Source organism: Elgaria multicarinata, chromosome 10 (genome assembly GCF_023053635.1).
Source record: "Elgaria multicarinata webbii isolate HBS135686 ecotype San Diego chromosome 10, rElgMul1.1.pri, whole genome shotgun sequence".
Classification (NCBI taxonomy): Eukaryota; Metazoa; Chordata; class Lepidosauria; order Squamata; family Anguidae; genus Elgaria; species Elgaria multicarinata.
Genome location: NC_086180.1, coordinates 64032211 through 64320568, shown reverse-complemented (window position 1 = coordinate 64320568; position 288358 = coordinate 64032211). Strand labels below are relative to the sequence as shown.

At 41.4% G+C, this 288358-nt stretch overlaps 2 protein-coding genes across 8 annotated transcripts; both read right to left on the bottom strand.

Moving 5' to 3' along the window:
- Nucleotides 1-6371: 6371 nt before the first annotated feature.
- PDLIM3 (PDZ and LIM domain 3) lies at nt 6372-41797 on the bottom strand. 3 transcript variants are annotated; one of them, XM_063135632.1, is made up of 8 exons: nt 41665-41796; nt 29479-29630; nt 27021-27105; nt 20081-20148; nt 14315-14578; nt 10605-10735; nt 8271-8382; nt 6372-7483 (listed from the first exon to the last, which is right to left on the bottom strand). In XM_063135632.1, exons 1-8 carry the CDS (start codon nt 41755-41757, stop codon nt 7294-7296), a joined length of 1095 nt encoding a protein of 364 aa, XP_062991702.1. In that variant the 5' UTR covers nt 41758-41796; the 3' UTR covers nt 6372-7293. The 3 variants fall into 3 exon arrangements, with proteins under 3 accessions (XP_062991702.1, XP_062991703.1, XP_062991704.1); XM_063135633.1 differs by lacking the exons at nt 14315-14578; nt 20081-20148 and adding an exon at nt 20832-21019 and having other exon boundaries at nt 41665-41797; XM_063135634.1 differs by lacking the exon at nt 14315-14578.
- A 12766-nt stretch (nt 41798-54563) lies between these two features.
- SORBS2 (sorbin and SH3 domain containing 2) lies at nt 54564-271336 on the bottom strand. Of its 5 annotated transcripts, XM_063135627.1 has the most exons (30): nt 271269-271336; nt 271087-271200; nt 236093-236230; nt 167473-167522; nt 162348-162440; nt 158840-158866; nt 155481-155605; nt 153835-154446; nt 142959-143447; nt 139612-139756; nt 135442-135617; nt 124529-124595; nt 121747-121791; nt 119018-119165; nt 118050-118164; nt 105536-105619; nt 102910-102966; nt 95528-95577; nt 93449-93636; nt 86017-86108; nt 82782-82828; nt 81529-81643; nt 81293-81421; nt 79695-79898; nt 74551-75330; nt 71412-71606; nt 69276-69383; nt 62857-62906; nt 59230-59336; nt 54564-56840 (listed from the first exon to the last, which is right to left on the bottom strand). In XM_063135627.1, the coding sequence occupies exons 4-30, from the start codon at nt 167480-167482 to the stop codon at nt 56779-56781; spliced, it is 4320 nt and encodes a 1439-aa protein (XP_062991697.1). In that variant the 5' UTR covers nt 167483-167522; nt 236093-236230; nt 271087-271200; nt 271269-271336; the 3' UTR covers nt 54564-56778. The 5 variants fall into 5 exon arrangements, with proteins under 5 accessions (XP_062991697.1, XP_062991701.1, XP_062991698.1 ...); XM_063135631.1 differs by lacking the exons at nt 69276-69383; nt 71412-71606; nt 74551-75330; nt 142959-143447; nt 153835-154446 and having other exon boundaries at nt 59230-59306; nt 86017-86105; nt 155481-155536; nt 271087-271319; XM_063135628.1 differs by lacking the exons at nt 69276-69383; nt 71412-71606; nt 74551-75330; nt 142959-143447; nt 153835-154446 and having other exon boundaries at nt 86017-86105; nt 271087-271318.
- Between the last annotated feature and the right edge of the window lie 17022 nt (nt 271337-288358).

The following is a 288358-nucleotide window of genomic DNA, read 5'->3' as shown; positions in this document are numbered from 1 at the left end:
GATAGCCTTCTCCTCCCGGAATTTATCCAACCCCCTTGATACTCTGAGGGATCATCCCCTCTATTTGGTAAAGCTACCCAATTTGGCTCAATTGATGTCTTTTGTAAACGTAGTACAGTATCTAAATTTCTCTCTATCTTTGTTAATATAATTTCTCTCTGATGCGTTGGCAAAAGAGGACTTGTGTGCTTTGCCTAGGATGGAAACAGGTAGTTTTTATATTTTAACAAATGGGGAAGCCCAACATTTCTCTCTTTTCTTCTCCCAGCAACTTAGGGGCAGCTTCAGGTCCAACCGCAAGTACCTGGAGCCTAAACTCAGACCCCTGCTTCCCCACTTCATATTGGGGGTCTGAACCTGCAGACACTGTGATGTCGCCATCAAGTTAGATTACCCTTCTCCCTTATTCCCCAGTCCCACCACACCTGCATTTTGTAACATCTTGCCAGATGAAAAGATCTAGAGATCTTGGAAGCTTGCACATTCTTTGTGATCTTTTGTTTGGCCTAGCAAAAGATTTAGAGCACAATCCTACGTATGTTTATTTATTTTTTAAAAAAGTAGTTGATTTGGTTTTTGCTCCAAGTTGTGAGATCAGTAATCTGAAAATGGTGTGTGTGTGTGTGTTCAAGTAACCCCATTGTCATGGTCAGACCATTTCCTGGTGAGATTTGAACTTATAGCATGACGTCCATCCTGCAGGGGTAGTGGACCTATTCGGATGATCCACCCCAGGAGACTGATGGAATCCAATGGATTTCTGAACACTCTAGGGGATTCGCCAGTGGAGAAAGATGGTGATCCAGCTGAAGCCCTAGCCTCACTGTGGAACAGAGCGATGCAGAGGACCATCGATTGCAGGTGAGTGCCTTCTTCAGCACAGTGAAGCCTGCTCTGCTTCTTGGTAAACTAAGGAGGCATGGTTAGTAAAACAAGCTGGATGTCGTCTAGAATGCAAATGGCTCAAGATTTGAAGAGAAAATGACCAAGCGCACTTTAGAGCATAGAACTGTGCCTATTGCATGGTGGTATGGGCATCTAAGAAGGCTTACTTTGCTAGCTCCATTGTGTCCTCAAGTAGCTGTCCAGTGGAATTCTTTCAGGTGATCCAGGGGCTGTTTAAATTCTCTCCAGCAAATGGGGCCCTGGTCTCCTTAAAAACCCACTGTGACCCTTTTGCATCACACTTTGAGGATAAAATCATTTGTCTCTGCAAGGAACTTGACACTTGTTAACAGAGTTCCAGCAGAGGTGCTTGACACCACCATCTGCGCAATTTTGTGGGATCAGTTTCAGTTGCTGCAAGTACCTTGTCCTTGATGTGGACAAGGTACTTGCAGCAATGCAACCGACCATATGCTCTCTAGATCCTTGCCTGTTGTGGCTAATAAAAGCTAGTCAAGGAGTATGACTGGGTGGGTCCAGGGTGTGGTGAATGCTTCTTTAGAGGAAGGGGTGCCTCCTGCTGTCCTTAAGGAGGCAGTAGTGTGACTACTCCTGAAGAAGCCCACTCTAGATGCATTGGTTTTAGATAACTACTACCCAGTTGCAAATACCCATTTCTTAGGAAAGGTACTAGAGAGAGTCATGGTACAACAACTGCAAGGACTCTTGGGATATTGATTATCTAGACCCATTCTAGTCTGGGTTTCAACCTGGTTAGGTTACTGAATCAACCTTGGTCACCTTGATGGATGATCTTTATCAAGAGAGGGACAGGGGGAGTGCAACCCTGCTAATTTTGCTCAATCTCATCAATTTTTGATACCATCAACCCTGATATCCTCCTTAATCGATTCTATGGGATGGGCATTGGAGGCACTGTGGTTCTGGTCCTAACTGTGGGAGTAATTTCAGAGAATAACATTGGTTGACCATTCCTAGGCCCCTTGGCAAGGGTACCATCTTATTCCCAATGAGGTTTGACATCTATATGAAGCCACTGGGAGTGGTCATTAGAGGATTTGGAGCCAAGTGTCAGCAATATGCTGACAACCCACAGCTCTATCTTGCTGTGATATCTGAATTATGTGAGGCTGTGCAAGTCCTGGAACAGTGCCTAAATGGGCTGGATGAGAGCCAATAAAATGAAACTTAATCCTAGCAAGGTGACGAGTATTTCCCAGGTCTGAGAGATAGACTCATTGCTTGTTCTGGATAGGGTTGCACTCTCTGGAATATCAGGTTTGTAGCTTGTAGGTACTCCTAGATCCATCACAGTTGTTGGAGGCCCAAGTAGTCACGCAGCTCGGAATGCCTTTTGCTGGCTTCGGCTGGTTCGCCAACTATGGCCTCTCCTGGACAGGGATAGCTTGGCCATAGCAGTACAGGCTCTAGTAATCTCAAGATTGGATTATTACTGTAATGTGATTTATGCAGCCCTTAAGGCTGCTCTGGAAGCTAGAGCTAGTGCAGAATGCAGCATCTCAGCTGTTATCGGGAACAGCCCCTTTTCAGCATGCAACTCCTTTGCTGAGGGAACTGCACTAGCTGTTATTGACTACCGGGCCAGGTTTAAGTTTTTGGTACTAGCATACAAAGCCCTAAACAGCTTGGGACCATGATAGAGTGCCTTCTCCCTTACTAATCTGCTTGGTCATTGAGGTCATCAGAGGGCATGCTCCTGGTGGTTCCACATAGACCTATGACCTAACTTGTCCACCAGGAGAGCTTCATTGTAGCGGCTCCCTGCCTATGGAACTCCCTACCCCTGGAGTACCCCAGGCAGGTGCTAATACTGTGTTGTTTTTGCATACTCCTCAAAACAGCTCTTTTCCAGGAAGCCTTCCTTGTCTGCCCAGACATGGTTTTTATTGATGCTGTTTTTGAAAAAGAAGAAGTTTAATAATGTGCTTCATTCTTTTTATCATTTTATCTCTTGTTCACCACCGCAGAATCCATTTAGATGTGGAGCTGTATGCAAATGTTACAAATAAATAAAATAAACTACAAGCATTACCCAGCCATGCTGGGAGTTGTAGAGCTTTTTCATGTCTAAATATGCATAGGATTGTGCACTAAATCCACTAATATGTATTTTGGAATAATGTTACTGGATTCTAATTAGCCTACTGGGGGTTTTCAGGTGGCTGATCTGGTTTTCCAGGTCAGAAGCTTTAAGAGGCAGGATCATTTTGTTGGGTCTTTTGCCTTTGCTTATCCTGGTCTTACCTGAGCCATTAGATTTGCTTTATCTATGCCTAGGCTCAGATAGCCCTGATAATATATGATGAACTTTGAACCTATATGGTTTCTAGTTACAGTTGGCAGCATCATTTAAGTCAAACAGACATAATGAGCCATTTTAAGTAATCCTTTTTCATTATATTTATAGTCTGCATTCTCTTCCGTATTTAATTGCTTGTTTCATGAAAGAAGCTACCTTTGCATGGATTTATCCTTTTGGGGGAGTGGTTGCCTTGTGCCCCTCTTAGCCAAAGGAAACCCAGACTGAGTCTTGGACAAAGAAATTCAAGTGCATTTTTTTTTCAAATCAAGGCAGCGATGCCATAGGGCAAAAGCGATGCCACACCAGGTCTGGCTTACCACATTTTGAAGTAACATACATTACCATCTAAAGACAAATGTTCCCACAAGACTATTAGGTCCAGAGTCTGAAATTACCTAACTGCACCACTGGTAGGATTTAAGCTGAGCCAAGGCACAGCCTTAGGACATCTGTACGAGACATTGTCTCTCTCCTGAACATATGAAATAATAAATGTAAGGGCTCCTTCGAGGATGTGCAAAGTACCTTTTCCTTGCCACTCCATAACTACAGCCAGTCCTCATTTCTCTGGGATTAGGGAGAAAGTAAAACTTCTGAGTAAGAAATACCTGTGTATTCTGGGTTGTTGCATGATTTTTTAAAAACACACACACAAACACCAAATCATTGGCTTTAATTATTTATGGAATTAGACAAGCCTAATTTTCTTTAGATTCTGGCCTTTTGTTGGGAAGATGTTGATATGTTACACAGAGGAAGTGGGTTATTTTTGGAATAACTAATTTGCAGAAAGATTCAGGTTTTCCCAATTTGCTGTTATGTGATTGCTCTTAGTAGAGTTTATAAATATATTGGTTATGCTTACTTCTATTTTAATATGCTAAAAGAAAGATTATCCAGTAGCAAATGATTGAAAGATGGTCAATGTATGTGCTGAGATTGGAAAAAGTTCTTACTGTTCAAGGAACATTATTTCTATGTTCTCTTAGGAGCAAGGCTCTCAAGCCACAAGAAATAAAAAGCCATGTTACTGATGTTCCTTTAGCCTCTCTAAATAGTTCTAGTGTTTATACAGACCATGGTTAGCAAAGCCTCCTTTACACCTGTTCGGTAACAGCTGAGAAGCCATTCAACCACTGGACTAAATCCAGCAATATTATACAACTGCAAATGTGCCACTGCTATATTTAACAATCTGTTCTTTGCTATAGTTTTGCTGATACCTTAATTTTGTTTGTTTGTTGGTCCCAGGGCTAGCCCAAGATATTTTGGAGGACACAGCTCTGTCTTCCAATGCTTTACTGCCACTCCCTGCCTCCCAGTATCTGGCTTACTTTGCCTAATTTTGCTGCCCAAGGTGAAGAACACTCCACATACAAAAACTGACCAGACTGGTAGTTGAATCTTACTGTTGCCCCATGTAGTAAAACACATTAAGCCACTGGTTTTAGTATTTTTTTATGGAATTAGTCAAGCCTAGTTTTCACCTGAGCACAGCAGGCTAGATTAGGAGGAGCAGGGTAGACCAAGAAGAACACATAGCTCTGTCCTCCAAGAGAGGCGAATGGCCAGGGGTGTGCTGCTGCTGCTGCCGCCGCCACTGCCTCCTCTGGACCACCCAACATCTGCTGCCTGAAGTGACTGCCTCAGTCTGCCTAATGGTAGGACCAACTCTGACATCCGTTTTCTATCTGTAAGTAGGAAAAGACAGATATGGCCCAAGACAATTTGGTGGTTGAGGCAGAAAATCCAATTGGTGCTCCCATAGTAGTAAGAATATAAACCAAATAATTGACAATATCCTGCCCTTTAACAGTATCCCAAAATTGGTGACCAAAGTGGGCTGCCTCATCTTGAAATGGTAGGACCAGTCCTGGGAAAGGAATTAGCAGCTGGGGCAACTGTACTTTTATTCTCTCCCCCCCCCCCCACATAGAGCAGAGGGGAGCTGATGATGCAGTTTGATATCAGCAGCTGGCTTCTGATTCTTTTCAGTCGATCTTCTATTTGTTGGCCAGTTGACATAGACAGCCAAGGTATCCTGGGGTAGTTTAGGCAGCTGTGAGGATTCTCTGTGGGAGTTCTGCCAAGCTGACAATGTAAAGTTTTGATTATCAGGAGAAACTGATACTTGTCCTTGTGAAGTAACTTGCCAGAGCTGATCTTTCATCCAACATCTACAACTAGCCTCAGTCTCTTTCTAATTTGAATGACTTCACATCAAGTGCCATTTTCTAGCACAAACCTCTGGCACACAACCTAAACATGGTTCACATGACTGCTACCCATGTGTCATGGTGTGTGTGTGTGTGTAAGTAACAATATGCAGCATGATCTCTGATGGCTTTATTCTCCAGCTCTTCCTCCCTCCCCCTTTCCCTGGAGAACTGGGTCTATTATATAAAGCTCCCAAGGCCTTTAGAGAAAATGTGAGGATTGCTGCTTTTCTTTCAAATATAATATAATCTGAGGGAGAGTGGAAAAAAGTAGTAAAAAGTCAAACTAATTTTGCTCTGTGCTGTAGTTAACTACTGTTAATTGGAGAATGTTGCCTCTGTACTCCTTTCCCTTTTTAAAAAAAGCCCAAGTCATAGTTCATCAAATATCTTATATTCCTGAATGTGTCTTTCCATTTTTTCCAGGATATGAATGAAATGTTGAACATTCAAGAAGAAAATGCTCTTGCAGAATGTATTTTGTTTTTAATAAAAGCTGTTTAATTGCATTTACACAGTGAATCTTTGTTGGTGTGCAACTCTTTCTACCTGCAAACCACTGTAAGCTGTGATCTGAAGAACTACTTTAGCATGTTCAAGGGCCTGCACGTGCTCTGGAAGAATTTTTTTTATAAACGTTCTATGAACAGCACCTGCCTCCACATTGTATTACAAGCAAAGACCTCAATCCAGCTTTAGTTGCAACGGCATCCAAAGATGTATCCAGCCAGTTCAACGGGGCCCGCCCAAAAGATTACCACAAAACAGATGCAAATATGGATTCAGACTCATACATATCTGTGCACATAAATCTTTCTCACTAGATCATGGTGAACTATTTGCCCTGAGGCATGGATGTCTGCTTTCCAAGAACAGCAGGTCCAAACCCCCAATCCCAGATGGAACTAATCACATGATTCTTTGGATCCTGGTATTTTCATAGATTTATTTGCTTAGGTCAGAGAGCATAATGGCAATGACAGTAGAGACAATGAACCTACAGCACTGAAATTGTGTATTTAAATTGGGAATAATTCTTCCCATCTCATAAGTAATATGTTAGCATATAATGTTGGGAGATGTGGAAAGTTAAATCCTATAATATGTGAGCATTACCCTAACCTGTTGGCTTACCTTTATTCTCTTCCTCTGGCTAGGAAACTAAAAGCTCTGCTGCAAGGTCCATCTCAGGTACCTAGCAGCTTTGCAAGCTGGAGGAGATGGCGATGGTGGTAGGAGCAAGTGAATAGGGAGGGGCAAACTCAAATATCAGAATTTGGGTGGTATCCAATGTTAATTGGCTTAAGTCCCATTCATTTCAATAGGCCTGCTCTAAGTAGGAGTAACAATGGATGCAACCCAAACATCAATAGAAAAATAGAACTCAAACAATGTTTACAGCACAGTGAGCTCTTTTTATATACTACATGTGCCTTCAGCCTAAAGGATTGCTTTCAGGGCTTTGGTGTTTAGAACATTTGTGGATTGAGTCCCTTTTCAGTAGGGTATTTGTGCAAATTCTGGACAAAAATATGGTTCTCTCACTGTAGGTAGATGTAACTAATCTATATACAAGTACTCAGCTATGACTTTATATAGTACAAGGTGTCATATTAACTTTGTACTCCATCAGAGTACGCCGGCAGTTGTGGCGATAATGCCTTGGGAAATTATTAGAACTATACCAATTTGTCTACTAGAAACATCATCCTTCTCCCAACTTCTCCATCCTGTTCCCCCTTCCCCCTTTTTAAAGAGTAATATGTTGGATTCAGGCAGTTAGTTGTATTGCTGCTGTAAGCTGATATCGTCTTATATGTGCATGCAGGTATTTGCGTCTCCAAACAGTTAAGCCTTGGGATAAACGGTGACAGCTTCATATCCCTCCGGGGGCCTCATGCGAGCCCGTGCATGGGTTTCGCAGTATAATTGCCCCTCCACAAAGAAGTAGCCTTTCTGCTTCAGGTTGAGGTTGCAGTCGGAACACACGAAACATTCGGGGTGCCTGTGCTTATCACGTGCCTTTACTACTGGGCCACTGTTTATCAAAGAGAACCAAGGGGGGGAGGGAGAATAAAATAAAACAACTTCAGTTCAATAAAGACATCATGAATACGATATAAGAACAAAGTTTAGAAAAATTACAATATGACTAGAGGCCTGCAGCCTAAGGTTTGTCTGGTTAATGCAAACCAATGTGTGAACGTCAGCCTTTCTTTCCTCTGCGGGTCCCTCAGCGTGATCCTATGCTCCATTACAGGCCTTCTGCATAGTGCAGGTCCTTTAGGCACTCTATACTAAGGTTGAATTTTAGTGAGCTTGTAAAATCAAGAAGCTTTGCCAACATTACTTTAGAGCAACACAGGAGATGCAGACGTTATTTATAGTGTTGCCCCAAGCTGTCAGCTTGTAACCTTTTAAAAGTATGTTCTGCTATGAAAATGAAACGAATGAATACAGATGGGTGATCTAAAATAGTAATTTGGAATGTGGGATTGTTTAATTTGTAAGTTATCTTTAACGTAAACTTAAAGACTTAGTGCTGGTGTTTGATTTTTTCCTTTCTTCATGCTCCCCCCCCGCCCCGCCCCGTCAAGTCTTTTAAATTGTAAGCCTACAGGCAGGGACTTACTTTCTTTCTTTTTACTGACTGCTTTCGGAGACTTTTTGGCTGAAGAGCAGGGTTAAAAAGCTTTCCATAATAAATACATTTTTGTTTAATATCGTGAAAAAGAACTCCCTCCAATTTTGCTCCCACTAGACTGGAGTGAACTCCTTCGAAGATTTATGCTATGAATCTATTATAAGTAAATACATTTTCTTACACAATTCCATTTCCACACTTGTCACACAAGGGCACCTTTGGCACACTTCCCCCAGGGGCAGCCGCTTTTGTTACTGGCGCTCTCACACTTCTTGTACCAGTGGGCCGCCCATCTGAAGAAGGAAAAAAAAAAGATGCTACTTCTGTTTACAGAACTGTACAGATTCTAGAACTACTTACACATTTCTCAAATTAAAGCTTTAGAATTAATTTATAAGCATTTGTTTGTGTCACCGTGTTAGCATTTCTTGGATATAATAGCCTTTCCCTTACTAATAACAGGTGAATGTTTTAGAGCCAAAGTTTGCATGCATAAAACTATATGCCATTTCTTTAGTATTTATTTATTAAGATACATTGCCATAGTATTCTGCTGTTTGGATGCAGATGATGATGATGATCAAGGCAGCATCACAAAATTTAAAACATATACATTAAAAACCTATAGAGATATACAAAAGTTAAAAGTATATTAAACATATTCCAATATTAAAACATTTAAACATTTAAAATGACAATTTTAAAAAGTCCTTGACACAGATGGAGGTCCAGTTCATTCACCAAAGGCCTGCCAGAACAGAAAAGTCTTCGCCTGCCTCCTAAAGCACATCAGGGAGGGAGCCAGTCTAGTTTCCCTGGGAAGAGAGTTCCAGAGTACTGGAGCAGCCACCGAGAAGACCCTCTCCCACGTTCCCACCAGGCGTGCCTGTGAAGTTGGTGGGACTGAGAGAAGGGCTTCCCCTGAAGATCTTAAAACATGGGCAGACTTCTAAGGGATCATACGATCTTTCAGATAACCTGGTCCCGAACCGTATAGGGCTTTATAGGTCATAACCAGCACTTTGTATTGCGCCCGGAAACAAACTGGAAGCCAGTGGAGTTGATTTAACAGGGGAGTTGTTTGCTCCCTGTAATGAGCCCTGGTCAACAATTTGTAATTTTTCCTCACAAGAATAAACGAGTTAGATCCAAATTTAGTCATACTTTGTGTAATCCACTGAAATCAATGGAACTTAAGTTAGTCATGACTAAGTGTTAATTTCAATGAGTCTACTCTATGTATAATTAAGGGTGTAATCCTATCGCCGTTCAGACAAAAAAATTCCTACAAGTCGCAGCATTCCCCAGCCAGTACAGCTAGCTGGAGAATGCTAGGAGTTGTAGGGCTTTTTATTTCTCTGTTGAAGCACGCATAGGACTGCTCCCTAAATTTCAATCTAACCCAATGTGTTTTAAACATTGGCACTCTCATCAAAATCAGTGGGTTTAAAATGTTTAAATCTGCTTATTTAGGACCTAAACAAACATACCACAAGAATACATGATTAGGATCTGCCATGGATTTCTCCCCCACCCATTTATGATCTTTTTTTCTTTTTTTAGCAGGGCATGTGGCTGCTCTGAAGATGAGGAAATGGTGCTGAGGGAGGGGATGGATATTTAAAACTTCCTTCCCCCACTGTTTCCCCATCTCAATCATGCCTCCTGTTGTTCTGGGGGAAGGGGTGGGGAGAGAAATATGAAGGTGAGGCTAAGAAACCTGTGCTATTTCCTCATGGAAATAGCACCTTTAGAGGAAGTGAATTTACTGAGAAAAAGGCAGAGTAGGAAAGGGTTCAAAAGCTTCCCTCGGTGACATTTTCTCATCTTTAAAGTAGCAAGATAAGGCTGTTAATTTGTACAAAAACAGCAGCAACAAAAGGGGGATCCTAATTACAGAACTTTCATCTAGCTTGCTCCTTAGTTTTAACTATTTAAATACGCTTGCAAAATGTTGGTGATTTCCTCACATCTTTTAAGGTTTTGTTTTTTTAAATAGGCTGAGTGTGGGTTGGGTAGAGTTGGTGAAGACCTGCGTTTGTTGCTCACTTTCCCCATCAAGCAACTGCAAACAAACCTCTGCTCTTCCCCCAGGTATTTAAAGCAGAGATCCCAGTTGTAATTCATCAGTTGCTATTTACTAGGTTATGTAGGTGCCATGTGCCTATTTAGGCCCAAACGTATTATTTATTAAGTCGCAATCATATGCATGTTTAGGGGCGGGGGGAAGAATTCCCACAACTCCCAACATTTCCCGGCCAGCCACGCTGGCTGGGGAATGCTGGGAGCGTAGAATTTTTTTTTGTCTAAGTATGTATAGGATTGCACTGTTATTTGATTTCTACCCTGTCTTTCTATCAAAAGTAAAAAAATGCCGCTCAGGGTGGCTAACAGTAATAAAACCAAGATTAAAAATAAACTTAATTAAAACAACCATAAAAACAAATAAATTAAAACCACAATTGAAAAAACACAACAGTCTAAGTGAAGACAGATATAAAAAACTAAAGCTAACCAGATTCATCAGAGACCATGTCCTGGAGTATCTTAAAGGAACCGGACTGACGTGGTTGACTAGGTCCTTGCTGGTCATCATGTAGAAGCCTATAAACATCAGACTGGGGCACTGCAGCTGGTACTGGGTCACTGCAAAATCAACGGATATTAAATAAAGACAGAAGGAGAATGCAGAATAGAAGGAGGAAACATTAGTATACCAGCCTATGAAATATACGTGATATTGAGTTACAAACTACTATACAGTATAGATTTTTCTCCCCAAAAAGCTACTTCTGTTATGCCCAGGGCTTTGGGTTTGCCCATTTCCCCCCTTCAAAGATCAGACATACCCAATACCAAATCATAAGCTTTTTAAAGAACTCTCTCCTTGATTTCAGAAGAAGTATGCTCCATACTGTTGTGGGAGGGGGCTGCTGTTTAAGAAGTCCGAATCTAATTTGACCAGGGAGAACTAACTCCATGATTCTTTGGATCCAAGCCACAGCCTGAATTCCTTTAAAATGTTTATCATACTTGCATTTTTTTTAAAAAAAATGAGAATAGTACTAGTGGATAATGTTAGAGGCAGAGCATGGTCTGCCAAGATTTATGGAGAACTAATCTAGAGCTCCGAGTGTGAAGTTCAGACGTTTGATTTCCTGAACTCACTTTCAGTGGGGAGTCGAATAACCTCTCTCTCTTATAGTATGTCCTGTGCTACTGATTAGACTCTATACTGCATAGTATACAGCATTGAACTTGGGAAGCTATTATTCAGACAAGCCCAAATGTTACAGGTTGTTCCTTTACGCAAAATATATTTACCCCGTCTCTCTTTCTACAGCTTTTGCTCAAAGCAGCTAACAAAACATTTTTAAAAAAAACAAGTCCTTGTTTTAAAAAATAACCTATAACACATCCATAAAATTAGCAATCCAGAAGTAGCAGCAGAAGATCATAACATTTAACTGAAGAGAAAATAAAGTGGTCCAACTGGCACCTAGCCATGCAATCTTACATATGTCTACTCAGAAGTATCGCCCTCTGAGTCCAGTGGGACATACTCCTGGATAAATGGGCATGGGATGATACAAGTGCCAAGCAAACACATCAGGGGAGGGTATTCTACAGATAGGGCACTGACACAGAGAAGTCCTTGTCCCCAACTTCTGAGGGTGAGAGCACCCAGAGTAATGCATCTCAAAATATAAGGCACAAACAATAAAAACAGGTTTTATACCCAATCCTATTCATGTTTACTCAGATGAAAGTCCCACTGTGTTCAGTGGGGCTTATTCCCAGGTAAGTGCACATAGGATTGTAGCCTAAAACATGTTTTATCAATAAATGGAAATTTTAAAAGCTTTCTGTTGGTTGCAAGAGAAATCACAGCTAACCATTTTAGATTTAGGTCTTGATATGGAAAGCCATCATGAACACGATTGGAATTTCCCACAGGAGAGTGAAGGCTAGCATTAGATACTAGACACAAAATACTCCAGGGCAATAAGATAGGCATTTTCAAATTCATGTCTAGTGAAAATAAACCTCATCAACAGAGACATCTCAAAGCTCTTTTTACTGGAGTGGTTCCCAAAAGCATGTTTGCCACTACTTGTAATATGATAAATGTACTTTTAGCCCAGGATTCCAAAATGGGTAAAGTCAGTTCACTTACTAAACACCCCAGTGAATCACATCCAGACAATGAAGCAACTTTATCAACACACAAAGTTTTAAAAGTTTTAGAAACTATTAATTTGGCTATGTACTTCAGTGCAAATGATGTTGTTGCTTTGTTATTGGTTCAATCTAGTGAGGTTTTCAATATCCTGTCATTTTAAGGTGATTGCATTTAGGTTAAAAGAGTTTAGCCTTAAATATAACATTTCTAGACCTTTTACGAAGTGGTTAATGACAAATTAAAAATACAACTATAAAATAAATCAAATTAAAATAGCATAAAACCAATAATGTTAAACTAGATAGCTCCCTGATGCACGTAAGGAGAAAAACAATGACTGCCTCAAATTATTCTATGGCCCTTATAAGAAATGTTACCTGTTCTAAAATGTAACAGTACAATAATGGATATCCCTTGTTTCTGAACACAATTCCAGTAACAGACACTAGAGATTCAGCACCTCCTTTACTAACCATGTTTAAAATTTGGCAATTTCCTTTTGAAGCTTTACAACCTTCCAGAAAGAGAACAAAATTTTGCCAGCTGATCAATGCAAAGTCGAATCCTATGCATGTTTTCTCAAAAGCAAGTCTAACTGTATTCAGTGGACTTTACACTCAAGTAAGTGTGAATAGGATTGTAGCCTCAGACTGCAATCCTAAATGCACTTACTAGGGGAAAGTTTTTGAACATACTCAGACTTATTTCTTAGTAAAATGTATAGGACCGTATTACACAAATCTTTTGTTGGTTGATAGCCTTTTAAAAGTTTATACCAACTGTAAACTGGCTTTTGAACTGAATACCTCAACAGTATAGCCTAGAAATGGGCAATTACATTGATGCCCTGAAATGTATCAAGACTGTGTAAGCAGCTTTTAGTGATGAGAAGAAAAATGGAATATTCTCTAGGTAGTATATACCATAAGCATCCACATTTGTTTGCACAGAACAGACATGATTTGCTTCCAGTCAGAGCGCTGCTAGCACCACCAATCAAAAGACATTGTCTGGGTTCAGACATCATGATAACCAACAGTGGTTTAAATAGTCAATGGTTGGTTATTTAACCCACTGTTGGTTATTGTGTTGTGTGGAGGGATACTGTTAACCAACAGTTGGTTATTTGGCTGAAATAAACAACGCAAAAGGACCAACGCTGTGCAGAACACTAAGGCGGGAAGAAAGGGTAGGGGATGAGTGAGTCAACTCAGCATGAACAAATAGTCAACTCAATGCTGATCATAATCCACACCATGGTTGATTATTATCATGTTGTATGGGGAGTACCTCCTAGATAAACAACTGTCGAGTTGATTATTACCCCACCATTGACTACTGTGTTGTCTGAATGTAGCCCTTACGTAGCTGTTCTGCCTTTTCCTCCTTCATGGTTTTTTTTATAGAATGAAAAAAAGAAGTGGAAAACATAGGAGGGTTACAAGTTGAAAACAACTTTGTGAACCTTTGGTAAAATTCCATGAATTGGGCAGGTGACTGCATGACAAAAGTCTTCTCTGGAAGCACCCTTAGAACAAAGGAGATGTAAGCCTATGCGGCAGGGTCTTGCCATTTACTATTTTACTCTGTACAGCACCATGTACACTGATGGTGCTATATAAATAAATAATAATAATAATAATAAGGGTTGTTGGGCTTAGGGAACTCCAATGAGATATAAACGCTCTTACATTATCTGCTCTCTCATCTCCTGTTGTTTGGAAGCAGTGTACAAATTTGAAAGCTGATGAATATGAGCAGTTCAGATAAGATTAACAAGACAATCCCCAAGTTACAGTACATTTTGTCATCCTGTACTACATCTCCCATGAAACGTTATCACCAAGGCTGCAATCCATATCCCATTGAAAATCAACAACAAAATGGGCATTGGGTAAATTTTCACGTTGCACATTGACTTTAAAAATGGACATGAGTCAGTATATTTAAAAACTTAATGACTAATGAAGCAAATAACCGATCATGGCAGCATTATTCATGCATTAGGAAATTTGCTAAGCACGCATGGTGGCTCCAATTACCTTATTGGGGTTGCTTCCCCCAGTGCTGTAGAAACCTGCCCCTGCAGTGTTTCCATAATATTGTCATCTGAATACAACTGCATAGGTGTGTTAAACTGAGCATGTACAATCTTGACACCAGGAAGCTCCATTTCTAAGGGAATGTTGGGGGCCATCTTAGCTGCAGCTTTCAACTCAGTAGGACAGATAGTGCTAACAGTGCTAACTGAAGAGGGTGTGCTACGTCCACTGCCGCCGTCAATACCGGAAGGAGTACTGCATCCACTGTGCCAAAAACCGGTACACAAAAAATATGTGATGCGAACCAGAGAGAGATAATAAAAAGAAAATAAAAAGAGTAGGAGCAGAAGCATTCTCAAGAGCGATGAAAGAGACAAAATGAACCAAATGCAAGAAAAAGAGACCAAAATCAGATCTTGTAAAATTCTTCTTTTTGTTTTCTTTCTTGCTGTATATAATCTGCCATAAATTTAAAGAGGTGGCAACTAGCATGCCAAATTTTCCATGCCTTGTATTTCATCAAAATTTGATCCAGTCTCACACTACCCCTTTCAACACATAATTATGTTAAGGCATGACACAGGTTAATAATTCCTGATGTCAGCATCAGAAAAAATCATTTAGAAATTAAATCTATTTTGCCACATTTTAATAATTCTTAATAATACTGACATACTTTCACCCTAGATCATATATACCGTAGTCCCTAGGTATGTCTGTGATGCTTTCATAAAATTGCAGCAAGACCAGTATAATTTGTTCTCTAACAATGCACTGGAGTAATGATAACTAAGCCAGCATGCTAATACAGCAAGTCTAAAGATCAGGCTGCTAATTATTTAGACTTTGATGCCACAGAAATAGTTCCAACACATATTCTTGCATTTGTTTCAGATTGATGAAGGAGGCATGCTTTTGCCATTTTTAACTATAGCGTCTCCAATTTTCAATATTCAATGGTCCAAAACAAAAACTACATAAACTGGGAATGCAGTATTTACAGTTGATCCCATTTTTTTTTCTTGGCTGAGAATTGCTGTGTGGCACAATCTTATCACGATAGAAGAAGCTGTGTTTACAAACCAGATAGAAAGCCATTGGAAACCTACCATACTGAATGTTAGTGTGAAAAAAAAAATATTTTCAGTTTCATCAATTGTATTTCTCCCCCCTAATACTTAAAAGCAGGGAATGTTTAAATTAGATTGATTTATTATTCAGATTTATATACCACTTTCCACAGAGGTATCAAAGCAGCAAATAGACAATTTTAGATAATAATTTAGATCATTTACCTGATCTAAAATACCCTCTGCAGCTAGTAATAGCCATACACCTTTTATCAGCTTAGGCTGATATACCAGCTGCGCCCTTATCTGGACAGAGATAGCCTAGCTACAGTTATCCATGCTCTGATAACCTCTCGTTTGGATTACTGCAATGCGTTATACGTGGGGCTGCCTTTGAAAACGGTCCGGAAGCTTCAGCTGGTACAAAACAGGGCAGCCCGTTTACTAACAGGGACTGGTTGGCGAGATCACATCACGCCAGTCCTTTTACAACTTCATTGGCTGCCAGTCCAAGTCCGGGCCCGATTCAAAGTGCTGGTATTGACATTTAAAGCCCTAAACGGTTTGGGGCCAGGTTATTTGAAGGAACGCCTCCTCCCATATGTACCTACCCGGACCTTAAGATCATCTACAGGGGCCCTTCTCCGTGAGCCCCTGCCAAAGGAAGTGAGGCAGGTGGCTACTAGGAGGGCTTTCTCCGCTGTGGCACCCCGGTTGTGGAATGAGCTCCCCAGAGAGGTCCGCCTGGCGCCTACACTGTACTCCTTTCGTCGCCAGCTGAAGACCTTTTTATTCACTCAGTATTTTAACACTTAATTTTAACTTAAATTTAAATTATACTGTTTTAACTCTGTATTTTAACCTTATATCAATTTTGCTGCGTGGTTTTATCCTGGTTGTGCTTTTTATATTGTATTTTGTATTTGTATTTTTAACTTGTTGGTTGTTTTATGATGGTTTTAATTTTTGTGAACCGCCCAGAGAGCTTCGGCTATTGGGCGGTATAAAAATGTAATAAATAAATAAATAAATAAATAAATAAATAAATACAAGGGTGGTGGGGGAGAATACAGGTACAGCATCTCTACCTCTATTATTTATTACACTTATATACTGCTCCCATAGCCAGGGCTCTCTGGGCGGTTTACATAATTATCATCAAGAATTCTTGTGGTTAGGGAACCTCTATTTCCCTCCTGCTCAGCAAATGCTTCCGGTAGGATTTATTTAAATCAGGTAAGTGGCATAAAGGGAGAAGATTCAATATCCCATCCCCTAAGTGTTGCTGTTATAATAAAATTCAGAGCCACCAATGACTCTCGTTAAAGTTTAAAAAATGGCTGGGGGAGCCAGTCATCGATCTCTGGTGGTGGATGTGGTTAGGCCCTGATTTCCTCAATCAATCTTTTCCTTTCTAGGAGGAAGTCATCCAATGAAGGTGATGTAATTTGCTAAAATTCACTGTACATTGATGAGATTCTGTAAGAATCTTTGGGCAATACTCTAGTGCCTCTTATGCTAGAAGTTAGAAGAAAGGATGACCAAATGACAGGGTTTTTTTGGCCTAGTCAATGGAAAGAAAGTGTTCCCTAACCACAAGAATTCTTGATGATAATTATGTGGTATGTTCTGCTTCCTGAACATCTTAATTTATTTTACCTACTGGTGAGTTTAGAAAGGGAGTCTAAAAGTAGATCTGAATATTGCAGGGAGCAGTGACAGAGAATAGGTGCGGGATCAATGGGGAACTTGTACATTTCCCTGCAAGTTGAGATGGACATTATGTGCTCAGATCATACATTTCATAGTAGCGAAGATGTGAAAGTTCCTCTCTTGGATGTTAATCTGGAAATACAAGAGTGAATGCAAAATCCGCTTGCACGTCTTCTGTCACTGCTTACTTATAATGTGTGAAGCTGCTCTTAAGGCTGTGAGCTTATTTAGCAGAAAAGTAAATGCAATAGAAATAATCATTCTGAATTCTGAATTAATGCACTCTGGGTCTGGAGTGCAAATACTACAATGACTGTGCAATCCTCCTATGCATATTTACTCATAATACACATACCTCTATTCTTACTTCTGAATAACTAGGCATAGGTTTGTGCTGTCAGACTGCAATCCCATTCACATTTACTAGAGAGTAAGTTCACTGATTTCAATAGGGCTTATTCCCAGTCTCAGGTAAGTGTGTATAACTGCAGTCTTAGGTTGCAATTGTGGGCTCTCCCACACTAGAGGCATTCAATAGGCAGCTGCACAACCATCTGTCAGGTATGCTTTATGGTGGATTCCTTGAGCAGGGGGTTGGACTCGATGGCCTTATAGGCCCCTTCCAACTCTACTATTCTATGATTCTAAATCCACTTAAGCACCACTGAACTCAGTGGGGGTTACGTCTGAGTAGACATGCATAGGAGTAGACATCCAAAATTTGGTGAACACCAACAATCCCAGTTTTCAGGAATAGCTGAAATCAAATTTCTATCTCGCTGCTTTGGTGGGTGTTGACAAACACATATAGGTGATTGTCAGCATCTCCTGGTATATCTCAGTTTTCAGACTTTCTCAAAATTAATCTTGTTATTGTCACAATTCACAGGTGAATGTCAACATCCACTAAATTTTAGGTGACAAATATTACCGAAGCTTATTGACAGCTTTTTCTGCCTCATGGATCCTTTTTCAAAATTTCCTCATCAAGATGTAGACCCGTCTTCCCTCAACATTGTCATGTGGAATTTATGTAGGACCATGTTGTCATACAGTTTAAGAAAATCACATTCCTTACCATCAAAGGCAAGACAAAGAATTCCAGAAGAGCCTCACATGGCCCAAAGCAAGTATGCAGTTTGACAGTTGCCAGATCACTCAGCCAAATATCCATACAAGGGGACAGCCATGCAGCCACGTGCCGTTGCTCAGAAAGAAAATCTGGACCCATGTTCGGCAGCCATGAGCAAAACTTGCCAGTATGTTTGGTGTTAGCTCCAAAAGCTGAAGTACATTTTTTAAAAGCCATGCATAGATGCTGTTACAAGCAACAGGGCACTCTCCCACTAGTGCCACGGAGAGAGAGAGAGAGAGAGAGAGAGAGAGAGAGAGAGAGAGAGAGAGAGGGAGGGGACAGCAATTAGTGAATTATGTTAGACATCTACCATCAGATCTTGTCTTTCGTTAAACTCTAACATTTTACTCAGCATGGAATTGTTATTCTCAGCCCTTGTTCCTGAAATACTTAATTTGACCAAAAGAGAAAAAACCAAACAAGAGCATATGTGCTTGATTTGTTATACATTACATCATGAACTATCGCTTACTTTGGGGTTGTAAACATTGGTAACTTCTTCCTTAATTTTAGTCCTCAAATTACATCCTCCATAATCCTACAGTTTGCTAAGGAATCCATGGCCATCTGTAGTACCCTGGAAGGCCAGATCTGGCCCGCAAGCCTGAGGTCTGCACCCATGTTCTAGCCCATGAGACCTATGGAGCAACTGGACATTTGGGTCTTTCATTCTCCCTTCTAGCCTAACAGCCAAACATCATAGTATCCTTATAGAGACTATCCATGTGGTCTCATATCTGCTGCTGGCTCTGGGCCAGAACAGGCACCCGTGGCACAATACGTATGCACATTATTCTTTTTTTTTTTTTTTAATTACAGTCCTTTAAATGTGTAAACATTATGTTAGATTTCAATTTTCTCCTGGCATGGAATACACCAAGATATTGGCTGCATTCAGAAAACATGATAACCCACACTCAAGGGTTGAGCATGGGTTGGGTTTGGGTTGTTGCTGGAACATGGGTTCTAATGTTGTCTGAACCCAGCTGTGCTAACACACCATGGTTTGTTAACTACAAACAACCCACAGTTCACAACCCAACAATGTATTTGAAAACGCATTTGTTTTCAATAGCTTTTGGTATTTTAGCTTGATTTACTGTTCTTATTACTATGATTTTTCTCTTATTTCTGCTTTGAGACCCCCTTTCCTCCCTTCACGTGTTTTAATGTGATTTTAGATTGTAAGCCTCTAGGCAGGTTATCGCTGTTTTATTTGTATATTTTGTACAGCACCAAGTACATCGTTGGTGCTATATAAATAAATAATAATTTTATTTATTTATTTATTTAAGGATTTTTATGCCGCCATTCAGCCAAAAAAGGCTCTCATGGCGGCTTACAAAAGTATTTCTTGACAACAACAAATGATGGGTTCTCTTCATGGATTGTTCATGGTTAACAAACCATGATTTGTTAGCATGACTGGGTTCAGACAACACAATAAACCATGTTTCAACAACAACCCACAGTTCAATGACAACTCACATTCAACCCCTGAGTGTGGGTTATCATTTGTCTGAACCCAGCCATTATCCGATGCAAGATCTGTCGAATCTAACTGGATTTGGGGGATATTACTGCTTGGCAGATGGTTGTAACCTTGAGCAATATTTCCACTAAATATATTCCATTTCACTGTTATTCTCCATGATATAAGAATCAGAACCCACTTCTGTTTGGGAATGGCATTCTGATTTAAGGTTTATATATGCTTTGAAGCAAGCATTTTATTCATTAGAATGCTTTACAACTGAACATACTGACATAGCAATGTTACTGTTTTCAGTTGAATTGTGAGTAATCATTAAACACACCATGCATCCAGTTACAGATAGAATTTATAACCTGCTTGGGCCTGAGACTACGAAAGGTTTGGGCCGAATATTATGCTTGTGTTCAAAGTAGCCCATGTCCTGGAAAAAAAGGAAAGGGTTACAAAAAACAACATTCAGCAAGTCACCGTATATTTGTTTCCAGAGAAGATTAGTTAACACACGTGTAGCAAATTACTGGGCTGTAAGTCATATAGTAGTAGTATTAACATATCTGCTGTTATTGTGAGAAAGAGAGCAGTGGGCACAATCAAGCCAAAATCAAGCACTTTTAAGGCTACAGACCTAAGCCCTCATATTAGGGAGTAAGTCCAATTGAACATAGTGGGATTTACATTTGAGTAAAACATGCTTGGGGTCAGGTGGCACATCAGTATCTCCCAATGAAATTAATAGGACTTGCAACCTGATCCTGTCCATGTTTGCTCAGAAGTAAGACAAATTAATCCTAATGGGATTCACTCCTGTTTGCATGTGTGTATATGTGCACACGCATAGAATTATAGGCTTCAGTGCTTAGCTCTGGCTAGATTGTGCTCAATGTTAAGAAAAGGATTTTGTGTAGTCAACCTTCTAGAAGAAAATAACTATAATATTGTTTTTGCCTACATGAATATGCATTTTAAAGTAAACGATTTTGAGAGCATTTCTTAAATTTTGGACACGAGGGAAGGAAAGAAAAAACATCAAGAGCTGGACTCAAAGGCATGAAACCCGGTATACAGATGATGCCACAAAAGAGCTTCTCACAACACAGTACTTACTTTTCAGATGAGCTAGGAATTAGGCCCCGCAGCTGTCCATGAAGAGCATCATGTATATTGCCAGATGAATACAGCCCAATTGGAGAGTTATAGGTAGAACTCACTACCTGCCTTTTGTCATCAAGGTTTGCTGCCGCAACAAAAGGCTGGGCCCTTCTGTTGTGAGCTGTACCAATAGGCTTGAACTCCTGTGCATAATAGGCAGACAAAATACACAAAGCTACAATGCACATTGAAGCCAATAACAAGCAAAAACTGGAAACATTGCTAATTATTAATAAAACACATCTTGCTGCCGCAAATTGACAACAGAAGCTTTGATTTAGTAAACCGCTAAGCAAGCATCCTACGATTTGTCACTGAAAATTTCACCCGTTGAATGCAGCAGAAAGGAAGGCACAATTCTAGAAAGGACCATTGTGACGTTACAGAGGAGGCATGGCCAAAATCAACGGCCTCCACACCTCTTCCTCCTCTCTTTCCCAGTAACGCCTAGTAGACCAAAATAAGGAAAGAAATGTGGCAATTGCACTGAAAGTTCTGCTAGTGGCAGCCAATGAAGTGAAGCAGGATGGGGGCGTGGCAAAAATTTGAGTTTAATGATATCACGCCACACATTTGAATTACTACAGGTTATGTTGAGAAGGGGAAGAAGAGGTGTAGGGCTGCCATTGTCCCAGCAATGGCACATCCGCTATACAATCTGGTTTCAGTCTTTGTCTCAGGTTAAAGTAAGGTTGCAATCTAATGCATATTTACTTGGGAGTAGGTCGCATTTAAGTTTAATAGGATGTAATTCTGAATAAACAGTTTCAGGATTAAACTGGGAAAAAAATTATTTTTGAAATTAAAAAAAATTAACATCGCCATTGTAAATATGAATTGGTAGTTTTCCCATATCCATATTTATGCAGAAAAATATCAGAGCCATAAATTTGGTTGTCCCAAAGCATGATAGACATGGGTGTTTAGGATGCCTGCTAGATTAATTTTTAAAAGTAGCTTTCTAACGAAAATATCTCAACAATTCTAAACTGAATGAGATTTAGCATGTAAGGAACTCAGTGGTATTTTCCCGATAATGTAGTGTCATGTTCTAAAAAGAATGCAGTAAATTATAGTGCTCATTGAAGCCAAGGATAAAATTGCCACAGAAATTAGTCGCAAGAAGGACTGACACAAAAAGACCTATGATGCACCTTGATCTACAGCATTAAATGCAATCCTATACATGTCTATTCAGAAGCACATCCCACTGAATTTAACGTGACTTACTCCCACGTAAATGGATATAGGACTGCCGCCTTAATTAAGCTGCACTATTAACTTGCTTGAATTATTTGGATTGTTGGATTGCTTTAATAGACTAGTGCTTAAATTATGCAAGCATCTCATTTGTTAATTCCTCCACTTGTTTCAACATAGTTTGTTCTGTAATTTGTTCTGTAGATACAAGCAAGTACAGGAAAAGCATAAAATCCTACATTGGGCACATCATTCAGTATCCTGAAAATCAAAACTGTAATTGAACTTCTTTCTTTCTCTTTCCTCCCCAAGTCTTTATGGTTGAGAAAGTATACTTGAATAAAATCTCAAATGCCATACTGGAGTTGAGAAAGATTTCCCCAGCTTTTGGGGATGGGTCATTAATGCTCTGTATAACTTTCCAGCTCCTCCCATGACTGGTAAAAGCAGACATCTACGACATGGTAATTTTAATGCACACTTTATCACTTTGAACAATTTATGAGTATTCAGCTTTTCTTGTTACAGAATTTGGGATGCCTGCCTTTGTACGTTTTAAATTCTGTGTGTATATGGTTCACACTGCCATGACTACATTCTGGAAAATAGGGGGTTAATTTATAGCAGAGATAGGGAATCTGTAGTCCTCCAGATGTTGTTGGATTTTGACAGACATCAGCCCCAGACTGCAAAGCCAATGGTCTGTCCAACAACATCTGAGGACCAGAGAATCCCCACCTTTGATCTGCACTATATGGATTTGGGTTATTGTAAGAAAGTTGTTACCTAGTAACCAATTAATTCCTATTCCTAGCATGCTGTGTAGGCATTCAGGTAAAACCCTCTGGTACAGTTCTCCTAGGAACATTGTACTTCAGAATGCAAGTGGAAGGTTGCATATCTGAATGCTCCCTCAAATGAAAAGGTTGCTGCATGTGGAAAGCTAGTATGCCAAGAAGAAAGGATGGAATGAATCACAATCTTCTCTCTACGATGCAACCTATGAGGGCTTTACTACAGGTTCTCCCTGCCCTACCAATACACACGAATGTGAAGGCCAGCTCTTAGCAGAAGCATTTAGGACAATGCAGTCACATTGCATTTAGTTCAACTAAACTGTTTGGGAACTTGGCTTTCCATTATTAACCATCACCTGAATAATATTACCAAATAAGAATATTTGGACACAATAAGAATATTGTGTATTCATTAAAAGAATACACAAAGCTTTATATCAATGCAGTTGGGACTTGCTTCCAATGAAATGTGTTTGGGATCCAAAAGCTCATGTCAAAGAATGCAAGTTTATTCCATATAGATAAAAACCACTTTAAATGCAAATTAACTGTGGAAAAAATGTATCATCAACTAAATTTTAATTGGATTAACAGATGAATTCTGAGATAGTATTTGATGTAACAGAATCACAGTTATAAGGTCTTATTATAAAAATGCACCTGTGTTGCTGCAACACAAGTTTGACTTAATGTTTATTTCTTGGAATATCATGAAATGCACAAAATGTAAATGGCAAAGCAAATAGCAGCATATATAGTCCAGCTCTTGTGTTTGTTGTATGCAATAAAGCTCGGAAATATGGCTGATTTGGCTAACAATTCATTAAGAATCCAAGACCAATTTTAAATAGTAATCACAGCATATATTTTATGCAACTTGACATAACTGTTAGGGGCAAAATCACACTGATAGTTATATTTCCTCAATATGGTGAACATTCTTTGCATTTTATAAGCATTAGAACAGTCTTTTCAAACAACTCATCAGTAGGCCTATTTATAGGGAATCAAGATATTCTTTAAATGTTAAAATGTCTGCTTTGGAAAGAGATCTCAATGTAAAAAGAGCTTAAATTTTAAAAGGCAAATAGTCAGTATTATATTTCTGGTTTTGACATTTTGTTGATATATTATTTTATTATTTAGATTGCAAACAATGTACAGTTCAATAACATTCTCATTATGTAAAAGTTAGTTTTCCAAATATTATTAGCATTCAGATTCACTGTATGGTGCCCTAGTAGATAGGAATCGGCATTTACTCCAGATTAATTAACTTAGAATAACTACCACCTCCAAGTGCGTAATCACAATCATTCTCATTTAGTGTCACGCACTAACCGTAAACATGCATTGAAGGAGTGAGACAAATCCTTTAATTACTTTTTTTAGCCCTGTACAAAATCCAACTAAACAGATCTGTGCATGTAAGTGGACTTCCTTCCACCCATGTGTGAGTTGCTGGATTGGAAACTGTGCTGGCCGTAAGTCATACATCTGCGTGAGGATGCAGTCTATTTTCACACTACATTTTTGGAATGGAATGTGTATCCACTTGGCTCAGCAATACTACAAACGAGAAAGGTCTTGGAATTGTTGTAGATCGCAAGCTGAATATGAGCCAACAGTGTGATATGGCTGCAAGAAAGGCAAATGCTATTTTGGGCTGCATTAATAGAAGTATAGCTTCCAAATCACGTGAGGTACTGGTTCCTCTCTATTCGGCCCTGGTTAGGCCTCATCTAGAGTATTGTGTCCAGTTCTGGGCTCCACAATTCAGGAAGGATGCAGACAAGCTGGAGCGTGTTCAGGGGAGGGCAACCAGGATGATCAGGGGTCTAGAAACAAAGCCCTATGAAGAGAGACTGAAAGAACTGGGCATGTTTAGCCTGGAGAAGATAAGATTGAGGGGAGACATGATAGCAGTCTTCAAATACTTAAAAGGTTGTCACACAGAGGAGGGCCAGGATCTCTTCTCGATCCTCCCAGAGTGCAGGACACGGAATAACAGGCTCAAGTTAAAGGAAACCAGATTCCGGCTGGACATCAGGAAAAGCTTCCTGACTGTTAGAGCAGTGCGACGGTAGAATCAGTTACCTAGGGAGGTTGTGGGCTCTCCCACACTAGAGGCATTCAAGAGGCAGCTGGACAACCGTCAGGGATGCTTTAGGGCGGATTCCTGCATTGAGCAGGGGGTTGGACTAGATGCCCTTGTAGGCCCCTTCCAACTCTGCTATTCTATGATTCTATGATTCTACTTTAATTACACATTAACACCTTTGGGAGGTTGTTCAAGAGTCCCGCTGACTTTCAGGAAGAGCTTTCAAGGGGCACAGGAGCTGCAGTGCGAAGAGGTGGAGTTTGAGAATCTCTAGGAGGCCTATAAATGTCTTATATGTGGCTCTGGGATCTCACCCATAGAGTTCTGATTATCCAACTATTTTAGATAAGAGGCTTGGTTGACCTAGATGCTTAAAAAACCATGCCGGGAAAGGTTCCATTAATTTTGTTAGCATAAGTTATGCCATACCCTCTCGTAAAATTACAGATTAGAGGTTGGAGCCAGATCTTGTCATACTTAGAGTAGACCCATTAAAATCAATGGGATTTAAATGTCAATGGGTCTATTCTGATTAAATCTGGATCCAACCTGAGGTAATTTTAACGGTTAGGCACATGCCCGCTTAATTCTGAAGAAAATATAACCAGGAAAAACAGAGTGACTTGAAGTAGATGTAAATTTTAAAAAATAACAGGAAGAAGAAAAACATCAGCATATTTCAATCTGTAAAATAAAAAGTGTCAGATCAAAAACAGCATTCCCTATAACCAAAGTAATATACAAAAGCTTTTTTGGGGAAAAATAATTTATTTACAACTACATTATGCACAACCAATGTTCAACATTTCATTGTTAAGCAATAATGTTTGGTTGCATCCTTAATAAAATGTGCTGTCTTAGGCATTCTAATATTAATCCAGCATGAGGTACACTGCATCAAGCAGGAAAGGGCATTTCATAAGACGGGGGAGAGACACCTCAGGCCCAGGATCCAAATCTGGTCCTCCTGGGTTCCCAATCTGACCTCCCAATATGCATATGAAATAGGCACATGGGTCTCCCAGCCCAAATGTGCAACCCTATCCCTGACATACTCTCTATTAGAACTAAATTTAGAATCAAAGACTCTGGATCTAAAGAGAACTCAACTGCCCATATAATGCCCATTGAATAGGACCTCTGCCACATTTCCGATCTTTGTTGTTATTAGGGATAAGAGTTCTGCTCACTTAAAAAAAAAAAAAAAAAAAATCCGAATATATAGCGCTGCGTAAATTTTGATGATCTTTTAAGAGACAGGGGGCCTGCATGCATTCTACAGGATCAATTCCCTTCGCATCTTTCATCATGGTTAAGCATTCTATCAGTACCCAAAGTAACCATGGCTAATGCTATGTACTCTATGTTTCCTCTCAATCAGGATTTGAAATGGGAGCCTTTAAAAAAATCTTATTATGAGGGAAGCAGTTCAGTATTATTCATAATTAATGTTACTGCCAAATGTAAAAGCCAGTCATGCATAGGTGCCTCTGTCTGTGTCTCTGTGGTATTTGCATCAGAATGGTGAGGGGGAAATATGTCATTATCTGAAATCCACTCCCAAGTTCTTAAATGTTATTAAGAATGTTACATAACCAGTGTGACAATCACTTTGACCCTAAATAAACGTGACTGAGGGAACAGTAGAAGGTCTCTGCCAGACCAAGAAAGAAAAGTCTCCCACAGAATTTTGTGATTTAAAAACGACAACTGGATGAGTTGGTAAATTTGTTTGGATTAGGTGTGATGCCATAAGGTATCCTCATGGATGCATCTATCCAGGACTCACTAGGATCTTGTTTTCAGTATCAGGGTTCCGCTACGAAACATGTGAGGTATTGACAGAACTTAATGCATGAGGATCACATTCACAGTAGATGTAAAACTGGATCATTTCCAGTGGTCCTTAATCCAAAATATTTGGAGAATACAGCTTTGTGTTGTCACTGATATTTTATTTTTATGTTAAATTGGAGATTAGTAACAAATGTTGGTAAGTATCTAAGAAACATAATGGGATTGCTGCTGATTTAAAATGATTGCTACCTGTGGTTCAGCTTCCAAGTTTACTTTGAATGGATGTGGCCTGCCATCTTCTGATATTTGCGGAGACCACAATTTCGTTTCTGCCCTGTAAGTGGAGAATGCATACAGTTTATTATGCCAGCCTACAATCCAAAACATTTCCCTTCATTTTAACACAGCATGATTTTTTTTTAATATATTACAAATTTAGACCACAATCCTATACCCAATTATCTGTGAGTAAGTCTCATTGAGCTCACTGGGACTTAATTCAGAGTAGACATGAATAGGATCGTGCTATTAATTTGCATATTAAACCTTATATAAGGAGTGGGTAATACCAAATTAATTAATAAAATTCTACTGAAAAAATAATGGGGTGGGGTGGGGGGAATAGGCATCCTTCAGTTTCTCTCTAGTAGGGACACTGACTCAGGGCAAAAAACAAACAAACAGGAAGACTTGTGAAGGACATATATGGCAATAAAGGTGTTTTTAACAAAAGAGAGCATGGAAGGAAATATTGGCCTAGTTCACACATAACGACAACCCAGAGTATGTGTTAAGTATTGGTTATCATTTAATTATGGACTGTCGTTAAATCATGGGTTGTCATGTGCAAACTCTGCACTATGGTTTAAGTACCTAGAGTTCACAACCCAACAACGAACCATGGGTTGTTTGTGTTTAACAACCCATAGTTAAAACCATAGTGCATGGTTCACATGTAATGACAAACCACGATTCAATGACAACCCATACTCAACCCATATTCTGCATTGTGCAGAATAGAATAGTTCAAACAAGAAAGGGCAATGATCTGCATCTAGACAAAGATATGTTGATTCTATCATACATTAAAATTAAGAGGAAGGTAAACTGTTGATCTATTGGTTAATGGTTGAGAAGAGCTATGATGTATTACGAACTGAGATAGAATTTAGAATCGGTTAATACAAAACCAAATGTTGATTTGGCATCGCCTACAGGTTTTCATGGATGTTGGCATTTGAATCAGCGACCTTTGGGCTGGTGACCACTTTCCTTGTACTGCACCTCACACTCATTGAACACATGAACCCTTGCTGAATAGCTTGTGCTCTTATCCGTCTATTAACTTCAGCTTCCATGCTATCACTCTTCTCATTCTCTTCTTAGGAACCCTAATTCTAAACATTTCTGGTTCAATTTCCAGCCTATTTTCTTGAGCAGCAGGTTAATCAGTGTCCATTGGGTCTTGATTGGCAGACTTATGCTTTCTCCCTGCTGCTATCTTGTTTGTGTCTCCATGTCTGCCCCCCCTCCACCCTACTAGCATTTCTTGTCCTCACATCACCCACTGAGTAACTGTGAGGAAATGTTATCTAATCTGTTTTTATGCTTTTTATGGCTTTAAATTTTGTATATTGGTTTTAATGTTCAGTGTTTTAATCTTTGAAAACTGTTCAGAGAGCTTCAGCTGTGGGGCGATATATAAATGTAATAAATAACAACAACAACAGGACTGGTAGATAGCCTGATCCTGTCACCACTTCCTGCCCTTTCCTCAAGAATAAGCTATTATTCTGTTTTGAACATATAAAGCGCAGTATTGGGATTGTTCAGAAATAAGTAGATCAAGCTAGAGCGAAATGCTCCCTACCCCCATTCCCATGCACAGAAGTCCAACTGGGTTAGCAGTTTATTTATTTAGAATATTTATAAACCGCCTTTCCTTCAGCGAGCCCAAGGCAGTAGTTGGATTTTACACCAACACTGGCAAGAACATTCTCCACCACACCTTAGGGAGCTCAACGCAGACCATTCATGGCTCACATAGAGCTTGGTACTCCAGCACCTCACCACTGCTGCCTGCCCTCATAATACATCTGCCACCTGGGGAGATCACATAACTTTACCTAATGGTAGGGCTGGCCCTGTGGATAGATTTTAGCAATTTGGGAGACACTCTGACACCTGCTATGCTCTTTACCAATGATGTACTTGAAAGGACCACCAAACAGACCTATTGTATAGGCATAGATTATTCAAGGTAGTGTAGGTTAGGCTGCTTTACTAAAGTTCAAGTGGATCACTGGGTCTTTTTCTGTGGGATTCATGTGCATTTGGCATCTCTGTGAAACAGATGTCGCTTTTTGAAAAAGTAGTTCTAACATTTTTTCACATGTTACTTTCATATGGAAGTAATTTCCACAAGTAGCTTGGTGTGTTTTAAAAGCAGCTCAAGAAACTTCCCAAGATTGACTGCATCAGAAAAAACCGGCCTTAGAACGGGATTGCCAATCATAACACATTGCCACAGATCACACCATTATGCTGGATGTACTTTATGATGTGCATCTATCTCTAGGAAGCCAGGCCCTGATATCTTTTATCAGTTCTGTGGCTACTATATGCAAGCATTGAATAATTGCAAACTTTAAATTTATATGGAAAACACTGAAACTTATTGTACTCTAAAGATATTGTGAAATCATACCTTTCAATCTTCAGACAGAGCTGATGTGATGCGGCTTTAATTCTCTCCTGTGCATCATTGTGAGTCATGTTCTCTGTGCCATAGCCATCAATAGCTATAATGATGTCACCAGGACACAAATTGGCTTGTGAAGCTTTGCTTCCTGGTGTAATCTGAAAGCAATACAGAATGCTTCTTTTAATCTATTTGTTGTCCTGCTGTTTGCTGATGTGTCTAATTCCATTTAAGGATCTGTATTAGTAATGAATGCCTGTGCTCTGTTAACTAGCTCCTCTTACAAAACCAATGCAATGTTCAACCCATTGTGGGAAAGTATTTTCTAGTGATGTCAATAGATCTTCCACATATGTTATATCAACCTAGGAATTAAGGTACAAGCTACTACAAATCTCTTCACACATACATTCTGGCCACAACATTCAGAATTGTTTCCTGCTATCTTAAACCAACCCAGCCCAATTTAAAGTTGGATGTAACTCCTGAAAAACAGAGACAGATCTTGTCTGGTGCATGAAGGACTGATATTCTACTCAATGGAGGCAGCCAATCTGAATGCACAGAGTAATATGTATGAGGATAAGCAGTCTCCATTGAAGAGGAGGCCCTCATTGAACCATGGTTCACCCTGTGGGAAGGGTGTGGTTGCAGAGTGGAAACAGAGGGCTTTATCTTCCACGGCCCACAGCCACTGTTGATCTCCAGCATCTGGGAGATATCCCGGGCACTGAGGGAAAAAAGGTCTCACAGTTGCAAGAGGCTTCTAGTCACTGAAAAGCTTTAAGATCAATACCTTGTGAGACTCAGGATTTCTGGATCTCACAAGATGGGGAGGGGGGAGAGACTTTGGTGAGGCCTATATAAGACCTTGTCACATTTAGCTCAGCCTCAGCTGGCAAAGTAGACACCAGGGGCCAAGCAGATTTTGGGCAACTGCTGGAAATGGGAGCCCAAATCTAAGCAGAGACAAAGGACTTTACTATAGTAGATGGCTCAGAGTTGAGCTGACTGCACAACAAGCCAAAAGGGGTGGGCACAGCCAGACTAGCACCACAGGTAGAAATAAAGCCCTTATTGGGTCCTATCCAGCATGTTTCTTGATTTAATAATGCCTGTAAATTTGAATTACAAGTCGTGGCATAATTCAAGACTGGTGTCTACCTCTTCCTTGCCATTTGCTATGAGAAAGCCTGACTAAGCTAGGGAATACGATGTATACATCACAGGTCCCATGCCCCTAACAGACTGTTGGATCCAGGATATAATACAGAATTACATTATGTTGATTTTAGTGGGACTTATTTCAACATAATGTATGTAGGATTGTGGTGTAAATTGGCCTAAATTCAAGTTCTAGCTTTTACTATTTCTGAATCATATTGACAGGCAAGTAAGCATTTCTTTCTAAATCTTCTTTGTACTTGCTAATAGTTTAGCAGAATCCATTCCATATGGTACTCTTTTCTGTACCTTGCATTCCTGTGAATGGAAAACAAACAATCCTAGAGATCTCTGCAGAGAGATAAAAAGTGCTCAATTTTTCCCCGTGATCCTGCAAAAAGCCCATAGAAGCACTAGCCTAACACTGATGGGGTCAAAGGTATTTGTTCCTCATTTGTTCTCTTTATGCTTTGTGCTGGGTATTTGTGTACCATAATATGATTTACACTAAAATCCTAAATGCTTGCAGCAGCATAGTCACCTGCAGTGCTATCATAATGTCCAGTATACAGCTATGGTTAGTGAGCTTGTATGTTGGCAAAGACCTGCACAATGTAAACTCCTTTAATCCTGGAAGTAGCATATAGCCATCAAGATTAGTAGCCATTGATAGCCTCAACCTCCATGTTTGTCTAATCCCTTTTTAAAGCTGTTAAAGTTGGTAGCTATCACCACATCTCATGGTAGCGAATTCCATAGCTCCTTTTGTCTGACCTGAATTTCCCACCATTCAGCTTTATTAGATGACCCCAACTCCACGTGGTTTAAGAGAAAAACTCACTATCCGTTTTCTCCATACCATGCATCATTTTGCAAGCTTCAGTCATGTCCCTCTCACCCCTTACTTGCTTTCCCTCTCTAAAGCTGCAAGCATTGTAACCATTCCTTGGAGAGTTGCTCAAGACCTCTGATAATTTTGGTGCACTTTTCTGACTCTTTCCAACTCTGCAGAATGTTTTTTGAGGTGTGGCAACCAGAATCATATGCCTTATAAGTGTAGTTACATCATAGGTTTGTAGAAAGGCATTACGATATTGACCGTTTTATTTTCAATCCTTTCTTAATGATACCTACCATAGAATTTGTCCTTTTCTACAGCTGCTACTGTGGAAAAGGACTAACACTACCCATGGTTTATTTAGACCATGATTTGTTCTCCTACCCAGGGTTTATCCAGCAGATGAGTGACAAAACCAAGGCTAACTTTCTCAGTCCCTGGGTTGTTTGTTTCCCTTCTCCCTCACCTACTTCCTCCCTGTATCCCAATTACCTTTGCGGCACTGCAGTACTGGCATATAAAGAGGCTAGGTTTTTTGACTGCTCTTGCTTGCTGCCTCTGAGCCTGGCAAAACAACCCATGAACCCACAATTCTGTGTTTGCACATAATAACCCAAGGTTTAAACAACCCACAGTTCACAACCCAATGAAACATGGCTTCTCTTTGTGGGTTGTTCAGGGTTAACAACCCATAGTTAATCCATAGTTCCAGGTTCGCACATAATGGGCCTATTTAGAAGATACCTTAAACCCTGCTGGGTAAAGCTTTTGGTTAAGCAGCAGGGTTTAAGGTGTCTTGCGCAATGAGTTTTGCTAAACCCTGCTCACTCACTAATCACAGTCGGACCATCTGCAACAGGGTTAACTAACCACAGAGCCTAAAGTGTCATCTGAACAGGCCCAATGACAACCCATGATTCTACAAACTATGGTTAATTAAAATATGGCTTGTCAATACATGAGAACCAGATCCATAGCTTGACAGGGATCCACCACAACCACAAGATTTCTTGTCAGTCACCACTACCACCATCAGCATATATCAGAGGTTTGGTTTCTTTGTCCCAGTGTTCATCATTCAATGCTTATTTAACTGAATTGCAAATGGCATTTTAATGTCCATTCATCTAGTTTGAAGATATTCTTTTGAAGATCTTGGCAACGTCTTTGTTTTTACCACCTGAATAATTTGATGTCATCAGCAAACTCGGTCAACCCACTCCTAGTTCCAGATCATTAGTGAACAAGTTAAAAAGTATCAGTCCCAATACAGGGAAGGGCAGGAAGCACAAAAGTTTAAGGGGCCAGGCCCCCTTGTAATTTGAGCTCTGTAAATCCCCCAGTAACAGATCTTGGGTATCATAGCTGGCAAAGAGTTTTGGTGCTGCCCATAGGGACAGACAGCTGTCATCTATGTTACGTTGTATATGGCCTATTCTAATTGTGCATGTACTCTGCAGCAAGTGTTATGAAAGAGGCAATGGACTACTAGTTGATCTGCAATTGTAATAATAGATTTCCCAGTGTTTCAGAGAAATTACAAAATAGAGATTCAGAGGAACTGCTGATATGCTAAAAACTGAAAAGGTGGATTTCATAAAAAGTATTTATGAAAATAAGTTGTATCAGCTGCAATTATAGGGATGGATTCAGATTTAGGGCTGGGGCAACTGAACTGGCAGAAGCAGACTTCACTGCCCCCTTCTCCCCAAGGCAGCCCCTCCAGCCACCTCAAAGTGCTACACAGAGGGGTCAGGGGAACCTATTGAATGGGGTAGGCTGTGGGGCAGAGGCACCTTCTGTAAGCAGAGCCTGGTCCATAAAATGTGTCTCTATCTAATTTTCAGGGTTCCCCCTTTTCCCCAGACCACAGTCTACTCCACTGAGCAGAGTCCCCAACCCTCTATGTAGCATTTTCAGGAGGCTGGAGGATCTGCCATGGAGAGGAGAAGGCAGGGGAGTCCACTTCTGCCTGCCAAGTCGCACACACCTACATCTGGATCTGCCAGATGTTGAAGAACATTACCTTCTTCAATAACGTTTCAGATAGATTCTCAAGGCTGACCTTGCCTGTGAAAGATATCTGCGAAAAGCAATACTCACTCTGTGTTGCTGTAGCCCATTAATTCATACTGTGCAAAAATAAGGTGATGATATCCCACAGTCAGAAAACGTAATTTCATGACTCAGTGAGTCTTGCATGCTACGTCTCCAGCTGCTGACTGCTGTCATATTTAACAGCTCTAGTTCCTAATTTCTGTCTTCGGCACTCCTGAGCTTCAGTGTGAAGGGAATGCCAAGCTTCCTGGGTCACATAAAGCCATAGCAGCTCTGCTGTTCACTCCTTTCTCTTCTACTCAACTAACACCAGCCGTGCTGAACACTGAGTCCATCACAGGTAGAGATGCAAGAGAAATCCAAACTGGATTAAAATGAGTCTGGATTTCTGAAAATCCAGCCTGCAGTTTCTGTGTTGGATTATCATCTGTGAGTCAGGTGGATTCCACAGATTTATGCCTTTTTAATTATTAAGCTTTGTAAATTAATTTGTTGGGTGAAATGGAAGTTAGATGTTGTACGTTATACTATTCAGAAAACCTACGATAATGTATATGCCATTTTTGCTTTAAGTGATATGTAATTTGCATAAGATTGCACAAAAATTACATACTAGAGACAGCGGGGTTGTTGTTGTTTTACAGACTTTTCGGTTTCTGAAGCAAAAATAAATAAATCATCCCGTTGGTGAATGAACGATGGCATAAACAACTCCTTCTATTCCGTGTAATGCACGCAGGACATATTCAACAAAATCTGGACATCCCTAATCACAGGTTGGGTGACACAGAAAGATGTAACACCTCTCTGCCTCTGTACTGAGCCGCATGGTCTCCTGTCCTTGCCCCCTCTTCTTTATTTTGCCTGGAACATGAGTGGACAATTTGTGGCCCCTCCAGATGTTGCTGGACTCCAATTCCCATCACCCCTACCATTAGCTATGCTAGTTACGGCTGATTTGAGTTGCAGTAGAAGATCTGGAGTGCCTGGCCTAGAATGTTCTCAGTTCTGTGAAGGAAAAAGAAGGAATTGGTTGGGATAGTGTCCCTCTTCTGAAGATATGCTATGTACATGCCACAGCACTCACATTTACATATTATTTTAAAGCTGAGATGTAAGTAACTAGCAAATTCATCTTTTAATGGAAAAGAGGCATGATCCAACCTAAAGCACACAGCTAGACTCCTATTCATTTCAATGGGAGAAAATTTAAGGATGTGCTTAAGTTTCCCATTAAAATCAATGGATTTTAAAAGTGCTTAATTTGGACTGAATTGTACACAGGGTTTGTTCCTTCCACTACATAACAAGCACCATCCACAACCAGAGTAGACAAGGTCAGAAAACTGTACTGATCATTGGTAGGGTTGGATCCAGACATAGCCATACTGACAGTAGACCACTGAAATCAATAGGACAAGTTAGTCATGACTAATTTTGGTCTACTTTAAGCATGACTAAATCTGGATCCAACTAATAGATACGCATATAGCAGACTTTGCATATCATTTCATGAATATCACGGATGCACTGTAGCTCTTGGGTCTGGTATATTCTGCACTACTTTTGCTCAAAAATGTTTGTCATCAAATATGAAAACAGTCCTGTTTCATAATAATCAGGGCATCTCATAGGATGAAGTGGCTAAAAGAGCCCAATGCTTGTGTAAAGCCACAACAAGCCAATGTAGGGAGGGAGCCTCTGACTCTGACCAATGAATTGAGTAGCTGGAAAGATCACCAAAGGTGTTACTCAATTTCATCAAAGCAGCATTAGATGCCTGGAGTTTAGAAATAAATAAGGATGCCATTTTGCTTGCCTGCTAAATACATTCTTCATGCTGCTGTAGCAGAAGCAAACTCATAGGAGGTGCTGTTAGGCTTTATTTTACATACCTCCCATTTCCCCTCCCCCCACTCTCTTTTAGTATAAAATACAGCTACTTCACACTTTGGATTTTTAAGTATATGCTATGATTAAGCAGGTTGGGCTCAAAATCTTCTACTGCCTGTAGCAAAGGACAAGATACCACTCCCATTCCATGTATGGAAGCAAACTGTTGGAATTTTGTTTCAACACCAGTGAAGGCACAGCACCCTCCACCATAACCAAGCGTCAGTCTGATCCAGCAAGTCTCTTTTTACATTGCAGCCTTCTCCAACCTCATGCTCTCCAGATGTTTTGGATAACAACTCCCAGCATTCCTGACCACTGGCCATGCTGGCTGGGGCTCATGTGAATTGAACTCCAAAACATCTGGAGGGCACCAGGTTGGGGAAGAGCATTCCCCCCCCCAAATTGTGGACCTTGAGGCAGAATTGGGTCATGCTCCAACCTCATGTGGGAGGGAGAAAATAGAAGAAGGAGATGGGTAGGGGGAGGAAGGCAGACAGAGAAAGAACAGACACACACACAAAGGGAAGAAGGGATGCAGCTTTGCAAAGAAGTCCAGAGAAGGTGCAAGCTCAGAAATGTTTAGCTAGCCCAGGACAGCCTGCAAGTAGGAGCAGGGAGAGCATGAATGCCTGGTCTTGCTGCAGACAATCCAACAAGTAGTGACTAGCCAGCCTGATTGGAAGTAAATAGTTAAACATAAAAACCAGGGTCAGACAAGGCTGGAGAGCATCCTAAAAAACCCAATAATAAAAAAGAAAGTCTCAGGACGTTGAATATATATAGTTTTATTCCTTGAAGTATCTCAACACATCTGGCCCCGTACTATATATCTGAGCTTTCTTTAGGGGTTAAGATGACTGCAGAGATCTCTGAATATGTCTCCAAGATGTCGCAGAATTCATATTTTTTTCTAAAATCAAAAACTAAAATGTTGCAGGCTGTAGGTAAAGAGGTGTTCCAGCTCTGAAAAGGCAGATGTCTGCTCCTTTAAAGCATTCCCTGCTTGGCAATGTTTGTTTGTGAAATGTGACAATGTTTAATCTACCTGTCAATTATCCATTCTGTCAATCCTTCTTTCCACAGTGATTGTAATAATTACAAAAGGAATCTTTGGCTTTTTGCCTTGAAGCATCATCTCTTAACATGCTTTGATTGACCCATGATCTCCTTATCTTGTGTTAGCTCTGTTTATTTTAGTGGCCTTGTAGCATTGCAGTATGTTGAAAATTGTGCTGTGGTTCAGCCAGGTTCTATACTTAGCCTATCTGGATTATCTGCCCTGAGGTTTTACATTTACTTGAAACCTTCCAGAGGGTTGTATTACTGTGTTTGGTTTTGGGTAACTACAGATAGCATTTTGATATGACATCAGTTCTCTTGATAAGTAGCTGGAGGCCTGTTCCATAATGCCCTTGTGAAGGCCTTACCTGCCTGAAGAATGTTCTACACAGTGCCAGCTACAGTCTGTTGAAAGCTTTATGTTACTATCTGGGGCCGATCTACACCAAGCAGGATATAACATTTTTAAAATGTTATGAAAATGGTATATGTAATGTGTCCTGGGCCTGAACAGTTGTCATAACCCTTATAAACCGTTATAAGCAGTAGCGTAGATCCTGCCCAAGTTAATTTAAAAAGGGTTGTTCCTTAGTTTGAAAGTTATGCTTGAATTGCCATATTCAGGGTTAGAGGGGACTCTGGGCAAAATGTTCTCTTCAGTGAGTGAGTTCTGGTGGGCTTACCTGGTGATGATGGAAACGCTCTGAGCAGTGCTAGGGGGCTCAGTCTGCCCACTATTTTGATCTCCCACAATGTCCCAGAGCCAGGAGAATAGTGGGAAATAAAAAAAATGGCTAGACAATGGGTGGGCAACTCAGATGTCCCATCATTTACTTCAATGAAGGGCTCAACTCTGTGTGTACGCAGAACTGCACCCTCCATTGAAGTGAATAAGGAAGACCGATTGTTCAGAACCTCTGTGCATTCTTTGGGGTGTACAGCCTGAAATGAATGTATTTAAAAGTAGGGATGTGCTCCGCTTCTAATCGGACTGGCGAATTAGAAGCGGAGCGGGGGGCTTCGCCTGCCCTTAAGGTGGAGGCGAAGAGGATTGGGGGGCCGGCGGAGCGTGGCGAAGAGGATCAAGGTGAAGGCGGATCCTTCACCTTGATCCGGAGCTCCGCTGGAAAGGTAAGTGGGGTTTACCGGGCCCTGCTGCTGTCGCTGTGGCCCATGCGGCGACAGCGGAAGGGCCCAGTAACCCCCCCGCCCTCCTCTCCCTTACCTGCCTCCGTCCGTGGTCCGTCGGCGTCTTCAATTGAGCCCGCAAGCGGCCCAGACTTCCTGGTTGAACCGTGGGCTCAATTGAAGACGCCGACGGAACGCGGACAGAGGCAGGTAAGGCCCCCCCTCCCCCTTGGTCCCTTACCAGGCTCTGCCACCATCGCCGCACGGGCGGCGATGGTGGCAGGGCCCGGTAAACCTCCCGCCCTCCTCTCCCGGCCTTACCTGGTGCCACTCCCCTCCACTGCGGAGCTCCGATTCGGAGCCGGAGCTCCGCGGCGAAGAGGAGCGGAGTATGGGCAGCGCGGAGCGGAGCAGGCCGACCCGAAATTTTCGGATCGGCCTGCAGGGCGGAGCGGGGGGTCCGTGCACACCCCTATTTAAAAGCAAAAGCATTCTTAAAGCCATAAAATGAACTTTATCTCCTGAGGTTTTGCATACTGCTACTTTTAGAGTGGCAACGTGTCATATTTTACAGAGGAGAACGCTCTACTTGAAGGGCTGCCCAATCCATGTTTGGTTTAAAGATAAAGTACCCCAAGAAGGAAGAGTAGCAGGGCCCTTGATGTCACCCATCAACAGGTAACACCTGGACAGCAGATTAGAAAGACACCCAAAGGTCACTTGGTCAGACTCTTCCCCACTTTTGGTGGACAGAGTTCTGTTTTGATGATACCTTTCTTCTTTTTTGGAAATGCATAAATGGCCACCTTAGTTCTAGTTAGGTTCAAACCAACTAGCTTAAATTTTCTGAGTCTTGCAACACAATCCTATTCATGTCTACTCTGAAGCATGTCCCACTGAAATCAATGGAGCTTACTCCCAGGTAGATGTGCATTGGATTACAGCCTTAGCCACTTTAGGGCAATTGACCAATACAACTTGATCAGGATTGGGCCTGCATTTCTTGGAGAGCTATTATATATAAATGAGAATGAGAATCAGTGTGGTGTTACAGAAAACAGATGTTAACATCAAACAGATGTACCCAGTAAAACACAAGATATCCATCTTCACAATTGCCTTTTTATGTAAACATGTCTTCAATACAAACCACTGTAGGCCTTAGAACAGACAATTAATGAGTCTTGTCTTGCAGCTACCAACACTACTTGTCTTGCAGTGACTCAAATAACCAGACAATTTACTTTGCAGTAATTTGCTGTGAACACTGCTCCTCTGTAGTTAATATAACTTTAAACTTCACTGAGCGTATTGTAAACAAATGCAGACTAGAAGCCAGACTGTTACTAAAATACTTTTCCTGAGAGATAATGGAAAGTTTTTCCTCCTTGAAATTCCATAAAAGGCAATAGCAGTCAAAAACATCCGATATCTTCTATTGTTTTTAAACACAGTCATTGCTTTCTTTTTCACCACCAGTATTTCTATGTCAGATAGCATGCACGTGTTTCAGATGAGTTCAGATGTGTATTTTACAAAATTTAAAATTTTCAGACTGAACAGAGTTCCAGGGAAAGAAATTGCTGGAGTTTTTTTTTACTCCAGTTTTTGTCGTTTGTTTTTTTTTTAAAAAAATAAAGCCTAACAGGGCAATCTTGTGCAGGTTTCCTCAGAAGTAAATCCCATTATGTTCAATGGGGCTTATTCCCAACTAAGAGTGCTTATGGGATCGCATCCTTAATTTAATATGTGAGATCAAACACAAATTCTCTTTTGATATACTGCAAGTCTCCACAGTTGGCAATAATTTTTCAACGGTTTATTCTGAATCTGTTTGTGCAGTACTTTTAAAAACAATGAGTTTAAAAGGATAATTAATTCTAACTTGTATGGATTCCAGTTCTGCAAGGGAATATTAGTGCGGGGGGGGGGGGGGGCAGGTTCATAGTATCCCATGAAACTGAAATTGTAAGATACATGATATTGAAAGTAGACTTCATGGGAATGTTTACACTTGATTTTTTATCTCTAAAGAGCAGCATCAAGTCAATTAATCACTTTTTAAAGTTCTAGTGGGAGATCAGGAACTTTTTTTGATATATTTTTGTTAATTATTTCCAACATTTACAACCTACCTTTCAGCCCACAGAGGCCCTCACATTTGTGGCCAATATTAAAAACCTCTAAGTAGTAGGGAATGCTCACTTGAGGGAATGGTATTAAAGGCAAAACTGAAGTACTTTGGCCACATAATGAGAAGACAGGATACCCTGGAGAAGAGGCTGATGCTAGGGAAAGTGGAAGGCAAAAGGAAGAGGGGCCGATCAAGGGCAAGATGGATGGATGATATTCTGGAGGTGACAGACTTGACCTTGGGGGAGCTAGGGGTGGCGACAGCCGACAGAAAGCTCTGGCGTGGGCTGGTCCATGAAGTCACGAAGAGTCGGAAGCGACTGAACGAATAAACAACAAAGTAGGGAATAGTGATATACAGGTTTCCATCACTAAGGTTGCAATCCTATGCATACTTACCAGGCAGTATGTTCCATTGAACTCAATAGGAATTATTTCTGAGTAGAACTATATAGGATTGTTATGCAAGGCAGCAATCTTATAGCCACTTCAAAATTCAACACTACACTTAAGCTCCCATTGCTTCTCCACTTCAATTTCCCCCCTTCTGAAGTTAGCTGTAACTTAAGGGTTTTTCACTACAATAAGCATGCATCAGAAGCCCTACAGGAGGAAAAGTACCTTGGGATGGGTGAGAAAAGGCAGCTAAGAAAAGGGCCAAATGCTCTTTCCTCCCTAGCCCAATTTAGAGATTGCTCTAAATCTCCCTGCCATGTTGTGTGTGTGTGTGGGGGGGGAAGCACTGAGTATAAGGAACTCAACCTCTACCCCCCCTTTTTTTCTGGAAATACCTTTGAACAAAGAACATGCCAGGAACGATCAGGCTGTGACAGACCCCCCAAATCTGCATATGTTTGCACCTTCTAGGTGAGTCAGAATATGTTAACATGATATGCTAGCAATCACCTGTAGGCCGCATGACCAGGCCCTCCTAGGCTATTGACCGTTTAAATGTCTCTCCCTGGGCTCTGCTCAGCCCCCTTTGCCCCCACCCTACCCCAAGAAATACCTGTGTTTGTGAAATCTTGTGATTGGCAAAGAGTCAAAGGCAAAATTCTTCCACGCCCTGGAATCCCAGGTGGGATTAATTCTGCTTTGGTGAGTTACTCTTAGAATCCAGATTAGTGAGTGTAGCTAGTTTGAAGTTTCATTTTGTTTTTGCAGAAAACTGACGATTTCTCAACTTCTCTTTGCTTGGTTCTTTAATACATAGACAGAACCGGAAACTAAAGTTGACTTGATTGTCTTGCCTACACTGGAGTTGGTCATACTCATGTGCTAGACTGCTTGGCAAACACACTAACCTGATTTTTGAGAAGTTTAAAGGAGACTCTGAAACAGGAGTCAATTCTTCTTTATATAGGAAAGCCAAAAGCCTGGATCCCCAAGTACCTAGGTATGAGTTAATGTTACTTATATTATAATTCACGGGGGAAACCTCTTTTATATAACCTGCCCTACTTCGCAGGGTCTGAGGTATGGACACACTGGTTTGTCACAGTATGTAACATGAAGCTAGCCCCTTTAACAGCAATAACCACCACCCTACTTGCACGTTGCATCATATGGGGGACAACACTATCCACTGAAAAATCAGCCCCACTGAAGTCAATGGGTCTTAACTTCCCAGGTAAGCAGTTATCCAACTGCAGCCTTAATAACGACCCTCTCAAAAAAGTTAATACGGAGCAGTTCCAAGTCTGCACACTCTTCATAAACACATTTGCCAATGAAATGCTGACTGCACTGTACAAATAACCAATGTTCCTTAAAAACAAACAAACAAACAAACAAACAAACAGAAAGCTTGCAGTAAACGCAATCTAGCCACTGTTACCCCTGGCGTAATTAATATTTCCACAAGGGTGTCACTTTGGAAGAAAAGCACAAGAACTGAAATGGAAGGAAGGACATACCCTGGATATGATTAATGGCTGGTTAAAGTCTATCCCTCCTGCCAGCCTGAAGCCCCAAGGTGCAGGTCCCGGGAGAACAACGTTCTGTGGCATTTCGCCCCCAGCAGCTACTTTCTGGTGGTATCTGTAACTAGGCTTTTTCTCCCCTTCGCTCCGTGAGGGGCTTTGAAGCCAGGCTGAGCGGTTGGGAATTAAGGGCTCCTGTCCTGTCTGGGTCGGCTCAGCAGCGGCTTCCTGGACGGAGCAACAGCAGCAAAGGCTCCAGCGCGCCTAGGAAGCGGCTCCTTTCCTCCCTTCGGCTTTATCTCTGCTCCTGCCTGACGTCAACGGGCCCTGGTCCCCCTCCGCCCAGAGGGGAAGGACCAACTTTGGTCAACGAAAACCCGGGCGCGCTCTGTGGATTTCACGGCTCAACAAGCGGCTGTTTCCCGGGAGTCTCCCAAGCCGCGGTTCAGAGGCGCTTCGGGTTACAACTTCCTATTGCTCGCGTGAAGCACCCGGCCTCTTTTTCTGTGGGGATGATAGCATGCTCTGTCTTGACCATAGCCTTCCAGGGGTGTCGGACTGCAATTCCCATCATTTCTAGCCAAGCAAACGGTGGGAGTTTGGGGAAGGCTGCCATAGATCTCCTCTGATTAGGGCACTGAGTCGATTAGGGCGCAGTCCTATGCACGTTTAGACCTACAATTCCCAGCATTCCCCAGCCAGCGTCCTTAGGGTGCAAGAGTTCAATGTAGCTTAATTTTCGATCCGACATGCACAGGGATGGGCTGTTAAGTAGTCATCCGTTAAAAAAGAAAGGCTTATTCTCCCTCTCGGATCCTGCAGCCTCCGTTTCTTTGGCTCTTGAACTGTAGACAGGGCCATGTTTCTCTGGTACTTTGCAAAGCGCCGGGCGCGTTGGTGCCCTTCAAATAAATAGCCATAATGGGGCAAGATATTTATCTCGAATAAATAATTATTTTAATGAGGCCATTTGCAAAACAGTTGCTGGCCCTCCTCATTCCTTCAAACTAACATTTAAAATTGCTTAGCCCTCATAATTTCTTTAAATTAATATTTGAAATCATTATTAAAATGTTTATTCATTCATTTTAGTTATCTAAATATGTTTATTCTGCCATTTGGGCAACATGAAAGGTCAAATTTCATCCAATCTGCATTCCACCTGTCTTTCAAGGGATTCAGGGTGGCATACACGGGGTTATCCCATTTTATCACGACAGCAACCCTGTGAGGTAAATTAGACTGACAAAATGGGCCAAGGGCACCCAGCTGTAATCCTATTCTCATTTAACTGGGAATAAGACTCATTGAATTCAATGGGATTTACTTCTGACTAGATAGTGTGAGCTTCCTGGCTGAGGCCTCCCCATCCAAATTGTATGCTCTCCTCACACAAATTCTTAAATATGATTTTATATCATAAATTTTCCTTTTTCTTCTTCCATTCTTTAATGGGCGATGGAAATCTTGGCAGACATTGGTACCACAGAACAAAATTAAAAAGGGCATTGGGTGATAATTGGACCAACTACTGTTTAATGTGCTATGAAAAAGTATTTGCAAGGAAGCACTTAATGCAGATCAGTTACCCCTTTGGGGATTAACTAATTACAGCTCAGGAGGAGATGTAGGTTACTTTCTTTACTTGTAGACGGTGTCAGGTTCAGTCCCTGGAGTGTGGTACATGCACATGGAGTTAGTTTGGCTTGATCTGATAAAAGTCAGCTCCCCAGCATCCAGAGTTTGCTGTGCGCATCAGAATCTGTATGCCAGCCTTGTCTGACACCCTCTATATTTGTTGGACAGCAGCTCCCATCATGCCCCAGCCAGGATGGCCAGTGGAGGGTACAAGGTTGGGGAAGGCTGATGTATGGAGAAGAACCAGAGTTGGGAGCCTAGAGATGGTCCTGAGTAATAGGTGGAATTTATATTTTCAAAAATGTGGGATCAACCATTGTATGCTTGTTTTCTTATCTCAGCAGCCCCTGGGAGAGTCCTGGCTGCAACCTGAAACTACCTCAACACCTGGCACAGCCTAGGCATGATTAGTCTGGAGAAGAGAAGATTGAGGGGAGACATGATAGCACTCTTCAAATACTTGAAAGGTTGTCACACAGAGGAGGGCCAGGATCTCTTCTCGTTCCTCTTAGAGTGCAGGACACGGACTAATGGGCTCAAGTTGCAGGAAGCCAGATTCTGGCTGGACATTAGGAAAAACTTCCTGACTGTTAGAGCAGTACGGCAATGGAACCAATTGCCTAGGGAGGTCATGGGCATTCCCACACTAGAGGCATTCAAGAGGAAGCTGAACAGCCATCTGGCAGGGATGCTTTAAGGTGGATTCCTGTATTAAGCAGGGGGTTGGACTCGATGGCCTTTTAGGCCCCTTCCAACTCTACTATTCTATGATTCTAAGACCTTGCCTTTTGCAACTTTTATTTTCTTTTAATACCTCTGTATCACTGTGCTGTATTGACTAAATACCTTTAATTAAAATTTGCTCTTTTTAAGATATTAGTGAACGATTGTGTTAAAGCTAAAGTGTCTGGTGTTCAGGGCATGTAATATTCTTTCCATCACTGAATGCAAATGCCCAGGAAGCCACATGCAGGAGCAAAGTAAAACAATAACACTGTGATTCACATCAGAGCAGCTGAAGAAGACAAAACCAAAACATTTTGCTTTAATATTTCAGGTTTTCTGGGAAACAGAGTCATGTGGCCTGCCTCTTGGTCAGCATCTCTGTCTCTCTCAGGGGAACAAGAGAGGATCATTCATTCATTCATTCATTCATTCATTGCTTTTTCTCCTGCTCCTCAGCAAAAAGGTTCCCAGAGCTGCTTACGGGCAGCCTTACAACCTTTGAAAAATGACACATGAGGGGAAAGGGATGGGGAAGGAAGAAATAAGAATGTCTTTCACCAGGGCCCTGTGCCAACTTGGGGCCGTGAAGAGAGCTCCCCACAAGGAACAGAAAGAAGCAAAGGTTTGACAGGGTGTTTTCAGTCTCTGAGGGGTTTAGCTTAGCCCATAGCATGCCTCCCTCCCATCTGCCCCAGTAAGCAGGGGGGCAATCCCAGCCACTTAGCCTGGCCCCAAGGGCCCCTCTCTGGAGCTGGAGCTCAGGGGAACAGCATGGGTGGGGCTTTTGTTTCCTAGGGAGCATGGGCCTCTTGGAAGATCAAAGATCCCATCATCCCCAACCAATATGAGAACAATAGGGAATTGCAGTCCAACACATCCCCAAATGAAGGCAGCTGTTTTGGGGAATCACAATCCTGTGCTATGGGATGGTAAGCGACACACACACACACACACACACACACACACGTCCCTCCAAAGATGTTCCAGGAGGGTTATCAGCTAGCTTCAAATGTATTTATTTATTACATTTTTATACCACCCAATAGCTGAAGCTCTCTGGGCGGTTCACAAAAATTAAAACCATGAGGAACATAATAAAACAATCAACCATCTAAAAACCCAAATACAAAATACAATACGAAAAGCACCACCAGGATAAAACCACACAGCAGAAACTGATATAGGATTAAAATACAGAATTAAAACAGCAAAATTTAAATTTAAGTTAAATTAGGTGTTAAAATACTGAGAAAATAAAAAGGTCTTCAGCTGGCAATGAAAAGAATACAGTGTAGGCGCCAGGTGGACCTCTCTGGGGATCTCGTTCTACAGCCGGGGTGCCACAACAGAGAAAGCCCTCCTCCTAGTCTTACTTCCTTTGACAAGGGCTCACAGAGAAAGGCCCCTGTAGATGATCTTAATGTCCTGGCAGGTACATATGGGAGGAGGCATTCCTTCAAATAACCTGACCCCAAGCCGTTTAGGGCTTTGTATGTTAGTACCAGCACTTTGAATTGGGCCTGGACCTGGACTGGCAGCCAATGAAGTTGTAAAAGGACTGGCGTAATGTGATCTCGCCAGCCAGTCCCTGTTAGTAAACGGGCTGCCCTGTTTTGTACCAGCTGAAATTACCGGACCGTTTTCAAAGGTAGCCCCACGTATAATGCATTGCAGTAATCCAAACGAGAGGTTATCAGAGCATGGATAACTGCAACTAGGCTATCTCTGTCCAGATAAGGGCGCAGATGGTATATCAGCCTAAGCTGATAAAAGGTGCTCTTTGCCACTGAGTTCACCTGTGCCTCAAGTGACAGTTCTGGATCCAAGAGCACCCCCAAACTATGGACCCGATCCTTTAGGGAGAGTGCAACCCCGTGCAGGACAGATAAACCTCACCGGACAGATGAACCACCCGCTAACAGTACCTCCGTCTTGTCTGGATTGAGTCTCAGTTTGTTAGCCCTCATCTAGTCCATTACCGTGCCCAGGCACTGGTTCAGAACAGCCACTGCCTCACCTGGGTTTGATGAAAAGGAGAGGTAGAGCTGGGTATCATCTGCATATTGATGACACCTCAGTCCACATCTCCGAATAACCTCCCCCAGCGGTTTCATGTATATGTTAAACAGCATAGGAGATAAAATAGAGCCCTGTGGAACCCCATGGTGTAAGTTCCACAGCACAGAGCAATAATCCCCCAGCACCACCTTCTGGAATTGGCCATCCAAGTAGGCGCGGAACCACTGCAATGCAGTACCTCCAACTCCCAGCTCAGACAACCTATCCAGAAGGATACCATGGTCGATGATATCCAGGAGAACCAACAGGGTCGCACTCCCCCTGTCTCTCCCGACAAAGGTCATCCCACAGGGCGACCAAGGCAGTGTCCGTTCAAAGAGAAAAGCTGATGGGTCTGCGTGGAAAAGGAATACATAGAAAACCTCCAAACTTCCTAAAGTACCTTCTGATCTGTGCTGACCTTCTTCCCATGTTAGACCGATAATCTTACGATTGCTGACCTCACTTCCTACTTCTCCATTCTCTTAGCCTCTGATCAATGGTAATACAGGAACTCTTCCATTTTCACAGCTTCGATTGAACTTTAGTAGATTTATGGTGAAATCTGATGCATGTTTACACAGAAAAAAAGGTCTTCAACTCCTAGCAGCCCTCCAGCCAGTCATGCTGGCTAGAGCATGCTGGGAATATAGAATTTTTGTCTCTCTGTCTAAACATGCATAGGATTGCACCCTTAGACTTGAACGTGATCAGTTGGTCATGTTCAAGGCCTAATCTACCCCAAGCAGAATATTGCATTATGAAAGCGGTATATAAAAGGCAGGAGCCACACTACTGCTCTATAGTGGTATTGAAGTGCACTGACAACTGTTGGGGCCCATTGACACATACCATATACCAGTTTCACACCGCTATATCCTGCTTGGTGTGGCTCCTGCCTTTCATACTGCTTTCATAGTGCAATATCCTGCTTGGGGTAGGTTAGGCCCAAGTCTCAGTGAAGTTCTTTTTCACCTCTTTCATTTGAGAGATGGCTTAACACTTCAGCCATTGTTGCTATGGAAAGATTGGCCATGTTTATTGGCCCCTAATGTACGGCAGCAGCTGCAAGACAAATATGGTGGCACGGATGGGGTGCAAGCCAAAAGTTTGACAGCCACAGAATCTAGTTAGTCATACTGAAGCTTTTCAGTGAGTTGTCATTTGTAGCTTTACAGATTCCAATAAAAAAGGAGTATGTTTTCCCCAAACCCCATTTCTTGTTATATAGAGTTGTGAGGTTAGCCTGTATTACTAGATTCTCAGATTATATGTATCCGTTCTGCAGTTTTGCCTCCCCTCTTACTTGCCTTCTGTTGCCCCTTCTTTACCCGGGATGTCTTTCATGTGATTTACATGGATATTCATGCAAGTAGCATCCACGGGGCACAGAGAAGGAAGCTTAACATGTCCATTGAAAAGGCAAACTGTTGAGTAAATACAGGTACCTGCATGAGCTTGTTGCTTGAAACGACAAGCTGCCATGCCTGCTCACAAAAAAATAATATGACTTGATTGTTTGGTGTTGATTTAATGCTCAACTAAATGGCCAGAGTTTCATAAGATGAAATAGTGATGTTAATTAGGGTTGCCAGATAAAACTGTTTTATCAGGGGTGGACAACTTTTGGCCTTCCAGATGTTTTGGCTATAGCTCTCTTGGTCTCTCACCATTAGCTATGCTGTTGAGAGAGATGTAGGCCAAAATGTCTGGAGAGCTACAAGTTGCACACCCTTGGTAAGAGCAAATAGGGATTGGATCTTCATATAAACTACTTTGGAGAAGTACAAGATCTGAGAAATATGTTCAGTATTGCATATATTTCCACTTACTATTTTTAAAAAGTGGCAGGTAGGCAGAGCAAGACAAAAAAAAGCCTATCTTGCTTGAATTAAGTTTGCTTTTTTCTGCACACATAGTTAAGTCTTTAGTAGTGGCTGAGAAGTCTGTTGCGAAAGATCAGAAAAATGCAGGAAAATATGAAGTGGAATGCATGTGATGTTTGAACTTGTCTGTGATATTACATTTGTAAACACTTTAGGGGACAACCCAGCCAAACATAAGCATATTTCAATAGGAAAGATTTAAGCACTTGTTTAACCCTTCAGTTCAAATTAATGACATACATATAACAGCTTCATTTTGGGCTGGATTCTGCTCTTACATGTTAAATCCTCCAGGAATGCTGCAATTCCTGATTAGTTTCTGATCCTGCAGTTTCTAAGATGCACCTTGAATGACTGTATTAAAGATGGTTAGTCTAGATATATCCTCACCAGGGAACTAAACCTGTGTAGAGTACATTTGCCATAAGTTGCTAGGGTCAAATGTACAGTCATTGTTTGCCTTGTGAGCATTCGTTATGGAACATAAACACTTTCTGATAACCATTTGCAGAGGCCAAAATGAGTTCCACATACCTCAGTCTATATTACACTGAACAGCATTCTTTAAAAGTCAATTGTTTCTACTTATTTTTCATTAATAACCAGCTTTATAAATTACCTTCAGCTTTATAACTCTCTTCTGATTGCATAAGGCCTAGTTGAGGGATTTATATATCCCCTCTGCAGATTCTGCAGCAAGGAAATGATAATTCTGAAATCATTTTTTAAAAGTTGGCAACACCTTTCATTTCAGGAGGGGGAAGGAAGAGCATTTTCACATACGTGTGAAGAAGTGAGCTCAAATAACCCCTTCCATTAAAATTAACAGACGCTGCAATCCTAGGCATGTTTACTCAGAAGTAAGGTCTACTGTGTGGAATGAGGCTTACTCTCAGTTAAACGCATTTAGGATTATAGCCAGAAGCTGTTATGGAACCTTTTCCCCCAGGGCTGGCCCTACAGGTAGGCAAAGTGAAATAGCTGCTTCAGGGGGGCAGTTCCTGCAAGGCGGGGGAGGGAGCAACAGTGAAGTCTGACAGAACTATGGGGCTTATGCAGCCTGCCCTGCACCCCATAAGTTACCTTGCTGCCCTCAGGTGTGGTGGTGGACGCTGTCCCATTGCCAGTGTTGAAGTATCACTCAAGTCGAATGGTAGAGGGTCCCATGCTGGCTTGGCATGGTGGGAGTTGTAGTTGCAAACATCTGGAGGGCCCCAATTTGAGGAAGGCTGGCCTAGAAGTATTGAAGTTGTTTATTTGGTAAGGTAACAAATGTCTTGCCCTTTTTACTGGTCAGTAGGTTCCATTGATTTCTTACTTTCAAGTAAGCGCACTTAGGAAGCAAGCTTTAAAAGGAAACGTTGTAATGTGCACGAAGTCTCCTGAGTTCTTGGATAGATAGGTTCATTAATTATTTTGTGTGTGACCTTTAATAGAGGTGTGAGAAAGTGGAAAGAGGATAATGGTCACCTGTTCAAAAAGATCTCATACATACAAGTTAAAAAAATACAGATGAATCAGTGTTAATGTAAGTGTAGGGGGGAACGTTCAGTAAGTCTTATACCAGCTGGAGTTGTGAAGCATCTCGGGGCATTGCCTGTGTTCATCCCTGTTTCACATTACAGTCCCTCATGCTGGGACATAGCTCTTCCCTGGAAGGAAACTCGAGTCTGAATGACAGAAGGACTTGAGCGTCGCTCAGTGAGTCATATTTACTGAAAACGGGAAGGCATGTGCAGCAATATGGACAGCCAGCAAAACTCTTTCAGGTAATCAGGGCTGGGGGTTTAAAAGCAAATAAACTCTAGATACTACCAGGCACTATCTACAGGGGCACAGCAGATGTGAGCCCTGCCCCACCTTTTAAACACTATTCACAAAGCAGTGTTGATGATCACACAAGCATATTGGCACTGGTAAGTTACCTAAGAGTTCAGTCCTATGCATATTTAGACAGATAGAATTCATACAACTCCCAGTATTCTGGGAATTATAGGGCTCTTTTCTGTTTAAACATGCATAGAGTTCCCTTAGTGTGTTTGAACACACTGCTTTACATCTTTTCAAGACAGTCTGTACTATTATTCCCATGCTGAAGATGGGAGACAGAACAAGAGACAGAGACAGATGAGAGCCTTAGGCCTCTTAGTGATTTCATAGCGGACATTGGCTGGGTTCACACATAACGCTAAGCCATGGGGTGTTTGTGTGGATTAACCCATCATGGGTGGCCGAAATATCACGAACCCATCATGGGTTCCACCAGAAAATAAACCATCGTGGCTTAGTGTGTTGTGTGAACCCAGCTGCTATTTGATCTGCATGTCACTCTCTTAGCCACTACATTACAAAAGAAGAACTGTGCTGGATCAGACCAAGGGTCTGTCTAATCCTACATACCGCTCCCAGAGGCCAGCTAGTTGCTTATGGGAATTCCACAATCAGGTCATGAGCTCAATAGCACCCTCCTGCTTGTGTTCCCCAGCGCGGCGCCCTGCTATTGGAGGTAATCCATAGTCAGCATGACTAGTAGCCGTTGAAAGCTTTTTCCTTCATGCATTTGTCTAATCCCCTTTTTAAGTCATCCACACTGGTGGCCACCATACATTTTGTAGTAACAAATTCCGTTGTTGAACTATGTGTGAAAAGCTTCCCTTTATCTGTCCTGAATCTCCTACCCATCCGTTTCATAGGAGTTCTGTTAGTATGAAAAAAGGGGGAGAAATGTTTTCCTGACCATTTTCTCGACGCATAATTTTGTATACCTCTATCATGTTCCCACTTACTTGCCTTTTATCGAAGATAAAATGCCCCAAATGATGTCACCTATCCTCATAGGGGGGTTGCTCTAATCCTGCAATTGTTTGGTTGCCCTTTTCTTAGCCACAACATCCCAACAGCTCTCTTGTGGATGCTTATGTTCCAAAGAGAGGGTTTGCCATTTCTATGAATTCTTGAGTCCAAGAAAGGAACCATAGCACTGTCAGCCAGGTCACCGTGCAGCTCTCCCGGGACAAAATGTACTGCTAAGTGTGCAGGGTAAAAAGAAACTTAACACATTCCATGCCATCAGTCAACAACTGTTCTGCAGTGCCGTGTGGCGAGTGAATGCTATTTTGCTTCTGGGGAAACCTCTGTGTGTCAGAACCTAGATTAGACATGACATCACTCCACTGCGGATTATCACAGATGACATTCTCCGCATTCCACATTGTGTGCAAGATCCTGGAATCAGCACTTGCCACAGTGCTTGTGGGGAAGTGCAGAGTATACTTAGCCCTTACCATAGCTGTATACACTTTGGCACTGCAGTTTCATTCTCTCTGAATAGAAGTGTCTTGTTGGGTTCAACCACTGACTGACACATAGCACACATATGCATATAGACTGAGCAACTGGATATTTTTTTAAAAAAATAAAGCTTTTTTTTATGAACTTAGCCTGTTCCTCCCACCTCATTCATGATGTCTCAGAGTACCTGAAGGATCACTCTAATGTGAGTCTGCTCATGCCAAGAGATCATCAAGAGGATTACGCAGGTCCCAATTCAGGGTTCATGAGTTGAGAGTAGAGGGCTTATAAGGGAACCATGGAATAGAATGGGAGTAAAGCATTAGTTCACAAGCAGGCCCATCTTTTCTTGAAGGTAGAAAATTCTTGTTGTCTGGAGTCTATAGGGCTGTCTTTATGGTGCAGGGTTGGTGCCACTCCGCCACCAAACCCCGTGCTCTTGCTGGTGCGCGGCGGTGGCAACTTCTCCTAATGAGGGAAGGCAGTGTATGCTTTCCAGTGACCAATAAGCTCTCTGGCCCTGGCCCTCCCTCGCCCGTGGTTTCCAGAGAGCAATAAGAGGTCACCTTCCACATGGGAACACCCCCGGAGTGGCTACAAGCGAGGACAGACCAGCAGAAGAGCTGGAAATGTTGGCGTAAGTCCCTGACTTTCAGCTGCGTGTCATCACCTCTTTGCCCCAGGGTGGCTTTGAATCTGTGGCTGTGTCATCTAACCGATGCAGCTCAGATTCAGAGTCACTCCAGTGCAAAGATGTCAAGACAGCGCCTACAGTGCAGACAAACATGCTGACAAAGCTGCCATTAAGTTGTGGGACAATGGACCAGTGTGAGAAGAAGCTATAGTGTTTGTTATTCCTCACTGCTAGCAGCTCCAGGAGTCTGCAACATTCCCACATACCTGATAAGGCCTAGAGTAAAACAGCTGCCTAAAACTATTGAAAGACTTTTTGCAGGTTTCTGCCTACCCAATATGTCTTTCACCAATCCAGAACCAAACGTCCAGTTGGCAACTAGAAAGAAGGAAAAATGCCAATCGGAATGCAGGAAAGTTTAGGGGAGGCAGTGAATAAAAAAAGCAACTGAACCCAATAAGAGGGACTTAATTCACTTCTTTCTTTTCTTTTTTTGCATCGCTTCTGTTTTTGCTAACAGATTTTTGTTAGTTTTCCGCCTTTGGTACAGTAGTTTGCATGTTTGCCTTCTTTTTGAGAAAACAGGGAATTTCTTGCTTTGACCATGTCCCTTTTTCAGTTTTTAAGGCTGCAGCTAGCTATAGTTTCTAAATTAGCTTTTGGGGGCTATTTAAGGTGTCTAGCTCCTGGGTAGCTTGATTCAGATCCCCCATTTTATTTTATCTGGACTTTGCTGGGTCTTACACTTTGGACTCCTAGTGGGTCTTACTCCTTTGGACTCCTTACACTTTGGACTCCGGGAGAGGTCTCCTCCAATCTACACTTGGGTCCACAGGAGCCAGTTTTATTACACAAAATGTGAAGTTCTACCATGTTTACTTCTCACTGTTTTGCTCCGGCATGCTTCTAATGATGTTGGACTCACATAGGTTAATGATGGCCAGTGTACGTACTCTGTAGTTTTTTTCCAAAAGCTGTACCCTATTCAATATAATATTGCCAATGCAGTGGTGTACACCAGTTTTGACCAACATAGCATAGTACTAAATTTTCTGAATTTCTCAGAGCAGGACAGAGGTGCAGTCTAAAGTCAGGGTCAAGAAAACAGAATACAAGGCTGTACAAGCTGGTAAAGACATTGAGCTTCATCCGCGAGCGCCGACAAGCGGCTCTCATAGTTTCTTCTGTTGTTGCCGCAACATCTCTTCCTGAAAACAGAAAATAATTAGCACCATAGAGTCAGGTAGGGGAGAACGCTAACTGGACTTTTACCGGTTCTTTTTGCTGTCCATCTTTCACCAGAAGGGACGCAAGACGTGCGAGAGGCAGATGATGTCATGTAAGCATTTCGTGAGTGCCCAATAACGAGCGTGCATTAAAACGCTTGTCGGATGAAGCTAATTGTTTCCAGCACTTGCTCGGCAGACACTGAAAGCTTTTAACACCAAAGTCTATTGAGCCCCTCCCAGAGCTCAGCAGCAGTACATTAGAGCTCTCTGGTCAGAGCCCCACTCATGGGGAGTCACTTTCTCCTGAGGCACCCTTCTTTGGAAATGAGCTCTCTTTTTCATGGGAGCCATACTGGCCTGTCACTTGAGGCAATGGTGCTCCTGAGGGCCAGAAGGTTGTTCAGCCTCTGGCTCTTCAGCACAGTCTCCTTCTAACAAGGTTGGATCCATCTCTCCTGAGGATCCAAGGCTCTGGTGACAATGACTGCTCTGGGAAGCCCTCAGTTTCTGGGCACTCTAGCTCTTCCTCTGAGGAGGATTCCTCCAGTGGGGGAATGACAGAAGGTTACAAGATGAAGATACTGTCATTTGGACACACACCTCCCAATAAAATGCATGGGAAAGCAACCTTTGGAATGATAACCTATTTATTGTAGGAAAAAAACAAAAAACCCAACTGGCATGTGAGCATACTACAGATCTACACCATCTATAATCCCCTTTCCAACTGTGGCTGTGCTGAAAGATACTTACATATCCCACTAGCTTCAGAACAGGAGCTGGGACTTTGCTTTCTCCATGATACCTCTCTATTTGCAGGGTGATGAATCTTGCTGCTTAGTATTTTAATTCCAACCTATTAAATTTAAATGTGTGATGCTCTACTGCAGCCTTCCCCAATGTGGTACCCAACAGATGTTTTGGACTACAAGCTCCCATTAGCTCAAATCAACATGGACATTGATCATGGGTGATGGGAGTGAAAGTCCAAAATATCTGGTGGGTACCATGTTGCTCTACTGTAAGGATGATGATCAAAGAGACTCTACCACATACTCCAAGCAAATTTTATTAGAAGTCTATTCAAGGAAAAAACCACACAGAGACCCTTTGCATGTAAGAATTCAAAGTCAATTACCTGAAAGCCAGGTATGAAAAACTTGTTCTATTAAAATCAGATACAGAGTAGAAACAGTGCTTTTTAAAATATCACAGGCAACAGACATTTAAGTCTTCCATCATAAATGGCATCAAAGATGAGTATTGATTTCACAGCAAAGCTGCATGCACATCTAGTTTATAATGGAAAGCCTCCGAAATATAAAGCTTTTGCCATGAAACTTGCAGTAATAAAGGTATGCTGCACAATGATGTTTCTTTATCTGTCTTGTTGACATTTCTCCATAATAAAGACATATGTACATTTCCCCCCAAGATTTGGCTGGTAAAACCATATTATAATTCATAAAACGTTTGCATCAAATGCTATTTTACAGAATTGCACTATCCGAATGTGCTTAAACACTGGAGGGCAGGGGCACGTAAAGAAAGCGAGATGTTTTATTCGTAGAAGGGGGTAGGTTGAAGATCAAATAAACAACTTGATTTTTCTTCTTCTTCTTCTTCAAAAAATCAACAATAAAATGGCTCTGTACAAAAAAAAGCAAACATATGTACAAAATGCTACAAGACTACAAATTTGTGAGATCTGTCTTTTACCACAAGAGAAATGCAGTAAAAAGTTTATGGGCTGGGTTTGTTTGTTTTTTGCCTTGTATAAGGTGCGAGCAAAACCAAACCTGGACTGCTTTGCATAAAGCCATAGACATGGTAAGTCCCGTGTTTTCCATCATACACTATTTATGCTTACTTTTGCATACAGAAAACAAATAATTGTGTATTTCATACTATCCCAACCATGAAAATCCACCCACATGTACCAGTTTTCATGTTTGTGCCTTTTTTGTTTCTTTGTTTTAATACTATATTGCTAGAAAGAAAATGAAGTTCAGGGCTGTTAATTTATGTGGATACATATGTAGCAAAGTAATAGCATTAAGTGATACTGTGGATGACCCCTTCCCAACCCATGTGACTATGCTGCAATAAAACTGTGTACTAACATTGCTTTTTGTTGACAAAACGTCATATGATAAACGAATGTTGAAAACTGGACTTTCAGATGCTCTGTTGCACTCCCAGCGTATTTTTGAATATAGCAGAGAATTGTTTCCTTGTTGGCTTGCTTCATAAGTGCTCAGGATTTCCCAGTATTGTCGCTTTCTGCATTTCCTTAATGTTAAGCAACAAAACATGTTTTCCTTGGATAAGCTTCAGATATTAAAAATGTGTACAAATACAGGACATAGGCTTCCGGTAATTACCCACATCATTGATGTCGGGAGTGAGAACTTGCACATTTTCCCTGTAGAGAGAAACGTATGCTGTAATTGCATGGGGAGCACCCCCTTCCCCCTGCAGAGAGATGCACGGATCTCTCTCCACTTAGGACACCAATCTATGTGAAGAGAGGAAGTGGAACCTGCTCATGTTTCCTGCAGATGCACATATTATTCACATCTGATGAGGAGACTTGCACATTTTCCTTATGGAAAGACCTCACTGCTTGGGGAGCATCTACCTCTTCTCACAAAGCGATGCATGCCTCTCTACTTCAGACGTGAAGGGAAGAATCCTATTCATGTTTAGAAAGGAAAAAGGCTTACTGTTCCCAGCATTTCCTAGCCGGTGCCAGGGGAACGCTGGGAGTAGTAGGTCTTTTTTCTGTCGAAACAAGCATAGTATGCTCTAATATGTGCAGATACGGGAAGTGCAAATTGTGCTTCCTGTATTTGCAGGTATCATTCATGTGAGAAGCTGCCCTCGTTTGGGGAAAAAGGAGATTTAACCTATTTGTGACTCCCATTGACTCAAGTCGTATGAAATGTTTGATGTCCAACTGGAAATCATACCTTATCAAGTGTTCTTGTAATAACAATTCCCCTTTTGAATGATTTCTTCTAGAAATTGTTTACAACCACTCTCAATATGTTGCAACATACAAGGGAACTATATATTTTATTAATTATTTTATATTGCAAACGGGTAAAAACAGGCAAACCTGTGACATAGCAAAAGCAACGTATGCCGCTGAGCTTAAAAAGAACGTGAAAACTTAAAACAAACAGTTTTAAAAGTAGTAAACCACAACCTGCTCTATATATGATGTGAAAGCAGATAATAAACATTTTTTCCCTTAAGGACAGTACTGCAAATTCACCCAAATAATATTGGTAACTCCTCAAAATGACACGATGTACCTTCCATGAAGCTTTTTCTTATTTGCGTGTTTCAAATTGGAAGGAGCAGGGAAATATTTAATGCATGAAAAATATGTACTAAATGTTGGACTAATTCCTCTTGTTTCATAAAAGCTCAGTGTTCCCATCATAGCCATTACGATAATACTGCTGGCTGGCGGATGAAGATGGGAATGGTGAAGATGAACTAGATGACTTCTACCTGGAATTGCAAAGCAGGAAAACAGAAGGCTGGTGGAGCATGTTTTCTAGCAGCTTTATATGCAGATGTGTTGCAGAGATGCAGCATAAATAAGTAGGGGGGAAAAACCCAAACAAATAACATTTCACAGCTTCTTGACATAGTTTCCAGGGAAAGTACCAAAGAATTTTGTTCTTCTGGAGGTTCCTGAAAGTAGAAGTAATAAGTGAAACATGGCAGCAGGAGTAACATGTTACTTTCTAAGACAGCCTTTACATTTCATTTTAGGGCACTTCATTAGCACATTCAATGCTACATCATTTGGAAAACGGAACTTGGATTGCAAAAGGAATTCTATATGGGAGTAAACCAGTAAAGCCATAGGCATGAAATATGGAGAACAGTGTTCTAATCAAAGCTATCATAGAAGTTTTCACTGAAGCAGTTCATGCCGCTGAAGAGACAAGCCTCTTTACATAAAAGTAAAATGTAGCTTGCCTCCTCAGCAGTTGAAATTTCAAAGAAACCTCTGGCAACATCCCTGGTTCTTCTCCATTTTTACATTATTTTTTAGGTGGGGTGGTGGAGGGACTTGGCTTGTAGCAGGGAACAACTGTTAATCAAATGATTGTATTAGGTCTGCTCTATGTAGGTTGGGCACAGATTATGTCAATCATTTCTTTATTAATATAACAAGTTATTCAACTATTTTTTCATCACTGCAAAAACGTTTGCTCTAATTCAGCAGCTCTTTGTGCAGGTATTTTATTTTGCACATTAAGCTCCCAAAGATGGTAGGGGATCCCTGTTCACATAAGTGCAATGGGCAGTGGGGTGTGTGTGCATGAGAGAGAGAGAGAAAGAGAAAGAGAGATGGTTCTTCCATCCACCAAAGCTAATGAGGAAGTCCAAAATGACTAAACGTTAAGCAGGTGGCAGTGTTAGACTGACATTGCTGGGGGGTGGGGAAGTGAGCTGAAATGCTGCCATCTTTGTACTGCATGGGGATTCTGAGTAGGCTGGGGGTGGGGTGGGGCTCTCATGTCAAGGAAGGCATTCACTAGTTAGAATTGGGAAAGTCAACTCAGGCTAGATCTACACTACTGCTTTATAGTGGTACAGAAGTGCGCTGATAACTGTTGGGGGCACAAGCCAAGTTCCCGACCTTAACAGGGAGCAATGAACTGTGGGGGCGAGCAGGTCTGCAGTGAAGTGAGAAGGGCTGGTAAAGAGCAGTGGCACAGCCCCAGCAGCAGCGTCTCCTTCCCAGGAGGGGACTGCTGAGCCAATCAGCGCAATGAGGGGGTGGGACCAAAGTGGGGCAGACCCAGCAGAGTGAGATCACTCCTTTGTCCTGCCTCCAGTTCAACTTGAGGCTTCCAAAGGCAAACCTCCTATGTGGCTCCAGGATTGCAGTTGTTGACTTCCCCACCCATCTGCTCCTGGCAATAAGATGTCTTGCAGTGGTAGAAGTAGTCGCCAGTTAATGGGGCTGGAAAGGAACTTTATCTGCACACCAATTGGCAAAGACTGCAGGATTTTTTGTTTGCCTTCCCCATTGTAAATAAGTTGATCTGGACTATGAGTAAATTATCTGTGGATGCTGCATTTGATAACATTTGTCACAACTTACATAGGCATGATAGGCACTGGGCTGGATCCATTGGTGAGGGAGAGTGGGATTGGGCTCCCCCACGGTGAGGATTTCTGTAAAGGATCTCAGGGATGTGGTGCCAAGACCAGACCAGCATGAGGGCTGTGAGCTGGCCTTGTTGGTGGTGGCGGCAAGGGGTTCACATTAGAGGCCTGCGGTGTGGTGTGACCCTGGCCCTTCCAACCACCACCAGTGTTCCTGGCATCCAGGCCAGAGGAATTGGTCAGCGGGGGGCTGGTCGATTACAGGATACACACCCTATGCCGCCGCCAAGTCTATTCAAGCGAGTCAATAAAAGTTGTGGCCAATTTATTATCCTACCTATGCCTCTGTGTGTATTTGTCCTTGTCCCTTCGCTAGCCGGCCCAATTAAGCACTGCCCACACAAGCCACATTCCATATTCTGCTTTCAGAGTGTTGTTTCCTGTGTTTTATTCCACATTCATAATGATTTGACATAAGGTGTAGATCTGGCGTCACACTGCCTGTGACCTACCCAAGCCTCATGCGGTGTGTACATCTTGCCAATCAGCTGCTCATGCTTAGGGCTCAGGGCCCAAAATGTCCTATATTGCTGGTAGTCATACTGTTGCATGATCAGGGACTCTGAGGAAAATGGCAATGGGAGACTGAACAGGCAAGCTTACTGAGTGTGTCCTGCCCACAAAAAAAGATGGAGTTCCCTGCCTGCATCAAAGCATCTGCAAAACTCTGGACCAGGATGTGTGTGTGTTGTGTATGGGGGGAAATTGTGTATGGGGGGATTCAAGGATGCCACGTTCAGTCTATAAGATTTTTGAGACAATCTCAGTGGGGTTAGTGTTGTTGTAGTGATCACATTAAGTCTGGTTTGCCATCCGTAAGGTATCAGACCATGCAGCTATGCAATCTCTGTGGTAGTACATATATCCTAAAACACAACTAAATTTAAAATTAACATACCCACAAACCATCCATCATCACATTTTTCCATCACATCAATGACATCTCCCTCTCTGAGCTCCAATTCATCTTCGTTCCTAGGAGTATAGTTATACAGAACCTGAAACCTTAAACAGGACAAACGGATGCATTTAAAGAAAAAAAAATTGAGGACTTTGCACTTTCACTAAGCTACAGAAGCTTGTTAAATACTCCTTTGAAGAGGAAAAACAAGCTACTAGTAAAGTTCATGAAAAATGCAAAGACAGATGCAAGGCCCATTTTCAGAGCAACCCACAAGCTAGTTAAGTGGAGTACTTGGGCTCGATCCAAACAAAGTAGACTGAAATGCCTTCAAACCAAATGATCTGGGTTGTGAATCGGTCTTGGCTATTTCAAGTTGGCTCTCTGGATAAATATGTAAAACTAAACTGTGTAATACATGATGGGTTGGAGCCAGATTTTGGTGTTTGCAAATGGACTGGTGGAAGTAGATTTCCCCACCTCTTCCTCCCCATGGTAGCCTCGCCAGCTCCCTGAAAATGCTACACAGGGGTTGGGAGAATCTGAATTGGGTGAGGCGTGTTGTAGGGAGGAAGGGGGATTCTCAAAAATCAGATGGAGGCACCTTCTATGACCAGAGCCCTTCTGTTCAGAAAAAGCAGATCCAAGACACAATCCCATAGTTTTAAATAAAATATTTTAGTTTTATATGTGTGAATTGTGTGGGAGAGTAGGAAGGAATTCATCTCTGAAATAAAAACTGAAATGTAAGTTACAGCATTAAAGATTATGGCTGAAGTCCTACCTCAGCTGCCTAAAAATTGTCCCGCTGAGTCAACCACAAACTCTATGCTGTGTTGTGGGGAGTACCCATAAAACGTCTTTGTGTATATATAAGAATGCAAGATGACAAATGCATTTGCAAACATACTGAAGGAGCTGAGACTGTATGTTCTCCTTGTAGAACATACATGTGTTGGTAAACACAGGCTTGCTGCTGGACAATGGGCCAAGTGATCCTCTTTACACTGATATATGCACTAAAAAAAATGCATGTACCAGATTGGTCACAGTTCCCAATCAACTTTAAACATGTCTGTTAATGCAAATATGATGTGTGGGCCCCTCAAATGTCAACATAACTATGAGAAAGAAGAGCTCAACAGCAGCTTCATGTGTAGAAAACAGTACAAAACACTAATTCTACATGAAATGCAGTAAAGGTTAATTTTGTTTAGCATGAAAGATTGATTCTGAAAGCTCGTTTCTGATGTTCTGATGGGTGTTGGGTGTAGTTCCAAGATAACCATGTATATAGAGCAATTGGAACTCACATTCAGTTTTAATACATTAAGGGCACAATCCTATGCATGTTTACACAGGAATAAGTCCTGCAATTCCCAGCATTCCCCAGCTGGCATGGCTGGTTGGGGGTTGCTGAGAGCTGTCTAAACATACATAGGATTGCGTCCTTAGACTCCAAGACACAATCTAGTTCAGGCAGAGTACAAAGATTTTGATCAATTTTATTCCCAATGAGCTAAAATGGACTTTGTTGACATCAATGGGAAGTAAAAGGCTTAAGTCCTAGAATTTTGCTAAAACCAGTTCCTCAAATGGGCGCATGGAGGATGTTAAATTGGTTTTCTAAGCAGGGACAGTATGGTAATTAACACACTGGGATGGATTCATGGGATCAGGAATTATATCAATTCATTTTTTTCATGCTTCTTATCTCAAATTGTACAGAGAATTGCTTCAGAAGCCTCCAAGGGATTGAATTCCTCCCTCCCACAGGAAGAAACATTGTTTCTGTGCTACCTTAGTAGTGGATTGCTGTACCTCTTGTAAGCTTAACTACAGACAAAGAACATGGATTAAGTTGAGATGCAGTCCTATTTCTTTAAAGTAAGCCTGGACAAGATTGATGCCTAAATTAGTTTACATGGTATCTGGGAATGGCCTGAGGACACACAATGCAGCCACTTTGTTGAAGCTAAGCAGGTTTGGATCTGGTCGGTGCCTGCATGGGAGACAGACTGTACTCTGCCTTGAGTTCCATGAAAGAAGAAAGGTGGAATATAAAATATACTAAATAATACAGAGAAATAATACAGAGAAATAACTATAGTAGAGAGATGGTGCAGTACAGTGCTAAGAAATTCAGCTATGAAACAAATCCCACCTCTACCATAAATTCATTACGGGGCTGTCCATACATCTTCACCGATTAATAGTCAATGTGGGGCTTTTCCACGAAGTTGCGCATTAGAAAAGTTAGGGTTAGGGTTAGGGACCTTTCCCTTTGAAGCGAGATCACTACAGCCCTTCTGCCATATGATCTTGCTCTGGCATTGAGCTGGGGATGTTCCGGTCCAGATAGTGACCGGTGATTGGTCGCTGGAAGCCGGGCAGAGGTCAGGGTGTGCGCCTGGCGAACCAAATGGCCGCCAGAAAGCCTGCGCTGCCTCCTGCAATTTAGATTACCTGCTGCCACCCCGCAGCACTGAAACCACGGGCTTTAGTGGCAAAGTGGCAGCAACTCTAGATGGCCTTAGATAACTTGTGCTCTTTCACCTTCAGGTTCCCCATCTGCAATATGTGGGATAATAATACTAAGAGTGCAATCCTGTGCATTCCTCTAAAGGTTACAACTAAGATAATGCACATGAATTGCTTTGAACATTGAAAATGCAATACAAATTATTATTATTATTATTATTATTATTATTATTATTATTATTATTATCTCTTGTCAAATCTTTCAGTTGCCTAAGTACTTGTGCACTGTGCTAGTGGTGCGCTTGGCGCATTCTCCTAAAAGTGGTTGCACAAGCGATTGGACAAGTGGTTACACAAGCAGAACTTGGTTGGATCCTCCCCTTGAGTCTAGTTTGGAACCTAGTTCCCACTAGCTCAATGGCATTTGCACTAATGGATGCTGCTCCTTGATATCACAGTTTCCTCCCAAAGCATAAAGGTTGTGTGACCAGAGGATCTGGTACTATTAAGTTGCAAATAGTGGCAAATAAATATGCTTTATTTGTTATAGCACCCAACATTGTTCAGGAAATATGTAAATTAAGAAGTCTTAAACTTGATTTAAATGAATAGTTTAAACTGGTTCTTTTTCTTGGGCTTTTAATACCAATCCACCCTGCCAAATCCGAACTTGCATTGTGATTTATAAATCGGTGCACCAACAAGAATAAAAGTTTCATTCAAGACATTACCTGTTGCAAGAGAAACTCCTGCCTTTTTCCTATTCTAAATACTATTCCATCAGGAATAGTCATGCTGGGTATTTTATGTGTAAATCTCAAAAGGTGAATTCACTTCCCATCATAATTAAAAACAGAAACCATAATTTTGGAGTTGAAAATTATGTTAACTGTGAAAAGCGAATTTGATTAGTTATTTGGAGCTTGCCTTTTAATGGATGGCAACATGGGTCATGGGTCCATGAATGAGTCAATGGTAAGAGGTGAGGCAGATAGTAGCCCATTTCAGTACATGTTTGAATCCAGTGCATTGCTGTGCACTGTGCAAGCACCCTTGATAAGTGGCTAACGCTCTCTTTCTTTACCAAATCAGAAATGTAATACCGTTATTGGAATAAGAACTTGAGTAGATTAAAATACTTACGGTTCCCCCCCACTGTGTATATTTTCATGAGCAAACACAGGGCGCTGTGGCTGAAATGAAATGAGTTGAAATGTAATAAGAGTATAAACTGTCAGAAATTTAGGTTTAGCTTGGCAGAGTCCTGTGTAATATACAGCTCTACGACCGTATACCGCTCACCAAGTGCTTGATAGCAACCTCCTTGTATTTTTGGCCCTCGGATTGCATTAAATAAGGATTTTTATCAAGCAGCTGATGAGTCGCAATAGGTACAGGCCAGGAGGCTGCATGATGTGCAGGCTTGATTTAGTGGCTCTCCATATTATCTTTGTTGTCATGGAAAAAAACCCACCACCCCTGGTTAAAGCATAAAAGAAAACAGCAAACCCTTGAATTTCTTCAGACCCTTTTCCAACTTGTAAGCTTTTTAAAGCACAATCCTACGCATGCTTAGGCAGGGAAAAAAAGTCTTAACTCCCAAACAGACTTGCTGGGGAATGCTGGGAGTTGTAGGACTTCTTTCCTGTCCAAACATGCATAGGATTGTGCCCTTAATTATCTTCAGTCTAAATCTCGGCATGCTCCCAAAAAACCCAGATACGTTTTAGCCTCTTTGCTCTTTGTAATCATACAGATTACAACACCATAACATGAGCAAATGGATGAAAGTACAATTTTAACCTGAAAAAAACAGTCTCAGACAAGCAGAAATCACATCAATTTGAACAACACTGACTGAACAAGCAGGCCATTCCTTTATGATTGCTCAAGACAACATTCTTGCAAACATATTCTCTCACAGACATCTAGTTGGCCACCACAACATGCTTTGCTGTTACTGGTACCGCCCTGTCTTGAGAGGACTGTGAAAGAGTTGTTTTTTTAAAAAGAATTTCTTAGGGAACAAGAAAAGAGCAAAACGAATTCTTAAAAGAATGCAGATAATTTATCAACATGTAGCCTTATAAGGGGGGAAAATTAGCAACCAGTGCCAGTACACTTAAAAGTTGGAAGTAAATTTCCTCTCTGACTCCAGATTGGCCTTAGTCTGACTTCTGAACAGCAGACTTAACACTTCTAATAAACTTTAAAAGAAAACCAGCATTGATGAATGGTAAGCTAAGGAAAGATATAGGAACATAAACTAGATTTAGTGAAAAAAACAAAGCTTAAAACCCAGCAAAATGTATATGATTATCTATGGTTTAAGATTCATTGCTTTCCCCTTGCCCACACGGTCCTTAGGTCACAAGAATGGTCCTAAGGATGTATTTATATCACTGTTTTCTATTCCACTGCACCCCCACCCTGGTTAAGAACTTATGAATGGTTTATCATGGACAGGAATGATGTTGTGTGACATGTTGAGATTTATGAATTAAACCATGCACAAAGGCTATGCGACTCTTCACAGGGAGGTATGCTGCACAAAGGGTGGATACGTATGAAGGTTTACCATGTGGTGTTTCCTTGTAAACTCACTCTGAGGTTCAAGCAACCATGTGGATGGATCAGCTTCTGTAGAGTTCAGCCATGTGAAAGCCCCAATGTTACTATTCCTCTGCAACTGACAGCATACAGTATGTGGGATAGTAGGGATACAGTAGACACATCTGTATGCCTGGGCTCACAATATGGCTGGATTCTATAAATGTCTGACTGCTCACATCATTGCATGCATTCCATAGTGAGTGAAGCAATGGCCATGATATCACAAAAACTATTGTTAATATTCATCCAAAGCCCATAAGGTGGTGTGCGAGGGAGAGAGGGGGAAGGTTGCATGAATTAATTTGTAGTTGCCCATGTTTAGCTGTGATTCCTCATCTTCTATGTCTATTCATTCAAGATCATACAGCTTTTGGATGACCAGACCAGACCAGCCTTCCCCAACATAATGAGATATTTGGGATTACTACTCCCATCAGCATGGCAAATGTTAATGGATGATGGGAGTTGTAGTCCAAAACATCCAGAGGTCACCAGGTTGGGAAAGGAGAATCTAGAATACGCCATGTATACAGTTATTTCTAACTACTACACTCACTTAATGTTAATAATACAGGACATGATGCAACAAAGGTTAAGCACTTTTAAGTCCCATTGATTTCAATAGAGAGGAGTAAAAGAAATGCTTAATTTTTTTCACTAAAGCAAATGGGACTTAGAATGATTTCATTTTGGCTAAATTGTGCCCAAATTTGCTAATTAGGCTGTAATCCACACACACACACACACACTTAACAGGAAGTAAGTCTCATTGAACTCAAAGGAGCTTACTTCTAAGTATTGCACTGGTAATCTCATTTAGTAATCCCATTCAGTAACATCTTTTTATATACATAAACTCAAACCTTTTTTATAAAGACATCATAAAACACAGCAACAGCTCTGTATAGTAACATTACGCAATCCACTTTAACACTGATGTTTAAAAGAATAGTAAGGGAGCTAGAATATTTTATGAGCAGATACAGGATACAACAGAGTTAATCTAGAATGTTTCCCTATCAACAGTTGCCCATAGCAATTTTTTTTTTTTAAAGTTTGTTGCAAGAGCTGCTGAACAGGAAATGCCTTTCAGCATAGCAGGATGCATGCTGGATTCAGACTTATTTGTATAAAGACTAATTTGAGTCCCATTATTTCAATGGGCCTACTCCAAGTATGCCTAAGGGTGTCTTCAGACAGGGCGTTTTCTTCGCGAACTACCGCTTCTTCGTGTTCTGGATTCTTTTCAGGATTTAAATGGTGTCCTTATACAGCCAGTTTTTTCTTTTTATGCATAACGCTATATGCTGTTTAGAAGGGTGGGTGGAGCCTTGCAGAATGTTATTGGTTGTGCACCCCTCTGGTGTAGCCCCTCTCTCTTGGCATGAAATGAAACACTTCCTTGCAAGTTCAATAGTCTGTGTCATTAGAGTTCCGCCCCACCCACCCCCATGCAAGTCAGTAGTGTCCTTGTAAAAGCAACAGTAACACTTTTCTTGTTTGTGTATACACTGGGAGAGGGGGTTACACTTCTCTCCTGTGTGTGCGCATGGGAATTGAACAGAAAGGGCTAAAGGTTTTCCGAGCAGCACGTGCAGAGCAGCCCCCATCCCACTGTAAAGTGCTGATTCTGCACAAGTTCAAAAGTTCCCGTCTTCAGAGGTCCGCTTCCCCCAACCTCACATGGAAATCAGTACTGTCCCTGGGCTTGTCTATACAGCTTTACTCCGACCTAAATGCACATATTCATGTTTTAGGTTACATGACGCAGCCGCCCATTCTCAGCAGCACCGGGTTTTTAACCCTATAATGCACATCTTCTCATTCACTATTTACTACGACTTTTAGGGCACGTCCGAGTTTGCACAGCATTATGGCTATGGGTCTTTGGGGGAGTTCAATCGGATTTGGACATGTGGGCAGGTAGGACAACGTGATTGGCCAATTTCCCACCAATCGGCTGCGTCCTTCCTTCACACATGAGGGGCGGGTGTTCAGGGCAAAGAAATCAAACACAGCAACAGCAATAGCAGTGAGGCGGCCAGCCCCACCCCCAAATCACCCCATCCATGCTGATCGCCGTGCAGGTCTGCTGCTCTGCCACTGTGTGTGTGTGGGGGGGGCAGCCGCCGAGCCGGCCACGCGGAGCTCATGGGGGGGCAGGGGAGAGCTCCATAGTGAGGGCAGCGGCTGGATCACAATATAAAACAAGCCTGATGGGCAGTTCCATCTGCCTCACTGAAGGGGAGGAGGAAGAAGAGATGGAAAGGCATCCACCCTCCCCCTCCCCCATCAAAATTTACATGCATGTAAATTTTATAGCTTCCCTCCATAGCTTCGTATCATTGTATACACACACGTGCGCATTATACCTCTGTAAAAAAAATCAGGAAATAAATCGCTGTTGCTGCTGCAGTGTGACACTCTTTACCTACATTTGAATCACTGAAAATTTGGGTTTATATTTAATGAGGAGCAATCCTGTTGTCGTATAGACGAGCACCCTGTAAAAGCAACAGTAACACTTTTCTCATTTGAGTATGTACTGGGAGAGGGATTAAATGGAAACGGGTTGCATGTGCTCACGTCCGTTACAACCACCCCCCTCCCCACTGCCCATCTGCTTAGGCATTCCTGAAACATGGAGCTGAGTAGGAGCGAAATAGTGGAGGGGCAGAGGCGCAGCAGGAGACACTCCCAACTGATCCTGACGTCAACACTGCACTGCCCAACGCCCGCCACACTAAGCAGGACATAGCGCAATGGCAGGATTACACAGGGAGACGATGGCTGTTTCCTCACAAGTGCAAAAAATGCCGCATTTTCCCCATAGCAAAATAACACAAAAAGGAGGGGGGAAGACATGAGACAACAACTGCATGGCGATGGCGTTGTGTAATGCTCGCGGGAAAACCAGTGACCAAACCATGATGATCACATGAAAAAACGCCCGTCTGAAGACGCCCTAAGTCTGAATCCAACCCTTATGCACTTTCCATTAGGTAGATGTCTTGGGCAGTCCTGTGGGACACATGTATATTATATGTGCATAATATACATGATTGCAAACCTGACTTTGTCATGTGGTTATGTTAAGAATTTAAAGTGCATTTAAAACATTTCCCACAAACATATGACAATGCAAATGAGTGAAATTTATTCCAAAGCGGTTTTAAAATGTTGGGCTTTTCCCCCTGTTCAAGTTGGGATTGGTGGCTGCTAATATTGAAATGCTGAAACTAAGTTTGGTGTATGCATGCCACTGGATTGTGTCCATGTTCTGGTGTTTTTCTTTTTTATAAATACACATTTTAATTAATAAAATGTACAGCCCACTATATACGTAAAGAGAGGTAAAAGACTACCAAAATGTTTTAAAGATGTGATAGATGTGATAGAAAAAAATGCAATAGAAACAATATGATAGATGCATATCTGATAATATGCTTCATGTAGACCTGACCAAGCTACTAAATGCTAGTCCGGATATATCTTCAAGAACCTCAAGAAAAATGATGGTCCATAATTATGGAATAGATGCTTCTGATTATTATTATTATTATTATTATTATTTACAATCCTCATAATTGTCACTTAAAGCTAGGCACTGTACAATGATAAAGGCCTTTCCCTATATGTCTTCATCAATGGTACTGTCAAAAGTTGAAATGGAAGTTATGATAGCACATAGGGAAAGAGATTATTCCTTTGGTGTGAGCTATTTAAAATTTTAAAGATTAAAACCTATGACTTACTTTCCTCCCAGAATGCTACAGAAAAGCAGCACAGCCACTAGAACACATGTATATGTCAGAATTACAATGATAGGTACCAGTTCCAACCTATCTAGAGGGAAGTAGTCATAAGGTTATCAAGGAAGGTCACTAGCTATGATGAGTCTAAGGCCGTTTCTACACCTGCCTTTTTTCCAGGGATCATCCCTGTGTGTGCAAATGACACACAGGGGATCCCGGGAGCAGGCACGGAAGATCCCTCCATTTTCCTGGGATAATCCTTAGGTGTAGAAAGGGCCACAGAGAAAAGGCACCAGTTTGAAGAGGCTGTAGTGACTGGCAAATTTAGCCCTATAAACAGTTCATCCACGTAGTTGTAGGTTATGGCAACCTTCTATAGGAACACTTTAATTTTTCCAATACATTTGCCTGAATTCACTTTTCCCTTCCCCCATCCACTCCCCCAACGCGAAGCTCACGCAAATGAAAATTTGCAATGTATACCGAGGCATTCAGATACAAATACATGTCACATTTGGTTTTGACATAAAGTGCATAAAACACAGACTTCTGTTTACAAAGACAGAGGATGGCCAATTGCTTTAATAGGAATAGATTGCCATTTAACAAGGATGCAGTTCTAGGCAGATATGCAAAGAAAAGCTGGTGCGAATGACAGTTCTGAGAGAAGCAGCGCTATGAGAAAGCATGGTGTCAAGTGAGTGCAACGTAGGTTACCATAGCAGCAAAATATTTTGGGGAGGAAAAAAAAAAAGGATAATGCATTTGAAAACAAGGAACAGCAGCAGAGACATTATGAAACCCACAAATGGGGCCTTCTTATTTAGCCATTGCAAATGGCCTCATAATTAAGAGACTTTGAAACAAGAGGAGCTATTTAGAAGGGGGGGGAGTTAAAACATAAGACTCAAGGGGATAGAGAATTTGCTTTTTTCAGGGCTGTTTCATAGGCAAGTACAACAGCTTAAGATTTTACAATCCCCCCAGTGAAACTGTGCAAATCGAAGACAACCTACAATGGCTTCCATATTGGTATATCACTCAGAATGTTTCCATTTTAAAACTGCAGCACAACTTAAAGGAAAAGCTATTAGAATGGTTCAAACGTGCGAGTTCAAAGCCTTATAACTAGATGCCAGAATCCTTATGCTACAGGAAACCTGGCAATGCATTCGGGCCCATACGGTACCATACCCTATGTGAACAGCTGTGCCCTCTGACAGGTGAACCGCAAGATCTCCTCGTCATAACAGGGCTACGTGGGGGTTTGCCGATGACAAATATTTCCCTTTTAAAATCAGCCTGGAAAAACCATAAACACTGGGTCAATTCACCTGAAAGACTAGATGGGCATTCTTTTGTTGTTATTTCATTCTTGCTTTCAAGCTGCACAAACCAGTTTTTCATCTCCAGAAAAGCCTTCGCGCAAAAGACATGCAGATCTGTTAATCCACTAGGGTTGGAAATCTATTGTTATCACCTAGATTTCTCGGCCCCTGCTAGCCCCGAACGCTTAAAGTTACAATGCCTTTATGAATAGATTTCAGTCCACCCAGGACACAAGATTCGATCACTGTACATTTCAAAATGCAGCTATAAATTAGTAATGGAGCAACACAGCTGAAAATTAATCACAAGCAGGAAATACTAATAGCTGATAATGTAATTCATGAGAGATTGAAAAGAGATCATTGCTAAAATGTGTAAGTGTCTGTTTTGCATGACTTCATAAGTTCATAGGAAGTGAGACAGAGATGCCTCCTTAAATTAGATTCCAAACTTTGTCTGAGAAAACGGGTGTGATTTTTCTTTTTACAAGACTTGAAGAGTGCACTCATACATCCAAAGCAGTGCTGAAATAGACCGTGTGGGTTGTAGTTTTCACACTTTTTCTTTAACATTCAAAAGCACTCTCAGTAAGTGATTTGTTCTGATTCAAAGAGCACACGACTGATGATTTCTCAGTGGCACTATATAAGTACTCAGATGCAATAGCTGGTAAAGACAGAGAAGCTAAAATGCTAATAGGATTCCCAACAGCACAAACAGAGGGCGAATAATCTTCTCTATAGGACTTCCTAAATATTGGGCTGGATATCTGTGCCACTGTGGAAACATTGTGGGTGGCCGACCACAGTTTGGTCGGGAAAATGTAATACAATGAAAGGGGATAATAAGATTTCAGTTCTTCATCAGACAGCTGGGATTCCACAAATCCCTAACAATATTCCAGTGGTGGCTTGCTACTGCATTTCAACTTCTGGTCTAAAATATCTGTCCGTTAGTTTAGAGGGATTGTTATTATTTTATTTATTTGTTGGATTTCCATACCACCTTTCTGAAACTAACCAAGGTGCTTTACAAACATTTCAGAACATGCTACACATGCTTTTAAAGTTGAGAAACATGGCTGCCACTTTTACCTCAGGCAGAGTCTAATCAGGTCTTTCACAAGGCCCAACATTGGTCTGGCAAGAGACCCTGAGCTTCCTAAGCCCTTTCTTATGGTAGTGCCTAGAAGTGACCTGGTACAAAGACCAAAACAGCTGAGGAAGTGGCTGTGAAAGTCTCCCCCACTTGTCCATTCCCACCGGGGTTCCCCAGACCCTAGGCTGCCAAATGCTCCTGTGAGTGTGGGGATGCTGGCTCAGCATCTCAACTTCTTCTTGGGCCAGTCATGCTGCCAGGAAGCCATGAGTGGTGTGACTCCTGACAATGGGAATGAATGATGTTGCTATAACACTAAGAAATACATTTTTGTATATATGCTGGGCAGCTTGTTCAGCATTTCGGTGAGTAATCTAAGCCTATAACAGCATATAACTTCTTCATTAACGGGACTATTTTTCTCAAGCAGATAAAAGCCTATGCCATAAAAGTCAATGGCAATTTCCCAGCAGATTTAATAGGCTTTACATGAGGTCCTTACTGATCAAATTTATGTAGCAAATGGCCCAATAATATTAGAGGAATCAAAATTTAGGTATGGACAAAAACAACTGTGGAAAAGATGGGCTATGGGTGATACTGTGCACCAAAAATTAATCTCGGCTGAATTTTAGTCTATGATGTCTTAATTCTCACCCACTGATTTCACTGAGCCTCAATTGTGACTAACATTTGCTTGATTGCATTCCGTGTATTTAAGACTGGGGTATACATTTAAAACATTTTGCCTTACAGCATTTTGATCTGATTCCATGCTTGCATTATTAAATATTAGTCAAAAGCAAATCTGATTTTTAATAGTTAGGTTAATCTCCAGGCTTTTCATTTGTCAAGCATTTGAGAAGACATGCAGTATTTCATAACTTGGTAGATGCAGTTTACCTTTAACTTGGGTGAATTTTTCTCCTGTCTGTACGACAGTTTGGAAAGGAGAGGGGGTGAGTGGGTAGCGGCAGACTTGGAAGACGTTGAAACACATTCAGAGAGAGATGCTTTGGTTGAGTGAAATGGAGGACTAGGAGCAAGGCAGGAAGGAGAAGTGGAAGGCCCTTGCATCCCATGGGGAAGTGAAGCTGGCTTGAACATTTAAAGAGAGGCAACAATAATTGTGTGGAAGAGCAATTACAAAGGTAAAGCACATAGAGGAATGCTGCATCACCATCAATGAAAGACCATCGGACTTCCCCAACGCACCCACCCAATCGCTGTGTTCTGTAGGTCATTACATTTAGGGTTATTAAAAGCACATCTCTGTACTCAGCAGGGCTCTTTGCTTGTTTGCTTGAACAGGTCCCTGTTCACGAATCTGAATGGCTCAGCAGGACAAGCTGCTTTTTAAATACTCCTGTATTTAAAAAGCTATGTATAGTGAGGCTCAGGACACACACACACCTACACCTTATGCTGCGTGCCACATACATGCCTGTAGGATTGTAGGATTGTAGCCCTTGTCTGAAAGGCAAATGTTTTACATAAAGCCTGTCCTTCTTGAGAACAGTCCCATGTTTCTTTTGCAAGGCAAGGGCCTGAAGTGTATTTTGTCATGGAAACAGATAATATCACTGCTGGCCAGGTTCTTAATGCAGGAATGAACAATTTCTAACCCTGTACATTAAATGCAACCTATCAGCATCCTGAATAAGTACCCTGTTTTGCCTGCCTGCCCTGTGCTGCAAACGTGTGTGTGTGTGTGTGTGTGTGTGTGTGTGTGTGTCCGTCTATCTACAAGCAACCTGGCAGGTCAAAATATATGACTCTGCTAGGATGTTGTTTAGCTTGGTGGGTTACACATTGTGCAGGCAACTTTTTTAAAAAGTTGGCATAATTTGGCAGCAAAGGCTTCACAGTACTACAACACAAGTGTTCATAATCAGAGGCCCTGTTATGTGTACCGTTTCTTAGAGACATGTGGTTGGTGGGGGACGTGAGACAAGGCCTTTTCTGTAGCAGCACCTATATCTGGAACGCCTTCCCCAGGGATTGGCTCCCTCATTATTGTCCTATAGACAGCTGGTAAAAACTATACTGTGCTGCCAAGCTTTCAGTGATTAACTTTGAATTTAGAAGCTTCATTCACGTGTTTTACGGTAATGTATGTATTTTGTCTGTTTCGTTTTTCGTTTTCTTAAAAAAATGTATTCTTTTGAGTGGATTCAAAAAGACATTAAATAGATAAATATATTTCATAGCTGAGACATCACAAACAAAATGTAAAGAGAGATGAAGCATTAAGCTGTGGATGATTTCTATTTCTTACAACTTGAAAACGTTCTCCCCCCTTCTTATGAGTGAAACTGTTGGCAAACATTTTACCACACCTTGATTAAAACTGGTAGGGCCACCAGGCTGTTTCTAATTTTCATTAATTACTAAGGGGCAAACGACACATGATTTTAATTAAGTAGCATGCAGCTCCTTCTCTTGTTTTTGATTATTTGAAAGTAAGCTTATGCGGCCCTGATTCAGATTAGGACCACCACACATGAGGAGGGAAGGATTCAGCCCCCCTCATGGTAGTTTAGAAGAAGAAAAGATGTTGCCATTGATACTGATGAAGGCTTTTTTCTTTCTTTCATGGGGGCCAAATTTTGAGTGGAAAGTTGCTGGGGCAGGAAGGATTACATCTCCCCTCCCATGGTGGCCGTAGTCTCAATGGGAGTCCCATGGGCAGAATCCAACTAAAGTTCTACTTAGAGTAGACCCACTGAAATGAATGGGGCTAACTTAAGTCTCATTCATTTCAATGGGTCTACTCTAAGTAGAACTTTAGTTGGATTCTACCTCACGTAATTACAACAGAATAAACCAAAACAAGAGACGGAGCTGCATGCTATGTAATTAATGCAACATGCAGTTTAATCCCAATACCACATGGTTCTTTGCTGCTAAGCAAACCCCTGTGCTAAAGGATTGCATGAACTGGGCCTCACATTCATTGGCCCTGTACAGAAGACACCTTAAACCATGGTTTTAACCATGGTGAATAAAGCAAAAAGCCTTAATCACCGTGGTTAAACCATGGTTTAAGGTGTCCTCTGAACATGGCCTGGCTTTCTGGCTTAACCACCATGGTTAAAGCCATGGTTTAAGGTGTCTTCTGAATGGGCCCATTGAGTTGAGTGTTACGTGTATGGATAATGCAAGGCAGCAGTAAGTTCAGTGGGCATTCTCGGGAAGAACTGCATCTCAGAAATCAAGTTAAATTAACTAGATAAGTGAACTATAAATACATGGACAATTTGCTGAATGACTTACTGAGGGCTCTCAGGGCCAAATTGAATGATATGTCAACTGCATGATCACATTATATAACTTCTTTTTAAAATTAGCAGCTATCTTGCGATAGGGAAGAATTGAAGCAGGACCAGGTGCAGGAGGAGAAAGGTTAATCCTTTTTCCTATGTCAGAAGTTATTATCTGACCAAGTGGAAAATTGCTATAAGCACAAATGGCACCTCCCCCAATCTAGGACAAATAGTAGCTGTCACGTGGTGGAGGATTTTCACTGGGAAAATTGTGTGGGTGTGAAAGGGTCGAAAAACCCATCTTCCGGGCCATGGTCCCTATCCAAATTGGGAAAGGGGGGGGGCTCCTCATCATTATTTTTGTTTTATATTAAAAATACGCTAATGCAATAACACATTTAATGTATGTTCTAGTTTGGTCCCAAAGGTGGATTTGAGGATTACTAATGACTCAGCAAAGTCCCCATGAAAGATGCCAATGGTTCTTCATTCCTAGTAAGAGCTAGAATTAATGGCAGAGAGCTTTAACAGGAAGGAAGGAATCAAGGAAGGGCCTTGATTCAGTCAGGGTAATATGTAGTACAAGATTACGTTCCTTCCTATCTCCAAAAGAAAAGAATTGGGAGGAAGAGAGGGCTTTTGTATTAGTGTGCTTATACTGTAGTTGAAAATTGCAATTTGTAGTAGAAAAGCACATGCAGAAACACACAAAATGGAAAGGTTAGACTTGAATTAATGAGGTGAACACAGGAATCTATCTTAGGAAGTTTAAATACCTCTTTTTTAGTATCTGGTGCACTGTCCCCTTCACAAGATATCATAGGCTCTTTCTTAATTGTTATTGGCGACTCTACATAGTCAAGGCCTGGCTCTTCTTCTATGTGAAGCCTCGCCAGTTGTTCTGTTACGTCGGGGGCACGTCTGTAGAAACCTGAATCTTTACATTTTGACTGGCCCCCTTGGATTATTGACAGCAGCTCTTCACAGATCTCTTCTTCCTGCTTGTCAGCCTCCGTCAGCACTCTGAATGACGGCTCTTCTTTGCCCAGGGCAAGAGCAGCACCTGCTATTCCTTGCACCTCCGGAGTTGAGTCTGGGAAGATTTTCCTTTCCTTGACAGTGGGGGTTCCTCTCATCTCTTTGAAATTGCTACGCTCAGGCTTATGCTCTGTGGCATGAAACCGGGTCGCTGGAGGAGGTGATTTACAGGTAGATGAAGAGAATGGCAGAGGTGAAGTTGAAGAGTCAGGGAAGGAGTGGGAAGCCTTTGGTGAGGCAATTGGAACAAAATGGCCATGCTTTACTTGAGGAGTGATATTATCTGAGGGCTCCGGGGCACTCTGCGAACCTATTAAAGCTAGAGAGCTGAGTTCCTCTATATCAGAAAGAAAGCTTTTAGGAAAAGGTGGAGGAGAAGGGGAAGGTGTGCTTGGAGATGAAAAGCCAAGAGTCAGTGACAACCATTCATCGGTGACAGCCAGGAGATTCCCTTTATTAGAATCTGGACAAGAAGAGGGTCGATACCTGAGAGGAAGGGATGATGCTTTGGAATCCAACTTGAGAAATAAGGGAAAGCATAGGAATTAAAACAAAGTGAAAAAAGGCACTGGGCTCATGTATGAGTGTTATTAAAAAAAAGCCCTATGTCATCTCCTGGCCATAGGATATTATTTCATTGAGCATAAATGTCTGAAATCATTAGCACATGAATCAGAAGAGCAGAAAGCATATCTGAAAAGTGAAACTGTATCAGGTTCATGCCCAGGGCTTAAATGTCAAGCATCAAGATGGATCTGAATCACCGGGTTCATGAAGTGAATTTGATCCATGGGAGTTATGTGCTTTACTGTCCTTTAGTAAGCCTATGACTAATGGCCCAGATGTGTTTACCAGAACTTCCCAAGCTATAGCTATTATTATTTTGAGGCCAGAGTGGTGCTGTCTAAAAAAGAAAACACAGCTCAGATGGGATACTATCAAATCTTAATGGAAGTTAATCCAACTGGGCAATCATGGATTTTGCAAGGGTTCAGTCTTTTCATCCCTTGACACAGGAACCTTGCAGAAACATCTTAAATACAACTGCATCCTGATATTACGTCCTCTGCAGCTACACAATGCATCTTTTAATTTAAAATCAATAGCATTTGACACATAATTACATCTCCTTTAAAGGTACACAGCATTCAAATGCTACTTAGTGCACACCATCGACAATCAATGTAAACACATAACCATGTATTTTGAATATCATTATTGGCTGAGGAATATTGCAAAATGAAATATTGATTGAAGTTTCCTTCTTGTAAAATAAAGGTCCTTTTGTAAGAATGGCAGAGTTGGGATTCATACGTATATCGCATCGGTGGATATCCATTGCTTCAGTAAATACTGAAAATGTAGTTTTTGTTGTTATTAACTGTCAAAATGAAACCTTCATTTCAAAAGAAAAAAACACACCTTTGAGATCACTTTTAGAAGGGCTGAAATTAACTCCAGGAACACAGGGAGTTGCCTTCTTTCAAGGCAGACCATTGGTCCATCTAGGTCAGGGGTTCCTAGCATGGTGCCCATGGGTGCCATGGGAGCCTCCAACGGCACCCACAAAACTCTCCCCTCCTTGCCCCTTTCAAAAAAAAATGTTTTAAGAAAGACGCTGAAAAATGTTAGGGTGGTCTTCTTTCTCTCCCATTCTAGCCTCTGGCCTTGCAGTTTCTCTCCCCTCTACCTTGCTGTTTTCTCCTCAGCCTCTACCTTTGTTATTTCTCTCCACCTCCCTACCACCTCTTTAGCTCACTTTTGACTAGCCAGGCCCCTATGGCAGCCGTTATGTGACTAGCCACATCCACCGTGGGAGACATTTTGTGATGGCACTCACAGCAGTTTCTCAAATTCCCAAATGTGCTCATGAATCCAAAAGTTTGGGGACTTCTGATCTAGGTCATATTGTCTACACTTTCCAGCGCTCTTCTGGGTAGCTGGAAACCAATTGCCATTATTCTTTTCCCAGAAGGTCTTGGGATGGCAAAACACAAAGAAGTCTTTGGAAAGAGCTTTGGAAAGAGCGAACTACTAAAATGGTTTGGCGTAGTCACCCCGACCCCAAAATCTTCTATTTTGATGCAATTTTCAGCCCCCCCTCAATATTAATATGGAGAAAATTCAGTGACCTCTGACTCTGATGTAGCAGGAGACTTAGTAGAGCTCATTTGTCGCCCTTTTCTTTCCCTGCTTGGCCCTTGGCCAGGTGTGAGCACCCTGGAACACACCCAGCAATTGCCTGCTATGAAAAGCCTATGTGTATCTGCCATATCTATAGATCCAATTGGTGCATGCTTTCCCGTGGCTGCACATAGGCTATCCCATTAAGGGCACTACCATTGAAATAAAATGGAAATATCTTAACAGTCATTCGACAAATTCTTTGGACACCGGGCACAGAAGAAAGCGTGTGTGTGTGGATGGGGTCCTTTTGGAAAAGTAAAAGCTACTACTGTTAAAACTTTCAATTACCACTACTCCATAGATATGAAAATATTATTAACAGTGATATTTAAAGTGATAATGCCCCACTAACATACAGCAGCATATGCACAGAGGCTCAAGGAATTGAACAGATTTTGGAAAAAAGAGAGTTTGTTCTCTTTTTCTTCTCCAATGTTTTATGTGGGAAGTATTAACTATTGGTTGCAATGGTGCACAACCATATTCACCTTATTGACACCTGCAGATATAAAAGCATTTTTAGAGAAACCATGCAATTAATAATACATTGTAAGGACAGTGGTATATCTCACATCCAAGCAGACTTTGTCATAGTGTTAATGTCCATTGTGCATGTTTTGCCCAACATCTGACATTATGTACGACATTTGCTTAGAATGAGGTGGAGGTTTGACAAGGTGGAAAGCTAAATAAATATAGTATAAGTATTCATGAATCTCGAAGTCCTGAAATCAAAAAGTTCTAGATTTATTATGGTGTATCACTATGCAGGGATGGACAAGATGTAGAATGAGTGCACTGGTGGAACGTAGACTTGACATTTGATGGACTGCTCTCGCCGCTTATATTGTTACGCCAGCTACTGAGAAATCCCTCAACAAAAGTGAAGTACAAGCAATGTTGGTACCATCTATGTATAAGCATGTTTGTATAAGGATGTTCTTACCTGTATAAGAATGTCAGGAAGGTAGTGTATGCACAATGTCTATACAACGATAGTACCAATTCTGCATATGGGTCATCACTGTCTTTACTGAAAATTTTGTCAGTGGTGGGCTCTCCAGTCCCTCCCTCCCTAATAAAGACCAGATATAAAAGCATCTGGCCAAGATCCAGTAAGAACAATCTTAAATGGTTTTTTTAAGACTCTTCAAGCAAGGTTTACAATAGTAAATAGTACAAGGGCAGGCAGAAAGCAGATCAAGATCTACTGGTAGATCTTTGAGTGGCTTGCAGTATTTACTTATTTATTTATTTATTGCATTTTTATACTGCCCAATAACTGAAGCTCCCTGGGCGGTTCACAAAAACTTCAGTAGATCTGCTGAGGTTTCTGCCTACCAATTGTTTAATAATAGTACCAACTAAAAGTCTTCCCCCTCCTCCTCTAAATTAAGCTTCTGAAATAAAGATCAAGAGGTGTGTGTGTGTGTAGGGGGTAACTAAAGGTGGGCTTTGTGTGAAAGGACTGTGAGCACCTTTCAGCTCTGGTAGTCGAAAAATAAGCAAAGCAAATCATACCCAAATCTCTGGCCTCAGAATTCTTTAAGAGGGCAATTCTATGCATGTTTAGACAGGAAAAAAAGCTTTCACAACTCCCAGCATTCCCCAGGAAGTCGTGCTGGCTGGGGAATGCTGGGAATTGTAGGACTTTTTTCTGTCTAAACGTGCATGCAATTGCACCCTAAATCTAAGTGTATGCCTTTTGCATCTGGACCCAGTCACTGGATCCTGGTGTTCTAGTAAAAGACAAAGTAGTTCCCCCAGACCTGACACCTGTCCATACCTACAATAGCATACCCTCTATTATTGTTGCTGCAATAAATATTTCTGTTTCCTATTATTTGTTTGTTTGTTTGTTTATTGAGAATCTCCCATCTCGACCCATCCCACAAATCCACTTGGATACTACATTTTCTAAGCTGACCTATGATGAAAAGGTACATGAGTTTCTATGCATATGCAGGAATGGATGTTTCAGACTGCAATACTAAGCATCCTTACATGGCCAGTTACATTGAGATCAACAGGGACTATTTCCTAATAATGGTTGCCAGTCTGAGCTGGGTTGTCAGTCTTATTCAAAGTTGTCAGATGGGGGCCCACCCACATTACAAAATGTATCAAGTGCTTTCAAAAACTGGTTTAAGTGATATGGCTTCCAGGGTTTAATTTGAACCAGCACCTATCTATGAAACCCTTTAAAACTAAAACAATAGGAGCTCGATAAACCTCATTAGAAGCATGGCTTGGGTTCATGCATCTAAAAAGACATTGGCCCTGTTAGGAGGCACCTTAAACCACCAGAGTTTAAGGTGTCTTCTTAACAGGGCCATTATTTCCCCAGATGTTAGCAGTGCAGCAAGTAAGTGAGGGCAAGTGGATACGGGTTACATGTAAACAGCAGCCAATGAATTCGGGTTCCATTTGCTTTTAATTCAGCGTGTGCCGACACAGCACTTGGAGAATCAAATGAAAAGGTTTAAGGAAACCTTCCAAAAAAAAGCAACACAATGGCGGGAGCAAGGAAGCAATACAATCTTATATCTTAATAGAGACATGAACATTAACTATAGCTTACTTGTGCTGTATGCTTGATCATTTAGATAAAGATGTATAAATTTCCTTGGTTTTCTCAGTGTTTCTGCATTGGAATACATTGTAGACATGGTGAAAAGAACAAAGTCTTCCTTACCTTAGTTGAACTTAAACTGTGTATTCTGTCACTGGAGTAACTCTGGGGTATTGGAGGAACAGGATGATCATCAGCACCTTTGGCTGCATTCTTTTTGATAATTTCTACATAGGACACAGGGAAGATTCCTTGTCTGTTGGTTCCTGGCAGTTTGCCTTCATACCAATTTTGATCAACCCGTCTAAGGAGAATTATTCTGTCTCCCTGTAAGACAAAACTCATTAACAGCTGAGAGATGATAATTCTGTACATCACATCTCTACAACATAAGGTTTATCCCTAAGGGCCAAAACAGACATTAATTTATAACTGTGTCTAGCAGCTATGTATTTTTTCATTTTTACTCTAGAGTAGGTACAGAAAGGCTAATCTGGATCTTAAAAGCCCCCTACCACCCCATGCTAGGGTACCAATCCAAATTTGGGGTCTTGCACCTACTCTAGAATAATGAATAAAAATATATAATTGCGGACATAGATTTAAAGTAATGCCTATTTTAGCCTGGAAGTGTAGTCTTTAAGAGTAAGTCACAAAGTTCCAAGCTCAAAGTTAATCTGAACCAGATGGACTTAAAGTCAAACAAGACTATGGCCACAGCTAGACCTAAGGTTTATCCTGGGATCATCCAGGGTTCGCCCCTGCCTGAGCACTGGATCCCCTATGTGTCACCTAGATGAACAGGTTTGACCCCTGGACGATCCAGGGATAACCCTTAGGTCTAGCTATGGCCTAAGTATCTTTCTTGCGATTAGCAATTGCATGAATTGCTTTTAAAAAATAAAAGGCAAGTTTGGGTTGGACAGATATGGAGTGGAACTCTAGCTTTGCCTCCTGCTTCAGTCCTGATCCAGATTGGGGGCCTCTGAAACTGTTGTTTGCATTGAAAAAAGGTCCCATTCACCCTCAAATGTCTTCAGCCAGTGTCCCACAATAGTTTTCTCATTAGCGTTGAACTGAAATGGAGGGCAGGGGGAAAGAGAAAGAGGGCTTCTCTACAATAAAGCAAAAATCCCACAGTCTTATTGGGCTTTCTTCCTGCAGAGTCTTTCTGGGATTATAAGGGGCACAATACATATCCCTCCCTCTTTCCTCGCCCCACTCATGTTTTTGGCTGCTTCCTTTGTGGGGAAGTCCCATATGTTCCATTTATACAGCCAGCAGATGGTGCTGCAACATTGCAGCAATATTGCACTATCCCACAATACACCAGCTCTTTGATGGCAGTGTATATTTGTTTCTGCATTTTTGACGAGTTAAATCATGGTGGAATAAAGCTAAAAAATTGTGGGAGAGGCACTGGAGGATGACAATGGCGTAAATAGGACCTATAAACTTCACTGAGTAACTGAACTTGATTGAACTACGTAAGCATTGTGTAAAACCAAGAGAGAAAAAAGAGGGTGGCAGGAAGAAAGAGAGACAGACACACAGACTGACAGGGAAGGGGAGAGAGAGAGAGAGAAGAGGGTGACCCTGTCCTCTGTTGGCCTGTGGCTCCCTCACAGTATACCCCCTGAGGAAAAGTGCCCCTCAACAGTAAAAGGTTTCTCCACCCCTGGTTTCAAAGCTTCCTTGCCAAAGAGTCTGTTAGCAATTACCTTTCGCAGTGACAGTTCCACGTTTGTATCTGCATTGAAATTATATTTGGCAACAGCTTCTCCAATCTCTGCAACGTGCGCTGGGGGTGGCGGCCTTGCTGGCTGGGCTTTTTCTGGGGGAGTCAGTTTCTGGGAAGAGAAAGGCGGCTACTCTAATCAGTCTCATTCATGTTTTGCAATGTTTCGCAAAACTAACATAGCAGTAAAGAAAGACAACAACCCATGAACAGACAAACCTCAACATAAGAAATGGGGAAAATCCCGACTCTTCCGTAGTGCTCACCCTCGTACCAGTTTTGATCCACTTTCCTGAGGATATAGACAGTATCTCCTTTCTTAAAAGACAGCTCCCTGTAACAGATGTTTATAAACATAAACAGCGATGTTCGGATTTTCTAACCACATCTGTACTTCAAATGGTTTTTACACCGAAGTCTGGTTTGAATGTTAATTGCTATTATATAATGTCAGTGGAAGAAGAATCATAAACCCACCGCAGTTCGAAACAATAGTTGATAATAAAGGCCTAGTTGCAAACATAACACTTTATTATGCTTTTCTCTAACTATGGGTTGTTGCTTTAACTGTGGTTAAGATCTCAAAGGTACAATGAAACCATGGGTTAGTTTATAAAGTTAAGACTTCCCTTTGCAAGGCATGTATAGGGAGCAATCAGCAAGGCATGCTTGTCAAATTGCAAGTAAGGAGAATTAGAAACAGCTTTAACCATGATTTGTATGGTGCAGATGTAACACTTAACCATGGCTAGCTCTAACTGTGTTTTGACAAGTCACTTCAAACCATGCTTTCACATTCTGGTTTGCAGCTAGTCCTCAACTATGGCTTAGGTATTCAGATACAATGCTTAACATGGTTAAGAAAAACAAAACGCTATTTCTGCGTAGTGCCAAAATAGTTGTATGTTTCAAATGCCAAATCTGTTTTGAACAACATCCTTTTGTTTGTTTGTTGTCAGCACATAAATCTTCTGATGCACCTGAAATGCTCTTCCAATTTTCTAAGGCAATTAATTATTTAGTTCTTGCTTTCCTTCTCAAAGCTACATCCCTTCTTCCATCCACATCAGTTATTCAGTACTTAGGCACTCCAATTCAGCTCTTGTCACACAGAAACTGTAATTGTGTATGACTAGATTATGGAAGGGAACGTGCTATCAAAGGTGCATCCCACTGAAAGCAACACAGTGCAAATCGACAAATTCCATTCCAACGCCTGACTCACTTATTCCTGCAATTCTGGATCCAGCTAGTGATACACACACAGAACCTCCTTAGCTACACAAATCTACTTAGTATTTATTTATTTAATGCTATACTGCCCGATAGCTGAAGCACTTTGGGCGGTTCACAAAAATTAAATTCATAAAGCACAACTTGAAGTATAAAATATTCTTCCTATAAAAATTGCTCTAGCATCCACACTGATTTTTTTTTTAAAAAAAAGAAAAATAACTGTCAGCAATACTTACTTAGCAGTTTGAGCCTTAAAATCATATACTGCTCTAGCTGGCAGTCTCTGAAAAGTAGGCAAAGTGATTAGTCCACATGATATATATTCAAAATAATGTGTAGAACCTTTTTCCCCCCCTTTTAAACATGTATTTAATGTAAGCATCTAGGTTAAAAAGGCCTAACACTTTAAAATAAAGATGCCTCCAATGTTACTTATGTCATAAATGCTTGGTCTACAATTTTTAGATCCTATTGCCCAGAGAGTATATCCCTATTCAGGTGTTCAGTACACATGGGTACCAAACGGGTGAAGAGGCTATCTAGAACGTGTGGAACAGCCATGCTATCTAGCTGCAGATGCAGATGCCACGCACGCCTCCAGATGACACAGAATTGATGGCAGTCTAAAGGGGGTCAAATTCATGTACATGCATGAGGGCTTCCTCCATGAGGATTGGAATCCTGATCCATCTGGATTTCCACCCCCCTGGAAGGAATCCTGTGCATATAAGTACATAGGCTCCGTCCATATGTGCACAGACCCTCCTTCAGATGATCACTAATCATGCATCAACACTTGAAAAAGGTTTTTGTGAGGGGTTAAATTTATTACTTCCCATAATTAACATTTTTCTCAGACATTTTGTAAGAGCTGTTGCATTAATAGTAGTTTCTCCTGTACTAATACAATTTTCTGGAAAAGAAGAAAACAAGGTACTGATAGCTGAATCCATGAAGAGCATTTTTCTAATGTCAATAAAACTACAACAAAGCACTACAGAACTGCTAACTACTAGCATTGGGTTCTGCGGTAAGGAGTACCCCTCCCCTTATTGTATGTATTCACAAGAGAATACTTACAATGAGAAATTTATGCTCAGGTAATCGTGGGTTTTCAAGGCCATTGGAGTTTAATGCAAGCCTATGCGGCAGGGTCTTGCTATTTACTGTTTTACTCTGTACAGCACCATGTACATTGATGGTGCTATATAAATAAATAATAATAATAATAATAATAATTTCTCAATGCAACATCTCAAGTATAAACAACATAGAATCTCTTGATACCTTACCAACCAACCAATTTATTGTGACATAAGCTTTCATGGACTCAAGTTCAATTCATTAGATACACAAAGTGGTATCCCCTCAGTTCAATTGGCAGATAATAGGGCTGAGCTGAAATGCTGCCTCCCCACCTTTTCCACCTCATTGACAGATGACAAATACCTGTGGGCAGTTTGGTGATTTTGGCCAAATTGGGGTGAAAAGTTCAGAACTGGGGCTTACTGGTAGTGGTGGCAGCAGCAACTCTCCTCATTGGTTTTTGGCTGCCACTTGGCCTACCCCAGAAGCCTGTTCTGTGCAAATGTGGTGTAGTGGCTAAAGTGTCAAACTGGGAGTCAGGAGATCTGGGTTCAAGCCACCACTCAACCATGGAAACCCACTGGGTGACTTTGGGCGAGTCAGAGACCCTCAGCCCAACCCACCTCACAGGATTGTTGTTGTGAGGATAAAATGGAGAGAAGGAGGATTATGTACGCCACCTTGGGTTCCTTGGAGGAAAAAAGGCGGGATATAAATGCAATAAAAATGTTATGTCATGATGTAGCACTGTGCAGAGGGGGCTTCTGGGAATAAAAAAGTATGCCCCCATCAGATTGTACCTGTAGGAATGCATAGCAAATACAGAACACACTATTCTGGAACTGAATTGATCACACTCCATAATGTATATTGGGCTTATGCTATCTAGATTGCACACTAACAACTGCCGTTCTTCCTGTCCACCCCCAAAATGATCCCAAGCACCAGATGCCCAAAGGGCTTCTGGATATGGTGACATGTGCCCCAAAAACAAGGAAGCAAAGAAATGATTTTGTACTAAAATCACAGTTGAACCATATTTGCTTCTTATTAATTTATATAGTTGCAGCTGCAGCATCTTGTCTGCTCTTCTCCCATAATGTCAGCAAGTTTTCCAAGAACTTCAGTTGGGGAATGTGTCTGGTTTTAAGGTGTGTGTTTTAAATGGTAACCACAGGAAGGCCCTGTCAGAATTAGGACTGCGGTAACCCCTTCCGCCTGCCTCCATGGTTCCAACGAAAACCACCCCAATGCCCAAAGCTGCTATTTGTTGTCAGAGAGTGAAGTTGCTGTCAGTGCTAGTAGCAGCTTCCTTCCTGTAATAAGTAACAGCTGGGGAACCTATGGCACAGAGGGCAGCCTCACCTCTCTGATTCTTATTTAACACATATACACACACACACATCCCAGATATGACAAATGTGATCATGCACTTCATGGAACATTTCCCAGATGGGTAGCTGTGTTAATCTGTTCTAGCAAAAACAATGATGAGTCTTGTGGCACCTTGAAGACCAACACATTTAATCTGGCACAAGTTTCTGTGGACTATTGCCCACTTCATCAGATGCATGGAGTGTTAACCTCAAACTGGCAGATTTATATACATATGTTGGTGTGTGTGTATGTGTGTGAGAGAGGAGATATAAACTGTAATGTCAGAAGGAATTGAAATGTACCATTGCAACGATGCCTGTGTTATCAGCCAACCCCCCTTTTTTGTCTATGAATTGGCAACTGTTAAGTTAATCATCACTGTCTGTACTTTTTGTATTTCAATTCCCTCAGACCACAGTTTACATCTTTCCCCCACCCCAGCATGTGTGTGAGTGAATATATATCTTCCAATTGAGATTAACACTTCATGCATATGATGAGGTAGGCAGTGTCCACAAGAGCTTACCCCAGAAGAAATTTGTTTAAATTTAAGCCTATATACATCAGTTGCTGGGGAACATGGGTGGGAGAATGCTATTGCACCTGGGTCCTGTTCCTGGGTTCCTGGTCGACAGCTGGTTGGCCAATGTGTGAACAGAGTGCAGGACTAGATGGATCCTTGGTCTGATCCAGCCTGGCTCTTCTTAAGTTCTTAATATGTCACAAGACTCTTTGTTGTTAATTGAATGGGTAATTTGATCTTCAAGATAATAGGATCAAGACTATTGGGGGCTTGGACTTCCACTTTCTTCTTTCCCTCTGCTTCTTTTTCCATTCTAGTTTCATTGTGTTTACAAGTAAAGCACCTGTTTTGTAGCATCTGGGCAAGAAAATGTACCATTAACAAACAGCAGCCCTATAAATGTCTCATAAATGTCTCCATAGACTACTCCAGAGATGCCCTTTTGGCTTTGAATTCTTTGGAATTATATATTTCCTTTTAACTACCTCTCTCTCTGGAGTTCCTCTTCTTTCCTTTGGAGCACATCGACCCACATCAGTGAAAGCAGAAGAATAGTTCCCAGGAGACTCCTGGTCTACTGAAAATAAAACACCGTTTTGTGAAAATCCATTAAAAATAAAGCTGTCAGGCTTTATTACAAGGGATACTACATCTAAAATATATGTAAAATGCAATTCTGAGGCTAAAAAACCCATACAGAAACAATAAAAAAGGACAAACGGAAAGCTAAAAATGAAATTGTGGAAATTACTTCCACTTATGGTTTCAAATTGAACATGTGCAGTTAAAGAAGAAAACAGGATCAACATACTTTACCCTGATTCTAATTTATACTATAATAACTTGAGCAACTAGAGGAACAGACATATGAGATACTGAAGATGCAAAGGGTAAGGAAAGCTTAGCAATGAATTGTAAGACATCGAACATATAACCACATGCGACGGGATGTGTCAAAGGCATGCAACAATGGCAGAGGGATGAAGACGGCATATTTCAGGCTATTCAGTAAATAAATATGCAATCCTTTGTTATGTAAGACTAGAACTAGATAACTGCCACATGTTTGGCTGTTCTGGGCTTGTTTTTCTTTTGGAAATAGCTGCAGGTAGGGATGTGTGATGCTGCGAATTTTATTTGATTTAAGCCTGGTGGGCTTAAATCAAATGAACATTATGTGTTCATTTGATTTAAACATTATGTAATGTTTCCATCCTAGGTGAGCAGCAGTGGACTGTAGTCTGTAGTGGATTTTTTTTTCTGATTCCAGAAACGTTTTCTGCATTTTTTTTCAGGTCCTGTGATTTTCACAAATGGTAATTTGCACAAACTGTATCTTTTCTTTTATCTTGAAATTTGTGCAAATGGAGTTGTATTTTTTCATATTTTTTTATTGGTGACCTTGCGAAAGTGCACAGGATTACAATTGATCTATCCGCTATGTAGCTCCACAGAGACATATTCCCCTCTTGTAAATATCCTCATCAGTTTCATTCTCTGCACACCAACAGAGCCATATTCAGTATTTTTGTCAAAGAAAATGTCAATTCCCCACCCCCCCTTGCTTCACAAGGGAATTGCCAAAGTGGATGATGAAATCGACAAGTTCTTTGACAAGTATGGAATATGGCTCTGTTGGGCTAAACAACTGGATCGCCTTTATACAAATGAAGTCAATGCTAGCAGGGGGAAATAGAATGAAATCCACTGGGGCCAAACTGGAAAAATCCATCAAGATTTCACCCCCAAAACAGAATTCCAATACATTCCTAGTTGCAGCAAAGTGCAATCTTGACTGGGCCTGCAGTGCCTTCTGCCTGTGTGACTTTCCTGGTATAAATTGCCCTCTGCAGCTTCCGTTTGCCCCTGAAGGTGCCATTTGCTGTAAGGGAACCAGCCCATTGCTTCTATTTCTAAAAGAAAAACAAGACCAAGGTAGACAATCATGGGACAAATTATCATCTAGCTTCACTCTAAGGAATTCTTGGTGCTGCATATTTGCAGTTCTTGCATTATATAAGACTTTATTTATTTATTTGTTTATTCTGTTTGAATGGGATGATTGCTGCAAAAATACTTTGGATGCAGTCCTAAGCAGGCTTACTAGAAAGTAAGTCCTACTGAACTCTGCGGTACTTACTTCAGGGTAAGCCCTTAAGATTGTTCATTATAGGACAATGTGAAAATAGTTGTTTTAGTTAACTTTAAGGAAAGTTAATGTAGTTCTTAAATGTTTTCTGAAAAATAAAACAAAGTGTATACTTCAAGACTACATAAATCTTAGGAGGTAAATAAAATAAAATTCTCTTTGGGTGCTTTCAGATAGTTATTACAATTTCTATTACTTCTAGACCAATAGTGACTTGGACTAGGCAGAGACCATAGAAATTAACAGCCAGGATACTGTGGGAGCATTATAATAACATATCATCCCATCAGCAGGAGTAATTTCAAGCTGCAACCTGTATTGGCCCAACCTGGCCCTTAGAAGTCACTTCAGTGTAGGAAATTGCATAAATCCCATATATAGCTTGCCAGATGGAATTGAGGCAAATGTGTCTATCTTATCCTATGTACATATAAGCAAGAAGGACACTGAACTCCTAGTCTCATTTTACACATAAAGCTAAACCATAATTTAGCTCTACATGCACAAGCAACAGTGAGCTTTCCGTTCATGCCCTCCCCTTCTGCCACTCCTTCAGCATGGCTGCAATGAGATTGGAGACGCAGGCTTCCACCTGTAAACTCAGCAGAGTTTCTCATTATGCCTAAATTGGGTGAACTCTGGTTAACATAAACTATGGCTTGTTAACACGCTAGGATCATAAACTATGTTTTGATCCTGGTTTCTTTCAACAATCCATAGTTTTAAGTTTCTTAACTTTAAACATTAACATCTCTTAACTTCAAACATTAATGTCTCTGAACTTTAAACATTAGCGTTTCTCAGCTTTAAACTAATCAGAGCTCCCCACAAATTCAGACATAATGGGAAAATCTAGTTAGTTTAAAACCAGAAGTAAATGCTTCTAGTATCCTCCTTGTAGCCACACTGGAGGGATGAGAGTTGAGGGGCTCATGAGCCTAGTGCTAAATGATGGTTTAGTGCTGTACGTTAATCAGACCACTGTAGAGTTGAACGTTTCAGAATATTATTCTATGCTATTAATACAGATTAACTTCTAAGTATTATTATTTTTGGTTAAAATGTAATGTTAAGCTAAGTTATAGAAAGACGGGATGCTACACAGAGGCTGTTACAATACTCACCTTGTCTGTGTCCTGTGGGATTTGTGCCTCTCAAAACTGAATGGAGGCTTTTTAAAAAGCAGTGAATAGATCTAGTTTTGCTACCATCAGAAATGCATCATTGTACAATGAACATTTTTCTAGGAGGGCCTAACATTCAGTTCACAAAAAAGTATGCAAAGCTAAACAAAAAACAAAACTCTGCCATAACACAATACTCTTTTGTAGACCTATCAAGAACTGATTTTAAAAAATACGGTTTTCTTCAATGCTATTATTCCATGATATAGCTTCTTATAATCAACTGTCTGTATATTTTATTGGGTAATCCTTATCCTGAGTGCAAACATCTTTTCTTTAAAAACTCTGGGCATGTAAATTAGTGAAGTCCTTGGAAAACATATTTTCAAAGGTGTAAACTTAATTTCCATTATGAATCTCTGCTCTCGTATTTTAATGGCCTATTTAAGCTAAAGGTTACATTTTCTCCTTATTGGTTAGTTTGATAGAATTGCACCTTTGCGCACAGATAGTTTTCATTTTACACAGCTTTATCTTGCTTGTCTATGAACCTTTCACACCAAGGAATCTTTGCATGACAAACACTTAATTTCTACCCTGTATAAAAATGCACAATATCAATGCAATGACAACAGGCTGGAAATGACAGGGATGAGGATGGACGACTCAATCACAAGCATAAAGAAAAGGAGGCAATCCACCTTGGAAATATAGCGCACTATCGTTTTCTTGGCTGCCATTGTTGGTTGTATCCATGTCTTGGTAAGAGGCACTAAGAGGTAATCTTCCACATTCACTCTGGTACAATGGACAATGAATAGCACCATCTTGAGGCAGTGGATGAAAAGGCTGGTGCACTGGACTCTTCCTAAGAGCTTTAAGGGAGGAATTCCTTTCGGGAATGTCTGGAAGCAATTCAGAAATCAGTCTGTGCAATATACTGTTGTCAGGCAAGCTTCCCCTTCGTTTTTCTGCCTTGATTTGGTCACAGATGTCTTTAAGCGCAGAGTCCAGGGCATCAAAGACAGTCGATTTGCATTTCGTTTTTTCAGCCTGCTTTTTTGGAGCTGCACTTTTTTTCCTCCGGAAAGGCACTGGGCTGACTAGGAATGCTATCTTAGAGAGGCCAGGGTCAGAGTCTTGTCTTCTAGGTTCTTCTGGGGCAGGTTCTTGTTTAGCCCTTTCATGCTTGAGCATTGTGGTGAAGCGGGTGTAGGACGCTGGGCATCTCCCTTTGCAGGAGCTGATGAGATGCTTGTGGTGGTGGTGGTGGTGATGGTGGTGGTGGTGGTGGTGGCCTGAGCCATAAAAGCTTTCCGAAGATGTAAAGGAAAAGTGGTCAAAATCGCTTTCACTACAAAAAGACGAGCCTTCTATCTGGATGAAGTCACTGAGATCAGAGACCACCCCATCTTGGTCACTGTCTGAATATTCCATATGGGATGATCTCCGTGGCTCCTCACTGGTCACTTCAATGTGAATTGGCACCAGAGTTTTAGATGTGTAATTCCGTTGTACCTGAGCAGAGTGCCGATTTTGATTGTCCTCCTCCAGCAAGGACTCAATAGAAAACCGCCGGTTTGCACAGAAGCCATTTTGAGGCGTCTCAAGGAGGGTTACCGCTGATAATGCTTCTTCACCTAAATTTGGCATTGATTTTGACTTCTGAATTAGCTTTTCAAATTCAGATATTCTATTGGGCACCATGTCTCTAGGCACCTCCTCAGTCGAGGATTCCTTCCAGCCCTGGAGCAGGCCTTTATGCTGGTCTTTCTCGTACTGCAATACCCTGGACTTTACGGAACAGATCACTTCGGAATTGAGCAAGTCTTTGCGGTTGATGCGATGCATTCGTTTATACATTTTTAGGAACCCCGGAGCATCATGCGCAGATCTATGGCGCGCCCTTGAGCGACTAGAACCACGACTCTCAGTAGCATAGGGGGAGGCCCAGGTGAGGGAGGAACCATCTTTGGAATCTTCCTCGCACAACAGAGATACCATGCTTTCTGATTTATTCTGTGTGTCAGGAAAGCTACAACGCTCATCAGCTAGCAGGTCATCACAGCTACGAGATTTCCGCTTGGGAGAGGACGTCTCTTCTGTGCTGCTCCAGATTTCTGCATTTTGACGGGCCATTTGCCAGCCATTCTTGTAGCTAATCGCCCTTCTTGAGTCATTTGGTACAGCCAAGCGCTGCCCATAGGTTCTACAGTAATCTAATTCATTTGAGGTGCTGCGGTTGGGCACTGAATAACTGGAAAGGGATGAATATACTTTGCTAATATCCCCACCTTTATAATCCACAGAGCAGCATGGTGAAAAAGAGACATTGCCAGAAATTAACAGATTCAAAAGCAGATAGGAAAAAAACAAAAACAATATCAGCATAAGCCAGAAAGAGCAGAGAGGAGACAGTAGTTAGTCTTCCTAACATAGCATTAAGCACTAAAATACACATTAGAGGAATTAAAACAGATCTAAGCATGAAATGTAGGTTGCAATCCCATACTCACTTACCTGGGAATAAGCCTCATTGAACGCAATGGGACTTACTTTTGAGAAGACATGTATAGGATTGCATGGTTAATCACTATCAGCTGCTATTATTAATTATTATTATTGCTCAAGGGCGAAGACAAGGGATATACTCCCAGCAGATCTATGATGTATAGATCAAGATTGTCTCATTTCTCCCATATTGAAAATCCATGAGTCTACACAATGCTCACTGTCAGTCCTTAGGATGATCAAAACCGACAAGTCTAACTCATGTTCAGAAATCAATACCAAGGCAATATCAATAAAGCACTATAGAGAAAGTTACCAAATTAGACACCAGGGCCTGAAAAATTATTTTGTTTCTATCTTTCCCCTTGGTTAAGAGACAGTATCCTCAGTTGGACTGACAAAAGGCTACAGTTTTGGGGAGTCCTAGATATGAAGATTCAGTAGCCACAGCCACACAGAACAGAGCAAGGATAAACTAGAGGAGTTCTCTGTCGCTTGACTGTGTCTGTTGTTTCAGGTTACAGCTTGGATCAGCTTGACTAAGCCTGCAGCTACTTAAAAGTACATTTGAAAGCATCCTTACTGGGAAGGCCTGGAACATGAGAGGACATCCAGGAGTGTGCAAATGCCAACCTGTAATTTTTTTTGGGGGGGGGGCAGGGAAGGACAATCCCATCTTGCCCAGAATAATGATAATGTTCTGAAATATTAAAGCAATACGAAAACGTAAGCCAAGTGCATGCGATTTAAGTCTTGTGAACCGCCTTGAGAGCTTTGGCTATTGGACGGTACAGAAATATAATAAATAAATAAAATAAAAACCAGGGCATTATTTTACTTCAGTTATTACACTTATTTATCATAATTATATTTGGATTTTAGACCTTGGATTTTAGAAAGGTTTGGGTTGGATCCAGATCAACAGCACTGGTGGAAGTGGACATTCTCGCCCTCTCCTTCCCACAGTAGCCCCTTTGGCCTCCCTGAAAATACTGCACAGAGAGTCAGGAGACCCTGCTGAATGGGGACAGCTATTGTATGTGAGGAGAGGGGCTCCCCCCACTCCAAACTGAGAGGACCTTCACAAACAGAACCCTTCCTCTTACTGAAGGTTCCTTCTCCTTGTGGAAGGCAGATCCTGGATCCAACCCCACTTATTCATGCAGAATGCCAACAAACGGCATACATTCAGGCAAGAATATGGAACATTCTCCACATGATTCAATGTGAGGGGCCGTGGCTCAGTGGCAGAGCACCTGCTTTGCACGCAGAAGGCCCTGGTTCAATCCCTGGCATCTCCAAATAGAGCTGGAAAAATTCCTGCCTGAAACCCTGGAGAACCACTGTCAATCAGGGTCAATAGATAGACCAATGGTTTGACTTAATATAAAGCAGCCTCCTATGTTCCTAATGGCATATTTTCTAATTCCAGTCTATTTCCTATGTTACTGGAGCCATTTCCTTCGGAGCAGGTGATGATCAGTTGGGAAGTACCTTTGTTACTGCCCGCATGATTCCAGGTTTTGAAACATTATTATAGTGGGGCAGGAAAATGCCATAGAAAAACAGCTTTTGGGAACATCAGCATGCTAACATGCACTCACCAGCATGTTTTAGTTGTTTCCTCTTTACAGAGCATTAGGAACAGCGCACAATATGTTTTTTCATATGTCATGACAGAAACATTCGAGTTTGAAATTCGGGTCTTGATTCAAACTGGTCAGTGACAAAAATCCTCTGCTAAGTGCACCAATACGGTCCGTGTCTTTAAAAAATAGTTCTTTAAAAATATAACAGTCTCTCTCTTTCTGTCAAGGCAGCAACAGAGAAAATGTAATTATGTGAAATGTCACAAATCACTGTCTGTTTTTGACTGTGTAATATTTTTTTTTAAAAAAAATTAGAAGGATCTTCATGTGGAAATCCATTTAAACATCCAGGTCAGGGGATGAATATAAATACAAGCCCTGGATGTCTCTTTCTTCCCTGTAAGTTGGATTGGGAGATCATTAGATCTTGATTATCCACTAGCATTCTGAATCCACCAATTGCCCGTTAATATTTTGCGGTTTACAAGCAGTAATGTGTATGTAATTACTTTGCTTCTTCTTTACAAATGTGCTCATTTCTTACCTTTTGCTCTTGATGGAGAAGATGGAGAAGAGCTTGTAACAGGCTTCCTAAGTGTAGAATATGTGCTCTGCGTATCTGTACGACCCAGGCTGGTCCGATTTGCATTTTGATCACCGTGTGCCTTCTGTTGAATTACTGCAGGCTCAGACTTCCTCCTTTTCCTGTAGTCACTTGCAGTACTTGCAGAACTAAGAAAATAAGCTATTTGAGTTCCACTGTACAGGACTTGCTGGCAAAGCTCCTCTATAGTAATTGGTCAATAGACAAGCTCATTAGAGACTGCGGGCTTAATTACACATTAATACTAAAACTAAATCTAAACAAGATGGTAAAACCATGAAGTGTGGCAAAAAATTCAGATATGCACCAGGTTTATTTAGTGTCCCATTCTCTTTAAGTTGACAAGAGTCAGGGCTGTGGCCTGCTAGGTTGACTGTTGTGCTGCCTTGGCTCTTTATTCCTAGAAGCAAGGGTAAGTAATTTGCGGACCTCCAGATGTTTTGGCCCACAACTCTCTTCAACCCTAGTCAGCATAGCCAAAGGTGAGGCATGATGGGAGTTGCAGGCCAAAACTTCTCGAGGACCACGAGTTGCCCATCTCTGTATAAGGCATGCAACACAAGCCAATGGTCATCCTGTTTCCTATGATATCTAAGTGATTTCCTTTTGCATTCTAACGATTGATTGGAAAAGGTGAAAGATGATGACCAAATTATGATATTTTGTGGCAGAATGCCCTGTGAAGCAAGTAAGGGAAAAATCCAAATTTTCACTTCTTTGACAGCATAACCTATCTCCTTTTCACTTTCAGGATCTCCAAAAACCACAGTTTCCAGGCAAGGATGAAAAATACAATGCTTAGATTGCTGCTATATTGCCTTCTTTCATATATACAGAAGGCAAATAAGAGGGCTGACAGAAGGCTACAGTAAGATCTAAAACCTAGTATTTCATGGTCTATGAATTCAGCTGTCCTATTTATTTATATAGGAATTTATGTGCCAAATTATAAAACAGAAGTTTTCCCATGGTGGCTTGCAATTCATAACATAAAACAATTTAAAATCAATATATAAAAATATATAACTAGGAGCAACAGCATAAAATAATTTCAAGCAGACGAATAAAAAGCATATTTCCATGAAAAGAAGAGAAATATGACATTACTATATATGTAGAATATCTTCCATCCTAGACTTTTCTCTTTCCCCAGATTATTTATAACTAAAAAAAATCATGTTAGACAACGAAAAAGGGAAGAAGATGGGAGTTCATAGCTTTTTTCCAATTGGTAGCCTTTTGTCTGCTGCAGGTCAAAGAGGAATGAAAAGAAGAATCCATCCAAACTGTGATAGAAATCACTTTTCTGCTGCCTGGTTCTCATCTCTTCTGCTGTCAATCTTTGCAGTGTTGCAGCCATGATTAGAAGCCACTTCTTGGCTCTTGTAAATTAAAACCAATCCACGTTAGTAGCACTTCTCTTATCAACTCCAAGTATTTCTCAGCCATTTTGCTGGCCAGGAGTGTAAATTAAGATTTGGGAATTTCTTTGTTGATTTTCGTTTTATTTTGGCCTGTTTTAAACACCAGAATGTAAATACTTGGATGAGATATGCTAGTTTTAGTCTGATTAATCTGAATACATAATAAAAACAGCGCTAGGTAGCAATACATACATCCTTTGTATTTAAAGCATTTGGCATTTGAAATGTGCAGACTACACAAAAACTGTGCATAAAATACTTCTCCACGATAACTAATCTTGTGACAGAGATGGCAAAAATAGAGAGCAAAGAAATCTCATGACAAATTATATTTCAGGTTCAGACAGAAAAGGACAAGACTGATTATTGGATCAGCACTGACAGGGGAACCCAAGCCAGAAGAGTCTACAACAATCTAGGGAAAATGGGTGGACTCCGTGCTTCAGCCAAAAAAAAAACTATATAAGGATGCCTGCCAGAGGAAGGCCTAATATATTTACTATCAACTGGAAGCTATTCTATGGATGAGCAAGGGTCTCTGTAGGGAGGGTCCCCGTACCGCTGTACATGCATTGTTACATTGAGTTTTTCTTACCTAGAAGGTCTGTCCAAGCCTCTGTCTGTTGGACTGTAATATAAGGAGGTCTGTAGAGACAAACAAGCAATTCCTTTACACTCTTATATTGGATTTCACGGATATTATTCATGACAAATCTCTATATAATGACCTTATGAAGAACTTTCAAAATCAAGCTAGCATGATTAATCACACCTAAAGAACTTTGAAAAGTTAGACAGCCTTCAAATCCATTTCCGGTCCCCTGTTTCATAATAGAGAACAGCAGCAAACAGTGCATGTTCCCAAAATTAGATATGCTATAGTTTATAGTGGAAGCTATAGAATCAAAAATAAACAAATCAGTGAATAAGAGTCACAAGATATCTTCCAATTACTTACCAAAGAATTAATGTCATATAAAGCTGGAAATTCTCTGTATATACAGCTTAAACATCTATAACTTACACGGCCACTTGATGACCTTTCAAACTTCATTTTAAGTACAAAGTTGGTCACACCAACTTAAGGACTTGACTTTGCTTAAGAAGTTATGGCCAAATGATCTTCGGGAATGCAAATGCTTCATACTTGTCAATATAAGTTCAGTTCTTAGGGACAACTATTTTTAAACTAGTCACTTAATGGGTATCAAAGCTTAAGACAGAATTAGATGCACATAGTACTACAGTTTGTGGGAGCTAGAAAAAGCATCATGTTTATCCCACAGACTGCTTTTCATGGATATAAAACTCTGTCATTCACATGTTAAACATATTTTACATTCAGTCTATGTAATTTCAGAGAAGGCTTGAGGAACTGGAAATAATGTTTTCATGTTATGCGCTACTGTTCTTTGTAAAAAAAGCAAAAGAACTACTAAAATCATACATAAAAGCTGGAATGTTGTATCCCGATGTTAGTCCTATTTAGAATAGACTCACTGCAATGGAATAACACTGGATAAAAGCCATTGGATACAGCCCATACCTTTAAATTAAAAGGAACCCACTACTGTATTGCATCTATGCACAAACCCATCTACATTCGAAGAAAGGGAGAAGACCCCCCTCTTTTTAAAACACATTTCATCAATACAAAAGAGAAAAAGTTTGAATGTTGACAGGAACTCCATAATCATGCTTCTAGAGGTCATCCTTGTGCTGGGAGACATGGTGAAAGAGATTTTGTTTTATTTATTTATTTATTTAAAACATTTATATCCTGCCCTATATCATTAAGATCTCAGAGCGGCGTACAGATAAAAACATACAGTATAAAACAATAAATATACACAGTTAAAAACAAATTAAACCATGACCCAAGTTAAAACAATATTTAATTTAAAAGCAATAAAAGCAGTTAAAACAGTTAAAACAATGTGCCAGTGAGTTTAACCATCAAAGGCTTTGTTAAAAAGCCATGTTTTTACTTGGTGTCGAAATGAAATCAATGTTGGTGCCAATCGGGCCTCCGAGGGGAGGGCATTCCACAGTCGGGGTGCCACAACAGAGAAAGCCCTCTCCCTTGTCCCATTATAGCGTATATGTTGCATTGGTGGGATGCGGAGAAGGGCTCCTCCAACAGATCTGAGGTCTCGGGCAGGCATACCACTCAAGGCGGACTCCAATTTTTAATGACTTCGGCAGGATCTACACTACTGGATTATAATGGCATTGAAGTACACTAACAACTGTTGGGGCCCATGACACATTCCATATAACATTTACAAACCGCTTTCATATTGGTGTAGATCTGGCCTCTGGCACCAGAGTATCCATGTGTTCCCAGGTGATACACTGCCTCCTAAGGTGTCCAATAGCAATGAACCCCTGCCAATGTGTGGACTCCCAAGGATGCCTAGCTATGCTGTCTATTGACATCAGGCTCATTTCCGCAACTCAGGTCTGACATCAAAGATAGGAATAGTTGGGCATTTGCTGAGGCCCACAACCCAGCAGGGAACCTCCTGGACTTGCTCCTCCTCTTCACCATTGCAAATTGCTTGGTCACCTGCCTCTCACCCAGACAACAGTGGTGGTGGGAAGGAGGAGGAGCACAGGCCGCTGCCTACTTGCTCACTGGCTCTCTGCCTGTCAAGCAAGTAAGTGGGAGCAATGCTAAGAGAGAGAAGGAGGAGAAATAGCAGCTGGTGACAATTGGTGGTGCGAAGGTAGGCTCACTGAGGGAGGAGGGCCGTTGAGGGTGTCTTCCCAAGGGCCCTCCAAAACCTGCAGCCAATAGTGCTATAACTAGGATTCATTTCAACCATATGCACTACATAGTAGAACTGAGGAACAAAGGAAACTGCCATAAACCAAGACAGACCAGTGGTTCATCTAGCCCAGCAACGTCTACATTGTCCAGCAACATCTCCCCAAGACCTCAGAGATCTTTCCCATTATCTGCTGCCACCTTCTAAGTGGACATGCCAGGAATTAAATCTGGGATCTTCTGAATGCAAAGCACAAGCTCTACCACTGAGCTATGGTATCTCCCCACCCTAGTAACAGGATCCTAAAGATTTGTTATCTGAATTATACAGCTGCTAGACTTCAAAGTCATTAATTGGAGACCATCAGGGAGTGATATAATAGGATCACATATGAGAAATGACAGTGGCCCAAAACATATTAAATCTACGCCTGGCAGTTATGTCCATTTTTATTTTTGCTCTAGAGTAGGAACAGGGCCCCCAATCCAGATATCAAAAGCCCCCCATGCTAGAGTCCCAAACTGAATTGTGGATCCTTTGTCTACTCTAGAGTACAATTAAAAAAAGACATAGCTGCTAAAGACCCATTTAAAATAAAGTCTGTTTGGCCCTGTGCTTATGTGGGCAGGAGCTATGGAGGATATTCCTTTTTTTATTTTCTATATTGCCCCCTTGGAACGTGTTACAACCTCTGCTGGATTTAATCCCATGAGACCCCAAGAGATCATGAGGTATCTGTTGGGAAATAAGTTTAAGGGCACAATCCTATGCATATTTAGACAGAAAAAAAATCTTCAACTCCCAGCATGCCCCAGTCAACATGGCTGGCTGGGGCATGCTGGGAGATGTAGGACTTTTTTCTGTCTAAACATGTATAGGATTGCACCCTATGTCTGTGAAGTTTATTTTAAAGGCCTGGAAAATTAGGGAGGTTATATGCCAAGATGGAACCTCTTAGGCCACAGTGCAGCTAATTTCATGTTGTCTTTTGAAAATCTGTCCTGATCATTTTTGTTTCTTTATGTAATGTGTATGACATGATTTTGTTATGGTCTGCTTAGGCTTTTGTCAAATAAATCGACTGATTGATATTCAACATTCCTACAGATGTTTCACCCTTCCAAACCACCGCAAAGCTTGTTTTAAATGAGTTGCAGTAGCAATGAAGAGATGTACAAAACGTCAAAACCACACCAGCCCCAGAAAATTGGCTAATCTTAAAGGTGTTTAGTTCTTAGCTTTCCTCAAAATTCCTACATTCCTTTTGCCTTAGCACTCTGGGAACTTCCATATTTGCCTAGATAAGTTTTGAGTTTTTAAAAATCTGGGTGAATTTTTGGTGACAGATAGAATGGCTTCAGAAAACAGGTACTTTCCGACGAGACATTTATTGATTTAACCTGCGTCATTCACAGAATTTTACAGACATAGTTTTTCTCACTTGTTATCTTTCTGTGTTTTCCCATTGCTTCTTCCATTATTTTCACAGCAGAAAAAAAACAGATAAGGAAGAAAAGATGGAATAGATGCCCAATGCATTTTGATTCATAGCGCTAGGAATTCTCCATCTGAAAGCACCCGATGACTCAGCATTTTAAGCGGTTTCTCCAAATTGCTACTTGTTTCATCTAACTGTGCTGCCTCTGTCTTCTCTCTCTCTCTCTCTCTCCCTCTCTCCCTCTCTCTCTCTCTTATGGAATCCTTAAACCACAGTTCATTTTGGAAACAGCAATAAAAGTAACATTTGTAAAAATGGCAACTTTGAGCTTTTTATAAAAAGACCTAGTTTTCATTCAAGCAAGGTAGAATTATACTTCCTGCTGATTTCTATGTCTTGGAGGGAAATGGTTTGCAAAGTGTTTGTTATCTGGCGTACCAATTTTCTCATTATACATTTCCCGTTTTGACAGCCACTAACAGATTTGATACAGTTGTCATATGAAGATGAAAAATTAATTACCAAATTGTATTTTTAAAATTGAAAAGCAAAAATCCATTCGAGTAGGCCAATGGCACTTTTCTGTGTCAACATAATCAATGCATTTGAACATTACCCACAGAAGTCCTGTCATATGACATTCTGTAATACAATACAATACAATGCAATACAAATGTCCCTTTATCTTGGTAAATCTGACCACACAATAATGAACACCATCACTTCTTTGGTTAGAAGGTTTAGAATGTTCAAAGCATTTTGCGTAACATTATTTCAATAGCCCTTACAATAACTCTGTTTGCATATTGCAAATAGGGGGCTAGGGCAGAGAGAGGGTAAATTTGTCTAATGGTGCAATCCTATGCATGTTTAGACAGAAAATAGTCCTACAACTCCCAGCATTCCCCAGCCAGCCACGTATGTTAGAAATATTGTATTATATTTTTATGATCTTGTATTGTGGTATGTATTTTTGTGAACTGCCAAGGGAGCTTTGGCTACTGGGTGATATAGAAATCATCATCATCTTTGTTGAGACACTTCAAATCCATTTTTCTGAAAGTGGATGCCTGATCCTTTACATAAGGATGTACAATAATGGTGGCTGTCAAGTTGTCCATATAATATTCTCACATCATAAACTCTAGAAACAAGTGTTCCTTAATCCAAATAATCCTTAAACTCCCAAATGTAATCCAGATAAAATGGAAGTACTGTTATTTGGGGGCTCAGATAATACTGGATTAGGAGTTCACCATCTTCTGGATCAGGCATCAGTCCTCCTGAGGCAACAGGTTCATAGTTTGAGAGTACTCATGGACCAAGACCTGAACATGGGTTGGCCAGGAATGGTGGGTTTTTTTGTTTGTTTTTAAATCAAATTCACTTTCTTTGCATACTGTGAACTGTATCTTTTCCTGGAAACATCAACACAGGCCTCAGTCATTCATACTTTTGTTACCTCCGGTTTAGTTTACTGGACCTCACTTAAAGACAGTACAGATTCTAGAACTGGTCCAAAATTGCAATTGTGAGGGTTTTGACAGGAGCTTTCCATTCAGAACATATGACAGCCACCTTCCACCATCTTCACTGGTTGACAGTCTGTTTCTGGGCTCAGTTCAAAACACTTGTTTCACCTCTTCCAGCTTTAAATGGCCTAGGACCAGAATACCTCAGGAACTGCAGCCTGCTATATGAACATTCTGAGGGCTTTGTTCCATTTTGAAGGCTCTCTTTCTCATCCCACTGAGAGAAGGCCGGTGGATACCTGGGAGTTCTGAAGCACTTCTCAGACTTGGTGTTCTGGCATCTGGAATAGTCTCCATACAACAGGTCCCTTCACTGCTTGCTTTCAGGTGGGCAATGAAGATGGTTTTATTTGGGTGGACCTTTTTAGATCCTTGACTTTATCATGAATTCTGGGGCTGTTTTAAATTATATTTTACATTTTGTTCTCTTTTATGCTTATGTTTTTAAAATGTACACTCTGATTTTTTAAAAAAGCAGGGTACAAATAAAATAAAATAAGATTAGTTATTATGCTCTGGTACAAGACACATGATAAAGAATTTCTAACTCGGGGTGAGTAACATATCATGGTTCACCTGTGGCCCATGCTCCCCTGAGTGCAGCCCCACCATCCCCTGTAACCCCCATCATGCCTTTAAAAAAACACCGGGGGATGGGAAAGGAAAATAACTTGTGCTTTGCCACTAAAATTTGGCAACAAACTGCTATTGGTGTGGTTCAGACAACATGCTACACCACGCTGGATAACCACAAAATGGTTAATTAACCATTTTGTGGTTAAGCAGCATGGTTTAGATTAAAAGCATGGTTCAAGCCACTGAGGCTTAAAATGGACAAATTTACCTCAGGTTTTGTTTTTTAACCTCACCTCCTTTTTAAAGAAATCCAGAAACATAGTTGGAGCAGTGCTCTCCATGTTGGGTCAAGATGAAGGAATTGGCCCCTAGATTGCCCACCCCGTCTAATGAATTGCTCAAGAGTAATTCAAGGGAGAAGGGTCCTGGTGACCATACATTTTTGGTTGGTTAGTAAGGCCAGCCAAAATTTCTCAACCTTTGAGCATCTGAAATCAATGCACAGAATTGATTATAAAGCAGGCTTCCATTACATTTATTTTAATGTTATGTGGAAGTTTTAAAATCTCTTATTGAGGTCTTAAGTACTTCAATAGCCAAGACAAAGTATTGAGTTTGGACCCTAAGCCAAATTCTAGAGCTCCAGGATCTAGTAGTCCACTTTCCCCAATTCCAGTAGATTATGTACAGTAGTTCAGCAGTTCTGATGGAAACCCAGTTTCCAAGCATAAACAACTGGTACATCTGTGAGGGGCCCTTCATTCTTGTTCCTGTAACTAACATCTCCAGGAACTATGTCTCCCACCCCAAATACTAATGGATAGGTTGATTATGTTATCCACACCTATTTTCCATCACTTTCTACTGCAGCTATAATTGCCTCCTTGTAGCAAACGGCTCTTGGGGTACTTACAGAAGAGGCTCTTATAGAGCTATTACTGTGTCTAAATCATAGAATTTTACAGTGTGTGTGTGTGTGTGTTTTTTCCAGATGTCAACTTCCACTTGTAACCGTCCCAGGTTTTCTCACTGCTTCTTTCGTCTTTTTCTTTATTGCAGAAAATCCGTTAACGAAAGAAGAAGACAAGATTGCTGCACAATATCTTCTGATTGCTAGTGTTAGGCTCCCTGGTTTTCTTTCTCTCTTTCTTTTCTTTATTGCTTGTTGGTTCTGAGAAGCAGAAACATCACTAACCAAAGGGGTTACTGGGAAATCTGATTCAGATGCCATTTCCATTTGTTGTTGCAACAAAGCACTGAGCACATTGGATGGACATGGACTAGAAAAGCTTTCCCTAACCTACTGCCCTCCAGGTGTCTTGGATTACAACTCCCATCATTCTGAGCCAGCCTGGCCAATCCAACAAGGTCATTCTTATGTATTGCCTTAGGAGGTCTGGTGGTAAAGATGGTGTTGCTACTGCTGGTTTAATGAATAGATCCTTGGCATCTGCATATGTTAATTTCCTAGAAGTTTAAAGTGTTATTACTCTCCTTAATTTAGAGTGATTTTTAAATCTCTTATTTAGAGTGATTTTTTTTTGCAGGACTACATATAGGTGAGCACCGCAGAGCACCCAAACCGAAGAGAACTCATGACCTTCAACACCCATGTGGTTTCCAAGTTTAATAATCCATAGAAGAAACATGCTTGATTTACCTCATTGGAAAGACCTGGAGGATTGTCTTGAACATAATCCAAAAGCTTTTTAGGAGGCTGCATCATATAAGCAGAATTGCGAGATGAAATGGAGGAGAATCAATGGCAGCAAGGAATGAAACATATGGAGAAGGTGACATAGTTAGAAACTGAGTGTTGACAGATTACAAGAGTGGTACAAACATAACAAAATGGGAGGAGTAGACTGGGGTGAAGAATGTGTGACAGTAGCTATCCAACCATCTGAATGAACCTTCAGTTGCTGCAGCTAGTAAAACTATAGTTCAGATAAAACCAATAATGTCAGGAAGAACATGCACACATAACTGAATATGCGCCCTGGTTCCTATTTACATCTCTTAGGGTGAAAATAAAGGTTTCTGGGCATCCATGGGATGCAAATGCTCAACATTCTGCTGCACCCTACTATCTCCATTCATTTTGTTGGCCTTGAGTGGAAGTTGGCTATGGAACGTGAGCACCAATGATGGAATTCAACTCAGACCTTGCTTCCTATATAGATGTACTGTAAAAAAAAAAGGTCTCTTGGCATGCAGATAAAAGGCAGCTAAAGGTAGATTATGTAGTGTGAAAATTGAAGTATATTTGGGCTAAGCTTCTGGAGCAAAAAACAACAAACCCTATTGCTTTAATTAATTCTTTAAACAAAGTAAATTGTTAAACAGCTGGAGGTTATATGTTTGAGATGCAAAGTCCAGAAATCGATGGAGATCTAGGTTCCAAAGAAAATGCATAGCTTTCACCAAAACAGCAGCCATGAGTCTAGTTCTCCATTCCCCACTGTCATGTCTAGAATAGGTACGGGGTACTTCCAAGTCTGTGGGCTGATCTGCAAGGACGGGTAAGTTCTGCTATATGTTACAGAGGGGGAGGCAAAGCTTAACACTATTGTTGCTTCAGTGGTAGTTGCATATTTAGCAGACTGTCTAAGTTTGCCTATCGGTTGCATAGAGATGATGTGTTGGCAAAGTAACTGCTGCTCTTAGAAAATGAAAAGGCAATACATAATGAAAGCGTCAAAACAGCAGACTGTCAGGTGACAACTTAAACATCAGCTGAACATCATGGCTTTTTGAATCCAAACCTAGTGGGATGATTCTGGCAACATGCAATGAAACCCCATTAGTGAATTCTTGGTGACGTTCCTAGGAATAGACTTCTCCTTCTGGTGGCTTGGTTAAGAAATGGGGTTTGGCATGTGTTATCTTTGTTCTGATGGGGGACTTCTTTCTGCAGAAGGGAAAACTGGCCAGTTCTTTTCATAATGGAGAAGCTGGGGAGTAGATGAGTGATAGATGAGATGCCCTCTTTCTGGATTGAGTCTAGAGATGGATGAAGTGGGAACGTTCCCTGCAATGTATTGTGATTTCAAGCCACAATGCAAGAGCAAGTCTCGTCCCTTCCATGCTTTCCAAGTGTGCCATAGCCTGGCTGCTCTCTTAGGGCAGTTTTGGACATTACTGAAAGGCAACAACCTGGGCAGGCTGGTCCGATTATCTCCCCAGAGGGGTTTGAGGAGCACCTAAGAGCATCTTAGGACATGACCACAAGAGCCTCCACCTTCTGGAAGTTATATTGTTTCACTCGTGCCCTGAGACTTGAGCAGCTTCAAATTCACTAGCTTGATGGCCATCTAAAACATGCACATTTTCCCCATTAATGGTCCCTTTTACACATCACAGCAGCAATGACAGACGCAGAAGGCTCTTATGCATCCAGGTGACACTGGGTCCAGTAATGTCTGAAGATGCTCTTGAGTGCTCTTAGCTTCTCTCGTGGGAGACAACAGCATAAGATTGCTGGTGTCTGACATCAGAAGACTGACACATGGGGAGAAGGGAGCCTCTTGTCACTTCTGAGCACTTATTTTATTTTAAATGGCTTTGACTTTTTGCAATAGAGACAAGTTCCCATATAACTGTGCACTAAACTGTACTAGTGACGACTTTCATGGTTAAATCTAAGCTAACAGCAAGCAGTTTAGATAACTAAGTTCTATTTGCAACTTAACCATTACCTTTAGCGATGGCAACCAGCATTTCCAAATTAGTGATGATCGCCAGTGTTTCAACAGGCTAAAGAAATAATTTAGCAAAACTGCAAAAGGGAGTTCACTGGTCGTCCAACTTGGGTAGCCATTCTAAAGAAATGTCACCCCTATCCACTATGATGGGATTGCTAATCCCCCAAATGAAATGTAAATATGACAACTGCAATGTATTAAAAACATACAACAAACCCCAAATGACAGGATGTATCAATTATTCCTTTTTTTAAGTCACTGAAGCACATTAGTTCAAACCTAAGGTGGAAAGAAATCTTTCCTCTGGTTGAATTACTTATAGTGGTGAAACTGAGAAGGAGAGCAATTTAATTCCCTCGCCCTCTCGCAGCCCCTTACACACCCTCCAAATCTTTTCCAGAGGACTGGGGCTGATTTCAAGGGGTCAGGGGGTGTGGGCTCTAGGGGGAGGAGAGGCCGTTTATGAGCGGACTTCCACTCACACACGGTTGGGTTCCGCCCCTAGGCATTTTGCATCCAGAAATGTGAGCACTGCACCTTATTTTCCTAAATTTGATATATTAATAGTCTAGCCTCACTTACCGGGCGTCCAAACTCCAGCTCTGAAAAGAATTTATACCAGGGTTCATTTTCTAAATCTATGTCATCTGGGTTTATGCGATCAGTCTGGAAGAGTTGTGAAGGAAAAAGGGAAGGAAAAGGCACACACTGATCAAAGTGCTGGAAATGACCTGTCACACTGATGACATACAAACATTAACATAAATAATAGGAGAGAAAGAGGGTGAAACAAAAACAAAGGAATGGAGAAGGGGATTTCGTGGTGATGTGAGAACTGATTTGAGAGTTGTCACACACTGGCTGTTTGAACTCTTCCTTTTCAGCATCCTCCAAATGGTGGTTGTGTGTATGCAATATAGAAAATACTGTATTTTAAAAATATTCTTCACAATATGGAAACAAAAGATTATCTAGGACTACTATGGGCTCTTTTTTTAAAAAGAGCATTGTTGTATAACAAATAAAAGCACTGTTTGCTTGCTTTCTTGTTTGTCATTTTGTATGAATAAAGAAAGTTTCCCAGTGGGTTTTTTTTAAAAAAAGAAAAGTTTTCTGCTTTATTATCAATTTAGACAAAGTTTATACAGGCTAACCAATGGAAGTTAAAGGTGCATGATATGAAGCAATTATTTGGTCCAAGGAAAACATGTTAATTTTGCATTTTAAAGCCAAGCACATAGAAATAGTATGTAGCATGTCGACAGCTAACATACCCTCACATCTGTAAAACAAACTACACATATAACATTGTTGAATCTATATGTAGAAAGAGATTGTAATAAGTGATCCAGAGAGATGGAAGCCATAATATAGCATCCAAAAGTAAGCGGTCAATTGGTGCTGTCAGCTGTAGAAGCACTTGCCATTTTTTCAGGGCGAGGAGAATAAATCTTGCCACCCATTCTTACTCCACCCCTCCAATAGATCATGACTACCAATCATCCTTCTATAGTCAAGGTCACACAGATTGGGCCCTATATACAAGGACCAGGAAGACCTGGTTCAAATCCCCCTAAATTCAAATCCCCATTCTGGCACGATGCTTACTAATTAATTGGTTACATTAAACGAATTAAAAATTAACTAGCTAAAAATATGCCCTCAGTTTATCAGGTGTAGTGCTTAGAGTGATTGCACTTAGAGTAGTGCTTAGAGTGATTGCGCAGTAGAGGGCAGCAATAACCAGGGGCTCTGCTTTCTCAGCTCCTTGCAGTAAGACAGCTATGCCAATACACGGTAGTTGTACAACTCTGCTTGGAGCTGAGCTTCACCTTTCAAGACAACGTATACGTACTCAAAGTATCAGAGCTCTGGCAACACGATTCTCACCAGAAGCAGTACGAGTCTCAAATAGCACCTTACATCCTATATCCCACGTGCAGAGATGAACAGTACAAGAGCTATTGATTTTCCATTTGCCCCCACGGCTGAGTATCTTTCTTCATCTTGGCACTACAATCTAATCTGCTGTTCTTATGATGGTTACTTTTTTTAAAAAATGAAAGCTGTTTTTATATTAGATCCTGTAAACTACCATGGGACCAATTCTTAGGTGAAAAAAAATGAGATTAAACGTTTTAAATAAGGCATCACTCTTACAGAACAATTAAAACAACAACAACAACAACCCACACCTGACAGTCCTTTACTTTTTTGCACACCTAGAGAACAAATGCCCTGAAGTTGTGTACTACTGGCTGAGAGCGGCAGCTTACAACCACAGATGCTATTAGTTACCATTATTGCTAGAGCCAGGATTTCCCTCTCTTTCATTCATTACCATCCCACAAAATCCAGCCCAATTGCCAATCACTAAAGATTCTGGTTGTGCAGTAGTGGTGGCCTGTGTCCTTTGGGACTGGTAGCATGGAGGGAAAGGAAGCCAATAGTACACAAAGGCAGAGCCAAAGATGGGCAGAGCCAGTTAATTCTGGGTTTGCCCTACTCCTCCATTGTAAGGATAGTAAGCACTGCTGTACAATTCTTTTGCACTTAACAATTCTTTTGCACTTAAGATCTAATTGGGCCATAGGCACGCACAGCACATTTCATTAGGGTGTGCACATAGGGATTTTTTTTTAAAGGCTAACATTTCTTGGATACTCAGTCATAAAGGACATTATTTTTATTCATTTATTTATTAAACACTGCAGACTCTGATGCCCTACTCAGCGTTTGGCTTGCCTGACCACAGGAAGGGTGCTGCAGGTGAGAGGGGAGGGAATGAGGCGACCCTCAAGCCTCAGCATTGGTGGGGCTTTGTGGTGACTTTGGGCAGAGGAGGGGTTTATGAGGCAATATTAGCAACTGAAATACACTCACTCAGCTGGCTTGTTGGCTTACTGACTGGCACAATATCTGTGCAGACTTTGACATCTGCATGGCCCATCACAGCCTGATCAGAGGTCAGTGAGTGAATGTTGGCTTCCTGACCCCCCTGAGTACACCACACGTATACAAAAGCTATTTTTGCAACGTGAGTTTTTGTTTTGTTTTTTGGCACTTGCCACACCATAACTTCAGCTATGTGTGTAAACAAGTAAGTAAAAAAAACGTTACTTGATCTGCATAGTCAAAATGCAAGATGTTGTATGTTCATAAATGAAGAGGCAACTAAGATTGCAATTAAAAATAGGACTCCGGGTGCTTTTTATACTGTATTTTGTATTTGTGCTTTTAACCTGTTGGTTGTTTTATTATGGTTTTAATTTTTGTGAACCGCCCAGAGAGCTTCGGCTATTGGGCGGTATAAAAATGTAATAAATAAAATAAATAAAATAATTTTTCTCCACTTTATAACCAGGTACTAATTTACACATATTTCCTCTCCCCTCCTTTGATGGGGAGGTATGCAGGGGAGGACTGTGAGGTAATCTTTAGGGTTTACTTCTAAAATAACACAAATTTTTATGCATGGGAACAACTGTATCCATGCACACACCTTCCAGAGAAGGTGGAAATGGTGGGAAATAATGAAAGGGGATTGTAAAGGAACAAGGGTTGAGGAAGATCAGTTCAATTTCCTTCATCCTTGTCTAGTAATTGAGTGTATTTGTGCAAAATTGGCTTCAAAAACATCTTTAAAGGAAAAATGCTTTGAGAATTGTAGTACATTTGCTGTTGATCACACAAAATATACACAGACACATACAGGGTTAGCTTCATATCCAAATACTTCCTATTGTGTAACACAAGTAAAACTCGTAAGCAGTATAGAATAGCAGATTTAACATAACCAGCTGCAGAGACTTTTAGAATTCTACAGATAGGCATAAGGAAGAGACAGTAAAACAATAGCTAGGAAGAGAGACACTACAAATCACTTTTCCAGACCAATCATATGAAGATATGTATTCCTTTTATGAAATTAACACTATATGTATGTGTGCAGATAGAAGGATGGGGAAATGCATGAAAATTAGTAGCAGGATGTGGCATTACACCCCTATCCTAGTGAGAATTCCCCTTTCTCTAAGGCTTTCTCATTCCAAGCAGGAACCACCTTCTCTAACACACACTTGGTTTTACTGCCACCAGGACCTTTAAGGCCCAACCCTTACTCAGCCCTCTTTCTCTCAGTTCTCAATCTTAAAATCCTAACTCTGATCTAAACTCTCATATATTAATTCCCTATATCTGATCTAAACCATCTTGCAACAAATCCCTATCTTAGCTCATCCCTGTCTCCCAGGCATAACACCCAGTTTATATAGCACCCACACTTCACCCCTCCTTCTTCTAGCCAATCAGCTCACACATGCAAATCCACCTTTCTCTTCCTAGAGATACTTACCAAACCATAGATCTATTACAAGAATACAGAGATATAATACAAACTGTCCAGACGTCTTGTAAAGTCACCCAGGATAAACAAGTGATAAATGGAAATGACAGGTTACAAGGAGCATTGACCAAACCCTAGCTTTCAAGTTAGAGAAAACAACAACAACAACAACTATTTAGCAGAGTGCTAAATAGGAGCCAAAGAGTGCTCAGTCAAGAGATGAGGTGCAAAGTGCACCAGCTTCTCATGGTATTCATAATTCATTTTGAGCGCAATTCTATGCATGTTTAGACCAAAGAAGTCTAAAAAGTCCTACATCGCTGGCTGGGGCATGCTGGGAGTTGTAGGGCTTTTTTTTTGGATTATGCCTTTAAGTGCCTATGTTCCATGTTCTCTGTCAAAACCACACTCAACAAGGCAAACGAAGCAAAAGATCACTAAGAAAACCATTTTTTTTAAAAAAAATCCACATTAATAACTTTAAATAATGGCAAGAATGCATTAAGACAATGAGGTTGCCGACTGGACACTGGGATGAAGTGGACAGGAGGAGTATCCTGTACGCCTATGTATGGGCTCATCAGAGGAAAGGTGGGATATAAATATAACAAATGCATAGATAGATACATATTAGTTGTGGAGTACAGACTGGCGGGGGATCTACACTACTGCTTTAAAGCACTTTAAAGCGCTTTATAACAGTTTTGACAACTGTTTAGGCCCAGGACACACTGCATATACAGGTTTCAAAACGTTTTCAAAGTGCTTTAAAGAAGAGTGTGCAAGCTTTCAAGCTCTCCAGAACTCTTCATCCCGCAAAAACGTCAGGTAATTATGAGTTGCACACACACACTTAACACGGGCCTCTGAGATGGGACCTTCTCTGTAACAAGTGCTGTTTGACGGTCAATCTTTACTAAACTGAGAGATGGCCATGAGGCCATACGTATGGCCTTTCTGACATACTGCATAGTGATGCAAAGGCATCAATATGAACACTTTCGAACAGTGTTTTGCGTTTATTATACCTCCATGAGACTATTGTTCATGGCCAAACTAGACTGGGCAATGGGAGATCTATGATTGGAACTCCCACATATTTTTAAAAGTTAAAACCAGCCCTGGGGCCAGGGTGCTTGGTATCAATATGGTTATGAGGCACATAGCAGCTCTGAAAGAGGGGGCAGCCCTCCCCCATTATTGGATCCCACTGCCCCTGCATTTGCTTTCAACTTAAATGAACAACACAAGATATCCGAATATGATTCATGTAGTTTGGCCCCCAATAAATCCTTGTTCTTCTGAACAATGCATCTATGCTTGCAATCTCCTTGCCTGTATTCTCTGACTGATTTGATTTAATTGTTTTGATTTATTACATTTATATACTGCCCCATAGCCGAATCTCTTTGGGCGGTTTACAAAAAAACGTCTCTGTACCTCAGTACATCTGTTTCAATGGGACTTGAACTATAAGTGGTTGAACTATAAGGTTGGGAGACTCTAACTCTAAACCTTGCCATTCTAGATGTTTTGGCCTACAACTCCCATTATTCCTCACCATTGGCAATGCTGGCTAGGGTTGATGGGAGTTGTAGGCCAAAACATCTGGAGGGCCCTACGTTGCCCATCTGTGCTACTAACAAAGGAAAGCCACTAATGCACCTATAGATTTTGATGCTAGTATGCCAAAATGTGGCATACCTAATTAAATTTTTATAAAGTTTAAAACAGGAAACTGGGTTGATGATACAAAGTGCCTGTTTAGGATCAAATACACATTGTTATTTTTTTCTAATAACATGTTTCAAAAGCTAGAGCCAAAAATAATCTACACGCTGGAGAGTTAAAAACATATAAGTACAAAGACTACTCTGTGTACCTCCTGGCTTTGACTGCTAAAGCTTGTGCATTTCTCTCCATATATAGAGGAAGGCAGATATGCTGAAAAGGGATGCAACTGGCTTCCAGCGTCTTAGAGGAATGGATGGGGAGGGGGTGCACAGAAGATAATTTATTACCCAACACATTCTGAGTAATATAACTCTTCCTTAGGGGCATTTCTGATTCAATTCTTTTAAAGAGGTGGTGATGTGATTTTTCCACACTGTCTCATCCCCCTCCCCCCCTTTTTAGATGATATTAAAGACAGTTTTGGGTCTTTCTCTGAAAGATCCAAATCAGTGCCCTAACTGAGGAAGAGTTATCATACTCAAAATGCATTGGGCAATACATTATCTTCTGTACACCCCCTCCCCATCCATTCCTGCATTTTGTTCCATTCCTTCTATCCTACCTTCATTTGCTTTTTAGAGGAGCACAACCCTCCCCACTCCCCCAATAGATCTGTGAGGCTCATAATACATACCCAGAGCTGCCAATTTGTTACATTGACTGGTTCAGCATGTATCTACACTGTGCTAACAGCTGCAGTTAATTCTCTAAAGCCACAATCTTAAATTCTAGTCCCCACTCAGCCATGGAAACCCACTGGGTGACTTTGGGCCAGTCACAGACTCTCAGCCCAACCTACCTCACAGGGTTGTTGTTGTGAGGATAAAATGGAGAGGAGGAGGATTATGTATGCTGCCCTGGGTTCCTTGGAGGGGGAAAAGGGATATAAATGAAATAAATAAATAAATTGCACTTATGCGGTTCCCAAATGGCTAACACTCAACACCCAGGGTATAAAGGAAACCTTGCATGCAAAGAGAAGTTAGGCGCCATGTGCAACGTAAAAGGTGTGGTTTGATGTAGCAAAATTGCGAGACATTGGAGAAAACTAGCACTTCAAAGGCTACATTTTGTCATTTTGCTAAGAATGAGTTTAGTCTCTCCCCTCTCCACTCCAGGGCAGGTAGGAGGAGGTTGGAAGCTTCAGCTTCCAGTCTGAATGAACCATAGTTAAAAGCAACCCTTGTTAGGACATAATGACAAACCTCAGTGAGATGCCAGGGTGGGGGTGGGGGGCACATAAGCCAGAGGCTTGCCCAAACCTATTCTTATAGCACTAAATTATGGTTCAGTATTATGTCCAAACGAGTCCACAGCCTCTACTGTTTGATTAGGACTGTTACTGTGTTTGTAGGAACAACTAAAGCCTTCTAGTACACGTTTATCAGCTGTGGTAACTTCTGCAGCTTTCATTCATTTGAGTGAAGCTTGTGTAGGAGAACTTCCCAGAGGACAGTGCGCAATGCCTTTACTAGGTATCAGTTGCTCTTTTTATAGCACAGATTCCTTTCATAGGCTGTTCATTTTCTTTGCTTTTATAGCGCTATTAAGAGCACTGTGGAAGATGGACAGCTTTATTTCTCCATTTCGCTTGGGCATAAGATCATTCTGTGCCACAGTATAGTGGTCAACTCTTGCTGAGATGGAAATGCTTTCCCCTACTTCTCTATGAAGTTTCAGGAATCATCTACAGCTCTCACCCTTCTGTTTCTTCATTCAGCCTCTTCTCTGAGCTCTGCCAAAATAGCCCTGTGGGTGCAGTGATGACAATATGTGAATTCAGTGAGGGGATGGGGCACTTGTGTAACATGTGGTCACTCCCCTGTTACAGATGTACAAAAACAATTCAAATACAGAGGTCTATCCCATTCAATTCTTTGAAATCTTTAAGAAACATCTTTTGAATACTTTTGTTTCAGTTAGCATATGCTTGACTTTATTATTAATAATTTCTCCTATTTTTCTTCTCTCTCTCTCTCTCTCTCTCTCTCTCTGTGTGTCTTTAATGTTGTTTTACTTATTATTACTTTGCCAGTTTTGCAGCTTGGTCTTATATTAATTATTTTATAAAGTGCCAAGTTCTTATAGGCACTTCATTGTTGTTGTTGTTGTTGTTGCACCTTTAAAGATATACAACCAGCAGAACTCCAAGATGCAAAACCTTTCCTATGGTTGTATGTCTATACTGGGAGAATTCTCTACTAATTTGTTAAAGGCACAAGAAGTCTGCCAGAAATGAAGTTGGCAACCAAACACTGAGGAAGCAGAAATGCAATGGGGTCACACATTCATATATGAAAGCAATGTGGGGTTACACCTGAATCACGAAACTCATGCATTTGCTTTCTCTCCTTCTGTACAACATGCAAATTGGCCCTGAAAAAAGGATGTAAACCTAACATATATGCCCATTCTCTGCCCAGAACAACGTACTGTCATGTAAACATTTCATTCATATTGGATCTGGTCACATTACAATCCACATTGCACTCCCAAGTAGTGAGAAATAATTTCCCAGTTCATGAGCACAATATAAAACGACAAAGATCCGATTATATTATTCTGTGTAAATTGCATTTCTTTTGTCCACCAATTTTGCAGTTCTGTCACAAAAAGCAATGTCTATTACATTATGCAAATGAGCTGCTTTATAATTAACATCAGTCGTACAATAGAGACTTCTAAAGTAATGTTACATTAACAGCTTAGCTCTGTGTTAATTGATTTAGATGCTGTTCAAAAGGAAGCGATTTGTGGAACAGCACAACTGTTCTATAAGATCCAAATTCTTTGAAACATAGCATTCAGCGGCTATCTCTGAATGTTTATCAATATAATTATTAATTTTTCCACAATATGAAAAATGCTCAGAGTAGTCAGCAATACTCAGCAATGGGGAAATTGAAAGAAAACTGAAGGAAACCATGGAACCACGGTCAAACTAGATATATGGATATTCATATATTTCCTCCACAGTGAAGAAGGAGCAGATTGGGGGAGACTATTTTGGGAGTATCAAATTCACACTCTCCTCCTGATCTTTTCATTTAAAAGAAATACTATAAGATACTGTGATGTTTCCTAGTAAAAATCCAGTTGGGCTGCCAATATTGAAACTTGCATGGGTAGGGGACTGATAGGGGATTCAATTTGCAATAAGATACAAGGCTTATCAATTTGCTTCCAGGAAGTCATCTTTCCTGATTCTTGATACTCATGAATTATCACTGAATATGCAAAACCTCAATTTGTTCTGCAATTCCACTATATTAACCACTCGAGAACTGTTTACAAACAAAAACACTTTTAAATGATTAGCTTCATATGTTATATAACTTCTGCAATAAAAATATCACTTCGCAAAAAAGCCCCAACTACAACAATGTCTCTTCTCCCCAATCATACTGTTTATAAATACACCCCTAGCAATGACTACCAAATTTCTAGCAAGTCCTACACATCATTAGAATAGCTAATTAGTTTTGCTTGTGTTACCACCAATTCCCCCTTTGAAAGAAAACCATGGTTCTAAAAATTCATCTGGGATATAAATAAATGTAACAGTGGTTTAAATCAATGCAAGTAAGTGTGCGGGGATTTCTTCCCAAAGAAACTTGTGCCATCCCATATCAACCCACCCCGATTTCATCAGCAGGCTTTGGACATGATTTCGTTTCCCCAAATGCCTCTGTTGTATTGCGATTATTCAGAGCCATTACTTAACGGGTGATGGGCAATGGGTACAGGTTACAGAAGGTTGGATGCTTAAATGATTGTAATTTAAAGGCCAATACAGACATTACATTAAATCTGTGTTGAGCAGTGATGTCTTTGTCCATTTTCACTTTAGAGTAAGTGCAGGGAGCTCAATTCAGATTGGGGTCCTAGCATCGGGTGGGGGGTGGGTAGGGAAGCTTTTAAGATCTGGATCTGCCCCCTCCCGTGCCTACTCTAGAGTAAAAATATTTTAAAAAAACCTGTTAGTTGCTAGACACAAATTTAAAGTAATGTCTATTTTGGCCCTAACTGTTTAAATCCCATTCATTTTAATAATGACCCATTGACTGGGTTCGGATGACAAGATAACTCATGCTGGGTTAATAAGCTATGGTGGTATATTTCGTGGATTATTGTGTCAGTTCATTTTTAACCCATGATAGCTTATTTAGCCAAAATAACCCACTCTGATGACCCATGGCCTGCAGAGTGGGTTATTTAAACCATCATGGGTTATCATGTTGTCTGTTGGGCAGCACAGGTTAATTGGCTCATCTATAGAGTCGCGCAGTAAGAGCGCTTCAGATCAGTGCAGCCACTCAATTTCAGCAGTGGGGGGAAATGCGCAGTTCGGAGCACGGTAACTCATCTATCCCAGCAATGGCTATGGGGGAAAGGAGGCACTTTAGCGTTCTAGTGACAGCACTTAAAGACATCTTTGCCAGCAAACCTCCAAGGTTTTATTTGTGTCATCGCCCTTTTTTGTTGCAAATGAGATTTTCCCTCCTCTGGGTGTAATTGCGCAGGATTTTGAAGGTGCCTCCCAACTAGGGGAGGCTGTGTATCAAGTTTGGTCCCAATCCTGTAAATTTCCACGGGTTTATTGGTGCCTCCCAGCAAGCTCTGCTGGGATGTAATGGATGGGTAAAACAGCACCACTGCACAGGCAAGAGGACTGCAGTGGGATGGGGGAGGGGCGGGGAAAGGGTCAGATAATAATAACAATAACAATAATAATAATTTGTATCCCGCCTTTTGCCCAATATTAGGCACAGTAGCTTAATAAACTATGCACAGTAGCTTATTAGCCCAGTTGTCTGGTGGGGCATTTTGGACTATTTAAAAATAAGCTACTGTGAGTAGCTTATTAACTCATTGTGGAACAAAGTGATGTCCAAACGCAGCTGTTCTAAGGGTAGAATTGCATGTAATAGGAAACATGGCAAAAATGGCAGCTCCATTACAAGTTCCCCAGCCTCCCTTTCCCTTTGTAATATAGAAGGACAGCCTATTTCCTCTCCTGATGTCATTACTAGCCCCCAGATTAATTTGAGAATATGTCATGGACAGACACCCTGTGCAATCCAGAGGAACCTGGCATAGAACCTGACATGTTAAAGAAACCCAAAACTGCTATTGAAAATCATGGTTCCAAGTCAAATTTTCTTCGTTCTCTCCCCCTCCCCACCCACATACTTGATAATGTGTAATTCAACTTACTCCATATCCTGTTATCATTAAGGAAAGGTGGTTTTTTTTGCCCCTTTCCTGCCCCTTTGAATTCTTCCTACATATTAAACAATAAACTTCTCTGATGTATATGAAATAAATGTTATTTCATCATGTACTATGTGTTGGTAGAAATGACTGCACACATGACAATTTCTTCACATTCACATTGAGCTAAATTTGCATTATTAATAATATAAAATACTGGAAACTATACATCAATTCATTGAATGGAAGGGATAGAGATGTATGAAAACACACTATCTAATATATTTAGTCTGGCACATTTGATACGGTAAGAAAGCAACGACCAAAAGCAATGATCAGAATGTAACATCAGATAACTATAAGAAATAAAAACGCAGCATTAAAGTATGAAAACCAAACAACCCAAACTTGCAATTCCTGAACAATGGAGATATAAATACATTAATCATGTCTAAAAGGATGCTATCGGCAGTATCCAACAGAATACAACTGTTAACGTAAATTATGTTTCACTAGCGTAAACCACTCTAGTGCAACGTTAACTGCATTGGCGGGCACCAGATAATGCTATTGTTGTTGTGCTAGAGTAGTTTATGCTAGTGCAACGTAATGTATCTTAGCAGTTGTGCCCTTTTGAATATTGCCCATTATATTTAACTTTATAATAAAAATATGGATATTTAAAGGGAACTGCTGCTCCCAAGTTAGGCAATATAACTTATACAGGTCAATTTAAAGCCAGTTCAGTTAGATCAGCTTCTGTGTCGTGAAGAAAAGGATCACTTTGCCTCTGTTACAGGTGTAAAAAGTGCTATTGTTACAATGCTGATATTCTGTTTAGTATGGATGAATAAGCACAAGACTAGACATATGCAATAATTCTTCATGAGTAAGGGTAGCTGAAGATGCCCTTTAGGTTACTGGAAATGTTAGTGGTAATTATCTAAGCAGAAGGCTGCAGCCTTATTAAACATGCTTTTAAATAATGCCGTCCCTAGCTCAAAAAACCCAATGAAGAATAGTGGTCACCAGTTAGTGTGCACTGAGGCATTCCTTGGTGGAAATAACAATAAGCATAAATAACGAAAACACATTTGTGGATTTAATGTTTCTGGAAAAGGGATTTAATCTGCATGTGTAACAACTCTCATGTTACTTATGACCAGTGTCCAATACCGCCGCTCTGCCTCCACTGGTGCCATTGTTCTCACAGGACCCACCACTTGTGCAATGTGGAAATAGCAGTTTTAATAGTAATACGGGAAACAAGTGGAAACGCTTGTTTATGGAACGGGACGGGTCAGCAAGGCTCCCTTCTGTGAGTTACTCTGATTTGCGACCTTCCAGAAATGAGTGTTTCCACTCATTTCCTTATGCTTAGGAAACCATTAAATTCCCATTGCGTTAAAGGTAGGTCCTGCCCAATGTATGTGCTCGTAAAATTACTACAACGGTGATAAATTTTCCACATTCATACTAGAGACTTGTAAGTATTTGCTTAACCATGCAACAAGTGTGTATTTCTCAGAGTGACTCCAAACTTTAAAAAAAAATCACTAGAAATTTAAATGGACCCAAAACCAAGCAAGTGAAAACAATTTTAAATTATTTAAAGTTAACTTTTCATTCAAAAATCTCATATCTTTCAACTACGACAAACCAACCTTTATAAAAGGAATTTAACAATAGGAATTTCTTTTCAAAGCAGCTAAATATTTCTGATAATGGCAGATTTTAATATTCAAGCATCTCTCATTTATCATCTCTCATTATCATGCTTAAATATTGACCAATTTCACTTACCGGTCTCTCATGTTCAAGGATAGAGGACTTCCCTGGCTCATATTCAAAAATACTCCTTGGTTCTGAACGGAATTTACGAGTGTCTACTTTTCTATCAGGAGGCTCCCACTCATTTCTAAAAATAAGAAAACAACAAATGAATTAAATTGCCTTTCCTATCAAGCTCTATACATATACATCATCATCATCATCATCATCTTGTAAGACTATCAAATTTGCTTTCTCCCTATACCATTCACAACATTGGAATAAAATTGTCATTACCAGCAGAGAGTCTACTGATTTTGGTATACTTGAATTTGAATCTCTAGTACAAAAAACATAGAAATCTACATTTCATAAGAGCATAGTTAGTGCCACTGTGATATTTGAAAGTCAAAAGGGGGGGGGGGAAATGCACGTAGGGCACTCCCCTATGCATGTTTAGACAAAAAAGGAGAAGGTCCTACAATTTCCAGCATGTCCCAGCCAGCCTGAGTGTTGTAGGACTTTTTTCTTTGTAAACATCCATAGGATTATTATTATTATTATTATTATTATTATTATTATTATTATTTATTTATATAGCACCATCAATGTACATGGTGCTGTACAGAGTAAAACAGTAAATAGCAAGACCCTGCTGCGTAGGCTTACATTCTAATAAAACCATAATAAAACAATAAGGAGGGGAAGAGAAAGCAAACAGGCACAGGGTAGGGTAAACAGGCACTGGGTAGGGTAAACAGGCACTGGGTAGGGTAAACAGGCACAGGGTAGGGTAAACAGGCACTGGGTAGGGTTGCACCTTTAGACTCTGAAGGCATTTATAGAGAAGCGAGGTGCTCTGCACATAAAACTATTTGCTGCAATATAAAAAGACTTCCTGCATGCTTTAACTCACACCAAAAATATGAAATAATGCCTCTCACAGGAGCTCTGAATTTGCTGGTTCTAGATTGACTGCTAAAAATGACCAGAGAGCTTACTTTTCTTGAGCGGATCTTTGTCGTGGACGAATTGGTGGCACTGGAGGTGGTGGAGGTACAGGGGATGAGACCTTAAAGGCCTCTGTGCCGTTGTCGGAAGTACTTTTTGTCAGTGGTCTGTATGTCTGTGTCCTTGCAGCAGGATGAGCTTGAGAAGAAAAGGATGGACTGAAGTTACCCAGTGAAAGACAACCCCCACCAACAGAAGAATCCAAAATATAACTATTAATATCAACGGATGTAAAATAGATACTGCCCATTGAAACATGGATTTAGCGAAGTTGTAATGTGAATCAATGGCAGTTCTCTTCGGCTAGGACCCTAACTTCCATTCCATGAAGGGGATGGAGCTCTGTTCACAGAATGGAGCTTTCCTGCCTCCCATTTCCCTTTCTAGCTCCTCTGCCTTCCCCCAAAAGCTGCTTTCTGTGGGATGGGGGGAGCCCTCTAGAACAGAACAGCCTGGGGGGTAGTAGTAGGAAGAAGAGATTTCTAAAAGCTGACTCTCCTCATGTGCAAGCCATTTTACCCCCACCACACACAGGGGTACTTATAGACATACTAATGAGAAGAGCATGTTATGAGATGTACAGTCCAGTCCCTAAACTCATCTACTTGAAGTACATCCCGCTGATTTCAATGGAACTTAGTTACAACTCCTTGGATTTGATTCAGAGCTCCTCTCCTAGACTGGTAGAGCTGTGCCTCAATTCATCCCCTCCCAACCAGGTGATCAGTGTAGGCAAGGCTGGCCCTCCCATGAAACAGGGTGAAGCATTGCAGGCAATGGAATGGGAGGAGTGGAGAATTGTGTCATTCTCCCACTTTTGCTCCTACTAGGGGGGCCCGCAGCTGCCTCCAGCAAGCGCCCTAGAGAGCCTGCCAGCTGATCACCCATCGTGGTGACTCACAAGTGGCCACTCTACTGGAGATGGGGTTTTGTGCCCTCAGCAGCACTCTGGAACAGATCCAGGAGGTTGAGCCGTGTGTAAAATCTGTTTCCATGTAAGATCTTCCTTATTGAATCATAACGAATGTGGTAAAGAGAGGCTTGCACCACCTGTGGCCCTTTGTATGTTTGGTGTCCTGCAAATGGCATGACAACCCCCTGTTTCCAGAGTCCAAAGCAAGAATTGCTGCAGAACACCCAGAGAGCTTCGGCTATTGGGTGGTATAGAAATGAGATGAAATAATAAATAATAAATATACAAGTAGTGGGCTGTATTCAAGTTTAAAGTCCTGGTATAGGAGAAATCCCCCTAGCCTTAAGGGATAGGCCCAAATGAAATAATTTACTGATGCCCTCTAAGGTTACCTTGACCCTTAGTTATTGCTGAAAATACATTTATACACTAGTAGCGGCTGGGAGCTCTGATGTCAGTAGGGCGGTGAATCATTTCTAGGCTTCAGTCAGCTCTTCCCAACTTGGATAGTTCATTTAGAGATCTGAAACCTGGATTCACTGCCACACTGACATCAAAGCAACCTTGGATAGTCGTTTAGAGTTCTAACTTGTTCTGACTGAAACCTAGAGTGAATTCAACGCCCCACTGATATCGGAGCAACATTGGAAAGATCCATTAGAATTCTGACTGAAACCTGGAGTGAATTCACCACCTCACTGATATTGGAGCAACCTTGGATAGCTCCATTACAGTTCTGACTGGTTCTGTCTAAAATGCAGAGAGGATTCATCCCTCCACTGATGCACACACATATATGTATATATTTGAATATTAGAAATGCCTTTGTTAATATTGTTAACAGATGATGGTTAGTAATATAACATTTATCAAATTAATGTTGGGAAATTATCCCAGGAGATCACATTAGATACATTTATATGTGAGTGTGTGTATGCAAAAAGAATGAATTTATTCAGAAAGTGATATGAACTTTAAACAGAAGGCACTTTTGAAAAAATCCATTTTGTCCTATGGTACATTACATTTTGCAGTTTTGCATATACATATAACACATTTTAAAGAGGCTTTTGCTATTGACAAGTTCATTGATATATTTTCATTATCCTCTGGCTTGGTGTACATTTGTATAGTCATTTGCAATCTTCTAACACTATAATGTCAATTTAAGTTCATTTAATGTATTTTTAATAGCAAAAGCAATGTGCTTACAGATTTAATGGGCATGTATGGTGTATTTGATATATGCAAATCTGCATTCTGAATTCATGTTTTGCCTAATGATAAACGGCACGGTCTAGTGAAAATTAAACACAATTGGGTCACACTGATTTCAATGTTAACTCTGTCCCATTAAAAACAATCGGACATAAAAATGTATGACATCTGGATTGTGCCCATGTTTTATGTATACTACATACAATGCAGTATTCTACTCAGCTGCTACCTTTATTATCCCCAGTACATATTGCAGATTATATTTTCATACTGTGCCACAGATGGTGGCCTTATACTTTACTTGGGATCAAAGTACGCTCTGCTTGAAAACAGAATCTGCCCAAGCAAGAACAAAACCAAAGCACAGAAAGACCAACATTCATTTTGGATTATTTGGGTAAAAAAATCAAACGGCACCATTTTGATAACAGGGAGAATAGTGAAACGGAAACCACATACAGAAATTCAGCAAAAGGACAGAGCTAGTTACTCAAGCACAATACAGGTGGGCCAACAGGGTTAGGTGCCATTATTACTTGCTGAAGCTAACAAGAAAAGACTCATGTGAAGGGAAGGAATAATTCCTACCAGTATTATATGCATATGCAGTATTATACATGTCTGTGTCATCATCTACAAAAAGAAAGATAAATGTTATAGTAGTGGAATACCTGTCAGTTTATCACAGCAAGGCAGCTTTGTCTTTGCAAATACAAACAAAAAATTAGTAGGCAGCCCACTGTCTCTCCCCTCAGGTAAACGTTTTACGTGTGGAGTCTATCCCATATATTGTTCGCTTATTTTTTAATCACCCCCTCGTAGAGCGCATTCACAAGCTGCATCACTGCAGGTGTGTGTGTGTGTGTGTGTGTGTAAATTATATGGATTACTTTCTTTTATCCTTTCTGGTTTCCATCAGCAGCCAATTCACACTCCTCTGTGGGGTTTTTCCCATGCTGCTCCAGTAACACACGCCTGAAGAAAGTGCCTGGACAGGGCTAATAGGTTGGGCTTTTCAGATGCAAGCATCAGCCCGCAGGTCAGTGAGAATCAGCCATGATGTATAAGGAAAGACTGGCATCAGTACCAAGTCCAGTGAGAACAGTGGGGATGGTCCACCCAAAGGTTAGCACCTTTAATTTCTGTGTATTTCAGTAACAGAGATTTGTGCTCTGGCCTTTGTTCCTCAAAACCAAAAAGGGCTTAAAAGAATTTTCCTTTGGCTGGCTTATGCTTTAACTAAGTCATCCATCCATCCCGGCAGCACTGCCAGCTCTAACTGCCAGAGTTTCATTCTGCAGAGGTTTGGAGGCTTTTAGTAGCTCTGCTACTGAAACTCCCTAACTAATAAGACATGGCTTTGTCAAGGCAAACCATGCATTCTCCCACTGAACCATAACCATTCTTCCGTTGCTCAGATGTTCCCTAATCAAAAATGGCAAGGTACCAGCCATGTCCTCATGTATGGATTAAAGAAAGGATGGAGAAGACAAATGTTCCTTCTTGCTGATCATAGAATCATAGAATAGTAGAGTTGAAAGGGGCCTAAAAGGCCATCGAGTCCAACCCCCTGCTTAATGCAGGAATCCACCCTAAAGAATCCCCCCTGATGCTGCTATGCTACAGGAATAGAGGCAGCTGTCAATTAAATATTTTAATGAACTTAAAGGTGTTGCTGATTAAATGGGCAGCAGATTTCTTTTGAACATTATTTTTAATACAGGAAGACTATACTGTACATGGCAGAACCCTACATTAGGAAATGCTTCTTCTAAGATGTTGCCTCGGCAATGCGCTTATGTGCATCATCTAAAAACAAGAAGAGTGTCTTTTTTTCATCAGAAATATTTTTATTTATATTTCTTATTTATATTTTTATTTATGTTTATTTAATCAATTAATTACCCAGTTAATCATTCAAGACCCTGCTCAACTATAAAGCTCACTGGGTGACCGCTATCCAGTCATGCTCTCTCTGCTCTATATTTTTGGGATGAAACATTTATTCTTAGTACTATACCGGGGGGGGGGGGGGCTTTTTTTGTAAACCATAGATTAGCAGTTGAGTATATACAGAGACCCTACAGTCCTCATTCCTAAACCAGGATCTTTAATTTTATTCTGCAGTTGGAGCCCTCAAATAGATCTTGGTAGACGCTGCCTTGGTAGACATCAGCAGTGAAAAGCATCCCATACTAATTGCAAGGGACGCACACAAAATCTTGTGTTACGTTTCCTGCATGCACTTGCTGACCTGATTCACACATAATGCTAACCCATACTTTCAGGCCAGTTATTAGGTGTGAGCAAGGTTAGGCAACTGCAAAGTGCCCACTGGCTCAGAAGGGCCCATACTTGCCAACCCCTAAGGCCCTCCACTCACCACCACTGTCAGCCATCTACTGGAGAGTCACAATAACAGGAGAAAGTGGCTGGTGTAGCTCTTCAGAGAATTGGACAGACCCAAATGTTTGGCCCTAATAGGGTCCTTCTTCAAAGCCAGGCATTCTGGAGACTGGAGAGGTGTCCCAGGAGATCACCTCTGCTGTGGGTGATCTCCCAGGACACCTCTGCTCAAGGCCAGTGGTGGCAGGTGAGGGTGGGCAGTGGTGAAAACAGGGAGGAGGAGAGAACAGAGGCCTTCAGTGGCACTATGCCCAAGGGCACCCAGAAGTGTGGTACCAGCCTGCATGGTTTATTTAACCTATGGGTTGTTGAATTCTGGGTTGTTGTGACGTATGAAAGCAGCCTTACTAACAGAGAATTGTTCGTTAACCATGAACAACCCAGAAAGAGAACCCATAGTTTGTTGTTGGACTGTAAACTCATTGTTTAAACCGTGGGTTGTCATTACATGTGAACTCAGAACTATGGGTTGTTCCACCATGGCTACAGAGGCAGGCAGGCAAGACTGGTAAAAAAAACACAGCTGCTTTACATGCCAGTATTGCAGCACCACAAAGGTATGTGGGATACAGAGAAAAAGTGGGGGAGAAAAAGGAAAACAAACAACCCAGGGATTGAGAAAACAAACCAAGGGTTGTTTGATCATTTGCCAGACAAACCCTGGGTAGGGCAACAAACCATTGGTTAAATAAACCAAGGCTAAGTGTAATGTGTGAATCAGGTAGTAATCTCTTCTACTGGTCTTTACCTCTTGAAAGTCCTATTGAGGACATTTGTTACTTTTCCCTACAGAAAAATGCATTAGCAGTATTTAATATACTTACTTGGCTTAAAGCAGTGCCTACTGGAGCTGGGTATTTTATGATCAAATTACCGTGCGCACGCACACGCACACACACACACTATTATGTTGCAGGCCACCAAGATATACAATAATGTAGCATAATGATGAAGTTACACATACCAGGCTTGTGAACCATGTGGATTTGCTTGAACATCGTCTTATACCAATCCTTTGGCCTGTCCACTGTCTAAAAATGATAAAGTTTTAAACAATTAGCAGGAAAACAGCCACAATAAATAAGACGGTTGCCTTAATGGACTGGATGAACTTGTAATGGAGATAAATAGGTGGCTTATTTAGTCTCTTGATCAATCTCTGTGCATAACTGGTGGGTTGAATTTGGCTTAATGGGTCATAAATGGTGGAGGTCTGCCATATGTAACATTCTTTATACAGTTTTATACATTAGGGATATTTGGGTATGATGCATCCTGCTTAAAAGCCTGCAAGCAAACACAGCCCACCCTGAGGAACCCCCTCCTCTGCCTAGCCCCCAATATCCAGGTGGCTGCATTCTGTACCAACTGAAGTTTTCAAACCATCTTCAAAAATAAGCTCTTTTAGCTTGGAAAAGTGTAAGTGGCGATGGCCAAATCGGGCCTTTTGGAGTGTTCCAATTGAAAAGCGTTTTAAAGATGAACGTTTGACTGGAACACTAAAAAATTCAGAGTACTTTCCAGATGAGCTTTAGTGTGATCACCAGTCCTTACACAGAACCACATTTCTGTGGTATTAATCCCTCTTCATGGTCTCGACAAGAACCAAACTGGATAACAATGATGTAACAAAATGGGTCCTTTCGTGCCTTTCCCCGTGTATTTATTCTACCGTACCTCCGTCCTACCATGTATGTTCAATAGGACATCTTTAAAGGGGAAGGGTCTGTATGACTATAAACGCCATGCTCTTAGGCTTCCTGATCATATCAAGAGTCTACAAACATATGTGACCCTTTTTGGACATCCCATAGAATATGCAGAAGTCAGGAGCAGAGGGCCATGGCAACATTGTGGGGGTGGAGACTGCAGGTACAATCTAACTCCCCCACCCCCTATGCAAAGTAAACACATGGAAGAAATGCCTGAAAGGAGGACCTTACGTCTGGGCTAAATGAAAAAGCTAAGTTGGAAATGCACATCATGGAGTTTAATCATACAAAGACCAGTAATTACATTAGGAATTAATGTTATCCACCATTGCACCCAATTCCATTGCATTCCATTCAATTGCAGGACATAGTGGGTTTTTTTTTTTTTTGCTGTAAAAGATTAAATGCCATTATTGCATAATCAGATAGAAGTAACAAATGTAAAAGTAAGAAATGCAAGTGTTGCTTGAGAGGCTAAAGAAATACATTCATTCGAGGGATGATTAATCAGGAAATGTACAGTTAACAGAGGCGTATACTATTCTGAATAGAGATTCTCATCTTTGCCCTACTTTCTACGTAGCCTTTGTAACAATTTATAATCAAGTAATGCTTTGTGAAAGCAGGCTCCTAATTTTCACTGGGCAAACCCCTATTTTTTAAAAAACAGAAAAGCTAGCTACAGTATTCTAACACTACTTAAGTCAAACAAATCCGGATGGACCGGATTTAGTTATTCACACATAAATGAAAGGCCTCTTTGTTGTCCAAATAACCAGAAGTTTGACCGTGAAGCAATTATATTGGACTGTGTGGTTAAAAGTAAAACACACACCAGCGACTACACAGAAATGTTGTGGCTTGATTCTTTTCTTGATAAGATCCTTAGAAGTGATAGTGAAATCCAGTGACAGCAAGCATCTTTTATTCTCTTTGTGGGGCCAACCACTCACTGTTTACTATTAAGGAAAACAGCGCCATTCAGTTATAACTGGATACAAAGTAGGACATTTTTTAAAGCGTCGATTGCCAAATGCTGGGAATCTTGTAGAATGCTAGGCAGGCAGCTAAGCTGTACATGGACGTAAGCTGATTTTGTTCCACTCAAAACAATGTAGGGGAAAATTGGCTTAAGGACAAGTTCTTCTGTTTAACTAATAGGGAAACAGGTAATGCTTAAAACTGATGGTAGAACTAGACACAATACTGAGTCGTAGCTTGACAATGAAAAAAAGCAACACCACTTCCAATTGTCGTTGTTTTTAAATATCTCCCTCTATGTTAGTAAGGAAAACTTGCCAACACGTTGTGTGCTTCCCTACCTAAGCTCCAATTTTGGGGTGTGGTGCTGGGTTATCACATTGCACACATACCAACTTTTCTGATATACATCCATCAAAATAGTTGTGTGTATGTCTGATAACTACAACCTAGCCCCTGCCTTGATGGCTTTGGTGCTGCGAGGCCTTGGGCTCCTGTATTTGCGCTCCTTTCTGGCATCTGCATGGGAAGAAACACAAGTGCGGAGTTGCTGCCGTCACTGCTGCTGCGCACCGGGATGGAGGGAGGAGGAATGAGGCAGCCAGAAGAGGACAAGGAGAGGGATGTGGGGCGCCTGAACGACCTCTCCTCCCTCTGACCTCCCTCTGGCACCCATTCCTCCCCGGGTTTTTTAATCTGTATCTGTGAAGCTGTACAGATACAAATAATTAAAAAAAAAATCCGGGGGTGGGGAATGGGCCCAGTTCCAATCCCCCCATTTTTTTTTATTTACCAGGAGGCATGGGGCTCTCCGCCCCTTTTCCTGTGCAGCCGATGGCGACCAATCAGGGGGGCGCCATTGGCTGTGACACACCTTTACAGACAAAGAAGTCGGGGTAAATGCCTGACCTTTTTTCAGCAGAGTTTCTGGGGTTTACCCCAGATGGCTTTGCAACGGCAGCTGCATCATGTAGATGGCCTGCCGCTACTGCGAATCCACCCCGGAGCAAACCCTTCATCAAGACAAGCCTCTACATAGGTTTTTTCATATTACCTGGCATTGATGTGCTTTTCACATGGGAAAATTGGCAAGGTTTGATTCATTTACCTTAGATATGGGGCTAGTGGGTAACAAAATGGAACAACCCCCTGCAAGTTGTGACAAGGTCTGGTTTTTGTAATTCTGCAATTGATTTCTGAAAGTGCTGCCATCTTTGAAAATGCCCATATACCAATAGGCAGGAATGCATAAGCAGGAGCCAAGAGACAGGTACTTTCACATGATGTTATTCCAAAGAACTGGCAGGCTTTGATGAAGAATTTCACAAAGAGAAGCAATTTCAGCTGCCTGGGTCTTTAGCTGTAAATTACATTGCACATGTTATATTGGTAACTAGGGCCATGGCTAGACCAGGCCTATATTCTGGGATCGTCCCGGGATTATCCCTGTACATCCAAATGACACACAGGGGATACTGGGAGCAGGCAGGGACGACCCCTCCATTTGCCTGGGATAATCCTTAGGTCTAGCTAAGGCCTTAGATAGATGTCAGCATCTAATATAGGAAGATTGATGCTTCACTGATTTGAGCACTTTCTGCGAGCCGCAAGGTCTGAAGCTTTGGTAGGACTGCATGCCTTTGTAGTAGAGAGGTTGCGAGCTTTCAAGGGCTCATTGAAAGGCCAAAGTGAGCAAAGCTCTGCTCACCTCAACTCTGCAAGCACCACAGCTGCTCTGCTTACCATGACCTTGCAAGCACCATGGCTGCCCCTTCACATCTCTTTCCCAGGGCCTAGCAAAACTTAACCAGGGTAAGGAGGAGGTGAGGGGGCAGGCCCTGGCAGGGAATCTTCTTTCTTCAGGGGATAGGACCAGGACTATCAGTCCCAGACTCCCCAGTGGGAAAATAATGCAGTTAATGGAGATTCTGTGACTGGTAATTCCAGTCACATCCCTGAGATGAATAGATATGGGCCCATGCTGCTGGAAGCGCATGTTGTCCACTGCCTTCAGTTGCCCTGCACAGGGCCCTTTGGGGACAGGAAAGAGGCTCGTGATGGTAGCAGATATGGGTGCTAAACAAGAACCAGAGGTGGCACTAGAAGGGGGACAGGCGGGCAAGTACCTCCCCAAACAAGTGTCGTATTTCTCAAAACCTCCTGACTTCTTGGGAGACAATAATGACGCCTGCTAAGTAATCCACAAAGCTTTATTCAAGCAATAAACATCTCTTCCCATATGAAGAGAGTCTAATCTCTAGGAACTTTCCCCTAGGCAAAACTGTGCAAACTAAGCAAGACAATTGTCCTTTCAAGAAGCATAGAAAGCCCTTTCCCAAGTTGCGTTAACTTCAGAGAGACTAGTTCTGATACAGCTTCTGACAGGATGCCAGCTGGGCCAACTTCCTTTCGTCTTCCTTGAGCTCTGCTAGTCTGCGGCGTACTCTAGGATCGGCTAACTTCTCTGTGCTCTCCCCCTCGTTAGAATATTGGCTTCCCACTGACTGTGTATTGTTTGCCTTGACAAGATAAGATCTGGAGAGGGTTGACTCCCAAGCTGGTGAAGAGCCCGTGAGAGCTTTCTCCCCCACTGGTACAGGCTGGCCTGTTTCTGGTGCCAACTTCTCTACTTCAGAGTCTGATTGATCACCTGAAACTCCTTCTTCCAACCCAGGGGGAGCAGGGCTAAACATGACACCAAGGAGCTTGCCACCACTCATCCCACCCCATTGCTGGACCCCTGTCATTGCTTGAAGGAAAGGCGCTTTTCACATATACAAGTGCATTCATCTATTATCATCTGTCACTCTTGCGCAGTTCAGATGCAACCCCTGAGCCAACAAAGGCTACGCATTTTGCAGCTACTGAATACTCTTCAAGATGCTAAGAGACCAGTGGCAATTCGCTGAGAAGAAAGGGGAAACCTCTGACATGCAGAAGAGAGAAATAATTTATTATTTATTTATGGGGTTCCTAATAGTAAAAAAAAAAAGGAAGAAAAGAAATTCTAAACACAAATTAATATTTCTAAAAATTCGGTTGTGTAGGCTTAAAGTAACCTTTCCCCCATTTATTTCAGAAATAATATGTTTAGGGTGGAAGTTTTAGTGTAAAATATACCATTATTTTCTTTCAGAGATCCTAACATATGGACATATCTCGTTCACCTAGAAAAAGACTTGGCCCCTTCTGAGTCCCCTCCCCCCAGATTTTTTTTCTGGTGCCGCCACTGGCAAGAACTTGTGAGCCCTCAAGAAAGATACGAATGGACATCAACCATCACTTCAATGACAATAAAGTCCCTGATGGCTCATCTTCCACCTGGACAGTCCCACAAGTGACCTTGGCAGAGTGGATGAGGCAAAATGGGGCTTATTTGCAAACAAAACAAATAATAATAATAATAATAATAATAATAATAATAATAATAATAATATTTCTTACCCGCCTCTCCATTTTGATCGAGGCGGGGAACAACAATAAACAGTAAAATGGTAAAACAAAACACCCATAATCAAAGGCTGCCACCAGCAGGTGCAATGGCAACCAAAATTATCATAACTTCCAAATATATAGACTAATGCACGCAAAAAAAAAGAAAGAAAAAAAAGCGCATAAGAAAAATCTGAGTTGACAATTGCTCAACACTCGCTTGGATTGTGATACATGCAAAATGCAAATAGGATGCATTTATGTATCTGTTCCTTTTTTGTAATACTTTATCAATAAAAGAAGAAATGATTTCTTCTTTGCAATAATCTTTCTTCATGCTAAAAATGTCAGAGAACACAATCCTATTGAAGTTTCATTCATAGAGATACACATAATATCTTAATGTTCGACGCACTGTTTCAGATGTATTTCTTACATCTTTATTGACAAAGGCTTCTCCTACAGCTGAAATAAATTACTTGTTAATTTTGGTTCCTAATACTTTAATCATATATCTCTTGCATAGCTTATTTGTCTATCTTGGTGTTTAACTATAAATAAGCCAGCTTCTGTTTTGTTTTTATTTATTTTTAGAATTTATTTTAATGTACACAATTGGTATCTTTGGTCTCAAAAACCACAGTAGTGATTCCATACATGCTCTCATATACGATGCAAGCATTTTTAGATATGAAAAATACAAAAGGCCAACTTAATTTTACATAGCCAGCATACTGGAATCTTTGAATTTTCCAAGATGGCTCCACATCTGAAACTAATGTATAACAGACATCTACAAATGGAGACCTATTTATTATAATTGGCAGTTTTCTTATCAGCAGTTTCAGTTAGAAACCCAACTGTTTATTGAGTTATGCAACGACCAATGGTTAACACCTTAAATAAAGATGACAATGCTATAAGATCCTAGAGGAAGATTGTCATATTCTGAGCAGCCTTCTGTAGGGCACCCTAAAAGCAAACAAACATGGTACCCTGGTTTGAAAATGTGGTTTCCATCCTCACCCCCAGAGTCTGAATAGGAACTTAAATGCTGTAAATGCTTAGAAAGTGATTAGAGTTTCTAAATGGGCAGGCATATTTCATGCTGCAAAAATGTGTCTTTCCAAACTCGTGGCTGAAAGACACTTTTGTTGAGTAAGTGGATCAGCATTGGGTAGACGTGTTTGGTATACTGCTGAAACGTCCCATTGCTGCAGCTGACCTTTACTTTACAACGAAGTCAAAAACGTCTAACTTTGCATTTTGCTACAGAAGCGAGCTCACAATATTCAGGCTAACTTCCAAACAGAACGAAATCCAGGGATAAGTTCAATATCTGAATAGCCACTGACCTTCCTCCACATTCTGCTTTTCCTAAAGGTGGCTTTTCATGCAATGCATTTTATTTGGATATGGACAGAGGATAAGCAGGCATGCCTCTGATGTGCAAACAAGCGCATCTGCTTGTCCATTCAAAATACATGGAAGCAGTTCTTGAGGCAGCCTTGGACAAGATGCCCTCAGTAACCGTCCTTTTATCAGTCTATCTCTGGGCCATGAGCGCATTTGGAACCAAGATTGTTGTGGACACCATCACAAAATGGCTGCCAATTGGCGTCTCCAAGTCTACCTCTTCCTTGCTGCAATCAGCACTGCCTATTTGCTTCCCCCACCCCTCTCTGGGCCAAATCTGAACCATCACCTAGAGGGAGAGGGCATGAGGAGCATAGGCGCTGCTGCTCCTCCTCCTCGCTCCTGTCACTACTGGCTTTCTTGGAGAGAAGAAGTGAAAAGGTCACCATAGCAAGCAAGAGGAGCAAGCAGGGCAGAAGGTTCTGGAGGCAGCCCTGCTTGTGTTCATCAACTATATATATATATTTTACAAAATGGAAGAGAGTTTATGCTGTATAACAGAAAACGAATAAAAAATAAAAATAAATAAAAGAGTGCCCATGCTCTACAATGGAGAAGTGCTCGGCTTGGAAAGAACAGAATCTCCAATGCAAAATTTTAAGAAGTGGTGACGGAATGGGGGTGGGAAGTAGTCCTTTTCATCAGTGATGTGATGGACACTCCAGGGCAGGATCTACACTACTGCTTTATAATGGTTTATAACAGTTTTGGCAACTGTTCGGGCCCGGGGCATATTACACATGCCGTTTTCAAAGTGATAGATCCTGCTTGGTGTAGATCTGGCCTAAGAGACAGTGGCTCAACAGCCTTACAAGCAGCAATCGGTCGTAACCCAAGGGAGGAAATGTACAGGGGCTCTTCCACACGTCGTACTGAAAGCGCTTCCATCCGCCCCCAGTGCACCCCGAAAACGATCGTGTAGCTTGCCTGTAAAAGAGATGAGGAAGAGGCGTCCTTGCCGCCGGCGCCACCCACCTCCCTCCTCGCCCGCCGGGATGGAGAGTTCGGCAGAAGACCCCGCCTTCTTCTGCCGAGCTCTCCGTCCCGGCCGGCAAGGACGCCTCTTCCTCGTCTCTTTTACAGGCAAGCTACACGATCGTTTTCGGGGTGCACTGGGGGCGGATGGAAGCGCTTTCAGTACGACGTGTGGAAGAGCCCCAGGGTTCCCCACTAACAGAAACAAAATCGGCCAAGAAGTTCTTTGCATCCCTTTCAACAGAAGTGATTTTTTAATGCTCCTGTCATTCCAAAAAAGGAATGTCTGTGCACAGCCTGAAAGTGGTTAATGGACTGCAACCAGCTTAATTCTTTCAAGTGAGAAATGGGCCTGGTCCTCTGATTGTGATGTGTTCACGTCCACTTAAATATTATGTTATCTACATGCAGCTGGTCAGAGGGATCACTGGCTAATTTGGAGTGCTTTGTCATCAATATGTCAAGGACCCTCAGCTGTATATATTTATTAAACTGGGGAGCAGAGCTTAGTATCTTGCGTCAATATCTGGACTTGGTTCTGGGCTAGATGAGGTAGAAATGCAGATGAATCTAAACAAGATAGAAGCAACACAACTAGAAAACCCATTCCCAATGTCAGTTAAGGTCTGCTTTCAATCCTACTTTGAAAAAACACAACTGTGCACATTGGCATTCTGTGATTCATTCAGATGGACTGCAGCAATGTTAACAAGCACATCAATTTCCCCGGGTAGGTGCATGTTCAGCAACACAGTTGAAAGTGAGAACCTATGTCACAACTGGGCCACAGATGCCCAAATTAGGATATCTGTGCATTGAATGAAGGAGCCATAATGATCAGAATAGGATCCACACCCTATGCCACCGACAGGGCTATTCAAGTGAATCAATGAAGTTCTGGCCAATTTATTATCCCGGCTATGCCTGTGTATCTAATTTATTGTGTTTCCTTCACCAACCGGATCCAATTATGCACTGTCCACACAACATAAGTTTGATTTTAATAGAACTTTTTTCTACTTATCATATGCCTTAAAGTGATAAACTGGAGACAAAGGCTAAAGTTAGTGATTGAATGCAATAAGGCTTAGGGTGAAGATACACATTATGTTAATTATGTTGTATGCAACTCTTACCTTTTTTTAAAATTTGAGAATAAGTGTGCACAGCCCCAATTCAGATCAGGACCACCATGCACCAGGAGGGAGGATTAAATCCACCCCCCATCCATTTGTATCCCACACTCCCCCTCCCCACACAGGGTTGAAAAGAAAAGAAAAGCAACCATTGGCATCAATGGCCCTTAAAGTAGCCATGATGAACTAACTCCAATGAAAGTTGGTCAACAACTGAAAATGCAATCATATATGTATTTACTCAGAAGAAACATCCATCTGCGTTCAAGGGGATTTACTCTCAAGTAAGCATATGCATAGGATTGCTGGATCGGGGCCAGTACCTACAAATCTTAAAAACGTTTAACTTATTGATTTATAAAACTTAAGTCACCTTTCCTCCTAAAAAGATGCCCACAGCAAGACACGCATTTCTCTATCCTAAACTCTGTAGTGATAAAAACAGGAATCCCCACTGAATTCAATATGACTTACTGACAAATAAACTTACATACCATCCAGGTGTAAATGGCACTGCTGCCATCACATCCCAAAAAACTTGTAGATTATTTTGGCATGCATCGTAAGATGAATTTGCATGCACTGAATTTTTAGAAGTAACTTGGTCAACAGTCCTCCACTGCAGAGTATAAAGCATACCATTATGCCTGCAATCCTATGCACACTTATTTGGAGTAAGCCCTATTGAACTCAATAGGACTTTCTTCTGAATAAACACGCACAGGATTGCATGATATATGTCTCAGCTCACATAAGCTTATAAGAAACATTTATGCAATGGAAGTAGTACAAGCTGAATGATTTTTATATAGAAACATCTATCTGAAGCAGAAGGAATTTCATAACAAATCTTAAAAGACCCAGACATTCTAATCTGGAGGTTTAACTATATAGTTGGCCCTATGCCGAGCTCATTAAGGACAGTGGGGAGGATTTCAATTTATACTCTTATATAACTAATATCCACCCAATGTCATTAATCTGTGATTCTTTTAAGAAGCCACACACAGTAATTTCCATGATAAAAGTCAGGGGTCTGGCTGTTTTAAATGCGACGAGAGTTACAATGAGAGTTAGCCAGGGAAAAAAGTAAAAATAAAGTTGACATGACTTATCTTGTTCAAAAACAAAAGAAAGGGAAGCAAGAACGGATGGAAATTCCTCCCACTCTCTTTTTAGTCTTTTTCTTTTTAAGTGTTCAGAGTCTTATCACTTAGGCAGAGAGAAATCTTCCCAAGTGCTTCCCTCCATCAATTCCCTCCCCCACCTCCCTCCCTCCCTAGTTTTTCTCTCCACAGAAGTCCTTCCCGGCAACTACACAGCTCCGCAGGTTGGTGCAGGCAGAAAAGTCTATCCACAGCTGCTCTATCCTTGCACCTCCCCCAGATTTCACCTGCAAAGGCTCGGCTGCTTTCATCCTGACTCCCAGTCGTTTCATTCGGCCGGCGCAACAGCTTCTTCCTCAGCCGCACAGCCTGGCAAAGCGTTCCTTCTTTCCTTCTTTCCCTCCCTACACCAGCTGCCGGCTGCTGCTACTGCTGCCGCCTGGACCAGCCAGAAGGGGCTGCCGGGGCAGCAGCGTGGAAAGAATGCTTCAGCATAGCTCAAAACAAAACACTTCAGTAAGGCATCCTGAAAGCACTCAAGCACTAACTAGTGGCAAGCTGTCAAGCCTGGCCTGAAAGCGTTTTCGGCCCCCGATGCTTATTTCCATGTCAGTTCTGCCTTGTGCTTCCCTGCGCTACTGGTCAAATAAAGGATTGACTGGGAGGTGTGTGCCAGTGCGTGCGGGTGTAAATTCACTTTATTCCTGCTAACCCAGGAACACAAGGAAGGACAAGCCACGCAAGGGCATCTTGATAAACGTTAGAAAAATGTACCCAGCGCTTAGCAAACTTTCTTAAGAGGAAAGCGAAAGGAAATGCAGAAAGGTGGCGAGAAGGAAGAAAAGGACAAAGAAGACTCTTCTGAAAACCTTACATTGAGGGTGGGCGAGAGAGAAGGCTCTTCAGTGATACACCATTAGCCTCCCCTTTCCCCTACCACTCGCAGCAGTATATACACGAGTCCCTTGATTACGCACATTCTATTCCGCATTATATAAGCCCAGAAGAATGTGGGGGGAAAAGCCATTACCAACAATCAAATCATTGTACGAAGTGTGCATGCACACACACACACACACACACACACACACACACACACACACGCTCAGCGTTTCCTACCGTTCTAATTGCAGTTGGGATTCCTGATTCATCTACTGGGCCAATGCCTGCATAATGTGGTGCTTTAATGACTGTGACTTTCTTCTCTTCCTCGGAAGTTCTACAGAGCGGTATGGTGCTGGTGGTGCTGCTGCCGCCAACAGAATGAGCACGCTGCGAGTACGTCTCTGTGGATTCTGCAAAGATAACGTTAGCGCAAGGCTGGGTAACAAGGGGATCCACACGGCGCTGGGCCTGCATCTCGGGCTGGGGTTTTCCAAAGTCTCAGAGAGACTGAAGTGCAAAACTGACCTGGGCTTACGGAATGTAGAACTAGATGTTAGCCGGCTTGGAGAGGTGCGGGGTGCTCCGTGGGGCCATCGCTGAATGGCAGGGCACAGGCTTTGCAGGCAGAAGGTCTCAGGTTAAAAAGGTCAGGGAGCAGGTGATGCGAAAGACCTCTGCCTGAGAGCCTGGAGGGCTGCTACTACTCAGAGTAGACAAGAGTGGGCTAAAATGGGCAAATTGCCTGACCTGGGAGAGGAGGCCGCCCAGGGTCCCTATTTGCGCTGGAAAAGATAAATGGAGCCTTCTATGGCGATGCTCATAAGCCTCTGAACTTGGAAGCTTATGGGCATCCAATGCAGAGCACCAGCAGCAGCAGCAGCAATCTTCACCTCTGCGCTCCTCCCGTTCTGCATTTGGGCTAGATGGGCTTTTTCGCCCCTCTAGCTGGCATTTTGGAGTGGGAGAGAAGGAGGCTGGAGAGGCCTTGGGATACATTGTATCCTGTCTTCCCAAGTCCTCTCCCCTGCCCACCCACTGGCATGCCCCGTTTACCCCCTCTCCAAGGTCGGCTTTGACACCTCGAAGAGGCAGCTGGTGCGATTCTCCCCATACTGGCTGCAAAGGAGCAGAGGCAGGAAGCGTGGATTCCTGGCTCTGAGGTCAGAGTGCTGTCTCTGACGTTGGATTCAGGGATCTAAAATATCCTATGGCCTCTCATAGCTCCATCACATTGGAGGTTAACACGCTCCCTACCTCGCTTCTCCGCCCGTGTTTTCCTTCCTCAGTTACTTCCTCTTTCAACGAGCACAAGGCCCATTGAGTCCGTTGTTCTAATGGTGCTGCTTCTCCTGCACACAGCAGGAGAGAGCAGCAATTCCAAGTTTTAAAAAAATCGGACTTAATGAGGGGTTCTTTTGTTGTGCAAGGACGGCCAGAAGGGGCGGAAGGCACGCAGGAGGCAGACGACGTCATGTGAGGGACCTGAGCAAACTCCGTGACTGCCCAGTAACGAGCGTGCAATAAAACGCTCATTGGATGGAGCTTTCAGACAGTGCCATGAGACCATAGCTCCATCCAGACTAGGGCATGCTGGCTGGTTGGGAGCTCTAGGACTTTTTTTTCTGTCTAAATATGCATAGGATTGCACCTTTAATTAACTTCGGTGCTGAGCTGAGAATAAGGCAGGTGGGGTTTTATGGGGTGGTGGTTTCATATAAATTGGCAGAGAGGTGGAAGGAGAGAGACCGCAGAATGATTTTAATTAGGGTGGAAAGAGAGAAAACTGGTAGAAGGAGGGAGGTGGAATGAGAGAGACAGTTGAGGATTTTTGGAATACTTTTATTCCTAAAGAATAAAATAAGTAGGCACTGCACAAAATTAAAACTGAGACAGATCCTGCCTGCAGGCTCATATTGCAAAAATAAATAAAAATAAAAATTAAGGCACAAAAGGCATTAGTGGGAAAGAGAAAGGGAAAGGGTAGGAAGATGATTACATAAGGAAAGCCAAAGAAAGGAGACAGCTTTGAAATGCTGCTTGAACAGTAGAGATCAGGCACATTCCCGAGAGAGGGCATTTACTGGTGGTGGGGAGATGGGGCAGATCTACGGGACAAGTTAATCATGACTAATGTAAGCCCCATTGATTTCAGTGGGTCTACTCTAAGCATGACTATGGGTGTAATCATACTCCTGTTTAGACTGAAAAAGAGTCCTTCAACTCCCATCAAGCTGGCTAGGGACTGCTGGGAGTTGTAGGTCTTTTTCTATCGAAACGTGTGTAGGATTCGACCACAGGCCTATGGCTTCAATCCAACTCCTTTCACAGGCAACTAGTCACACATAACTGAGGGACCCGGATAGGGATAAATGTCACCACCATCAAATGTATTATGTATGTATTATTGCATTTGTATCTCGCCTTTTTTCCTCCAAGGAACCCAAGGCGGTGTACATAATCCTCCTCCTCTCCACTTTATCCTTACAACAACAACCCTGTGAGGTAGGTTGGGCTGAGAGTCTGTGACTGGCCCAAAGTCACCCAGTGGGTTTCCATGGCTGAGAGGGGACTAGAACCCGGATCTCCTGACTCCCAGTCAGACACTTTAGCCACTACCCAACCTGGAGCCCTCAGGACGAGTAGGACTGCAACTTCCGTCATTCTCAGCCATCGTGGCCACTTAGGGAAGAGTGCCTTAATCTATCAGACCGTTGGTCCATCTAGCCAAGCAAGGTCTACTGTGACTGGCAGGTGCTTTCAATGATTTCTATGGGGCATGGGTGTGCCTCACTGCTCTACAAAGATACATGCGACTAGGAAAAACCAGCATTGATTCTGAATTTTGTGTATCTGAATGACAGGAGAAATCAGTAAGACTTTTAAAATGCTGCTTTCTAACTACAGCCAAAGTACATCACATACATTCCATGTACCAGATTACAATGAGGGCTTTGCAATTTTAAAAGGACATAAATTTCTTCTAAAATGGATGAAGTCTATGATATTTAATACCTAATGGAAATTGTTTTGGCAGAAATATCCAAATGAGTAGTCGGAGTCCTAATAACTGGCACTCCCTTGTTTGTTTAAATTTGCAAGCCTATAAATAACTTAGCTGAAACATATATGGTAAGGTGGATTAGTGTGTGAAATAGCTGAATATCTGGGCCTCTCTCCAAATATGCATAATACTAAATTTAGGCAGGGGGGGACTGGACTGTGATCCTACACTCCAAGAATGGCAAAAACCATCTGCCTGCATCAGTGGGACTTTTAGGGACAAACCAGATGTGACATCAACTGCATGAATGCAATCAATATGCAGGTTTTAAAAATGGCAGCTGCAGGGGATTGAGTAGTGTGTGTGGGACCACTGTGTGTGGGGAAGGACAGTTTAATCCTCTCTGGAAAGCGCGCAGTTATACCCCTGCTCCAACCTTGCCCTTTTTAAGGCCCCAACTGGAGCAGTGGGGGGCATGAAAGTGTGCTTTCTGGAGGCTCTGGAAAATGTTCATTTCCCTCAGCCATGCTAATGGTAGCTGTCATTAATGCAGTGTGTGTGTGTGGGGGGGGAAGGGTGTGATCCTGGAAGCCAGGGAGTTGTCTCATACATGAGTCATATCAATGTTGACCAGAAACATGTGTTGTTAAGGAACGGTATCAAAAGACAGAAATGCACGTGTCATGCCCTTGTTGTGCTCCCCATAACTGCCTTGGCTGCAATGGAAGACACGGTCTAATTGCCAATCTCATCAGAATCTAAACCTGGAATGGAAGCACCGCCATTTTGTTTTTCACATAATCCACATTTTAGGTGGAAAAATGTCTTGGGACAGTCCTGCTTACCAAACTGCTTCTGTCTAGATTTACTCTGTATTTGCATAACATTTCCGATTAGCCTTTATAAATGAAAGGTGGGATCATACTTTGCCATGGAGAGAAAATCCAGTGCAAATACTTAGGGCAAAATCCACCCACTTTCTCATTCCCCCCATGGATTTCAACAGGGAAGTTAAGCAGGTTAGTCTCTTGCAAAAACAACAAGAAGTCTTCTTGTGGCACCTTAAAGATGAACAAAGCATAAGCTTGTGAGGATATTGTGCCATCTGATGAAGTGGAGAGTGTCCACAAAAGCTTATGCCAGAATATATTTGTTATTCTTTAAAGTGCCACAAGAATCTTTACTGTTGTATTTTTAAAAACAAAACAGAAGACACCTGTGCCTAAGGTAAGGAGCAAATTTTGGCACACACCATCTGCTGAAAATGGAACTAGCTGCCAATTTCATGGCTGCAGATGGGGCTGTGATATTCAGTAGTCGTTTTAGTACACCCCGGTTTTAATCAGTGCACAATGCTTAAAACCCTTAATAAATGTATTGTTTTACTTATGCAGGGAGCTCACCTGTTGTCCTGCTCTGCTGCAGCAGAACCGTGCTAGAATTGAGTGAGACTGGCAGGGAGTAGACTGAAGAAGGGGAGAAAGGCCTTTGAAAGTGACTCATTGGGCTGGTCGCCGAACTAGAGTTACCGTTCACTGTTATCAAAGCCTGCGAACGGAAAACAACAACAACACCAAAGTCATATGCCATTCAACTACCCCACCAGTGAAATATAAAGGGTGCAGAAAGAACAGCCATCCTCATAGCAATAGCCAGTTGTCAGGTTTTTAGCTACAACGTATCGTCTCTCCCCCCACAATACTCTCTGAAACGCAGTCTGCAGAAATTGTGGGAAGGTGTCAGAAAGTCCTCGGGTCAAGGCGGCAGCCATATTAATATGGTACAAAAATGAAGATGGCAGCAAAATATGCTCTCCCAACTTTCTCTTGAAGATCACATTCTCATCCATTTCCAAATACTTAATTCCTATCACTATTCATATGAAGGAAAAGATGGCAACAGGATGAGCCAAAACCCTTTCTCAAGAGTTGTGAGAAAAGTCTCACTGCGCACCATAGACGATGGTCATGTTCAAAGTACAATATGTTCAAAAATGTGGTTGTGCAGTCTGCCCACTGAATTCTGTAGCAATTCCTGCCTTTTTCTTTGGATAAATGATTAATGCTAATATTTTAGGCATGCTTTGATTTATTAAAACCACACAGTTACAGCATTTTGTTGACTTAACATGCTGTTGTTTTGTAAAATCCAGGCAAATCATGAGCACTGAAAAACTCTTTTAAAGCACAGTCCTAGACAGAAGTAGGACCCGCTAACTTCAATGGAACATACACCAGGTATGTGTGTATAGGAGCCTTATAAAGCAATAGGAAAAGCTGAAGAAACATCACTTTGTGTGATGCACCAACTTGCTCTCTCTATACTTGTAATTGTATTGATGGATCTGGTCTTGTAACCTTAAGCATGGTAAGGGAGGGCATATGGCCTGTATGATACCATTCAGACATTCCAATCCTAAACACATTTGCTTGGAAGCATCTCTTACTGAGTTCAGGATGTTTAGGATTCCATGCTACATTTATGCTGTACTTATGTTTTTAATTTTTGTGATCTACCCAGACAGCTTCAGCTATTCGTTGGTATAGAAATGTAATAAATAAATAAATTTGTTAGGCAAACCCTAAAACTTTCTGGAAACAAATGCCATCATATTTTACAAACTTAGGTTAAAGATGGTTTTCCTTCAGAAAAGTCTTTTAGCATTATTTTTTAAATGTTTTTGTAAGATAATGACCTAATAATTATTGGGCAAATTCCAGCTTGTTTTGTCCATGTAGCTGGTACCTATAAACTACACAGGGTGCCTCATTTGAGATGAGGATGGATTGATCTCAGAATCAAGTTGCCTGGATGAAACTTGTATATGTAATTATCAGATACATTCATTCTCAGACTTTTGTCTTATACAAAAGGACATATGTATTTATTCTGAGTCACTTCCCTTGATTATTTAAAAAAGAAGCATCCCTGCAAAAAAGAAAAGAAATAATACATGTTGTCGGAAGTGGATGTAAAATTATTCATACTTTTATTCCTGCAAGTCAAAAGTGCTTAAAGGGGGAAATGTTAGTTGGAGAGAAAAATAAAAAGCTAAATTGGAAGAAACTTCATGCAGTCAAGCAGTCACTGCTAGTGGAAAACAAAGCTGTGTTAAGTGCTGTACTCATCAAATGTAACAAAATCCATTGCTGAAGCACACTCTGCATTCTAGTGCTCCCTCAACAGTTTTCTGACAGGTTTGTAGCCTGCTGTTACTTTCTGCCTGAGCATTTTCTGTAGGTACATTTATCTAAGTAGCTCTGTTTATATCCCACACACCACTTCTCTGTGCCGCAGCAAGACAGAACCGTTATTACAAGATTCATTCAAGGCTTAAATTTGAGCCTAGGTTTTTGAGATCAAGGCCCCAGAGACTCCTACGATGCCAAGGCTTGGCCCCGGAGCAGAGATAAATGAGAATCTCTGAGTGTGTGCAAAGTCCCTCACTACTATGGGCAGCTTTGCATGGGACAAGCATGTATAAGCATGTACAACTTGTGCGTCCTATTCTTCCACATCATCACCAAAATACAACTTTTGTAAGTCTCCCGCTAAGAGATACATACACTCCTGATAAAAGAGCAATGTATATATTTCCTGGGTACAAGAGACCCAATTGTTTTATTTGGATTAGGGATGGGAGGATCAGTGATTTTTCAAGATTGCTGACATGCTCCGAATTCGATCACCTTGCTCCTGTTTCCAATTGCGTTCTGTTTTTCTTTTCATTTAGATGGGAAATGTGTGCATTTCAGTATGCACTTTTGCCCCATAGAGTAAAATGTGAAAATGCAATTTTTTTTGGGAAAATGCATTTTTAAAAAGTGTACAGATTTTTGAATGCGAATGCAAATTCAGGAACATGCAAACTTTTCCTGGGGAAAAAAAAAAGCACTCACATCCATGTTTGCATTAAGAGGCGCGAACGGGGCAAATTCAAGTCAAAACAAATCAAAACGAAGTTCTCATAGATCCCTAATTTGGAATGAGAGATTGTTGTGAAGAAACAGGAAACATAAATCACTTGTGTTTCTTGTCAACTCCAGCAATATCCAAACCTATCTGCTTCCAAATTGATGGATTAGGGGAGCAGATCTTTTAAGTTGGAGGTTAAACTTAAAATAGTCATAGTGTGTGTGTATGTGTGCATACACACACACATGCTCACACATATCAGCAAAAGATTTATACCTCACCCTTAATTATGAATGTACAATGTACAAATAAAAGAAAATTATTAGACGCAATACTTTTAAAAAGCAGAACAGTAAATAAAGTATTTTTCAGCTAAGTTTTAAAAAAAGATGGTGTGTGTGCTTTACCTGGAGCCAGGAAGACAAAAGTTTGTACCAGGTAAGCCGCCCTGGAGAGAGTATTGAAAACACTATTTTATATGTAAAACGGGATCAGACAAGGGAACTACCATCCCATCATCCACAAAATAGGTCATCCCTCCAGAATATTGGAATTAAGTACCAGCAAATGTATTTTCTGCTACATGTAGGATGTTTACAAATGTCATTATTAAGAAATATCTTCCACAGGATGCATCAGCCTTCCAGAATATTGGAACTGTCTACCAGCAAATGTATATTCTGTTAACATGTAGGATGTCATCATTAAGAAATATCCCCAATTACCAGCATGCTCATTAATTAAATGAGGTGACCGACAAGGATTAGTTCTTTTCCACTTTGGCAGCCCGGTTGAACAAAATGGAGGAGGAGGAGGAAAGCGGAAAGATAATTACATGAGAGCCGGCAGCAGTGGAGGTTAAGGTGGTGCCATCTGACACGGCAGACATCTGGCTCAAGGTTGGGGAAGGTGTTTCAGAACGGTCAGTAGTATCATAGTTACAGCTCTGTAGCTCATCTAGAATGGCAGTGGAGGACTCGCTCACCGGGCGAGAGGAGTACTCACTCATGGCTGAGTCTGTCATGACAGAGGCAGTTTCAGTCCTGTGGATTGTACTGTCAGGAGCTAGGAAAGGGTATGTATATGAAAACCGTGAAAGGGCCAGGGTTCTATAAAAGCGTGAAGGCCAAAAATCATCACATGTTGGCAAAATAAATGATGTTACGTGGGTGCCACTGTCAGGTGAGAGAGAGGGTCTGTTAATCGGCACCATGGAAGGAGGAGGTGAAGGAGGAGGCAGTGGCGAAGCTTCGGCTGCAGTTTGTCTGTGTGTCTGTGAAGCATTTACCTCCATCACACTGGCAGTTACTTTCTGGTTTCCAAGCTGAGTTTTGAGAAACAAACAAACAAACAAACAAAAATAAGAAAACATATTACTAAATTTAATTTTGGAAAAGTCTTGCCCTTACTCTTCCGTTGTGTGCTAGAGTCTCTCTCTCTCTCTATTTTAAAACACACACAATGTGTTTTTAGCAGTCAAACTTCCCATTATAAAAGAAAACAAAAGTAAGTGAATTTGTCAAGTATTAATGGAAGCAACGCCAGAAACTACAGTGTGTTGGAATAAACATTCATGTCCGTTTCCAAGGCTTATAATGTTTGAGCTTTCGTTCAAATCAAATTTCATTAAGCTGTATTTATCTATACGATATTTTTTTAAAACCGCATAATTGCATCTACTTTTGTGCGTGTGTGTGTAAAAGATACGGTTAATTCTCAAAAGGCTCCCATAGACATGTTTCCATGGAACTAAGCAGACTGTATCAATAACTGTGTGTTGAGGACTAAGCAAATTATGCATCATCCCTGTATTACTTGTATCCGTGTATCGTATGTGGATATCTAAAAAGGAGACACCTACGCATATACGTATATCTTTAAGCACATAGGGTTCCCCTCTTCCAATATCCATGCCCAATGTATAGATTTGGGGGGCTGGGATGTTCGCAACATTGGGGGCAGGGAAGGCAGCATGGCCCCACTTCCTCTTAATCCCATGGAATCCTTTGGCACAAATTATGCATGAAGGGTGCTATACTTGTGACTTGTTTGGATGAAATGGAAGTGAGACAGTATGGGATCAACACATCGGAATCCATTTCCCATGAGCTGAAAACAGGGGATTGTAGAGCTTTTGAGTGTAAGACCTTTACCCATTGCAAAAACATAAATCTTCCTAATCAATCTCACTTTCAGCATCAGAGGTCCCAATTGTAATTTCAAGGCCGTAATCCTTAAAAACACATACGTGCCAATAAGTCCCACAGAACTCAGTAAGACTTGGTTTAAACATGCATAAGATGGATTTGTATGTCACATAACATAAACAAAGGGAAAAAAAGTTTTGTAAGAGTAAGGGAACCTGACCATTAGCAGTGGCTCTAGCGAGCCTTCCCCCCTCATCAAAGATAAGCGTTTTTGCGGTTGTTGTTTCGGAAGGAGATGGGGCAAATTAGCAGGGGAAACGGGCAGGTTTAACTCATTTGGTTTTTAGAAACACACTCTGCTATCACTCTGCCAGTCAAAGGGAGTTTGCCCTCCTCTAATTAGCATAGAATACTGGGAGATGTGCCTCATCAGAGCACACATGTGACATTTGTGTATCTGTTTTCTAGCGGTACATTATTTAGTGTTAGGAGAGTGGAGAAAATCTTGGAAGCCAGTATTGGAAGCTAAGTGTGGAATGAAGAATCTTCCTAATGGCCTAAGTTATATCCCGAGAACTACAACTAGCACTTGCATGTTTTAAAATAAATAACAACAACACAGAGATTGTGTGGATAAGTCAAGGTTTGTTAAACACAATAGAATCAGATAATGCACTGGGAATGCAACAACGACCCTTTTGCACTAATTTCTCCTTTCTAAATTAATTTTATTAAAATTATACAACAGACCTGGCTGAAGTGGTCTGGGCAGCAATTTCCTGTTGTCTGCCATCAACAAACAAGCCTTTTGTCATTACTGACATATTATGAGCCATACATTGCCAGACATTGTGAGTGTGCGGGCATGTGGCTGCTGTGTGCCTTTCACAACCCAGACTCCTAAGATCGGTCTTGAGTAGTCAACCCAATTCCACATAAAAAACACACAACCCACATAAATGAGCTGCATTCATTTGCAATGCCTCCACTCTCCTGGCGTGCATGCTTTTAAAATTATAACTAGATACTACAGTGTGATTTTGAGAGGCCGAAGTCTGAACATGCTCAAAGGCACCCCATCCTGATATTGCTGTTTTCTCAGAATCTGGGGGAAGTATTTGTGTGGCCTTTGCCCTTAAGAGAGAGGGAGGAAGGGGAGGCACTCTGTGCATGCCCAGAAACAGGTCCGACAAAGGGGGGCAAGTGCCCAGCCCATGGACACCTGTGGGCCACCAAAGGCATGCTGGGAGGTGTAGTACTGGCATGTAGAATGGCTGATTTTAAATAAAGCATGGGTTAGCAAACCAGGGCAGGATCTACACTACTGCTTTATAACGGTATTGAAGTGCACTGAAAACTGTTGTGCCCATGACACATTTTATATACTGTTTTCAAACTGCTTTCATAGTGTTATATCCTACTACGTATGAAGAGTTGGGGTTTAATTTGTTTTTAGCTGTATATATTTATTGTTTTATACTGCATGCTTTTATATGTACGCTGCCCTGAGATCTTAATGATATAGGGCGGGATACAAATGTTTTAAATAAAGAAAGAAAGAATATTACTCGTAGAAGACAACAGTCCATATGCATGTTGAATTCTGAGCGAGAGCAAAGGGTGTCCTTTCACCCCGCAAAAATTAGAAATGTATTAAAATGTAAACATTTAAACTGGGAGTTAATAAAACCATATTGTAGATCAAAATTTTAACCTGTCTTCTCCGGAGTCGCTCTATCAATATTAAAAGGTCTACAATAAATGCAGAATTTCAGTTGCAGTAACGTACTTAATTCATTATGGAATAAGTTTTATTTTGAACAAAAAGTGATATTCTTATGGATGAGCCAGTCACTGTCAAAACATGTGCAATTAAAAAAAAAGGGGGGGGTATGGGCACTGAGAATATTGTATAGTACAGAGTAATAACACAAACTATATGTTGTCTCCTTTGTCTGATCTTTCAACATTATATGCAACGAGACCTCAACATACAATTAGAGTAATGATTTTACAGTACAGTCCTACACATGTCTATTCAGAAGTAAGTCCCACTGAGTTCAATGGGACTTTTTTCCTGGTATGTGTACACCGAATTGCAGCTTTAAACTTACAAATCACTAGTCTGGTTTATTACTTCTTTGTGGGCTACTGCAGAGTATTGCTACTCTGAGAAGACTGCCTGAAAGGCTTGTGGATTAAAATTCAACTCAGTCCCTATATAGTAGTGAATAGGACATCTCAGTGAAACAGAGCAAATGCAAACCTAGCAATTTGAAACTTTTGAAACTATGCAGTATCATGTTCAATATAGCTCCATCTGAGTGCAGAAGGAGTCGAATTTTAATTCAACTTTTTTTTATTTTACTATTTGTTATGGGAAAGGAACCTTTTCCTCCGTTCCATCAGTTTGCAGAATATATGAAAATGCTCCCAGTACATAATTGGCATAATTTTAGAATCACATTGCTAACAATTGACTAGCTGTAGTGATTTGAACTATGTTCAAATCAAATAACCATACTTAATAGATTAATATTAAGCTTCTGCCATCTATTACTTATTGCATGTAATATAATAAGTCTTTCCTTCCATGCTACATTCTCATTTCATATATATATATATATATATATATATATATATATATAAATAGTTAACTCCACCACAACGTTGTGACAATTCTTTCTGAATGCCCCATCACATGGTGAGATCTGGGGCAGATCCACACAGAGGCTTCGGGACGCCCGGAAGGCGCATTAGGGGCCCCCGAAATCGATGATGTACACCCTACCTTAACCGTTCCAAGAAGAGGTGGAGGAGGAGGAGGAGGAGGTGGCCCCGCATCGCCCCTCGCGGGGACGGGATGAAGAGTTGCCGCGCCCGGCGGCTTCGCTGGGGAATCAGCTGCCGCCCACCTACCCGCTGGCCTCCTTTTGCCGGCGAAAGAGCCACCCGGGCCCACCCGGGTCAGAGAGCTTGGCAAAAGAAGCCGCCGTCGGCTTCTTCCGCCGAGCTCTATGACCCGGGTGGCTCTTTCGCCAGCAAAAGGAGGCCGGCGGGTAGGTGGGCGGCAGCTGATTCCCCAGCGAAGCCGCCGGGCGCGGCAACTCTTCATCCCGTCCCCGCGAGGGGTGATGCGGGGCCTCCTCCTCCTCCTCCGCCTCTTCTTGGAACGGTTAAGGTAGGGTGTACATCATCGATTTCGGGGCGCGCCTTCAGGGCGTCCCGAAGCCTCTGTGTGGATCTGCCCCTGGTATCCTAGAGCACTTTAGCATGGTCATATTCTTGGATATAGTGAATCAGAACCAATGTGGGGAATATTCATAAGAAATTATTATCACGTGAGAAGACAAGATAAAAGTCACTTTATGGTGATTTTCCCATATGAAAAAGATAACATCCTCATGCGATGTTATCTATGTTTTGAAATAGAAGCAAAAGTTTTAAAAAATCAGTACACAATTCTTGTATTTTTGGAATGTAGCATTGGATCATCTGCACCAATTTCTTCACAGAGATTTATTGAGAGATATTTACAAGTTTCACCCAGTTCCTACAATCAAAATAAGGCTTGTTTAAATTGGTGGTGCATGCTGGGCTCCATTAGCCTAATGACCCACCTGGGCACGGCATGCCATGTTGTCTGAACCTGGACGGCATGACTTGTTTGAGGGGGAAACAATAAGCTGTTGAGTTATTTGAAGGTTGTTTCCCCCTCAAACAAGCCATTCTACCTGGGTCTGGATGATGCAACAAGCACACCTGAGCAGGTAATTAGGCTAATGGTGCCTGGCATGTGCCAGCATGCGCTGCTGATTTAAACAAGCCACCATGTTTTATTTAAGCCACAGTAATTTGTTTGATTATGTGAACTGGTCCAAAGGAGCATTACAGTACATGCAGATACAGGTGCATTATATGTGCTGTAGACAAATCTCAATTTTTAATATAAGGTTCACAAATGGTTGCAAGATAGATAATGACACCAGATTGCTGGCCTTGCTTCAAAAGAACAAGATACAATTAGGAATCTAAGATGAAAAAGTGAGCTGATTTCTGTTAATTAACACATAGGATAAAGACAGCACACAAAATTCAGTTTTAACACATCCACACACACACACACAAATGGGTAAAAATACCTCATATTAAGACCAGCGCTCAACATTTTAAAATTTGATTGTTCAAAGGTAGGTGTGAAAGCTTTTGCTGACTTTCAATCTTCAAATTATGGAACTAATCTGGGATACTGAACTCCTACGTTAATTTTGGTCCCTCAGTTGTGTCTGTAAAGAGCAGTACCAACACCTGCATGAAGAGGTGTTTTGTTTTTGAAGTAAAAAATCCCTTTCAGTTTTCTGTTTTACCTTAAATTATCTTCTGGGCATGTAGATGGCCATAATTCAACAGCTCATGATAGGCTATGTAATGAAACTTGTTAATTTTGGGTTGTGTCCATTTGTTGCAATGATAGAGAAAACAACTCTTTGTCTACTGTATTACACCTGTTCATCCACTACATGACACATCACAGATCTGAGAGGCATTTCCTTTACTTCACCATATAAATTTAATTTAAGTAATAATATCTGCACATGTATTGTCAGCACCTTAGCCTTATTCAGGTGTTCTACTTATGGTTTAGATGAACATGTGAGCTGGGAGCCGGGCTAGGTCAAATGTAAATGTCATTTACATGAATGGCATAAATGTCTGCAGAGATGGGGCCTCCTCATGTACAGATGTGCACTTGGAGGCCTCCATGCAAGCTGAAACCCCAATAGCACAGGGTTCTGGCTTCCATGGAGTTTTCCACATTTACCGGCAGAAGCTGCCAACGTCCCCTGCAGATGCCAGGGTGTGAGACTACACCTATCCATGCAAGTGCATTGCATCATCACGCATTCAGATATATGGTTTCTTCTCAACATGAAAGCACACCTAATACCTTTGTAGATAGATGCTCTTGGACAATGACAATCAAGCTATGATATGCATATTCACCACCAGCAACCTTCATGCTATCCACATTCTCATGAACAATTCCAGAGAACCTTTCTCTTAAAAGCACATGCTTTCTCACCTGTGTTTGAGCATTCACCAAGAACCATGAATAGACTTGACTTTAGGATTCAATAGGTCATCAAATTTCTCTCAAAATCGGAAGTTTGGAACAACATTCATCCCCCCTTTTCACTATTACATAAGACATGCCTGTAACATATGACATTGCCTTTTTCATATGAAGACAACTAATTCTTCACAGAAGCAACTAATTTAATACTTTGTTCGCACTCTAATGACACCTTGAACTTTTCTCAGATCTGGCTGGCTACGGGTGTCTAATTTTGTTATTTAATGAAATAGACAACTCAATTGAATGCAGATCAATACATTACATACTGGAGACACAGTCTGACTCTTTTCCTGTTAGTAAATACACATTTTCTCAGCTCCTTGGCAAAATGCTGAAAGTCCCCACCTGATCTTCTTACCAAAAAGGCTGATTCACGTTACCCAGAAGCAGAGAAATATGTGTGAGTGGCTCATGCATCTTGTATGAAGTGAGCCTGTAGTGAGATCCAAGAGTACTATTGGTTATTTGGGGCCAACAAGTCACATGATGGATGATGAGCCTTGAAAGCTATTCCACCAGACAATAGAGGCAGGGAAGCAAAAGAAGGTGCTTCTTTCCTCATTTCCAGTCAAACTGGACCTGAGCTTACATTTTACCAAGAAGTTTCCAAAAGAAATGTTTCTACAAAACCTGGCAGTTTTGGAGACTGCTAAAAGCAGCTCTTTATTGGAATGCAAATCTCCAGAGGATGCAAGTAAAAATATGCCCACTTGCTTTTTCACTGTGTGGCCCTCACAATGTGGCATTTTTGACTCACTCCAGTTTCTCAGAGCAGTGGCAGAATGATGAAAAAGGCCTGGCTCAGCTTGCTGTCCAAACTAATCACCTCTTGCTCATTTAAAAGTCCCTCTGCAGATTGGCAGAGATGCTTTGATGGCCTCCATCGTCCTAATCACCTTGGCTGGGATCCAAATTGCCCTATGGGATTTTCTCTCTCTTTTCTTCTGTTTCGAACAACAGATCCCCATACCATGTTGCAGACTACTTTGGAAATGGACTTCTGTTTCAAAGAGGGCTTCTATTCTAGAAATGCCAGTTTAATCCCACCTTGGGGACACAAGTCGAGTTACACTGACCTTTGGAACCTGGCTTTGAGGAGCAGGAGCCAAAGCTGCCTTTCCAGCAATGGCAATAACTGCTAGCATAACGGGATGCTGGTGCTTTCTTAGAGCAGTTGGAAACTATCCAAAATGCAGGATTTCCAGAATTGTACAAGTCAGTAGAGAGTTCACAGAGGGGAGCTCCACTGACTTGTCTCTTCTGGAAATGCTAGTTTCAGGTAGTTTTATTATTTATTTATTTATTTATTATTGCATTTATATCCCGCCTTTTTTCCTGCAAGGAACCCAAGGCAGCATACATAATCCTCCTTCTCTTCACCTTATCTTCACAACAACTACCCTGTGAGGTGGGTTGGGCTGAGAGTCTGTGACTGGCCCAAAGTCACCCAGTGGATTTCCATGGCCAAGTGGGGACTAGAACCCGGATCTCCTGACTCCCAGTCTGACACTCTAGCCACTACACCACACTGGCTCTCTTAGTTTCTAGGGGTGCTCTAAGAAGCGGTTATTCCTTCTAGCACATGGATGGGGAACTGCAGCCTTGGGACTCAATCTGTCCCTCCTGGGGTCCCAGAAGGAGTCTCCAGAAGGCCATGCCACCTTCCCCTTCCTCCATCCCTTTCCCCCCAACCACTGCTAGTTTGGTGATTTCCTGGCTCCTGCGACCCCATTCTAAAAGGTCAAAATGCCTCTCCTAAGCTACAATATGCTAGTAATGTTTTTGCATTTTTATTCTACTCCTCATCCCCTTTGCCTTCGGCCCCACTGGAATGCGGCCTCCAAGAGCTTCTCCAGAATTAAATCAACCCCTCAGATTGAAAGAGGTTCCCTACCCCTGTGATAGCACAACCTAATGAGTGCGGGAAGATAGCCAGCTTTGGATACTGCCCCACATTTTGATTCTGTGGACTTGGGGCAATAATAACACAACCTCCTTCCAAAAGACCAGCTTTTACCTTGAATAATAAAAACAACACACTAACATTAATATAGTTGTCAAGAAGCCCGCTCCCTGCCCAGCCGGAATGGCTTGGGGAGGGGGCAGCTTTTGCGAATGGGGAGGGGGAGGAAGAAAGTCTCTGCACACGCAATGGCACGTGGGAAGCTTAAGGTGTGGACAGGGCAGATCCTATAAAGGCCTGCCCTGCCAAAGCTCGGCCTCTTACGCTTCTCAGCTCCCACCCTCCCTCCCTTTAGCTAGTATGGGATTAGCCAGTTGCCTCCTTTGGAGGAGGGGCTGAGTAGGAATTTTTACCTGCTAGGTTTTTGCCTACTCCATACTGGAAAATGATTACCGGAGGGTGAATAAATAGGTGAATTAGTTTGGTTGACAGGGGTGTGTGGGAATTTGCATGATATTACAATAGGGATGGTGAGCCCTCTGGCACCTTGTGGTGATTGGCATATCCGGAGGTCCTGCTCCTTGGGGCTGTGCAGCTCTCATGTCAGGATAGGGTGTGCCTTTGGGGACCCTCCTGTCTCATCTACTCAGAGCTCTGCAGCCCTGAGCGGGGATGATGCAGGCCGTTCCCCCCATACATTGAAGTGTAGCTTGAATAAGGGGCCGGGTTTACCCGATCCCTGTGTTCAATTGAGTGGCTTGCCCTTATTGGCAGGCTAGGTGCCTGAAGAAAGGGTATAATAGATTCCTGCACTTTCACATGCAGATCCAGGGAGGGGTGAAGTTCCCTTATTTAAATAAAGAGGCCCTAGTTTTATCCCAAGCTCTGGCGTCTGTGTCTTTATTCTGTGCTTCCTTCTCCACTCGCAACTGTTTCACTTCCCTATAGCTTCTTCTGTATAATGATGTGTTATCATTCTTATATTATTACACCTCGTAACAACCTTGTGAGATAGTTACACTTCTTGGCTCATAAACATCAAATATCATCCATATCATCTCAATTCAGCAGTGGCATCTTTGGAATCATTAGGCAAGGAAGCAAGCAAGATACGGTTAATCCTCCTCCCTCAGTGTCTCACTCCTCTGAGGATGTTATACTTTTAGGTTGACTGGTTATAACAGGGATGTTGAACCTCTTTCAGCCTGAGGGTCAAATGCCATTTTGGAGAAGGGGCAGAGCCAAAATACCAGCATATTTAGAAGGAGGAAAGCACTGCAGAAAAGCTGGAAGACCACCAAACGATTGGTGGTCATGGAAAGAGGGGGCGTGGGGGATTGGAAGAGGGTCAAATTTGGCCCCAGGCCTGCCCCCACCACCCCGTGTTATGAGCTGCTTTTCTCTAAATCATACCATACTGGCTGCTCGCACTTTGTAATATACTTTTTTATGCCAAAAGATCCTACATAAATAATAAAATAATACTTATACAAAACAACAGAAGTAAAAGGGGAATTCAAGTACCTCCCCTGCGGAAGTGCAGAGACAGATCACAGACTTCTTATTTATTTATCAGTCCATGGCCAATTGGAAGCGCAATGTTTAGAATCCAAACAGGATTCTGTGCAAAGTACTTCTGTGTACATACGTGGGTGGGAGGGAAATGTTTTTTGTTTTCCCTATTCAGCAGTGGCCCCTTGTCTAGGGTAACCATATGAAAAGGGGACAGGGCTCCTGTATCTTTAACAGTTGTACAGAAAAGGGAATTTCAGCAGGTGTCATTTGCATGCATGTAGCACCTGGTAAAATTCCTCTTCATCACAACAGTTAAAGCTGAAGGCGCCTTGCCTTCTTTTGTATCTGGTCAGGAGGTCAGGGCTCCTGCAGCTTTAACTGTTGTGATGAAGAAGAGATTCCACCAGGTGCTGCATGCATACAAATGACACCTGAGGAAATTCCCTTTTCTGTACAACTGTTAAAGATACAGGAGCCCTGCCCTCCATTTCATATGGTCACCCTACCCTTGTCATTAATGGAAAGCCACAGTAGAGTCCAAAATCCTTTGACCTTTGGAAGCAGCTTTTTAAGATGTACAGATCTGTGGTAGGAAGGGATCACTGAGAAGTTCTCATGGACATCCGCACATGGCTCTTTAGATCCTGGACACTTCCTTTAAAAGGCACAGTGCCTTCAAGTAGTGTCATTCAGAAGGCGCATCACTTGATATCTAGTGGGGTGTCTTCCCCACAGGACATAATTTTGCAATATCTAGGATTCAATGCTCTCTTAATATGTGTCTGAAAGTCACTCTGTTCTCTCCTTTCTCCACGCACTAAGATGGGCCAGAAACATATTTCAAAACCAATAAGAAATAAATAGTGCAACACTATTTTTAATATGGTGACAGGTAGTTTTACCCAGGAATTGTAGTCACTAGTCAGAGCCAAGTGAGTATACTAAATAGAAAAAGGTTAGGTGACACAAGATAGATCTAAAACAAAAAGAAGAGAAAAATGTAATATACCACATTGCATTCTGCGGACTGTGCAGAAGGAACTGTAGACATTGGTTGCATATTGTTTGGAGGCATCTTGGAAGTGTCTGGAGAAAGCCTAAGTGGATGTTGTTGGCTTTCAGGTGCTGCTCTATTACCAGGGATGGGAGCTATCTGAATGGAGAGAGATGCTTTGTGTATCTCAGGCACAGGGTTACAGGCAGGTGAAGCAGGCCTCTGTGGAGTTGCTGATGCTTCAACAGGCACAGGCTGTTGCTGTGTACGACAAGGAACACTGCTAGATGCATTTCGTGCCCGAGTTAATTTCAGGGCAGAAACTCTACGCTTTTGAGACTGTTGCTTGTGGCCTTGACGAACAGTAGTTCTAATGCCAGCTATTGTTTTTGTGCTAGAAACCAAGGCCAGCGGCTTAGTAATTTTGTGTGTGTAAGATACACTTGTGTTAGATTTTTTAGAATACACTGTCTTCCGAAGAAGCTCCTTGTTAGTACAGTAGTCAGCATCAGGAGGAGATTTCTTAGGTTGTTTGGTTGTTATGGACCAGGAGTTACTTTCACTCTTCTTGTGATTAGTTATTCCAGATCTACCAAAACTTTCTTTCCTAGGAGGTAGTGGGGGTGCCTTATTTGCCAAAAGCATCCACGCAATGAAATAATATTACAGGAGAAAGAGAGAAAGCAAAACATTAGCAAGAAAGTAAACTGAGTTAAGACATGTCACTTTAAATAGACGCACTGATACAAATCCAACTAAAGTAATACAAGATTTTGAATCAGGCCTCAACAAACTTTGATATTCCAGACTGCAATATATTATTGTGATATCTGGAAAACCAGCATGCATCTACTGACAGTGCAATGCTACACCTCTCTACTCAGACGTAAGCACTTTCTCCCAGGTACGTATGTATAGGATTGCACCATAAGAAACCACTGGGTGGTCAATGCTGACATATTACTACAAAGCATCCCCACCCCATCTTTGGATCAATATTACAGAGATTATCAGAACTACAATGTTGAAATTGCAGAGACAAAAAAAAACCCTATTTTGATCATGCACAAGGTAGATCATTGCAACCAACAGATTATTCTGATGGGAATGAACGTATATCCCTTTAATGCTTCTGATTTAAAGTATCAGAAATAGTAGGGGAAATGGAATTCTAATTTCAAATTACTTGAAAAATGGATAAATGTTTTCAAATTAGTCTCAACTCAATTAATTTTTGGTAGCATGATTCAACTGCATTGCAGTTCTGTTAAGCAGGGTCCCTCTAACAAAATTTTATATGAATTGCAACCTAATTCCCCCTCCCCATAAATAAATATTTTTGAAATGTGAAGCATTAAAAAAGGGCAATTGGATAAGGCATATATTCTAAACCTTATGAACATTTCATAGCTGTGTGCTTTACTCCTTGAAAGGAATGTAAGTATATGAGAGAACCAGCAGGTCTGCATCCAAACCAGTTTAACATACACATGGATGGCCAAAATAGAGATCATACCACAGACTGATACAAGAAACATTAAGGAAGCATCCTGAAAACAACCATCTGAAGGAAATTGACCCTACCTATTTTGTGAAATCACAGTATTGAACTTTAGAACTCCACATAAACTGAAAGTGAGCGTACATAGCTGCCATTTTACCTGAGTTGGTGATTTCTTTTCTTGTAGATTTGGCCGGACACTTCGAAAGCCTTTGGCTGCAAGAGAGGAGCTGCTAGTGTCTCCATTCAGTGTCTCTCTACTCCCATTGTTAAATGATCTCCAAGCTTTTATATGAAAAGAAATCCAAGCAAATTTATTTCTGATAAAAGAGTTGTTGTGATTATGTAACAAGTGAAATGAGGGTGTGTATGTCTGGGTTCTGTTTCTTTTAACAGTGATCTAAATCTACATACGGTAATATAGAAGCAGGCACCAATGTGAAAAACCGAAGGGATAAAATGTGTATGAGTCAGAAACAAAGGGCAGATGCATACTATTAGCTACAGCAGAAGGAAAAATGAGACCAATCTATTGGCTCAGCAGGGACCAAACCACTATTTTGATCCTCCTTTTTTAGAGCTGTTTCCCTCAGTAGTCATTCCGCTGCCATCCCCTTTCCATCCTGTCTATTAGAACGTAAACCTTTGGGTAAGGATTGTATAGTTTTTTAAAAAAATGTTAGGGAATCCTCCTCCTCCTCCTCCTCCTCCTCCTAGGAAATTAGTAGAAAGATTGCTGCAAAGATTGCTGGCCAGGATTTCATGAAGAATCAACTTTCTATGAAACAGTAAGCGTGTAATTATTTATTTCTGTAATAATCTCGAAGGCTGCAATCCTATACCCATTTACCTGTGGGTAAGCTCCCTTGAACTCAATGGGACTTGCTTCTGAGTAGACATGTACAGGATTGCGCTGTCAATGTAGCATAATGGCTGCAGTGTTGACTTTGGTGATGGGAAATCTAGGTTCCAGTTACCCCGAATTGAGATGCTTCACTTGTTGGCATTGCACAAGTCATTACTTCTCAGCCAAACCTGCTTCTCAGACTAGATGTGTGGATTGTTCTATCTGTGGTCTTTCAGAAACAGGCTGAGACCTTCTTGTAACACCACCCTCTTTATTCAGCCTTCCAGTACTTTCTTTACCACAGTGTGTAGTGCTCTTTATTGCCCCCTCTGGTAGCCTGAGAGAATGAATCCTTGCCTATTTCCATCTATTACAGGGATAAAATGAGGAAAACCCCATGCGTGACTTCAGCTCTTGAGAAGATATAAATGCCACAGATAATAATAAAAATTACTCAAATCAGAATAATGAGTTCTATCCAATGGTGCAGTTTCACCAGTGTAAGGGAACTGCTGGGAGAATGGATTTCCCCTCCCACCCCCGCAGCCCCCAAATATGCTCTGGAGCATTAGAGGACCCTCCAGAGCAGTGGGCTTTTGCTCACACAAGGTTGGGTCCAGCCCAATATTCTTAAATTCTGAATACACTCAGACTTACTCAAATATTTCAGCATTTTTTCATAGGTAATGTTACAGGGGCAGGTTCAAGGTGATATTATTGACATATAGGGCCCTAAACAACCTGGGACCAGGCTATGGAGGGAGCGGCTTCTCTCATATAAATCTGCCCGTTCGTTCACTTAAGATCTACAGATCAGGGCCTTCTGATTGCCCCTTTGACAATTCAGGAACATTTGATTGCAACCCGCCTTTTGAATTCTCTCCCCACTGCAGAGTGACGGGTACCAATCTTGACGGTGTTTCAGGGCCAGCTGAAAACGCGTCTGCTTAGCCAAGCAGCTGACGATTTTAATACATAGCTTAGTAGATTTGTTTTTTTGTTTGCTGTTATCTTTGTATTTTATATGAATGGTTATTTTAATGAATTTTGTACACCACCCTGTGATTTGATAATGAAGGTCAGTATATAAAATATTTACAATAAATAAAAATAAATAAATAAATAAATTTATTATTTATTTAGAATATTCATATACCGCTCCCCATTGAAAAATATCGGAGCGGTGTACAAGGTAAAATGAAAATAAAAACAGAATAAAACAGTTAAAACAAAATTTAAAAGAAGCAATAACAGTAATCCAAGGCTGCATGTTAAAGAAAGGCTTCTTGGAATAAAGATATTTTCAGGAGGCGCCGAAAGGAGTACAAGGTTGGCGCCTGCCTGACCTCCATAAAATATGTTTATTTGTCATGTTTGGGCTGATTCATATGTGCATCTGCCTCTATTCAATCACTTCAGGGGTGCACTCATAATAAGAGCTAGTTGTTATGAGCAAGTCACAGGGCTTCTAGCAAACAAAGGTGGCCCCGAATAATACTTAAACTTCTATGGATTCCTTGTGTTCACAAGCAGCAAGCTGGCAATGAAATGCAGTAAAATGAGGGAAACTCACGTCACATGTTGAGTATCCCTATAGGTTATGGGGGAGAGAAAAGGAAAGGACAAGTTGCTGATGATTTTGATGGTCTTTATGTAGCCTTCGTGATGTCTAGTACCATCCTTGTGCAACTGATTCAAGTTGGAACAAAGTAGATTTAGTTTATGCCAGATTCAAACAAGCATTTGACATATTTTGTTTTTTTATTATTAAAATATTGTCTCGTTTTTTGGGGGAGGGGTGTAAGAATGAAGTGTGCCCCAATTTTAATTCTGAAAAAAGTGTACCTCACCTATCAAATATTTGGAAAACACAGTGGCTTAGATGGAAAGAATGAGAACCCTAGAACGTTTATGCACAGCTTCATTTAGACAGCAGGGACTATTCATAACTATAAAAATAATTAAGGGCGCAATCCTATGCTTGCTTAGACAGAAAATAAGGTCCCCCAACACCCAGCATTCCCAAGTCAGCTGGCTGGGGAATGCTGGGAGTTGTAGGACTTTTTTTTTTTACTTCTCTAAACATGCACAGGGTTGTGTCTTAAATTGTCTAACAGATTACCCAGAGAAATTGTAGAATACCTATTCTACAGATGTTTAAGAGAAGATTTTAAGAGGGCAGCGGACACAGCATGGATAATTCTATAGACTGTAACCTACCACTGGAAAGACAGGTTGTTACTCCATTGCTGGATGAGGTATAATTTGAACCAGTTTTTATCACTTGCAGTACTTTTAGCTATTAATAAACCTGCTAACTCCTGTAACCAATCTCATTTCCTCTGTTTCCCTGCTGCTTCCTAACTGAAAAAGATAACAGCACTTCTTGGAATGTAATGTAGGGTCTTCTTTTGGTAAGTCATCTGGATTTAAGCAAGCCATGAAGAAAAGGAGCAAAAATTGGACTATTGTGATCCATTAGACAAAGCTCAGCACAATGTAATAGAAAGGCTTTAGGCTACACAGACAGACAATCTCTAGTTCTATGTTTAGACTGATCTCAAGATTAGTAAGGTTTATGTAGGGAAAAATTGGCAGGTACAAGCATGCCTTTGTTTATTCCACTCGCAAGCATTACTATTATGTTCACCCTTTAAAAAATAAGTATTTACCTGAATCTGGTGACTGGGAATCAAGTCCTAGAAATAGAAAGTATCAAAGTTAATGTGTGGGAAGTTCAGCTAGCATTCTTACTACATGTCCATTAATTTCAGGGCAATTTACTTACCAAAAATCATTGGTGCGCTGAAGTTAAAAGGCACTACTACACCACTACTACTATGTAGCTCTTTCTTCTAAAGTCCTTAATTTTAATTCGAGAGTAGGCCCAACTGAACTTGAATTTAGTTTGAATTTACTTCAAACTAAATAAGCATAAGATCAGGCTGGATGGCTTATTCTGTTCCTTCAGACTCCCTCTGATGTTTTAGATCACAGACTGAGCTCAACCGTCTGTAACCCAAAATATCAGTGGGTCAGCCCATTCTTACTCCAATTTTATACTGCCCTGATTTGGACACAACACTAAACCATAGTTTAGTGCTACAGGAAAGAGTCTTGGGCTCACACACCATTTTCTTCCACCAGTACAGCTCCAAGGCAATTGGAAGCATCCACTTCCCTTTTTAAAGTAATTATGGTTTGTTATGGTGAACATGGACAAACTATATTTGGTTAAAACTATGGTTTATTAACAAGCCAGGATCATAAACCAGTTTGATCCTGGCTTGTTTCAATAAACTATAGTTTAAACTAAGCACAGTGCCTTTTTTTCTGACATTAACAACAAACAGAGGTTAGTTTAAAAAAATTGAAGTGGATGCTTCCAATCTTCCCTTCATGGTTGTGTTGGAATGGGAAAGCGACAATTGCATGAACCTGAAAAACTAGTGAAACAGTGAGACATGTTGGTCTATTGTCAGCAACAGTATTTATAGTGCATTACAGATAGTTTTGTAGGCCATTTTAAAGGAGCCACTCTTGCTATAGGAATGAATCTCTGTAAAGCAACTAAATGGTAATTGGTATATTTGAAAAGAGCATGTTTTCACATTGAAGAAACATATTTACCCTTTGCAAATTTCGTACTGCTTGCTTAGAAGACAGCTACAAAGCATTGATTAAGCAGAATTACATTTCCCATCTGCTACCTATGCACAACTCAGGAGATCACAACAGAGGTAAAGCAATGCTTATGGCTCCATTACATCACACATCCTGAACAAGATTTCAGATTTACTGTTATTCTGCTCATTCTGTTCTATTTGATCATTGCTTTATTAGAAAGAAGATAAAAGTAAAAGATGCTGTTCTTCCTTTTCAATGCATGTGCGTTTTGCAAGCTATTGCAATATGAAAATGTAAATACAGATTTTTCTTAAAGAGCCATCTTACTTTCAAAGTTAACACTAATGGCTGGTAATTGGCAATTTACTGACAGTTTTTCTTGATGGATAGATACGTTACTTTACCCACATAATTGAGCTGTAGATGATGAACATATGGAATCGGGGAGTAATGGTTGTTGTCAACATTTTTTCCTCACTTCCCTGGGTTACTTCCAAATGCAAATTCTAAAAAAAACACCCTGCTTTTTAGTGTTAGTAAAAAAATGGACTTAAACCTTTAAGAAAGACATGGCTCCTATCATTTTGCCATTGTAAACGTTTAAAATGGAGAGCTGCTTTTCCCAGCTTGACAGTTGCCATGGCGAAACTTAGCCAAGGATGAAATTTTATGGCCAAAGCAGTGTTAATTTCTCAAATCTAGTTTGTGCTTTCTAACAGCCAACGGGAAGATTTTTCAACCCAACATTCTAAAGGGCACTCAAAATACGGCAAATGCTACATTGCTTCCAATTTGGTGATGAAGCATGAAAGCGACTTGCTATAAAAAAATTGGTCCAAATGTTCATATATCTTGTGATATAATGCTAAGTGTTATGGGACACTTGCAGTGTTGTTTTAGAGAGAATATTACACTGTTTCTCTCCCCACCCGTTTTTTTCTTTTTCTTTTTGGCCAAGGGGTTTAAAACTGTTTCTTTCTAGCTGAACAAACACAGTGATAAAATAGAAAAAGTAAAGACAGTATTCTATTTCATCATACAGCCAGCTCTCCCACCCTTTTTGGGCACATTACTTGTCGTGGTATGTTTGCCCTTAAAGTAGCTTAGTCCTACTAAATATTGCTATGCTCTTGTTTGTACAACACCAATGGTAATGATGCACAGTGGTGTGACTAAGTGTTCCTCCCCTCTCTGGTGCCCTTCACACGCAGAGTATTTGAGCAGGGACCTCTTACTAATGTCTGACTGTGGGTCCTCCTCCCATGATTTCTCTCTCTCAAAGAGGAGGCAAGGTGAGTAACCATGAACCTCAGTAATCTGCCTGGAGGCCCTGCCATACCTTCCAGCTCCTCCAATGTGTGAGGGTCACTACTGTTACTGGTAACATATGAACCAGAGTGAACTGCCCAGCACATCAGTGGTTGGATTTAGGTATATTTACACCAAACTAATGGCCCAGTGCCGTGAGCAAGCATTACCTTCTGAGCTGGGACAGAGCCATCTATACTGATGATCCAAGGAAGCCTCTATCACAGAGGGCTGGATTCCATTTTGAAAAAGCTTTCAGGGACCACATTCCAGTGGTGGGACCAAAGGCAAAAGGGATGGTGCAAAAAAATTAATTAAAAAGAATCCCCAAACACCATCTTATTTTCGCTTAAAGCTCTTACTGCCAATAACTAAGCCCTTAGCAGAGGTAGTTGAACCTTTTAGATTGGGGGAAAAAACTGTACAAAAGCTGGGAGACCACCAAATGATGGGTGGTTGGGGGAAAGGGAGGTGGGGCCTTCTGGGGAATCCTGTAGAGCCGTATTGGGTCTCCCAGGGGGTCGACTTAGCTCTGCACAGTGAATAGGGATACTTGTGGCTGACAGGGGCTTGCGGAGACGGTGGTGCCACCTCTGAAGGGCCATTATAATAGTAAGAGTACTTCCGGATGAAGGATTTCTTGGGTTGACTGAACACATGCCAGCCACATAAAGACTGGGCCAGTCCCTATGCTAGCTCAAATGGCAAAACAGGGGGTTAGCAAGGTAAGTATGAATAGCAAAGTCCAAATAATGGATTGTGGTAGAGATATTGAGAGAAATCCTGCACAACCGTGTACGCCTTTTGTTTTGGTAGAATTCCTTCCTGCTTCCTCTACATTTTATTTTGTAAAATGAGAGGTTGCCAAGGATGTACCTGCCTATCACTATCACCTTTTGACCTGGAAGCACCTCATTAAGTGTGAATATCTGAACAGCATGGGTTATGGCTGCTCAGGGAAAGGCTCACACCACTCAAAGACTAATGTTCCACATTAATCCTGAGACTGAAACTATGTTCTGGAGGTGAGCTCAGATAAGTTCTGGTTCAAATTAGACCACCTGTTAAATGTGAAGTTACACAAGTCAGAGTTCAGGAAGATCCCATATGAACACAACCTAAGATTACATTATTGGATCAAAAACATTTGCAGGTGACTCTGATATCCAGCTCTAACACAAAGCTGTACAAAAACACAACACAATGGCATTCAAGGGTGGCATTTCACGGTTAATATAGTTATACCTGCAGTCAATAGGTTCGGAGAACTCTGAACTCTCTTCACGGCTGTTAATTTGACAGACATGGCAGCACGTTTGCGAGCGCACCCACCACTATCTGAAAGCACAAAACGACACAGGCACAGGCCCACAACATAGCGAGCAAGCACATGCAACAGATTTAAGTAAGATAGGCAAATGTGAACATTAATTCATGCAGTTAGAAATTGCTGTGGATCCTTAGGGATTTGGGTGTACATACCAAAGTACTGAGGAAGCTGTGGTTAACTAATGTACTGTCATTCCAAAGAATAGATGAGCCAAGAGACTTAGGATGTGCTTTCCAGTATTGGAAAAACCACTTGTGTGTAACAAAAGGACTAAAATGGAGGATTCAAATTGGCACAATCTTCTCAATAAAAGGCAAGACCAGGTCAGTTCTTTACATTTCCTTCGTCACAACTGTGCTTATGCCTGGGTGGCCAGTGGGTAATAGAAAACTCTTGATTATGTTCTCTGGAATGCAGGGAGCTGCAGAGTTGTTTGCATGTGCCTTTGATAAAAGTGCAGAAAATGACTTTCTCTCGTGGCTGGGATGGTACTGCAGAGCAGAATTTAGCTGAAGAGACAAAGGAGCCCAAAAGCTTTAAACCCTTTCTGGTGCATTGGATGTGCTCAAAATCCCTTTTGAGCTATTCCTATCTCATTGATCAGGTGGGTTTGGTTGTACACCATTTTATGTGGCCTATTCTTTGTGAAGAAACAAGGTCAGCACCATCGTGATGTCTCACCACTTTTGAAATTCCCAGCTCAGGGAATCAATGCTTTTTTTATATACATCAGGGGAACCTGAAGGTGAATCTCTGCTGTGAGACCCAATGTAGAATCCATCCTGAAGCAATCAGAAATGTAGTATTACATTTGCCTTAAATATTTGGGATATTATACTTCCCCTATACTTTATGGCAGGGCTGCAGAAATGATTTTAGGTGGAGAACCAGGCATTCCGTAAGCTAGGGGATGTAAATGGGAGTGGCTACAACCACTGGTGTCAGTGGACATGGTCACACACACACACGTCATCAACCATCCTATTTTTCACTCTTCCTCCTGGCCCAGTTCCTGTTGTTATCTCCAATCTGAGATCAGAGATAACAGGGGGGATTCCTTCCGGGGGGGGGAGGGATTCCTCCATTGGGCAGGGCTTGGCTCCAATCCCCAATCCCTGGAGGAACCCTAGGAGGCTCCATGGGCTGGACTGGGGACCCCAGCAGGCCAGAATAGGCCTGTGGGCTGGGGGATTCTGTACCCCTGCTGTACGGCATAATCCCTCATACAATAATTATATATGAATTCTACTTTTACGACAGGGAAGCTATCTGCATAGGGCATGTCTACTGAAGCTAATGGAGGTCCAGTTGCACTGATTACAATGTAACATTTGCATGACATGACAGCCCACCTTGTCTTAATTTATTCATGGGGGCTGTCGTGTTGTGCTGGGTGCCCATGATTGCTCAGCTTGCCGTGTCATATGAACCCAGGCAGCAGGGGTTGTTTGAGAGTTGTTTTAGGGTTATACAACGCCCGAATAACTCATGGCTTCTAAATTAACCCATGGTGGGCTGTCGTGACATGTGTCGCTGCCATAGCAAATCAAACGCTCTACACATTAAAGGTAGGCAACTTTTATAGGGATAGAGCCCATCTAATCATTCAGCCATAGAAGAGTAGAGTTCCCACCAGACATAGGTGGAATTTGGAGCAATGATTGTGGCAGAGCTGAACCTCTAGAGTGCATTCTATTGGGAGTTTAGGAAATGCTCCTCAGAACTGATGGCTATGAGGTGCACAGAGCCTGCAGCTTTATTTTGCCTATTACTATGCAACAGCAACATATCAGATAAATTGCAAGATATTTGCATCATGATGAATTAGCATTAAGAAAGTTAAGCCTCATAGATTTTTGCAGCCCCTATTCTATGCATGCTTTTACTGTATTTATGTCTCATTTATTATAAAGCAGTTGGCTTATTCAATCATTTTTAAATTAGATGCATTTATCATGCATATTATCCTTGTATACTCCAGCTTGAAATATTTATGGGGGACACTGAGGACCCATTATAGCAAATTAACTTTGACCCATTCATTATCCATCTGTGAAAAAAAGGCAGTTACGCGAGTTTGCATATTGCTAAGGCATTTATGTGGTAAACAGTCCTAAACACTTTATAACCCGATTCTTTGAAATGTTGTCTTCTGATAGAAAGCATCAGGATATATGCAGTTTGGTCAATGCTAAGGTATTTGCATTAAAGCCAATTTAAAAGTTAGGGACAGAATTTCTGTTTACTTCTAGTTAGAGTCACTTTAGATCCCAGACAGATGTGTCATCTCTGCAAAATACTGTACTAAAAGTATCATCGCAGATATTCCTGTAAACTCTTAAAATGTCTATAGGCTTTTAGTTCTTCCAGGTGGAAGAGGCAGCACAGCAGTTGTGTTTTAGTGAACCCTTCATCTCTTTAAATAAAATATATTGACAATGGCATATATATGTAAAGGCAAATAGGGACTCCTGGGGCAGGATCCAACGGGGTGCTTATTATGCCCCTGCTGATTCCTTTCCATCCTGCAGATTCCTTTCCGCAAGCAGTGGGTCCTGCCAATTCTGTTGTGCAAATGGGTCCCACTGCTCACACAAGGGAGATTTAGCGCTTCTTAGGGGGAGCCCAAAAATGCGTGGAAAAGAATCATTTCTGGAAGGAGGCAGGTCAGTGGAGCTCCCATATGCTGGATCTGCTGACCTGACTCCTTCCAGAAATGAGAATTTCCATTCATTTCGGGTTGCCCCATAAGTGATAAATCACTATGGCACAAGCAGCGGGGGCAGCTCGTGCAATGGAATTGGTAGGGCATAAGAGAATTGGCAGGGGCATAAGTGCCCCATCAGAATCTGGAAGGAGACAAGAGAAAGCAAACAGAAAGGAGGAGGCCGAACCCCAGACCTGGTTTGCAAACAAGTTGAAGAATTTAGCTCTGAGTCCCGAATCTGCCTGATTAATAGGGTGAAAAGGAGGATGAAAAGGAGGACAGGGCTCCTGTATCTTTAACAGTTGCATAGAAAAGGGAATTTCAGCAGGTGTCATTTGTATATATGGAGAACCTGGTGAAATTTCCTCTTCATCACACCAGTTAAAGGTGCAGGTGCCCTGCCCTCTTTTAAATCTGGTCACAGTACAGCTGCAGTATAGTTCCTGCAGCTTTAACTGTTGTGATGAAGAGGAAATTTCACCAGGTGTGACATGCATAGAAATGACACCTGCTGAAATTCCCTGTTCTATGCAACTATTCAAGATACAGGAGCCCTGTCCTCTTTTTCATATGGTCACCCTACTGATTAAGGTTCAGGTATCTCTTGTGGATCCATACACAGTTCTAATGTTTACAATAGTATTGCATCAGGTTGTACTGAACACTTTTAGGATCAGACTACTGACGTCTGAGGGCTTTGTCATGTGCTGTGAGTCAGAAATAGAGTCAATCAATGAGAAATTAATACTATCCTCCGGTGCTGACAGGGTACTGCACTTGAGCCAGCTGGAGCTATTTTGATGCAAGCACCTTGCTGTGTTCTGTTTTGGGCCTCCTGCTTTTGGCATTGTGCTAGTTTGAGCTTGGGCAGGAGGGAGAATGGCTGGATAGTCCTGCCAAAAAGCAAGAATTGGATTAGTTGGCTTTTAAGTCCCTCCTAACCTGCAATTCCAAAACTGTCTATAGGCAATGTCTATAGGCTGGATTAAAGTTGGGAGAAGTGGAAGATCTCTTTTTGTAGTGCATAGCTTAAGAAATGATCACGATCCAGCCTCAATCATTATTTGTGACTGCTACAAAACTTGCTCTTTGGCACATACTGAGGACTGAGGGGAGGGGAAGGGCCCTTCATTCTGCACCAGGCTTTGATGGTACTCAGAAACAGTGATAAGGATTCTTGCTGCTTCCGGGTCTCTCTGAAGCTCAGTGCAAAGAGAGATTGAGCACTTCCATGAATTATCTTTGCATTCCAGAATTATCTAAGCTTTCTCTCCCACCTGGCATGAGTGAGGTACCTCTCACCCCCAAGTTTCCTGTAACATGCAGAAACTTTGTGTGTGGCGAGTCCCTCTCTGAGCAATGAGTAACTAGGGGCAAATGGGTACCTCAAGTACTGCCCTTGAAATCGCATACTTAAGGACTGCCTTTTCCCATACGTTTCCTCCCATGTATTCTGTTCAACACTTGAGGTCCTGCTTCACCCTCCTTCCTTGCTAATTGAGGTACAATGTGTGAGCACGAGGAACAGGGCTTTTTTGGTAATGGTGCCAACACGTTATATATCACGATATATCTTCCAGTATTTGGTAAAGACCTGGCTCTTTAAACAGGCCTTTGGAAGAAGCTTAACAGATAATATGACTTCTCTGTTGATTCTATTGTTCTATGATTGTATCATGCTGTTTGCAATTGTCTTGTCTATTTGCATCGCTAGACTGTTAGACATTTTGAGTTCCTCTAGTGAAAAAAAGCAGAATAAAAAATTTCTAAAATAAATACATAAATAAATAAGGTTTCCAAAAACGGATTTGTGGATGCCTACTGATTTTTAAACAGAACGGTCTGGAAAGGCATTAATACAAAAGATATGCACATGTATCTGAAACAGCATTTATGAATAGCTATTTAAAATGTTCCCATAAATGTTCCCTAATTCTAAACAAAGCAAGTAAGCAACAACAGAATAATTTTAGAGCTAAACTATACATTGTAAACACAAGTTTCTTGATGTATGCCATTGTGTTAGATTACGTATATGTGCATTATGCTACAATATATTTTACTAAATATCTGAAAATATATTGAAATGGATCACACATACATAAATACATATGCATGTATAAATGCATATATTTACACATACCAACACATCTAAATAAATATACACCGAGAATTCATGTAAACATTGCTGAAAGATCTGATCAGAAGCCATGTAAATAGTTCTACCTTGCATTTGAACTATTTGCTTAACAGAAGAAGTAAAAAATAAAATCCCTTCACATTCATTTGCTCCCCACAAGTGAAACCAACCCACCCTCCTCGAAACTCCATACCTGTATTCATTTTGAATCTGGAAGATTTGCTATTGAAGTCTTCAGTTTTCCTATAGGAAACAAAAACCATTAATTAATTAATTTAATTTAATTAATTTAATTTAATTTAATTTAAGGCAATGGCATGGGATAAAAACACACATATTGGTGTAGGGTCTGGAGAAAGGAGATACTGGTAAATGTTTGTCACAAGTCACATCAACATTCACTGTATTTTTATATGTGCTACTTGTGTCTCCATATAAAACTAATTGGCGAGTCAACCGTTCCTAACCCTATTTGTACATGTTTATGCATTGCTTACAAATATTTTTTTCTGGACTGGAAAGGATGATATATCTGGGCTGCAATCATAAACAGACTAACTTAGTGCAACTGTCTTCTGAGAGAACATGAATAGGGTTGTACATGTCCAAATTCAGATTTCCAATATGGAAGTTGTTTGTAGCTTAAAGAAATTAGATGAACATGTTTAGGGGATAAGCAGAAGAGACAGAGATTCTGTTTTGTGCTTTTGCAAAAAGCACCTTGAGTTGGTTTTCCTTTTCTTTTTTTACAAGGTGAAAATTCTGTTGCAGGTACTAATGTTGCATTTTGAATCTGGTTAGTCTGAAGCAGTTGTTCTATTCACACTGTAAGAATTACTGTTCCTGAAGCAAGTGACTCAGTGCAGTAGCAATCACCGAGTACCAAGAATGCTGAATCAGGCCCCAATCAAGTCTGCCAGATACTTAACATGCACTGAAAGCAAATTATAAATACATTAATTCAGGAAGTTGGACGGGTTTCAGCATCTGTGGTATTCCATTTGGGGACTTGATGCTCCATGGCACTCAAAACACAAACAAATACACAAACAGGAAACAAGACATGAAATAGCAACTCAAAAGGAGTCAGAACAGTGCTATCTTAAGGCTGGTGAACTGCTTTTAACTACTGCTGTGGTTGTGACTGTGTTTATCGCATACAGTGCTGAAGTAGGCAAAATAGTGTCAGGAACACATGATAAGGTAATACTGATATGAAATAAATGCCATGTAATACTGACAGTGGGATTCTGTATAGTGAAACAAAAATCCTGCATCCTTACTAGGGCTTTGTAATCTTTATGGAATTATGATCGGTTCAATACACGTGCTTCCCCACCCGTTTTTTTGGCCATTTGATTTGTGGGCAAGTTCTGTGAATTCCATTTATATAGCCTGTACATGGAGCTGTGATATTACACAAATCTAGAAATGTTACTACATTTTGGATGAGTTAAAAATGGCAGAATAAAGCTTAAAAATGATGAGAGATTGACGTCATCATGAAAATTTCTGTGAGTAACCAACCACAAGTTCGGGATGGCTTGGCTTTGACTAGTAAATAAGATCCCTAGATTTACAAAAGACCTACAAAACACACACACACACACACACAGATCAACATTGCTGTCTGAATTTCTATATCTCCTTGGGGATATGGCTATGGGGACTGCCATTATGAATGCCTGCACTTTCAAATGTAGCTTTACACCCCTGGTGCCACACCTAGAGAAGTGCACACAACAGCAGATCAGGTGATGGGGAGAAGTCAGGTGACGGGTCCATGATAGCGTGGCCAGATGTCTTACTTTTAAGAGGATAGTCCCCTAATTTGGAGAGTTGTTAGTCCTCAGTTTGAAGGTATGCTCTATTTAAACAGGTGTCCAGACTGAATCTGTTTTCAAGATAAAGGGAAAGCAGGGACTTGAAGTTGCCCATTAAACAGTTGGCACCTGGACAGCAGACTGAGAAGGCACTCAGCTCACCTGGTCACTGACTTCCCCACTATGGTAAGATATATTGCATTACTATTTAAATTATAATTATTATTTCTATATTTGCACCTCTACCTATAAATTTGCATGTGCAAATGTTATTGCATATTGATGTCCTCTTTTTTTGTGGGTGGAAGTAGCACCAGCCTTGTTTCTTGTTCTAGACGGAGATTTTAAAGATCGTGTCCAGTGATCAGGTTGCATGATGGGAACCCCATGAGTTTCGCTGAGGTGAAGATTCTCTCAGCCCTTGTTCTTCTGTAGTGATACCCGTGATAAGAAATGCGGCATACTTCAAAAACAAAACAAATCACATTTTCTAATTTTAAAAGAAATCATGGCAAAATCATAGCCAAAAATAAAATAAAAATTGCTCCCAATTCAAGAACAATTTCAGTCTGTTTAATCATATGGAGTGGGAATAGCTCACTTTTGTAGAAAACATTTAGGGCAAAACAAGGTGAATAATAAAGGACAATTGTAGGAATGCAGAGAATGGCTAATAACATTTCTTGACATTCTATTTAGAGTAAAAGGATCCTCAACAGATGATTCAGAGATTAAGAAGAGTCCAGTCTCTTTTGTTCTGTTTCAATAAAGTGTCTTTTATTGTAATGCTGGTTTCCTTAACACCCACAAATTATTCCTGAAAGCATCAGATTCCAGGAGTCTTTCCTCGCTGCTAGAGGATACAGCATTTTAAAATGTTCCCAGAGTTGGGAACTAAACAAATGGTAGCACCACAAAAAAAGACTATAAAACACAAAGCTACCCAGCAAGTTTTAGTAGAGACATGCTGAGTACAGAACTTTATGTACTGAAGGATGTCAACATGATTCTTACCGAAAACTTTGATTTGTTTACATAAGAACGTAAGAAGAACCATGCTGGATCAGACCAAGGGTCTATCTAGTCCAGCACTTTGTTCGCACAGTGGCCAATCAGCTGTCGACCAGGAACCCACAAGCAAAACACAGGTGCAACAGCACCTTTCCACCCATGTCCCCCAGCAACTGGTATATATAGGCTTACTGCCTCTGATACTGGAGGTAGCACACAGCCATCAGGACTAGTACATAATCTGCACTTAGCTCATTTGAAAGTTATATACAGTTTTTGCTAATTTGTGTTATAATATGAATGCAGATAGTGGAGGGGATGTTGTGTGAAGAAGATGCTGATTCACACAACATAACTACCTACACTGGTTTGCCATGCTTGTTTGTTTCAGAGTGGCTTGTTGTGTTGTCCAAACCCAGCATAATGACTTAAGCATCGGTTAACAATGAGGCAGGGCTTCAACCCCTCCCTCACGCGCCCTGACTGGCTGCCTCCATCTCCTTCCCCCTTCCTGCTGGCGGCAACAGGCTAATAGCACGGTTGGGCCTCGCCTTTGCACCACACTGATTTGCCGTGCAGGGTTGTCTGTCATTTCGCTGGTGGAAGGGCTGCCCTGCCTGTTTGGTGTGCAGGAAATTAATTGCTATTAAAGCTCGAGCTTTGAACTTTTTCAAAGTTTCAAAATGACCAAAGTTTCAAAATGACCAAATTCACTCATCACATAGTCAGACTAGACATGTTTAGGTAAGGGATGTGGGAGCGACAGTTCCTCTGTCCAAGCCACACAAGCCCTCTGAAATGACTGGCACTCAGATGTTTGCATTTGAAACAAAGCTTTAGTGATCAAACATCACAAATGTCCTCCATCCTGATAAACACCTTTTGTGTTCCAGTTCTAAATGTTTGACCCGCTCCCCCGCTCCCTCACCAAACAGGATTTTACCTTTAAAACCATTCTGTCTCATTATGGATGCAAGAGAAAATGGGACTTTGTCACCTATAGAATGGGACTTGCATTTGAGACCTACTGTGTATTGGTAGCCCTTATACACAAACTCACCAAATAAAAATAAAGAAACAAGTTCATTATCCAGGCTTCGTGCACCTTACCCCTACCAGGCTCAGAATTAATTTGTTCTGTTGAAATGAACCACAATATATAATTTATGGAACTCCATGCAAGGCAGATTATTTTACTTAATATGTTCCCACCTCATTCTGAACTACCATAAAGTGTGTTTATGTAACCGAGCATGCCTCACGCCACCGCAGCAAGCTGGAGTCCTTGAGAGACCTGATGCCGTTACTTTATTTTCACTTAAAAGGGTAGTATAAGAAGAGTATAAAGGCATTTGACTAGTGTGTGCTGAAAAGGTAAGAGTTTGATCCTTGACCTTTTGTACTTAAATCCCATGTGGCAAGTCCCATCTCTTAATTATGTGGATTTCTCCCCCTCCCGCTTGCACTCAAGATGTGCTTCAAACACATAATTTGGGAATTCAAGACTTTCCCCCCCTGAAAACTAAACCATGTGTGTGTCAGGCCAAAAATGTCAAGGAAGTGACATAAACTGACAGCATAATACGTACATTTTATGGGTTGTTTTTATAGCTGCAAAGGCAGCCCTTTACAGTGAAGCAAATAAAAAAGGTTCCTTTTATATTCTAAGCTTCCCCAACAAATTAAGCTTTGGACAGCTATTCAGATGGTGCATCCAATTTTTTATGGCTTCAAATTAAATAAGAAGAAAATGACTTCTGAATAAAAAGCACTACACATTCCCAGCCTAAGGGTTCCTTTATATTAACCCGCTTCTTCATGTTCCCATGCATGCTTTCATTATCCAAAAATTAATTGGACTGTCTTAATTCTTTGACATAGCTTCTTATTTTTTTTGCCCACTGGAATGCATACTATTCTTATAGGATAATGGCAATCTATGTCAAAAGGGTCTGGCACATCCAAACGTAGATGTGCAGTAACTATCAATTAAGCAGCCATAAATGCAGATGAGCACATACTCTTTAAAATATGGAAAGCATGCCAAAAGGATAGTTTTAGATGCACTTTTCTTTACCACTTTTTCATTAAAATACCAGAGCCAATTAGCTACTTTTCAGATATTACCAAAAAAAAAAAAACAAAAAAAAAACCTGTTTGAAAGCCCAAGTGAATTTGCGTCTTCTTTTTTTCCTCCTCCCTCCCAATCCCCTTTCCTTTTGTGTCATGTTTTTTAGATTGTAACCCTGTGGGCAGGGACTGGCTTAAGAAATATTTTTGTAAGCCGCCTTGAGAGCCTTTTTGGCTTAAGGGCAGGATAAAAATACTATAATAAATAAATATAAATAAGTGTTGCTGTGGCAAATATGAATTCAGTCCCAGCTGCAATATGTTTTGCTTCCTGTAGCATCGTATCAGTTTGAAAGTTAACCTAGGAAGCTTTCCAAGTAAACTAGCATGGTTTGCATTTGCTGCAGTTGCAACTCTCCGATGCCACAGGGCATGGATTAAGAGCATATCCAATGCAACAGTACCACTGATGTAAATTACACTGCGCTAGCATAAATCACTTCCAGTGCAATGTCAGTACCACTTGCTGACATGATGGGCTGTCTTGGAAAACCTGCCACACTAGTAAATGCTATTGATGTTGTGCTAGAGGTTGTTTATACTAGCACAACAGCATAATTTACGTCAGTGGTAGTGTCGAACAGAATACTGCCCCTCCCCCCCCCACGCACCAGTTTCCTGTGGAGCATCAGGACAGCTGGAAGCCATACAGAGCCAATATGTACCAACAGGTTACACAGAGAAAACTCATGAAAATCACTCTGAAAAAACAGAGACAGGGAACACATGGCTAGAAGTAAGATAGGTGCCAGTTCTTGACTTGGCAAGTCATCTATTTTGTGGATGTGTCACAGAGAAACAGTTGCCTCCTTCCTAGCACCTGCCCATAATAACCTCCTTGGGAAAGACCACCTCTCACTCTGAACATTTTAGTGGTAGAATGGTACACTACAGAAAAGTTAAAAGCTACAAACTAGACCTCGAGCCTTGTAAGAACTGTCAAGGTCTTGGACAAAGTTCACTTTAGGAGAAGAACCCCTTTATGCTGAAGTGCTAAGTCACGGATACAGAAAGGAATCAGACTATATCATCAGTTGTTTTAAGTGTAACTCAGGCATCCCGCCCCTCTCAATCTTTCATGGTTTGAGTTAGACACAAATAATTCTCAAAAACATGGCTTGGTATTATGCATGGCCCTCGAAGTAATTGCATTGTACTGACATTCAAGAATCCAGTGGTTTAGCAAAATTTGCCTGAGGTCACCTTAACTGCTGACTGGAAAAAACACACAGGCATTTTAAAGCAGTAACACAACATTGTTTAAATGGTGTGTGTGTGTCTCTCTCTCTCTCTCTGTGTGTGTGTGTGTGTATTTCCCTCAAGGTGGAGCTAAACATTTTACATACGGAATCAAAAACACGGAGCTGTTCCATGCATTATTATTCGAATCATACAACATGTCAGGGCAATTCGTTTTCCTCTATTTGTATGCACAGTGCCCTAAAACACTTTCAAGTGCTGCCTAATAACCCATTTTCCCATCAATCCAATGGCAATTTTGACGACGCCAGCAATTTTCTTCTACAAAAAACCCCACACTAGTCCCTGACCTTGCTTCTGCTGTTTACCCAACTTGTACACACAATGTTGTCTCCTGGTTTTATACCTAATATAGCCCTACAAGTCTCATCCCTATTTAAAGCAAAATAGCTGCTATTCTGCCCCCTATAAATAGCCAAAGTAAACATGACCAAGAAAATTTAACTTGGCAGCAATGAAAAACTCACATGATATGGAACAGTTAGAATAACCCCTTGCCTTTAACTGCTGGCAATGGTTAAACCTAAAAACCTTTGGAGATTCACTGCATTTAACATTGAATGGAGTTGCCTACTTGCTCCACCTTGCATTGCTCCAATCCACTTTTTTACCCATGGCTACCGTTCAGATTTTCTTTTAATTAATTAATGATTGGAATGTTGTAAATATTTTCTTATTATTATAATATCTTAATTAGTGATCAGGAATAAATTGCATCAGCATTTAGTTTCTGAAAAGTACGAAGTACTAAAGCAAAGCAAACCTGTGAATGTCACCAACCAGTGCTGGTTTCAGGTTTTTGAGGACATTTCAGCAAGGCCTCATCTACACCAAGCAGGATATTGCAGTATGAAAGTGGTATATAAAAGGAAGGAGCCACACTATTATAGCGGTATTATACTGCTATAATATTATAGCATTATAATATTATAGCATTATAGTGGTATTGAAGTGCACTGACAACTGTTGGGGCCCATTGACACAGACCATTCACCACTTTCATAGTGCTATATCCTGCTTGGTGTGGCTCTGGCTTTTTATATACCGCTTTCATACTGCAATATCCTGCTTGGTGTAGATGAGGCCCAAGACACCCTCAATGGATCCCTCCCTCAGTGAGTGTACCTTTTCAGAGCCATTGTCACCAGTAGCTATTGCTCTTCATCCCCTTTCTCACCATCGCTGACACCTGCTTTCTTGACAGGGAGAGAACCAGCGAGCAAGTAGACATTGACCTCCCCTCTTCCTCCTCCTCCTTTTTACCACTACTGTTGTCTGGGCTAGAGTAAGAAGTAGGTTGCTATGATGACGAGGAGGAGCAGGTCAGGGGAGTTCTTCTCACTTGCCCCTCTGCAGGGTTTGCCCTCAGAAGATGCCCAACCATGTCTACCCTTGATGCAAGCTGTGACACCAATACATGGAGATCTACTGAAAAACACACACACACAGGAAACTCCCCCCTCCCTCCATGCAACTTATGAGCTCAACTAAGGGAGCAATCCTAACCCCTGTTGTAAACCAAATGAAGATGGTTAAGTTGGGGTGGTGCGGCTGCTGGTGGTCCCTCAGTAGGCTGGAGCACTGTCAGAAGGGTGGCACATCTTCATTGGAGGCTCTTAGTATGCATGTGGAAAGTCCTGCAGGTGTAGATCTACTATATGTGTGTGTGTGTGTTTCCTGTAGTAGTAGGTCCTGAAATGAGGTGTTTCTAGGGTGGAGCAGGGATCCATAGTCCTGCGCTCCCCTAGCACCCTCAGATCTGACCTCAAGACTGAATCAGGCTTTGAGCTGATGTAGGTATTTTCACTCCCATTGTCCTCAATGAGCAATCCAGCAGTGGCTCCATGACAGATCTCCAGCCCCACCCCTGGCCAGGTACATAGGACTGTTCTGTTAGTTTGGAGCTAGAACACAGGCGTGAGAAACCAGGGAAGCCAACATCCTAAAAGACGTTCTTCAAGAGAATTTTCATTCCACAGAATGAAAAGTGGAAATATAATGGGTGTTGGAGGTTGAAGTCAATTAATTATGTTTCCCATTAATATGGTTCTGGAGAAATTTTGCCTGCATTATAAACATTTATTAATACTTTTTATCCCAGATGTTAGACGTTATTACCACAGTTCATATGTTAACTGCTGATTAACCTCTATCTTATTCCTACTTAGTTGCTTCAGTCTTTAATTTGTTTAGATTTTTGACTTGCCCTCTCTGGAAGGCTCAGCGTGGAGTATTATGTATTTGAAGTAAAACCTAACAACGTTAGCGTAGAAAATACTGTGATACTATAACCAGCCCCCAAATCTACAACATTTAACACTGTTGAAATGGAGAGAGTAAATCCCTTCACACCATCTAATGCCAGCTTCATCTTCACCCCCAGGAACAAGTTTGAGTTGGCATTTCTTCAATTCTTCAGAAAATATGCAAGAATGTGTGAGGAGATAAGGTTCCACATTTCTAAGGACATTCAATAACTATTTTCCATTGTCACAGAAATTAGGACTCAAAATAATTGGTATAAGTTACAGCTACCTAGATTTCAGTTAAATATAAGGAAAAACTTCCTGATGATAAGATCTGTACAACAGTGTAATAGTTTATCTACAGAGGTTGTGGGTTCTCCATTTATGGACAGCCATCTCACATGGATGGCTTAATTCAGCCTTTCTCAACCTGGGGCGCTCCAGATGTGTTGGACTACAACTCCCAGAATGCCCCAGCCAGCTCTGCTGGCTGGGGCATTCTGGGAGATGCAGTCCAACACATCTGGAGTGCCCCAGGTTGAGAACCACTGGCTTAATTGGTTTTCCAGCACATTGCAGAGGGTTGGAGTAGAGGATCCTTGCAGTCCCTTCCAACTCCACAGTTCTATGATTCTATGTATCATTTGGTTTTTGCAGAAGTGGATATGCACAGAAGGCTCTCGCTGGAAGATATGAAGGTCTGAGACCAGATAGGTATTCTGGATGTAGGCAGGCAGGCTGGCTAAAGGCCTGCAATATTCAGAAAGAGACAGAGAACTTGGTGGCACCCTACAGCAATGGGTTATCTAGACTAAGGAAGTCACTGGGCTTGCAAGTCTTCCTATTTGCTGCAAACAGTACCAGATTGGCTATCCCATTCTCACCTGATTTTCCAGGCAAGGAAGAGGATGGGCTTTTATGCAAGTTTCCTAGTTAAAATTGCTTGCAGTTCTCACTATCAGCCAGCAGCCATGATGGGGCAGAAATAGCAGGCACTTGGTGCCAGATCTACAGGGCTCCTAGCTCAAGATTTTGGCAGAAGATTTTGGAAAATATCAGTGTTAGGTATGCAAGATGGGCATGCCTTCCTAAACAATGGAAGTGCTGTTAAATGGTGAACATCATGAGGAAGTACCTTGATAAGTTCAGATGACTAGGCCAGAGATGTGAATAACAACTGTTTTAAATGAATATTTAGGATGTGGCCAGGATACCAGTATAAAATAAATCCAGCCAAGTTGATACCTTGATTCTACAATTCTACAGTTTCTTTGCATTCTGCCAACAGAAATATGTTCTGTGTTCAAATATTTAGGATGTGGCCAGGATACCAGTATAAAATAAATCCAGCCAAGTTGATACCTTGATTCTACAATTCTACAGTTTCTTTGCATTCTGCCAACAGAAATATGTTGTGTTCAAATATTGGTCTGATCCTGGCTGAGAATGAGCATTTAGGAATCTCTCTGGGATATAAAAATGGCATTTCAAATACTATACTAATTACACTTTTGTAATAATATTATTTGCGGCTTCCAAATATCAAAGTAGGAAAAAAAAATGGGTGTGACAAATGCCTCCATCAAAAAGCCTTCAAAAACAGCCAAATAAATGTTGGTAGAAAGCTGCCTAGGGATAGAATATGAAAAAAAAGATGGAGAGATATTTTGTGTAACAAGCTGTTCTACTATTGCATTTGAGTTTTTTTTTTAATGTAATTAAACACTTGGTTATAACATTTTGCTTTTCCAGCAGCCAAATAATCTGGAATCCAGAAATACCAACTACCAAAGTTACCAAATACTGACTACCAAAGTTACTACCAAACAAATCAAAGTTAGACAGTGCCTTCAGACCAGAGTTCCTTTAACTCCCCTGGAAATACCAGGATATTTCAGAACAGTAGGCAGCTCAGCCAAGATGACTTCGGCTCCTCCCTCTGGCTTTCTCTAGATTACCTTCCCCTCTCCTCGTGTGGCGCAGAGCGGTAAAGCAGCAGTTTCTGCAGCTGAAACTCTCCCCACGGCCTGAGTTCGATCCCAGCGGAAGCTGGTTTCAGGCAGCCGGCTCGGGTCGACTCAGCCTTCCATCCTCCCGAGGTCGGTAAAATGAGTATCCAGTTAGCTGGGGGAAAGGTAATAAAGGCCGGGGAAGGCAACGGCAAACCACCCCGCTATAAGGCCTGCCAAGAAAACGTCAGCGAAAGCTGGCGTCCCTCCAAGAGTCAGTAATGAGTCAGTGCTTGCACGAGAGGTTCCTTTCCTTTTTCTCCTTCCTTAGGCCTTTTTGATCCTACAGAGGATTGAACAGGCAAAGCCATTCAGTACATGTATCAATGTTAGGGATTCTAGGTAGTGAAGCAGGAACCCTCAAGGTATGCAGGTTGGACCTAGTCTACTTAACCACCATAGACATTGTGGACTCCAGATCCAGAACTCCTTTTTGGTTAAGGAAATAGGGGTGTGCAAGAGCAACCCATTCAACCAGCAAGCAACGTAAAGCCTCTATATTGGGAAATCCACATCACCTTCTGCCCTCCTTTTTGGCGCTTCATAAGCGGCCACCCTAACCAAAACACTAGTTCCAATCTCATCCTTAAAATTCCAATTTTATGAAACTTGCTTTCAATTGTATTGTTACTGTCTGCTAAATAAAAACAAAATTACAGTCCAATGCATCTATCTAGTATCTGTTGCAAGTATCTGATTCTTATTAAAAGTCATCAGTATTTTGCTGCTAGATTAAACAGGAAAATCTCTTAATTCATTTTCTTTTCATAGCATCCATTATAGCCACATTATGGAATTGGCTGTCAGAATAGATGGTGTATGTAAACGGATTTTTATCTCTTACATTTTAATTAGCAACACAGGTACATTGGAGAATCTGCCTCAAATATTTAAATTAGGTTTTTAGCATTCAGTCTCAGGAGCACTGACAGTCCTCATTATCAATTTAGATTCCATCACTTTCAGATGTGTAATGGCCTTTAAAATAGTTGTGATTTAGCCTAATCTGACTGAATAAAAAGTACTGAAAATGAAGACTGAATCAAGGATGGAGCAATCTCTGTCAAGAGCCTGCCATTACCTCAACTAAGAGTGCAATCCTATGCCTGTTTAGACAGGAAAAAAGTCATTGTACTCCCAGCATTCCCCAGCCTGGGAATTATTACTTTTTTTTTTTTTTACAAATTAATCTTTTTTCATTGTGAATTTAACGAAACTAAACCAAAACCAGAAAACAAATCATGAAAAGAAAAATGAAAAAAGAACAAGGAATTACATGAAAAGAAATATCAATATTCCATCAAGTACAACATTCTAAAAAAAGTGGGGAGGGAGACTTTGCATACGTTTCAAGAAAAGCTGACCAAATATCCACATATTTATCCATTTGCAAGTGGCACCTACATACAACCCGTTCAGATGTTGATAGAGTTGTTAGGTCATCAGTCCATTGAATTCTGGGAGGTGAACATTTATCCAGGATGTTTTTCCCCCTGTCTAAGCATAGGATTGCATCCTAAATATATGATCATATAAAAAGATCATGGCTGTTAATAATGCACAGCTTGGAGGAGTATTGGGAGTCTTGCTTTTTTAGTGATATGAAAACATTCTCACAGACTATCAAATTCACCGGTTTGAATTCGGATCTAAATTATTGTTAAGGTCATCCATTTTAAAAAAATATGGTTTCAGAACTAAACAAACACAGCAAAGGCCTAACAATGTTCAGGGCCTCATTGTTTTTCAAGAACACATCACTAAAGTAATTCCTAGGGTGCTGTTGCATTAGCTGGCATCTGTTGCAAGAAATTGGTTACATCAGTTCTGTCTGTGGCTTTTAATGCCAGCTATTCATCATCATCAGGTGGTGCTATAAATAAAAATGAGATGGCAGATGTAATATAAAGGCAAAGTACAAAAAACATTTATTCACTGATTACCACCGTGTATACTTCATTTGAAGGACTAGTTTTCAATTAATTATTTTGTAAAACTGGTATTTTAAATGTGATGTTTCTTTCACCACAAGCGGTTTTCACCATAATTGGGTATTGCACATAGCCTCCCAAAAGCAGATGCCAATGGTTTCTGTATACCTAGTTATGATTTCATAATGGTAGTCACCAAAAGTACCATGTGTTGCAATAGATGATCATAAAACCTTCTGTTACTTGTACATTAAATTCCACTTCAGTTGTATACTTCCTCGAGTATACAACTAATACACTGAAACTAAAAGAATAAATCTTGAAAAATTATGTGAAAATGTGCAATGAAATGAATGTGTAGCAGGAAGATATTCATGGATAATAACTTTATCTGATATCCATTTATATAACAACATTTAAATTAGTAGTACTATTGCCATATCTGATCATTAACATAGTTTAATTTCATAATACAAAACTCAGGAAGATTCAAAGTACCCAACATTTTAGAAATTTATAGATATAGATAGAAAAATACATCTAGATAGTCGCAAACGTAATAGATGATGGCCCAATCAGCTGGTGACCTGAAAACCAAGTGGTGGGTGACTAAGCTAAACTGTCTTATACTGGTGTGAGGAAACTGTAGCCCTTCAGATATTGTTGGACTGCTACGCCATTATTCCTGACCATTGGCCATGGTGGTTGGAGCTGATGGGAGTTGAAGTCCAACAACATCTGGAGAACCAGATGCATCTCGGGGCCAGCCCCGCTGCAGAGTGGCCACCAATGAGCGGATGTGGAGCAGTGGCTTGGGCACCACAGGATCCGGGCAGAGGTTTCCCATCCCTACCTTATACACTGAACCTAAACATATTTACATGGAAGTAAGGCCTGATTTATGTGGTCTTTGTGCACATATTCACCAACAAATATGTCGCTCTCACCATGCCACTGTGAACTATTTTGGTTGTTGGAGCTATTCTTGTGGAATCTCAACAGCAAGCAGTGGATCATCATGGAAGCGCTGCACACAAATGAGCCATCACAAAGAACAGGCTCCATGTAGACTGGATTTCAAGCAGCCTGTTTTGTGAATTGGGTCTAGGCCCAATGCTTTAGCACTGCAGTCTAGGGTCAGTCTAGGACAGGTTTGGATGGGGAAAACTGGCTCAAAGCCCTGTTCAGCCAATGAAACTCACTGAGTGGCCCTGGGCAAGTCACTGCATCCTAGCCCAAGGCACCTATGGTGGTTGATCAATCAAGCATAACACACCATGAACCCTGAAATGTACTCTAGAAATAAGACCATTTTAAAGTCACTAACAATGGGGCTTACTCCCAAGTAAATGAGTATGAATGTATAAGCCATGCAGGTCAAATAGAATAAGCTTAAGTTAGTGTGATGCCTGGCTCCCAAACAAGTCAGGAAAATAATAATTTTGATGTAGGAAGGAACCAGTGCTCCATTAAAATAAAGCAATAAGGTAGTAAAATTACTTTCCAACAGAACTGTAATTAGATTTAGTTCTAAGCTGTAATTAAATGGATGAGAATGAAATGCCACCCTTTATTTTAAAATCTTGTAAATAAACTTTACACACCCATTCTGCATTTTAATCAATTTCTCAAAGAAAAAACTAGAGGAGAATTTCGTTTTGGGTAGTGAACATTACATGTATCTTTAAAAAGATGGTCAATGAGCAAAGCATGATAAAGACCGTCATATTTAAAGCTCAACTCTGAACTTAGTGGGACAGTTGAGGTGTGAGAGGGACTTGAGGAATTGGGACCCTCCCCTAAAACACATATTGTGCTTCGGCACACTTTTGGACTCCAAAATGAATGAACATCCACCTTGAAAGAGATGCTGAGCAGGCATAGGCCAGGGAGAATCAATGGGGTGCTAAATGCTTAGCACTTCTGAAAAACAGGCCAATTGTTTTGGTGCCAGTGTAGTGCAGCAGTTTAAAAAAAAAGAAAAAGAAGAAAAAGTTGGGATGGCTTTCCAAGGTCATCCAGAAAGTCCATGGCAAGGACAGAAAAAGTACCCCAGACTGGAGAGTGCCATATCATTCCATTAGCTGTAAAACTATTTTTCTTCCAAAGTTGTCTCCAGATTGCCAAGTCTGTATTTAGATTAAAATCAGGTACATCTGGAACCCAGGCTTTGGTTCAATCTCAGTTATGAACATGAGTCCATCTAGCCCAGTACTGTCGATACTGACTGGCAGCAGCTCTCGAAGGTTTGAGGCAGGATTCTTCCTTAGCCCTACATGGAGAAGCTGCAGATCGAACCTGAGACCTTCTTCATGCAAAGCATGTGTCATATCACACTGAGCTATGATGAACCCTCTTTCACAGAACATGCCCTCCCATTTGTGTTCACGATTGCAAATGGGGCATTTTTGAAACGAAAGTATTGCACATCCCTTGTATGTAGGGATGCTAAGAGCATCCAAATAGGGTTCCTTAAAACAGCATCATTTTTTCTGCTTTAGATGGTGAGACTGGTTGGCCCCCATCCATTTTGAGGAAAGATACTCCATCTGAGATACCGACTTGCTGGTACTGCCTTTCCCTGGTACTTCCACCTCAAAGCAAACCTTCTCTGAGTGCTAAACTCAGGTCCTCACAAAAGCTCAAGAGACTTTGCTTGGAAAAAGGAATATCCTGGATTATAAGCCAATGTGGTTTTCAAATACGATTGTCTACATCTTTCTCTGTGGCAGGATGTACTGCTTTATAAAGGTTTATAACAGTATTGACAACTATTGGGGCCTATGACACATTCCATATACCACTTTCAAACTGCTTTCAAAATGTTATATCCTGCTTGGTGTAGATCTGGCCTTTAACATGTCTTATCAATGTAGACATAAATGTGGCATACAGCAAGAGAAAAGTAGTCTTCTCAAATCTAATACAGGTTTCAGGTAGAGTGAGCTTCCTTTCCAATAAATTAATTAAAAAAATAAAAGGCTATTGTATGCATTCCATCCTAAAATATGCATATTTGCACATATTTTAAGATAGAATATAATTTTATATGCATTTTCGTACTTTTTTGTGAGCTGAAAATTGTGTCACAAAATTTGGAAAAGCATGAAAACAAAAGCTTAGCTTTATATTAGTCTGGGAAGTGTCAGTTTGGCTTGTTTAAAAATGTGGATTGTATGAAATTTTCAAGCATCCCTACCAAGCACTTTCCCCATAAAAATCGGCCAAGCACATTTACTCCATCCATTAACTTGTATGGACAAGAAAAGGGCTGATGCTGCTTGGAAAAATCATTGCAGGAGAACACACAGAACAGTCACACACAGCTTTTTTCCTTGTTCAATGTATGTAAATGGAGTTTATTTAATCTGTTCGTTCAGTTGGAAGGGATTTCAACTGGAAAAAACACTGTTTGTAAGGGACAGACCTTGAGGACTAAGTTGTTGGGGTGAAGGTATTTCCTAATTACATTAATCTAGAAATTCAAGCCAGTTATACAGATGTGTTGTTCCAGGGAATTTGAGTGTTTTGTTTACAACTGGCTCATGGGGAATGGGGATGATTAAGGGTCTGGAAACAAAGCCCTGTGAGGAGAAACTGAAAGAACTGGGCATGTTTAAGCTTTAGAAGAGAAGATTGAGGGGAGACATGATAGCACTCCTCAAATACTTAAAAGGTTGTCACTCAGAGGAGGGCCAGGATTTCTTCTCGATCATCCTGGAGTGCAGGACATGGAATAATGGGATCAAGTTACATGAAGCCAGATGATGGCTAGACATCAGGAAAAATGTCCTGACTGTTAAACCTGTACGGCGATGGAACCAATTACCGAGGGAAGTTGTGGGCTCTCCCACACTAGAGGCATTCAAGATGCAGCTGGACAGCCATCTTTCAGGTAAGGCCTCATTAGCTATGAGGACAATTACATTTTCACAGTGAGAGGATATTGGGATGCATCCAGATTCAATCAAACATAGAGTAGATGTATTGAAATCAATGGGACTTCAGTAAAGTCCCCAGTGGGACTATTATGATTAAGTCTGGATCCAACCCATTGGGCTTTTGAGTGCTGAGAAACGTGGATATTTTTGCAAGGCAAATCTAACAGTCAGGAAAGACAACTGAATCTTGCACAATGATTGCATAATTAAACAAATATGGAAAGCCCCCAAATTAGAAGCATGTGGAATTATTTTTAGTATACAATTAAAAAACCAACCAACCAGAAGTCTTCATTATATTTAGTTGCCTACATGAAAAACAACACACAAAACTACTTATCTTTCTACCACACATCTTTCTAAGCTAAAGTATTAAAAGTAAATTCATAATCTTATAAGCATTTGAAGAAACACCTGGGAATTTGAAAATTGCTTTATTTAAAAGACAGTTATATGCACAATTTTGGGGTGTGTGTGTTGAAATAACATTTTAGGAGATAATGTGTTGGACAGCTCCTATATCATTACGTGACACAGGCATACAAAACTAAGGGTTGCAGTGGGTGATTGAAGCAGCTTCCTTTTATTATTTTCTGTGTATAATATCTGTAGTAATTGAAAGAAATTTGCAGTAATGTCATTTTGACATTGGCAGCCTATTTTAGTGCCAAAATTGGCCTTCCAATTTATAATTTCCTCTGATTGGCCTTCATAAAATTGTTCAGTCTTATTTGAAAAATAGCCACAAGCAACTAACCAGGCAGGGTGACATTTCCTCTCCCTCTCACGCTCATTGTTTTTTAAATACAAGGCAATTCAGCACCATTTTCAACATGGTCATTAAAATAACAACAGAAAAAAACTGATTGGTAGATGTGCCAAATCTTTGTCCTGACACCTCCTCATTCCACTTCCATTTAGCTCTATGCAACAGCTGCTACCTTTCCCCCCTTTTTTCACTTTTGGTTTTGCCTTCTTGATGCCACCCATCTTGAGGTTTCTTTCAGTTTCCTTAAAAGCCTCTTTGAGCCCCTTCTGGATCAGCTTACATTCCTACAATTTGTTTTATTCTCCTGTGCAGATTCCCAGAAGGTCTGTCATAGTTTTTCCTGCACCGAAGTGCTTTCCATGTAGGAAACTGATGACGTTCCAAGTAGCTCTTTAAATCAATGCATTCTTTAACAGATCTGAGCATCCCAAAAAAAGTTGTCAATTTTTTAAACAAGTATTTATTTTACGAAGTGGAATATTGATGTAGAAGACAAAAATGTAAGGAGAAATTCATGTTAGTTAGTTGCTATGCATGCAGCAGCTGGTGAAATTTGCTCTCCAGCACAACAGTTAAAGCTGCAGGAACTCTGTCCTCTTGATCAGAAACAAAAGAGGGAAGGAGTCTTGTGGCTTTAACTGTTGTAATGAAGACGGAATTTCACCAGGTTCTGCATATATACAAATGACACCTGTTGAAATTCCCCTTTCTATGCAACTGTTAAAGATACAGGAGCCCTGTCCTCCTTTTCATATGGTCACCCTAGGCAAGACAAACAACTTTGTGAACTTCTGAGTATTAAACACATGAAGACCAAGCCAAAGCTATGTGGGTTTCTGATATAACACTCCATGAAAGCAGAAGTTTCTCCTTCTGCTGAGTAAGTTTCATACATACCACAGAGAAGCGTGTGAAGCCATCCCTGTCAATAACATAAAAGTGGAACCCCTCCTTATACAGGACCTCCATATATGCACCAAAAACAAATGTTTCACTCCACAAAAATATATAGAGAAGGAGAGTCTCCCAACACTTAGAACAACCTTCTCCAACCTGGTGCCCTCCCAATGTTTTGGATTGCAACTTCCAGTATTCTTGGCCATTGACCATACTGGCTAGAGCTGATGGGAATTGAAGTCTAAAATTTCTGGAGTGCACCTGGATGGGGAAGACTGATTTGGACTGTATAAAAATTTATGGCAAATCATAGAAATTACATGTAGTGAAACACCAGATTGGTTTTAAAAGTTCCCAGTTACTAAAAGAAAACATACCATGCATACGATAGCCCAATCAATATCCTAATTAGCTTTGAGAAAACTAAAACAGCTCAAATTCAAGTACTCTACAAAAACTGAGTTTTGAAGGGGACTTTCAGCATTTCTGTATTAAATATTGCATGCAGTGAAATTAATATTACATGAACTACAGCATGTTACATTAATTTGCCACTGATGGCATGTTGACATCTTCAGAATATGAATACTAGCAACAAATATGTTTGTATTCTTTATACCCTCTTAGCAGCCTTTGTTAGTAAGTTAACCTTTGTTAATTCTTCATCAAGTCCATGCTGATACCTTAGGGAAAGTTGGCAAGTCAGCCCTTTACTTTTCACACCTTTTAAATCAGTGTTGTTTTATGGGATTTTGAAGGCATGGAACATGTGATCTCATCTAACAGCAGCACAAAAGTATTCTGTCTTACAACCACCTGTATTCCTCTCTTAAGGTTTCAATTCTGTATGCACCTATTTGGTTGAGAGCCCCATTTTTCTCAATAGGATTTACTTCTTAGCAGAAAAGTACAGGATTGAGCTGTAATTTTAATATGGCTGGATTACCTCAATAAGGGAATATACTAGAATAGCACTCAGAAGTGTTGGCTCCTCAAAAATTCAGACTGAGCCCCAGCACTGCCCTACCATGGGGGTCACCACCTTGTCACACATTCGATATACGTTTGACAAAAATGGTCATGGAATAGCTTTCTGCTGTGCTAACATGGAGATGATTTTAGTCATATATAAAATTCCATAGTTACTCCCCCTTTTAGAAATTTGGGGGTTGTTTTTGCTGACCCTGCACATTTCTCCCCCCCCCCCTCCACATATCTTCTTTTCTCCCCATATATTCTTTTCTTCTGCACTCTGTACACTATTATAATAACACAGTAATTTGGTCAGCCAGGAAATACCAAACTGTGCTGGATGGTTATCTAGTCACATCTTTGTTTTTCTCTACTTCCCAGTATTGCGACTGGGAAGTGCTTTGTGTGTGTCCTAACCTCAGCCACACACACTGGCTTGGTTTGCATGAAATGCTAAGCCATGATGTGGTTTGTTAAGCAACTATAAACCATAAATAGAACCCGTGGTTTGTTGTTGGCTTAAAAAATCTGGCTTATTTAAAACATGGCTTGTTGTGATTTACTATGGCCTATCATGGTCCAGGGGCGGATCCGCACGTCGGCCCCAGAGCGCATTTATGCGACCCCAGGGCACCCCGAAAACGATAGTCTGCACTTGCCTGTAAAAAGAAACAAGGAAGAGACGACGACGATGACGCCGCCGACGCCACCCAGCTTCCTGCTCCCCGGCGGCTCGGAGAGCTCTTTTTGAAGAAGGCGGGGTAGAGAGCTTTTTCCGCTCTCCAGCCAGCTCTCTGTCCCTGCTCCCCGGCCGGGACGGAGAGCTGGGTGGAGAGCGGAAAAAGCTCTCTACCCCGCCTTCTTCAAAAAGAGCTCTCCGAGCCGCCGGGGAGCAGGAAGCTGGGTGGCGTCATCGTCTCTTCCTTGTTTCTTTTTACAGGCAAGTACAGACTATCGTTTTTGGGGTGCCCTGGGGTCGCATAAATGTGCTCTGGGGCCGACGTGCGGATCCGCCCCAGAAGTGTGGCTTATTCCCAGCTTGTTTGTACTGCTCTCTGCCCGGAAACAGAGGGACCCTGCAAAAGCAGCATGAAAATGAAAATGCTCTGAAGGTTGGCAAAATGGGCAGGAGAGAAACAAACCAGAAACAGGGAAAACAAAGAGTTTGTTTTCTTGTCTGCAAGATAGTTCATGGCAAAAGCAACAAACCGTGGTTAATATAAACCATGGCTTAGTGTTATGAGTCAACAGATCCATTAACTCTTAAGTTTTTTTTCTGGAGAAATAGTGAAATACATTGACAGAGGGGAGTAACACACTTATGTGATCAATTAGAGAAAATTCCTATTTGCCATGGGCAAGCACTAGGAAGTATCAGATGTACTTACCATAAGAATAATTTCTTTTCTGCTGTGGAGTGACTTCTGTTTCACACACCTTCTGTTCCCCTCATCTTCTCTCCTCCAGTGTCATATGTAACTAGCTCCAAAACCAGTGCTGATTATCTTTCTCTCTGCACCTCCCCACCATGCTTCAGGTAGGGTTTTATTTATCTTGCTGAAGAATTATTTGGTGCTTTTAAAAAAATAAACCTATTTTAAAAACTCAAAATACAGTTCCAGGTGGGATAGCGCGGGGTGTGTGTGTGTGTGTGTGTGTTGTGATTGTCATCTGCATAACCCAGGTATTTTTTAAACCCTGAGTTACCCCGAGTGAGCCAGCATGGTAGTATATATGATTGCTCCTGCTTCACTCCTCCTACGAATGGCAGTGGCTAAACAAGCCCTGGGATGCTCCGTTTCTAGCTTGGTTAGCTTTATATCCAAACGGCAACACTCGCTTGTCCTTCTTCCAACATGCCAGAGTTGTAACCCAAGAACAAATCTTGGGTTGCAACTCTGGATTGTCAGGGCAGAGACAAGCCACAGTTCCGGGTTCATACAGTATATAACGCTAATCAAGCCACTGATGGAGCACCGGTGGTTTGTTTAGTCACACTAACTGACTGACGAAGCTAAGCATGAGCCATTGAGCCATGGCCACTAGCATGCTGGCTCACTCGCAGCAACCTAGAGTTTAAAACAAACCTGGGTTAAATTACATGTGAACTGGGCCCATATGTCTACCCAAAAAAGAACACAAATCCACAGTGGGCTCATCTCCTTAAACTATACACAGATATAGATAGTTTATGTTGACATGGGATGTTTAGCCAAAGTAGAAATATTATTCAGTTTCTGGGACCATTCTATTTGTGATCTTTAGAACCATTAGAATGAAGTTATTTTGCTGACTTATCTGCTCATGCCTCTTATTAGCTAATCTGTTTTTTTTAAGTACACAGACTTGAAAAATAAATTGATTCTCTGCGGAGTGTGACAGTACAATCTCCAAACAGAATTCTGCAAATGAGTGGAGATTAACTGTGAATTAATACACTGGGAAGCTGTCATGAGAGAAATAGTAACGAAAGGAGAGAATTAAATAGATCTTGCAAGTGGCAACTCTGCTTTGCAGTTCAGCACAATGCAGAGGAAAGTGACAATATAGCCAACAGCTCATAAAACTGTGACTGAGAAAGGGTGGTAGTGGTGGTGGAAACTGGCTTTCAGGCAGTGGTCTTTTTGCTTGGTGACACCTGAAGATCCCACAGAGATTGTAGCAATTGCCCTGCTGACTGCTGCTAGGCCACATGGACTAGTTAAATGAGCACAGAACACAGCAAGTGTAGTGTCCACACAACTACCACAGCACCAAACTCCCACTTTCTGGAAGGGCCATTTTGATATACTTCCTGTTCCACTTCCTGTGTTGGTGCTATAGCGGCAGAAGAAGCTGTTGTGCAGAAATGCCTTCAGAGAAACAACCCCAAGAAGAAAAGGGCTTCTGGGTGGCAAGAAGGGAAAAGGAAGAGGGAGCTGTCCATTAGAACAGGAAACTGAATAGCAAGGAACAGAGCTGATGAACAACCAAGGTATTGTAAGAAGTTCTTATTAAATATGATGTGATTTAAAAGAGAGAGAAGAGGGAGCAATACCCCTGAAAATACCATCAAGAAGCAGGTGTTCCTATAAAGATGCACTTTTCAGCAGAACGTATAAAATATGTCTACATCAGAAAAGGGGAAGAACACAGCTAGAAATGTAGAAGAAAATATGCATATTATTAATGCTCTTTATTTCCCCAAGTAATGAGAAATTCTAGGGACAGAGCTACAGGGTTAAGAACAGGAATGAGAAAGATACAGAAAGAAAGGAGGGAGGGAGATAACATGTGTGCATGCACGAGCACTGGAGATTTATGGTGGCTTTATATTTGTTTTGTTTTATGTACAAATATATAAGTGGGGCATAGCCGAGGAATACACATGACTTCAGCAGAAAGTATAGCCTCTAGTGCTTACATCGGGTCCCAAGAGAGCAACTGCACCCGAAGAACTCCCTCCCATTCTCTGCCTGATGGTCTCTAAGCTACAACTGCCTGTTCCTCACCTACATGCAGCCTTAAAGAGCACAGATCTTGGGCTCCGTGCTGCAGACAAATTGCCTGTCCAGCAAAGTATCCCATCATTAAGAAATAGTAAATTTTAAAATAATTTTCGGTTCAGTCCTTGCCTCCTAACAGGTGATACTGAGGTGAAACTATACAGAGGCCCATTCACAATAATCAAGGCAGCCAAACTCACAATGCCATATTTTCTCATGGCATGTTGCAAACTGACATTGTACCAATTCAGAATGGCAGAACTATTTGATCTACTGTGACAAAGCCATGGATGAAGAGAGGGGTTTAAATTTGAAGGAAGCACTTATGCGTGTTGTTACCAAATAGTGTACCAACTGGGTATGCCAGTAAATTCAGTAGAGCTGCACTGTCTGTAATATCATTTAACACCAATAAAATCCCATCAGAATAAAATTGGAACAGGTGTTCCAAGTGCCTCAATTAGAGAGTATCTTATGCACTCAGAAGATGCAATATAGGAGTGTTCCTTGATGAAAAATGTTCGCCTTTTTGGTGGTTCCAATGTTAATAATTATTCCGTGTATTGGATTAGTATTTTTAAATTGTTAAGTCAGTTTTATTATGTTTGTATTTGTTGCCCTGGGAGTACTTCTTACTGAAGATGTCAAATATATATGGTATCATCAACAACAACCACCAGCAGTTCCACTTCGGGATTTCTTTGCTTTCTCTTCTGCTGTGATCACTGATTGGCTAGCAAATTTGCTTTCTTTTCAGACTGGGTGAGCTGTTCAATTGTTTGATTCTACATATAGAGATCCTCGGGCGGGGTGGGGGGAGGACTTCAGCTGATTTCTGTTACAAGCCATGTTACAAAAAAGTCACAAAAAGACAGGGGCAGGGATCTATCTTTCTGCGTTTCTTGAATGCATATTGCATTTCTTTTTTGTATTCATACTGTTGGTGCTGTATATCTCACTGAGGATACTTGCACAGGCATACTGTAGTTACACTGTCTGGGCTTGCATTATCCCTAAGGTATGTTGCATTTTCCCAGCTACAGAACAGAGCACTTTGCTCAGATGATGTGAAATCCCTGCGAAAAAGGTAAAATCTATGAGGACTGTGTACTATAAATGGGAAATAAAAGTGCAATACACTGCTGATGCAACTCAGCCCAATGGTTACAATCCAGAGCACAACTAATATGCTTAAAATAACACTGAAATCAGTAGAACTTAAGCACGCTTACCAATATGGATGGCTAACATGTCGTGAAAGAGCAGGCTGTGGCTAATAAGACACATTGCCTCCCTGTGATATTCCTTAGGGATCTGGAGGTCACCAGGACATTTTTGCAAGTGATCAAATGTCCCTTTCTGTGAAACAAGCATTTCCCCACCCCCAACCCTCTACACAGTAGAATCTTTCCCCCCCCCCCCCCTTAGAGCACGACAGGTATAATGGGGAAAGGCCCCGGTTCTCTAGGGATAGTAATTCAAAAAACCTAAGTGACTATGTAAATAGCAATGACTACCATCTGATAATAAATCATATGCAGGCACCCACAGCACAACTTGGCTATGGTTAATATGCCTGGGTAAATCACAATTTGTAATGGCCTGTCAGCATTAAAATGAAGGGGGGGAGATTATACTATTACATTACAGGGTGGCAGACGGGAGGCGACGGAACAGCTGTGATTGTGTAGAAGTTATATCTTTGTACCCAGAGAAGGCTGAGACAGGACATTTGTATTGCAGTCTGAAGGCTCTTGGAATACGAGAACTTTGCTTGCTCAAGTTAAGTACTGGGTTATGGAGGACTCGCCATTCATTGGCTCAGGAACAATTCTTCGATCTTGTCAGCTCAGTAAATGTACCATTTTGATTTGTGTGACAAGGACAGTTAGCAAAAGACTGAGATGCCTATTACAATTCTTTGCTAGAGTGCAGACTTAATGATTTATGGGACGATCAGAATGCTCTGTTTACAGAGAGTAATTCTGGAGCTCCCAAGCACATCAACAGCCTACAACTTTCAAAGATCAGCATTTCCTTAAGGTTCTAACAGTGAGTATATTCTAATTTCTGGACCACTCTGACTATGGCAGCATGGCAATTACTTTCCAATACAGCTGCTTAATATTATGATACTGCAACTTACAGGGGAAAAAGAAGTCTGCATACATTTTAAATTATCAATTGCATAAGGCATTTCAGCTGCAATCCTGTGATTTTTGTGAACTGCCCAGAGAGCTTCAGCTATTGGGCGGTATAGAAATGCAATAAATAAATAATAAATATGTACTTGGGAGTAAATTTTATTGAAATAGTGGGACTGAATTATCTGACAAAATGCGCAGGATTGGGCTGCATGCCTATTGCAGCAGTCTCTCCCCCATTATGCCATAGCAAATTATCCAATGGTGAAAACATTCTAGTGATTATGCAGATTATATGGATTGTATATCTTTTAATGTGTTCCAATAGTGAAAAATTCTTGAATTCCAGTCACATAGGTTTAAAATATAATCTTTTAGCAATGACTGCATTCATAAAGATGCAATAAATCTTACTGGAAAAAGAGCTGCACTCGCCTTCAGGCCAAGTGATGTTTTATGATATTCCAGGCAGTTAATACAGACGTAAATATAGCCACTTGAAAAAACAGACCGGCCATTATATTTTGATAATTCCATCATCCATTCTACAATCCCAAGTACAGAAGTAGCTTCTGTATTTAGGATTCTAGAAAATGAGTCTCTTTCTACCAAACGCCTTGCACATCCAATTTTGCAGTATTAAAAAAAGTAGCATTAATCTCATGCAACCTATTATAAAGGTTTAGAAATATGAACGGCAGCCCTGAATGACTGTGGATTTCATACAAAAAATGATGATTCTAGTGAACTAATCAACATTAATCAATCTTTATATGAAGGAGAAACAATGAATTAGAAACCTAAACAGAGCCTTTTAAGAACAAACAAACAAATAGGTAAAAGTAGTGGGGAGAAGTAGTGAAACAAACAAAACATCCCCACTGCTTTCACGAAACATAAAGGAGCCAGTACTGCATTTTTGAGTCATAAAATCCCCACTGTACTCACCCATAACAATCTAGATGCACACGTATCATAGAAAAGCCATCATGCCGCCCATCTAAATTATCATTGTCCAACTCTCAGAAATTTTAATAAACAGCACCTCGCTGTTTTCAGACTCTATTCCAGAATCAAGTACAGAAAAAGTCCAAGGAATCCTTTGCTTTCAGTTTGACAAATGTAGCAGTACAGGAAACACAAACTGGACTATATTGATCCACAGCAGTCAGTTGCCTCTTGGCTCAGTATGTTTAGTAACTATTTGGTTTCACACTGTTTTGTTTGGATGACTCATACACAAGACGCATCTCCCTTTAATATTTTTTTTAAAACTTATGCTGTTTTCAGACGTCTGGCTGCTAGCATTTCTGCAAGTGTCAATTGCTAGTTTTGTATTTGTGTCTCCAATGTGCCAACAACAAGAGTGCAAAGCCTTTTTCGGTGTGCGCCTGGATCGCAGGCTGAAAGGACAGTAGACATGGCCACAGACGTCATCCAGCCCTGGCCCAACACATTTTAGTTTTTCTCAGCATGGAGAAAGGGACTCTGCCAGGGCAGGGAAGAGTTGCACTATGTGGGTGCCACGTGCTGTGGAAAGTGTCTCTGCTATCACCGGGAAGAGCAGCCATAAGCCAGCAGAGTCCCAGGCTTCACATGGCACTTGATGTTACCGTTTGGGTACTGCGCTAAACGCCTCCGCTGGCACAGGGAAAAGTGGCTGCTCTTTCCTGCCCTGGCCGAGTCCACCAACCAGCCACATCCCTACTGTGAACTGAGATCAGAAATAATAGGAGGGGTTTCGTCACATGCCATCCCCCTCCCAATGGGAGGGAAAGCAGCATGCCGGGGAATCTCCAACCTGAGACTGGAGAAAACCATGGAGATTCTCTATAGGGGAGGGTTCTGATGGGAATTATTTGGTCATCATGCCTCCTGTTAGAAAGGCAGTTAGCAGAGGGGAAAAAACAAAAAGCAGAACAGAATGAGCATTTACCAGTCCCGCATACACACAAGGCTAAAATAGAGACCACATCCTTCCTTAGGGAAGTAAAGGTAAACAGCTTTACACACAATGTAATCTTGCATATAAAATGCAGGTGCAGCATAGAGTTTTCAAAAAAGGAGTTCATTTTGTCCATTTTTGTTCTATAAACCAGCAGAATCAAGAGAGTAAACACAACTGTTCCTAGTAATGGTAGGGGTCAGAGGGGGTGGGGAAGAGCAAAAGGAACGGAACACCGGAAACCACACTGTAGGCTATAGAGATCTTAAGGCTAGCTGTGAACCTAAATTTCCATGAACTAACTGCAACACTGCCCCCTTCCAGCAACTTGCAGACAAGGTTGCAATATTCCCAACAGATTGCTCCCATCCCTTGAATGAGCACCAGAGACTCTGCAGGCTAAGTTAAGGATCCCTGTGGGCTGGATTAGACCTGTGTGTTTGGGGTTCTGCACTCCTGGCACAAGAAATTGCCCTGGATGTAGCAAGGAGCTTTCTGTTATTTTCTGCCTTTACTGGAGACAGAATGTATGTGCCACCATGCTTTGTCTCATTCCCAGAGTTCTGCACATGGTGTTTAATGGACGTAGGTTATTACTGGTGTGAGAGAAATTGCCTTACAATTTCCTCTAATTAAATGGGGAATCAAATTCTAGGAAAGAAAATTATGGAAGAATGTCTGAAAAAAACATTGCAACTGGAATGATGGAATGTATTGCAGAAATTATGAAATCCTGTTCTTTGGAAGAGGATATTTAGATGAACCTCCATCAGATCTAGGGAACATTGTTGTTCTGGGAAATTTGACTAAATTAGCCCCAATACATATTCAGACTCTGTTACCATTTCAGGAAATAAACTAAGGGTGCCTCCCCCCACACCACTTTCTCAATTATTGAATTATGAATTATTACTCAATTATGTTATCAGCTTCAATTCTTCCTCTAGTTGCCTCCTGCAGCCCTCTCTTCAATTAAACCCTGACAGTTCAGAGGTCCAACTCGGGTCAACCTCCAGAACGTTCCTGACCTCTTAAACATGTCCAGCAATGTTGTCCAGAACTTGCTATTTTTCTGCCATGTTGGAACCTTATGGAGGATCCCTCCTTCCTTGCTGCCCCCTTGCTTCATAGAGATAACATATGATTTGTTACTTTAGCTATTGAGACAGCAAATAAAACTGAGTGCAAATGTGCTTGCAGTCGCCATCAAATGTTCAGTTTCCCTTAGCACAAATATATAGCCCTGAAATCTAGCATTAAATGGTTATGATTCCTGAGTCATTTCTGAAATTACCCAGACTACAGGCAGAGCATATCTTTCTCAGTTATTAGCACAAATAGTCTAAATTGTATATACTGTCTAGTTTGCAAAGAGAAGATGGATCACTGCATTAATATGTAGATTAAACTCTACTGTTTTGCATCCTTGAGATGTGGGACAATTTTACTTCTATGTTTTGCATAGCAGTGCTGAACACATTTTCCTTCAATGAATAAAAAACAGTACAACTTACTGAACACAAGGATAGCCAGAAAAGGCAACTTAGGCTGCAATACTTATGCATTTTAGGTGGAAAAAGTCCTACAATTCCCAGCATTCTCCAGCCAGAATGACCAGGTGGACCATGCTGGAAGTTATATGACTTTTTTCTGTATAAGCCAAAATTGCAGCCTAAATTGATTTTGGACAAAGTAGCTGGGCCTCAGTACAAGAAAGCAGCTAAGGGCACAATTCTATGCATGTTTAGACAGAAAAAAAAGTCCTACAACTCCCAGCATGCCCAAGCCAGGCTGGCTGGGGAATGCTGGGCACTGTAGGACTTTTTTCTGTCTAAACAGGCATAGGATTGTGTCTGAACCACACTCTAGATTTTAAGTGCTCAAGTAGTCCCTTAGACTTCATTATATCCATACATACCTTTCTAAGAAAAGATCCTACAAGATCAAGGTAAGCGTTCAAAATGAATATCCTGATTACACTAGGGCATAGTTTTGGCATCTTCCAACTTCCAAACTAGCTTGGACAGCCCTAATTATGGTCATACATAGAAAATGGACACTGCTGTTCCGGGTTGAGCCATTCCCATCCTCTGGTGCCCTCCAGACGCGTTGGACCCCATCACCTTTAGCCAGCATGTCCAATGGCCATGCTGGTAGAGGATGATGGCAGTTGTAGATATTTTTCTCCCACTCTCCATAATACTAGAACCTAATGGGATCATCCCATGAAGCTGATAGGCGAGAGATTCAGAACAGATAAAAGGAAGTACTTTGTCACACAGAGCATAATTAAAGTATGGAATTTGCTACCACAAGATGTAGTGATGGGCACTAACTTGGATGGCTTTAAAAGATGATTGGCCAAATTCATGGAGGGTAAGGCTATTAATGGCTACTAGTCCTGATGGCTATGTGCTACCTCCAGTATCAGAGGCAGTATATGCCTCTCAATACCAGTTGCTGAGGAACACATAGCAGCTGGTTAGCCACTGTGTTAACAGAATGCTGGACAAGACAGATCCTTGGTCTGATCCAGCAGAGTTATTATTATGCTCTTACATCTGAAGGGCATGAGGATGGGGACAGCTGTCTAGCCCATAGACACCCATGGGGAAAAAATCTATTTGGGTCAATCACCAATAACTGTCAAAATCAGTGTGTTCCTCGACAGAGGGCTGAGCTCTGACCTTGAACTATAATTGCTGAAATAATTTATTACTAGAGACCTAGATAAAACACTTGCTTCGTTAGGTCAATCAATATATGAAATCCATCTCCAGTCCCTATTCCCTGTTTGACCTCCCTGGCTAAACCCCTCAAGCCCTGCCTCCATGCCTATCAACCCTTCCCATCCTGTCTCTATAAGCCCTTTTTGAGATTCTTTCCCCAGCCCCTCATTCTCACATTTCCATGCCTCCTTGGTCTCCTTTTCCCTCCGTGTCCTACTGTTCAGCCCAATGCCCACTCTCTGTCCTGCTTCTTTCTACCACTTCCATTCTGTTTTGATTCTTTTCCCAGGATACAGCTTAATGGAGACACTAGCTGCACTGATGTCACACAGTGGCTAGTCAGTCTGTGGTTGGGCAGCTGAATGTGAGAAGGATTTAGGAAGTATTTGGGAAGTTACCTGACCAACTTTTATTAAACTGATGAATTGCTGCCTGTATGCCATGGGATCTGCCTACCCTAACTTGGTGCCCTCCAGATGTGCTGGTCTACAACTCCCAGTATTGGAACCCAATACATTTAGAGGGTAGCAGACTGTGGAAGGCTGATACAGACATACCTTTCTGATTTGGAACAGGTTTTGTAAAGATCATACACCTACAACAACAGGGCAAGAAAAGAGAATGGAACGATCAGGAATATCTTTCTCACTTGACATGGACTCCCACTGGACAGCCGTGACAACAGCAATCCAAAATGACAGCCTATCTTTGCGAGTTTAGCTGCTTTAGAATGCTAATGGTAATATATAGTCAAACCTTGGTTGAAATCTGCAAGCTCAGAAAATCACCACTTTGCCAGCTTTATGTCATGAAGATGGATGCTGACAAAAGTCTGACTATTGTACTGAATCACTGGAGAACATAGGTGGAGCAAAGGGAATTGGTAACTGTCTTGCCAAATTCCTCAATCAATGTGTAATTGATCACCTGGCTTGTTTATACCTGTGCTACAGCACTTTCTGTATATAATTTGATTGGCTAACAGTCAACGACGTTGCAGGACAATTTGCCGCGAACGTTTTAAACAGGATGGATCAGACTGTGAATTGGCAGCAGGTGTTGGGATAGAGTAGGTCAACAACTTATGATCTACCAAGCTAAACAGCCTCCTGATTCTGGGTACCAATACTTGGCCAACAGGCTGTGTTTGGCTTGGCAGGTCACAAGCTGTGCAGAACTGTCAGGGTCAGCATCATAAGAACATAAGAGCCCGGATGAATCAGACTAAGGGTCCATCTAGTACAGCCCTCTGTTCACACAGTGGCCAACCAGCCTTCAACCAGGGACCCGCAAGCAGGACAAGGTGCAATAGCACCCTGTTCCCCAGCAACTACTATATACGTACGTATAGGCATACTGCCTCTGATACTGCTTAGGCATGGCCAGGCACCTGATGAGGGCCCACAAGACAGCAGACAAGAGTGCCCAGGAGTTGTTCCACCTCTTCACCATTGCAACCTATTTGTATACCTGCTTCTCACTCTGGCCCAGACAATGGTCGTGGTGAGGAGGAGGAGCAGCAGACGCTGCTGCCTAATTTGCTCACACGCTCTCTGCCTGTCAAGCAAGCAAGTGGGAGCCATGATAAGAAACAGGAAGAGGAGGAGCAATTGCAGCTGCTGACAATTGGAGGTGAGAACGTTGTTTCTCTGTTGTGGCACCCCGGCTGTGGAACAAGCTCCCCAGAGAGGTCCGCCTGGCGCCTACACTGTATTCTTTTCGTCGCCAGCTGAAGACCTTTTTATTTTCTCAGTATTTTAACACCTAAATTTAAACTTTGCTGTTTTAATTCTGTGTTTTAACCCTATATCAATTTCTGCTGTGTGGTTTTATCCTGGTTGTGCTTTTTATATTGTATTTTGTATTTGGGTTTTTAGATTGTTGGATGTTTTATGTTCTTAATGGTTTTACGTTTTGTGAACCGCCCAGAGAGCTTCGGCTATTGGGCGGTATAAAAATGTAATAAATAAATAAACCAACTGAGGGAAGGGAGGCATTGTCATGGTCTTGCCCAAGGATCCTCCAAGACCTGGAGCTGACACTGAGAGTTGTGACAGAACCATCATGGTGACAGAATCATTACTAGGGATGTTGGAGGATTTGAGAAGGCTCAGATTCTTGAGAACAGGTCTGAGCCAAATAGGGTTGTGCTAGCCTTGAACTTGCGAGCATGTTGCAGCCACCTCCCTAATTTTTCCCAAGGACTCAGTTACTTCTCTGGTGCAGGGGAAGGGCACATGCAAAGTGGGCAATTGGAAGCCACAGCAGAACTTGTTTCTTCCCTTGGGATGAGACTGGGACTACCAGTAACATAATCCCCAGTGGGAAACTGACACATTGCATCATCTCCACCAGGCAGAAGGCCCTCTGAGGCCTTCCTCCCTGGCAGATAGGATGCAAATTGCTTTCTGCCAGGAATTGTATGACTGACAGTCCCAGCCCCAGCCCTGGCAGGGAAACAAGCTCAAACAGGACTTCTGAAGCATCTGCCACCATTGCCTCCCCTTGCCCCCAAAGGTAAGCGTTTTGAAGGCTGGTGAGCCTTTTTATGAGCACTCAAACCAAATGACCACAAATATTCAATCAAACAAATGTTAAATCTGCAAAACCAGTTTGCCCAGAGACCATAATGAGGCAGGGTGAAAAAAACAATGCCGGCACCATCAACAATGATACCACCTTTTCCTCTCTGGGAAAAAAAGAAAAGAATTATTCATTTTTTAACGCTACTGCAAACAAGCACTTTTTTTGGCAGGAACTCCAGTCTGCTGTGGGAAAAACTAGTACTATGCCAAAAATTTCTCCCACATATTTTTCGACCATTCTCATTCTATTTGATAGAAAAGAAATTAATTTCAACAAAAAAAAATCAAAGGAGAAGAAATTTCAGAGAAATTCTCATGGGTTTGGTTTAGGGTTCTTGTGCTTTCCTTACTTATGAGGTGGCTGAGGAGTGTGTGTGAGTGTCCTGTCTTTCACTGTACAATTATTTCTCTGACAGTTGGTAGCCTAGTCTCCTTGGCTTCTCACACTTCCTGCCCAGGGGAAGACTTCAGGAATCTATTCCTCCCAAAGCACCTTTTCAGATGAGGAAGTGCAGGCAGCATGGGCGACTGTAGACCAATGGTGAGATGTATAATAGAAAGAAAAATGCAGACAGAAGGAAAATACACACATCCAAAATAAACTATAAAATGCCCTGAGAATGAGGCAGAGAAATGAAGGCCTCTTTCATAGGGGAAGAAAACTTTGAGAAAATTGGAAGACAGATTTTGGCACAGTGTTATCTCCACCATTTCTCTAGAGCTGATGCAACATTGCACACCTGTTACAGGGCCTTCAGGGAAAGACCGGTGTTTCCAACACCTGCATTACAGACAAGATGTATCTACAATCACCCCTCAGAAATTTCTCAGAATGCATGTTGCTCAGAAAAGTCCTGAGATTATTTTTTTTACCCCCTAGAAATAAAAAGACACTTTGCAGAGTTTTCTCCAAATTTCTTCGCCTTTTATTTTTTGTATGATGGCTGCATCCCCCTCCCTGCCAAGCTGAGGAATGAAGTTAGGTACATAGAATATTGTGGAGGATGCAAAACGGGGGTGATGCTGCCAACACAACTGGTGCTGTTGCCATTTGCAAAAAGGAAAGGAAAGAAAGAAGCTAAGCAACAACCCTGCCAATGGTGATGTCTAACCTGTGAGAAATTGTTGGAGAATTTCTCCTTCCCCTGGAGAAATTTGGTAAAATTGTCTCTCCCCACACCAATTTCTCTGCCCACACGTAGGGTGGAAAATTTCAAGAGCCTCTTGTGCACAGCTCTAGGAAAAATGAACCAAGTCCCTTGAAAGAAGCATCATCGGATTTAATCAGAGCCCCTTAGTGTCTCTAAAATGCCTTCTCCCCTACCAACCTGCCCGGTCAGTGAGGTCATCTGGGGGTCTGCTCCTGGTGGTCCCACATAGATCCATCCTCCGATTGGAGTCCACCAGGGAAGAGCCTTCAGCGTGGTGGCTCCCCTCCTGTGGAATTCCCTGCCTCTGGAGGTCAGGCAGGCGCCAACTTTGTACTCCTTTCAGTGCCTCCAGAAAACATCATTATTTGCTTCTTTTAAAATCTGTTTTGAGTGTTTTATTCTGTTTTTATTTTCATTTTATCTTGTACACTGCTCTGAAATTTTCAATGGGGAGTGGTATATAAATATTGTAAATAAATAAATAATAATAAATATAAAGATGGCTAAAAGAACCACAAACAAAGGAAACAGGTGCATGTCAGTGCATTACTGTGATTTGAGGACTGCAGCCTAAAGCTCAAATTCCCACAAACGTTAACTGCCTCAGGTCTCATCTATCTAGCCATAGGAAAAGTAAATATATCGTCGAGCCCTTAATGGGCCATAATTCTTTAGGAGATGCTCCACTATTCAGCCGAAAGTGTGATAATATCTAAGCAACAGTTAGGCCCAGAATCCAGTCTGTTCATGTGATTCATTGCGCTTTAAGACACCCAGTCACATCTCTGAGTACTATTCATACATTATCAGAGCACTGATGCTCTCAGGGGTTTATATGGCATTGCCATATGAGAGTGCACAGTCCAGTGCAGCTGTATGATACAGCTGCATGACCGGATGTACACAAGCTGCTGAAAAAGATCAAGGGTCAAAACTGACCCAGCTGTTGCATGGACAGGTTTTATTACTGGATAATGCTGCTTCATAGCAGGTTTCAGCAGATGTGCTTTTGACAATGCACAGACCTTTGATAAGGATGTGCCAAATTTCTTATTAGTAGTCCATACTTACGGTGGCCATATGGAAAGGAGGGCAGGGCTCCTGTATCTTTAACAGTTGTATAGAAAAGCGGATTTTAGCAGGTGCCATTTGTATGCATGCAGCACCTGGTGAAATTCCCTCTTCATCACAACAGTTAAAGCTGCAGGAGCTATATTGGAGCCCGTCTACACTTGTCTAGATGAAACGTAACAAGTTGGCAGAGATGACGTCAGCAGTCACGTGATGCTGTTGTTGTTACGTTTCTTCTGACTTTTAAAACCGTTCCACTTTCTGTTAAAATCGTTTTAAAACTAACAATGTGCTCCAACCTTTCGTTGTATTCAATGCCGTCTTTCAAAGTCATGTCTCGTGACCATGGTCTTTGCTTCCTGATTAGGACAAGTGAGGGCTTTTCTAGGGGAGGGAGAGCTGGCACAATGCGACGAGGGGGAGGGGGAGGGGGAGGGAGAGCAGTGAAAGAGGGGACAGAGGCTTAATTTTTTTTAAAACCGCTTATCTTTCGGAGCGCACGTGGCCCCTTTAAGACGCTGCAAGGCTTCCCTCGTCCCTACGCATCGCCCCGCCTCCCTGCCGGCTTATCCTGCCGGCTTATCTAGCTCAGAGTCACCGGAAGAAGGAGGTTTACTTCAGAGCCGGTATGAGCATAATGAAGAACGTTCTAAAGAAGAGTGTGCCGGGGTAAAACGATAGAAGAAAAGGTATTTCGATTGACTGGGCTCAAGTTGCATTTTGTAACGTAGCAAGGGAGGACGCAACAATGCACTTAAACAACGGTGTAATGAATAGTGTAGATCCTGCCCTAGAGTGACCAGATACAAAAGAGGGCAGGACTCCTGAAGCTTTAACTGTTGTGATGAAGAGGGAATTTCACCAGGTGCTGCATGCATACAAATGGCACCTGCTGAAATTCCCTTTTCTATGTAACTGTTAAAGATATGGGAGCCCTGTCCTCCTTTTCATATGATCACTCAATCCGTGCTTTACTGCCTTTAACAGTAGCTTGATTCTCAAATATTTAGCACAGCGTTCCCCAACCTTATGCCCTCCAGGTGTTTTGGGCTACAACACTTAGCATTCCTGAGCATTGGCCGAAATGACTAGGGCTGATGGGAGTTGAATAGAGTGACCATATGAAAAGGAGGACAGGGCTCCTGTATGTTTAACAGTTGTATTGAAAAGGGAATTTCAGCAGGTGTCATCTGCATGCCTGCAGTACCTGGTGAAATTCCCTCTTCATCACAACAGTTAACACTGAAGGAGCCTGCAGGAGCTATACTAGAGTGACCAGATCCTGCAGCTTTAACTGTTATGATGAAGAGGGAATTTCCCCAGGTGCTGTAAAAATGACACCTGTTGAAATTCCCTTTTCTATGCAACTGTTTAAAAATACAGGAGCCCTGTCCTCCTTTTCATATGGTCACTCTGTTCAACTCCCATCAGCCTTTAGTCATTGCACCCTTTATTTATTTTTCCTATATCAAGTGCCTTTTATGCTTTCCTCAAATCAAACATTTGTTCAGTGGTTAATTTTTACAGTCTTTATTTATTTATTTATTTTATTTATTTAAACAATTATTCATAACTGTTCACAGTTGGGATGGAAGGAGCTTTTTGAAACAAGGCCAGCCAATCAATGCTGTGGGACAGGTTCGCCCTGAGGCTACAACAGGTGAGAAGGTTATATAGTCATGTAGATGTCTTCAGTTGCTTGTCCACAGTGGACTCACTGCTGAAGTATACATGTCTGCCTTCACAGTAGCACCCATCGTGGTTTTACGGCACATCAAATTGTAACAGTAAGCAACACATAGCAGTAAGCAATGAATATCACAGATATCCTCTAAATCTGCTTTCTGGCCTACATTTAAATGCTCTGAGAATTCGGGTTTGTCCTAAGCATTTCCCCCCCAACTGCACAAGAAGCTAGTACAGCCTCCCATCCCCAATGACTGAGCACCTCTAAAAAAAATTCTAACGGAAAAAAATATGAAAGAGGGAAGAATAAATGAGAAGGATTAGAGAAATTAAAAGAGGCGGGAATTAAGGCACAATTATGTGGTCTTCTTCATGTTTGTATTGCTATACAAACACTGTGGTATATCTAGATATACTGTACATGAGTTAATAAGTGCTTTTGACTAGTCAAGCAGTTGGTCCAGAAAATATACAATTAATATAAAGTTATGAAGATTGAAAGGAATCAGTAATCATCGTGAAGTTCTCTTTATTTTATTTCCTTGGGGGAATCCGCACGTCGTTCCGAGATCGCTTCTAAGCGACCCCAGTACAGCGTGAAAGCGAGCGTGTAACTTGCCTTTGGAAGAGCCGACGAAGAGACGTCCTTCCTGCCGCCGCCGCTGCCACCCGCAGACCTCCTCGCCGAGCGGCGAGGAGAGCTCGGCGGAAGAAGGCGGGGTTGAGAGTGGAAGAAGCTCTCCACCCCGCCTTCTTCCCCCGAGCTCTCCGTCCCAGCCGGCGAGGAGGGAGTTGGGTGGCGGCGGTGGGGGGAAGGACGTCTCTTTGTCGGCTCTTCAAAAGGCAAGTTACACGCTTGCTTTCACGCCGCACTGGGGTCGCTTAGAAGCGATCTCGCAACGATGTGCGGATTCCCCCCTTATCTATTTCTTTTAAGAAACAATGTGCAAGGTGCACCACCCCACTGACATCAGAGCCACCAGCCTCCACTTCCTTCCTTCTGCTGTTTTAATTTCTTTCGACATTTCACAAAATCTAGGAGGGTACTATTGTTCGGTGCTATTACCAAGCTTAACTTAAACGATACATTGCGCAATGCTGTGCTTCTTTAAACCCAAATAATTTTTAAAGAAATGCTAGAACTCCAAAGTATCGTGCTTTAGAAAACTCTAGCAATGCTGGAGGCGTTTTTGTGGCCATTAGCTGGTGTACAATGGCATGCATGCAGCTAGAAAAAGAAGGCTCTGACCCTAACAAGATCATACTTTAGCCTTTTAGAAACCTGTAATGTACTGGAAGCCTGCTTCCCATTCTCACTAGAGAACAGCAGCTCCTTTTATGAAAGTACCTCTAACATAAATCACCACAGCCAAAGCTAAAGCTGATGAAACCAAGCCTAAACTGTGAACACTCATGGAGTTGATCTTCCATGTTAAGCTGAGAAATCAAAGAAAAAGGAAGACTGCGCAAGAAACACACAGCATTTTCGTTAACGCCTTTGGACTGAGATGCTGAACTGGGCCCGCATCTTGACATGCTATTGACATGCTCTAATAGTCATTACTGGTTGATTTTAGTCTTAAGGATAGGGGTGGGCAGACTTCAGGCTTGTGGGATCTGCCTTGCTTTCTTTTTAACAGAATCCCAAAATCCATGAACTGGAACCAGATACAAAATAGTGGAGCAGGCGAGCAGACATATGCTACAAATTAAGGAGCAAGATGCCTTTGACCATAGGCTCAGGCCAGGAGTTCATCAACAGCAGCAAAACCAAGCTCACAAGTCCTTTCACAGTCCTGGTTTTCCCTCAGTCTTTTTCAGCAACCTGATTTGTCTGGAGGTAGGGACCTCATAGAATCATCGAATCATAGAATAGCAGAGTTGGAAGGGGCCTACAAGGCCATCGAGTCCAACCCCCTGCTCAATGCAGGGATCCACCCTAAAGCATCCCTGACAGATGGTTGTCCAGCTGCCTCTTGAAGGCCTCTAGTGTGGGAGAGGCCACAACCTCACCAGGCAACTGATTCCATTGTCGTACTGCTCTAACAGTCAGGAAGTTTTTCCTGATGTCCACCTTTGTAGTTGTTGCTATTGTTGGACAATTAGGAGTCAGAAATCCTTGCCAATCTACTAAAAATCATAGAGATCTGTCAGTAGATCCCAATCTACCTTCTCTCCCATCCTTTAAGGGAAGAGACATAGCTCAGTGGTAGGGCAGAAACTTTCTGGGCAGGACTTACACTACTGCTTTAAAATGTTTTATAACAATAGTGACAATACTGGCCTAGATGGGCAAATGTCTGACTCAGCATAAGGCAGGTTCCTATGTTCCTGCTGTAAGGTAGTGAATCAAGGATGTCAGAGTTTGCTGAAACACCACTTCAAAGCTTGGTTTGGCTCACCTCCCATTTTCATTCGCAGCATGTTTTTCTCTGCACATTTCAAACAGGAACAGTCTGCATTTCTGTTCACATTTTCCAAAAGTGAGCATTCCCCGCCCCCATTGACTAAGGCATGAAAATGTGTGATTTAGGGGGGGGGGAGATGCACATTTCAAAGTACATATTTTTCAATAATAATAATAATAATAATAATAATAATAATAATAATAATGCATTTTTAGAACAAAATCACAAGTTCAGGAATGTGTGAACATTGTTCCAAAAGAATGTGACCCTGTTCATGTTTGAGGTTTTGAACGTGGCAAGTTTGGATGATTTTGAAATTGAAACCAAACTCTCCTACTCTAGGGTGTCTGCGGAGGTAGGGGTGAGTGTGTGTGTGTGTGTGTGTGTGCGCGCGTGCATTTTGAGAAAGCATAGAAACATATTTTGATTTTGTTACTATAAATTATAGCACCTGGATGCTCTTTTGACATATTGTAACACTAGCATAGAGTACGCTAATGAAAAAAGCCCATTGTATGACTGTTTGTTCCAAATACTCCTTGGGTTCAATCCAAAGCTTCACATGAGTAATTATAGCTTTGTTATACCTTCCTTTATCCTGTGCTTTGTAAACAAGCAAGATACATAAAAGAAACAAGTGCTCCTTCTTTAACATATTCTCCTATATCCTTCAACATTTGACAAAGATAAAACATGGGCTGGCTTTTCTACTGAAGGCTGCTTTCCAGGTTACAATTAGTAGTCAAAGGAGCAGTATTATTGCAGGTCATTAAAATGACTAAAATTGTAGCATGGGAAGGTTTCATAGTCTAAACATGCTGAAGGTCACAGGAAAAGCAGCCCAAAGGAGCTGCAAGGAAGTAAAAATAAGCAAGAAAAGTGGTAATATGGTGGATAGAGAACAGTCCAGAGTGGGAGCCTTCAGATTAAAATATTCTTTTTCCCTTCCCTGATCAAACAAAGGGAATTTCTATGTATTACACGCACACACACACGATCCAACCTTTCAGTCCTAATTAGAATTGCCTAATCCAAATGAGATGCTGAGAATCCAGACGAAGCTTAGCAGAGGGTGGTCATGTGTCCTCTTTTACAGAGGGCTATCCTTTATTTGAATCATCCTCTATTTGAAGGGGCTGTCCAGTCCAAGTTGGCTTTAAAAACAAAGGACCACTTGAATTTGCCCATCAGAAGCACCTGAACAGCAGACTGAGCAGGCACACAGGCCACCGGGTCACAGTCTTCCACAATATGGCAAGGTATGCGGTATTTCTATTTAAATGATAATAATAATTTCTAAATTTGCATTTACACATGTAAATCAATATATGCAAATTTTATGCAAACCGGCATCCTATCTTGCCCTCTTTATTAGTGATTCACAATATAATGGCAGTTATTCATGCAAACTTTGGATGGGCAAAGCTTGTCCCTTTGTTTCCGTGCTCTTGAATATCCATGGGAAGTTTCCAGTTGCACTGCTTTTCAAAACCGCTTCAGTAGAAGCAGGGTTGTTTGAGAATTTTCCCTGATAAAATCAAAGCTCCATCCAACGAGCCAGCCCAAAACATTTTCCTGCCTGAGTTAAAGAACAAGGCGGTGTCCCCCTCCCCAGACTACGACAGAAGCTGACTGGCCTGGCCATTGACTTACTTCAACTCTGGTGGTGGGATATTGTCCTCCACTACATCTGAGGCAGCAGGCTAGTTTAGTTGGGCGGGGGCAGGCAAGTTGTATGATGTACACAGTTCTGTTCTCTACCAGAGGGGAACAGCCACGAGGCTGCCACTGCTACCCCAACACAGTTTCCTGAGGTGGCTGCCTCACTCTACCCAACAGCAGAGCCGTCCTGAGAGACAGTACTGAGCAAGCCAGATAGTTTGGGAGAGCAGTGGTGGCACGTTGTAGTAACAGGTACGGATTTTGAACACTCCAGCAGCCAGGAGAGACAGTGAAAAAACCAATATTGCTGAACCTATTAAATATCTAATATTATGTATTCCTCTTAAGCAATCCTGATGCAATATCTGCCAAAGTTCTGTGCTTCCTATTCTGTCTTCATTTCTCCTCTGAAAACTGAACACCACAAGGCACTGTTTTTTCCACTTCAAGAGGCCTCTCATTACCAGCCATGCTTAAAACCTCCTCTCCCTCTATCACCGACATTCCTATTCTAGTTACAGACCTGTAATCTATGAGATATTTTTGACTGTACTCTATCATCTGTCAGATAGATACATTTTATGCAAATCTCGCCATCTGTCATTTAGCAACATCTCAGACAAGTTTCTACTCACTTGCACACACTGATAAGCTGATTCAGTTTTTTTTTTTTATTAATTCAAATATTATTTTCCACCTTTTGGTCCAGGAACCAACAAGGCGACTCGTAACCTCAAGTAATTTAATACACATTTAAAACACTGGTAAGTAGTACCATATACTAGAGAGATCAACTTTCATGGTTACTCGGAGTCCAGCTATCTTCTCAGACTGTGCTTATTTTACAGGTTGTAACATTTACCCAGTGCTGGATGCACAATATTCTATACCTGGAGCATACGCAATGCGTCACCAAGCCAGGGCATCTGTTAATATAATCACTGGTATGTAGATATTACCAATGATATCATTATACACACAGACACACCATTCTATTACTGAAGAACGAGAAGGCATACGCGAATATATATTTTTTTAAGTATGAAAGGCAGAAATGCCATTTCCTCCTACACTGCTGTACCACTTTGGTACCTTAACATTTAATTTCTTAAATTTCCTGCCTGCCTGTGCGTTCTTTTTCTGTGCAAAGGCGGTGTTTGAGTTCTAATACCACTCCCAAGTTATAAAATAGTAGCATAGCTATCTCTAGCTCACCTTCCCTTAGCTCTCCTCCCACAACAAGATTCCCACCCCAATCAATTTCAGAATCCACTTCAGAACAGGAAATGGTACAATGGCAGTGCATTGGGGCCAGCAAAAACAGATACAGTGTTAAAGTCCCCACCATCTTGCTCCACCTTTATCTGGAAAGACCCTTATTGTTTTGGTGCCACTTATTTCAAAGGAAGAGATGGAGCACATGCTCACTTAACTCTGTGATCTAACATCAATCCTGGCTAAATCTATACTACTGCTTTATAGAGGCATTGAGTGCACTAATAACTGTTGTGGCATGTTATGCATTCCATATAATGTTTCCATAGTGTTATTTCCTTTTTTCATTCCACATGATCCAAAATATGACAACTGTCATTGTGCGTCCTATGAGGTATAAATGCGCAAGAGGGATATAGCGTTACCATGATGGGATTGTAATGATTTGACACAAGGTGTAGATCTGGACACTGTCTAAAAGTGCTTAATTTTGGGTGGATCGTGATGGGGGTTTATTTATTTATTTCTCCAAAAGCAGTTTTTGGAAAGTGTTTCAGAAAAGTCTTCACTATACATTTTTTAAAAAATATCAATGGAAATTTATTTATTTATTTATTTAATTACATTTATATACCGCCCCACAGCCGAAGCCCTTCCACAAGAGCTACAAATTCAGCCTAATGCCACAAATCTACTTAGATGGTTGGATCCTATTTGTAGACCTGTCCAGACTGCTTCTGTACAAATAGCATTTCTGCATGTAAACACTGACTCCCAGATTCGCTAACTTCCTTTATTTTAAATTATTTTATTCTTAAATATCTCTGTGCAGTTGTGAAGATGTTCAACCATATGTCTTAGAGAGACAAAAGATAAGACTTTCTTTTTAAAGCTCCTCACTTTAAACTAGTTTATTAGTTATGAACCAATACTGCTAAACCATAGCATTTATAAATTGAAGGATAGGTGAGTAAAACTCCAGCGCAAGCAAGGGCAAAAGCAGCCAGCTGACAAAATAGACGGTAATAAAATTGCTGAGGTTTATACGCACATTCATTTTCCTATTTAATTACATATATACACTCTTCTCCATGCCGCAGCAAAGTCTGCACTATGGCTGTATGTCATATGAAGAAACACACACACACACACACACCAGAAATAGGCACCAGTCTAGCTCCATCCACTGTCACCACAGCAACAGAGGTTGTAAATCTATACTTGAACTAAGTGCTATTTAACACACTGGTGCTTACTTCTGAGTAGACATGTATTAGGGCTGCTTTGTCAAGGAAGCAAAGAATGAGCATAATCCTGCACTTTTCATATAAGAATAGTTTTAACATGAGGTAAATTTCATGCTACTATATTTCTGAGAGCTTTTTCAGGATGGGGAAGTCCCACTCTGCTCACATGAGGGCTGGATCAAACCCTGTAAATGCACATTAATGATAATTATAAGGCCAGCAGACAGGCTACTCTGAGATGCTAGAGATGATTAATTTCACACCTGAATAATAAAAATTCACTTTTAAGTGAATTTACATTTATTATGGGTTTTTATTCATTTTGTGTCTTGTTTTCCTACATTCTCTGAAACCACAAATCTTTAATTAACACAAAAAGGCAGAGTTTTTCAAACTGTGGAAGAAGTTCAGCATGACACTGCTAATCCTCAATTGCATTGTATCCCTTCTCTTTCTCTCAGGGCTTTGCTAGACCTGCCGGTATAAGCCGGCAGGGAGGCGGGGTGGCAGCGCGCTGACGTTAGCGCGCGCTGCCCAGGGTTCCACACGCAGGACGCGCAGGGACGACGGAAGCCCTGCAGCGTCCGCCATTTTTTTGTTTGTTTGTTTAAAGGGGCCGCGTGCGGCCCGAAGACTCTGGAGAAGGTAAGGGTTTTTTTTAAAATGGGGGGGGAAGGATGGCAAGGGGGGATGGCAAGGGGGGAGGGCGGGTGAGAGAGCGCCGTGCGCCGCCGCCCGAACAAGCAGGCATGGGGTGGCATTGCCCGGGCAAGCGCTGCTCGCCTGCTTGCTCGGGTGGCGTCGCGCGGCGCTCTCTCACCTGCCCTCCCCCCTTGCCATCCTTCCCCCTGCCCCTCTCTTCCCCCCCCCCCGGGCCGATGGGTGCTGTGCCAGGTCCGCGGCTTTCTGTGGCTACTCGCGAGTAAGCGAGTAGCCGCAAAAAGCCACGGAAGTAGCTAGACGTTTCGAAAAAAGCGCGCCATAAGTGACTTTGCTTATGGCGCGTTAGAGGAGGCCTCAGTGCGGCCTGGGCCCGGATTCCCCTGTGCGTCATCTGGACGCACAGCAGGGAAACCGGGTCTCAAGGCGCGCTAAGGCCTCGTCTAGGAACGCCCTCAGTTTCTAGTTCAGGGCTACTAAGAAAGAAGGGGAAAAGGTCATAAGCCCATGACAAAAGAGATGATTACAGGAGTTCAACAGGGAATGGTCATTAGACTGACCGCATGGCCTATGCAACACACTTGCCACCTTCTTGTAAGCAAAAAGACAGCATTCACATATGAGCTAGACTTTGACCCATTTCCCATCTTTTCACAGAACTAAACAGTTATATATAATAAGGCACAAGAGTTACATTTTGATTTCCTAAAATATCAGAATCCCCACCCAATAATTTGGCAAAGAATTTGGACACATGATAGTTAGTACTGTATACCATCAATTAACTGTAAGTGGAACCTAAAGCATATATTTATCCAATTGCTTTTAAAACGTATGAGTCACGCTCTCTATCAGAAATGGCACCCAAGGCAACACGCAATATCCATTTAATACAAGAAACATGTTGGCTTTATCTGAATTATTTCTTAAGAGCAGAATCAATCCATGTGCATTTAGTTTTAATTGCTCCAATCCAACCAAAGTGATGTAACTTAGGTCCAAGGAAGAAAAAACATAGATGATTTTAAAAGGGGATTAAAGAAATTCATGGAGGACAAGGTTATCAATGGCTACCAGCCCTGATGGCTATATGCTACCTCTAGAATCAGAAGCAGTATGCCTCTATATATGAGTTACTGGGGAATGTGAGCAGGAGGGTGCTATTGCATTCATGTCCTACTTGCAGGTTTTCCAACAGACAGCTGGTTGGCCACTGTGTGAAAAGAATGCTGGACTAGATGGACCTTGGTCTGATCCAACATGGCTCTTCTTATGTTCTTGACAAAGGAGATTTGTGGATGGAAACAAGACATCCACGTGTGCAGCTGATGTATTTCTGGATATGTTTTCATCTCTACTGTGTACTCACCCCATGTTTCATCCCATGGAACTATCCAAATGTCCTCTACAGAAATGGTGATGCACTTTTCTAATGAGGTCTATTAGTTTTGCATGCGATGTATACCCATGTATCGCATGCTGTGCATGCATCTATGCCATACTCCTGATTTCCCTTCCATAAGAAAACATACTGTATACATGCAAACTCCTACTACCGTATTTCTTCGATTCTAAGACGCACTTTTTCCCCAATATAAACATCTCTAAAAACGGGCTGCGTCTTAAGAATCGATGGCGTCTTAGAACCGCCTGCAAAGTACGCTGTTATCCCTCCACCCTGCTCTCGATGCCCAGGCGGCTCAAGGGCTTGTTGAGCACCTAAGCAGCTCTGCACTCACCATGTAGGCTGGGGAATGTGCTTGGCCTGATTGGGGGCCTCAGCGATGATCCGCGGCTGCCCTGGGCGTATTTGTGCTCCCCAGAGCTAACCGGTCTCACACACACACCAACGGAGCTCCGAGCCCTAAGCGGGCCCCGCCCACCGCACCATGAGCACAGCCGGCCCGGTTGGGCCTAGTGGGCATGGCTATGCGGCTCCGTTCGGGTCAGGCCTGTTGGGCCTGGTGCGCGCCTCGCCTTGCGCATGGGGCCGGGGTGAATGGGCGGGCGCTGCAGGGCTCGCGGAGGGTTGTACGAGGCGGGCGGGCGCCGCCGGCTTCTTGCAGCTGCTGGTTCTGTGCAGCAGAGGAGGAGGAGGAGCAGCAGCATCGGATGGGAAGACGGAGGCTACGCCTGGGAGGTGAGTTGCTGGACCGGGGTGTGGGCGGGACGTGCAGCTGCGCCTCACGAACGACCCCCTCCCACTCCCTGCAAGAAGTGGTGGCAGCTGGTAAAGCCTCCGGGCCCTTGCACGTGCTCCCCGGTTGGCCCCCACCCTTACCTGCCTGCAATCCGCTCCCCATGCATGGCAGAATATTTCCCCCCCATATAAACATCTCTAAAATGGGGTGCGCCTTAGAATCGATGGCGTCTTAGAATCGAAGAAATACGGTATATTCTCACGAGTGACAAGACGCACACTGGAAGCCAAGTATACACAGTAGAAGATAGTGGCATTTAAAAGTATTAAACTAGCTCTTTTTCTTCCTTGGACCTAAAATTATTGTACAGGGTTACATTTCACTGGACTCCATGCAATTTTGCTAACTGTTCTTGGAACTGAAAAGGGCACTTCAATCCCAGAGATTATCAGCAGTTCAGATTTTGAGATATTTTTATCCTTTTTTGTGTGTTGCCAAGCTTTACTATTTTCTTTTCCTAAGTCCTCCCCAAAATGTTCACTTCACATATTTTCCCATGTCTAGCACTATTGTGGTGCTCTCCCCCCAGGCCCAAATAAATCAAATTGTTTGGCTCACCAAAATGCCAGTCACCCAATATGAAGTGAACATATCTTTATATAGTAAAAGCATCCAAAGCATCCTATGAGGGACAACCACATGTGGGAGACGTATTTAAGGCGCAATCCTAAACATGTGTACTTACTTTATTCAAAAAGCACTTAACTCCCAGATAAGTAGACAGAGGGTTGCCACATCCATAGGATGCCATTGCTACTTGGAAGCCCCCAAACTCAGAGGCTTCTGAGATTCTTATGTCCCACCAAGCTGAAGCCGGTAATGTTGTGTGAATGGCTGCTTTGTGGCTGCCATTTGTGTAAGATTTGACTCACTGAAGGGGTGAGGTGTTCATGGACGGGTCAGGTAAGAGCTGGGGACTTGCGAACGGATCCGGGGGTGGGTGGGCGCAAATGGGGACATCTTGCTGAGTGCCCAGAGAAGCGCTCATCCATCCCTAGTTTGACTCACACATCATCCAAGTAAGCCTATCAGAGAGGCAGGATTGGCTGTGGAGCGTGTACCCTCAGTGGCAAAGTAGTAAACCACGTGTTTGTTCCCCCCCTCCCCATTCTTTTTAAAATAAAATAAAAATGAGAAATGTACATGTTTATCTAGAAACTCTTTGGGTTTCAAATGTCAAGAATGTTGAAAAATCTTAATACTCCTAGGAGGGGAAGGAATCGAAGTGTCTGGGCACTTTAACATAAGCTATCAAGTTCATTATAAGAAAGAAAGAAAGAAAGAAAGAAAGAAAGAAAGGGAATAATAAGCATAAAACCTGCCAATGGCAGCTCTCAGGATATTGCTGGCCTCAAATTCTAAAGATTCAGCAGCACCTGTTTTGTAAATACAGCCAAGTAAATGTTGATATATTGTAAAATATTAAACAAAAACGCTGATTTGAAATGATCTGTTTGTAGACAGACAAACTATCTTCTATTACAGCAATATAATGCTTTTATTTCATAAATGTGAACGCTGAACGCTAGCAATAAAATATTTGACATGAGAATGCTCTCAGAAAGCCATTAAGGATGGTCATGAAAGCGATGCCCACGTCTGAAACTTCAACCTGTCCCCGCTGCTTATTTGGTAATACAAAAACATTACCTTTAGATAAGAAACACCAATGCTGAAAATAATACAGAAGGGAAATCCACACCAGCCGTCTCACCTGGGATCACATACAGAAAGCTCAAAATGAACTGGGAGATCGCTCAGTCTTTTCCCTGATTCAAGTCGTACTTTTCTGCAGCTTCAATGATGGCAAGTATGGCTGAAATATATCTGGTTGTCTTTGTGGTTTCTCCACAAAAATTCTGCAGGCAGGATGGGCAACCTGACCTGGTGGCCTCTAGACGTGTTAGACTACAGCTCCCATGTTGCAGTACAACACATCTGGAAGACACCAGATTTGGCAAGGTTGGAGAACATGATGAGAAAAAGCAGCCCTAGTTCAGCACCATATTTGTACTTAGGAAAGAATAGTTTTCATGTGGCCAGAGGATAGGAAACCTACAATTGCATCCTTTTATGGCTGACTGGTTTGACCTTCCTTCTTGACCTCAGGCAGACAGTCTCTGCAACCAGATGTGGCTTGGCCAGATCTAGCTTTGGAGAGTAAGAGTCTTTGCTTCTTCCAAGGGAGGCCCTGATTGAACAACGGCACCCACACCACTTGTCTGGAGCGTGGGTGCAAGGAGACAGGTGGCAGGGAAGGATATGGCTGCCAGAGAACAAAAGGGTCCACAGGTCATACCAGGCAGTCAGTAACCGAGGAAAGGAGGAAGAACAACACATCGCCCTAAGAACAATGGGTTGTATCCAGTATTAATCCTACTTAGAGTAGAATCATAGAATAGTAGAGTTGGAAGGGGCCTATAAGGCCATTGAGTCCAATCCCCTACTTAATGCAGGAATCCACCCTAAAGCATACCTGACAGATGGTTGTCCAGCTGCCTCTTCAATGCCTCTAGTGTCGGAGAGCCCACAACCTCCCTAGGTAACTGGTTCCATTGTCGTACTGCTCTAACAGGAAGTTTTTCCTGATGTCCAGCCGGAATCTGGCTTCCTGTAACTTGAGTGCTATCATGTCTCCCTTCAATCTTCTCTTCTCCAGGCTAAACATGCCCAGTTGTTTCAGTCTCTCCTCATAGGGCTTTGTTTACAGACCCCTGATCATCCTGGTTGCCCTCCTCTGAACATGTTCCAGCTTGTCTGCGTCCTTCTTGAAGTGTGGTTCCCAGAACTGGACATAATACTCAAGATGAGGCCTAACCAGGGCCGAATAGAGAGGAACCACTAGCAAACGCGATTTGGAAGCTAAACTTCTATTAATGCAACCCAAAATAGCATTTGCTTTTTTTGCAGCCACATCACACTGTTGGCTCATATCCAGCTTGTGATCTACAACAATTCCAATATCCTTCTCGTTTGTAGTATTGCTGAGCCAAGTATCCCCCATCTTGTAACTGTGCATTTGTTTTCTATTTCCTAGATGTAGAACTTGGCATTTATCCCTATTAATTTTCATTATGTTGTTTTCAGCCCAGCACTCCAGCCTATCAAGATCACTTTGAAGTTTGTTTCTGTCTTCCAGGGTATTAGCTATCCCACCCAATTTGGTGTCATCTGCAAATTTGATAAGCGTTCCCTGCACCTCTTTGTCGAAATCATTAATAAAAATGTTGAAGAGCACTGGGTACTCGTTACTTAGTAGACCCATTGAAATGAATGGGTCATAAGTTAGACTAACATTGGATACAACCCAATATATAGAATGCTCTACATGGTTAAAATGCCTTAGTTGATAAATGGTTGTTGTTGCTGTTGTTATTGTTGCCATTATTATCAATAATATTAATAATTATTTTATTTCCCCATCTTTTTTTCTCTTGCAAAGTGGCTTACATGGCCCTCTCCCTCCTTTCCATTTTCCCAAGAAAGCGCATCTTTGGATTGCCGCCTTTCTGCATGGAGGGGCCTCTGACAAGGTTCACCTAGGAAGAAAGTAGTCTTCCACCCTTTTTAAGGCAGTTCCTGGTCAAGCTACCTGTACTGCAGCCTGTGAAGAGAAGCAAGCTGCCTCCTGCTATTCTCAGGCAGCAACAATTCTGCAGCTTGGCTTCAGTATGGCAGAAAAATCTCTTTTTCCAGAACCTTCCTGACCCACCATCCTGCTTTATGAGCTCCATCAGAGGACTGTTTTATTGCACGCTCATTACTAGGCACTCATAGATTTTTGCGGGTCACTCTCACAACATCGTCTGCCTCCCACATGCTTCCTGCCCTTTCTAGCCTTCTTCGCATTATAAAAAACACCCCAGTAAGTCCAATTTATTTTTTAAGATGGAAGTTGCCTCTATCTCCTGCTGTTTGCAGGAGAAGCAGCGGAATCAAAACGGCCCACTGTCTACTTCCTCATTCAAAAGAGCAAGTAATGAGGGACAAACGAACGGGTGGTAAGCAATGGTAAGGAAATGCGATTTCCCCGTGTGATGGATCAGGCCTTTCTAGTATGACCATCAAGGGTACTAGATATCAGGTAGCACTCTCCCAGATGCAGGGTTTCCCATGTTGTTGGAGAAGGCATTGCCTCTCCATCGTGGGAAGTGCCTGCAGTCCATAAACCCATCTCCTTCCCTGTCTTTAACCCCTCAAAGAGGTGAGATGGAAGTTGGGGGTGAATGAATGTACCCAGCTCAATTTCACTCATTTTTTTCATTGTTTTACATCAGTTCACAATTATTAAAAATAATTTTAAAAATGGCCACATTAAAAATATGTGTGCATTTTTGTGGTCATTCCTCAAAATATACGCAGTTCTGTGTGCATTTTTCAAACAAGTTGCGTAAGTGGTTTCCCCTAAAATAAATAATATGTGTGCATATTTCTGTAATATGTGCACATTGTTCCTTGCGAGCTGTATCGCAAAAATTTGAGAAGTGTGAATTTTACCCTATAACTGTGTTCTGGAAGTTGGTAAGTTTGCATTAAAATAAATTAGTATCAATATGCATTAAAATGCAAATTGAAATAATCTCTCACTCACACCTAGCTGGAAAAAATGCCAGCCTACACCAACTTGGTGTAATTTTGTACATTAGTTGGGCTAACGGCTCCCATAGCTAACAAACAATAATTCTTCTACTGGATCTTCTACTCTCGTCCCCTGTTCCCCACTACATGGTGCTAAAAGAGATCAAACTTATGGTAATAAAAACTTGCTGCATATGTAAATGAGGCTATCCACTAGACCTTCAGAGAAAGAGCTGACACGCACAAAACATAATTTGCTTCACAAACAAAACGTGGAACATTTCAAAGGAGCTGCAAGCCCCATCCTATCCCCCAAATCTCTCAGCATCAGGAAGATGGCATTGCTGCTGCTGCTGATCAGCTTCTTTCTAGCCTTCAAGTAATGGTGCATTCCAAGCAATTTAAAGCCCCATCTGTGAACAGAAGGACATGAAGTGCAAATACTTCCTGTATGTTGAATGCAATAATTAAAAAAAAATAGAATCCATTTTCTAACATAAGGTGAACGATCAGCATGAAGACTGTGAGAACAGAAAAAGTTTCCCCTTGAAAGTGGCTCAGCAGCCGTTTCTATCAAATATTGATGATGGAAAACTGAAGCCGTTCAATTAAGAGGCAAAACAGATGAGGTGACCGAGATCCATGATCTCCTGACATTTTCATTTTTACCAAAAAGCTGGCATGGAAAAGGAAACTTTGAATTTATGGGGAGGGGAAGCTAACCCTCTCCCCTATGTGGACAGTCCATCTAAACCCCCCATAACTGCTATGCAGACTAAACGAAACATGATCCTCATCATGCATAATGCATAGTGCAATTGTGGGCAATTGTTTTCCCTACTGAGAGCCAGTGTGGTGTAGTGGCTAAAGTGTTGGAGTGGGAGTCAGGCGATCCGGGTTCTTGCCCCACTCGGCCATGGAAACCCACTGGGTGACTTTGGGCCAGTCACAGACTCTCAGCCCAACCCACCTCACAGGGTTGTTGTTGTTGTGAGGATAAAATGGAGAGGAGGAGGATTATGTACACCGCCTTGGGTTCCTTGGAGGAAAAAGGCTGGATATAAATGCTATAAATAAATAAATAAAAATTCTCTCCTGCAAGCATGTGCAGCCCCAGTTCAGATTAGGACCCCTTCTCCTGGAGAGTTTAAGCTTTCCCCACCCTCCACTGGAATCAATGTCTCCCAGTGGAAAGATTAGACAGGATCCAGAGAAATGGAAGCGGAATTTGTTTGTTTCATTTTTATCCTTCCTTTTTTCCTCTTGCTTAAAACCCAAGGTGTCTAATGTGGTCCTCTCTGTTTTTATCCTCACAACAATCCTGTGAGATAGGTTAGGCTGAGAGTCAGTGACTGGCTCAAAGCTTCATGGCTGAATGGGGACTAGAACCCAGGTCTCCTGCATCCCCTCCTGCTGCAGCTTGCAGCCTTTTTGCACCCTCTGAAAAACTGTTCCTGCAGGTCAGGGAACATCCAGAACAGCAAACGACATGGAATGGTGTTTGTGTGTGTACAGGCTGCAGCTGAGTGACAAAAAGTAGAAATTGGGAGGGGAGGGAGCTGGTGCAAGCGTCTTCTCCTCATGAAAGAGGGTTGCTGGATCCCACCCATTATACATGTGGCAGGTGGAAGTGAGTTTTGGGGGTGATGTGTGCAGATGCAATCCTACTGCCACATTATTCATTGAATCCACCAACCTGGGAAGTGGTGCTATTAAACAATAAAGATCTGACAGACTGACGTTTACCTCTCTTCATTCTACACTACCAGAGTGCCTTCCTTGGATTTATTCCACACAGCTCATACCTCACTCTGACTGCCGCTAAAAGGACATGGAAGGCTGGAATGCAGTTCAGCTTCAGCACTGTGCATTCCACTCATTGATATGTTACTCACAAACAGTATTAGGCTGGTCACAGGAGTATTCATTACGCATGTGTCATGGTTGATGAATCCACTCTTATTCCTGCAGATACCTGACAACATGGCATTTCTGTATAGACCTTTATTGCCTTAAATACTTATATATTGGGCTGAACAGTATAGCCTTGGCTTTTGCTTTGACGGCTTTCTCTCTCTCTCTCTCTCTCTCTCTCTTTTTGCCATCCAGTTTCAGTCCATCATCAAATCATGTCACTTCTCCCTTTTAGAAATTTACAAAAATATGGCCTTGATCCATTCCTTGCCTTGATCCATTCCTTGTCATCTCTTGCCTTGACTATTGCAACCTTCGCCCTCTCTAGGAATGGGATAACTAGGGATACTCAAGATCGCTGGCATTCTCCAAACTCCACTTCGAAACTTGGTTTGCCTCACTCCCGTTCCTATTTGCAACCTGTTTTTCTTTTCGTTCAAACGGGGAAAGTGCACATTTCAAGTGCGAACAGTGTGCATTTGCATGCACATTTTTGAAAGCATACACTTTTCTCCATTGTCTAAAGCGTGAAAATGTGTTGTTTTAAAAATGTGAATTTTAAAATGCACATTTTTAAATGCATTTTTAACATAAGCACAAGAAATGCACATTTTTAAATGCATTTTTTTAAAAACATGATCAAAGTTTTGGGAATATGTGAGTTTCCCCCAGAAAAAGCAACAATGCTCCCCTTTTTATCTGCATTTGGGGTTCCAAGCGGGGCAAGTTTTGATGATCTGAGAACTGAAACTAAAGCCTGGTACATCCCTACTCTTCTCTGGTATCCATTGTTTCACCTTGGTCTACTTACTCTTACTGACCCCGTTCGGACAACACGCTAAACCATGCTGCTAACCACAAAATGTTTAATGGAATGCTTAATCACGAAAGGGTTAAAAGTGTTGTCTGCAAGCATTCCGCATGTGGTTAGTGTTAAACACAGCTGAACACGGTTAAGCTAACCACAAAACCCAGCGTGTCCACTGAACCAGGCCATTGTCTCCAGAATGTTTTAAGGCAATTCTTACACATAGGCCTTAACATTTATGCAGCTTTCATAAGGCTCAAAGCAGCCCTCAGATTTTCTTTAACTGTCTTGCAAATTACAAACAAATAGGGATGCAAAGATCTAATTTCTCAAGCAATTTCTCATACAAGATCCACACCTCCCAGACTGATGTGTGGGTCAGAATCTTGTTACCCACCAGCTTTCATACTTCCCTGAATGCAGTTTTCAGCTCAAAGAAGTATAAAATGCATTGATTTATGTGTATTTTGAGACGAGATACATATTGAAAAGTGCATTTTCACAGGGGTATTTGCATTTTCAGCAAAGATCCACACTTTAAATATTAAGACTTGTAACAGTATCCAGTGCCAGAAGGCAAGTCAGTGCCAATTTAATTATAACATGAATCCAATTACTGTTTTTAATGTTATGCTTATATTTTGCATTCCAAAATTTAACACATGAAGTCTTTTCCCCAATTAAAAAACCATATTTGCAGATTAATGTGGAAACTGTGTGGAACGGACTTTATGGGTGAGCACAAGTGAAAGTGACAGACACTAGAAATAATTCGACCTTTGCTAGAAGCAAATTAAAAACTAGGTGGCAGCAAGTCATGACATCTGCTTCCCCCATCCATTAGAAGTCAAGCCTGCTCCTGTCTACGTAGTCCTACATAGCATGAATTCTGTTTCAGGTGGCCTGGTTAATTTATCTTCACTGCTGTTCATCTTCACAGTATTTGAGAGACAGTAGTGGATATTGGGTTTGCTTGCTGTGATCGACATTCATTAAGTGCAACTCTCACCGTTTGATGTTCATAGGCAACTGCTTTATGTTCTCATACAGCCCCTTCCTCTTGTTCCAGCTCATCACATCAATGATAAGTCATTTAAGCTATTCCGCATTACTTCCTTAATGAGAATTAAGCAGTACAGCACTGAGTAGCATTGAGGATAAGACCCGACCCATTAACAATTTCTCAGCGCACATCCAAGAGGAGGATTCTCACATCATCAATATCTCAGTTCCCTGAGGGCTAGTCCATATGTAGACAAAACACCACCATCCAGCACTAGAGGAAGGTTCAGCACATTCGCAGAATCCACAAGGTTTGCGGAAGTACACAAAATAACCCTAAGGAGGCAGTGTAGGGTGGGGCTCTAGAAACAACCCAATGAAGACTCAGCATGCTCAGTGGACACGGAATGCTAACTTATTAATTTATTTTATTTTATTTATTACATTTCTATACCGCCCAATAGCCGAAGCTCTCTGGGCGGTTCACAAAAATTAAAACCATAATAAGACAACCAACTTACCACTGCAGAGGGAAATGGAAAACTACGTAAGCAGGGGAATGTAATGTAATATTCAGAACAGAATATTACACACTGCAACATTTTGTTACAGGTCCCCCTCGTTCCTTTGTTTGTTCAGGCACGAGTGTTGTACTTATGTAGTCAAAACAGAACTACCCATGTACAAAAGAGAGGTATTAGCAGACTTGGGGAAACCCCAAGGTTTGCAGAAGTGCAAAACCTCTAAAGGGGGAATCTCCCAAAAACCCAGTGAGGACCAAGTGTGCTCTATGACCACAGGATACTGACTGATTCTTACTAAGGGGTGGGGGCTGGATGGAGGAGAAAACCAAGTCCATGGCAGAACAGAACAGAATATGTAGAGCTGACCCGAGCATGGCTGGCTGGCTGGAATGGTGAACAGGACCACTCCGCGCTGCAACATTTTGCTGCAGATTCCACTTGCTCTGCTTCTATGGCTCTGGTTTTGCCACATGGAAGTTATGGTCTTCTACCGCTGCATGAATTATCTCTAGGCTTTAAAAAACAACACCAAAGAACCAAACCCCTCCCCCGCCAATAGTTAGCAAATCACTGACCTACTTCCATCCCATATCATTTACATTCAAGCATCTCAAGTGGATGCCACTGGCAAGGCTGCTTAATTTTATCATCGTTAGGTTGCAAAGATAATTTCTTTTGTGGTTTGGGGATTTGATCATGTCATGGAAGCCAACTCCCTTTGAGCCCAATTTTAGATGTAAAGTTGGGAATGATTCAGCTCCCTGATTCTCCCTCCCTCCCTTTAATCCTGGGAGGCTTACTTGCTCAGTCATATTGATCTTAAAAGCCTAGTAGCAAGTGAGTCTTATAATGCCAACCTGGATCAATATTCTTTATTATATCTGGAAGAGCATCAAGCAGATTTTCTCTCTCTCTCTCTCTCTCTTGTCCTGTTCAGTATATGGTCTTCTCCGGACTCCTGATTATATATTTAACATTCAGTTCTAGTTGCCAGCTAATTTTATTGAATATACATAAATGAGTCAGAGAACTACACTGCTAAGGCTGGAAGGTTCTACATCAGAGACTCAGAACTGGTTCATACTTCCAAAGCAGCAGCAAAGAAAGAAACATCAGAAACTTATGACAGTTCTTCTCCCACGCTGACTATGCACTTGGTTTATATTGGAAGAGGGACCCTCAGGCATTCCCCATGCCGTGAGTCCCAATGGCTTCTAGGTCTCAGTAGGGAGAGCCACAAACCCCACTTCCCATGATGCCACAGAAATTACACATGCACCTCCTTTCACAGTTTCTTTGCATGTATGAACAGGATTTGGTGTATGCTGAATTAAGTGCAAATGTCTACAGTGACAGTTAAAACTTTGCTATATTGCAGATTATTTTTATTTGCTTGTTCTTTGTGGATTAGTATTTATTCTGATATGATGTGGCTGCCATGAATAATAGTGTCAAATCTGTGAGCCTGTTCAGACGTTACGCTAAGCCACTGTGGATTGCTCAAAAACATGATTCCATGGTGGCTTAGCATGTTGTGTATATGTGTGCGTGGGGTTTCCCTCCCACGATGGCTCAACTACTCATCCCTGGTACCCATCTTCTGCAGTGGAGTTAACAGGCTCCAGTGGTGGGTAGTGTATCGTGTCATGGGTTCCTCGTGGGTTATGCCAGCCATGCCAAAAAAACAAACAAACAAACTGTGGCCAACCATAAAGTTGGCCTGCAAGAGCATCTTGCCACTTCCAGTGATGTTCTTGCTGGTGTGTGTGGTCCTACGGATGTCTGGAGTGGCCGCTGTGGACTGATTCATACCGCAATGCCTGCTGGGATACATGGTCTCAGCAGCGGGAAGCTGCAAAGTTATCCATGGAGTAGAGAGGAGTAAGTAAGCCATGACACTCTGTGGCAGTGACAGAGGTGCCAGAGGTGACAGAGGTGACAGAGGTGCACATCGTGGTTTTCTTACCCCTCCCTGCTTTGGGGCTACAGAAATATTTTCTTTAAAGGCAAAGAGTATACAATAACTTCTGTATGAAATTTCCATCAAGCCAAGATGATTCTTAATGTTATTATAGAAAACATGCATCCATAACACTCACTGCATGGATTTATTGCTGCAAATAAACTTTGATCCAGATATTCAAGAATGGTGGGAAAGTAATATGCTAAGTATGGAAAACTTTGATTAGATAAAAGACATTCCACAAGGAGAGAAAAATCTCTGTAGAGGTTTAGTCAACCGTGCATGCTTCATTTGTTACTTCTACAGCACATTACCCCCAAACAATTTCTCAGCTTCCATGAGTACACTAGGTTCAGCTACCAGTACTTACTAAATATTTGATCCTAATTAGACCTAATGATCGTGTTTGTTTCTCTCAATCTCTGGTTGTACAGAGGCAACCCTTGAGTTAATCCTGAGGAATGCCCAAGGTCTGTCGTGGGATGAAAGTATTTTTGAATAAGTCAGGAACAGTGAATATATTGCAATAAAAGTCAATATACAGTATATGAAAGTGGGAAGTCCAGCATTTAATTTCAAACGTGAGGAAAACTCTTATCCTTTATAGGACAGAGAGTCATTAAACATCATTCTCTTCAGGATACTTGGAGCTTATTTAAAAACACTTTTATATAAGCTCAGAGAAAGTGTGTACAGAGAAGAAAGTTGTGCATAGATTCTAAGGGGATTCCAGCATGGTAAATGAGTGGGTCAAGAAACCAATAAAAAGGCTTTAAAAAAATCTTTTTAAAAGTACATTGCTAAGAAATTAAATATACATTAGAAGCAGGCAGGGATGTGGTTGGTCTGTAATATGATAATTGTATGAAAGGTTATTTAAGGAGGATAGGGAGGTTGCAGACAAGCTAAATGCATTCTTACATTGTTTTTCATTGTAGACACTGGTAGACAGACACCTACATTGGCATAAATTACTTTTTGGTGAGTACTGGGATCCCCTACGGATTAGTACTGGAACTGGTGCTATTTAGCTTATTCATAAGTTTGACTTACTGGGCAAGTAGCCAAGTTTACAGGTGTCATTAAATTAACCAGGCTGGTTAAAAATCAAGATGGCAAAGAGCATCAAGAGAAGCTCCCCAACCTGGATGGATGGGCTTCAAAATGGTAAATAAGATTCAATGGAAGTAAGTGGGAGGGGCCACAGCTAGAGCACATACTTTGCATACAGAAGGTCTGAAGTTCAGTCCTTGGCATCGCTGGTGAAAAAGGATCAGGTAGAAAGTGATGAGAAAAGGCCAAACTAAAAATGTGTTAATAGAGGGGGCTCTGCATGCCAGTTTTCTCTTCTCTCCTGAACACACACGTGGCCTTGATTTGAGACCGAGATAGGAGGATTTAAGCTCCCTGCCAGTCATTTCCCCCAGAAATTCTACATACACGCCCTTGTGTGGTTTTTAAACAACAACAACACACCATTGACTCCAACGAACAAGTTTTTCTTCTTCTTTTTAACTTCCCTCTGGGGAGAGGGGGGAGGGGAATGAAATTTCATGAAAAAATGAGGGTGGTACAAAAGCTTAAATCCTCCTCTTCCAGACCACCACAGTCCTGATCCAAATCAGGGCCACACACACTTACAAGAGATTAGAGAATGCAAGCATGTATAGCTTCACTATGCATGCTTTAACAAATGTTTAGTTTGGCCCATGGACCTCTGACTGAGAATCTAGAGAGTCTCTAGTAGCCAGAATAGATAAGACTGGGTAACCAAACAACCTGAATTGGTATAGGGCAGCTTCATGTGTTCTTAAGTGTAAAGTGATGCACACTGGAGTAAAGAAAAGCATTCTTGACTTTACATCTACGGTGGTGGGATCTAAACCGGGTGTGACTATCTACAAGACGATCTTGGGATTATGGTAGACTGCTGAATGAAATCATCTACATTGGCAAAAATGGCAAATTCAATGGAAACAAAATGGCTAGGGATGTATAAGAATTTTGTTTCAGTTTGCAAATTACTCAAACATGCCCTTTGCAATCCCAAACATGAACTGAAACGCATTTTCTCCAAAAATGTTCAGAATTTCCTGAACTTACCTTCATGTACCCAAAATGTGTACTTGAAAAACATGCAAACTTACTCAGAATGCACACATTTTAAATTACCCACATTTTAGGCAATGAGGGCAATTTGCACAATTTTGGCAATTTGCACAAATTTGGGAATTGTTTTCATAACCTTCAGATTCAATATCTGTTTGTTTTGCACGGTTTACTTCTTGCAACAATGAACAGCCATCGCAAACATGAATGCAGATCGAGGAGAGACAAGCAGTGAGCTACTGTTCGGAGAGCATCTATCACCCATCCCTAAAAATGGCCAGTAACTTAATGCCTTTTTAGATCAATCTATGGTGATATCCTATGTCACATCTAGTTTGGCTCTTAGTGTTACTCAACTGCCCAAAAGCAAGCAAAGAAACTATGATTTGGAATGCGCAAGAAAATAAATAACTAATAAATTGAAAAGCAAGGGTTAGCAACGGCCTTGTGAGGATTGATTAATTTCCATCAGGAAGTAAAAGATTACCAATTAAGACAAGGAAACCCATCAGGCAAAGAGAGAGCGGGCACTTATCCAGCTTGGCTTCGTCAGCATGCTAAAAAAAATGATGAATACAACAGCTTGAAACAGCATCTTGCACTGAACAAAACACTAATACAATACTTTGAATTTTATCCACTAGTGGTTTTAGTAATGTGAAGTAGGAAACATGGGTTTATCAAAGTGTTGCACTTTTTCAAGCAGAGTATCTTTGGTAAATATCAAAGGAGTGTGGAGATATGGTCTTTCAACTTGACAGTTTTCAGATCTCTACTGTGCAACTCGCATTCAATACCAGTGAAGTTTAAAATCATCTGCACTTGATTTGTGGGCCGATTCCATTTATAACCAAAATAAACCCATTAAAGCTATAAAATAAATCGCTATTACATTTTATTATTTAAGAAACCTGAAGCCATAGCTCAGTGACAGAATACATGGCTTTCCAAAAAAAGGGGGGGAAAAGTCCCAGGTTCAACTTCTGACTCTTCCAGTTAAAACACCTTAGGTGACGCAGCTCAAAATGACCCCTACCTGAGACAACAGAGCCCCTGACAGTTGAAATAGACAATGCTAGGCGAAATGACTAGCCTAGCATTGTCTTTGTAAAACAAGTATATGTGGACCTTTGTAAAACAGGTCCACATATTCAAACGCACAGAATTTCACAGTAAAAAAAAAAAATATGATGTGACATTTTCAACCACAAATCACCTCTAGAGAAGATTCAGAATGGATAGCAATGTGCTCTTCTAATGTCCTTTCCTGGGGTGGCCCCATCTTTATGAATATTCTTCCACCTCAGAAGGTACGCCTTCCCTGAGTATTTTTAAGCAGACCTTAAAGACACTGATGTTTCAGTCTGCTTTTAATTGATTCTGGGTTGTATTTTATATTTTACATTTTAAACCGTAGCTGATTTTTAACATGGCATTTTAATGCTGCTGTTTAAGTTAATTGCATTATATATAATTTATTTTGTAAAGTACCTTGAGAAGTTTTTTTTTACATTTAAAGGCAGTATTAAAACACTGAAAATAAATAACAAATATTAATCACATACCAGCCTTCCCTGACCAGGTGGCTTCCAGATGTTTTGGATTTCACCTCCCATCAGCCAGAGCCAGCATAGCCAATGGCCATGAATGCCGCAAGTTGTAGTCCAAAATATCTGGAGGGCACCAGGTTGGGGAAATCTTCGTGGTGATAAGCTCCATATATAGTGCATTTCACATAGGATGCTCTCTTTATTTCATTTATATTGCTGGATCCATAGGTTGGCAGCTGCCAGGACCCACAGGGAGCTTGTGGTGAAAGTGCAACACTGTGTTTATTCAAGCCATCCTGAGGATCACAACTGGACATTTGTCAGCTCATAAATTGTGCATCCTGGTATCATTTACAGTGCTGTGTTGATAGATCAGGAACAGTTTAGCTGCTATCAGACATTCAGAACATCTGTTTGCCTTCAGGTGAATTAAATGCAGTGACTGGATGCTCACAGGGTCGTGTACTAATGCTACAATACCAGCAGTAGCATAAGGTACTCAAAGTACTGATTGAATCTTTCATTTTCACTCCATCTTGTCAGTTTCTGTCACCCTGCTGTGGTGCTTATCACCATGAAAGACAGATCCAGAGAACAGCATGTATTTTAGCTAAATGAGTAGAAACTGCCACAGTTTATTAGATCTGAAAGCAATGAGTTGTACACTTATTAGGCACACACTTTTTTTCTGCCTAAAGAAACCTTTGGCTGTCACAGGTGAAGGTTTACATTCTCCCCATCACCACTTCAAAGATATAAAGCTTGCCTAAGAACTACTGTATAGTGGAGACACTGAATATCTTGTCTGTTATGAGCCCAGTTCTATGTCAACTGAATCAATGAATCCTTTGTGGAATCAAGTGGTAAGCAGCATAAGGAGGTTCAAAGCACAGCACTGGGTTTTTTTAACAGGTGTGCTACATATGTTATCCTTTTTAAAGGATGGGGCTTTCCCAGTTTGTTAGTCACCTCAGAGGGTTCATTATTATTTATGAGGTTATTCACCCTTTAAGGCAAAATGGCAGCTGTTTAATGAAGAAGAAATTTGGGGGAAATGTGACCACTCAGACAGCTGCATTAACCACAGGAGCTATTTGGATTAATGGCAAGGATTCATGGAGAAGACCATGCATGGTGATACCTCAGTGGCCGATCAGAATGAAAACTAGGCAACTCATACAGCTTTCATTTGAATCTGGGGTCATCTAAGGGCCCATTTATATTATTGAAGCAGTACAACAGTCACTTCTCCAAGGCCTTTTCCCCAACCTCATTAAGATTTGGAAACCCAGAACCATTTGGATGGGTCCAATTGTGTGGGGTCTGTCCACCAAACTGTCACTTGACCAGAGCGGGCAGGGCAGTGGGAAAGGCTGTGTGATTGGCAACACAGAGATATGTGGTTTTGGCTTCCAAATATTACTGAAATGATGTGGAAAGAATCCACTGGGAAGCAGTTGCTATTCTGCTGCGATAATGTAGGAAGAGACTTCAGTAATGTAAGATACATATACACAGAGCCTTGCTAGACGACAGGGTAGCCCGGTACTAGCCCCAGCCCAGCCCCTGTGTGTCCAGATGACGCACAGGGGATCCTGGGCTCAGGCAGGCTGAAACCTCCTTCGGCCCAGGCTAACCGGAACCTCTTTTGGCCCGGTATTACCTGTGGCCTCAGGCTGAGCCCGAGACTGCAGGCATCTAGCTCGTTCCACCACTTTTCCCAGCTACCGCGCTTACCCGCGAGTAGCTGGGACAAGCAGCGGAGCCCAGGGGAGGTGGGGGGGGAGATTGGAGCCCAGGGGAGGTGAGGAGGGGAGATCGGAGCCCGGGGGAAGGGAGGGGAGAAGATCGGAGCCCAGGGGAGGTGAGGAGGGGAGATCTGAGGCAGGGGGGAAGGGGGCTGGCAGGCGGGCGGGCAATGGAGCTGGTGGGGATGGGCGGGGAAACGAAGCCGGCGGGAGAGGGGGGACTCATGGCCAGGGAGGGGGGAGCGGGGAGTTTTTTTATTTTTTAAAGGGCCTTACCTAAGTGCAGGAGCGTTTCTGCGTCCGGCCTCTTTAAAAAATAAAAAAATGGTGGAAGTGATGGGGCTTTGCTTTCCCTTGTCGTGTCCACGTCTAGCAAGGCGCGATAGCCCATGCTACAAGTAGCACAGGCTCGCCGCTCCTCCCGCCCGGATTAAGCGGTAGGTCTAGCAAAGCCCACAGACACCTTTGAATGTGTTTGAAGGACATAAAGAGTGCATATGCAAAATAAATTTTTGCCTAATCTTTCATATGTCCATCATCATTTTGTCAAGAAAAATTATATACACAATAATAATAATAATAATAATAATAATAATAATAATATGCACCCTGTCTTTCTACCAAAAAAATGGCAGTCAAGGCAGCCATAATGCAGGTTCACTGGTCATTCTAGGGAAAATGTAAATAGCTCTCCCACAACAAATGCATTTTTAATGCTCTGCTGCTTCATTTAGACACATATGAATGATGATTTAATAAGATGCTAACATGCATCAATCCCCACACTCAGTTCTATGGAGGGGGAGAGTTAAACCTTTAGTTGAAAGAATTATCACTGAGCTTTCAGACAAGAATTTTACAAGTGCTAGATACAACTTCACACACGGAGACATGAAAAGGTTTTGCAGTTGCTGTGAAATAACACATTTTCTGAGGAGAAGTGTATATTAATAAACAAGAAGAGGTTCAGTTAAACGGTCATGGTTACTTGCAAACAACAACAGGAAAAGAAACACAGAAAACATTTGTGAACTAAAGACAAACCATCTAAATTGTCTGGAGGGGTTTTGGTGTTTTCCCCCCTTTTTTCTGGCTTTTCCTCTTTTATGTTGTTCTTATTTGTCTGCAGCTATGATCCTCGTTCATTAAAATTACATGCCCTAGCTCTCACAACAATGTAACTTTCATTGTTGTGTAAAGACTGTGCAGATGAAGAGGTAAAATAGGAGAAATGAACCATAAATACACTCTGGATTTATTATTACAGATCTGCTGTTGCTCTGCCACTGATTCAGTGTGGTGTGAATTGCAGGCCTTTATCTCCAGTAATCAGGGAATGCAAAGAAAAAGTATATTCTAATATGCTAAAACCCAGACAGAAAAGTGGTTGGTATGCTCTGTACGGGATGGGGAACATGTAGTCCTCCAGGTGTTGCTGGAATACATCTCCCATCATCCTTCACTATTGGCTATGCTGGCTATGGGTGATGGGAGTCATAGTCCAAGAACATCCAGACGTAGAGAATCCTCAGCATTTCTTCTGAACATGAATAGCTGGTTGGACTGGTTCTCAAGAAGAGGGGCAAAAGGGACCCTCGGCAGTCCCTGCAGGATAGGCTGCAGGGCTGAGGGACCACAATCTTCCTGCCTCCCACCCTATTTGAAGGTAGCACATCTCTTGCAATGGCTGGAGGCTCCCTTGTAGCTTGACCTCTGTCATCCAGCCAGACAATGCAACCCACCCATCTCAGTTATCAATAGTACCCCAGGCCTTAGTTTCCTGCCTGGTTGGTAGCCATGAAGATTTTTTTTTCATACGTCCTTGAGGTATCACCTTTGGAATACATAAAGAATAACCCTTTTTTTATCACCACCACCACCGCTTGATGGGTCAAACAGTAAATAACAGTAGAGAGGGGAGTAAGGCCCCTAGACAGTGAAGTTAGGCACACATCCCAACATGCTCTGCCCTAGGACATGCGGTCTTCCTATGGCTGGGTAGCTGCCTGTTAGAAGCAGCAGCAGGGGAGGGACCAGACAACTGCTGGAAAGGGAACTTTCTCTTGGTCCAAACATACAGTATGCCCAGGCACAGTCTTCACCACAGGCAAAAGGCCAAGCATGACTTGAAGGCCCTAGGACAACTGTGGTATGGGTAGCCATAGGCTGTCCAGGCTGTTCCCCACAAGCCCCGCTCCAGAAATAAACAGCCCAGGCAAGTGTAGCATGTAGGGTGATCTGGAATCTATTTCCCCCACTGAAACACACAGAGTAATTCCGCCAAACACTCCTCTCCAAATTGTTTGTACACTAAATCTAGGAAGTACACTTTCTGCACTAACCTGAGAAAGAAGGGACAAAGAATTAAGAAATGGGACAGGGCAGTGGTGACAAGGACACTGCAAAGTGCCTACAGAATGAATAGAAAAGCAATTCTACAGGACTCCTAGATGCAGAGAAAAACAAGACTCCCTTTCCCTATACATCTGCAACTACCAGGGAATGCACAACTTGACAACTATCCATATAAATTTTCTCAGATGCCCTGGTGATTGTTTGCATCACTTTTTGTGCCCGATTCTCAAGATGGATAAGCTGCCTTAAGGTTTTAAAGGTAACGTGAGGGCTTAAGCAGTCATCGTCTTCCCCTCCCCTTCAACTGAGGAGGAGGACATAACCTTTTATAAAAGAATGAAAAACCCAGCGGCTTAATAAGGAGTCTCACACATTCTTCAACAATGATAAACTTGTCAGAAGATATAGATACAATAAAATCATTTTGGGCTACGTGATGCCGATTGAACTGAACTGCAAAAGAAGCTCACACCCTGATGCTAGAAGTGTGTACAAAGAAGTCAGTCCTATGTGAGCTGCTGCTCACAATTACAAAGAACATCACTCCCTGACTCCATGTTACACGAAAATAGCTATGAAGCTCCAAACGTCCTCCTCCTCCTCCTTCAAATAAAACAATTTTAATAGCAGCTTTGGGGGAGGGGAGATTATTTGAAATATGAATGTATTTGCGAAGGAAGGAATAGTAAATCCAGCTCTTGATTTGACCTCAATGCTCAATCTGTAAAATAAGAGATCCTATGGGTGGATCCAGATTTAGGCATATGGTAAATCTGGATCCATTGTTGGGGAGTGAGGCTGGTGGAAGCAGAACTCCTTGTCTCCTTCTCTCCCAGGCAGCTTCTCAAGCCACTTCCAAAATGATACATGGGTTCAGGGGACCTTGCTAAGTGAGGTAGGCTCAGGGTGGGGTGGGCAAGGCATCTGTGTAGCCTTTTGTGGGGGTGAAGGAGCTGTCTTTGGAAGAAGGGAGTGGGGAAACCCGTTTCTATCAGTTCCATTGCATTCAACTAAGGTTGGATCCAAACATGTTTCAAGCTGCCTACTCTTTTATTGGGGAGGTCTTTCCCATAATCACAGAGATATGAGGAAGCATCTGGTTACAGTTATTCAGATAGTAAGGGAAAGACACTCTACATTCATTCAAAGGCATGTTCTTCCTACACATGCTCCATATTGGGACCTCACGCTTAGGTTTAAGGCTTACGCCTTGTGAGGCCTTGCTCACATTATGTTTTATTGGACCTCTACCTATTCTCCCCATGTTCTCCCAAAATATTCTAGCAATCAGGCAGTCTTGCCATAGCAGTTGCAAGGCATGCACCCAAATCCAGAGCCTAGTTGTGGACTTCAATGCCCACGTGGGGCTCTAGCAAGCATAGGCAACAACATTTACTTCCAAGAAGGTAGAAAATCTGCACTTGGGAAGAGATGTACATAATGCAGCTATTTTGGCAGCAAAATAACATGGGATGGGAGTGAGCTGAGCCTTATACAGATCACTGGGTTAGTGTGATGAGGTTTTTTAAGAACAGTAAAAAATGGAAAGCAAGAGTTCTGCTGCACAGTGCACAATTTACCCTGAGATGTGACCCTGAGTATCATCATCATCAAAGCCTAATGATACACACGTTTGGAATGTTCCGAATATTCATACAAACACTGATGACAGTTTATATTTGTATTTACAGTGCAATCCTACACCTGTTTACTCAGAGTAAAGTTCTCCTGGGTTGCATGGGGCTTACTCCCAGGTTAAGGATAGATACGGTTGCAGTCTGATTTAACTAAAGTCAGCTATGCCAAGGACTCCTTTTATTCACAGCAACACAAGTAACAGCAAAACGCTTTTGAAGGCTCACAGAATTCCTTGGGAGTTGAACCAGGGAAGCCAAATAAAAAGTGCAAATGTGGATTTTTTTATTATTAAAAAAAAGATATTTCTTTCACTAACATACTTGACACCACCACTGGAGAGTGAACAAAGAGCACACTGTCATAGAGGGAACCTGCACAGAATGTTACTGTTTGTTCCCCATGAGTGCAGAGGTATATTTACTAAAAGAAAGACATTCCATTCCTCTCCAGAGAGTTCCCCTTCATTCAGAAGAACGGCAGGGTTGTGTTCACATGCCTTCAATTCAGGTTATGTCAGCACTTCGGTTACAGACCCCTATTTGCAGGAGCAACATTAGTTGGCTATAAACATTAATCCTAGACTTAAACTTGCCATTACTTGGCTCCAATTTGAGAGCCATTTTATTCGCATGCCATATTTTGCTTTTGTAAGCTAAGCGAGTACATTTAAATATTGAAATAGTGGGAAAAAATTCCATGCAGGAGACATCATTTGGCACATAATATCTGTAACTCAAATATTATTTTCATGAAAAACTAATACAAGAGTTTTACGGTGCGCAAAGTGCTTGCCAGCTTTCCCACCCCAAAAATGGGCCTGTTGAAGTATGAAAGTAACAAAAACAAGACAAAAATACCTACAGGTGCTATTAAGGATTACTTTTATTCATAGAACTGGCTCAATGCAGTTCAAGCTTCTTAAAGCTCTTATTCAAGTGTCCCTTCATTTTAAGAAGAAAGTATTTTGTCTCCACCCACCCACCCAACTGTTCCATTGCATCTCTTTGGGGGTAACCACACCTCTTCTTGATTCACCTATCATGATCCCTTCCTTATGAACTTGCCTGAGCCTTAAGAGCCACATCAGAGGCCCTGCCGTCTGATGCATCATTAGAAACAATTTGATAGGTGGGTACCAGGGACAAGAACATATTGGTGGTGGCATCACAATTAATGTGTTCCCTCTACAACAGGGGTGGTGAGCCTCTTTCAGCCAGAGGGCTGAATTCAGTTTTAGAGGACACATTCCAGTAGTGGGTGGAGCCAAAAGCAAAAAGATGATTGACAAAAGGGGTGGGGCCAAAATACAACCCCCCCAAGCAAATTGTAGCTTACATCTGCCAGTAACTAGACTTTAAGAGCCATTTCAACCTTTTAGACTCAAAATGAACATCAAGAAAACAAAATATATAGTGATAAGCAAAAGGTTTTCCACTGTATCTAATGTTACAAAAAACAGTATTCCAAACAAGTGTGTCACAAATTATAAATACCTAGGAACTTGGCTCAATGAAGTAACACATAAACACAAGAGATAAATGCAAGAATTGAGATGGCAAGAACAATGTTTGTCAGCATGAAACAACTGCTATGGAATCGGGACCTTAAGCTTACACTAAGGATTCAGATGCAACGATGTTATGTGTTTTCAACATTATTTTATGGGGTGGAGGCTTGGACACTTAAGAAGAACAATTTGACAAAAATCATATCTTTCAAAATGTGTATATACCAACATATGTTGAAGTTACTGTGGACTGACCGAATAACAAATGAGGACATACTACACAGGATAAACAAACAAACACAATTAATAAATACCATCAAAATAAGAAAATTACAATATCTTGGTCATATTATTCAAGGAGAAAAACACACCATACTCCAACTTATTATACAAGGGAAAATTGAAGGGAAAAGCTCAGTGGGAAGAAGAAGAACATCATGGCTTGAAGGAATAGTATAGCTGTACTTCTATACACTTATTTAGAGCAGTGGCGTCAAAAACAAAAATAGCTGTAATGATAGCTAAACTCTGATAGAAAAGGCACCCTAAGAAGAAGACTACAAAAAGAACTGTACAAAAACTGGGAAGCCACCAAACAGTTGGTTGTTGGGGAATAGGGACAGGACAAGGGGAAGTGGCCATCTGGGGAATCCCTGAAGCCCCAAGAGGGCTGAATCTGGACCCCGTACCTGAGGTTCCTAGCCCTCCTCTACGAGAAGTTCCCTCTCTGTTTTTTTATACATTTTGAAAAGGCCTTATATTCTAGAAGGTATTGTATTATTTATTTCTGCTCTTTTTAATATACTATACTTGTTTAAATGCTACTATGCTTTTATTTGATTACTACTTCTACTACTACTACTGCACTTTGTCACTATGTTGTTGTTGTTGTTGTTATTAACGTAAGCCAATTGGGAAAACTAGTTTGAACAGTGGGATATAACTAACAACAAAAATCTTTTCCCATAAATATTTTCCTGGGAATTAACCACTAATCTTCTACCTAAGGGTAACTTCTTTTCAAAGCCAACAGAACCTTTCTATAGGCCAGTTTTAACCCTTTGCTGATACACCTCACTGCTAAACAGAAAAGCGAGCCAGATTATTAGAAAAGGGACAAATCACGACCAAAGGATTTTGGGGAGAGAGAGTGGTGATATTGATATACTTTTGCTCTCCAAAGAGAAGAGATGAGACAAAGGAAATCTAGCTGAGGAAAAGAAGGGGTTAATAAAGAAGACCGTAGAAGGAGGTGGCAGCAAAATCAAGGTCTTTTCCTTAACTGTACCACTTGAGGATGCCGCTTTCAGGGGGTCTCTGCAGGAATTGAAATTAATCCTCAAGTTTTACAGTATCAGGATATCTTGGACAAAGAAAAGCACATCAGCTCAAAATATAAAATTGCATTTCTTTAGTTAGTGTAACAGTAGCTTTACATCCTGCAGAAACGAAGCTTTCTCGAGTATCAGTAAGTAAATTATAGGATTCTGAATTTCAAGTACTTAAGGACAAACAAAACAACTTTACAAAGAAAACCACTGACTGGTCTATGCAACAATCTATTCAAATACAATAATCAGACATAAAGAAACTAAGAGAAAAAAGCCTATTCCCTTAAAAGTAGAGTTTATATAAGGTTAGCATTTCATTAAGTTTCCTGAATTATTAATTATTACACCCAAAATCTCACAACTGGAGACAACACTATGGAGATATACAATCCTGCCTCTGCATACTCTAAGCACATTGAGATTTCAAAACAGACTCTGTGTGTGTGTGTGTGTGTGTGTGTGTGTGTGTGTGGTTAAGAAATATTAAGTCTCTGTGTCAGATTCTTATAGTATGTAAATCAATGACCAAGGAATGTCAGCTATGAATGCAGAACAAAATTGTAAATCCCTAACACAATTTTAGGGGAGGGAGGGGGGGAGGAAATTACCGGTCAGACGAGTCTTCTTGTTTGTCAGATGTAGGAGATATTAATATTTTTGTTCTTGTACATCCAGATCTTGTTGACTTAGCCCTTTCTTAATGTTTAGCTTCTCTAAAGGTCTATGTTTAACTGAGGAACAAGAACCTGCAATAGAGAGAGAAAAGAGAAGGCGATAAGAGCAGGAAAGAATTTCAGCTGCTGGCTGCTGCTACTGTTCTAGGAGCATTTGAGCTATTTTCAGCACCCGACGGGTTTGTCTGCAGCAAGAGAAACTCTAAAAGTACAGAGGCAGGAAACTCACGGCAACTTTGCTCGCTGCTGTTCAGATTCCACGCACTCGCAATGTGAAGAAAAATCAATGTTCAGACATTCGAAGGAGCGGATTGCCTATTTGCACAAGAAATAGGCCTTAATTGCTTTCATTTTCCCTGGAACCTGTGGCCAGACTGGGGGGAAAATACCATAAATATTGTGCCTCCTAACAGTATCGACCCAGTTTCTCTGAAGTAGGAGCTTTCTCCACCCCATACTTTATTTTGCATCCAAGTGTTTTGGATCTCTCTGGCGTCGGTAACCACTGACAAACATAGCTTCCTAAGAGACAAGCCAGAAATTTATTTCCAGTTTGCAACTAACTTTTTGGAATCAGCAGCCCTGCTATTTTTGAATGTTAGTGACCTGAGGTTCCTAACATTGTAGTGCTTCTCTGACAGAGGAAACCGGCAACCAATCAGGATCACAATTACCCACATGCTCACACCCATGCAAGAGCAACCAAGGCTTTCTTCAAGTTGGAATATCGTAGTGAGCATTTTAAATTATTACTCATCAGCTAAATTAATGCAAATTGTTAATAACTGTACATACATATTACTTCCAAATATTCAAAGTGCTTATTTGTTTTAATTTGTTTTAGATTTTACAGTATGTTTTATTCTTGTATTTTTTGGCTTTAATCTCTATTTGGGGATCCACCCAGACAGCTTCAACTATTGGATGGTATATAAATCTAGTAAATACAAACATACACACATGTATACATAATCTTATTGTAACTGCTCTGTAAAAAAAGTCAGTATTGTTATTTTGGACAATGGCCATGCTGGTTGAGAATTACGGGAGTTGTAGTCCAACACTTCTGGAGGGCTCCAGGTTGGGGAAGGCTGCTTTTCTAACTGTGAAGGGCAGAAGAAACCCTGCATCATCTAGAAATCATTCTCATCTCACAAGGGTTTATTGTGTAGTGCCATCCACAGGACTTTTATTTCCACTGGGCTGGACAATTGGTGGTCTAAAGTTATAAAGTATACACAAGTATAGTCAACACATTGCTATATCTTTAAATCTTGTGCAGTCTTCCACTTAAATGGCGAGGTCAATCCAATGTTTTATAGTTTTCGTTATAGGGTAAATCCATCCTATATCTTGGTGTTTAATGGACAAGGACAGAGAGAGAGAGGGAGAGAGATAAATGTTCTACTACTGCTAGTAACACGAAGTCCAATAAAAGAGAACCTGCACAGCCAAATTTAACACCCACACAACACACACACCAGAAAGAAAGTCACTCACAAAATATTTCATTCCAGTACGAAAAGCCCTAGCTATTTGGGAAGAAATATTCCCAGAGATTTCTCTCATTGCCACCCCTACTAAATGTATCTGTCATTTTAAATACTGCATTACTAATGGATTAGTTCTACACAATAGTGCACTGGCAAGGCAGAAAATGTAATCAGATGGATATGAAGGGTCCTCCCACTGCTATCACGTGTGATACTGCACAAGGATCAGGACTCGGGTTCAGATAGGACCCAGTAGTCACCATCACTGCTGTGCTGGTGGATAGCTCCTTCTCTATTACTCAGTGCCGGGGAAGACGACAACTTAACACAGCATCCAAATGGTGGAAATGGGTACTTAGGATCAAGGAAAATGAGTAAAATGGTGGCGAAATTTCCTTGACATTCACATGGGCCAACCTTCCCCCTGAAATGTGAAAGATTCCTGGAAAATCAGCGAATTGGCCTGACTTGCTACTGATGAAGTTCAGTGTCGCAGCAGGAACCTAAAAGAAGTCCAGGCCCCCCAAGCCTAGGAAAACTCATTGAACTCCATGCCCCAAACGTATTTCTCTGATATCCCTAGTTAGAAGGCAGATAGTCTGACCTAGTATAGGGCTGCTCCCTATTGGCATCTGAAACAGAATCACCCAGGACTTAAGTGATGAAACTCTCTACTTAACCATATTACTAAGAGGATATTCAATCATGACATTGGTTTCCCTCAGTCCTACTATCTGTTCCAGCCAGTAGAAGTCTGTATTATTGAGCCACTAATAATATATCTTCCACTTCCCCAAATATGCTGTGGTAGCTGGTAGTGGTTCAAATTTTTGTTTGTACCACTGCAGCTGGCAAGGCAGGATTACACTGGCCTACACATTAATCTGCATTGTGTGTGTGTGTGTGTGTGTGTGTGTGTGTGTGTGTGTGTGAATAGTTCTACTTGCAAGACTACATACAATATTATGATTCAGGTAATGTTGCAGAAGAGAGATACCTTATTTGAACGACAGCCAAACTGTCCTATGACCATTTGGTCTGCATTTGGTCGCAGCTAGAAAACTGCTATTCAATATATATATAATTTAATATACTGCTGCATCATTGACAGTGCTGTACTTCATCTCTTGCACAATTAGTTTGGATACAAAAAATGCAGCTGATGAAATGCATGCAACATAGCCTCGGCGCAAAAGTCCGTCTGGTTCTGGATGTCCCTCATCTAATGTGCTAGAAGGGCAACACAGAGATCAAGATGACCAAAACAACAAATACGAATGTAATTTGAAGGACTGCATGGGTTAAACTGACTCTGCTTGTGCTCAGAAAACTTTACTTGCTTCCAAATACTCACATAAATTTATTGAACAAACTAGACAATCATCTATCTCAGCTTGCAACTTCCTTTTCCTTCTAGATATCACTTCTTGCATACAACAGCTACTGTCCCTTAAGGTGGCAGACATGCTTTCTAGAAAGTGCTTCAGGATGTAGGAGGAGATCTTAATGCAACAAGCCATTCAAAGTCTGGAAACAGCAAGCAGCCACAAGCATGGCAGCAGCAGCATGTCTTCTTTGGGACTGGTAGAGAAGGAGCAACACCAACATTCTCAAAATATCCCCAAATAACAATTATCAGGATTGGGCCCTGGATTAAATATGCCCCCTGGGTCTTGCCTGGACAGAGCAGTTCCATGTTCTACATCCCACCTTTTGGCTGGTGCCAAAGGTGAGCATGGTTGGGCACCTGCCAAGAGCCCACAACCCAGCAGGGTCTACTGACAAGAGCCCTCTGAACATCCTTCTTTTCTTCATCAATGTAACCTGTTTGTTCACCTGCTCTTGCTCTGGTGGTGAGAAGGAAGAGCAGTGGATGCCGCTGCTGACTTGCTGACTAACTCTCTCTCTCTCTCTCTGTCAAGCAAACAAGTGGTAGCAATAATGAGAAAGAGTTGAGGAGCAATAGGAGCTGGTGACAATGGCAGTGAGCATGTAGACTCTTTGAGGGAAGTCATCAGACCCTTTACACTAGGCCCAGGGCCGGTGCTACCATAGAGGCTACTCAGGCGGCTGCCTAGAGCGCCAAGCTAAGATGGGTGCCGGGCACAGTGCAGCACTCATGCGCGTTGTCTGTGAGCTGGCCCAGCCTGAGGATTCAGCTGGGCCTGGACAGGCGAGATGGCACCCTGCGCCCACCCAGCCGAAGCGAAGCCAGGGACGATGGGGTGGGGCGGCTCCACGTTCGAACTTCCAGAACACGCCCGGAAGAGAGAGAGAGAGAGAGAGAGAAGGTATGGGTGAATGGGGTGCATGGGATCTTTGAGTGAATGCATGTGTTCATGTGTGTGTTTGTTTGGAGTGAGTGATGCTGAGTGTGTGTGTGTGTGTGTGTGTGTGTGTGTGCGCGCGCACATCTGAGTTGGGGGGATGATTTGGAGGTGATATTCTTATTAAATAATGCATTTTAGACCCATAGACGTTCCTTTCCAATTTGTTTGCTATAATTGGCATGACGTATTTTTTGCACTTTAAAATAAATTGAGCAGTTTCAAGTTTTGTGCTTATTTTTTCCAGGAAACATATGTTCTTAAAAATCGAAGTTGGCATTTTTTTGGGTGGTGGTGGTGAAAGTAGCTCACCTTGCCTAGGGCGCAAAATAGTCTGGCACTGGCCCTGACTAGGCCCATTGCATAAACCTTTCTCAGGCCAAGAACCACCACTTGAAAACCCGAGGGAGGGTTAAATAAAACCTTTCCCTTAGCTATGAGGGAAACAGGTTTAATATGGGATCTCTCTGAATATATTGTGGGCATAATCTGGTGTAGGCGTTTAATAACTGTAAGGCAGGTAAATAATGCCAAGCTGACACGTGGTATTTGGTAGCTAACAAAATAATAATAAGTTTATTGTTATTTAAAAGCTTTAAATAAAAATATAATACTTTCAATCCTGTCTAATCTAAACTTTACACACACCAACCACCTCACTGTCTTCACACCAATCCCAAGTCCCTAGAATCCAAACACCTCAATAAACAACTCTCTCTCACTCCTCAAACTCACAGCCCTACAAACTCCCAACACTCTACTTATATACTCCTTCCCCCGCCCCATTACACCATAAACCACACCCACTCAGTTCTAACATTCCATACTTACCAGACATACTAATCTAGACATATACAAGATACTAAATTGTGGGGTAACGCCAAAGGGCCCATGGAGGTGTCTTGCCTGAAGGCCCTCCAAAACCTGGAGCTGGCGCTGTTCCTACCCAAGATCCAAGGTCAAGTTCTAGCTGTTTTTCAGAGAGACCTGCCCCTTTCAACCCTAAATCCTACACTCTGTTGCTTTCTGTATAATGAGATACAACTACTCCCATTCCAGCCAGAATGATGCAAGAAAAACCAAGTGTGTGCTGCTCTGCAGAGCTGTATTTCTTTCCGTCCCTTGAAATTGTGTTCTCAGCAGATAGCCTCCAACTACCTTAAGATCCCTTCTGTTACCAGCAGCACAAAATTCAGTTTGGCAATGTAATTGTTTTCTTGTAAATCTTATCTTACCGGTCACTTTTACAGCATTTAGTAAGCTTGTTAAGTAGTGCTACTTCACTCTGTGTTAATCATTTATGGCAACTACCCACAATATTTCTCCGCTCTTGCTTGCTTTTGAGAAATGTTTGGTTTAATAGGCTGTAAATATCATTAAAAACAATACAGTCTGTGCCTCTCCAGGCCATACACAATTAACTTTGAAAGCCTAACAAGCAAAAACAGATTTGAAAGAGGATTCAGAAATTTCACATTGGTATCTAAGCTACTGCCGCAAATTTGGTGTACTGTAATTTTTAGGCAATGTTATTTCACATTTTTTGTACTTTCCATTTTTGCTAACGGTACTGAATCTTTACTGGCATATGAGGATATTTGGGGATGTATTATGTCTATTACACATACATTGGTCTATCGACTGCTTTTAGCCATAATACCGAAATGAAAGTTCCATGTTCACATACCTTTCAGTGCCAGATGCTGGGGACAAACAACAGAGGACACGTTCACACACTACCTCAGAATACCTAGAGGCATCTGATTGGTCACTTAGATTAGGAACTGCATACTAGGCGAGATGATTCATGTGGGACTCTCCTTAGGTTCTCAAAGTCCCATTTAAATCAATGGATCTACTCTAAGTAGGACTAAGATTGGCTACAACCAAATGGCAGCCTTTTGACATAAAACTGAACAACCATTTTCCATTACCTTCTGGAATACTTTTATTTTAATTTTGTACTTAAGGCTGTGATGCTAAACATACTTACCAGGGAGAAAGCTCATTGTAATTTGCCCAAGTAGAAACTCTTAGATTCGAATTTTAAGTGAAATTGATTGTCAGTGGGGCTGAGGCATACCTAACTTTCTCTGGATTGGACCCAGAGTTTCTGTAGAACTTACCGAGAGAGAAATACATCCAAATAATGTAATAATGGATAGAAATATGGTTTTGCAAGAAACAAGATTCAAAGCAAATGCAGTAAAAGTAATTTCCCAGGTGACGGGAAATTAATGCAGATGGTTCAATGTCAAGCACAGAATTTCTGGGTGATATATTATGCATATATAGATACATACTTACTTGGTGCAGTGATGGTGAGTATTACTAGAATTCTTGTGGATGGTCTTATTATATTGTTTTGTCATGGGGTGGTAATAGACCTAGTTGTTTTTGGGTGTAGTCAAGTGTTTCCTGTGCCTATTCCGTTCTTGTTTGAGAGAGACAATGAAGTTCTTGTCTAGCTTCCTGCCTGGCCTTCCTTGACACCCCTCATTTCTTAATATATTTCCCTAATACACAATAACATTTTTCTCTTGTGTGTTATATTAAGAATAGAATATGGAATCACTGGATCAAGTAACTCTTCACCTTTGGTACCTTTATCATAGACCAGAATATATGTACTTATCCTTTTACACAATTCAACCAATGACAACTAACAATTTTCTCCATGACAGTGAGTGGGGAACATCCAATGGGAACTAAATTTGAAGTAGTCATTTAAAGCATGTTTTCACACCTTTAATTTTCTTGAATATAGGGCTCAGAATAGGCCACAACATTGTTTGATGGTTCAAGTAGCTTGTAAGCATCAAGTGGCATTTTGATAGGTATGAAGGTTTAGCCTGTACCTTCCACTTCTCCCATGTCATGACTCCTTTCTGTCTTCTGTCCCTCATGTAGACAAGAACCACAGAGATTACCACCATGAGAGGATAGTATATTATGAGGACTGCTTCTGTATTAAGCAGCTTCTGCATCCATCTGCTCATTTAACTCCATAAAATTATGGGCAAGAAAACCAGGAGTCTTGGTAGTCTAACCACAGACAGCTTATTCCACTTGGAGGTAAGAAGGAGAAATTGTATCACTGGACAGGTTCAAGGAACTAGCAGTAGTGATCACTAAGTTGGTCAACCCATTTCTCAACTGCATCACTTCAGTCTTCAGACAGTAGCTTACATCACTGAATGCTCCTACATACATACAAATAAATCCCTGTACACAGAAATTTATATGTAAGGGGGAAGGGTTCTAGTCTAGTCTTCCCTATGACTTACTGGTTTTCTATGTACCACGATTTGGTGGGGGAAGCAAAATAATTCCCCTATCTGCAGTCTGAAGTGGTATTGTCCAAATACAGATCGACCACTTATCTACTGTTTGTAAGAACTAGGCCATACAGTCAAAGGGGGTTTGCCATTTTGCAGGAACAACTTTCATGGTTCCTTCTGAGAAAGAAGAAGAAGAAGAAGAAGAAGAAGGAGGAGGAGGAGGAGGAGGAGAGTCAGAAACAGTTTCTTCATCAAAGTAGGACATAAGGTGAGCATCGGAAGCAGAGCTGCTAGTATCCCTGACAAAACTGGTTTAAACCTCAGCTGCTTGAAGAAAACTCACCACCTCTGAAGTTTTTCAAAAACTTGTCTGGAATTTGAGTCAATCTGTCTTGGAGGACAATTAAAGGTATTTGGGGGCAAAGGAAAATAATTAAGATTGGCCTCACCTCTTCTCCCATTGCACATCCTTATTAGTGGTGTAACTTCAGCGTTTTTCTGATGAAGCTGCAGCAAAACAGGCATAAAATCCAGAGTCCTGTAAAGCCGTATCTCGCTCAGCATTTCAATACTAAATATATGAAACTGTTTCTGAATCTTTACTCTGTTATGAATGCATGTAATTGATGTTATATGTACCTATCCTGTTATAATGTCTTTCCTGCTTACATATTATATCAGTCCTTTTACCCCATTGTTTCTGGTTGTTTCAGATTGTTGTGCACTTGTGTGCTGTTTAGCATTGTTTTTGTTGGTTAAGTCTATATTGGCATATTTGCAATTTTAAACAGAACAGACCATTAAAGAAAAAAGGTAACCATGCTCAAACCACAAACATGGCACAAAACCCTTATAAATAAGCTTTAAGGAGAAAAATCCAGAAAGCAGTGCCAGGTTTACAAAGACATTAGTCCTTGGTAGAAACCAGTTCTGCCTTAGGGGCAATTCAGGAAGATGGATCATAGTAACAGACGAGTAGCTACTGCTGTCACTGACCCACAAAGGACAAAGTAAAGAAGAAAAGGTGGACACAGGAAGACAAGGATTATATATGAGCCATTCAGAACTACAAAGTGTTCTGGTGTTATGCAGTGTGCGCTGCCAATGGAAAGAAATCACCTAGGTTGTCAAATTCCAAAGGGGTAGCCATGTAAGCCTGCTCAATGTGAAATTTAGAGATCAAAAAGAACCATTGCCAGGCTACAAACAATACATCCTAACTGTCCTTGTTTCTCAGATACTTTCCCTTTTAATTCACTGTCACCAGTGGAGCCAGGGCTTGGGGGGACGCAGCATGGGCACTTTTTGATTAGCAGGGACGCTAATGTCTTCTGCCACCTCCCACCTCTCAGAATTCCCTTAATGTCATCTGCCACCTCCCACCTCTTAGAATTTACATCCTTAAAATAAATCTATAGCCTAAAAGCACTTAGTTATCCAATTCACTTTTCACTGCAATCCTATAACCACTTACTTGGGATCAATCCCCATTGAGCTCAGTAGGACTTGCTTCTGAATATAAGATTGCACTGTTAACCTAGTAAAGGGGGTAAATCATTTCTTAAAGTGCCTAGTGGAGTTTTAAAATAAATGTTGTGCACGTAATTATTAAAATTATAATTAGCATGTATAAACCAGTATTTGTTAAAAGTATATTTATTCTTTATCAGAATTATGAAAGAGCTATTGGTTTATACTTGCTATCGAAGAGCATGAAATTGTTTACTTTTTATTAAATATAAGTTTCATTAATTCTTATAGTAGTAATATTGTTTCCCAACTGGATAAGAATACACAAAAGCGTGAAGACATTGCTGGAAGCTGAAGCACATTTCCACCAAAATTACGTACAAGGTATTGCCATCTGATCGACACTGCCATGAATTTCTTTAGAAGCATTTCCATAGCAAAGTTCTGGCTTTGGGGTAGGGGTGTCAAACCTCAGGCCCAAAGGCCAAATATAGCCTGCCTAGGGTTCGAATGCGGCCTTTCAGGGTTCCTCAGCCACCCCACTTTTCCACGACTGCTCATTTGGGGATTTTCCAACCTCTGCATATTTTTCCCCCCATTTTAAAAAGTTGAAATGCCTCTCCTAAAGCTTAGTCACTGTCAGTAGAGTTTAAAGCTAATATATGCTATCGTTTTGCCCTTGGCCCCACTCACCACTGGAATGCAGCTCCTGAGAGCTTCTCCGAAATTGAGTTCGGCCCTCAGGCTGAAAGATGTTTGACACTCCTGCTTTGGGGGACAAAATGAGACAACAACTCCAAAATTGGCCTTTCGCTTTCAGAGCACATCCCAACAATGTGCTTGTAGAATGTTCCTCTTGTCATAATTTTTTTTTATAGAGTGAAGCTCAAATGAATAAACTGGCAGGACGAAAACAAAGTGCTGTAAGCCATCACCCGGAGGAACTTATCATTCAGCTATAAGACTCTTTCCCTGATGAAGAGAGATGTGTTATCTCTTCCTATATTCTGCTGTTGACTCAGCAGCACTCACCAAACCACTGAAAAACAAAGAGACTTTTACTGAAATAATGTTGTCAGCAAACTTTCTCCAGCTAGGATTCTCGCTAGTCTTCTCTTACTTTAAAAACCTAAAGCTGTAGCTCATTGGTATCCTTCTATTCCCACCAATTACAATATACATACAGTTTTGCTGCCAGTTAACCTAAGGCTGTTATGTCTCCAGTCTATAGGTGGGAATATTAACAACGTCGGAAGAGCCCTGCTGGATCAGATCAAGGTCCATCCAGTCTAGCATTCTGTTCACGCAATGGCCAACCAGATGCCCATGAGAAACCCACAAGCAGGACACGAGTGAAACAGGAACGTATGATTAAGTCCCTAATTGTTATTAGCTACTTTATCATATGTGAAAGGAAGCATCATAATGCAAGAGATAGTACACTCCCACCCACCCCGCCATTCTTTTGGCTGCCAGCTGAATAGGGCAGCTGGAAATTGGGAGATCACTTGGAAGCTACATTCTTGAATGAACATACAAGTCCCAGTGACATCAATGGGATTACAGGTGAGTAAATTTGCAAAGTTGCAACTTTATGGTGAAACACCCAGAAAATCTGATATATTATTTAAGCATGCCTTTCTAGAGAACTTTTGCTACACAGGCTGGAGAGATATCAACACTGAACTCTGCACTGATAGTCCTTAGAAGCCCCACTGACTGCAGTAAATCTACCCTACTCTGTTTGGGTATGTCTGGTGATTTGCAAACTCTCGTATGCATACGACTTCTGTTCTGTAATATTCATTTGGTAGTCAGATGCCAAATATTTCAATTCTACTCCTGCACTAGCAGCAGCACTAGTCAATCATTCACATGCAGCACAATCTTAATTCCAAAACAGTTATGGAATGCAGAGTCAGCATCAATCTAGTTACAATTCTGAACAATACTGGAAGGAAATATTCACAAAACCTTTTAATATTCCTCATTTGAGCACAGCTCAATTTCTGCTTTGTGAACCCCTTTCCCCCCTTCATATGTTTTAATGTGATTTTAGATTGTAAGCCTCTAGGCAAGGTATTGTTGTTTTATTTGTATATTTTGTACAGCACCAAGTACATCGTTGGTGCTAAATAAATAAATAAATAAATAATAGCTCCTACATTTTAAAAGAAATGGTCTTACTTCTTCCTGCTTCATTTACTCTACTGTTTATCCACAGGGATGGCCTTTTGGACTTAGTCATGCTTTTTCTAACCGTAATATGTATTTTAGGTACGCTTTAGGTACACTTCTTTTTTTAAAGTCCACAAATCTACTGCTCTGTTTTAAACTTTTAAAGGTGCTATATCATGTTTTATCATGTTGCATTTTAGGTTTTTAATTTTTATCAATTGCCTAGTTTGGCTATTGGGTGGTATAGAAATGTGGTAAATATTTACAAATAAGGGTTGCTACCTCACAACCCAGTAACTGGACAAACCCTTGAAAATCACTTTGCCACAGCAGGGGAGGTAGTCGGGGAAGGGAACAGGACTATAGAGAAATGGGATGGAAGATCCAGATTAACACAGCCTCCGACTTAGGAGGAGATTTCAAGTTGTCCAGGTTGCAAGGTAGCAATTCTCCTAACAAGCTTCTCAAAGTTTTGATCCAACAAACAGTATGCTTTGGCTTCTTCTTACTGTAACTAATCCGCACATACTTTTTTTTTTTTTTTTAGAAATCCCCCTGTTTAAAATTAGATATGTTTTTGTTGAATTTTATAGACTGCTCACATTATGTTGAAGTTGATTATGGTTTTGTCACTATTTCCAAGCAGTTTCCATTCATATCAAGGGTGGGCAACCATGGTTACAGCCGTGGTTTAAGGTGTCTTCTGAACACAGCCTGGCTTTCTGGCTTAACCATGGTGGTTAAAGCCATGGTTTAAGGTGTCTTCTGAATGGGGCCTCTCTGTTCCATTCTACTGTGTGACAGAGAGCTCAGCCGATTACTTAACCTAGGCCACTTCCCCTCATTTAAAAATAATAACAACATAATAATAAAAGCACATGTAAAGAGACGTGACCTTGGAGAATGTAAGGAGCGATGTTTTGGCAGTGTTTCAAGATGTCTTACTAAACAATATGCTTCTGCTCTGTATTTCCTGTGAAAAATGTTTGTATGTTGATTTGCCCTATGTGTGTGTTTAACTGTTAAATAACACTGCTATTGGAGGAAAAGCTAGGAATTTTCACTAATATTTTAGCAATGCCACCAAAGTTCTCCAATCTCCAGGTCTCAGAGCAGAGGAAGACTTTTACAAACACCAACATTCTTCTCTGGCTTGGATTAAATTCCAAGGTAGAGAAGAATTCCTGACTCGCCCATCTGGCCGTCCCAATCTTACAAACGTCATCCTTCCATCGTTTTACATTTACAGGGCAGTACAGCAGGAGCAATAACAATACTGCAGCCACAATAAGGGAAAAAGGAAGGAACAAGAACAAATCTCTCCCTTCTCTCTTCGGGGTATTGGTGGCTTTTGGGAGTTGTAGATTTTTCCAGTAGCAATGCAGCCTTCCAAAGTGAGAGTTCCTCAGAAAATAAGGGTGTAATCTATGCATGTTCAGACCCCCCCAAAAAAGTCCTACAACTCTCAGCATTCCCCAAGCTTCTTCCCCAAAAGTCTCTCCATCATTCTCTTCAGTAGCCCTGTCAGTTGTATCATCCTCATATTGCAGATGGCAATGGGTGAGGTTGAGAGAACAATGGCTTGCTTAAGGCCATGTACTCAGTCTGTGTGGCTGAAGTGAAATTTGAATCCTGGACAGCAGGGTTCACAACTTTCACATATAGTACACCTTACCAGCCTGGCTTGGAATCATCTCAAAACATCTGGCTTGCTGCTAAAGGAAGCAGAATACTGGCCTAGATGGACCTTGGCCTTATCCAACAAGACATTACCAAAGTTCTCATGAACATCATTTTGCTATTAACTAAATTGATCCGTGATGAGTTATTCTTTATAAACCAATAACTGTTGCTAGTAAAATGGCTCCATTTTCTACAAAGAGACCAACAGTTCTGCCAAAGAAAGTTCAGGGTTACTTGTGAATTTCTAAGAGATGGATGTTGGCCAGCTGAGCTACACTTTCAAGGAAAGTGGAACCAGATTTGCAATTATCAGAGATAATGAATTAGAAAAGAATCCCAAAGCATCCTCATGAAAATGAATAGCAGAATGGAAGGCATGACATGATATTCAAGAGAGAACCAAAGTTCTTCTAGCTGGAAATACCACACTCTGCACTCTGTTAGAAATTGAACTGATGACCTGGAAAATGAGCTTAAGTAAAATCAGATTGGAAGAGATCAGGCTATAGGGATTCCTTAAAGTATGGAGGCAGGAGAAGCTGTCACATCTATTCTAATTAATGGATTAGGAAGCAGCACTGTATTAACTATATATGTCACGCTATACTAAGGTATGCCATAGTTGTCATGGAGGCAAGTGGTACAAAATGTATTTGTTTGATGTTACGAGCACTGTTGTGAAGATCCTAAATTATGTTTCATCATTAACCATGGATGCCATGAAACCTTGCATCAGGCACAAAATAGTGCTCCGGCAAAAGTGAAGCAAAAGGAATATAGCACAGCTTACAACAAGAAGGGAACATTAGAGAAGGCCAACTAAATAGTTAATGTGTTTCGGTATGCAAACTGTTCATTTATATATTCCCATCAGCATTTTATGGGTTAGCACTGACACAAATACATTGGCATCAAGACTCAAGTCCAAATTCTTGGGTGGGGGTTGGGGGGTGGAATCACAAAGGCCAGTGCATTGCTTCAGTTCCAGATCCCAAACCAGACTGATTCATATCACAGCTCTGAAACATAGAGTAAGAAGGACCCACACATCATCTTTACCTGAAAAAATAGAGAACTGGTGCTCTGAGGTCTTTACTAACAGAGAAGGTGTTATAATTTGTACCAAGCACTACTCTAGCACTGTGTGTGACATACAATCACATGTATGTGGCATACAATCACACAACATATGTACAAAGAACCACAGCTGATGGTGCAAGCAGGCATCCCTGTAAAAATAACCCACACTTTAAAGGCTCCCTTGTACAAGAACACCTGCATCTATTTGTTTAAAATTAGGCATGTTTCATCCCCACAGAAGGAGCAATTATGCCTGCAAATGTCGTCCAATTCTGCTAAAATATATAGGGGGGAACTATTATAGGGTGTTGATTCTTATTTTTTTAAAAAAGCCCTCATGTTTTAATGGCATCTAGCACAAGAACCCCCTATACCTATTTGTCTCAAACATAACAGGCTCCATCCCCTTAGAAGGGACTACTATGCCTGAAAATTCAATAAAAAAATTGTTGACAACTCATTAAAAAGTTGCACCTGTTTATTAGATTCTTCATTTTAGTTAATGGGGAGTCATACAAAGCTTTGGAAACCAAATTGTAGAGAGATGCTTATGCAGGGCTTTGGGGTAGGTTCTGAACTGAAACTGTTTTCTGTGCATGCCCTTAATCATATTGATTTTAATTATGAATGAAGTAAAAATCTCAAGGAAAGCCAGCTCAATTTGCAGTAAGATCCAAGTAGTTTGAGTAGTAATGGGGGAAGTAGCTTGAGTCTCTTATTTTAGTTCCTAATCCATCCCATTGTGACCACATAAGCCTTAATCAACTTCTATGCTGAGGCTCCTGTATCCGGGGCGGCTCAGAACTTCATGGCCGCCATGACAACCATGGGGCTGTCTCAACATGTCATTGGCCCAACACATGCAAAGGGACACACACTTGACTTGGTTTTCTCAACTGGGCAGGAGGATGGTGATCTGGAAGTGGGGGAATTAACATCTACCCCCTTGTCATGATCAGATCACTTTCTATTGAGGTTTAGACTTTCGGCAGCCTTTCCCCTCTGTAAAGGTGGGGGGGCCTATTAAAATGGTCTGCCCCCAGAGGCTAATGGACTCCAATGGATTCCAGAGGGCTCTGGGGGATTTTCCTGCTGGTATGGCTGGTGCTCCTGTTGAAGCCCAGGTCGGTCTGTGGAATGCAGAGATGACTCGGGCGGTTGACACGATTGCGCCCAAGCGCCCTCTCCCTCTGAGCAGAGCCCGGCCAGCTCCTTGGTATACACCTGAACTGAGGGCAATGAAGCAAGAAGGGAGACGGCTAGAACGCAGGTGGAGGAAAACTTGTGCTGGGTCTGATCGAACACGGGTTAGAATTCACTATCGAGCCTACACTGTGGCCGTGAGGGTGGCAAAGAGACAGTTCTTTTCCACCAGCATTGCATCTTCTCAATGTCATCTGGCGGAGCTTTTCCGGGTGGTTCGCGGCCTGTTACACTCTGGGCCAGGGTGTGAGATAGTTGAACCCTCGGTAGCATGCTGTGACGAGTTTGCACGGCACTTTGAAGATAAAGTCGCTCAGATTCGTCATGAATTGGACACCACACCTAATGCAGCTCCACTAATAGAAGCGCTCAGAGCGCTGTCCGGTTCAGTTTTATTGGATGAGTTTCAGTTATTGAGGCCCGAGGATGTGGACAAGATGCTTGGCCAAGTCCGGTCGACCACCTGTGTGCTTGCCCCTTGCCCCTCATGGCTCATTACATCAAATAAGGAGGGGATCGCCGGCTGCCTCGAGAGAGGGAGTGGTGCTGGCCTCTTTAAAAGAGGCGGTAATTAGACCATTCCTGAAGAAGCCTAACCTGGACCCAGAGGATGCTTACAACTACAGGCCGGTGGCTAATATCCCCTTCCTGGGCAAGGTGCTTGAGCGGGTGGTTGCGGGACAATTCCAGGCACTCTTGAATGAAACGGATTATCTAGATCCATTTCAATCAGGTTTCAGGCCTGGTTTTGGAACGGAAACTGCCTTGGTCGCCCTGTGGGATGACCTCTGTCGGGAGAGAGACAGGGGGAGTGCAACCCTGTTGGTTCTCCTGGACCTCTCAGCGGCTTTCGATACCATCGACCATGGTATCCTTCTGGATAGGTTGTCTGAGCTGGGAGTTGGAGGTACTGCATTGCAGTGGTTCCGCTCCTACTTGGATGGCCGATTCCAGAAGGTGATGCTGGGGGATTATTGCTCTGTGCCATGGCTCCTAAGCCATGGTGTTCCGCAGGGCTCTATCCTATCCCCTATGCTGTTTAACATATACATGAAGCCACTGGGGGAGGTTATCCGGAGATGTGGACTGAGGTGTCATCAATATGCGGATGATACCCAGCTCTACCTTTCCTTTTCATCAAACCCAGGTGAGGCAGTGGCTGTTCTGAACCAGTGCATGGGCACGGTAATGGACTGGATGAGGGCTAATAAACTGAAACTCAATCCAGACAAGACGGAGGTACTGTTAGTGGGTGGTTCATCTGTCCGGTGAGGTGATGTTTGCCCTGTCCTGGATGGGGTTGCACTCCCCCTGAAGGATCGGGTCCATAGTTTGGGGGTGCTCTTGGATCCAGAACTGTCACTTGAGGCACAGGTGAACTCAGTGGCAAAGAGAACCTTTTATCAGCTTAGGCTGATATACCAGCTGCGCCCTTATCTGGACAGAGATAGCCTAGCTACAGTTATCCATGCTCTGATAACCTGTCGTTTGGATTACTGCAATGCGTTATACGTGGGGCTGCCTTTGAAAACGGTCCGGAAACTTCAACTGGTACAAAACAGGGCAGCACGGTTACTAACAGGGACTGGCCGATGAGACCACATTACACCAGTCATTTTTCAGCTTCATTGGCTGCCAGTCCAGGTCCGGCCCCAATTCAAAGTGCTGGTATTAACATTTAAAGCCCTAAACAGCTTGGGGCCAGGTTATCTGAAGGAACGCCTCCTCCCATATGTACCTGCCCGGACCCTAAGGTCATCCTCAGGGGTCTTTCTCCGCGAGCCCCTGCCAAAGGAAGTGAGGCAGGTGGCTACCAGGAGGAGGGCCTTCTCTGCTGTGGCACCCCGGCTGTGGAATGAGCTCCCTAAGGAGGCTCGCTTGGCACCTACATTATATGCTTTTAGACGCCAGGTGAAGACCTTTTTATTCTCCCAGCATTTTAACAGTCTATAGGTGAATTTTAGCTTGGTGTTTTAAATTTGTAATTTTGCATTGCTGCTGTTTTATCTGGTTGAGCTTTTATATTGTATTTTATATTATGGTTTTATACTTTGAATGTTTTTAATTTTTGTGAACCGCCCAGAGAGCTCCGGCTATTGAGCGGTATAGAAATGTAATAAATAAATAAATAAATCAGGGGAAAACTCACTATGTGTGATTTTTCCATGATACATGATGTCATTTCACTCTTAGTGACAGGTGATGATTTGAACCTAGTTTCTATCAACTGGCTCTCCATTACAGAATGTATGGAAGACTTATCCATATACTTCAGCACTTTTCAGCCTAAGAAATAAAGTTAAAAATATGCTGATATGGCACAAGGATTCAAGTACTGAAGTCACTTATTGTTAGCAAATAAACAATTTATCACATGCTACTTTAGCTATTGCTGGCAAAAGAGAGAGATACACCAGATGGATTTTGTTTGCCATATTAGTTCCCCTTAGAGCACCATTAATTGTACTGCAGGTTGTGTTAGTTTGAAACATTTGTGGGAAGCGTATCGTGCTTTTTTTGGCTGAGAAAAGATGGACGGATGTTCAGATTACAAGAGGAGGTTAGGGACTCTGTGTTTGCACTAATAATTGATCACACTCTGTCTGCAGATTTATAAGAATAATTTAAATTTCTGTGTTTCTAGAGAGCAAACATTGGGTGAAAGAAGTTGACTACTGCTTGCATGGTCATTTTTTTAAAAAAAAGTTTCATAGGAAGAGTGCGTGCAGAGAGAAGGGGTCTTTTTGATGTTACCTTTTGATGTCTCCTGGCCCCCAAGACTACCAGGGAAAAGAGAGAGAGGAAACCCTCTAGAAATGGACTCTCTAGTTCTTGTCATAGAAGTCTCATTCCTAGAATAAACCTGGAGTATCCTAAGAAGCAGTGTTCAAAGGCTCTTGCCTGCTTCTTAGCATGCTTTAGAAACATGGCAGGAACCACAGAGGGGGACAGTAAGGGGCGACTTTTTTTTAAAAAAGGGAGGAGACATTTGTGCAATTGCGATCCTGCGCGAAAGTGAGATTTTTTTAAAAAAATACAAACCAACAAACTTGGCGCTGGAAGATGCCAAGCACCATCCCAAACATGGTGAAAATGTTCTCCTCCCATGGACCCCACACACAGCTCTGTGCCCATTTCCTGAGTTCTACTACTCGCAGGAAAGAGGGAGGACCCCGGGAGAGCCACACTGCTGCGGAGCTCAGAATGGTCCCGAGATGATGGGGAAAAAACCAGGAAAAAAAGCAGTCCCAGCTATCCCAGGAGAACTGAGTGCTCATCCCTGGTTCACCCCAGGTTCAGCTGTGCATCATTTGGGCGAGTAGGGACGACCTCGTGACCACCCTGGGATAAATGGTAGGTGTAGATTAGGCCAAAGAGTTGGGAACTTAAACTTGCAGGAGCAGCATCAGACCTGGAAAGAGAAGGATCCTTCTGAGAGCCAGTGTAGTGGCTACAGTGTTGGACTGGGAGTTGGGAGAGCTGGGCTCTAGTCCCCACTCGGCCATGGAAGCTCACTGGGTGACTTTGGGCCAGTCACAGACTCTCAGACCAACCTACCTCACAGAATTGTTGTTGTAAAGATAAAATGGAGAGGAAGAGGATTATGCATGCCTCCTTGAGTTCCTTTGAGGGAAAAAGGTGGGAAAATAATAATAACAACAACAACAATAATAGTAATAATAGTAATAATAATAATATAATCCTTCAGACTTATTAAACATTTTGGGCTGGATCCAGAATTTGCCTTCTATTGATGGAAGGGCTCTGTTCATGGAACGTACTTTGGTATGATTTGGAGGGATCTCGCCTCCCACCATATTCATCTGACTCTCTGTGTACATTTTCATGAGACTAGAGGGGCTCTCACAGGGAGGAAAAGGTGAAGTGTGCTTCCACCAGCCCAGTTGCATATCTGAAATCTGAAGCGTTGACCGGAGCTAGTTAGAGGGAGCATACAACTCCTCTGTTAAAACAGCTCCACTGGCTTCCAATTTGTTTCCAGGCACAATTCAAAGTGCTGGTTATAACCTATAAAACCCTATACTGCTCGGGTCCAGATTATCTAAAAGATTGTATTCTCCCTTACAAGGCTGCCCATGCTTTAAGATCTTCAGGGGAAGCTCTTCTCTGTCTCACCACCATCACAGGCACGCCTGGTGGGCACACAGGAGAGGGCCTTCTTGGTGGCTGCTCCAGTGCTCTCTTCCTAGGAAAGCTAGACTCCTTGATGTGCTTTAGGAGGCTGGCAAATAGCTTTTTTTTTTGGTTCCGGCAGGACTTTGGCGAATAATTGGGACCTCAGTCTATGCCAAATACTTTTTAAAAACTGTCACTTTAAACGTTTTAATATTGCAATATATTTAATATATTTTTAACTTTGTATATTTCTATTTATAGGTTTTAAATGTGTATGTATTAAATTCTGTAATGCTGTCTTGAGGCCCAGCATTGGACAAAAGGCGGGATAATCATCATCATCCAACCCTTTGTCTGAGGTTATCATTTTCAACCATCTTCTCTACATCCCTTCCAGCAATATGACCTGTATCTTGACACCCATCACAACTGGTACTAACAGGTGAAAGAGGAAGCCAGAACTGATTTTTTTGGGGTGTGTGTGTGTGTGTCATCTTGCAATGCAGACTGGTACCTGTTTTGAGCGGTGAGCTGAGCTCATATTCTAGATGGCTGGGAATCAGGGATAGATTCCAACTATAGTAGTGGGATGGCCAACAGGTTCTCAAAATGCCTTTGAAAGCTGTTCATGGTCGTTAGCATCCTTCCTGAACATTGCAACATCACAACCACTATCCAATATTTGATTATGTAGGTGTAATGTTTTCCTCACTGCATGGATCAAAAGGAACAGATGTGTGGTTCTTCATATTGTTGCAGATGCTGGGTAGAATTCACAAGAAGCCGCCACTGGAAATGGTTACCTGAATCTACACAGGAAAGGATAGTGTTTAAAGACCAGTGTGCTTTTGTTTAGTTCTGTTTTCTTTAACTTGGGTTCAGACTGTAATTAACTGAAACTGCATCCTACTTAGGCAACATAGCCCATGGTCCTCTTACATTTAAAGAGGGCTGATGTTATATATTGAAGTTCTGAAATAGCTCTTAAATTATACAAGGATGGCTTCTTTCTCATGTTTATTTTTTGTTGATTTTTCACATCCGATAAAGACAAAGGCGCCCACATGCTAACAAACAGGAAAATATAACCTGAGCTTTTGTGCGTAAAGTCCAACCAAGTTAGAAACATAACTGAGCCATTCCAAATCTCAAGGAACCATTAGTAACCCCCCCCCCAAAAAAAAGATGGCATAGAAGTATGGAAATGTTGGGGAAATGTGCTGGTCTGGAGATAAGCCTTCTCAATCTCTTGACGTGGCAAGGGCTCAGTTTCAAATCAGTGATGCTCACCGATGTATGAGGATTAAAACTGCCTTCATTGTCTGTTCTTCAAAGCTCTTGCAATATTCTCTCAAACAGACTCTTTAGAAGTGAAATATCGACCAAACTATGCATCAAAATGTAGCAACTATGGACCTCATCTGTATGAAATGACTAGTATATGCCCTCAGCATTTACATTCCACATAATGAAGGTAAGAGTAAAGATAATGTGAAGTGGATGATTTAAATGTTTATAAATATTTTAGTAAATACATTCAATTACACGCATAGACCTTGAAAGGTGATTTGTCCTACAGAAGTATTGGTTTTATTGCACATTTAATACATCTTAAGTATGCTAGGCTCCAAGCACAATGAAAAGGAAATCATTTAAAACTGCAAAATCTATTTAGTGTAAAGCTTTTATAAGGCAAACCAAACGATTGCAAAAAATGTGCAAGCTTGTGAGATCTTCAGATCTCTTCAGGTAAGATGTTACAAAAAGCAAGTTGAGGTCGAGTTCAGAGAAGCGGGGAGGCTGAGTTGGTGTTGAAGTCATGGCGCCTGCTTGATCATGACCTTGATTTTACCAACAACTCCACTTTTTTGCTTCCTTTGCCCCTGCCTCCACCTCCTATCCTGTTTTTTGTAACTTCTTGCCTGATGAAGAAATCTGAGGATCTCAAAAGCTTGCACATTTTGTAATCATTTGGCTGGACTCATAAATGCATTGCACTAATATGCATTTTAGAATTCGCTTATCACCAACATGGCTATCTTTGCTTTTTGTGTCATACTGATACCCTATTCTTTGGATTCAGGTCATTTAAACATAAACACACACACACACACACACACACGGTTATTATTCTGTAAACATCTTATAATACAAGCTGTGTAAATTGGAAGAGCAGCAGTTTGGAAGATATTTATACTTTCAATCCCGTATGAATTTTGATGGTATGGACTCTTAGTCAAGGAAAAATGAGCTGTACACCTTTAACATTCACATGAACAAATAGTATAGGAGTTGTGTTATACTTCTTCCATGATCCTGTTCTTTCCCCCTTTTTAACTGCTCTCATTTTACACATGACTTTTGTAAATATGTAGGTGGCCCAAACCACCTTTGGGCATGAGTGGATTTGTCCTAATATGTACAAATATACCACATAAAGGTATTTATCATGGATGCAGTAAGAAGTTTCCAAAACAATGTGACTTTCCCCCCAGCGGTTACAAATGCAGGAATTCCTGCTGCCTGTATCCGCAATTGCTTAGTTCACACAATACATTTGTCCGTGTGAGTGCTGCCTAGTTAAAGGTATTGTAAGCACTGACCTTCAGTGTGATCAATATGGTGAATTAATTAAGGACTAGTAACTTCCCAAGCCAAAACTGCTGCTCATGTGAATGAAATCATTCTACAAAGACCACCTAATGCAAAAACCACCAATATCAGAGAAATATTGTACCCGTTTAAAACTGGTGGTAGTGAGCCACTGTAGTTAAATCTGCACATCAATTTGATTAATAGTTGGTTGCATGATAAGGAATTAAAGACAAGTAGCTGATTTAAAAAGAAAAGAAAACACCCCATCTCTCTTTTCACAATGTATATCCTAGTATTCAATCATTTCCCCAATTGGATTCACTATTCAGAAAACTTTCAAAATGTGTTTGACTTCAAAACGCTGTCTGGTGGTTTTAAATCAGGAGTTAATTTTGATCTAAGTCTCCCTAGTCATTTGAGTCTCGCTGTCATAAGAATGGAATTGTATTTTACCAAAGTTAACTGGCTAGGTTTTTCCCTTGTGCTTCACCACACAAGTAGACACATATATCATGTTGGCATGCACTGCTCAAACAGGTGCAGACTTCCAACAGAAATTTCTCCTAGGGCTAGTAGCCCTGAGAACACTGCATACGTCTCGAATCTAAGAATTGTGTATAAAAAAGACCATAAATCAGGTAGAAGAGTTCCCTGTGACTCAGATGTTGTGTAGTTGTTCTTAAGCATATGCAACTGTGCAGCTGGGCAAAATGCAAATTAAAAACCTCTCTTGTGCTTGTTTAAAGACAGGATAAAAATCTCTATTGCAGATCAGGTTACATGATATTGTATCTGTAAATGGACTCCTAAGGAAAAGAGGTCTTCCAAAGAACTCTGTGTACAAGGTTATCTGAAAGTATGTCAAAGCTATGGTCTCAGAAGACTGACTTATTAATGGTCCAATTGTCAACCTCTCATTTAGCGGTTAGGTCTTCTTCCGGCTTTTTCTCATGTGCACACATTCATATAGTTTTTAATATTATTCCTTTTAAGTGCTGCAGCAGCAACTTAAATTATTTTTATTTTTTTATCTTCAGCAACTTAAATTATTAAGAATCAAAATATGTGAAACTATACAGCTGATTTTGGAGGGGAGGGGACATCAGGTTTTTCAGTTATCAGTAGGACAATGCAAGCCATCACCTAACACCATGATAGCCTATTAAATATTCTTCACTTTGTTCAAACAGGCTACTTATTTAGGGAGGAGGTTGTGATCACTACAGAGGTGTCAGGCTAGCAATGAGAAGGGAAGATTCCTTGGGGGTCTGCAGCAGCTCAGGCAATAAGGAATGAGTTGCTTTGACTAAAGAACTAGGCCTGAAGCAGCACTTATATAATGCCAGGTGGGACCTTACTGGCTCTTCAGGTCACCTGATCCTGTTGGGTACATCTTCTAGCAGTTGCACTGTAGAGCAACAGATCAAGCCAGCTATTCCCTATAACTTCCATTGGTACCTGAGTCCCAGAAATGAGCCTCTAAGAGCTTTACAACAGGAAAAAGGGGGGAAATAATTTATTTATTTATTTATTTATTACATTTTTATACCGCCCAATAGCCAAAGCTCTCTGGGCGGTTCACAAAAATAACCACAACTTTGGCCAAGAGTTTCATAATTCCTTGTAGAAAAGAAGGTGGAGAATCAATTTGTGGAATGCATGATCATGTTGGGAATAATTTTTCTACCCTGAAGGATGTACCTTTCTATTGTACGTTTATGCTGGGCCAGTCAGTACTTATGTTGTGATAACACAAAGTAAACTCAAGGACATCAATGTTTCTTTCTCTCTCAACCTATTCCCACATGCATCTCCCTTAAATGACTCCCCAAATAAGGCAATATTCCTAAAAATAATAATGTGACAGTGGTTTAAAATGCCAGAAATAGACAACTTGCCATCTAAAAGAATGTGGAAATATTTGGAGGGAAAGAGTCAAATGTGTTTACTGTGAAAATTCATTCATTTCAAAATGTAAAATTGCTCCAGTTTGGAACATGAAGGATATAATCTCCTTTAACCTTCAGCTATAGCTCTTATTTTCTCAGAGTGAGCTATAGGTCCTATAAATTAACAGATCTTCTGACATGGAATGGTTTAATTTGCCGCTAGGTCTTACACACACACATCAGTATGAGTTCTGCTTTTATTGATTCTGCTTATTCACTACACTATTCTGTTCTTTACTTTCCCGTTCGACTCAACCACATCTGTCTTAAGAAATAGTTAATAGGAGCTCTGGAAAAACATAAAGGATACAGTAGAAAATACATTTTACGCAGCTACAATTTAAGAAACCTGACAGCAGATTAAAATGACAAGTTTTATTGAGGTGACAGGGTGACTATGATATCTCTCACGTCTTTTACAGCTTGGTAATTAAGGTGTCATATAAAAACAATTCCTTTGTTTTAAACCTGCAAAATAAAGGACAATTGTATAATAAAATTAATTAGGACAAAATTTGTGTTCACAATTTAGTATAAAGGCTTCAGGCAGAGCTGTTCTTTCAAAATATTAAAAGGTATGCAATGGTGCTATAAAAAGATAGACAATATACACCAGATTTAGATTTTTGAAAGATAATTTTTTCACCATCTAATCAGATCGATAACATTTGAACTGAAAACAACAAACATCACAGTTCCACGCAAATCAGCGCTCCCTGAAAAGGGTGCAAACATATTTAAAGGTGAGAAAATACATTGTCCGTAAACAGTTTTTAAAACAAACAAACACACACAGTAATAAACACATTCAAAGTAAGGGGTTCAGCATATGAGAACAAAGATCTTTGTATTTTGTATTTTCTTGATTTGTAGCATCATTAATCAGGATATAAGCAATTCAAAGAGAAGTATGCTATACGTGATGATCCTGAAAAGGTGAACGCAGAGAGAAATTGTAGATCAAGATGCAAGATTTTATTTTATTATTTATTTATTACATTTTTATACCGCACAATAGGTGGCCAGATGCAAAATAGGAGAGGGCTCCTGCATCTTTAACAGTTGTATAGAAGAGAGAATTTCAGCAAGTGGAGCTTACATCTTCTGGAATTCTCTCTTCTATTAAAAATGCAAGAACACTGAACCATTGAGTTCAATGGGGCTTACTCCTGAATAAATTAGTATAGGATCACAGCCAAAAGAAAATCCAAGTTGTGCACTCAACAGTTGTCAAGTTATTATTTTGGACTAAATTGTGAAGAGAGATTTAGCATTAGTTTTATTACATGCTTCTAAGTACTTCTGGGGATATTCAACCTAAATATCTGCCCTGATATATTTGGCAGGGATACCAAAGCATACACTTGGGCATGACACAAAGACTTGGATATCTCACCTGGGTTACTTTTCTCCAACGAATGGCAGATCATCATCCTATATCACAAACTGCTTATGAAATGCTTAGTTTTTCAAGAGGCCTTCCCCAACCTGGTGCCCCTCCAGATGTGCTGGAGTGCAACTTGCATAGTTCCCAGCCAGCATGGCCATTGGGGAAAGCTTCTCTACAGCATGGGCTGGCAGGGATCATTGTTCTAGTGGGGGGAAGTCCAATGATCCTTTAGGCACAACAAAGTAGTTGAACACTTCCTTGGCTCCAGCATAATGTCCTTATAATGTCAATATAACATATCCCATGATGTTGCTGTCATTCCCTACTCAGTATACCCCACTAAAACACATTCTTCCTAGCACTGCAAGAGTTAAGGCTGCAAACTGGCAGAGCACCTGCCAAACCCCTCTTTTCTCTCAAACCACTAAGGATGCAAACTGTCCTGGACCTGCTACATTCATTCTGCAACACTAGAAAGAATCCTCTTGTAGACAGCAAATGCCTGCTTTACGGCATCAGTAATGTACTGAGAGACAGGCATGGGTGATGTCCCCCATTCCATTTTGCTATCGTTTCATGGATTCTCTCTGTCCTGATTTTAACTTGCACACCTTTTAGTCTAATTTGAAGCATTTCTAAAATAAATTTCAGAACGAGAATCTGGGATGGTTGGTCAGTTTTCAGGTTGCATCTCCTGTTTCCTTACAGATTACTGATGTACACAAGTGAATTATGTGCAATGATTAGAAAGGGACGACAAAATAATCTATCCCCCCCCCCAAAAAAAACTGTGCACAGTGTTTTAATAAGCACTCCTAATGTCATGGGCTAAATCTACAATACTGCTTTACAGTGGTATTGAAGTGCACTGGTAACTATTGGGACACATTACACATTCTATATACCACTTTCATAGTATTATTTCCTGTTCTTTATTCGACATCGTCCAAAATACTGCAACAAATGTTGTTGTGTGTCCTACAAGGTTTAAATGTGCAAGAGGGATATAGCATTACCATGATGGGATCGTAATGATTTGACACAAGGTGTAGATCTGGTCTTTGTGGACATTGGTTAGCGGTAAAGGAAAAAAAGATGCAAATAGAAAATTGCACCAAACTAAGCAATGAATAGTCTGAACAAAGGCCAGGAAACACAAACCAAGAATTGCTTGGTGCTGCTCCACAAACCAGATCAGGAAATCTGGACATCCAGAGAGATATTTGGATGGGAGAAATTTGATAAGTATCCCTAGTTAGAGGATGTTTTCAAACTTTATACTAAACAGAACTTTTGATCATCTCTTTCACTTTTTGTATCACATATCCTGTCTATGTGGAAGAAAAGTTGGATGTACATCCCAGCCATGCAGGCTCACTGATTTTGAAGCTGATGTAAAACCAAAAACACGTAAATAGGTAAATGCAGCATTGTACTAGAAACCTTTAGTATGCTACAAAATGCAAATAGAAAGCAACGGTTTTACCTTTTATTGAACATATTCAACTGCTGTTCATCCTAAAAAGTTCTTTCTGGACATATGGCAAACTCACTGAGATGGGACAGTCAAGTCATCAACACAGAGTGAAAAAACAAGGTGCACCAAACTAAAGTGAAATGAACCAACATCTCCATTTGTGCCTGCCACCTTATTCAATGGCAACAAGGAAAACAAGTTAAAAACTCTTCTTTTTGGTGAAATTTAAAAATGATTACTTTCGGTGCTACGGTAAGTTTCCCTTTTGGGGCCAATATCAGCTTCCAGAGAATATCACACCTCCCAAAGCTGCTCTAATGCTTACACACATTTAACATCATGAATAGCTTGACTCTCAGTATGAAAGCTAAAAATAAATTTACAGAATCACTATGTTCAGTGTTCTCTAACTGTGGGTTGTGACATGAGCTTAGTAGCAAACCTGTAAAAGATTTGAAGGGTAACATATGACTGTTTTTACTTTATTTCATTTTCTCACTTTTTTTTGTTGGAGCAGAGCACATTAGTCCTTATGGACAAAGAGACAAAAACAGAATCTAAACACAGAGCATTACAGAACAAGGCATCAGCCATCCTCACACAAAAGAGATAAATTGCAAAGATTGACTCCTAGTGACCCATTGAAGTCAAAGAAGTCATAGAGCAGAAGGAAACTTCCCAAGCAGCTGATCCTTCCCAAATACTCTATGGTAGGGAAGAACAAACTTCTCCAGTTCCATGCAACCAATTTGAATAAACAACAACAACAACACAACAACAACAACAACAACAACAAGCTAGAGAAGAGAGCAACCATAGCAAAGGATTTTCGGAGATAGAAAATAAAACACAAATCTAAGCAGTGGTTCTGAAGAAGTGGTCTACTCTAAGCATTTCCACCTCGTGGTGAAGAGTTTTCAACCTAAAGGCTCCAAGGCTCACCAGAAATAAAGACAAGGGAAGTAAAGTTACCAAAGCCTTTGATCATGTAAAATGACCCCCTATTTTAAACTGCCACACATCCTGGGAACTAAACTTTTTTTTCCTTTTTCCTGTTTCTGATATGCCACAGTGCAGGGGGCTTTCTTCGGATAGCAATCACTAGCCATTGTTGCTCTAAGATTTTATTTTAGTATTTTACACACACATACTCACATGCATGTGCTACGTTGTTCTCTCCTCCAATTGCATCATTATTTTACTTATTTTTTATTTTTATTTCATAAAGCTTTATATCCCACCTAGTGCCAAATGCCTTCTGGAAGGGAGAGCTTTTCACCTGGTGAAAAGGACTCCTGGAAGTCATTCCACAAAGTTGGTGCCACAACTGCAAGTTATAAATGCAAACGCCTGCTCCTGTCCTGTCAAACTCCTACCAAACACCTGCAGTCAGAGCAGGAACTTGAGCAGAGTGTATGAGGGGAATATATATACAGGGGAAGGTGATCCTTCAGGTACTTCCTGTGCTTTTTATATCCTGATACATTATTTTCTTGATAATGCAGAATAGCCCCACTCTGCCTGGTCTGAAATATTAGCTCAGGGGAATAGACAGCCATATTAAATTGGCTTTTAGACACAGATAGCTAGTTTTTCCTGCAAGTGGTAAACCTGTGTGCCGCTTCTGGTTCAAGGATTTGGGGTTCATGTGGTCCTCCACATACACAAATTCCTTCCACATTTAAAATTGACATGCTAGCCTTCTCTTGCATGTGGAGGAATTTGTTTTCATTTTTTAATGTGAGGCCCCACCCACCTGCAGTCTGAAGAGTTACAGCCCAGACAGATTTACAATCTCTGTGAAAATTAGGCCTTTGACAAATATCTCTAAATTACTGTAATTTAAAATGAGTGTATTGACAAACAAATATAAGCTGGAAGATTCACACCCTTATCAATAAAGAAGCATGGCTCCTGTGGGTTTTGTCTTTGTGTGATTTATAGACATATAAAATCTGTACAGCATTGGCATTCTGTTAAACACTAGTTTTATGCCCACCCACTCCAAGGGATGGGCAAGCATGAAACAGATGGAATAATGCAGCTCACCATTTACCAAGACACAATTTACCTAACCACTTGGTAGTCTGCTCACCTGCATTGTCGATATAAGGCTGAGTCATACAGAATCTCTTTCCTATTAGATATGCTTTCTTCAAATACCACACCTTGGATTTCCAAGTACAATAACCAAGTCCAGGAACTCCCCAGTCCTCAGTGCCCAAAGAAATTATTCCATAGTGGTGGGAATGACGACACCATCTTGAGCTAAAAGGTGAGTTATAAATGTAATAAAGTCCACTGGCCATCATTTTTCAATCATGCCTAGATTTTACATTGGTTGGTTTGCCAAGATCTGCCCTCTCCCTAAGCACAGATTGGCTGTCAGGCCCAACAGAGTATGGGTAGATATGATGGGGCAGCCACATGTAGGTATGACCCATTCATATAACCCCCCCTCCTTCCTTTGCCTTCTCACACTCAGTTGCGTCAGGCAATTTACTTCTAACCCAACTCTGATGCTGGAATTCAGCTGGGCTAGGGGAGTTGCTAAAAGGGGCAGATCCAGGTAAGGCAGTGGAGGACAGAGGATGTAGCTCCCCTCAACTGTGTGCTCCTTTCTGTGTATATAATACACACCAACCCCCTGTTTTATATAGGCATGCAAATAAAATACATGTGGATGCCCTGTAACATGTAATATGGTCTGAATCAGGCAAAACAACAACGGAATTGACACTATCATTAGTAAGTCACTCCAAACCTCTGCAAATCACTGAACAGATCTATTACCACTCTGAAAACTTTCTACCAAATAATGGCGCCATGAACTTTTTTGCAACCCAACAAACATAGCATCCAAACCTCCTCCATATTAAATTTATAAAACACTTGCTAGAAGAACAGACATTGGCAGCTAAAATACAAAATTTGTTCAGAGATTAGAAGTCAGAGCTTAGATGTAGGAGACCTAGGTTAAGATCTCCATTCAGCTGTGGTTTGCGTGGCCTTGGACAAGTCACTAATGTAAGGCAAGGTGCATTGAGAGTAAAAATGGAAAGGCAGGATATGCATTTTATAAATTAAATTAACATAACCTACCTTTACAAGTTTTTTGGGGGGAAGACTAAGGCTGCAATCCTACAATACTTACCTAATAGTAAGACAATACTCCTCCAATAACAAAAAGGCTTTACAATCCTACAAATGTATAACACCATATGGGAAGGGCACATATTGTAGTGGCAAAGCACATACTTTGCATAAAGAAATTCCAAAATGTAATCCCTGGATTCTCTAGCTACAAAATGTTTTCAGGTCCCAGGGGTGGGAAAAAACCATTGCTTAAGATTTCAGATAGCAACTGAGAATTGGAGTAGACCAGGGGTAGGTAAGCTTTATGGGCCAAATGCACATTTGGCAATTTGAGAAACTGTCAGGGAAACCACTTCAAAACGGCTCCACTGGATGTGTGTCAAGGGCCACGTTACCTGCACAAAAGACTGAATTCAAGGCAGTGGTGGGGTCTGAGCCCCAACACTCTAAACAATTCCTTCGAACCCACAGTTTTTAGGACCAACAAAACCCTGCTTCACAGCAATCCCAGCCACATGTAAGAAAAAGTGTTAGTTTAAAAAAAAAAGGTGGAAGGGATAGGACATCTTGGCATGTGCCAAAAGGGGTGTCTGCAGGAGCATTCTTGCCCACATTGCCTACTCCTGGAGTAGACAATACAACATGGTTTAATTTGTTCTTAGCTCTGTATATTTATTGTTTTATGTATGCTTTTATCTGTATGCTGCCCTGAGATCTTAATGATATAGGGCAGGATACAAATGTTTTAAATAAATAATAGTCTGACTTGGTATAAAGGCAGCTTTATATGTTCAACATAGGTTTTTCTTGTTTTTGCTGATTCACTTTCTAAAAGTTCAATTCTGCTGAAAGATCTTACTAGCAGATGAGCAGCCTAGTTCTCAGTGTCCTGCTAGTGGAACCTTCTGTCTCCTGAAAGAAAACTATACCAGTGGTGTGCTTTAAAGATGAATTTAGCAAGTATTGCATGCATACATTTTATATGCAGCTGTTCAATAGAGGAGAGAGAGATGAACTGCAAAATAATATATTTTAAAGAGGACAAGTATGGCATTTTTCTGTTGAAAATGAAGAAGATTGAGCGCATGAAGTTAGAAATTAACTGTTTTCAAATTAATACCATCAACACAATAAAAAAATGTTAAGTGGCTTTTGTTGTACTGATTACTTGGAAGATGTATGGGATCTTCCATCATTCTTTGGCTGCATTGCTAAAATCATTTATTTCAAGTGGGCTCATTGACGCCAGTCAGAATACCGATGACTAAGTCTCTTTACAGCTGCTGTCTAAAAGCCAGTCCTGAGACTTGATGCGTCAACACACTAGAACCCTTCTTGCCAACCCACCTACCCCAAACAAACATAGGTTTTTGCAGACAAGGACTTTGACACATATAGAGCATTCTTCCATCAGTTGCTACCAGCCATAATAGCCAGGAGGGCAAACTCTGTGTCAACACAGCATGCCCTTGGTTGACACAGAGGTTGCCCTGTTGGCAATCCTCCCAGGCATTTTGAAGCGGATCATAACTGGTCTTGGTAGTTATGATGGCTCTTACATGCCCCCCCCTTCCCCGACACATTCTCTAGCAAGCACAGAGGATTTTGTAAAGGGTTCAAGCTGTCACTTTGTGCTAGGATTTACTCAAAGAAAGGGTGTTCAATGGGTTCAGGTGGAGTCTATGTACATGCATCAGGTTATCCTTCCCGTCCTCTGTAGCACACCCAGCCACCAAGAAAATGAAGGGGGGGAAGAAAAATGATCTCCTGCCACTTTGATCTTGCAAGCCGGGGAGAGGGTGCTTGGGAAAGCAGTGGTAAGCCAGCTGGCAGCTAGGGTCAGGAAAGCCAGTAGGGAGGGAGAGCAGCAGGGGCTGGGAGAGCCACCTGGGATCAACCTGAGAAGTTGAGGGCAGTTGTGTGCTAGTATGGATGGATGGAGCAACATTACATGTGTGTAAGAAAGGGATTGGAAGAGGATTTTGCAGGGATCCTCAAAAAGAGTGAACTGCTGGTATCATATTACCTTTATATAAATCTATGGTGTGACCACACTGGTCAACACACCTAAAAAAGATATTGTAGAGCTGGAAAAAGTGCAGAAAATGGCAATTAAAAAGGACAAGGTACTGGAGCATTTTCCCTATGAGGGAAGGTTGCATCAGCAGGGATTGTTTAGCTTGGAAACAAGGAGGCTATGTGGAGATTTGACAGAGGTGTAGAGAATGTGGCTAATACTAGAACCTGGGGTCATCCCATGAAGGTGAATAATGGGAGATTCGGGGCAGATAAAAGGAAGTAATTCTTCACACAACACATAGTTACATTCTGGAACTCATTACCACAAGATGTGGTAATGGCAACCAATTTAGTTTTAAAAGAAGGGTGAGTACATTCCTGGAGGAGAAGGCTAACAATGCCTACTATTCGTAATGGCTATGTGCTACCTCCAGAGGCAGTGAACCTATATACACCAGTTGCTGGGGGACATGGGTGGGAGGGTGCTGTTGCACCATGTCCTGCTTCTGCATCCCTGGTTGACAGCTGGTTGGCCACTCTGTGAACAGTGCTGGATTAGATGGACCCTTGGTCTGATCCAGCATGCCTCTTCTTATATTCTAATGGTTTTCATGTGTGGTTGCAATGAGAAGAAAGGAGGGATGTGTGTGCATGGGAGGCTTTAATGCATGGGACATGTGCATTAAAAAGGTGGTGATTCAGAGTGAGAGAGACAAAAGAGATAAGGAACAATGAGTTGACCATCAGACAAGATGCGGGGAGGGAAAAAGGGTTTGCACCTTGTGTTAAATAGATTTCTGTTGGCACTCAAAACTGCAGATTCAAAGGACTTGTCTAGTGTGGTGCTCAGCCCTGACCTCCACCTTGTATTCAGTTGTTTGGGCAAGTTACTTGTCCTTTATGACTAGCCATACCTCCCTTGGCAGCCATTTTGTGGTGGAGCTCATGAGAGTTTCTCAAATTACTATATATGCCCAGGGTCCCAAAAAGAGTCTCTAGAGTCATTCCCCATCTCAACATGGGGATGGTGCAGGGGACAGAGCTGGCTGTCCTCCTCACTTGATTACTAATTGCTTGAGGGGAATCTCAAGAAGCAGTTAGGAAGCATTTAGATCCCTTTTGCACATGCTTTGAAGGCACTCCCAAGTCCAAAGCAACAAGAGGCATTTTCACCTTTGCTTCCAAGTGTCTACAAATTGAGTGTGAAGTGGGAGAATGATCCTGCTCCTCTCCAAAATTTCTGCTTGAGAACTGGATGAGGGAGTTTTCCCCTCCTCTGAGTTCTGAGAAGGGATCTCATGCTGGGAATGGGGAAATAATTGCCAGGAAGTTATTCTCAATAAGTGACAGTGACCTGGTGATCACATTAGTCTCTGGGGATGATATGGTCCTTCATGATTGTACAACCAGATTTTTCTAAATGTCTAAATCAGCTCTTGAAACACTAGTGTGTTACTTCTGGTTGAAATCAATGTGCAATTAAAAAGCAGAGGAAGACTATTTTTTAAATTAAAAGTAGGCTCTAATCCAGGAGTAGGGAACCTATGGCCCTTCAGATGTTGTTGAATTACAACTCCTATCCTTTCTGACAACTGGCAATGCTGACTAGGGTTAATGGGAGCTGGAGTCCAACAACAGCTGGTAGGTGACTAATTCCCCATCCCTGTTCTAAGCAGTGTAGCTCCATTCAAATATTACTCCTGGCAACACTTGGGAGGACCCATAACAGAGTGTGCTCCACACATCACAACATTCCATCAAAAAGGGATCTTATAAAATTAAAAGTAACGCTCAGTTTCCAGTACATGTACATGATACAAAACTCGTGTCTACAAACATCATACATTATGATCTACACACAGGGTTTCATATTCATCTATATGTGAAATTGCTTTCCTTGCAAGAATTTTGTAATGCGGGAAGCATCCTTTGGTGTTAACAGTAGACCTTGCACAGAGCAGCATGCATAAATGCATGTTAAACTGTCAGAATCTATGAGATACTATGAAGAATGACATATCACAGAACTCATGGGGAAATAGCTTAGGTTCCCCGCCCCCCAGACACCTTGAAGCATAATAGACAGAAGAAAAAAACATACAATGGACCAGTTCAAGTGCTTGGAGAAGCAATAAACACAACAGAAAACAGAGATGGTTTCAAAAGGACTAGATAGAAAAGAGATCATAAAAGTGAATATGCAATTCTGTGCACAACAAGTACACCATGTACCCATCTCCTTTAGTAAATGTACAAATATATACACTGCAAAGGCATCTGAAAATGTTTTGGACTTTGACACCTAGCACATAATGCTACCTTTGTTACTAATTTACCAGTCTACTTAGGCACAGCTGTTTGTAATGTTTAATCAAGCAGTGATTCTTTTATGTAAGTGTAAAAATTATCCATTAGTTCTTTGAAAACATATGGGATTTTGGAATAAAACAGCCAATGCATTCCAGTTTTCAACATCATTCTAAGCAGCCAAAAACAATGGCGTTGGGAGCGGGGAATGCTATTAATATGGAATACATTTCTATCGTCTACTATAATTTAAACATTGTCTGGTCTCTATCTGTGATCAGATTGTAGTTTTATTGGCCAGGTTTATAAATTATTATTTCAAGGAACAATTTATACAGGAACCAGAAGCCTACCGGATTAGCACATAGACATATACCAGAATAATTCTGCTTCAGTGTAGGCATTCCATCCGTGTGGGTATTTTAATTTCCTTTGTCCCCACTGCTCTTAACAAGCACTCTGCCACTGAGGTTGTGTTTCAAAGGAGTTTCACTCTCTTCTTCGGTCTAGCTCATTTGTGGTCCGTGTGGAACACTGGCTTCCTTTCTTTCAAGTCATCTCCAAAGTGAGGCATACAATGGGTGTGTTCTGGAGGAGTGTGGTATGTGGGAGCTCTTTGAAAAGGAGGTGTGAGCTGCCTCTCATACCTACTCGCCTCTTAACAGTGCAAGCATCAGAAACTAATCAAACACAGCAATGGGGCATGCAGTCCATGAAACGAGTGCAAACGCTGCTTTCCCTTATGACCTACATACTCTAACAATACAATACAATACAATGCAACATAAGAGCAGCCGTGAGGGAGGGTGGCAGTGTTCTTCTAATCTAGTTATAAGGACGTTAATGCTGAGCAAAATGTCAACACTGAAAGATGGAGAGATTCGAGGGCGTAGATTTTATACTTGGGGAAACTCTCTCTTAAGTCCTGGAATACTGATTTTCCGTATTTCAAATGGTGGTTTACAAAAGGAACCCATAAGTCTATTATGAATGAGTACATGTGACACAGAAGAAAGAGGGGACAGATTCCAAATGGAAAGGCTAGCTTACAACCCTCCAAAACTGACATTCCAATTATTTGCATCTTGAAAGAAATGATGACCCCGCCGCCATAAACATGATTATTTTCAAATCCCTCATGCAAATGAATGGAAAAGCGGCGTGGGGGGCTTTAAAAACTTTATGAAAGTGATATATACACCACCTAGGTCTTTGGGGAGATGCAGGGGGAACAAAAGCTTACCTCTCTTTGGGAGCAGTTCGGAAGCGCGTGAACAGCAGCAGCCTCTTTCTCCGACTAAATCCACAGCCAGATGCTCCCAAGCCAGCAATCTGTTAATAGGAAGTGCACACAAACCTGAGAGGGTGGTGGTGAGGTTTTTTGCACAGCCTACAAGACAGAGCCCGTCTTGAGCTGCAACACACCTGCTTGCTTGCTTGCTCTCAGCTAGTGGTGTTCCTTACTTCTATAAAAGCAACAGCCACGTATAAGATCAATGTTAGGCGAGGGCAACACCCTTCTTTGGGGTCATCAGCTTGCACTCTGAAAACAGCAGGCGAGCTAGAGAGATAACATTGCAGAGGAGCCTTGGTTCCCCCCACCCTCTCCACGCACACACAAAAGCCGCCCCAGTGGCCGAGATAGCAGCTATGTCGCGTTTATCACGCTGCATTCCACCTTTTCTCAGCTCCGGCGTGAGGAGGAGTGAGAACCGGCTTGTCAAAATGGCAGCTTGGAGGCATTCCCTGCTGTATTAATTAATTAATCCCGAATATGCAGGTTTCTTCGTTTTCCTCACAATAAATCTCCCCCCTCTTTTTGTGCGTGTGCGCGCGTCTGTTTGTTTACTTCACAGTAAAGCCCAGCATAATACGCTACACTCTTCCTTCTCCACCACTCGCACCCCCGCGACCCCCCCGCGCGCAAAATGGCTGGTCCTTTCGGCACTGCTGCAGACAGCTCATTGGGTTCCAGTAGCTTTTCGTAGCCATGGCAACAACCAACAGACTTATTCACAAGCGTGGTTGATCATGTGCAGCTCACCCCCCCCCCCTTCCGACCGCTCACCCCGCGCTCCCGTCAACAAGAGAAGGCTAATAGCTGTTTGCCTTATGGTTACGAGGGACGGGGTGTCACCCAGAAATGTGGGGTGACAGAAATATTTGGGCATTTGCTGAAAAGCTATGTGCAGAGTTGGGCGATGTTGCATAATGTCCCATGCTTCACACCTTTCTAAAAAGCCAATGTGAGCAAACTAAGTGTAACCCATTCCCATTTCTTTCTTTCTCTTTCGTTTTGTTGATTTGTTGTGATGCAAATTGTTAGGTAAAAGAAAGTTGTCTGAGGCTTGTAAAATGTTTATAAGGCAATTCCTTGGGCTTCTTATATTGGAGTCGTGACCTCTTTATGTCTTTGCAAGGATGGGGAACCTGGTGCCCTCCAGATGTTGCTGGATTGCGATCTCTATCATCCCTCACCATTGGCAGTGCTAGCTAGGGCTGATGGGAGTTGGAACCCAAAAACAATTCCCCACTCCCGGTCTGCGCGGAAGCCTATTGTCATTGAAACATCCATTTAAACATGATCAATTATAATTTTGAATTCTTACAGAATAACTTTGCTACAACTAATCTTTTTAATGTTCCTTAGAAGATGCCATGAGGGAGGGAGGAGGAATCAATATTATCCATGGTTATTCCTGAAAGGAGCAAAACAAGAAATCTTAACATTTGCTGTGCACATGTAATATTATTAGTACTATCCTTTTGGATTGCCACCATTATTTTCCCATGACTTTAATGGGTCATGACAGACAGATTCAACAGACAAAGCTTTTCCTAGAATAGGGATGCAGAAATGAGAATGGCTCTAGTTTTGCACATCACGCAACTGATAAAGGCACAGAAGTCCAGTCAGGAAAACAGATTGTGGCAGTTCTAAATAACAGTGACTCTGACCCGAAATAATATGTTAGGCAGATTTTGAGAGTTCTGCACAGCTGAGACATTTGTAGGAATTTTGAATGATATTGAAATTTCCCCCAGAGGTTATTGCACATCTCTTCTTAGGGGTTACATTCAGTCATGTAGAGACTTTTTTCAGCCCCTGCTGCTAGTCCCATAGTATTTTACACGGTACCTCTCAAACTTATGTTTCTGTTGACCTACATTGGTCTGGGGGAGCTGTGAACACTTTACATTTGTATGGTGCACCGATCATTTTATATCCTGTTCTCTGAATCATTTTTTTAATGGGAGACTTAAGCTTTTCAAATGCTGTATATGGTGTCAAGCATTTGTAGTTCATGCTGACTACAAACTGCATAATCCTGTATATGCTTACTTTGAAGTAAGCCCCACTGACTTCCATGAGGCTTATTTTCAAGTAAGAGTGCATAAAATTGTAGCCAAAATAGTCCAATAATGGTTCAAAGAGCTAGATCCTCCCACCCCTGCACACAATGTGGGATGGTGTATGGGGGCTGCTGAGGAGAGAAGAATAGTCCCAAACTAGACTTGAATCCTAAGATAACTCAAGGAGGTTCACAGTTTCCAATCTCTTCCTTCCTATCAAAAGCCCCTCTATGTCTGGCCCTATATTGTTCAGAAGCCCACCCCCTTGCTCTCCCCTGGAAGAGGTTTTTAAGTGGAAGGAGAGGTTCAATATTTTCCTTCCACGAACGTCTTTGAGGCTGCAATCCTGTGCACTGTTACCTGGAAGTAAGGTCCATTGAACATAGCAGGACTTACTTCTGAGTAAATATGCATTAGGGTTGCTATGCGTGTTAATTTACCTTATAATCTAAGCCTTGATGTTTTGCTTGTTGGACCTTATTCCAATAGCTTGATTTTCTAAACTAGGATAATAGTTATTGTTACTATTATTTGCAAATAAACAATGTAGGAAAAGACCTGACAATTTTAAGAGGCCTGACAGCTCCAGATAAAGAGCACTCTCAGCTACTGTGATTCAAATTCTCTCCTGAACCATGGCCCATGGCCACTGACCAGTATGGTCTCTTCTTGCAGCAGCAATTTGCTGGTTTTGCAGCTGACTCAAAAGCTGCTGGCAAATGTGCATGTAGCAATTTCCACAATTTATTACTGACATGTAATTACTTTGCATCACTTACAAATACTACTTCACTGCAATTAGTTTAGGAACTTACCAATTGTAAAGTATATAGCAAATATAGACAAGGTACTGCAAATGGTATGGCAAACATTCCACATAGCTTGTCTCCAGAAAGATACCTTTATTCATACTTTATGTATTATTGCACGTTATTACAGTAACCTGAGTGGGCCCCTTCTCCTTTATCATCCTTCCAATTCACTGAAATCTATAGATCCGGGACTCCTGGCTGTCCCATCACTTGCACAGGTACCTCTGACAATGGGAGGAACACAGCGTGGGCAAAGCATCCCCTGGCTGAGGTCATGCTGACTGGGGCTGATGGGAATTGAAGTCCAAAACATCTTAAGGTCATTATGTTGGGGGAGGCTGTCATAAGCCAATGGGCATGGGTTGGAATGGAAGTCCTGCAGCAACACCTGAGACCGATTCTCCAGGAACAATCAAATTCACCATAATGCCATGTCTTCTCAGCCCTACCCGGACAAACGGCCCATAAAAATATCATGGTTGATGGTACTGAGAGGTCCAACAGAACCAATAGTGTTATATTCCCTTCATCCATTCTCCAGTGTCATAATCATCATTGTCCAATACTATCTGGAGTTGCAGCCACCACATGCTCCAACACCTTGCTTAAGAATGGAATATTGGAAACTGGGAGTAGTTGTCCCAAGCCAATGGCTCCAAATAAATGAAATGAGTTTATTATTTCACTTGTACTCCATTTTTCCTCCAAGAAATTTGGAATAGCTTAAATATAACTATTTAAGTGGAGTTTCATTAAAGCTGCTTGCTTAGCTCATGTGGTAAAACTGTACAAGACTGTTCTTTTGTGCAGTTCCTGTGCAGGAGAACTTCCTAAAGGATGCCCATGAGTCAACTGAAGTCAGTGCACCATTTTATTAAGCATGTTCCTCTCTTTCTCTCCCTAATATTTGTATCTTGTTTTTACTCAATAGCTCCAGGTTATCTAAGAACAATTTAATCAATATGATGTTACCAATGCAATTAAGGCAATTAACTACAACAAAAGAGAGAGACGGACACCCTAGTAGACCCACACATTTCCCTAAAGACCTGGATAAATGAACATTGGAAGGCTTTTGTTGGGAAGAAGTGTCGCAGTGTAGAGCAATGACATAAAAAGACCAACTAACTTCAGGTGTGAAGTAGGAATTTCAGTTTAAAATAAACTCTAGTTCAGCCTTCCCCAACCTGGTTCCCCTCGGATATTTTGAACTTCAGCTGCCAACCTCCTCAGCCAGCATGACCAATGGTGAGGAGTTGTAGTTGAAAATATCTGCAGAGGGGCTGCTCTAGTTTGTTGAATAAGCCAAAACAACAACAGTTTATTGCTTGTTAGCCAATTAGGCTAACATACTAAAATACTCCTCTCAGCCAGAGGAAATACCAAAATACGAAGTGCTAATAAAGGGGCTAACAAGAGCAAGTAAAAACATTTTGTAATCCTGAACAATATTTGTTATCATGTTACATTATATCTACAAGTTAGTCTTTTATGGTAGCCAGTGACTTTTGTTTCTCCAGAGCCCGTTTGACAAACTTGGCAGTCCTATATGGCATATAATAATCTGTGCTAGCCGATAGTGATAGAGTTATGCTTACAGAGCAGTTATCCTTGAACCCAACTATCAAGGGCTCAAGATATTGCTTCTTCAGCTCTGCATACAATGGGAATTCTTCTAAGAAGTATACCATGACCTCTACCTTGAGACAGCCATCTAGCAATCCGCTTTCACACTATAGTGAGACCTATAGCGTGCCTTCACCTCCATCAGCTGGAGTGAATTCAGTCTGCACCTAGTCATAAGCCATCTCAACTCATATGAGGTGATGGAAGTCAAGTAGGGGGTCGCCTTCCAGGAAGGTGATAATATTTTTATAAATCATGTTAGAACAACTCCCAGCAGTGACGGCCATTGCTTTCTGAATGTTGACATCGTGTAGCCTGCTTTTTGGCAATGATGTAATGTCTGCATAGGCTCAGACAGGTGCCCTATATAAAATCTGGGGGAATAATTTACCTTTGTATAGCTCTATTAAAGTGGTCATCATCTTTCTACCCGGGCTTGCGGCAAAGCGAAGAATAGCATTACTGGCTGCAAACAAGCCAAGCAAACAACTCAAGGTTTGTTTTGCAATTTAGAAAAGTTTATTTTAAACCATGATTTCTTGTTCACACATAACAGAAAGCCAGGAATGTACTAAACTGAAACTAAATTCTGCTTTTTATCTTCTCCCAGTAATGTGGGTAAAGTGTTCCCCAGGCTTCACATGGTCTCCTTTCTGCTTGTGCAGGTTGTGTTAAACCATGGTTAACGCACTCAGAATCTGGGTTACCTAGGACCCAGTCACACGCACACGGGGAGAGGATGGGTAGGGGAACTATGGAGCAGGGAAGGGTAGGAAAAACAGTACAAGGGAGGTGTTGCATGGCCAGCAACCATGCAGTGCTTCATGGTTCACTCATCCCTCCATGGATCGTGTTTTTGAGCAATCCACAGTGGGTTAGCATGACATCTGAACAGGTCCCTAATGATTTTTCTGGGTTATTTCTATCAACCTTTTTCACCTATTTAAGAGTTCATAAAAGGGTGCTTTAAATTACCTACTACCTTAGGCAATGAAGGATTGCCTTAACCACAGCTTTCTCCAGGTGAGCACAAGTTTTATTCAGACCTCCTAGGCAGCATTTTTTTGGGGGAAAATATTAACCAACTCTTCAAACCAAAGTTCAAAAGCATGGCAGAAATGGGCTCTGCTGGGATGTATCACAACATTAATCATTACCCCCAAATGACTATTGGGGGGGGGCATGGGGATAGGGAAAGTAATATTCCAAAGGTATAGACAATTCATTAAACATCTTTAACTTAAAGCAAAAAAGTAGCTGATGATTACAAGAGCCTTCATGTCTAGCCTTGACATCAAACGATCTTTCATGGCAGAGACATTTTTAAATGCTGAATCTTTGTTGGTGGCATTAGAATGTATTGCCAATTTTGAGAACAGGCAGTAATTTACTTCAATCATTCTTGTTAAAGTATAAATACCATCGGACATCATGCCTGAGTAATGTTAAAATGCCTGGTTGACAACATGGCTATACTAGCCAACTTGATAAGGAGCAGATCAGCTTATCTGTAACATTCTTTTCATGAAGAGGTCATTGTTCCTTTGGTTCCCTGAAGTGGAACTATTCCCAATGATTCCAAAAATGTCTTCATCAAAATATATTTATAGCAGCATTGACCTCACTCGTGTGTGTGTGTGTGTGTGTGTGTAGGGGGGGACTTGTAGTTCTGTGGAACTTTGTGTACTTTGAAGAAGCATTTCAAAATACAGGTATACTGTTTGTCCCCTTTGGGTCTCTCAGCTACGTAACGCAACAGGACTGCCAGATAGGCTCTCTGTATATTGAAGGATCAACTTGACTCAATGCCTTTGATTTTTGCATTCTTTCATATATTCTAAGTAATATACAATGCAGGGGAACAAGCATCTAGCATGCAAAAACAGATCTGGTTTTAATTAATATAAATCAACATAAATAATATGACTGATTTTATCTAGAATATTAAGAAGCTATGGACAGCAGAAATATGTTTTCTGTGTAATTAGTAGAATTGTCAGATTATTTGCACACATTAATCTATTCTCCTGGAAGCATGTGTGAAGGGGCCTCAGTCAAGACTTTCACACAATGGTGTACTAGTAGTGATAAATGGAGAAAAATGCATTCTTTCCATTGAAGAGGTTGGGAAACTGTCTCCAGGACTGCTCATTTTCCTCTTTGCACAATCTGTGTTGCACAATCTGAAAACTCCAAGATGTATGCATTGTCTTGGAGGTCTTCTCTTTTATTTTCTTCATCTAATGTATATAGAGTGAAAAAATCTATAATGAAGACAAATACCTTGAAAATGCAGCCTAACAGAATGCAGACAACCTGCTCTCTATAAATATCACACCGGTGAATGTACAATTTAAACAACCATTCAATTTGACAGCATTTCATCAGTATCACTGAATTCTTCTCTGGGAATTATATCCTGGAATATATTCACTTAGTACTTCCACTTCATGAAGCACTATTTCTTGGAAACAGTTTTGACGAAAATGGTAGAGAACCTTATGAGAAATAGATGGCTACCTATTTATTAATCTGGGCCAAGGTTTGATAGTAACTTGATTCTCGGCTCCACTTCAATTTGCTAGTAGTGTGCGTCCTCCCCATCAGGAATCAGGTTTGCAAAGGTCTTCAGTCTAATGCCTTGTAGACACCAGCTATTGTTGTCCACTTTGTGAAGAAAGTGTTGGACTAGATGGACCCTTGGTCTGATCCATCTTGGGTCGTCTTACCTTCTTATTGTACTGAAACTGGTCAATGTCTCTTCAATACAAATATGGTGAGGAGATATGTGACATGGCTTGATACCTATAAGACCCTTGAAGTCATGCCTGTTTCAACAGTCTAAGCAGCAATGAGGCACTGTTTACTGCTGCTCCCTACAACTTCTTGCTCAGCTTTCCTTTGCTCATTGGACCTGACACTCTATGTAGATGCTGACTCCTTCCGGCTTAAGTACAAAATTTAGATAGCAAGACACCTACAATGAGAGGTGATGAGGCATCTCTTTTATTGAAAATTATGGTGTCATGTGTAAATATTTGAGTCACACTTTTAATACATCGGAGGTAAAAGTAAATACCTATAGTGGTTTAAAGAACAAAGTTGAGTCATTTTTGGATTCATATGGTCCAAAATATGGATCCAATTTTTAATTGCAGAGTGGAGGTTATGCCTTTGCAAACTCACTTCAAATCGTGGTTTGAAGGCAACATACTACTAACCATGCTTTCCATTTTTAGATGTTATGGCAAAATGTGGTTTGGTAAAATGAGGAGTGGAGGAAGATGGGCATATGGGGAGCACATAAGCCTCCTTCAGCATTACATCTAAAATAAACTATACTTAATTCTTAGAAGTCTCTTTTAAGATCATCATATTGATCAAACAGATGAGAAAATCATCTACCCAAATCATAGTACCTTTAGAACAACAACAAAAAGTGAGAGTCTGAGGAAGGCAAAAAAAAAAAAGCATTAGAGTCTTCTTTTCTTTTGCACATTATAATTTAAATAGAAAAGCACCCAAGGCAAATAAAGGTTGCTATCAATGCTAATTTGCCCAGCTATTTTTTTCCATCAATTTGGGTATTCTTGAATTTCAAGTCCCAAGTTAAGCATTGAACAGTTTAAAATATGCATACATGAAAATTACTGCAGCACAAGCAAATGAGCAGTGTTTTTCTTTTCTTTCAGGAGAAGATGAAATGGGGAAAAGAATAAGCATGAAACACCACATTTGACCTCTCCCCTACAATTCTTCTTACTCATATTGAAGCTGCAGAGAACATTTCAACAAATCCCTCACAAATGTAGAGCTGATGGTATAAGCAAAAACCGTGGACCAAATTCTAGCAAAAATATTGAGCTATTAAGCCTCCATCTCCAAAATACTCCCACATTCCTGCTGCTTTGTGCCATCTCATAACTATTCTGTCAACAAGTCCAAATAGATCTAAGCCAAGTGGCACAGATACTGTGATTTTGAGCTACTGCATATGCCAGTAACCATATTGCACATCTGATACATACAAGATAAAGATACATACAGTTTGACTTATGCGGCATGAGAGATGCAAAGTTGTCCAGTGTTCCAAGGTGAGGTTGGCCCACATGGCCTGACCCAGTTTTGGAAGAATTTATAGGAGATATGGCAAGTAGCCCTTGGGATATCAGTACACCTATGTGGGCATTTCAAAATGTTTGAATTTAATTTTCCAAGAAATTCTTTACAGAATGCATAATTAATTTACCAAATTCATTGTACCAGGTTATGGGTATGGCCACCAGCTTGGAGATGGCTGTAAAAAGGATTAGATATAGTTTCCATTAATTTACCTATCAACAACTATAATTTTTATGCATTATATTTATATCCTGCCTTTTTTCCTCCTTACGGAATCCAAGGCAGCGTACATAATCCTCCACTCCATTTTATCCTCACAACAACAACCCTGTGAGGTAGATTGGGTTGAGCGACTGTGATTGGCCCAAAGTCACCAAATGAGCTTCCTGACCAAGTGGGGACTAGAACCCAGATCTCCCGACTCCCAGTCCAACGCCTTAGCCACTACACCACACTGGCTTTCCATTATTAACCATGATAGATAAATGGAATATTCCTGCTCAGAACCAGTACGTTACTTAATACTAGATGTGAAGGACAAACATGTTTCCGTCATGCCCTGGAGACAACTGTCTGGTCACTGTTGGCAATGGAATGCTGGACTAGAAGGACCCTTGGTCTGATTCAGCAGGGATCTGCTTAAGTTTGTAACATAGAAATCCTATAGGCCCCATACAGGATCTGGGGCACCAGAGGATGCTGAAGATTTCTTCCTCCAGGGTTGTAGACAGAGCTACAAGTGCAATAGCAACCTTGGAAGAGGTTTGGGAGAGTGGAAAGGGAATGTTCCACTTGACCAGAAGGGGATGGGGAAGGGGAGGTGTAAATCCACAAGATTCAGAAGCTGTCATCCATCCTAGTCCACTGGAAGGTAAGGAAGCTAGAAGGGCAAGACACCCATCCAGCGTAAAACAACAAAAATGAAGAAATGTGAGCTTCCGTCTTCCTCCTGCCCTGCCAGGCTTTTGCCAACAGGACTTTGGATAGCAGAGGTTTTAGACCCCTCTGTCTATTTACAGAACAACCCATAAGAAATTCCCAACTTCCTTGCAGTGAATAACCAGAATATGCAGAAATTAAAATTGCTGTTTTGAAGTCTGCATTTTCTTCAGCTTCATAGCCATCTGCATTTTAGATTCAGCTATCCCTTCCTACCGTAACATCATTTCTAATCTAATCTTAATTACAGGAAGTGGTGTGTGTGCGAATCTCTGTAATAAATGTAAAGACATATGGATGAATCTGCAATATTCATATCACCAAAAGAGAATAAAAGATGAACAGTGTGAGTCACAATCTAGAGAACTGATTTTCAAACTGACTGATAATTGCATTTTTTATCTTTTCAAAGCTGTGTGGGAGGTAAACATTCCCTGTACTGATCTGAAAGTTTACACCTGTTGATTACATTCAAAGAAAGGGGACAGTCATTACCTAACAAAATATGGTTGGTGCATCTGAGACATTGTGTGGGCAGCTTGAGGAGTTACTATGATGTAGATTTATGCAGGTGTCAGAAAGTAAATGACTTTGTTATTCTTCAGAATCAAATATAATTGTAGCATTTTGGCTATGCCTGGTATCTCAGATGGTTATCCACATTGATTCATTACAGGTTCCTTTAGAAAAGGAAAAATGTTTTATATATGAAAAATATTTGTCTTGGAAAGGGATGGGTGGATCCCCATAAATGCTGCATACTACTGCTAAGGGAGAAAGATTGGTTTGCAGACATAGCCCCTGACATTTTGGTGCCCAAGGCAGAAAATTCAAATTTTTACATTTCTTGTGGTAAAAATATAAAATAAATACTTTTGCCCTCTAACAGTAACCAAAGATTTGCCACTTGAGGCAAGCTGTCTCATGCTGCCCAATGGTAGGGCCTGTTGCACTAGTATACCCCTGCCCCTAATGAACACAATGTTCAGTATTATATGAACAGCGGTACTTTCTCATTCCACAACAGAAATGATACATTCCAAGTGATTGTACTATGGGGGCATAATACCAAGAGTAACTGAATGCTAAGCAATTCAGTGCTAAGCATACTGTGGCAGTAAAATAGTAATTTTGACTGCTCGTTGTGTAGAGAATGTATCTCTTTACCACCAGTAGTTGTGAGTATATTTGGATCTCTTTCTCAGTTAACCTCGTGCAATAGGAGCTACTCCAGTAGGTCTCCTTTCCATGCTGCAAATATAACAGAGAATGGGCTTCCAATATATTTGCATACCACTGATGGTAAATGTATTTATTTATTGCATTTGTATACTGCCCCATAGCCAAAGCTCTCTGGGCGGTTCACATAAGATAAAAACACTTAAAAACAATATACAAAAATTAAAAAACACAAAAACATGCAGAATGCACATACATTTAAACCCACTATAACAATTTTACAAACGATGAGCCAAAAAACAGACCCAGGCTCATTACATATTGCTAAATGCCTAGGAGAAGAGAAAAGTCTTGACCTGGCACCAAAAAGATTACAATGTCGGCGCCAGGCAGGCCTTGTCAGGGAGATTGTTCCACAGTTGGGGGGCCACCACAGAGAAGGCCCTCTCTCTTGTTGCCACCGTCTGAGCTTCGCTCGGAGTAGGCACCCGGAGGAGGACCTTAGATGTTGAACGTAATGCTCTGGTAGGTTCACGTCGGGAAAGGCGTTCCATCAGGTATTGTGGTCCCAAACTGTATAGGCTTTATAGGTTAAAACCAGCACCTTGAATTGGGCTCGGAAACATATAGGCAGCCAATGCAAGCGGGCCAGAGTGGGTCTTATATGCTCGAACCTTCTGGTCCTGGTTATCAATCTGGCCGCTGCATTTTACACAAACTGCAGCTTCTGAACCGTCTTCAAAGGCAGCTCTATGTAGAGTGCATTGCAGTAATCTAATTTGGAGTTTACCAGAGCATAGATAACTGAAGCCAGGTTATCCCTGTCCAGATAGGGGCATAGCTGGGCCACCAACCGCAGCAGGTAAAAGGCACTCCGTGCCACCGAGGCCACTTGGGCCTCAAGTGACAGACATAGTTCTAGGAGAATCCCCAAGCTACGGACCTGCTCCTTCAGAGGGAGTGCAGCCTCATCCAGAACAGGTTGGACACCCACTGTCCGGTCAGAGGAACCACCCACTAACAGATCTCAGTCTTGTCTGGATTGAGTTTCAGTTTATTAGCTCTCATCCAGTCCATTGTCACAGCCAAGCACTGGTTCAGCACATCCACAGCCTCACCTGATGAAGATGAGAAGGAGAAGTAAAGCTGTGTGTCATCAGTGTACTGATGACAACGCACTCCAAAACTCTGGATGACCACACCCAATGGTTTCATGTCCTTCTGTTCCCATTCTCTGTCTGGTTTTTCAGACTGCTTTCTTCAAATCCATTCACAGCTATCTTAATATTATTCTATCATTTAAGGATGTTAACACTCCAATCTTAACATGCCCATTTCCTGTTGTCTCAAAATCATTTCACATTAGAACAATTGCCCTCCACAGTATCAGGCTTTGTGGGACAATTCAAGCTTTCTGGAAGTTATCATCCCAGTAAGGGAAATGTTGCTTGCTTCAGCTTGAGAAGATGGATGCATAGTAATAAAAGAGATACTGAGAAAAATGCAGAGCAATGTTGAAGAATTTACAAAGCAATTATGTACTGTAAAGAAAAGTCACTGAAATTTACAATAGGAACTCCAGGGCACACTAAAACAGTAAGTGGACTGTAAATTGCCTCCATTCTCTCAGGATTGTTTTAAGCATGACCACTCTTGCCCAGAGCAGGAACATGAGTATTAACAACATAAAAGCATTCATAGTAATCTGGTCATGCTGGAGTTTAAAAGTAAGGGTGCAATCCTATTGCAAACTCAGGCTGATGGGAATCCTATGCAGAGGGGGAGCAGCCCAGAGGGGATCTTCGCCTCCGTGCTCCAGCCCACCCTGCATTTTTGCTAGATGGGCGATTTGGCCCATCTAGCAGTGGTACCTCAGGGAGGGAGGGAAGGAGGCTGGGGCAGCCATAGGAAACTGCAACACAGCCGCCTCCATCTCCTCCCCTCCCTGCACTCAGGAGCCCCTCCTTCTGTTTTGCGAGTGTGGAAAGGTAGCTGCGTGGTTTTCTCTGTGCCAGCTATGAGAGGGTGGGGATGGGGAGCATGGTTCCTTGGTTCCCAACTCAGAGTCCTGTCTATGAACTTGGAGTCAGGAAACCGAACAATCCAATCCAGGGGAGGCTGGTGGCTCCAATTTTGGTGCAGTGGAGATTCCATTCTGGATTTTACTTGCAGCTATCCAAGGTACTGGACCCATTTTGGGGATAGGATTCAGCACCTTGGATAGCTTCTTTAGATTTCTGGCTGGTTGTAACTAGAACCCGGAATGGAATCTCCACCCCACCAAAACTGAAGCCACCAGCCTCAATTGCCTATGTTCCACCCAAATGCTGTCTAGGGACACAGGATCACTTCATAAATGTATTATTATGGGATAGAGAATGATGCCACCCTTTGATTCTTCATTTCACTTACATTCGGTTATTATCCAATGTTGGATAGCATAAACAACATTATTTTGTTAGCCTGTAAATAAAGTGAGTGGGAAATGTGTGTATTCCTGCATAAAAGTACTTCTGTTAATTTTGTCAGGCAGGCCTGCATTGCATTGCCAGTCCTTATGGTGATAGCACTGAGATCTCTAATGATTCTGAGGCACCTCTCTGAGACAGACATGCTCAAGGGTGCAAGTCTGTCCTCATGGACATACTAAGATCCAGCACTAGATCTTGCAAGCTGCAGTATCAGCATATACTGACAAAAGTAACAGCTTTTCTTTTCGGACAGCAGACACAAGCTTTCTTCCTTCATTAAATTTTATTTCAGTAACAGTGGGGTGCACTTTTATCAGGCCAAAGTAAATGGAAGATCAGGAGATCTGTGGGAGAGGGCTAATTAGTTCCAGGCTGTGGTGCTGGTGAGAGAGGGAGGTTTAACCCAGTTAAAACCACTCCTGCAAGGTGCTATTTGTCTTGTGGTGGGAGCCATATGAGTACACTGCTATGCCTAAAATAATTACAAACCCAACATATGAGCAAAAGCAAGAGCTTGGTTTGTCTAGTGAAAACCTTATTCATCTAGAGGAGCCCTAGTGACACCACCTTCAGGACAAAGGCATTATTCAGAACAAACTGAACTTGATCATGGATGTACTGCAAACTCTGCATAAACCTTTTAGGGTGCAATCTAGTGGGTTGTGCTCCTGATAGACTGGGGCCTCTGAGTTCAGAACTCTCCAGCTATCCTATGCCTCACCGGTAAGAGTCAGACAGGGAGAGAGGAGGACAAAGGTGATTTTGCCTCCGTTCCTCTATTTAAAATACAAAAAGCACCTAGATGGGCCTCTGGGCCCATCTAGATGACTTACATTTTGTGGCTGGGGAGGGGACTGGAGGGGCCATGGGATGCTGCATACGTTAATCAAAAACCTTTTACCATGATCTGTTCTCTAATTAGTAATAAAATAATAATAATTTATTTATTTCTTACCCGCCTCTCCAGTTTGAATGAGGCGGGGAACAGCAGTAAGTATAAAATACATAAAATACTGATTAAAAACATAGTATACATTGTTAAAACATCTTTTAAAAGCATCCTAAAATTCCATTGGATAGGCCAGCTGGAAGAGATGAGACTTCATAGCTTTCTTAAATGCTAAAAGACTGCTAAATTGATGAATCTCCTCCGGCAAGCCATTCCACAGTCTGAGAGCAGCAGAAGAGAAGGTCCTCTGGGTAATATCTGTCAGCCTAGTTTTGGCTGGCTGAAGGAAATTCTTCCCAGAGGACCTGAGTGTGTGGGGCAGATTGTACGGGAGAAGGTGATCCCGCAGGTAATTTAGTTAGGTTTGCCAAGGAAGACCTCCTGCTAGCTGGAAATAAATAAATAAAATGTGGTGACTGGTTGTATTTGAGCTTTCCTGTGGTTCTACAAGTAGATATGGTTGTGTTATAGAGGAATTGTATCAATGTTTTCAAAAATAGCACAGTCTGCAGTTGGAACAGCTGTTAGATTGTGAAAGCTCCAAAAGGAACTCTCCAAACTGGGAGAATGGGCATCTAAATGGCAAATGTGGTTCAATGTAAGCAAACGTAAAGTTGGGGCAAAAAAATCCCAACTTCAAGTATAATCTGATGGGATCTGAGCTAGTGGTGACTGACCAAAAGAGAGATCTTGGGATTATGGTGGACAGCTTGATGAAAATCTCAACCCGGTGTGTGGCTGCTGTAAAGAAGACAAACTCCATATTAGTCCTAATTAGGAATAGAATTGAGAATAAAACTACTAATATCATACTGTCCTTATGCAAAACTATTGTGAGACCACAGTTAGAATACTGTGTATACTGCATTCACCACACATTAAAAAGAAGAAGATATCGTAATGCTGGGGAAAGTGCAGAAAATGAAAACTAAAATGATCAAGGGGCTGGAGCAACTCCCTTATGAGGGGAGATTACAGCAGCTGTGATTGTTTAGCATGAAAAAAGAGAGAGTAAAGGGTGGGGAACATGATAGGGGTATACAATATTATGCATGGTGTGGAGAAAGTGGATAGGGAGACTTTTTCTTCCTCTCATAATACTAGAACCCAGGGTCATCCCATGAAGCTGATTGGTGGAAGATTCAGGACAAATAAAAGGAAGTACTTCTTCACACAGCGCATAGTTAAATTATGGAATTCACTACCACAAGATGTAGTGATGGCCACCAATTTGGATAGCTTTAAAAGGGCATTAGACAAATTCCTGGAGGAGAATGCTATCAATGGCTACTAGTCCTGATGGCTACATGCTACCTCCACTATCAGAGGCAGAAGTTGCTCTCCAGAAACACCTGTTTCTGGAGAGCATGGATGCTGTTGCACTCATGTTCTGCTTGTGGGTTTTCCACAGGCAGCTGGCTGGTCACTCTATGCTGAACTAGATGGACCTTTGGTCTGATCCAGCATGGATCTTCTTATGTTCATAGCGAAGAAGCTTTAAAAAAAAAAAAAACCACTACTAGTGATGTAACAGATTTTGTAGTCTCTCCACTAGTTATAATTCACCATGCATAATACCCACTCTTAGAAACTCATATGTATCATATCCTTCCCAGTACTACATATTAACAGGATTTTGCATTACAAAAGGTGACATGCGAACAGTCAAAACGTGGGAAGTAGCCCTGTGAATAGCAAAGCGCAAACAATTTAAACTAACTGATGTTATTGAATCACTAATCAGTACTTGCTTTACAATGCTTCAGTTTCTCCCAGGAATTTGAGGAATGGTAATAAACGTGTTCCCAAGCACATCTCCCCCCCCTTTTTTTTTTTACCAGAAAAGGCAGACTCTTTATTCTTCTTGATGAAGATTCATAAGATCTTCATTAAGGGATACAGGGACTTGAGGACATGCCTTATGAGGACAGGCTGAAGGAACTTGAGATGTTCAGTCTGGAGAAAAGAAGCTGGAGGGAGACATATTAGCAGTGTTCTGGTACATAAAAGGGTGCCACAGGGAAGATGGTTAAGACATATTTTCCTTTGTCACAGAAATTAGGACCTGAAATAATGGGTATAATTTGCAGCTACCTAGATTTCAATTAAATATAAGGACTAATTTCCTGCTGGTAAGATTTGTACAGCAGTGGAACGGTCTACCTATGGAGGTTGTGGGTTCTCCATTTCTGGAGGTTTTTAAGAGGTTGGACAGCCATTTCTCATGGATGGTTTAATTGATTTTCCTGAACATTACAGAGGGTTAGAGTAGATTATCTTTGTGTGTCCTTCCAACTCCACAATTCTATGATTCTATCCAGGCATTATCAGTCCAGGCATTATCATTGCCATGAGCATCACATGGTTTAGATCCATCTTAACCAACCTGGTGCCCACAAGTTGTGTTGGACTACTACTCCATCATCCCCACCCCCCATTCAGCATGCTGTCTGGGGATGGTGGTTCTGTAATCCAAAGCAATTGGAGGGCAGCAGGTTGAGGAAGGTTGCTGCAAACAAAATTAAAACCTTGGTAATAAATTGGCATGGATATTATTGGTTGAACTTGACCAGTGTATTCTCAAAGGATTCTCAACAGTTAAAAAGACATATTTTGTGCACGTGCTGGTGGAGATGAAAAGGCTAACGAAAGAATAGCTTCACACACCTAACTAGAAACCGGAATTAAGGATATTTATAACACAATCCTACATATGTCTACTCAGATGTAAGTACCATTGAGTTAAATGGCACTTGCTCCCAGATATGTATGTATAAGATTGCAGCCTTAAAGTGGGTGAAATGTTCCCCTTTCTGTCTTTCACAACCTGCAGATAAAGTTACTTTAAGCAAGGGAAAAAAACAGACTTTGAAACAAAGTATCTTGGAAAAAAATATTCTCAGATTGAAAATTAAAATGACTGAAGACCATTTTGAATTGGATTGCATCAATTTGGGAGGCAATAGAAAGCACATGATCTTCCTATTAATTGCATTTATCAGCTCTTCTTGTGTCTTATTTAAGAGAGAACTCTCCCTAATTGGTGGTGCACCATTAACCTCA

Excerpts from the sequence above, each read along its gene's own strand:
- PDLIM3 (XM_063135632.1), bottom strand. The coding sequence starts at position 41,757 with ATGCCACAGAACGTTGTTCTCCCGGGACCTGCACCTTGGGGCTTCAGG. Across the intron at positions 29,631-41,664 it reads AGCCATTAATCATATCCAGG|ATTACACCAGGAAGCAAAGC; the intron begins GTATGTCCTTCC and ends TATTGCTTTCAG. Across the intron at positions 27,106-29,478 it reads CTCTGTCTGAAGATTGAAAG|GGCAGAAACGAAATTGTGGT; the intron begins GTATGATTTCAC and ends CTCCACTTACAG.
- SORBS2 (XM_063135627.1), bottom strand. Across the intron at positions 118,165-119,017 it reads CAAAGATCCGCTCAAGAAAA|AAATGAGTGGGAGCCTCCTG; the intron begins GTAAGCTCTCTG and ends TCTTATTTTTAG. Across the intron at positions 81,644-82,781 it reads TTTAAGGCTCAAACTGCTAA|GGAGCTGTCTTTTAAGAAAG; the intron begins GTAAGTATTGCT and ends CATCTGTTACAG.